Source organism: Accipiter gentilis, chromosome Z (genome assembly GCF_929443795.1).
Source record: "Accipiter gentilis chromosome Z, bAccGen1.1, whole genome shotgun sequence".
Classification (NCBI taxonomy): Eukaryota; Metazoa; Chordata; class Aves; order Accipitriformes; family Accipitridae; genus Astur; species Astur gentilis.
In genome coordinates, this window is record NC_064919.1 from 57,179,938 (window position 1) to 57,428,493 (window position 248,556).

Genomic DNA, 248,556 nt, shown 5'->3' on the forward strand with positions numbered 1-248,556 from the left:
TTTCACATTTCAGAAAGCTTCTTCAGTATTGAACATCAGCCTTCTTCCATCAGTCTGGTGGTTGTTCTATGCTTCTACTTTTGCTCTCAGAACTCTATCCTCCAGGTGTTTGTGACCATACATTCCTGGAAAGCTTGCTTTCTTTACCCAAGAGTTACATTTCTTCTTACTTTATACAATAACATCTTTTCCCATACATTTCAAGGCAGTTGGTCAACATCTCAACTAAATGGAACAATTAAAAACTTACTTTCTGGAAACAAAATAATTTTTACATATCTTTTAACAGTTATATTCATCTGTACGTTTAGTAACAATTATCTCAACTATGGAAGCTTTTATTAAATACTAGGACTTGACAAGAATATGGGTTTCTTTTCCTGAAAACTCACTCCTCCTCTGGCTTATTGCATGACTGTTGCAAGGCTGTGGAATCTATTTAAAAACTGATTTTTAAACTTAATGTATTTACACTGATACATAACAAACCAATATTATACTAGACAATACTTGTTTGCAGAGTTCTATAAGATATATTGTGCACTTACAGAAAAATTCTTTCACTTCAAATACAACTGCAAAGCAGTAGTTAATATTTTAGTTCTACATCATAGCAGCAGTCATGTATGCATAAACCAGCACTTCTAGAAAAAAAAAAGTCACAGCATTTTGGGTAGCATAATGATTACACTAAAGTATGACAAATGCGATGCCAGCTGAACAAAGTTTCTAAAACAGAGAACTGAGTCTGTAAATACAAAGCCTATATAAAAATACAGCATTATACAATGCTACTGTAGATCTGAATGCTTTTGAAATGCAGTGTTCCTTCTTTTTGAAAAAGTTTACAATTGGCAGTAGAAAATTCAGCAAAATCACTGCATTTACATGCTCAACAGCTTTTTGAGAAAACCATTGGGTCTGCTCCAGGACCTAAATGTTGATGCTGCAGATGATCACACATCCCGCGAGAGACCTAAGCACTACTTGGTCCTATTCACCCAGCTAAGAATACTCATCCCAAATGATCAGGACCTTTGCACAGATAGACTTGTTACAAAAGACCGTATGTTCCTGACCAACAGCACAAAATTACACTGCAGTGTAAAGATATGGCTTTCTCTAAAAATTATAAAGTATTAAAGAAAACAATTCCACAAGACACTTAAAAATTATCCTTGAGCTCAACACTGTATTTATGCAATCAAATAGACTATGTAATCAGTCATAGTGTAGTAGAACAAGAAGGACTTTTTATTCACTTGAAAAAAATAGCAGACTGGAAGAGTTCTTCATTGCATTACACAAACTTCCCTGAGATTTTTACATAAATTATGTTTAGTCTACTGTATATAGGAAACCAGTTAGCTACTGAGTGTCATACACTGCGAATTTTACAGAATTCCTGCATATGTTATTCAGCTAAAATGCTATTTCAATGCTTTAAAGCTTTATCTTCTTTTGTTACAAAAAACACATACACACAACCAAGACTACAAATGCAAAGACATTTTTTGCACAAAATTTTAAATCTTCAACGCAATGTATAGAAATGAAGAAAACATGTTAAGTTGAACAAAGCACTTTAAAGTTCTTTGCAGCTTAAGAACTGATTGTGAAATTAGTTTTAAAAATTATCTATGCAAGTGTTTGGTGGCAAGAAAACCAGCAGAAATATTATTAAATGCAATGGGCAGAAAAAGGGCTGATGCTGCCCTCCCTATTTAGCAATCTCCCATATTATAAAATAATAATTTTGTATGAGCAATTATGGTAGAGAAACATCACAGTGGTACAAAACATTGCTATACTGGCACTATGTTACACTAAGTAAGGATTTTTCTATTTTTTGAAGTTGAGGTACTTAAACTTCTGATAAGATGGATGTAGTTAACCACAAATCTTAAGGAGGCCCCATAGTGAAAGTAACTCCTCTGTTTCACTGACACTCTGCCACAAATTTTAAAAACTAACACTTCATTTTAAATACAAATCTGGATGTCAGGTCAGTTTGCCAAGTTGTATATCCCCTTAACTGAACTTCTCTCAGCAAAAGTCCAAGAAGAACAAGCATTGTACTTCACAAACAATAATGCTTAAGAATAAGACAAAACAAACAAACAAACAGATTATTTGAACTAAAAATAAACAAAACCTGCAACTTTACTGCTTTGAGATATGAGATTATCCCCAAGTTTTATGCCTGGAGGCAAAACCAAAGAGTTGTCTTGTCCATATTTCAAAAGCTGAATTTTACAGCATAAGTAATCTGTTCAGGTAGTTCTGATCTCCTTCCAGTTCTCAGTAACTGGGATCATGTCCTTGTCCCCCCACTGAGTGTGGAGCAGTTGCACTTGTAATTCCTCCTTCCAAATAGTCTTATGTTGGGTATTACGACAGAAAGAAATAGGAGGTAACTTGGGCCACTTCATTACACAATAGACTCGACGTGGTTGTGACTGGCCATATCAGATACTGGGCCATCAGCACTCTTTTTGTGTGTTGGAAGGAAGGTATAAGGTGACCATCTTAACAGGAAAGTGAGGAACTGTGAAATGGAGGGCATTTTCTAGATTCTTAATTCTGCTTTAAAAAGTTCCCAATTTACAGATACACTTATGACTGCATGAAAATTAAAAGATGGAAAGAATAAAAGCAGCATTTAAAATCAGTATGTTTAGCTTTTTCATATTCAGAAACAAACTGAAGACACTGCCTTGTATAAAATGGCTTCATTTCTACTCGTTATCACTGTATAGTCAATTATATAAAGGAAATCTAATACTTACTCAGAGGAAGAGTAAGAAAAACTGGATAACATGTTTGCTTTTAATTTTAAATTAAAATTTCCACATGGATGAGTAGGTTTTCTGGCTCTCCAAATTAAGAACAATTTGCTCCTGTTCCCTCAAAATACTTACAGAACATCACAGCCTATTATATCTCTCTGCATATATTGCTGGCTGATAACTGATTCAGGCACATGAAAAGTTTCTGGGTTACATAACCACTTCTATTTTGTTATACAGAGAAGCCATTTCTGCATCAACAATGAAAAAATTACAAAACTGTATTAACACACACAAGCCCTTGCGCAACACACAAAACAGGGTGCCAAGTCATTATATACTCAGTGTGAAAAGACTTCTAGAAGTCTTTTCTGTGCATCCCCATCTCAAAAAGGAAATACACTGTCTTTCCATCTCTTAATCTCACCACATTTTAAGTCACCTCTTTTTTGTATTGCCAAGTAAGGCAAATAATGGTGTTGTAGACTGACCATATATTAGACTATTTTATTTAGAAAAATAATTTCTCTCCCTATTGAGAATTTCAACACATTCTTAGTAACAAATATATCCTGATAAAGAAAACCAGCAGGATTCCTCAGTATGCAGATCAAGATAGGATATTTGCCACACAGATTTTACTTCCAGCAAAGGTAAGATGCACATGTGTACATACATCAATTATACACAGCAGACCAAGTACATTTTGTTCTGCATTCCAACACATCCTCTGAAGGAGGGATAGCTGTCTCATCCACCCATGTTGTCCCTTATATGATCCACTCGCTGAGCAAGATCCCTAAAGGTGGGGCGCTGGGTAACATTATTGTTCCAGCATTCTTTCATGATAGCATAAATCTGGAGAAGAAAAAAGAAAATCTGTAGTACGTAAACAGATGTTACAAATAGTTAATATTTACTCTGATCTGGTCCAAAGAACATCCAACTTAACTTTATGCTTCTAAGCAACAGTGGCACAAGAGCGTGCCTAAAATCTTCCTATCCCAATCAGTTTATCTGCTTGATCCCAATGACAGCAAGAAGTGAAGATAGCTAACTCTGCAAAAGCCCTTATAAAAGGAGGGGTTTTTTTTTTAGAGTTAGTCTAGAAATTCACTCAGCTAGTTTTTGAAACTTTTAAGCGACACATTATTTTGCTAAGTGTTTATCTTCTTGCTTGCTCTTATTTTTTGGTAAGCTAAAAAAAAACGTTTAAAATGACAAATGCTTTACAAGTCTGACCAAAAATCAGATTTACAAAGACAGCAATTCTAAAATTATGCCTCCCCTGCAATGTTAACATACACTTCTCCACATCCGTGTATTAAATTCTTAATTATTCTTCATATATAATCAGAAATAAGCCAGAAAAGTTACTGTGCAAACTGAACCCACTTCTAGTAGAAGTAGATTTAAATTACTTTTGGAGAAGATTTCCATTACAATAGGCATTTGACAACAGCTTTCACTTTTCCAAAACATGTACCTGATACCTGGTCACATGCCAAGCTCTTCACCTGTACTCCTCTCACCAATTTAACCCAGACTACTATTACCAACTTCTCATGCTTCTTCCAATGATTTTTTACATGTTGCCTAAGAACAATCTGCAGAGCTCCCAGGAATAAAAAAAAGTAGTGTCAGTTCCTTATTTTTCAGCAAATGTGAAACTCCTGCATTGACCAAGACGCTTTAGACCCAAGTCTCAAGCAGCTTGTAAGCTACAGACATCTGGAAGATTTAGTATCTTTGATGACTGGCCTTTCAGAATCAAAACAGGAGAAGCACAGTTTCTGACAAAAAAAAGAGACCTTTTCATCTTGCTTTGATATCTGAAGAAATGTCAGACATTGAAACCTTTGCATTAGTCTGGATACAATTTCAGTAAAACAGATTATGTATTATCTCATACATATGACATTCAGGTTATCTACAAGAAGCCAAACCTTTGCAATTCAACAATGGCTGTACTTGTACATCTAATGCAAGAAAGGTTACTTCGGAGACTTCTTTGATTCTCTATAGACTATTTCTTCCCCCGTGGCTTCCCTGCCCCACCCGTACCATTCTTTCTCTTCTTTGCTAGACCACTTCTCTCTCCTCTGTCTCCAGCTTTGAATGGATTATTTCTCAGCTTATTGCCAAGTGTGCTTGATTTTAAAGGGACGCAGCGATTGATCTGAGCTCGAAGTTACACATGTTAAAAAGCATAACTATTTTACTTACCTTCTTTCCCTACTGATTCGCCTACTCAGCACTACCAGTTTGACTCAAGCTGAAGTGCACCCTGCTCTGAAGAACAGAGAACTACAAGACTTAGAAGTAGCATGAAAGGATTTTTTAAAACATCTGGAGTATTAGCAAAAACAAAAGGACACTGAATTAATCTGTGTGCCTTGAGGATGGTTTTACGTACATATATACTTCAGTATCTATGAAGAACATGAATACAAACCTGAAGACCCTGAACATCTAAAATCTGATTCATATACTTAACTGGGCCTACAGTCTGCAGGCAGCTCTTGGCTGAGAATGTTTGACAGTGAATAATACACATGATAAACACTGGTATTCCTATGCTTGGGGAGGGAAGAGCAAGTGAAAGAAAATAATCAAGATAAGGAGTTCTTTAAATCTTGGAATCAAATGTGAAAAACCTTATGTAGATATTAAGGTCCTTCTGCTAAACGTTACAGACTTCAAGAGAATCCACAGTTCACAGCTTTGAACAAGAATCTCTATATGGGGCACCCAAGGAACAAGTTCTATATACTAATCTCATTGCCTTAATAAATTCATATTTTTGAAATAGAAGCCCGAGTGCCCCAGTACAACAGTCAGTCATAATAGTCCTACTTCACATATTTAGCAAGACTACATTCTAGGCTCCTGAGGGAATGCAATCTAAACAATCAGAAATGTGATTGTTCTCATCAGGCAACTGAAAGTAACAGCACAGCTGTTCCGCTTGTATAAATACTTGAATAACACATGCAGAACAAAACACAAGGTTTGCATCTACCACGTACTCACCCTGACTGAGCACTTTTCAGACTATAGTAACATATTAATACAATACTTCACCTCATCAGGGCATCCATCCGGTCTCGGTAGTCGTCCATTATTCTTCAAAAGCTCTATCAAATGAAATACAATCATCTGCCCTTGTTTATCATTGCCAATCATGCGCATGAATTCCTGAAACAGAAGGCTAACTGTCATAAATAATTTTCAAAGAAAAAATTATGCTGCAATGTTCTTGCCAGGGAAAATCTGTTGTAAATAATAATAATAATAATAATAGAGAACAGTATGTAACAATGATAAAATTATAAATTACAAGTCCAGAGAATATAACAATAATTACAGATTTTTTTTGTGTGTAGATAAAAATAGGAAGATACACAATTTAAAGCAGTAAGTGAAAAATCTTAAAGTAATGTTGATTAGCATCTGACGATGAACTAGTTTAAAAAAGGATAAACCTCACAGCTAATTCTAAAGAGCTCTCTGAAACATTAAAACAAGATCTCGATGCTTTGAAAAATACCAGTCAAACAGAAAACAGGCAATATCATACTGATGTATGAAAAAAAACATTAACAGGATTAATCAGTAACTACAGGCCAGAAAGAGTAGCATAATTAAAGCCAGCAAAACTGGCTTAGATAAATCTTGCTATCCAAAACCCAACATAACTCAAAAAGTAGATTAAAATCTCACTCAGGTTGCCAGAGATCAAAAGTAAATGAGGGAGTCCTATTAACTGAAATTAATTTTAAACACAACAAGAAGGAATTATTTTTCTTCTAATGCTACATACATTTCTTTAATAATCTTTGACATGAAAATGGGAAACAACTGTTGGTAGAATCTGCAAATGGCCAAAGTTGAGGAAACAATGTACAAATATAAAGACCATGACAGTTAAAAAGACTGCTTTGGCTAATAGATGAAATTAATTTTTCTTGATACGTATCCAGTAGGACAACCAACCTGATGAAATGGTGAATGCACATGAAGAGTTGATTTATTCAAAGTATACTCCACCTGAGCCCATGACTTACTCTACCACTTTTCATTTCATAATCCTTCTGAAGAACTCCAGGTGTCTGCAGTGTTCATGTTATTATGCAAGAGCAGCTGCCCCTGCCTTGAGAGTTCTTCTTTGATAGCTTAGTCATTGTATAGAATTACTAAGAGGTCCACTGAGGTCAATGCAGAGATCTCCTAAGTGCATTTTTGCCTATCATCATTGTTCAGCTCTCAAAACTACATTTGCCAGGAGTGAGACTCTAGCCAAGGGTAAGAACAGCTGCAGTAAATATATAAGGCTCAACTCTCCTCTGTTATGCCTGCAAACGACTGTAGGTATAAGTAAGATCGTGAATCTCATTTCCAATTGGAGAACCATTATTCAGTGTACAAGTAGTACTTTTCTCTGTCCACTGTAAATTTGTCTTAAAAGGTGCCTGTCAACAGTCTGCAAAAAGCCACTCCCTTTCCTTCTTGAACTTCCAATACTAACTTGGGTTCTGGTAACATAACAAAATAACTTTTAAGTTACCGTATTTAACTCAACTTAATGTTTACGTATTTGTTTGGCTCAGCCTTAGATTTGGAATAGCATTAAAAATACATGTCATGTTGCAATGAAACAGTTGCATCTGGGATCACTCTCCACAAAGGATGAGAAAGAACAATCTGTAATGAGATATTTTAAAATCTTTTTCAAACGGTTAGGAGTTACAGGATGGGTAAGATCTGCACAGACTATCAGGTAATTTTCAGATCTCCTTTCCTTCTTATGGCTTGATACGAATACTTCTTAGCATGTTGCTGCTCTTGATTGGATACTACCTCATAAACACTAGGGTATTTCCAGAAAAGCATCAGTAAATATCAACCTACTTAGGTATAGGAACAATCTGTATCTTTTAAAAAATTTAGATAAAGAAACAAAAAAACTCTGACAACCATTAACTATGTACTTACAGCTGGTGGGCTTTTGCTCTTGTCAATATACGTGAAGAGTTCATATAAGACCACACCAAAACTCCACACATCTGAGGCCACAGAAAATTTGCTTTCTGTCAGAGATTCTGGAGCATACCTGCAACACATGGTAAAAGATATATTGTTCTGTCTAATGTGTCTTTTTGATTTTGAAGATATTTCTTTTAATAAGACTGACTTTTTTTTCATGAATAAGTGTTCTTTGTACACAGGCATTAGCACGTTCCTTCCACTACCTTCACTAGTAACTATTCTTTTAATAATAGTTAATTGGTATTGAAAACACAAACCCCCTTAAGCAAACACAGTTAGTGATAACTATATCCAAGTTTTTGTTTTTCCAACAAAGCTGTAGATATTTTTCTTATCTGTAGTGTGAGTAAACAAGATTTTGATGTGATAAGGAAGGCCTCGAACGACAATTATAGCCAGCAAGAACCCTTCCACCACTTTCAGTGAGTCTTGAACTGTCTCCCAGCTACTTCTGGACTTAAATTTTACAACTTGCAATAACATCATCTACTAAGATGCCATTTTGTATTATTTATACTTTAGATATAACATTTTTACAGTGCCTAAGGCAGACTAAAATATAGACTAAAATCACATATACAAAATAGCATTTTCTTTTGCTATCAGGACATAAAATGGTTTTTATCAGTTATCTGCCAGCATATTTTCTAAGGTATGTCTAGGTCTGTAGAACGGAACAGAAGTATATATTTTGCATTCTGAATACAGTCTACCAATTTCCATTTCATAATCCTTCAGTCTCCCACAGACTACACATAGTGTTCGTCTCCTTTCCAAGCTAAGTACAGCTCCTTGGAGCATTACTGCATTTTGGAGTAACTTAGGCCTTTTCTGGAAGCTCAATGCCCAAATACAGACATCTACCTGAATATTCAACTCAGCATTTTATCCTTGCTAATTGCAGCCTGTGGGATTTAACTCCACTCAGTCAACAGGGGGTCTCTCCAACAGATCTCAGCTACAAGATATGAATGACCAGTGTTCAGGGAACCAAAATGTCCAAAACTTTGAAAGCATCCTGGGGAATGAGTCCTTTTAGATTTCTTTTATCTTTGAATATCTTCCCTGTTGTATACTATTTCTTTTAAGTATTCTGGTAATTTTTAGTTTTGTGGTTTGTTTTTTTTTTTTTTTTTTTTTTTTTTTTTTTTTTTGTTGTTGTTGTTGTTTGATTGTTTTTGTTTGTTTGTTTGTTCGTTTTTAAATATGTTGAAAAAACCTACATGCTGTTCTGTAAAGTCAAACATCATGCATGTGACTTTCACAATGCTGGGCAACTGACTTGGAGTTTGCACTTAAAAATATGCAAAACAATTGGCTGGAACTGCAAAAACTGAAAACATGCCATGATTTCACATACCAAAAGAAGACTTACCAAAATATAGGGCTTTCACCAGGTTCTTTTACTTTGTAGTATTCTTTGTCTTGTGGCAAGACTTTTGTCAATCCAAAATCTCCAATTTTAACTCTGTTCTCATTCTCCACTAAGATATTTCTTGTTGCTAAATCCCGGTGAACGTATCTTTTTGTACCCAGATACTCCATGCCCTAGGTGTAACGTTCACAAACAAGAGGAAAAGAGTTACTTTTACCATTAAGTAGCTGCACTTTCCCTAAAGGGATGCATCAACCTCAAAGTTAAAGCCAAACACAGATTGTTACCAAAACTGGTGTGCTTGAACATTTGCATTCTCTGAGGAATTACTTCTAAGACCAGGGACTTCCCTTAACTGAAGGGAGACAGACTGAGCACCTGTCAGAGCCGAGTGTTTGTTGATTATGTAGCTGGATATCTGTTACAGCTACTTTTCTGTGGCCAAATGCAGTTTGCCGGTGACAGACAGAAGAAAAACAAAATTTGGGCTAAGCTACACAGTCCAGAGTAGATGAGAAGGCTGTCCTATTTACCCATTTAATTTAATTATTTTTCTTCACTTCATACATCTGCTTTCCTGATTGCCTTATGAAACTATATATTACGATTCCTTGAATTTGACCACTGTTCTCCGACTGTATTCCCACCTGTGTGTCCTGTTTCTCTTCCGTATGGACCATTACTCACCAACACAGTTCTGCTTATTGTTATATTCCCATAAGCTGCCGTAACAAAACATGGGTCCAAAGCCATGTTGTCTTTTGCTGCTGCTGACCCCTTCTTACCAACGTACGTAATTCTTTTTGCTAACGACGAAATGTGGAAGAAGCCAGCGTGTGTCGTGGTACTACTAAAAAAAGGAAGGTCTTGCTGACACAGCAATAATAAATGGTGGACAGAAGTTGACACCGCAGAACGTCGAGAGATACCCGACTTGCAGGTGAAAGGAAACACAAAGCAAGCTGTCAGTTTCGGAGTTTCATAAGAAAGCATCTCGCTCCTTCAACACAGCCGAAAAGCGACGAGTTACGCTAAGAGCATCGCTGCGCTCAGAAGTTTCGGACATGAACGCTAAGACGCCTCTCTCCCTCTCCCCCTCCCTCGGACGCAGCGTGACTCCGCAGCCCAACCAACCCTCCCCTCAGGCGCCTGTTGCCTCTTCGCGCCGCTAGGGGGCGCCGCCGTGCGCCCCCCCCCCCCCCCCCCCCCCCCCAGCCCCCTTCCCGAGGCGCCGGCCGCCAGCGCCGGTCCGCCCCGAACAACACCGCCCCGAGGCCGGCTTTTCCCCGGGAAGGCGTCGGCGTTCCCGGTACGACCCGTCCGCGTAAATGCCGTCGCTTTTTGTAACTGCTACACAGTGCACTGAGCACCGTCCTGAACTTTCTCTGAGGACAGCAAATTCTCTGTTAGCCTGGAAAACACTTATTCTAAGAGAGAGACTTAATTGAAATCGTGCAAATTCCACGTGGAAATCATAGCCCTGTGGCACTACTCTTAACAATGGAGTTGAGTTTCATTACGTGATTTCCCACGTTTCTCTCATTAAAACTGTGGTATCCAGCAGGGACACCTGAAGCGCTTTAAGCACTAAGAAATGGAAAAATAAATTTATTCTTGGCCTCTTCTCCTATCAGCCAGCCTTAACAAAATGCAGGGCCGTAAGAGCAAAAAAGAACATCCCCAAAATCAGATGCACAGAGAAGTTAACTTCCTTATTTGCCATTCTGTTGTCAGGATTCTTTAAAGCTGAATATAAAGTCCAAATTCTTGCCACCAGACGAGCTATACAAATGGCACAAGCTGCACCTGATGATGGCTGCACTTAATTTGCATCCACAGACACATCACCACCAGCAAGTGCCATCTCTGAAAATGCTGCTTTGCACAGTATGAGATATGCACAAAAAAAATAAAAATAATCACCTGTAAGCCAGGAACCCTTTACCAGTACAGTCACAAGGAACCAAAACACAGCAAGCAAGCAAACCCACTCATCTAAACCCTCAGGTGTGCGCATGCCTTCGTTTCTCTCATACATTTGACAGAAAAGCAGCAAGGCAGAGGGAGAAAGACTTTTGATTTAAAAAAACCCCAAACAACAGAGTGACAGAAATGCACAGCAAAAAGAAGAGATATGAGATGTTGAAAGAGCAAACATTGCAAGAGAAGCAAAAACAGCTACAGGAAACGGGAAATGTGATCAGCTAAAAGAAGAAGAAAAACCATCCAGATTCCATTTTCCTAATACTAGGTATTACGTTTTTAATTAAGTTGTTTTGAAGTAACAGAATGCTGCAGATTAGAGTGAAATCTTAAACGATTAATATAACCTCTGCTTTGCAGGTCATACAGCAACAACAGTGCAAAGCAAGACACATACACTGTAATTATTAGACTTTGATCCCCTTGGAAGTAAAGGAAAGATACCTCTTTAAGAGAAAGCCCAATATGCAGACTTCCCCCATTCTCATACTGTGTGTACCTACACTTCACCACATGAAAGCAGGATGTTTTCCCACGTAAGTATCAGCAGAAGGCATATTCTAGCTCCCTTCGTCTTGGTTTGTGCTTGGTACTTAGGAAGCAGTCATTTCATTTGCTATTTGGATTTTTCACATCATCATTCTGCAGACGTGTAATTATTTTGATGCTTCTTTTATATATGTGTATGTATACACATTAAGAATCTTCTTCTTTGTACCTTCTGAACACAGTTCCTTTCCCACAGTTTCCTGCCATATTTGCACTGCCTGCAAAGGCCAAAATCCACCTTCCGGTCCTCCTATCAGATACCTCTGTCTCAGAGAGCAGGGTCCTGAGATATGCTGCCACTGTTGTTCCTTCCGGCTTTGAATAAAACTTTGGATAAAGCCTGAAGACTTAGATAGGCAAGCTTCACAGCTTCTTATGAGAGTAAGACTCCTTACGACCCCTCAGGTCATAGGCTGAGACGGCCACAGAATAAAACAGGTAAGTGGCTGCAGCCTTTGTGTGTTCAAAAATCCCTGTTGCATCTTTATTCTATGAAAGATTCACTGTCACCATCCTTCTAGGTGGTGCTGAGTGTTAGACACTTCCAGCTCTTTGCTTTGAAGGAAGATTGTTTTCAGTGACTTACCAGCACCAAAAATAACAGTTATTTTGTTGCAGAAATAATACTGAGACAATTTCTTATGCCTGTTACTGGAGAATGACTTCTTGGTTTTGAGACACAAATCAGAGGGCTTTTAACTCTCTTTGAGTGGGTGGTCCTATGTTCAATCCTTTCTCTCTGTGAACAAGATTGACACTTGCCACAGACTTGTGAACATTTTCTGTTTTCCAACCTCATTGTACATTGCTTGCCCATCAAGGAGTTTTTGCTGGAGACTACCCACCTAGCCTTGCTTCAGTGAAGCACATGAATAGGTGAGCTCAGTTGCTAAAAACTGCATGCAGCATTTTTCTGTACATGCCCCAGGTTCAGTAGCTAAAAGGTTTACCAAGTCAGCCCAGGTTCAAGCAGGGAACATGATTAAGCTCTGCTCACCCAGTGAAAGTTTGAACGCCTGGAGAAGACCTCAGCTCTGGCAGAGACTCTCCTGCCTGACTTGTCACGCCTTTTCCATGGATATTGCAGAAAGAAAGTCTTCTGCTCTGAATGTGGCAGGGCAAAATTACCGGACATAAGAGTATCTGTGGGCTACATACCCTGAAGAACACTCATTAATGTTAAGTAACCTACTGTTTCCACATCTTTGATGTGGGTATTGGGGAAAGGAATTTAAAAATATTTCTGGTACGTGCCCTGAGGTGCTGTGTCTTCCCCTCCACCCCTTCTCCCTCTTCCCTCTGACCCTTCCCCCCCCCCCTTTTTTTTCCTTTACTCAAACTACCAAACATGCAACTAAGTCTAAAGTGTCCATAGTTTCTTGTATGTAAAGCATAACAACAGAATAAAATCGCCTAAGCCATCTTTCTGAGGAAATGAGATATTACAATAAAGATTAGATGTTTGCCCCCCTTTTCAGAATTTTATGAAGGATGTTCAGTATCAACCATTGAGACTAGCAAATAATTTATTACAGTGTCCTGGTTCCAGCTGGGATAGAGTTAATTTTCTTCTTAGTAGCTGGTACGGTGTTTTGGATTTAGTGTGAGGATAATATTGATAATGCACCGATGTTTTAGGATAAGCACTGCTTAGCAACAGCTAAGTTAAGGATTTTCCAGTTTCCCACGCTCTGCCAGCAAACAGGTGTACAAGAAGCAGGAGTGAGCACAGCCAGGACAGCTGACCTGAACTAGCCAAAGGGATGTTCCATACCACAGAATGTCATGCTCAGTATAGAAACTGGGGGGAGTTGGCTGGGAGGGGTGAGTCACTGCTCTGGCATCAGTTAGCAAGTGGTGAGCAATTGCATTGTGTATCACTTGTCTTTATCTTGGTTTGGTTTTTTTTGTGTGGTGGTTTTTTTTGTTGTTGTTTTTTTTTTTTTAATTTTATTTTTTAAAATTTTATTTTATTATATTCCTTTACATTACAATTATTTTTAATTATTACTGGTAGTATTAAATTTTATTTTAGTTATTATATCGTTCTTATCTCAACCCTAAGTTTTACTTCCCCCCCCCCAATTCTCCCCCCCATCCCACTGGGGGGGCAGGGGGGGGGGAAAGTGAGTAAGTGGCTGCATGGTGCTGAGATGCCAGTTAGGCTTAAACCACAACATACAGCTTTGGGCACTTCTGTGGCCTCTAGTTCTTCATACATAAATCATATACCTTGTTCTTTCTGCTAAACAAGCTAATATTATTTACAGTTTAAAGTAAATTTCTGAAACACATACATGTTATTATTAGTGATTTTACAGCTGAATGTCTAACTTCTGAAAAGTAAGTTATGTCATGAACAGTTTGCCTGGGTGAGTGCATTAACTCCTGCAAAATTTTATTTCAGCTCTCATTAGGGAGAAAAGAGGTTTTGATTCTTCTGAATGAAATATAAGCTAAGCAACCTACAAAATAAGCAAAAACAAATGGAGTATGTTCTGCCTCAGTCAGCAGATAGGCCAGTCTCAGCATCCTGTATTAAGATACTCAGAAGTTGTCATGTTTAGTGCATGAGTATGTATCACTACTTTTTCTTAGGGTTATGGAGTGCTACCAGCCCAACAGTATTATAAAAGATACAACAAAACAACCAATGATGGTTGTTTTGAGACAAATGAGAAGAGACCAAAGAGACAAAGATTTGTTGAAAAATGTCAATAATCTGAAATTTCCTACCTTGCATATCTGAGATGCATACAGCAAAAGCTTCTTGTGGTCAAGCCTTTCCTTGTGTTTCTGCAGATAATCTCGTAAACTGCCATATGGTAAGTATTCCATAATTAACCTTAGATTCCTACGACCTTTTACAACAAAAATAAAAAACACACTTAAGTTTTCTGTCATTTTCCAATGACGATTTTTGAAATACAAATATTTACAAGTGTCTATGAATAAAAGTAATAGAAAATAGTCTTAATATCAAAAAACTAATTTATCATATGTACATCACTATGCAATTTTGCATATATTAAACTGCATTTATTCAGGAAATGCCATTTATTTAAACACAACAATAATGTGGATGTGCTTGATATACAGAGCATCACTAATCAAGATCACCTCATCAGTACTGTAGCTACTATTGCTAAAGCAAAGCAAAAGTGCCACATGTATATTTGTGTTTATGTAATTCCTCCTCACTGCTGAGATTAAACTCATAATGGCAGCTGACATCAACTGGTCAGCAATTTTACCATCTTTCAAAACTTAGTCTGATTTTGAACCAAGAATTTTCTTTTTACAGAACCCATGCTTTCACTCATCAGCTTCAAGAGCATCAGCAATTCACTCAAACACATCCATTTCTGAAACTTTTTCCTGTCTGGTCTTTTATTTTATAGGCTGTACAAGAACCAGTAATATCCACTCTGGGATATTACATTAAGCAAAAACCAATAACAGTTACAAAATGGTTGCATTTTCCCACTTAATCCTAAATTCTTTTCTAGGAAGGCTTTTATGCTTTAAGATAAAGAAACTGGGTAACCAGTCAAAATGGTACTTTCTCTAAATCAATCAAATTATGCAATGAGCTGACTAAATAAAATGTCCACCTTGTACTGAGAAGTAGTATATGACAGACACTACTTCCTTTGATTTGTACTCTCTAAGTCCTAGTAAAGTTAGGACAAGCCAGTGATTTTCACACTTACCTCTCTGAATTTCTCAGTATGCACACTTAGGTGTACACCTGAAGGTGTATTCAGTATAGCACATACCTGCGCTGTAGCATACTCCTTTGTATTTAACAATGTTATCATGCTGCAGAGATTTAAGTATTTCGATTTCTCTTTCAAAGTCCCTAAGGTGCTCTTCTGTGCTATGTTGCAGCTTTTTCACAGCCACCACCTCCCCAGTATTATCCTGCAGTGGGTCATACCGGCACATCTCAACACTGCCAAAGTTTCCCTAGATCACAAATGGAAATACTTGAATTAAAAACAAGACCACATCATTGCTTCTTTCTCAGTGCTTGTTCATACTGCCTCAGTGCTCACTGTATAAGCATTAAGGTGACCACAGTTAATTATTTAAGTGAAATGTCACAAAAACGGGGGAGGGAAGGGGGAGGGAAGGGGGAGGGAAGGGGGAGGGAAGGGGGAGGGAAGGGGGAGGGAAGGGGGAGGGAAGGGGGAGGGAAGGGGGAGGGAAGGGGGAGGGAAGGGGGAGGGAAGGGGGAGGGAAGGGGGAGGGAAGGGGGAGGGAAGGGGGAGGGAAGGGGGAGGGAAGGGGGAGGGAAGGGGGAGGGAAGGGGGAGGGGAACATTATGTCAGATGCAGCTCTGCATTACTGAAAAAGATTTTAGCCTTTCAGTGTGACTGGATTTTTTTGCAGAGGTCAGCTGTCTTTCTTCTAGCTAATGATACTGTGAAACTGAAAAAAGATCTAGAAGGAACTGCATGTTGTGGTCAGATAAGACTGAAATTATTAATTTCTGTAACAGAAGTCTCAATGTAAATAATGTATATGGGATCATCAGAAGATAACTGAAAAAGATAGTTCTTTCCTAGGCAATTAGAGAATTTCACAACATCCTACCTTGCCAAGTTGCTGTAAAAACTTAAGATGTCTTTCTTCAAATTGTGTTGGGTCACGATCTTCAAAAGCGCCAGAAAATCCAAGTGCTCCAATTCTCATATTTGGCAACATATCACTTTCTGTCAGTAGCTCGTAATCTGAGGGGGAGGAGGAAGAAAGGAAGAGAAAAAGGGAACAGGAGGCACAGAGAAGCAAATAGGAGAATGAAGAAATTTACAGTCATGGCATGTACTACCTTTGCTTGGCATACTCCAAGCTCAGTAGAATATTAACAACCACCCTAATTTCTGTATAGTAACTTGCAGTCAAAGACAAAGATGTATTGTAAAAAAGCCAAATGACTTGTCTTGAGTCATAGCAAGTCTTGCTTTAATTTCCAATTTTCTTTTTTGCAGGCCTAAGGTACTTCAAATTTAGTGACCATTGTGCAACAACTCCATTACTGCAGAGGGGAGAAATGTAAACTTCACAAGGGCTTGTGACAACACATATCTTCCACTTGGAAAAAATAAAGATACCTATTTATTTTACTGAGAGAAAAAAGAAAGACAGTCACAAACATAACGTACTTGGTTAAGAGACTAGAATGTTTGGGATAGACATAATCAAACCACAAAACTTCTTTGAATGATAATGCTAACTTCTAATGTGTTCTCTTTTAGAACAAACTAAAAAGCAGTAACATAGAGTCCTTACGAACTTCGATTTCTGGGGCTGCTTTGGAGAGTGGTTGTGGGTCAACATACCAAAAAGGAAATGAACCAACAACAATCAGGGTTCTTTTTGTCTAGTGTGTTCTTGTATCACAGACTCACCTGGAGTGAATAAACTATTCAAGTCGCGTATAATTGCTCTAAACGAAGGCCTGAAATCTGGCTCATAATCCATACAGTTGTTTATAAGGTTTGCTAGTTCTGTCCAGTTGGGGGCAGGAAGCTGGTGCCTATCTTCATAAAACTGTAGTTTCTGGAATTAAATAGATAAAAGCCATTTTAATATACAACCATGAAGAGTTGCAGAAGCCTTAACATTCTTACCAGAACAGCCAAAAGATACAATTCTCAGCCTAGACTTGTTGTCTCACCAAATGCACATCTGACCAATTTACATCAAAAGCAAAGGCTGACAATGTAGCAAGACTGGCCTAATTTAGAGTAATCTGTTCAGAAATTCCCAGTCAGTTACTGGTGGAAGATGATAAAATAGCAAAAGATAATGAGAAAGGTGGTGTCTCCTCTATTGGCCATTTCATAAAACCTCAACTGGATGGGTCCAGCAGAAAATTCTATCTACTTGTGAGCTGGCTGACCTCCTCCAGTTGTGAAAAGCTTCATGAGTATTATGAAAGAATGTAGATTAGTACAGGAGAGGAGGGCAACTTCTGAAATACCTAGATATGTATAAGCTAGACCCAGGTAGACCTTAGAGCTTATTGTAAGAGCTGATCAGACCACCTCAGAAATCAGATCAGGCTTTGTGAAAAGGTAACAGTCCCTTTATAAAAATAATACTACAAATCTTTTTGTAGAGTAGAAAAGGAAATAATCTTTTTGCTTCCAACTAAGGAAGCAAATACATAAAAACCAGTATTTCTATGGAATGTGTTTCCTTTCCCCTCCATCTCCTGCCCCTAATTGAGACATTGACATTTCTGGTTTAGCTAAAATAGAATTGTCTGCAACACACAAAGTCTGACAGTATTTAAGATGGTCAATTACTAGAATAAAGCCCATTAAAATCCATGTACGTTGCTCGGAATACTTTTTGTTTAAAGTGATATACTGTTGCAACAATGCAACAGAAATATGAACAAGGTAATACTGGCAACTGTACTTAAAAACTAAAAAACAAGACTGACAACATAAAACCAAACCTGAAATCATCACTTCTGATCATTATCTACCAGTGAAAGTGTCTTTTTACTACAGTAGTCATGGGCTACACCACTTCACATGCTGATATAGTTACAACAGCAGATGTTTTAAATTAGAAGTGTCCAAAGAACTGTTATGACTGCAGACCCAGTAATACTTACTCTTGAAGAATCCAATGCACTCAGAGGTTTGTCTCCTCCACTGCAGATTTCCCACAAAGTAGTACCAAAACTCCATTTGTCTGTGGCCAGGCTTAATTGTTTGGGATTCTCAATACATTCAGGTGGAACCCATGGTATTCTCTCAAGAAGAACTATGCAATCACACAAAGGAAACATCATGTCAAGATTAATAAGAAAACCCCAGAAAATTCTATAACGTATTTGATTTAGTAAAAATTACTTTGGTATACATAGGTACTTCATTCTGTAATGTGCTTTTAATACTGTCCTGGTTTCAGCTAGGATAGAGTTAATTTTCTTCTTAGTACCTGGTACAGTGTATTTTGAATTTAGTGTGAGAATAATGTTGATAACACACTGATGTTTTAGTTGTTGCTAAGTAGCACTTAGGATCTAAGTTAAGGATTTTTCTCTTTCCCATGATCTCCCAGCAAGCAGGTGTACAAGAAGTTGGGAGGGACTGTGGCCAGGACAGCTGATCCTAACTAGCCAAAGGGATATTCCATACCATAGAACATCGTACTCGGTATATAAACCAGGGGGAGTTGGCTGGGTGGGGTGGATTGCTGCCCTGGCATCGGTCAGTGGGTGGCAAGCAATTGCACTGTGCATCACTTTTTTTTTTAAATTATTTTAGTATATTCCTTTTCATTACTATCACTATCACTATTATTATTATATTTTATTATTGTTAGTGTTACACCTTATTTTACTTTAGTTATTAAATCATTCTTATCTCAACCAATGAGTTTTACTTTTTTTATGATTTGCCTCACCATCCCACTGGGAGCGTGGGGGGGAAGTGAGCAAGCGGCTGCATGGTGCCGAGTTGCTGGCTGGGCTTAAACCACAACAAATACCTTTCCAAAGTTTTGCTCCTGCCTAAAGACAAAGCTACAGAATATGTACAAAGATAATATTTATGAATCGGAGTGGAGGACCATTATTTTTATTGTAAAAGAAGCCTAAAGTTATACAACTGCCTTAACATCATTTCCACATTATATTTTTGCTCCAACTGCTCTATTTCCCACAATGTTACCAAGATTTAGTAGCTACCACAAAGGAACTAGATGGCAAAGAGTAAAAAGTACTTTGCTAGTGTTTGGCACATTATGGCACAGCAAAAGGCACTCTAACAAGGAATTTAATCTTACTTGATTTTTAAACTTTTGATACTGATTGTAGTAACAAGATGGTAAAAAGATGGTATGGTATTGATGCAGATTTAGAGCTCCTTAAAATGAGACCTTGTAAGATTAATGTAGGCTTCTCATTTAAAAGGGAATTTAAATTTTTTTTTTGAAAATTATGATACTGCATTGCTTATAGCCTCTTAGATGTGTTATTACTTTTGTCATGTATAAAATTACCAAATATAAAGTGAGTTCATTTTTCCAAAATTATTAAAAAGACTAGATAAAGAATAGTCAGGTTACTTCAGTTTCATTAGCATAACAAACTTGCACACACTTTTGATTTCTTTTCACTTAATTTTGCTGTTTATAAAGCTTAGAATAGCCTCAATGGCAGATGATAATCCAGTATTTTTAGCATCATCATGGTTTCAGGTATTCACCAAGAAATGCACTGAAGGTGATTTTCCACTGCCAGGTAGCATTTTAAAAAGTGCATTTACTTTCAGCTCTGAAAGCTTCTCCAAGCTATAGAAAACAACAGTCTTGATCTATAACAGGATACTAAGTCCAGCAGCTACCTGCAGATGCAAGAGACTTACTCATGGTACATTACAGCATACTAATAGTATTACCAGTTAAAAACAAAAGTGGAAAATGAGAACAGCAAGGAAAAAACCTTCACACAATGGAGAATTGTGTTTTATTTCCTGTAGCTGTTTGTTGATAAAGAAGATACACTCGAAACTGCTGACTAGGAATCCAGAGATTATTTTAAAGTGACAGATGGATGAAGGAACTTTGTAACAGAAGTATTTTAGATGGTGGTCAGAAAAAAATCAAAAACCACCCAAACTTATTTTTCAAGTCAGAAGCATTAAACAAAAAGACGACACAAAGACTTACTATCTCTTGGCAAAACTGTAATACTGATGCCAGGATCACTTAGTTTTATAAACGGAAGGTTTCCAGACTTCCTGTCTTCCTCTCTGATAAGCAAGATGTTTTTTGCACAGACATTCCCATGAACAAGGCCTTTATCCTCCTATGAACAGAAATGAACCTTTTACATACTGACAAAAAAAATCTTACAGTTAACGAGGTATTTAAAAACCAATACTTTACAGCATGAGGGAAACATCAGCAAAGAAAATAATGATCATAAAGTTGATCGAATCTCAGACATTTCAGCTGTTCCTCTCAGTCTTATAGTTTATAGCCAATTTTCATTCATTTTAATTATCTACCTGATGTTTTAAGTTTAAAATTACTTAATGTATGTTAACTCAGAAGAATACCGATCCATCAGTATGATCCATTTAAAATGAACATAAGAACATTTAAACTCTGTTAAAGGGAAGACTTATGTAATGACATATCCTGTCTCGAATAACAGCCTTTATGTTGAATTAAACAGACTCTAAGGTTGGGACCTAATGCACAAAAGAACGTACTCGCAGTCTGAACAGTACAATGTTTTCCCCTCCCAGTGATTAACTACCAACACTACCAGGAAATAGTTATGTTCAGCATCATGAGCTGAAATGGTAAAACCAGGAAGGTCTGATTCCTGCGGGGGGGGGGAGAGAGAGAGAGAAAAGAATTTTTACTGAAAATGTGTTTTTATTTCATACTAAACCATAAAGCATTAAAAAAGAATGGGAAATTCAATTACACTTTGTGCAAGATACAAAGGTCTGTCCTTGGCTATCCACTAACTATGTGGTATATGCCATGCCTATTTTCAAATACCCTCGAGTTTCAAGAAGTAGGGTAATAGCTCAGCGATTCTACATGTATTAGCCTGAAAGATTTGAATTTAGCCATAACAAAACTGAGGAATAAACAACTTACCAGAAAATGCATGGCTAATGCCAACTGTTTGGCTACTTCCAGCTTCCACAAGATATTGATAACATTTTTGTTCTTTTTCAAATATGTGTCCAAGGATCCAAATTTTACATATTCTTGTACAAGGATGTCTGATTTAAAATAGTAAGAAGAGTAACAATTAAAACCAACAACAAATAATGGAATTTCAGGACAGATTCATTACTCTAGTACTACCCATCTCTTTCTTTGATACCTCGTTCGTGAGCTAACTATAAATTTGAAGCTGTATGACATCTGAGTATTGCCACAAATACTCTATGTTCTTTTTACCTCCTCAAGGTGTGGAAGTTTGCCTAGTTTCTTCTCAAATGCAAAATTACCAGATTTAATAGCTTTTTACAGAATAGGTTTCCACCTTAACAAATCCACTGAGCATCCTTCCACCCTCACTTGAAAGGCACAATAATGTAAATTCTGATAAAACATAGTGCACAGCAATATCAATGTAGTGAGTCAAATAACATTAGTCATTCTATTCTTATTGAAAAATACAATGCTTTGCTAACAAAAGATGCTCTTCTTGAAAACGGATGAATATTTGCACTAAAAAAAAAAGTGTGTATATATATATATGTGACATATGCCTCCATGCAGTCATCCAGTGAATAACCCAAGAAACAAGATCCATTTCAAAGCACTGCACAGTCTTCATCAGTTTTAATACAACAATTTCAAACTGCATGATCGAACTCTTGCCTTCAGCTGCAAGATGCTGACATTGCAGTGCTTCTCATTTAGACTCTAAAGACACTGGAAACTACTGCTATTATATTTGGTTGTAGCAAACTGATTTTTATAACAAGTTCATTTTATAGACAGCAAACTTTTATTGTACAATTATATGAAGCAATTTTCACCAAATCTGTACATCAAGTATGTAACCCACAGAAAAAATTACGACCTCTCTTCCCATTTCTTAGTAACTGCCTCTTACTAAACTGTAATAAGTGTCTTCAGAAATAGAACCATCTATAGAGGGCAACTGTGATCTCAAGGAAAAATAAATAACTGTATACATCTTTGGATAATTTTTTTTTTTTTAAATTATATACTTGATCTACCTGGAATTTTATATATAGTCCCTGTGCATGGTACAATGAATAAACTAGAACAAACGCTCGTAGGCATTTTTGTGAAGAAACTGACAAAACAAGATCTTGGCCAAACATAATGCTGTGCCTTTTCCAGCCTCCTAAGATAAGCAACTCCTGATACAGAATCTACCCTCACTTTTGCAAACTCCTTCTCTCTTAATGCAGGCAACTGTTTACATAATATGCTTATACAGTTATTATAAAATGCTTCCTTTTGCTACAAATTTCTAATCACAGAAAAAAACTGGTTTTAGGGCAAACCAACATTTCTGCCTAAAGACTGAATAACGAATTAAAACTGCCAAAGTGAGACCCAGCAGCACATATTCAAAGGTAGCACATACAAGCATATGACAACCATCCAAAATAAAGATTTATTTACAAGACGTTATAAATGTATTTCAGGTGTTCTAAAAAAACCCAAACAACGTTATTAATACATAGTCACAATGCAGTAAGCTAACCTGAAACCACATTCTACATCTGTTGACAATACAAAGATTTTACACCTTTGTTAATATTTTGTAGTGTTTTTGTTAAAATAATGGGACCTCATGTTTTCAGAATGGGATCTCTAAACCAAAGTTACCAAAGCTGTATTTGTGCTCACAAAGTCAGCACATGGGTGGGAAAGAGTGGCAGTTTAAATTTCTGATCCCAGTAAACTAAGATTTTCTTGGGTAGCCAAGCACTTCCCTTTCTAGCTAACCACAGTTGATAAAATGTAGGGGTGCAATTTTTCTGGCATTTCAAAAGCTTGTTTCAGAAGTTCAGCAAAACTTTTCAAAAGTGAGATTTTCAGAACAGACATGACTGAGTCATTTACAGAGGTTACTATTCACACTGACTGTATTCACACAATTTTTTCATTTTCTTTGTTTTCACCATATTAATTAGTTTTCATACACAAAGACTAATACTACTGCAATGTGAACATGTATTGGGTGTCCAGCTGGTGTGACAGGTTGTTTTTGTTTTTCCCCTGCCTTTACCTAGAGCCAATGGCAACCTCTAAATAGACAGCTGTATAAAATTAGTACAAAAAGATAATCAATTTCTACTTACTTTCCTCTCCACATACGCAGACTCCATAATTTAACACCAAATGTTTGTAAGAAAGCTGGCTCATCATACTTGCTGCCTCAAAGAAGGACTTTGAGGAAGGAGAGAGAGATTGAGAGAATAAATATCAGTGAAAAGAAAACCCCAAAACATTACATGATTTCTAATAAATTTAATAAAACCATGTGCATTTTTAAAAACATTTCAACTTCCACGTTATTGCAAAGACCCTGTGTAATATATTTTATATTGTTTATGGTTGGTTTAGGTTTGTTTTTTTCCTTTTTTAAATAACTGATAATCCACATTCCAGAGAGGTTAGCAATCTCTTTTTCTGCAGGCAGGGGTATCTGAACGTTTTAAAAAGAAACTTCTCTTCCATGTCAATTAGCTATGTAAACCACAGACAAATTCATGATGCACTATTGAGTTTCCAATAATACATTGATTCCAATAATACACTATTGTACACTAATTCCAGTCATACACTAATAATACACTATTGAGATTCCAATAGTACACTAATTCAGAACAGTCTGAATAACACACTATTCAGTTTCAAATTTATTTCTTCCTAGCACATTATTAACTTAAAAGACAAGTATTATATCACTCATCCACTACTGTGAGACCTTACCTAACCTCGTCAGGAAGGTTTCAGATGCTTTTATTTCTTTCATTATTTTTTAATTCTCTTTAGTGGCATCTCCAGCTACACTTGCTTGTATACTGATTATTCACCCAACAAAACAAGGTAAAAATTAGCGTATTTTCTTTCAGGTGAATATATTTGTATTTCTGCACTCTTAGTCCTTTTAACAAGTGATTTTCACTTAACTTTAGAATGTAAGTATGTTACCCAGCTTCTTAAAACTAAAATAAGGGTTATAGTTTCTTTACTGTTTTCAATTGTCTGAAGTGTATGCCTATGTTGCTTATGAATATTAGTTTTCTGAAATGTCTTTTCCTTTTTTGCTTACATTTTCTTACAGATTTGTCTAAAGTAATTGAAAAGTTCAGTACACAATGGACCGGTTCTCTTGGCTGCAAATACAGCTAGATTAATTAGGAATTTGATTCAATTGCATCATCAAAATAGACAATAAACAGCCATATAAAGTTACATTAATACATTAAAGACTTTAGCAAGATGTGGTAGTGTTTAAAATTAAATTCTCACATACACAGTCTTGGGCTCAATTACATTACCAGTGCATTAGTTTTTGCACAAAGGCATTTCAGGTTTGCTCACAGCTTCACTCAAACAGTGAAAAGTCTAAGTGAATACGGATGATTCTACATATAGCAAGTGTTTCTTATACATAAATACTTCTGATTTTTTATGACTTGATGTGAAATGTTGATTTTACTGGAGAATCAGTGCAACTCCAAAACATTGAACATAGCCTACCAAAAGAAAGTAGTTTTCCATAAATGTTGGTCCCTCATCTGTACATAATGAATTTACTGGTAAAGGCAATTCTGTGGCCATGCCACTGTGCTCTGGCCCTCATTGGGAAGCTCTGAATTCTCTGATGGATGGTGGGGAGAGGGGAAATAAAGTACATAGGTGTACTTCCCAAAGCCAATCTCAAATCCATTCTCCCAGTGACACAAGGCCAACAATGAGCTTGGTTCAAAACACAGCCCTCCATCAGTGTAACAAACAGTCCTTTATTTTAAGAAAAGTAATGCTCAACATAACAAGGACAAATGTTATATAGCAGTTGACAATCACACCAACCTCAGAATAGTTTCTATGCACTTTATCCAGCACCTTTAAAAGAACTTCAGTTTGATGGAGCTGGCCATAGTCTCCCACTTCTTTCCTTACACCTTTGAAAATCTTAGTAAACGTGCCCTGTCCAAGACTCTCCTCCTAAAAGACAGGAAGGATACAGATAGGAAAAAAAATCAGTAATCTCCACCTGTTTTGAAAAGATCTCTTAAACAACTACCTTAAGTAATGCATATGCAAATCTTTACAGCTCTAGAGTCAGACTGAGGGGACAAGGAAGCAACTATAATCAGAAACAGCTTAAATCTTTGCTTATTATTTTATTGACTCCTCAAGGATCTCAGAAAATAACTTGCTGCAAGAACCAGAGAGAAAGGAATTGCTGTGAAAGATATATTTAGATATCCCTACAATAAAGAAAACAAGTGTCAAAAGGGCACTTAATTAAAAAAACCACTCACTTGTATTAATGGAAAAAAAAAAATTTTCTCTCACAACTCTAAGGAAAGATTAGAGCAAAATCTCCTAGCTAAGATAAGACTCTTTTACACATATACTGAGTTTTTTAAAACTTAGTGTGTATTGAACCAACCATCTGCAGTGGAAGAAGCAACTAATGGACTTACAAATATTAAATCCTCATTCCGGATTTTGTGAAAGACCATCTGGTTGACATTATTGTGTCTCTGTAGCGTAGGTGATGAAGGTACATCAGAAACACTATTGCTTCTAAAGACTAGGAGATTTGATTTATCTGGGAAAAGAAGGGCGGGGGGGGGGGGACGACACAAAGTAAGTTTGTAAAATATGAAACTAAAACAGTACTATTTCACAAGGATTATTGATGAGAAGCTGTTTATCCAACAAAAAGAAGGTATCACATTGAGATCAGTTTATTCAAAAAACCACACAGTATTTCATTAAACAAATTCAAAGTCCAATTTTTTTCTCATCAGCAAAACACTTAAGTTCACTCAGCTATTTCAAGTTTAAGTGCTCCTACGTTCTGAAAATATTCCTGCCTCCTTTCACATTTGAACTTCTGTATTTGTGGTAACAATCAGGGATGGGTAAAGGGGATCTAAGTTACCACCTTCTTTTATATTACGAAGTCATTCCATTAAACATGTGCATATCTTTGATGCCTCTTTAAAGCTTTTACATATTTTTACCCTGGCAGCACCTTAGTGATCCTCATTGCCTTACGTTTACCAGAGTAATTATTCTTCAAGTAATTTTGAAAAAAAGGGGTCTCCGTAAAGCAGACCAGGTCTGTTAGTAAAACATATTTGTGGCTATATGCTTGCATGCGTGACTATATTTAATCAATAATTGATAATTCTGATGCATATACATTTTTGGTTTCAATAGAAATAAGGTTACAAAATTATTCTCTGTAGTGCGCATATGTATTTACTTATCAAATCTTTTCTACGCTTTTGAATTCATTGGCTAATTTCAGTCAAATTTGAAAGAGGTGAAAGTGATAACTAATAGTCTGTTCTCTCAAGTTTTTATTTAAGTAGGGATTTGGACAGAGACAAAGACTTACTAATATTAACTGTAAATAGTACTACTTAGAATAAGCAAAAAGGGCAGGTGTTATCAGAATTCATAAAGGAGAAAGATACCAGGAAAATCAAAGTTAGGTAAAAACCTTTAATATAAATTCAAGAAAAATCCACTCAGGCAGGAGCTCTATTCCATGTGTATTTTCAGTGTTAAAAAGAATTTGAGATCACAATGCAGCCTTGGCATAATTCAGCTGTCAACAAACAATGAAAGAAATTAACTGGCATTGTTTGTTCCATTAATTATGGAACTATCCTCAGTGAGAAATGATACATGTAGTAGCTCTTTCCTTCTTAAGACAGGAAAACACTTGACTGAAGAAATGCTGCTGCATACAATCCACTGCAATTAAGAAACCAGTTCTGCTTCTAACCATGGAAGTGGCTACCATGATTCCTTCTGGAATACCATCTTGTAACAAAGTAAAATTTGGCAGACACTAGGACTGAAAACTATGCCTAAGAAGATGCACAAATAAGTCAGTGAAATTTAAAAAAAACAAACAACCACAAACATATATATCTATATATATATATGTCGTGGTTTAACCCCAGCCAGCAACTAAGCACCATGCAGCTGCTCACTCACTCCACCCCTACCCAGTGGGATGGGGGACAAAATTGGGAAAAGAAGCAAAACTCGTGAGTTGAGATAAGAACGGTTTAATAGAACAGAAAAGAAGAAACTGATAATGATAACACTAATAAAATGACAACAAAAATAATAAAAGGATTGGAATGTACAAACGATGTGCAGGGCAATTGCTCACCACCCGCTTACCAGCTAGTCCCCGAGCAGCGATTCCCTGCCCCCACTCCCCCCAGTTTATATACAAGGCATGACATCCCATGGTATGGAATACCCTGTTGGCCACTTTGGTTCAGCTGCCCTGGCTGTGTCCTGTGCCAACTTCTTGTGCCCCTCCAGCTTTCTTACTGGCTGGGCATGAGAAGCTGAAAAATCCTTGACTTTAGTCTAAACACTACTTAGCAATAACTGAAAACATCAGTGTTATCAACATTCTTCGCATACTGAACTCAAAACATAGCACTGTACCAGCTACTAGGAAGACAGTTAACTCTATCCCAGCTGAAACCAGGACAACCTACCAGAGAGTCATTTAATGTTAACTTATTTTTAAATCTTTAATTTAAAAGATGGAAACTCTTCTGCTTCAAAATAATTTCTTTCTTACCTTTTGGTTTTGGAGGACAGCACTTGATGAACTGGAAAATTATGTTGTCTGAACGGACGGTTTCTGTCTGGTAACAGGTCAGCAGATCCTTAAGATTACCAAAACTTCTCTTGGTTCCACTAAGGTTATATTCTCCTTTCTCATTCTTTGTAATTAAGCAGTGCTTATAATCAGTGGTATTCTCACGCTGCACAGGTTTTTTCCATTAAAAATAAAATTGATCAATATTTAGTATTTGAAAGCTTATTTAAATGTATAGCACTCTACTAATTAAAGAAAGAAAGCTTCAGCAAAATACTACCATAATTTGTTATTTTGTTCTCACTATGTAAAAGTGATTCTGAGAAAATGATTCCACTCCCATCACTGGAATTAGCTCAGCGATGCTAAGAAAAACAAGTGTTACGAAATCTGCAAAGATGGACCTGAGAAAATAGATAACAGATCCTAGGAAAGATCCTTCAGAGCTAGTAATGAAAGCTTCTTCACCGTTACATTCCAACAAAATTTTTAGAAGCAATAGCCCAAATGCTCACAACTCCATGTTCTTCTGGCAAACATTTGGAAAGGTCAGCTGTATTTCTATTTTTCTGTCATCTACAGTACAGTTCTAAGCAATTAGTTTCTAGCACAGATTTTCAATATGCACTGAATTATTTTTACAATGAGTCTTGAAATGATCCCATTGAACATTTTTAAACAAGAGGAGCTTTTAATAGTGTTTTCATGGTCCTTCACATCAACACTGTGCAAAATGTTCCAACAAAATCTGAATCTCAAAAGCCTTCTAACAGCTTACCCAGAAAGACTCAGAACGAGGGGAAAAAAAAAAATGTAGCTAGGTCACTTGACGGCAGAATTAACTCAGAAACTTAACTCTCAGGCTTTGACCCTCTCAGCTTGCTCAGAGATAGATCTCTTAGTCTAAAAATCTCCCTATCAAACACACTTCACTGACTGGACATAAAATTTTTGTGAACCTGATCTTAAAATGACTGTTTACTTCTCCATCCAAACATCAACATTATTTTGTCATTTTCAGAGATACGTAGATATCTCTGACAGTATTTAGCGAACTTGCTAGCTTGCTGCACACCAGCAGGAAAACCCATATATTACCTTCATTAGTTAAAAACCCAATGGTAGCTCTGTTGATTTAATTAAAGAGAAGCCCATCCTTGGAACAGGATCATGCAATTATGTAACAGCATTATTAAAGTACTGTATTATCACTGACTGCAATCTCACAGAGCAGAGGTACATCTGGTTCTTTAACCACATGAGAATTGCAGGCTTTTCAAGGGTGACTCCCACACTAGCTAACACCAGATATCCAGCAGATCTGTGTTGATGTAACAGCTGCAAATAATCTGTCTGGCCCCACAGTGGGGATGGGGAAAGGACCCAAACCCAGAAGAAGCTGTTAAGGAGAGACTCTCAGATCACCAAGGGCTGTATACTCAGTCTAACTAAGCCCTATTTGGAAGAGGGGAGGAAGGTGAGTAGGTAGAAATGCCAGGAAAAAAATCCAACTTAAAAAAAACCCCAAAACAAACCTTAAGAAAAAAAAAACTCCAAACATTTACTACATGTCCCAAAAGCCATGTCACCATCCCCACAAGTCTCAAGCTCTCTTCCCTCCACCTGTCTGGTTCTCCTAGGCATATGGTATGTGTCATAGTGATTCTTTACCATACAAGTATTTTGATGTTTCTCACAAGACCCTGAAAGTTGGACAATCTGACATAAGTAGCTATAGAATATACATATCAGACAAACATTCTGGAGAGAAAATTCAGAATAATTTACTGAACATCCCAGGCTCCTTACTACAATGTAACAAAGATTACACAGGTACTATCTAAGGCAGAATACAAACCTCAATAGCAAAGGTGAGGAAGTATTTTTTAAAATCTTTAGGACTGCAACGAAGAACGTAGAAACCAGTCTGATTACCTGCTTTCTTCAGTTTACTGATAGCAAAGTCCATGCTATAATAAAAAAGAAAAAGTTTAACACTGCATAATTTAAAAATCCAGGAACATCAGAGATTAGCCAATGAGCACTATTACCAGATACCTAATACAACAACAATTCAAACTCAATTTTTTACAGTTTCCTTTAAGCTAATCTTTTTGTCCCTTTATTTTCCAATATTCAGGGTGGCTGCTTACGTAGAGAAAAGTATATTAAAAATTCTTAATACTGAAAACACCACAATTATTTGTTCGATGAGAAATCTTACAGCCTAAAAAAGTATATTCCCCTAAGCTTATGATATGACTTTCAACATCCATTATGGAATAAATTGTAATAAAAGTGCCTAATGAATTAACAAAATATTTGTGTGGATGAAAAAGGTGGGTTTAACTTGGGAAAGGGCTAACAAGAAAGAGGAGTTGAAATAAATCACTTGTTACTACAAGAACCAATTTCCCTTTAAACAAGCCTTGCTAACTATTTCTGTCCTCAGGGAACGAAAAACAGAATGGCTTGGAAAGGTCTAGACTCATTACACATCCTTCTAAACAGCCCTAAATAAAAGTCAATATACAGCATTAGTCATTACTGCAAGAAATGTGGTTAGAACTCTATAGGTCTCCATCCCTCTCCTCTTTCCTCTCTTCTGAATGTTATAGCACCTATCCTCTTTCTGTCATTGCTACAGAACTATTCTGTATTAGCTGAGTAGACAGTGCTAGTTTCAGGCAACATGTCTTGCACATATCCACTTTCAAGCTTTCTGTAGCTAAAGCAAATACCCATTTTACACTGCCTAACAAAACATTTCTAGGTCCCCATGTATGCTTTTGCAAACAATAAACAATAGTATATGAACTATTAAAAAAAGTTTAAAAATTCAATTAAGGTACTAAATTCCTCCTCTAAAAAACAAAGAAAGCAAACAAAGAGACAACATTGCTTAAAAACAAACAAACAAACCCTCCAATTTATATGGCTAGCAGTTCACTGCAATCCTTGCTCAAATATCAAAGAGAGTGTTATCTGAATTTGCTTTCTTCTCCTTGGCAACTCAGATAATACAACTGCTAGAGGCTGCAGTGAAAACATGACCTTATGCTGTCTATAACACAGTATGTTGCTGCCATGGTAGTAATTATAATTCTGTAAAATTGGCATCATGACTTTCCCACCTGCCTCACTTGAAGAAAAAAAGAATTCTAAGGGAACAAAATTAAAGCCAGAGTCTTTCAATTCATTTTTTTAGAATACGTCAAGAAGGCATGTATTTTGCAAAGCAAAAAATAAGAGGAAAAATTTAAAGCATTTTATGTTATATAAATGTAACAAATACACATTTCAAGATGTCCATCATCATTCACAGTCAACTAAAGTTCATCTTTCAAAAATAATATCACCATGTTACATTGCTAAAAAATTGCTTACAAAATAGGTCCATGGCAGTTGCTTTGGATATTTTCAAGGACTGATGGTGGTGCTACTTCCTTACAGAGATAATGGTGGGCATCCGCAGTTAATCTGTAATATCCATCGATTAATGATACAAACGAGAGAGCTTCTCTTAATGACTGAAATTCAGCCTCCTGTTAAATTGCCAGGGGATGGGGGGGGGGGGGGGGGAGGGGAAGAGAGAGAATTTCAATTTTTAATAGGCAACACAAAATTCCTGGATATGGTAATGGTATAAAAGATAGAAATATATGCATATATTAAAGCTATCACGATTGTTTTTAACTACTATTTGTACAGTTCTCCTTCCTGGTGCCACCCAAAACTTGTCAGCAATCTTCAATGTTCAAAATTAAACCCAAACCAAACAAATCTGCCATAAAAACCCCTTTTAAATATATGAAACAGCAGAGGAATGCTGACAAGAGGGCAAAAGGGAACATTTTAAAGGGAAAAACTGAGTAGATACAACTCAGCATGGCAGGCACATAATGCACTGCCAACAGAGTGATAACTTTTTTCCTTAAAGAAAGTCTTTGCTTATCAAAGATTTATGGGGCTGCCTTCAAGTAGCAAAGAAAAATCTCTAGAAAAGCACTTGCCTGAAAATTTAACTAGTAGTCAGCAAAAACTGGCATCCTGACCTGGATCAGATATGGAAGCTGACCTTTAACTACGATGAAGAGAGGTGCAATGGATGGAAGCAGGGAGAAAAATAATGTGATCAAAGGAAAACGGAGTGTGGAAAATGTCTATGCAGAATAGATTGAACAGGTAACAGCAGGGTAAAATTAAATCCATTTGTAACAACATATTTATTACTGCCAATAAGGGTAAATATAGTCTATTTTTATGTAATTATCTGTATTTTCTTAATATTTTATCAGTTGTATCAGAGCATTAAAGAGAGTCTTTACTTCAACAGAGATATTACTCTACCATCTACAGAGTCACACTAGACTTCATTCAATAGCATAGGCCAACAGAACAGGCTTTTGTATGTGCTGCACAAGTTTGCCCATGACACTAGGGACACACTTAGTGTCTGAACACAATTCCTTGGCAAGTTCTTTGCTAGACAGCAAGAAAAGAGCTGGTGCTTTTGATCACATGCCAAGAATTTGTTTGGAGCCTTCAAACTCTTTATTAAAAGAGGACCTGGAAACAACTACCTTTCCAGTTGTTTCAACATGATAGGAAAACACCCCACAAACAACAGACCTAGAAATCAAGCCATTTTAATCAATCCATGTATCCTAAAACTGTGTAAAGTACATTTCTAAATGAATTCTAATGTGTAACAGGTTAAACTAAATGACAAATTCTAATTTACATATCAGCTAATTCTGCTCTGTAAAGTGTCCACACACAAATCATAAACAAACCAGCAACTACTGCACTTTTTCCTACTCTATTTTACTCTCCAGTAGCTTTTTTAGACAAGCTCTTAGAAAGTCACTTTTACCCTCAGAAGCATATGCAGTCAAGTACCTAACTACTGCTATTGAGAATTTTTAAAGAGAATTTTAATGGCTCAAGATTAAGGAAGCCGCCTCCACCAATCTGAAATATTATTATGCTCTCAGCATCACAGATGGACATCACAGATACTCCAGTTACTCTTATGTCTCAATAAAAAGCCTTGAAAAAATTTCAAATTCTTAACAGGTCATTAATTCTGTGCCATTAATACAGGAAATGAATGAAAATCACAATTCTATTATAAATGAAAGTAAACCATATGCCTTTTTTAAAAAAGCACCATTAGAGAGACAATAAAACTAGTTAATGCTTATTGAAATATTTTTGGAATTTTTAAAAGTTATTTTTACAGAAAACAAGTACATAAACTGTACACAGCTCTTACACACACACACATAGAGAAGGAAGCTCTCCGGCTGCACAAATGGCTGAGATGAGGAGCCCTGAAGGTCCACAGATCAGTCACGGAGATAAAGGAAGAAACAACTCGCATTGGCTTTGCATGGCAAGGGGGCTACAAGGGTGGCTTCTGTGAGAAGCTGCTAGAAGTTTTCCCCATGTCTGACAGAGCCAATGCCAGCCGGCTCCAAGACAGATCTGCCACTGGCCAAGGCCGAACCCATCAGCAATGGTGGTAGTGCCTCTGGGAGAACATATGTAAGAAAGGGGAAGATAAAACCCTCGAGAGCAGCAACAGCTGCCAGAGAGAGGAGTGAAAACATGTGAGAGAAACAACCCTGCAGACACCCAGGTCAGTGAAGAAGGAGGGGGAGGAGATGGTCCAAGCGCCGGAGCAGAGATTCCCCTGCAGCCCATGGGGAAGACCATGGTGAGGCAGGCTGTCCCCCTGCAGCCCGTGGAGGTCCACGGTGGAGCAGATCTCCACCTGCAGCCTGTGGAGGACCCCATGCTGGAGCAGGTGGATGCCCAAAGGAGGTTGTGACCCTGTGGGAAGCCCATGCTGGAGCAGGCTCCTGGCAGGACCTGGGACCCCATGGAGAGAGGAGCCCATGCTGGAGCAGGTTTTCTGGCAGGACTTGTGACTCCGCAGGGGACCCACACTGGAGCAGTCTGTGCCTGAAGGACTGCAGCCCATGGAAGGGACCCATGCTAGAGCAGTTTGTGAAGAACTGCAGCCCATGGGAAGGACCCATGTTACAACAGTTCATGGAGAACTGTCTCCCGTGTGAGGGACCCTACACTGGAGCAGGGGAAGAGTGAGGAGTCCTCCCTCTGAGGGGGAAGGAACGGCAGAGGTGATGAACTGACCACAATCCCCACTCCCTGTTCCCCTGTGCTGCTGGGCAGGAGGAGGTAGAGAAAATCAGCAGTAGAGTTGAGCCCAGGAAGGAGGGAGGAGTGGGGGCAAGGTGTTTTTAAGATTTGGTTTTATTTCTCATTACCCTACTCTGGTTTGACTGCAATAAATTAAATTAATTTCCCCGAGTCGAGTCTGTTTTGCCCACGATGGTAATTGGTCAATGATCTCTCCCTGTCCTTATCTCAACCCACAAGTCTTTTGTCATATTTTTCGCTCCCTGTCCAGCTGAGGAGGGGGAGTGATAGACTGGCTTTGCTAGGCATGTGGCATCCAGCCAGGGTCAACCCACCACACAACTATGTGACAGTTATACCTGCTGGAAAGCCTGACTCAAGTGTAATGCTGGCATTCAAACTAAAACAACTTAACTTTTTACATTCATGTATAAAATACTTTAAGATCTTCTTTCAAGAATTTTAAATAGTAAAAGCAATGACATTAATTTTATTGCAATACTCATTTTCTGTGTATCATCATTCCTTCAGAGCATTTTGAAGTCTTTTTCAATGTATTGGTCACTGGCAGACAGCTTACCATGACAGTGTGAAAACAGTATGCTTGATAACCAAAACCACAGACTCAGGTTTAAGACTCCAATAAGGGAAAGAACCAATCTGTGTATCAGAAGTTACCCTCAGCTATAAACACCTATTTCTGTTTCAGTCCATGCACAGACCTGTGAATGCAAAAGACCTCTGGTGTTCGGATACACTGCTTATACTGCTGAAAAGCATTTAGTTTTACCTCATGCTTAATTAACATGGTGATTAATTATACAATACTATAAATACCACAGCAATCACACAGTCTGCTCAAAGCAACATCTATTTGAAAAAACAGCAAGTAAACAGACCAGATTCTTGCTGTCTTGTTTGTGAATGGTGACAATTCTTCTCTCACTGGAGCCTTCTTGGCTTGCTTGCTTAATGCTGACATCAATTATATCAGGAAAATCACAGTATGTTTGTAAATCCTGAAATAAATATTGGTTATATAATGTCAGTAATAACATAAATAGCAACTAAAAATCCCCACCAATTTGCAGCACTAGAATTCCAACAACTCTGAACTTGTAAGCTAGCAACAGAGGACCATAAAACCTCAAATATGCCATTACAAATAAAGGAAGGAGTTGTGTGTTTACAGGACCATCACTAGGAGCATCAATTAAAAAACGCAAAAAGATCCAGGAACCATGAATGGAAATATCCATACATGGGTTGGGATTTTTTTTTACTGCAGATACTTCTTTGCTCTGTAGTATTTTGTAGGATTAACAATGGAACATTCTGATTAGTCTTTTTGGGGGAGCTTTTTCTTGGGGGGTGGGGGGAACTTATTATTAGCATTCTGATTGCAGAGGTGTAGAAAGCCTGTTAACAACCCCAAATGTCATGGCTTCATTCAGAGTGATACAAGCTGCAAAATCCGCTGCCAAAGAGATGAAAGTAGTATGAATGAAGAAAGGGTCTAAGAGAAGGTTCTCCTATCAGCCCCCCATGGTCATCACTGACTAGGTAACGTGAAGCACTGATCCTAATTACATGGGAAATCCAAGACACGTTTTTCTTTGATAGCAAGTTCAGGTAGTTTTTGATACTATGATATTCTGTACCACTTCCTTCAGTCTTTCACAGGTCAAAATATAATGTTATATAAATCATACTTTGTTCTGTTTTCAGTACAACTTCAGATGCTAAGTAACATCCTTAAATAAAGGTAGATTTATCTAAGATTATTCTTCCAACAAAAGTAGATTTTATTCAAGTCAGAATACGCCATTTATATGGCTGCAAGCATATCCTAATACATAAACAGGTTAAAAATCAAGGCTGTAAGACTCCGTGGGTATCAGCTACAATTAATCGGCTCAAATGCATTGAAGTCCCTGAAGCTCTGTCTGTTCATCTGGTTGTTGGAAATGTGAACCAGCAAAACAAACTTCTTGATGATCTACCCCACGTGTCATTCCTGCCTTTAAAAAAATAAAAATTTTGTTTTGATTCAGTATCTTAATAAAGATTCATCAGTACAGTTTGCTGAAACAAGTCACATTTACAAGCAGCCTTATTCATTTATTAAGTTTTCATAACCAGTTTTATCAACAATTTCTGTACCGGTGAAAATATGTTCAGCCTACACCATGTCTCTGTCAATAAGTGGGATGATATTAATTATGAAAAAATAATTTGGTGGTCTCCATAAGAAATACAACCAGTTTAAACACCACTCTTACTAAAGCCTTGGTTGCCAGGCCCAAACAGCATAGTATGCATAAGTTTCATACATCTGAAACTAGAAATTACAAAACCTGACATTTATGTTAGCTGCTGCCAGAGCAACTGGCACTTACAGGCAATTTCGGAAAACGCTATGTATCAGAGAGCTGATACATAACAACTATGAATGCGGTAACTGGACTTAACTTCAATCTACAAATATTCTAAGAGCACACTTAAAAAATCTGGGTATATAATCAGATTATTTATTTTTTTAAAATATTACCAAAAAATAGCATTTTTATAACTTATTATAGCACACTGTAAAAACGCAACCTTTTGTAGTTTGGTCTTGACTGCTATATATAATGCATCAAAACTGCCAGACTAACAGATGCAATTATTTTGGAAAACTGGCAGGTGCTCCACTTTGCCTTCAATTTTACCTTGGAAAGTACCCACAGTCTCAATGTATACTGCCATAAGTTTGTATCAGATTCTGGTAAATTTGACAAAATGAACAGTCATGCTGAGAAGTCATGCACAGAAGAAATAATAATAATAATAATGATAAATGAAAATGCAACAGCACATGATTACTAGCACTCAGTGGAACCATTTAGCATCCAACTCCAAAACAAACCGTCTATGGACTTCGCAGTCACAGAAATGTCACTTTAAATTTGCTAGCTCAGAGACTGGTAGGAGTCTAACTGCAGCAGGAAAGAGGTACAGGGAAATTTACCTACTTTTTTGAGTCCTTAAACCCCTTCTTTCAAAGAGAATTTGAGGAATTTGTGCATTTTACCTACAGCTGGGGGCAGGGTGATTACTTTTCCACACTGATTTTTTTTTTTTTTTTTACAGTAATGAGGGTCCAACACTGAATTTTTCATTTGTCAAGCACAGAAGTATTACATGTTCAAGTATTGACTTTCTTCTAATACTTCAATAAAAACCTGATTTTAAATCCTGTACTGTTTAAGTCAATACATTTCTGTGAGGCTCAGCTGTACGGAAATTGTATCATCACCGTGAAGTAAAATTAACCTACCAAATTTACATGGGGTAAATCAGAACTTCTAACATAAGCCAATCATTCTGCTACATTATAAACTGCACAATTATTTAAATAATAAAAGAAATTACCTGCTCTGCCAGTGTCTCGCAGTCTTTAAGTTTTCCTCTTGAGCACTGAATTCCACCATTTCCAGTTATTACAATGGTTGCAAAACTTCCCTCTCCAGAAGGATCTCCACCAGGTTCTTTTACTTCAAAAACCTCTGAATAGAAGGCAGACTGAAGGGTTTCCAGATTTATAAGATACTTAAGTTTCAAGTTTCTGGCAGTAGCTTTGCATTGGCCAAACTGTTGTATAAATTTGCGGAACCTGTACCTTATTCTTTTTCTTGTCAAAATGTGGTAGTCTTGGATTTTTGCTCGCACACATTTAGGCAAAAACATTTTGTAGCTGTGAATACATAACCAGCAAAAAACCTACTAATTTTATCCATTAAATCCAGCAAAGATAACTAGTTCTGTGCTAAACAAGTCAACATGAAAGTATCTTTTCCTCTAAATGTAACCTTATTCTTTAAACTGTAGGATAACAAGGATCCTTTTTTCAATCTGTACCATGTTCTTTCGAATACAGGCCTGTCTCTTCTATCTTCCATTTTTTGTCCTCACTCAGTTTCAACATATATTACATAATGCATTTTCCATAAATCCAGACATGTCTGTTCTAGTCATTACTGAAGTTTTGAGGTAAGGCAGCAGAAGTTACACAGTTGCTTTGTTTGGTGTAGAAGTTGGAAAGAAGATACTGCACAGATGGAGGCAAATACATGGCTAGACAACAGACTTCCTGGCTGAAAACATAGGTGGTAGAACTTAACACTGTGGTTGCTTCTCACTGAAGTTCCTATATCACAGTCCATATTCTATATCAAGGGGCAAAAGAGCTGCAATAAGCTGGCCAATTCATTGCCTCATTCTGTTTTTTACTCCTCCTGCTAGATTTCATTAAAAGATGAACATCAAACATTAAGTACCAAGCAGAGACAGAATTAATTCAGCTGGAGTGGAAACTGATTAGGTTAATAAACCAAAGTGAATTGATAAACTGAAGCAAGTTTAGCAGCAATCTGCCCAAGAGGGTTAAGAGCCTGGAGCATATGACATGACAGAAGAGCCATAACGGAGCTTGATTTGTTCAGCCTGGAGAAAAGAAGGCTCAAGTAAAGTGTTCTACTAATTGTCTTCAACTAACAGATGGTTACGGAGAAGACTGAATTAGACTCTTCTCAGATATGGACAGTGAAAGGACAAGAGGCAACAGAGGATAATCAGTGTCACAGAGGAGACTGACTAGATAAAGAGAAAATCCTCCTCAGTGAGGGTGATCATACATAGGACAAAGCTGCCCAGAGATATGATGGAATCTCCATCCCTGGACATTTTCAAAACCTGACTGGACAAGGCCCTGAGTAAGTTCATCTAACTTTGAAGTTGACCCTGATCTGAACAGGGGGTTGGATCTGATGACTTCCAGAGCTCCCTCCCAACTCAAATTATTGCTTACATCCTTTCCCACCTGAGTAGCTGCTGCCTTGCCTCTCATTAAGAGCCAAATCCGTGTACTCAAACATGAATGGCCATCATGGTATAAGCGTTCTATTAATTTCTAGTTTATATGATAGGTAGCTTTATGAAATCATCATGCTAGAATAAATCAATTGCCACCAGCTGAACATCTCATCCCAGATGCTAATGTGCAAAAATACTGGGTTTAGGTATCAAATAGGTGTGATACAGTTATGAAGTATGGAGTCACCTGACTGAATTGTAAACAGCCAGTGGGGTTTGGTCCTTTTCTTTGGCCACTCTCATCATATCCAGAACAGCCATTCCAAGGCATTCTTCTTGTGTTTCATGAGTAACAGGCATCTGTATCCATCCATCCAAAAAATCATCTCGCCACTGACAAAGAAGAATGCAAGAAAGCAAATTATAACTGTAGCACTGCTACTCATCAATGAAAGTTTTTTGGGGTGTGGGGGTTTTTTTGTTTGATTTGTTTTTTGGGGGGAATTGTTTGTTTGGTTTTTTTTGTGTTTTTTTTTTTTTGAAGACTGCATTCTTCTGAGTGAACCACTTTGTCTACAAAAAGATGCAAGTGTTCATAATGGATACCAGCTACCCTCATGCTTAGAAACACTGTTTTCAAAATATTTTCATTTCAAATCTCAAAAAGGTCCATATGGGGAGGATATTGCTGTACATTATATCAGTCCAAAATGAAAGTCACAGTGAAGGACTTCCACATGCTAGTGGCACAAGAAAGGAGTTACACACTCTCACTCCTCTCCCCACAACTGCCATTTGAGCTTCATCTCTCTGAATACACAATACGACATGGAATTCAATTTTCACCTTGAGTGGGCTTCAAGCTGTCAAAAGAGCCTACAGTTACTATCAGAAGACGTGAAAGGGAATAAATACAAACAACCTTTACCAATCTGCATTAAAATATAATCAAGTAAATCATACCTGTGCAAATAGGTAAGACATGACAAGATCATCAAGAACAGGACTTTCTGCACCTCGAAGAATGCCATACCGATATGCTCTGTTGGTACCATTGCAATACCAGTGGGGAAAATAAAACCTGTTAGGAAATATTTAAGCGAACATCAATAAACAGATACCTTTGCTTACCAACACCAGATATTATCACTTTTCATAGACATGTACTTAGTGCTGGCTGGTTTGGAGGACTAATATGAAGCCCCAGTTAGTCAATGGAAGGCTTTGGATCCAGTTCTTGGTGTCTTAAGAGTAACACAACATTTAAGCAGGGTGGTAAACTCTACTAGGAACGAGGAACCCTGCAAAGTTATCCTCACTAATCAGAATATAGAGCATTTTGTGTTACTGTCTTCCAGTTTACTTTCAGACAGTTCCAAAAAAAGAAAAAAACCCAACCACTCAGGCCACATTTATGCAACGTAAATAAACAAAATCTTTTACATACGGAAAACTGTGACTGTAGCTTTAGACGTCCACATTGAAAAATCAGGTTAGAGAAAAAGGGTTCTATTGCAGACATCTGCTTGACTACACACAAGAATTACTCTGCATTTCAGAAACCAGAATTTCAAACAGGCAAGCACAGAGAAGATAAGATGAACCATTATCAAGAAATATTATTTTTACTTCTGCTGTATTTTTTATTGTTTCTTCAATCTGACATGGCAGGCATATGGTATATAGCCAATCAATAAAGTATGTTATTCAAACTCACTCCAATAATTTTGATTCTTGTATCTATCTCTTATCTAGATATCACCAACAATCTGTCCATAACCTCTTGGAGAAACTATGGTTCAGCTAAATATCTTATTGATTGTGTTTTCTCATATAGTTTTGTTTCACTATGGAAAGTGCATAAAACATGATTTAGATTACCTTATCCGGTAAAGCAGGATGAGTCTGGTTGCTTCATCTACATGAAAGATGTGATTTGGGGGATACCACATTCTGTCTGTTTCACTCATGAGTGCAAACATGTTATGATACACTGGCATGATACCTAAACAAAAAACCAGAGAAATAAACATTTGTAGGAAATTTTTTTCACAAAGAATCAACCTGACTAAAAAAAAATAAATAATTGTGGGTTAAAAGTAGCAGATTGGCACGTATTCTCCAACTGTTCATTGCACTGCTCTATCACTGTCAACAGCATTGCAATCATCACCTCGTAACGTGCAGACTGGTTTTTCTTGTTTATTTTCTCATTCTTCCTTTATGTTCTCTGACTGCAGACTGTGTTCACCTGTTATCCTATACCTCACTGTTAGATTACAAGATTTTCTCTGTGTGGCATTTAATAAAATGGCTTCTTAGCCTCTCTATTTAGTAAAAGCTGAGAACAGTACATTACCTTTTTCCTTACCTTTTCCAAAAATAGATGTCAGCATTGAGATTTTAGACCGATGAAAAATTAGAATACAAAGAAATTCGTTATGATGAGGACAACCACTTGCCATTTACATTTTAGTACCTCAGTTAAGAACAAAATCAAACATATACTGCTAATTAAGCAAAACTGGAAAATATTTTTTCCCCTCAACAATTCAGGATTGTTTTAATGAGAATTGACAAGCAATCCTACTTAATCACAAACTATGGAAACCAGTTGAGCATCGACTCTTCAGCAGCACTAGAATTTTACTTTGGCTCCCAGCTGAAAGTAGACCCTAACATAAAAGAGATACCACAGCATTGTACTATGCTGCCACGTTATGCATCCATGCAATGCCAGTGCTACGATCCAGAAAACAGGTTAAATATCTGAGAACTGACAGCACAAAGGGATGAACTTCAACCACTGACTTTTGAAGACAGAAAGAGATACAAGTCTAGAGGTCAGAAAGTAGGATGAAAATTACAGTGTGAAAGTCACAGTAGGTCATAACAAAAGAAAACTATGTCTACATCAAAGCAAAATACTTTGGAGGACAAAGGCAAAACATACTGAAAAAAACCCCAAGACAAAGACAACAAAAGTAATTTAAAATGACGTTAGAGATGAAAGAATTCTAGGAAAAGGCGGAATACCCACAACCATGCTCAAAGACTTAGAATGACATCATTGAAATTCACACAAGAAACCAGGAGAAAAAAACCCCAACACCCTTATTTCTTTCTTTCTGTTCTAAACATCATCTAGGTAACTACTGAAGAGGCCAGACCCAAATTTCTTTTGTCACGTCTAAAGTGCATGTAAGACAATCCATTAGAAACAAATAATCAACTCCATATACAAACTGTATAAGCTTGTGGAACAAAAAGTAATTCAGTCCTAAAGAACAACTAACTTAAATTTGTTACAAAACGGGGTTTGTCTCTGTAGGGAGCCAGTAAGAGGGCTAAGAACAAGAGGTCTGTTGTGCAGATGTCAGATTAAACTGCTGAAATCTACAGACTAATCAGCTGACACTTGTTTAAACTAAAGCTCACCAAAATATACCAGAACTACATGTCCTAACACGTGATTTTCTATGAAAGGGAGTCACAGACTTACAGGAAACTACAGAAATGGAAAGCATTATGTAAAGTAACCAAAGAGAAACCAAAACTAAACAAACCCCCCAAAGGAATAACCCTGAAGGGATTAGTAACTGAAGGACTGGCTGTAAATCTAGATGTTGCAAATTTATGGTGCAGTAATGACATATCTGATCCATCAGAGTTTTGAGAAATATCAAATTAACTCCATTTTATGGAGTTAAAAAGAAATCTATCCCATGCAACCAAACATGGTTCTCATTTGATGTGTGAAATGGGATCAACTAGATTACATTACAGATCAGTTGTCTATAAAGCAGTAACAACTGACTTAGCAGTTTTAAGGCTGTGTGGTGTCTGTATCCCAAATAATTTCAGATCAATTACAATGTAATGCTTGTGAATCACCAGCCTATTTCAGGATTCTAGCCAGATGCTAAACACCATTCAAGGCAATGTTGAGCATTTACCTAGTCTCACTAATACACTTCCCCTATTATCAATCCCATATAAGCACAGCAAACATGAAAAAAATTCCAAGTCACATTCTTAAATTCAAATGTTATGCTGCTGTATTTCACCAAATACACTACAGACACTACCACCACCACCCCACCTTTAAAAAAAACAAAGCAAACAAAAAAACCCCACAGATATTTAAATCCAGATGATATAATTGCCATTCTGAAACTTTAACTATGCAAGGAACATGACTTCGGAATTCCCTCTACAAATCAGAAATGTTGGCATAAAAAAAAAATTTGAAAAAATCCTCCTTGCTGTCTTCCTGTGTATGAAAAATAATCTATGCACTCATTCATCCCTCATACTTTAGCATTTTTAATTCTGAGTGGTAACTTGTGCCTTTCACTGCCAGTGCTCAATGACATACAGATCATATGTGTTCTTCAAGAAAAGGAGTTACGCTTTTTTCTTTTTTTCTCCCCCTTAAGAATTACACATTTGCGCCAGAATATTGCTACACTTGAAAAGTTCAGTGACTATACAAATAAAGCAAATCCCCTTATTAGTGTCTTGAAAATTGGCCACAAAAGTCTGGTGAAAGCAGAGGCCAGAAATGTCTCTTTTCATGTAATTCTTACCAGCACTTTTAATTACAGGGACTTTTCAAGCAAATGATAACTGTAGTATTTAAGTGCTTTCTCCAGAAACAATGAAAACCAAAACATGGGGACTGAGGGTGGAGGTGTGTTGGGGGTGGTGAATCAAAGTCTTCTGATGAAACCTAGACATGTCAACAATAGTGAAAACTTCTGAGAAATGTATTTTCAACACAAGTAAACTAAGAAAAGCTGTTTACAAGGTACTAAAAAGTCTCCCCTGGATTTCTGCACTACACTAACCATGCTATCAAATCAATCAATGATTAATTAGGAGAAGAGACAGTGACTCAGAGATAATAAAGCAGTATTGTTCTCCACTTTGCTTCTCCAGCAAGACCTATTAAATAAATTTTCTGGACTACCACAAAGACAAAAACCTATCTCTTGGCAAGTATTTTATTTGGTATATAAACACTCCTAAATAAAGGAGCCTCATCATGCTATACAGGCTGTCAAGTAACATCACGAAAGGTTATTCCTCAAACTTCTACCTGAAGCCTAAAATAAGAATGATTTGCATAGTAGTTTCTTCCTTTCCTCATTACGATGCGAGAGCTCCACACCCAGGCAAGTCACGCTACTTCTTTTAATCTAAAGCAGCTAAGGAAGTAAAATTTTTCTGTATTGCCTCCATTGGCGTTAGGTACCCTTCCACCCATACAGTATATTTTCATTAGGTAATGTCCCTCTGTAAAGAAAAAATAAAACCCCAGAAACTGTACATCATAAAAAGCCAGACACCACTATGAAATGTGGAAGCGATGTGTAGCCTACAGGAGAAATAGTGTCTTACAAAACTGTCAATTCAGGAATATAAGTAAGTCACCAGACATATACAGATGAAAGCAATTAGTTGCATGGAGTTAATTATTCAAAACAATTTTAAAATCTCCAATTTTCAAAAGTCCAATACAAACATTAGTCAGTTCTCACATACAACTGTCAAGTAAACTATCTAAAACTTATGAAATCTTGTACATACCAGATGAAAAATCACTTGGCTTCTCTTACATAAAAATATCTTACCCTCATCTTTCATAAAAACTGGAGTCTTACTGAACTCTGACATCACATTCAGTGTCACTATCCTGTCAACCAAATGTTTTCTGAATAGTTAATCAGAGCACAGGTTTCCTTTCTTGGCAAAACAGAACTGCCCAGAGCTCTGAACTAATTTATTTCTTGGGAGTGTGTGTTTGTGTGTGGATTGTCAGGAAAGGCTACCACTTAAGAAAAACAGAAAAAAACCCCAAACCCCACAAACCCCCAAAACCACCCCCACCCCACCCCAACCCCCACCCCACAATGGGCAGTTACAATCAATGATCACTCTGAGCCATGTGAATTCTGGCAATTCAGTATGTTAAGCATAAATCTGTTTAAAATTCTCCAGCTACTAACAAGGAATCTCCTCTGAACCACACAAGAAAGAGGTACTACAGATCATCCCAATCATCACATTATGCAAGACAGCCACTCCCTTGAAAATGTTTAATTGACTGCAGACACTGTCAGTGCTTAGTCACATTAAATGTTTTGAAACAGCGTTTTCACTTTGGTATGATTAAAAATTCTGTTATCTTATGGCTTTCTGGGAGGCACCAGCAGTTTTCAGGAAAGTACCATGGAACTTCCAATCTATTTTCAAATCAGATGGATGAGAATTAAGAGGTTCCTAGGTGGAGTTTCAGGATATCAACATTAAAACAAACACACACACACACACAGAAGCCAACAAATTGAAGGTCTTTTGTTAACTGCTAGCTGCCTGTAACACAGCAAACCAGTCAGGATTATCAAACTAGTTCCCTCTTGGGATTCTAGTTCCATTAAAAAGTTAAGATTTCAGGATTTAAGAAGGGAAGGGGGAAAATCAGAACAGAAGCCTGTCAGAAAGCAGATAAATGAAGTCAGATACATACATCCTACAGAAGTGTAGGGTTCATATACACTGGGGGGACAAGCCATGGCAGAAATGCAAGATGCTAAACAGAACTATGCTCCTTTGCTTGACTTTGCCACAACATTTTTCAGTGTGCTATTTAAAAGTTATGGTTAAAGTTACTAGCTCTGCATACTTTGCTAATAATTTAAGATTTTCAAGAACTGCTAATAATTTAAGATTTTCAAGAACTGCTAATAATTTAGTTGGCTAACACCAAAACAATGCTTTCCTTATAATTGTGCTTTTTTTAAACTGTGATTTACTAAATCACTTACCTAGAGTAAAATAAAAATACCTTCACTTCGTTAACTTTAATTCAGTAACAATTTGGAAGCATATATTTTTTACTCATATTTTTCAGCAAATTGAATAAATCAATAAATTGTTAGTTTGAAAATTATTTTGTATCTGATACTGGTCTTGTATATAATGTATTATTGTGGTAAGTTACAGTGTACAGTCCACAGTTGGTTGTTTGGTGTTTTGGTTTGTCGTTTTTTTTAAATTACTTTATCCTAGGATAAAACCCCTTAAATCCACTTACAAGAGACTGAGCAGTATCTTATTGCAAAATTATTGGTATGGATTAGTTACACTAATATAGTATAAAAACCATCCTTCTTATTTGTATACAAATAAGTACATCCAAGATTCAAATTCAAAGGCCACAGATGTTCCCAGTAGTCTGTATCTGATTTACTTACACCACAACAAAATTCAGTTCACGTTATTTTCAGTCACGCCTTCTAATATTTAAACACATATTTCTAGATTTTTTCATAACTTACACTTTGAGTAAAACAAAAATTATAAACAAAATTTATAGTTACTCCGTAAACAATCACATTTATTTATTCTGTAAAATATCACATCAAGCTTGCATTATCACTCTCTTTTGCATCAACTCTGATGACTTTCCTGAACTATTACTACTATTTGTGTTCGAATGGCCTTGACTGCTTGATAGTTCTATAAACTGGTTGTAAACACATTAAAAACAGCTTAAAAGAGAAATTTCATTTAAGATTATTTGAGAGAGCAGAGAAAGGGTTTAAGATCATGATTTGGGAAAACAAGTGTCTGCTGCTGTATTTAGAGGACACATCTAACAATTATTCTGTAACCTCTAGAACAATTTATCCATCATATTTCATTTCCACCATCAGCTAGTTCCTTTAATACCACCTTCTCTCTTAAGCTGACAGCAAAGACTTCCCTTGGTTTTGGTGTGACATTTGTAATTTTTTACATGGCAATCAACATACTAGTTAACATAAAAGAGCTGAACCATGACACTGACTAGTCAATTTAAACTTAATTTCAAGACACTTCATTTATTCTTGCATTTCTGGTTAGAAAATGTGATACTCAGTTTCATGTTCAGACAGTTTTCCATATAAAACTATGAACCTACAAGAAGTTTCCTATTTATTATATTTTTCCAGAAATGGAAGGGTTTTTTAAAATAAAATAAGAAAAGGCTTAGCTTCTGCATGCATGCCTCAAATTGGCATGCAACTACAGAATAATATTTAGACAAAGTAATATTCATATAGCCCATACATGCCATATACAACAGATCTAATTCAAGTCAGCACAGACTGGAAAACCTTCAATTGTTTGAACTGTGTGAAAGGTACATAACAAGACTGTCTCTGTGACTGCTGATGTTTGCCTAGATCCAGTCCTGCTTGCCACCAATAACAAACAGTCATACTTTGATGTAACCAGCTCTGCTATCAACAGATCCAACAAATGCTCAGATCACAGAGAAAGTTAATTAACAGTTACCAAGTTTGTTATATTTTGGACATGACTACTACCTGAACAACTCTCTTATGAAGTATTCTGATTCAGAGCTAACTCCAGAAAAGACAAGTCTTGCCAACATAAATGTTATTTGATTGTATAGGATTTGCAGACCTACATGTTCTGCAATGCAACCACAAAACCTCCTAGAAAGAACAGAAAATAATAGTTAAGTGCTACCTCATGATTTAAGCACTAATAACGGTTACAAAAGAGAACAAAAACCTGCAGCCATTTCAGCTTTTTCTCCCAATTTAGAAAGCAATGAATTTACAAATTCTTTTGAGAAAAACGTTGTATAATACTGCCATAGTAGCTGCCAGGCAGAAACCACTCTTTAGAGGACTTTGTCTACCTCAGCTCTACAAGGATAAAGGTTCAACATGATAAAACATTTTATTTATACAAGTGAGTATAAATCACTACTGATACACTTTAGAAAGTCTGGTAAAGAAAGCTGAAACAGTAGAAAAATATAAAAACAACTTGATAAAGAGTACTATTCATACAAAATAATTTTTAAAACAGTAAAGTATAAAAGGATACATCTAGATGCTAGTTACTAGCCATACCAGCAAAACAGAAACTGGTATCCCAGAAAGCTAGAAGCCTTGAAAAGGACTGGTGAGGTCTGACAAAACAAGCAATAGAGTATGAAGTCTTCAGATGATGTCACAGGAAACAAGACTAATTAGATTTGTGGATTAGCAGGAACTGGATTCTGTATGTTTGTGATGTGGGTGAGAAGAATATCATACACGGCCTGTGCTGCACATTTTCCTGGGAAACTGGAGATAGTGCAGAAGACAGGCAAAAAATTACAACGGTTACAACATTCAAGCTAAAGAAATCAATCAGTTTAAGTTTTATCAAAAATAAGACCTAAAAATAAATTGATTATGGCACATAAATATCTCCCTAGGGCTGGTGATTGGGAAAGGCAAAGAAAAACATAGGCTGAATAAACATCTGAAAACTGAAGCAAGAAAAACTCAAACGACAGAAAAAGGAAGAAAAAAAGTGGATAATCCAGCAATAACAGTAGAAACAGCTAATCAATGTAGTTACTATTCCAGTGAATTCAGACTAGCATCGGAGATCTTCTGGAAGGTGAGCTGATTCATTAAAAGAGTAACTGATTCATTAGAAGAGTAACTGAAAAAATTGTGTTCAGATGACTTGTTATTCCCCTATCACAAAAACAACCCAGTCAGATAGGAAGCAAAGCACCTGATGCCATGGTTGATGACACAGTATATTCTTTCAAGACCATGTTATTTTGAACATACTGAATTTGATGGATACAAGCCCTCTTCAGTTTAATATTCTGGCAAGCTGGTACATGAATATTTAGGTTAAACAAAGAAGCATTTTTTTCCCACCACTATCTAGTAAAACTGTTCTCTATTTCACTCCCTCAGCAATACCCACAGTGACTACAACGGTATTTATTTCCATTTAACAAATATTTAACTATCACCCAATGTAAAAATTCAATAACACTTTAACAGTCAGAAAATTAAGAACCCCTTACCCTCCCCCAGCCTTACATACCCTTAGTTGCTGTACCTGAGGGTCTGAACTAAGCTGACAAACCTAACCGAGGCAAAACTGAAGCCCAAAAAACATGGGCACCAGTGCTAAGAAATCTATCCTTATTACAGAAATGAGTATGGTCATATTTTCTAAAGTGGGGAGACAATACATTATTTTTTTTTCTTCAGTTGGAGGAAAAAGACTATAGAATCTTGGGGACACAGTGGAAGGTATCTGGAAGATCTTGATTTGAGTCACCATCAAAAAGATACCTTAACTTCGAGAACACTCCCAGGTCCATCTGTCAAACTCAGACCTACAAGGTCATTAATGCAGCACAATCTCACACAGCTGAAACTTTGCAAACCTCTGAATACCGTACTGCTTCTTTATGGTCTCCCAGAGTGAATCCCAGGCAGTGCTTGCGCTGAACTCATCTGTGCTTATCTGCCTGAAGCTCTCATATTACATGAAGAGCAACTCTACAAACCCACATCTTAAACTCTGCCACACCTAAAGAACTCCAAGGAATAACTGGGCTTAAACCCAGAAGAATCTTTGTGAAACTAGCATATACAAGCAAATTACCAACTCACAGCATGCTAATCAGGCAGTACAGAACATTCAACAGCACAGAAAAAACTGACAGATGCCTCCCAAAAGTAGTCATCAAAACCATATATAAAACAGTATAGCAATCAAAAGACAAATATCACAAAGGTGTAAGATGTTTGGAGATAATAAAAATGTACAGTCAGAGTCAGCAGCTTCGTATTTGTGACCCACTGGAAAAGAAAGATTTGGAATTACAAGCCTTTTAAATTCATTTGCACCTGAAAGCTAAAAGACAAATCCAGCCTTGTACCACTGAAAGCCCAAAAGATATGGAGATACTGTGTGTGTGTGTGTGTGCGCGCGCGCATATGTATGACGAACAAAAAGACAGTCACTTTAATATCCAAAGTTTATTGGAATTAATCTTTTTTACTCACAAATTCAACATACTTTTGCAATGAAAGGCGCACACACAAAATGCATGCTTGAATTATTTTACTATGGGTCTCAGCACCTGTTCATGTTAAGCTCTGGGTAAATGTAACAATTCAAAGACTTTTAGATATAAACATGTTTTGTTTATTTATTTATTTCAAATACACTACCCTGTTATATACTCACTTTATTTCCTAAACGATTACGAAAAGCATTAACAATACACATACACAAGCAGTCATGTTATATCTAACAGAACAGTTTCCATCTGCAAACTCATTAAACATGTATAATATACAATATACACATAACTTCCAGGACCAATCTGTTTTGCAGGGTTGCAGAAAGTAATTCAAGCTATTTCCAGCTGCTGCTGTGATTTAACTATACAAACTATATCTCAGCTCAACAAAAGACGACTTCCAGGTAAAGGATAGTATACCCTCAAATTATTTGAAAAAAGACGGCAGTCATCCAATTATAATCTCAGTTTCATAACCATTCTGACAGGAACAGTTTTGCAGCCTGGTGCTAATTACTTCTGATACTGATTACTTTCAAAAGAACAGAGAGATTAGCATTTCTGTTAAAATGCCACCATTTTTATGAGCTCTGGATTATTAAAAACTTTCTGAAAGAACAGAGAGATTAGCATTTCTGTTAAAACGCCACCATCTTGATGCACTCCGGATTATTAAAAGCTTTCTTGCATTAAGTTGAATTTTACCCCTTCATTATGAAAACCATTATGTATATACTTACCACAGGCTTTACAGGCAACAGTACAAATCTCCTCTGCAACATATTCTCCAGCTGGAAATTGAAGGTAATCTCCTCCTGTCTTCCCAGGAAAATGATAAAGGTACACTTGAAGCAATGGTTCCGTCTGCTTGGGTGCACTGGTATTCCCATGGATGTCACCATTCTGGTGGACAGTAGAAGTTGCTGTACCTTCCGTATTTGTCATTGTAAGACAGGCCATTGTTTGTTTTGGTTCTGTTCAGAGCATTTGCCTAAAAGAAATGTAAGCAGTACTTCTTGACCAAGTGTATTTGATTTTGCTTGTAATACTCCTATTTAATGATAGTACTGTTCTGACACCAGAAAAACACTAACAGCTGAGGACAAGAGAATGGCTGATAACATTTACTAGAAGTTGAGTTTCTCTGATTTACTACATAGCCCTACTCTGAAAAATAACAGACACTATGACAGGAAAAACAAAGATATTAATTGGGAGTCCAACTAGAGGATTTATTACTTCTTGCTGGATTTTAGACAGTGTGTGCTTGCCTGTCCAACTAAAACATGCTAGTTAAACCCGAAAGCCAAAATAATCCTTTTCATGACATCTGTGCAACTTATTATATTCCCAGTTTAAATGCAAAGATTGCACTGAGAACATACAAGACAAAAGAACTAGCTAGGTCACAAGCTGGCACTGTGAAGAGAAGGGTAGGAATAGCATCTTTCAGCTGAGTTTTAGTCTTAAGCAGACACTTAAAAGGAAACATGCTAACTGAGGTGAGACTCTAAGTAAGCATACTTGTTCTATATCTATGAATGGAAGGACTTCCAAGACCTCCTCCTTTCAGACTAATCATTTAAGTCAATTCATAATGAACTCAAGTTAAAAATCCTCTCTGATAAATGTAATTAAAGAAGAGAAGAGACTAATAACTCAGCGTAAAACCATAGGTATATTGGATAATGCAACCCCCCCCCCCCCCAAATTAAAAAAAAAAGTGAGATTGACAGCATATTCTAAAAGCCAGTTGAAGAATGTCTTTGCTCTTCTGCAACTCTATCATAATTTTTAATCTGTATAATCCATGCTTATGATAAAAGCTTTGATCCCAGTCTATAAGGTTTGCTATTATTAAAACTGATTCCAGGTAAATACCACCTGGAATCCAGAATTTCATATTTTGAAAATGCATAACAGGGCTAAACAAGACATCAGTTATAAAGATTTAATTTTTTTAGAATCATAGAATGGTTTGGGCCACAATGAGGTCTCCCTGGGGCTTTCTTTTCTTGAGGCTGAACAACCTCAACCCTCTCAGCCTTTTTTCATAGGAGAGGTGTTCCAGCCATCTGATCATTTTTGGGGCCCTCCTCTGGACTTGCTCTAACTGGTCCATGTCCTCCTTGTGCTGGGGATCCAGAGCTGGATGCAGGACTCCCCAGTGGGGTCTCACAAGAGCAGTGCACAGGAGGAGAATCACATCCCTTGACCTGCTGGTCACGCTTTTTATATGATACAATTGGCCTTCTGGGCTGCAAGCACACATTGCCAGCTCATGTCTCATTTTTGATCTACCAGTATCTCCAAGTCCTTCTCTGCAGGGCTGCTCTCAATCCATTCACCTCCCAGGAGGGAGGATACTGAGGATTGCTCCAATCCAGGCGCAGGTCCTTGCACCTAGCCTTGTTCAACTTCATGAGGTTCATACAGGGCCACTTCTCAACCCAGTCAAGGTCCCTCTGGATGGCATTCCTTCCCTGAAGCCCATCAGCTCCACTATTCATAGAACAGAACCATAGAATCATTTAGGTTGGAAAAGACCGTAAAGATCATCGAGTCCAACTGTTAACCTAGCACTGCCAAGTCCTCCACTAAACCAGGTCCCTAAGTGCCACATCTACACATCTTATAAATAGCTCCAGGGACAGTGATTCAACCACTTCCCTGGGCAGCCTGTTCCAATGCTTGACAACCCTTTCAGTCAAGAAATTTTCCCTAACATCCAATGTAAACCTCCCCTCGTGCAACTTGAGGCTGTTTCCTCTTAGCAGACAAGTGTCCAACTGGACACACTTAAGTTTTCCCTTCTTTGCTCCATTCAAAGACCACTGCATCAGCACAACAGAAACAATAAACATGGCAAAAAAAATTTAATTGCTCTTCATCCAGAAAAGTTGAGCACTTCGAGACTAAACACATTGGGAGACATTAATCTACCTGTTTGCAGAACATATTTCAGTATCATTTTCTGGGGTATACAGAACAGATTTGTTATCATATTGTAATTCAAGAGAATTTCTGTGTTTGTGTAAAGAATTTAAAAGTTCGTGTAAAGAATTCCCATAGCTGTATAAACAGATTTAATACACCCAGAATGGGACTTTTGTAGGTAAATTACTCAGTACCACAGAAATAAGTATTTGTTTGTCAAAAAGGAGCTATGTACCAGGTCCACACACATCTGAAAGTGGTTGTCTGACATAATCAAGACTCAGTGAAAATGAGAAATGGCCCGTCCATTTATCCACGTAACAAGAACGTGTAACAAAATCTGGATGGAATATAAACATCTTGATTTGGAGATCAAAGCTACCAACTATAAAAATCTGATTCTGGTACTGATGAACAGAGGATTTGATCCAATAAGATTATTTTAATGTTCCTAATCTGGATAATATTTCAAGTCACAGCTTCTAAAAGGTGAGATTAATCAGCCCCCATATTGCTCTAACCACAGTCACCAGCATCTACAATGCAACATGTTTACATGCAATTCTCTGCTGCTGTCTGTACCTCCAGTGCACCTAACTGAGGGTTAATTTTACCAACCACGCTCAGCTGCACTAATTCATATGGTTCTTTTTAAGTTAACCAGGAAGAAATTAATTAATGAGACTGAAAACCACCACTTATGCAAGAAGTTTCAGTAAAATGTGGAGGATATACAAAATCCTCATGATTTAATAATATGCAGCATTCACAGCCCCATTCAGAACATTTTTTATTTCTTATGGGCAATGGGCTCTACCGGTTTTGCAAAATCTAAACTCTCTTCAAAATAATCCTCCCCCACCTTCAGTTTGTCTCCATCCTCCCACCCCTCACCCCCCCAGGAGGGCAGCAGCATTTCTAAGGAAACTTCCTTAGAAGGGCTAGGACCTTAAGACATACCACTTCAAACATACAACTTTGTAAGTTCAACAATCAGAGTGTTCTCTCACTACAGATAAATCCCTGACTGTTAATTACCTTTTATCACTTGAGAAATCTCTGTATGAAACATGAGAATGATGAAGCCCTTTAAAAAAGCACCTCAGAAGCCACCCACTTGCTGCTGGTATCCACAGGTGGTCAGACAAAGCAGGCACACAAGCAGTGGTGGAACATCATGTATCTGCAATAAAAACACATTTAATATTAAAAGAACCTTAATGGCTGTGAATCATCCATAATGCATCATTATTTAAGAATTCAAATCTGTGTTTAGGTACAGACAGAGTGATCCACTCCTATCTCATTTGCCCAAATTCCTGTCGTCCTTGCCAAGAACTTTTTAAATTTAGGTTTTTTTAAAAACAAAGTTAATTTTTTTTTTTTAAAAAACCACAGTGTCAGAGCACTGCCACTGCTCCTCAGTTCTAGCATGAAATTGGTGTATGAAACAGACACCTGACTTGAAATATAATTACCAATATTTTTTTTTCTCACTCACCATGTTTTTCTTTTCTGTGAATACAGCATCAGTTTAAAAAAACTGTTGATGGCATTACAGGAAGAAAAGAGAAATGAAAAAGTAATTACAAAAAGAGACATGGTATATTCACTTCATGCAGTAACACTCCCTTCAGCCAGAACAATTAATTCTATTTGAAAACTGACAACAGCTACTCATTTCAGTTCATGTGGAAGTTAACACCAAGTGTCTCATTGCAGGAAGGACAAAGGCACACCCACCCTTGCTCTCTTTGCACAACATTTCTGTGGTTGCAAGAAACACCATTTGAAAGCACTTAAGCACAACAGCAGCTTCCTGCAACAGTGAAAAAAATGATAAATTCCCTGTTTTGACCCTCCCAACGTAGGAAAGGGCCTGACAGAAGCAAAATTGATTTTAAAAACTGAAGAGATGGGAAAAAAATTACAATGGAAGTTCAAAGGGGGCAGAATCCAGAATGGAAGAACTCCGCAAGTTTTATATTTGATGACTCTTCAGACAGAAATCTCCCTGAACAGGAGAAGGAAATCAACAAAATTTCCTCAGCACGATGTGCTGTGTCTACTGAGTCTATCACCAATATTCCAAGAAAAAGGAACACATCTCAGTGAGCAGTAGATTCAGCTTCTCTCCCCACAGAAGTCAGACTGTTACGGCAATGATTAGCATTTCTCCCCCTGCAATACTGGCTTTAGACATTAGCAGTTTTGCCTTGTTTGGACAGCTGTGTATTTTGTATGTACCTCCAGGGATTCTCCTTCAAATGCTGTCTAGCCAGCCAATTAAGATCTGATCCAAAGTCCAGTACAGTCAATGCAAGTTTTCCAGACCTGTATTAAAGTGCTGGAGGGGGAGAGCAAGGGGTTGTTTGGGGCAAAGCAGTCTATCACTGACCTACTGAGCACACATTCCATGCACACTGTTCTGAGAGCACTGGCTTCAAAGCACAGAACACCACCTGCTCATGCAGATTTCAGATTGAAGGGCATTGCTGGGTATTCTATTTTCTATTTCAAAAGTACTGTTCCATGCTCAGAACTGCCTTGCACTCATCATTCCCAGTCAGGTTCTTGACTTTGAGCAAAACTGCATGAAGATTTATGTGACTGTTGTTAATTATGTAGTTTTTCCATAAATTCCCTATCAATTGCATAACTTCATCAGCTATATGAGACAGCTGCTAATGAACTGAGGGAACAAACCAGGTTAAGCTAAGAACTCAAGCCACTTCTCTCTGCTAGCAGACCCCAGTGGAATAAGGGTTGCAACATTTTGAATAAGCTCAGTGACATTGCAGTTTGCATTTCAAATGCGAAAATTGGATAAAGCAGCCTAATATCAAGTCTATCCTTCTTCACATGACAAACAAAAATGATCGCTTGCTTATGAAAGAGCAGCTCATAGCTCTAGACAAAAAGCAAGGAACTTTGAGATGAAAAACTCCAAGCTGAACAGGCTCGTGGTGGTTATAGTAACATATTTTTCACTCCCTCTCTCTCTTTTTTTTTTGGTAAGAGTCAACCACTACTTCTGCACACATTTACAGGCATACCTATTTACAGGATCTGCATCAAGACCTTATAATGCTATTCAGTTTACATACTTTCAGGCTGAGTAAGTATCATCGGACACAACTTGTCCTTTTAGCAGCAGAGTTGCAAAGAATGTTACCTACATTCCTGGCTGTACCAATTTGACAGTGCACAATTTTGCCAATGACCTAGCTCCTCCATTTCCCCTCTCCCTCCGATTTGTTCAAGGCTACACCAGCTTAAATTTCTGGCAGCTGCAAGGATTTAAATGCCCAATTCCAAAACGAACTTGGAGTCTAAAGAAACTCAGTCAAAATAAATCAGGCCATCATCTCCAAGTTGCCATTATCTGCAAACAGCACAATACGGAATTTGTTATGTAGAGGAGATTCTACAACCTCTAACAGTCACTTCTCAGCAAGCCTTCAGAATTCCTAGAAATACAGTTAGTGTTTATTGCACCTGTGTCACTGAGTACCTTGAATACTCAATTTACTACCAAGAGAGGAGAAAGATCAGAATAGCATTTTGTTTTGACAAATAAGGCCTTGAAGATGTAGGTTGTCTCCCAACAACTCAACATGTTTACTGCCAGTAGATTAGGTCATCTTGTGTAAACTGAAGATGACAAAAATGCGCAAACTTTCCATCTGCTTATACACATGCATCCTTCTTTCAAGAAATTTGAATGAACGTTGTAAACATCAATCACAAAAGCCTTCCCAAGTAATGGTAGGTAGGTGGTTAAGATTGTAGGTAAGAGACTAGAAAAGTCTCACAAAAAGTGCTAACAGGTCTTACATTAGTCAGTAGTAATGGGAGAACATTATTAAGTTCTGAAGAGTATTATGTATCTTGTTACAGAAACACCAAAAGAAATTTTTTACCTCTAACACCAAGATTAGACTAAGAAGAAAAGTCAGACAATTTCCCACTTCTAATTGTTTTGGTTAGCTTGTTTGGTTTACACTTAATATTTATGTATACTTACTATTTAATTATAGTGTTGACAGTTCAGTTTGAATATACAGACAAATGGAACATAACTAAACTTTCCCATAACATGCACCCAGCATGGACTGTTATGCTATGAAAACTTTAAAATCTTAAAAGGCAACAACCGTATTCATATTCTGCATACAACATGTAGTATTCCTTGCATATCTGGTCTGATTTGCTTTGCGTATGCAGGTTTGTTTTGGTGGGATTTTTTTAAACACAAGAGTATAATAAATTCAAGTATTCAAATGTATATGCTACTTTGACAGGCGATAAAGTATTGTATTTTTAAAACATCAGCATGTGCAGAAATGCCACTGCTCCTTAATGGACAAACAAGAGATTCTGAAGTCTTTGTTCACTCAGAACATACATCAGCTAGTATTTCACAAAAAATTCACAGCAACAGATTCACATCTTTCCACTACATATTCACAAGAAAAAACATTCTTCTGACTAACTTTATCAAAGTACTCAACAACACCTTTAAAAATACTAAGCAATCTGGAAAATCTCAGAACTTTTTCCATTGCTTAGACAACAGATGCCAAGTTTAAACATAAAGAAAATCTGTGCTTTAAATGCATCATCTTCTGCATTAAGAAAACTCTGTTGTCTTTTCCCAGGTAATATTTGTTCTGACTTTAAAAATAGCTTTCACAACAACGTAAACTACTGTCTTAAAACATATTTAAAGATGTTTAGCAGAGAAAGAGTATGCCTTCAGTTTTCATGGTCTTTTTCTAACATGCTCTGCCTATTGGGAGATCTAGACGTTGCCCTGCCACGAGGTAAAGCCACTGACACACAAAAACAACTGCTCATACAAGAAACAACTGGAAAAATTAAGTGATTCCAAAGGAATTTTCCTGTTATCAGCTGTACATTAGCATCACACAAGGATTTTTTTAATACAGCAAAATTTGAAGGCACATGGTAGCAAGCAGATACAGAAGGAAGATGGCAGACTTAACTATCAATGACAAAACATATGCTAAAAAAAGTGGAGAAGATAACATTTGCTTACAGTTTTCACTTGGCAAACCACTGCCTGTATCAGCAATTCAGCAAGAGTCCATGAACTTTTGCACAAGGGAAGAGTAATGATCCTGGCCTGATCCACTCGCATGACACACAGGGACTAAGTGGATAGAAGCTGTTAGTTTGAGGATTTTAATCTTTTCATTCTGATTAGGAATAAAAAAAATAATAATTGTGATTTCCAAGTTCTTCACAACAGAATGAAGCCCTTGCTCTAGCTTATCCCAGGAAGAAAGCTACCTAGGGGTGCTGTCAGAAGAGTAGAATGAATAAGACATCCAAGAAGCCTCAGCATTACAGTAACCTGTGAAGTAGGTGAGTTACCAAAAAAGCAATCAAATCAAAGACCTGCCCACAAGCAACAGCTTGCTTAGGTTCCATCAGAACTTTGGCAAAAGTCAGTCCATATCTGCAAAACATTTCAATTTCACCATGCTGATAAATTTCAGCAAAAGACTATTTCATCAGAAAATTTTGAAGCAATTCAAAGGGTTGCCCAATTGTTTTGGCAAAGACTATCTCCAGAGACAGTGGCATCTGAGGATCCTTAGTCCATTCAGAGCCACCATTATCTGCACAGAGGACATAGGAAAAGTAACCACAAGGTCAGAAAGGCCTTTTGCATGAAATATGTGAAAAATGTCACCAATTTCCCGTTATTCCCTTACACATCTCTTAAATTCTTCTAAAGTGATGCAATAAAAGATGACAACAGCAAAATTAGGACTAAGTGATATTTTCACAAGTCTGTCACTTCATACTAGACTTTGTTTTGTGAACTGTACTAAAAACTGAATTCTGTTTAATAGCTCAGACCATGAACTAAGGGTTAATTAGTAGAGCATATGTCTTCCTTAATTGAGTCTTTGACTTCTTTCAAGACAACATAAAAAAGAAATTGCCAATGCTCCTGTGTGGATGGAGCAAACTAACTCAAAAGTATTTCTGGCAAAAAGTGTTTCTGAGGATTGCTTGTTACTAGTCTCATTCTGATGGGTGACTTTTGATTACAAAAAATGGAGAACTACTGTCCTACATTGAACAATCAAAGCACTGGCTTCTATGTAAAAACAACTACCAGTGAATTACCAAGAAATTAGGACATAATAAGAATAGGTTAACCCCCCCCCCCCACATTTCAAAGTGAAAAAAATATTCCGACTCACCACTAAAAGAGAATTATTTTTTTTTCTATTAAAAGGCATTTTTGTTGAAAACACTATCTAAGGAAAAAACCCTTCAATGACCTCTAGAGAACTAATATGACAGTTATAGGTACACTCACAAGTTAAAATAAATACTGAAAGTGCAAACAAAAGCAAAAAGTACAACAGCAGCAAAGTAGCCTGTCAAATTGCTTGGCTTTCTTAAACATTGCAAGATTGAGATTGTGGGGAGGTGATGCTGGAAAACACTTTTGAAGAAAGCAAGGTATCCTTTTCCAAATGCAATTCCCAGTGTCATAATTGAAGAGGGATTTGTCAAAACACGAACCAACAGTTGTTGCTACAGTACTGTGTGGCGAAAGAACAGCATCAACAGTTGCATAACAAATGCCAGTTTAGCAGATGCTGTCAAGAACCAAGCAGGCTCCACTAAGCTATCAGAAGTCATACACATTTCATGTTGCAGCCTGAGAGTGCTGAACAGTGGCACAGCAGACACCAGCCCTATTGCAATGGAAAAGGCTTTAAAACTGTTACTCAGCTCTCAGCCTCCAAAGACCTGTCCTTTTTCCTGTAGCAGGCAGGGATTGCTCAGGTAAATGTCTGCTCTCAACAGCTTAACTGTGGAAGAAAGAACAGCCAAGACCCACCACTTGTTGCACTTTGGCACTTCTGAAGGGCATGAGACCTTCGACAAAGTTCTTTATCCTCTCCAACTACCGGAATGCTCTGGAGCTCTGAGTCTATAAAAAAAAAAATGTATCTTCTAGGCAAATAACAATGCAACAGTTTCATCAAGCAGAGTTATATCCTGGTAGAAAATACAAGGTTCTCCTCCTTCACAGAAGATAAAGGGTTTCACACAGCAAACATTTCTGTGAGGAAAACCAGCCATAACTCTTTCCAGTTGCCATTAGTTGTTAGGATAAATTGCCCAGCTTGCGGCTGTTCAGGAAGCTCTTCCCAAGACCTGGATTTGAAAAAGTTAAACTCCTTTGGACTTTCCCTCTGAATTCTGTCATCTTCCTTCTCTTGCTCTCTTATCTCACTTCCCCAGTCTGGCAACTTCCCTCCTTAGAGGTTAGTAAAACTACTGCCTCTACAGTAACTGTCATGTGTGTTTACACTGTGTGCAGTAACTCAAGAGGGCTGAAGAGCTAGAATTTTCTCCCTGTGAACCAGAAGCAGAAGATTCGTAGTGGGGGGGAAGGGCAGTTACACTGCCAGCCTCCTGTAGGCAAATAGGAGGTAGACAAAAGAAGGAAGAGACAAAGTAAAGACAAAAGTGTGAAAACAACTTTTAAAAACCTTTCTCCTCTACCAGGTAAGCCACTTTTATTTTGTGGCTTACTCTTTTCCAACGCAGCTTGAATTTAGTAGCATCAAAAAAATGGGGGACAAAATGAAGTATAGAAAGACCCTGATTAGTGGCCAAGTATCAGAATAGCTTAAGAAAAAACTGTTACTCAAAGGCAGATCAAGGAAATTTGCAGTCACCTTATGTATACTGAGAAATAATTGCACAGAACAGTACTGCTATGCCTCTTTGCTGTATTGTTCTAGATGAAAAGGCATTTCCAGTTTCAACAACCAGAATATCATGACCGAGAGACTACTCTTCTCTGTCGAAATTCTAAATCTCTACCTTTAGAGATTAAAATTACACTTCTACACTTTACTACACAGGGTAAAGTACCATGGAGAGTATGATCACAATCCCAGCCGCCTTTTCTGCCTACAAAAAGACAAAACAAGAAGAGATCCACTATGTTCTTCATAATTTTACATTCATAAGATGTTCCCCTGCTGCTCCCACTGTTGTGGGTTCTTTCTCTCCCATTTTTTACCACCTGACAAAAGCAAAGGTCCAAAGTGGTTTTGGACAAGAACATTAGATATGTTGCATGACAAAACATGCATGACCTTATCTCCTGTAACATTTTTCAGTAAAAAATGTGGGGGATGGAGAGACTAGTAAATTTGAGACAGTCATCAAAAATGTGAAAACATTTCCATGGATGAAGTTATCCCCTTACTTCTATCCCAAAAGTAAGGGTGGGATAACTTGTGCTTCAGCAAATTAGCTCTTTGCAGAAGTAACTGTCAGCATGTAAACAGGATAACATTTAAGTCAGAGTGAATCAGCAATCTCTACTGAACAGCCAAGAGCAATAGATGCCAGTGGCTCCTTTGGACTCTCCAGAAAGACTCTCTTCATCTTCAGCCTACCCTCCTTTTTCAGCTTCGGTTTAGAAATTGTATATCATAGGCCAGACCTGATGCAAATTTCATGTACGAATTCCCTCAAGGTGCAGGGGTATCTAGGGGATTTTGGTGTTGTTTCCAGCCCCCCCACAGCTTTGGAAAAGTGCTTAATGGAGGAAACTAAGCTAGCTCTTTACAATGACTCATCAGTTACAGAAATCTGAACACTAATATTATTTTAGAAGTGCTTAACTTTGAATTACATTTGTTTGTAGAACATGTAATTCCATATAATGCAAACTACAGAAGTTGTCTTACATTTTTATTTAAGTTTTCTTTGGTATTGCAGGAGCAGCTAAAAACCTAGGCAAGATTAGTACCTGAAGATCTAAATCAGCTAATAAAAAACCTGCCTTAATAACAAAACAAACCCCCCAAAAACAAACAAACTACCCCAAAACCACAACACTTCCCTCCTTGCCCCCCAACTTAGATCCTATACAGATTCAACAAAGCTACAAATGGGCATTGTGCATGAACTAAATCACATCTATAAATCCTTACAGAAGCAGGGCCTGGTCACATAATGTGATACAACAAAACACAAAAAGACCCTCCAAGACATCCAAACAACAATCCTGTGAGACAGTGCCACAGAAATATTTGAAACCAAGTGATTTCTGTAAATGAAAGTTTAAATAAATACAAGTACTCTAAAAACCAGAACTATATAAATGCATTCACAAGCCTATCAAATAATGATTTAGAGTTCAATTACCGTATAAACGTCACAATTTCTGTTGTTCTTTGATAGAAGGGCTGAAGTATTTTTAAAAAAGTAATACATTCTTTTTTTAAACCCTATTTTAATGCTTCATATTGTTGAATAATTATGATAGCAATGTTGACATTTTATCTTTATAATTCAGGAAAATGTACTTGCTTGATAGTTTACTTAATGCTTCCTTAATCATCTATGGCCTGAGAGCTCTCCACTTGTTCCCTATCTGAAATACCAGCCAGCTTTTGCAAAGATACAGCACTGCATGCTTTGCCAAGATCATGTTATCTCTGTAAACACAGATTGTCAGAAAAAAAATGGAAGCCAAAAACCCCAGGGCTCTGAAAGTAAACAAAGGTTCATCATAAAATGTACCATTAGTGGAGATTCTGCAAAACTCTAATGAAAATGACAGGGAAAAAGAAAAGTTAGTTAAGACAACCGTATCTTCACAATGAAACATTTCAAATATTCTGTTCTCTTGTACATTTAAAAAAAAAAAAGAAAAAGGGAGAGACAGACTCATGCTTCCCCACCACCACTGGAGAAGAGTCAAATTATCATCCTATATGTCCAGTACTTACAGAACTGTTTTGAGTATGATTATGCAATTCAATTGTACACTTTACTTTTCAGAGAAAGAAAATATTCCCAATTAAGATACACTCAACAAGGAGCTCCCTATATTCATATTGCATATTTCCCCAAGTTCTGAAATAAGAATGACACACAACTTTTTTTATGATTCTTGATATTACATCCTGGAAAAGGATAAGGAAATTGCAGAAAGCAAGAGTGTGAAAATTGTGCCCTAATAGATCAAAAAGCTCTTGCAGACTACTTGACTTGGATTCAAGAAAAAACAACATAATGGAAAAGTAAATAATGATTTAAATAGGGGATACAATGGCTGTAGAATAAATACCTATTTCAAATACAACATTTTTTCTCTCTCTCAGAAACTAGAGTATCAAACTACTGGAACAAACAGTCAAGAAGGCAGTAGATTCTGTATTTCTTGATTTTAAAACATCGAGAGTAGATGCACTGTTGCAAAATAGGCTTTAGATAAACCCCTGTTACTGAACTTGGTGGTGAAGGAAAGCCAAAATGTAACTGGTCTATAATATACAGAAGATGAGGTAAGATACAATGTTCTTTTCTGGATTTCAAAATGCACTGCTATAGATCGTGCTATTATCAGTTCCTTTATGAGAAGGCATTATAAAATAAAGATGCAACACTTAGAGCATGACAGCATTTTTAAACTGATAAGTTGTCTATAAAAAAAGTTGTTACAAAATTCCCCACTGAACAATTATTCAACTATTCTTAAAAGTCTACCTGATGACAAAAAACTAGAAAAAGTTTAAAGCACTCAAGTCTCTCAGTACATAAGTCAAATTCTAACACAAGCTTTGCCTCTGAGCCCTTAAGTCTAGGGCTTTCATCTACATTTCAATCTCGGGTGAGTTCCCACTACTGTTGATGTACACACTCAATAATGCGAACCAAGACACATTGGTTCTTCCTGCTAGACCCCACTCCAAGACAGAAATCATACTGGTTTAATCTTGCCTAAAGGTGGTATTTTCCCACCCACTTTTGGATGGAAAACTCAAATCTACCTAAGGTGATCCGTTCAAAATTTAGGATACTCTAGTCTCTAAATAACAGAACAAGATGGGCTTTTTCCTAGATCAGTCTCGAACTCGCAAACCACTTCAGTTTTCTACAGAACTTTTCAGCATATTATACATACTTATTTGCAGCTTCACCTCAGCTTTGCCAGACTAAGAATTTCAGACCTCTCTGCCAGGGTTTGGAACAAGCTACTGCAAAGGAGTAGACTTTCATGGACCTGAAGAACCACTTCCCAAGGCAAAACAGGAAAAGGTTCAGTATTTCACACTACTTCATGTAGCCTATGAAGAGATGACAAAAACAAGCTATGTGATACAAATGAAAAACACAGCTAGCCGCCCCCCCCCCCCCCCCCCGAAAAGACCTGTTAAAGATACTGCAGTCTCTGACACTTTTTATTTCACTGAATACAATTATGTCTAATTAGATAAGCTGGAGCTATGTCTAGAATACAAGTGAAATACAGTGTATTACAGCCAAGTTTTTTTGGAACTTGTGAACTACACTGAGTAAGACATGTCTCCAACTGAACTAGTCACTCTAAGAGGTTTTTGCGCATATATTTTCAAGAATAAGACAGATTGCTGAGACCCACTGAAATCAACAAGTTTAAAACTGACCATGGTCTCTCCTCTCTTCACACATTCTTTGAGCTCCTGAAGATATACCCTAACAAACTACAAATTACTATTAATACTGTTAGTTACTGGATTTGTTAAATGTATATTGCAATTAGCAAACTATATCTAATTAAAAATCCTAAACAGGAATTAAAAATGTCTGAATGGACCACTTCTGACCAGGCATTTATAGATACTGGTACCTATAAATGGATATCCCTCTAGTCCCTCCTGCCCGTAAGTGTTTGCTACACCTGCTCGCCTACCAGGAAACCATCTTTTAAATAGATTTTTTTTTTCCCCCTCCTTAACTGATACATAGTAACTTTGACTACTAGTACATGCAAGAAATAGTCCACCCACACATAGATCCAAACTAAACATCATTGTATTTGCCTGCCAATTCATCAGATAATGACTGAGTTGAGTTTCATTTTATTAAAGCAAATAAGCTCACAGTGCAACTACATCCCTCTGGCTGGCACAGAGACAAAAAGAAAATGTAAAAAACCCCACCCAAATAATAGGACAAGCCAGACCATGGCCTTAATTTTTTAGATCTCTGATGGCATTCTTTGGTATCAGATTTATTTAAAAACAAAACCCCACAATGCAGCTTTGCTGTAGAAGACAGAGCATGCTTCCGTCAGCGACAAACTCAGCCTCAGTGCCATCAGGTTACTTCCACTATTCTAGGCAATCTTTACCTATTTGCACAACCCCATAACTATACATAGCAATCTTTGTATTTTCAGTTTGCATTGCACTTCAGTACTAGGGTGCTTTACATAAAACAATGTCACCTTTCTTATTTTCCAGATGTAACACAACTACAAGGGTCTAAATTATCTGCATTTAAGTTCATGATGTAAGCCACTAGTAGATCAGATACAAACACAATTCTTTGTTTCACAAAATAATTAATAGAACAAATTTCATTGTAAAGAAAGCGCTACCTCATAATTCCTTTCAAGGAAGGTAAATAGCCAAAAAATTAAGTAACACCATAAAGGAAGTACTGTTGAAATCTCCAAACTGCTTAAACACTACAAAAGGAAATCCATTTTAAAATTCAACCCTTACCACAACTCTTACCATATACAGTGTCTCAGTTTCATTTTTCAGTTTTAGTACACAGGGCAAACCTCAGGCAGGGGAAAGAAAAAAGCAACACTCCTGAACACACAGAGTTCAATACAAAGTGCATGTGTAAGAAAAAAAAAACGCCACCAAAAAAAAAAGGCATTAAAAGGAAAAGACATAGGTGCAATATATTTAACACGTCTCAAAGTAACACAAGATTCTGCAAACTGGTCAAGATTTCCACTCTCAATTACTCTTCAGAGTTCAGTAAAAAGAGAATTAGGTAACAACTGTGGCACTGTATGAACATACGTATCAAAGCCTGTGGCTGTATTATTCAGTACCTCATAGGTGACCAAGATACCCCTCCTGCCTTCAACAGAAACAGGATTCTTAGTGGCTCTGTGGTACTGATCCAGTCTAAATGCCATTACGCTGTAGACTTAATGCCTCTGCATTATTCCCAGCAGTAAATAAAACAAGTTCACAGAAATGGGCTCTTGTTATTCTTCTATCCCCATTCAGAACTCATTGGTTCTAAAATAAGTGAAGCTTATCTCATTTAGCAGATGCTTCCCCTCCCACTCCCCTGAAAACTGTTCATAGACAGTATCACCATTTAACACTTGACCTCATCAACCTACTGGCATAAGCAGCATACGTCACCGTGACCACATGTAGAGATAGTATAAGCTGGGACAGATCTTGCCAGTCACTTCAGACAGACACAGTCAGAATTGCAAGACATGGTATAGCAGTTTCTTTTTGAGAAAAGAAGCTAAGGTAGTTTGATGACTCATAATCAATAAAGGATGTTAGAGACCCTCTAAAACCAAAATAATCTAAGAAGTGGTAGAGCATAACTGAGTCTTCCTTGTGCTTCCTTTTAACTAGCCACATGCTTTTGTTGACAGCGAGACTGTAATGGAAGGGTTCATCCTCTGGTGAAGGATTCCACCTCATCTAATGCAGAAACTTCCAAAAGCCAAATTATCCCTCTCAGACTATGTTCTTCTAGACAATGTATGCATCTGAGTCACACCTGAAGACTTCAGCTCATTTTAGGTGTTGTACACAGTCTCTGCCAGAAAGAAGAAAAAGTAGGAAACAGGGAAAATAAGCAAATCCTTGGGCAGAAAAAAGAGAGAATCAAGAGAGAAAAGAGGACAGAATGACAGTTATCACAAACTGACCATTACAGCAGAATGCGAGATCTTCTACAAAGATTTAAGAATCCCTTACTCTAAAACACAGATGTTGCTTTAATAGTCCAAGTTTGGAATGTGTTATTAAGTCAAAATCACAGATGAGTATGCCAACTCTGACCCCAAAGGTCTCAAAAGACAGCTGCTTTTCCTCTTTCCCCATCCCTATCCACCCCTCCCCCCGCAATCAAGCTTCTATAACAGAGACAAATTCTCCTCTCACCTTCCACCCACAACTGGTACAGAACCAGGTTCAAATTTTAACTGAAATAATCTCAGTCACTTAGCATCTACTCTACCTTGTTTTAAACTAATTAAAAGTTAGTGGATTGCTAGGAAGGCATAACCATAATATGCACAAGGTGAAACAGATGATTATGCACAGGCAAATGAAAAAAACCTAGCAGGTTGGAACCTGCTTGATCTCAGTAGGTACAGGAAAATACACAGTTAAGCACTGAACAAGACCAAAAGCCTGGACTTCATTTGATCCTAGAAAAATCCAAAAAGAGGAAGGAAATTAAGGCATCCTGCCACAATCAACTTCTGCCAAAGCATTCTGGGTTTTTTATCCTTTGGAAATGTTATTGAGTACAAATGAAAACTTGGGAAGAAGTTTAAACTACTCCTGGGAAGAAAATACCTTTTCACAGAGATTATTTGCTGAAGGGCAATGACAGACACCGGAACAGTGAGATAGTCCATGATAAGAAAGGAGTGAAGTAAAAGCAGGAGCCTCAGTTCAAGTGGAAGGTGGAGACAGCACACTGGGTCATACGTGGGACAGAAATCAAGAAAACTAGGAAAAGGGTAGATGTTTGTCCTTACTTTATCTCCTGCACCTCTACATTCTTATCTTGTTAGAAATGAGTATATAGGACTCTCTCATTCCCCTCCCATCTCTGGCAGATATGGCGTCTCCTAATCAGGTCCCAGACTCGCCCCAGTAAACCAAGTCTATGTGACTCCCCACCAAGGACTGTCCTTTCCCAGTTCCTTTAGGTTCTGTGAGTCTGCCCAGCACCCCCATGCTACCAAATCAGATACTGGAGAACATACAGCAAGATCACATCCCATACCACAGGGTAACAAATTCATTAATTTTCCATTCCCATGGTGTCTAAATCATAGCTACATGTAAGCAGAAATAAGAAGCAGGAATAGCTGCTGTTAAAAAAATACCACAGGTGGTTGGGTGGTTTCCCCCCCCCTCCCTTTTGGAGGGAAGAGAAAGTATTACTTTAATCCCTATCAAATATTTCTTTTGTTCTTCCATCGCTCTCCAAGCAACATTTAGTTATTCCTTTAGACTGCTGGAAAAAGTTGATGGAAGAGGATTTGATCCCATTGCCCAGTGTCCTGGTTTAGGCTGGAATAAAGTTAATTTTCTTCCTAGTAGCTGTTATAGTGCTGTGTTTTGGTTTTAGCATGAGAATAATGTTGATAACACGCTGATGTTTTAGTTGTTGCTAAGCAGTTTTTATACTAAGTCAAGGACTTTCCAGTTTTTCATACTTCCCTGCCAGCAGAGGCTGGGAGTGCACAAGAAACCGGGAGGGGACACAACCAGGGCAGCTGACCCAAACGAGCCAAAGGGCTATTCCATACCATATTACATCATGTCCAGTATATAAAATGGGGGGAGTCGGGAGGGGCACCGCGGCTCAGGGACTGGGTGGGTGTCAGTCAGCGGGTGGTGAACAATTGTATTTTGCCTCACTTGTTTTGCATATTCTAGTAGTAGTAGTATTTCCCCTGCCTTTTCTGTCCTATTAAACTGTCATTATCACAACCCACGAGTTTTACTCCACCCACCCCACCCCCCCCCCCCCCGCGCCCCCCAATTCTCTCCCCATCCCACTGTGGGGGTGGGGAGTGAGCGAGTGACTGTGTCATGCTTAGTTGCTGCCTGGGGTTAAACCATGACATGGAGCCTCAGGCGGTGGTGATTAGGATCTTTAAGCCGAGGACTTCAGTCATTTCTTCCTCTTTAAACATGGGGAGTAAATGGGAGACACCTCAAAGGCAGTTAATGCCTTTGAGCATCAGAAGTGCAGCTAATGCCTTTCAGCATTAAAATTACAAGTGCCACCCTCCCGTTGCTGACATTTCCAGACCTTTTTGCTTAAGAAGGCAGAATAAATGAAACCTATAAAAACTTATTTTAAACAGACAGAAAATGAGAGGTGGGAGAAAAGATCTTTTGGGGGGGGAAATCCATCAGGGGTGATTCGTGGGAGGAAAAAAAAGAAGGCTTAAGTAGTCTTTCAGTAGAGCACTTTAGCAAGACCATGTTAACACAGATGTCCAAATCATCTTTTGAAACTTCTCATCGTTTGTACAGTATGTAAAAATACCAGTAAAAGTGACTGTTATTCCTCAATAAACTTGAACCAGCATGACGCAAGCGGACATGCTACACATATTCCTAATGAGAGAATAAAAAAATGTTTAGAGTCTCAAACTATTGACAAACATTAGCTGTTACAGACCCAGCTAGTCTTTTTGAAAGAAACCAGAACAGTTAATACTTGTAGCAACATGCTCCTCCTGAAGAACAAAGCTGCTCTAACCCCTGTGGTTCCAGCCAGGTACTCTGTGATCTGCCACTCTCAAGCAGAACAGGGAAGTAGCTGTGTTATTTTCCTATCACCTGGAACATACAATAAACCAAACTACAAATGATTATAAGCATCTGGCTGTCTCCCAAGTGCATACAAAACAGAACTGAAGAAATGGTTCTCCACAATCCACCAGCTCACATGCGTGGATTTCACAGCTCTTCAAATTTTTCTTGGGCAGTCTATGCAAATGTCTGCTCAGATACGTTGGTTTTGCCTCTTCCTGGACACAAGAAATCACCTAGTTTTCCACAGAGCTTTTAAAACACCCAGCCTAAATACGAACAGGCTTCAGCAAGGTGTGCCAACTATTCCAGTGATTCTACATAAATTTTTGTAAAGGTATATAAAATACATCAACATCAGCCAATTTCTTCTCTAGCCAAACAGACATGCAATCAGTATGACGCATTTCAGTGCTCTGCTCACTGGTGGTCTTGATGGACAATCAGCTCCCACACAGCTTTTGAAGCAGCTTGTCATTTCCTGGTTACTTGCCACAAGGCTTCCCCCTGCAACACGCCTGTTTTTGTAATATGAGTCTGAAGGCTTTGCAACCATACAGAAGCTGAAGAGGTCCAAGTACAGATTAAGGAGTAAGAAACCTCGATGTTCAGAAGCACTAAAAGCAAGGGCAACACAATTAGCTGATCCTCACCTGTCAATGCTAAGTTAACATTTGTCTTTCTACTGCCCCACTCCTCAGCTGCCCTGTTTGAGAGGTTGTACAATATACAACACACAGCAGCCCTCCCACAGTGGATGGTGTATGTTTTATCTATTCACTGAACCAGCTGTCAAAGTTAATTAAATGCACTTGTGGTACAACTTCTTCCCTCAGCTGCTTTACATACTATTATCATAATATATATGATGGATTTATGGAAAATTAGAGACAGGTACCTGCCTTTCAAGTAGTTCTTTTGTTCAGCCTTTGGAAAGAATTCAAATTAAAGATAACTGCTTTTTTACTTCAAGCATTTGCCTAAATTGCAAGACTAGTGTGGGTTTTTTTAATTCATAGTACGTAGGTTTTATGATCAGTAAAGTATCAGTTTTACAATCAGTAGGTATCACAGCAGGATACAGTTCATCACAAATGATTTTGTGATTATTACAGTTTCCCTAGACTACCAATGTGATAAGCTTGAAAAATTTCATTTCCCTTCTACCACCAGTACATGATGTGAATTTCTTACTGACTACTGCCCGGATTCAACTGTCTGCTGTACAGGAGAAGAAACGGGCAGAGTGATGCCCAGTAAATTTCTAATTATTACTATTTAATACTTCTTTGGATGTTGCTCACAGCAGCTGCTTGAAGCCCAGCGGCCACTGCAGACATACCAGACAATACAACAGCTTTCGACAAAACCTCTTCTAGACTGATACTTTATACTAGCATAGACAGTCTGAAAGAAATTAATTAGTGCTTATGGCCACGTAATTTTCAAGTATGTGAACTTAGCAACAAAGATAACAAACACAGGCCATATTTTTTGGACAGAGACATTATCACAAAGCTATCACGTTGCATGCAGTTTCCACTACAGCCCATTGCCTAATTGCATTCCTTCCTTTTTTCATTGAAGACTCAGAACAGGTATCTTTCTTAATTCAAAAGCTCAACTCTTAAATAGTTGCTTCCTTCCAAAATGAGCCCCATTCTTTTGTCCTTAAAGTCTCTTGATCCTCATAGTCCAAGGTGCTACTTTTACTCCTCCAGTGAAGGAGGAACACCTACACTCCATGATAACTGATGAACAATGAAAGGCAGGCTCAATTCTTTACACTCACTAGTATGAAACAGTACTTCATTAGCCTATCACTTCCATTTCTTTCAACTATATGAAGCATTCATTCCTCCTGTTCCTCAAACTGCTATACAACCATTCTGACACCAGTAAATCCAACCCCTGTTTTGAAGAATCTCTAGAGAAATTAGTTACAGCAACTAAGGTTCTTTTATTTCTTTATAGCAGTTTTGGAGTGCTTTTGACTTAATGCATATAAAGCTTACTCCATATACTTAGTCACCTTTTGCTTTCCTGAGCATTCTGCTCTAAATGCACTTTTTGCTTACTGGCAGAGATTCAGTGAGCATGTTTCAGTCACCCATAAGACCAAAAGCTAGAGGTCTTTCCTCAGCCAGCCTCAGTGTTCAGCACACTGTATGATTTCAAACTAGTTTTGCTTTTTAACTGCCCACAGAACAATTCTGTTACAAGTATTTATTCTGCACCTAAACTACAACAGAACATGATTTTGAGAGTTAATTCTCTCCCTGTATGTTTTTTTCAAGACATTTGCTTGTTTGCTTGCTTCAAAACAGGCATACAGGATCAATCCAAAGGCACATATAGCTATTCTAACAGTGGCCAAGAATGAAGGCCCAGGAAAGAGCTCAGGAATAGGACAAGCTTACAACAGTACTTTCCCAGTGATTTGAGATTTACAAACATCTTAAGCCAGGATGAATACAAAATCATCTTTGTGTTCTTTACAAACAACACCTGAAAAGAGGTAGAACAAGTGGTTGTTTGTTGATCTGGCTCTTTACAGTACAACTACTGTAGTCCTTGTTAATATTGCATTCAAGACTTCTTGTATTCGTCTATCTTCAGAAAATCTCTTACTTGTGATTAAGACAGAATGGTATTAAATCATTTGCAGGGATTGCCTTCACACATTATACTCCTTTCCTTCTTTCCCGATTTTAGAACAGTCAGACTTTCTACGTCAAAGGTGTTTTATTTCAGAGGTTCACTCATTATTCTTTCCCCATACATTTTACTCTAACACCACATTACCTTGTATCTTTAATCCTCTTCCCAGCAGCATCATTCCCATGTCACTGCCAAAAGCCTACAACAGCGTTTCAGGCACTGATCAAGACCAGCAACGTGTAACAAGGAAAGAGCTTTAACTGCTTGGCAGAAGAAAGATACTGGCAGTTGGTAAGTAAAAAAAACCCCAAAACACCAACCCACCCCCCCAAAAAAAACCCAGTTGGCGTAGTGCACAAGGGGAAGAAAGCGACCACTGCATTTCATTTTCTTAAGTCAGTTCTGAGTGAAAAAGTGACTGATCAGTATTATTATACATCATCTGGTTATACCATACAAAATCTTTTAAAAGAAGAAAAAACCTTCAGTGTATTTTTGAAACAAATTCAAGTAAGTTAATGCATTTTCACATTGCCAGATGATGTATTAAATTAATTTGTACTACTTAATGCCTAATCGCACCATGACTACAGTGAATATCTAAATGTTCCCAATTACTCAAGAGTTACTGTTTTCTCCCAGGTAAGTGTATTTGTTAAGTCTTAGGTTTGAGTGTCACAACAGATCGGTGGATGAATCACATACAAATCAATCTATTCTCTTACTTGACTTTACAAAGATGTTTTCCTGCTAAGTGATAAATGCTAACACCAAGATGAACTGGACATTTTTATGTCAACATTTAGTATGACTAGCACTTATTTTTGTTCCAAACACATGTGAATTGCTATGTGTCATTTACTTCTACAGCACCCTGACAATATTTCAGTTCCTACCAACCATGCTTTTTTTTTCTTTTCTTTCTTTCATGCAGTTGAAACAAGAAAGTTTCAATTCCATGAAACATTCAGTTCTAATTTCTAAGGCAGATGATGATTACTGGTCTTTTGAGACCAGTAACACAAATCTGAGCACTACTAAGTTTCCAAAATGTATCTGTTTTCCTGCTTACAAAGAATGAAGACAGGGAAAAGTAAGAGCTGATGCACTCCTATTGGGATGCTTCTAATTTGCAAAGTAGATTGAACTTTTTCATCTTTTTCAACAGAAATATTACAGCATTAGGCAAACTAAGCTTACAATTCAAATTAAAGTAGCCTAAAATATACAAAAACACACAATGAAGCATATGGAATAGGACTGAACTGATTTTCATCATCTGCTTTTATAATAATGATGATGTAGAAAAGGGAGCAGATTCTTATAAATCATATGCGGTATTATCCTAAAAGAGAAAAACATAGCAAGTATTTTTATTTTTTTTTATACCCACAAGACTCCAGGCCTCTGTCACCACTATCAGATTAATTCAGTGTTCACTTCTCACCCAAAACTAGTATTAGACTCAGGATTTCAGTACAAAGCCATCTTTATCATCACTGGGGTAGGTTGGTGGGAAGAAAAAAAAAAATCTTAGGAACACCTTTTGTAGGAATATACAGACAGGTGACAGTTATCTGCTAGATTCATATTCCAGGTGGATACTAATCTATCTTGTCAATTGTATGGCACAGATTTGGACAGCTTAATGTTCTGGCCAACTTCTGCCATGTTTTCAGAGGTTTACAAGGATGCACTTAGCTGAATTAAAATATAAAAATCACTCAAAAGAGTAATTGATTTTGATGGGCATTAGGCATGTCTGACAATTCTGAAAATCACTCTGGACTTCAAACTTGAAAATCATCAGACCAGAAGATATTTGAATTCTATGATTAAGTTGGAGATAATCATTTGAGGGGAAAAAAAAAAGTAAGATCCCACATAATTCCTAATTTCCATATAATTTCCTCTTTCTCTTCTAACGTCTCCTCTCTCCATCTTTTCTTGCCACTTTCTACAGTTGTTTTCTACCATCCTACTGACAAGGCAACCTGCTTTTTCTGTGACCCAAAAGGGAAAGAGAATCACAGTAACTTAGCTAACTTAGAAGACACAGAAACGTTATCATCCACTCAACAATTCAACTTTCAAGTAATGAAATCAAACTCAATGCAGCACATCTGACATATCTGTTTGGAAATGAAGAAAATACCTACCATGAGCAGTCCTTGCATTACGTAAGACAAACCATTATAAAATAACAACTTGATACTAAAGTAACTGGGTAAACAGGACAAGAAAGGAAAACAAAGCAGGCCATTTCCCTCTCAAGGGAAGACACAGAACATGGCAGCAAGATTAGGCAGGACTTCAAATCCACTTGGCAAGGACAATGAATCACACTGGAACACAACATGGGGTGAGGTAGAATTATACAACTTAAGTATTCAGAGATCTTGAAAGGACCTGAAGAGGGAGGGGGCTGATCTTCTGGAGCGATGCCTCCTGACCCTTAAGTAGGAAAAGTCAAGCATATACTAAAGGAAAAATCCTGGTTGTGCTTTAAGGCATAGCTGATTATACATGTTGACCAGCAGAGAGAGCCGCATGAACTGGAAAGCCTGCATCTCAAATAGGGCACTAGACAACACAGACTGACTGCAACAGCAGTAGGGGAAGTATTCAATTAATAATGTAATGTAAGGATATTAGGTACACCTATGTGGTACATAACAAAAATTGACAGACCACAAGAAAACTGAATCCACAAACCCACATTCATTCAATTCTCATACAAATGCTAGGCATCTTGTTAACGTATGGGAAGAATGCAGACAGTTCTGAAGAGCTGGAGTTCTGAAAAAGTTCTTATATAAAAATGGCATCCTTGAAAACATCAACACAATTTACAGTACTTATTTAAGTGAGCTGTTGGCAAAGCCATAGAAGCTGGGGGGGTAGGGGGGTAGGGCGAACATTATCGTTATTGCAACTTCAAACAAAATCTTTTGAATGCATGGGGGATCAACATGTGATTTATGAAGTCCAAAGAAACTTTACCTTATATTGTCTATCTTTCAGGATGTGTTCCTGATTAATAATTCTACATGCTAGCTTTTCAGTACATAAACAGATCCATTAACCATTTAAACCCCATGAAAAAGCAGAGAAATTTTGAAATAGAAGAAAGTATACTTAAATATAAGTATTTCATTACTAAAAGAATTAGGTATGTTGGCTTTGGATATCCATTATTTCCAACTCAAATTACAGAACTATCTAGAACAGCAGCAGCCAAGAGCTGACATTAATCACAGACCAACACAAACAAAATTAACAATGGCAGCAAGACCCATGTTAGCCTGCTTTTTCTCCTAGTTTAAAGGGTTTAATAAAGCTACACATTCCTTTGAGAGATACCTATTGTATAAACATGTCACGGAAATAAAAATCCAGTAAACCAAGTGCATCTACTTGCAAATTTACCTGCAAGACACAGTTACGTTTTGAGTTGAACAAGCAGCTCAACTGATTTTGAATGCCTACAAAACCAGCCACACTCCTATTTTATCATTACAAAAACATAATATTACTCTAATTATTTAACTATTAAGTAACTCTAGTACCAAATTTACTAATTAAAAAAAAAGTCTCAAATATGAAGGTTAATGCATCCTAATTTCTTCTTGGAGGAGAGTGGTTACACACTAGCTTAAACCTGTGAAGATCTGCACCACTAAAGTCCTACTTTCACTTTCATCTCCTACTCCTACTTGCTCCCTTATGTCAGCACATCTATTTGTACTGACAACATTCAGTAAACCAATTCCAGTTAGGACTACTTTGAAGTTTTCAGCAGGATCAGTTCTCTGCATTTTTTCACTCCACAGACCCAGGACTGCTAGCACAGGTGCAGAGAAATGTATGGGAACATGCCCCAGTCTGACACTGACATACACTGACATGGAGCTGTATCCCCAGTGAACACACCACTGAAAATTGAAGTTTTATCTAAAACTACAGGAAAACCAGCAGAGTTAAGAAAAAGCTGGTTCATGACTGGAAACTTAGATTCGCTTAGAAAGAGACTCAAGGAAAATCTGAAAATAAAAGATTTCATACAGGAAAAAGGCCATGAGCATACTTCTTTCATAGTAAGACACGTAACCAAAAATATCTGTACAGGTTCAGCAACCTTTTGCAAGTATTTCAACTTAGTATCCCATTATGTTCCACTTCAAGAAACAAGTGAAAAACATACTTTAGAGAGGTTGCTATACATACTAATTAGAGTCTCCAAGTAATTATCAACAGGGAATCAAAACCAAGCAGGGTTGTTTAACCTGGGGTTATGATTATTTACACACAGGTGCAATTCAAACAAACTTTTTCTTTGGTATGAAACGATACACTGTTTTCACATAGCAACAAAACCAAAAGTCACAACTATTACAGGTGAAAGTGACAACACTGATATAAATTATAATTAATAATAATAAATCATAGCCTAATATAGTTGGAAGGGACCTATGGTGGTCATTTGGTTCAATACCCCTGCTAAAAACAGGGTCAAATTATGACAGGCTCAAAGCCCGTCTAGTGAAGTTTTTACCATCTTCTAAGATGGATATTTCACAACCCCTCTGAACAGCTTGTTCCAGTGTTTGACCCCCCCTCCTGCTGAAAAAAACTTTCCTTAACACCTAACAAAAATTTCCCATGTTTTCACATGTGTCTGTTGTCTCTCATCCAAACACAATGTACCTTCAAAAAAAAATAAATCCAGTTCCATATTCTTCACAAACTCCCATCAGGTAGCTGGAGACAACAAACAGATGTCTCCTCAGACTTCTCCAAATGGAAACACACAGTTCTCTTAGGCCCTCATACATCATGTACTCCAGCCCTACTCATCTTTGGCGGTCATTCACCGGACTTATTCCAGCATGCCAGTGTTAATCTAGTACTAAGAAGCTCTGAACTGGAATAGCACAATCAGACAAAATGACTGGCCTTTCAAATAAAACCTTCTTTCGCAAGAAATATATTTTAATGATACAAATGCAAAGTTAGATACCCAAGGAAACTGCAGGCTACACCTAGAAAACAACTAAGTGTGCTCTGAAAAGTAGTACTTATAACAACTACTGGCATAGTGAGAATGAACTGAATACAAATTTTCAATATAATTCAGCAGTAAAAATATCTTATAAGCACGACCCATATATATATATATATACACACATACAACATTATGCACATTCCATTTTACTTACATACTTTATATATAAAACTGTATGTGTGTGTGTATATATATGTGTATATATATATATATATATATAAAAGGGACCTAGTCATTAAGGGTGGAGACAGTTTTACCTTTACATATCACCTGGCTGAAATCCCAAACAGGAATACAGTTCTGTAGTCCCTGCAGGAGTGACATTTATTTAATATTATTCTAGTTTGAAGACTAGATAGATAATAAATTACAAATATTAAAATTCTTAACAATTGCAAAAATTCAAGACTATATCAAAGAATAAAACTGTCATTTATAAACGTTTGTTGTCACTGTTGAAGTTGTACATATTTCACACAATCACTGAAATTGCTGGAGCAGCTTCTGACTCACAAAAGTCTGTGAAATAACTGCAAGACCTGCATGAGAAGGAACAGTAACCCAAAATTCTACTCTTATGTAGGAATATTGCTATGCAACAAAACCCAACACAAAGTGGCTGGTTCAGTTTTAAACTTCCTTTGGGCTAACAAGATTTAATTTTTTTTTCCAGCAGTGCAGACCAAACTTTACAATGAGACAGCCCTTTCCTCAAACTTGAAGGATGTTTCATAGTACTCTACAATACACTTTGCTAAACTATATGACAGAAACTCATATTTTAGTCCACTAACTTCAATGACCAGCAAATTCAATCTGTATATAATAAAAAAAAAGTTAATGTAGAGACACAGACCAATTCCTGAAAATGCACAGTACCTTTCTGGATTCTAGATAGAGGTAGAACAGAATTCAAAAACACCCTTTGTGACAGGACAGGCCATGGGATGGTTACATCAGCCAGCAAATAAGTACTCTCAATTTGACAACAAAATTAAGTAATTTCAGAGGAGAACCATTTTAGTGAGGAAAAGATGTTCCTAATTGTAAAATATTTGGACATTAAATAATTTCTTCCCTTTGCAACTACAATGAAATATTTGTGTCTCTGCAGTCTGGCCTGCCAATAAATACAAGCAAGGACTATAACCTGCTTTGTGCCATCCTCAGTCTGCCCTCCTGCCCCTAACCCTCTGTTATATTTAAAAGGTTCAAGAGAAGTAGAAATTGGTATGGGAGTTTTCCCATACGTCTTCTCAACACTTAATTTACATTGCAAGAAAGATATGGGACATGGAAGCTTTTTAAACTTACAGCAAGAACATCAAGGATTTAATAATAAACAGGACCTGCTACACAGAAATGTTCTCAAAGTAACAAGTCCAGTGGGTGCTAAATGTACTACTTGGTGGTTGCCTCCAAAATGCTGTATCTTCTCCTCTCTAGAACAACCACTTTTTAATTACCTCAGCAGTAACTTAGAACTCAACCTTAATTAAAAAGTAAACTTGTTACATAAAACCTGCTTAGATTTATTCAGCTACTAGCTGAGTCACATATTACTCAAATATTTTTATCACATTCACATAGCTCAAAATGAAAATGGAGAAGCATTCAAATTAATTTTGTGGATTTCATAAGGCTTTGGCTGAAAGCCAAAGCAGTGAAACAATATTTGAATCCTGACAGCAAAAAAAAAAACTAGAAATCAAATTAAACAAGCTGCAGCTCAGTCAGATTAAGGAGCCTAACATGTTTACTTGTTGGTTTTGTATATTAATATAATGCATTTTTCAATCTGAGTCCTGAAAGAGCTGGGTACTTTAAAGTAGGCAATATCAGAAGCTAGGTTTCTAATGATAATACTGAACCTTTTGAATAGTGGTGTTTGGTTATTTTTAAATGTATAAGAACAAAAAAATATGAACCGGCTGCAGATCCTCTTTAAAGACACATAAAATGTCTGCTTCAGGGGCTGTAATCATATATGCAGTTATGATTGTTCTTTCATTCTCAACATCTTGTGGACCTTATTTTATACTGCATACAATCAAATAACAGAATCAGTGTCTTGATGAAAGCCACCTGCATGTATCCCTAAAACAGTATTTCTTTGAATTCCTTCAACTACTATAACAACACTGTTATAGGCGCAAGGATTTTGCCAGCTTAATGCCCGCCCCTTATCACCACAGCAGCAGTACTACATACAAATAAAACAATGATGAATACAAACCTTCTAGCCTTCTCCATCTATGTTACTCCACTCCAGTTAATTGGGTTGTTAATTGGTTTGACTCAACCAACAGGCTCCCGGCAGTACGGAAAACCCCATCTTGTGGAGCCAGCCCTTCAGGAACAGCTGCAGTAGCGTGGCCTTACCTGCCTGCTAGGCCCCGGACATCGAAGAATGCGTCAGTACTCCAAACTTAACCCCTTCTCCTTGTTCATCCCTCTCAGTGCTTTCTGCTCAAGAACCTCATTCCTCTTGTTTATCAGACTTGTTTCTAGGAAGCATTGGCAACAGTGACACTAAGCTTCCACACACCTTCTCATCCAAGCCTTCCGAAACCTCCTCCCCTTAATGCTGTCTACCCCACCTCACTAGCAATTCTACTCTATAAGCAAGCAAAAACAGTAAACACTTGTGCTATTGTTCTCCTTTATACTCTGCTTTTATGTGTTTGTGAGTAACTGACATACTGGTTGGGAAACTTCTATCACATCACTAACATGGGAGGCATAGCTAGACAGAGGCTTCACATGCCAGTGCCCAGTTCCTGGTGAATGGACAACATGCTCATTGAAACAAGTGTATTTTCCACTATGGCCAAAAACAGCTGAAACATCATTACATCTTTTTCCTTCTACAAATCCAAAGCTGTCCCATACGTAGTTCAATTGTCTTCCTAGAGCTGCAGTTCCTCTCCAATCAGACCTTTCTGTATTGCCTTTGCTCAGCTGCTGAAAAGCCCCTTTAATGGCCCTTCATTTCAGGAGCTTTTCCAATGTGGTAGCACGACTCAATCAAGTGACTAAGTATTTCTCCCTTTACCACACAAATGTAAATATATCGCCTATACTGGGCCTGCAAAGCCTCAAAATACTTCTCAAGCCAAGTCTCCAGTCTAGCAGTACTATAATTATGTTGGCAGCTAAATCCCTTTCAACTTTTTTCCTCTGGTTTTATGTTCTTCCCTTCTCTTTTATACAGCATAATCTTCTCCCTACCCTCAAAGACTAAAGAAAAAAAAAAGGAGGGAAAAAAGAGGGGTGAAAAAAGAAACCCCACACCCTCTTCTGTTCTCTCCTATTTAATCTATGCCCCTGCTCTATTCTGTATTTTGTAGAAGTTCTCCACTTGAAATTCCTTTTCCTTTGTTTATTTTGGGTATTCTCCATTTCCCATTTCCTCCCTCCTTTCCTACCAGCAGGATTCCTCAAAGGAACTCATTCTGCCTCGTTGAGAGGTTTGGGTTTGGTTTTTTTTCCCTTTCTGTAGAAGACAAAAAAGCCAGCTCTCCCTAGTATTTTGTTTCGTTATCACTCAAGAGCATACAGGTTGCTTTTAGCGTTGATAATCTGCAATGTCTTCTTGTGTAACGGCTGTCAAATCAGAAATAATCCATTAAAGTATAAATTATTGATCAGGCTACTTATGCGACCACTGAACTTTACAAGATGGGATTACCTGCAAACAGGCTGCACTCAGAGAGTGACTTCTAATGGGGAAACAAGTTAACTTATATATTTCTAGGGTTTATATAAATTTCTATGGAAAATATATCTAGAAAAAGGTTCTAGAAAAACACATTTGTATGCTATCATTAAGGGTAGTGTTGCCAAATTTTTCTTGCTCCTGTGCTGCAAATTACTTCATTTCTAACAAACTATGATCAAGTTTAAATTACAGTGTTACTTTCACTCATTCCAATACTATTAGTGAGCTAAAAATCAGGTTTTTTTCATCTTCTACTTTTTGTGTAAAAGAAACACAATTGCATATGTCAAATGATGTGTTACTGTTATTGAGCCTAGACATCACACATTTGTTCCAAATAAATAGTTTAATTATCCTAGTAGTCTTGATAGTAAACATGACATTCTTTACTCAACCAGGATTTCCAGGTTACAAGGGCAAAAACGAAAAGGAAGACAAATTAACAGACACTCCCACATACAGTCTGTAATCCACAGCTGACCTGCCATTTCTGTCATTACTTGTACACACCATTTAACACTTTAAGTATGGCTGTAATCATATAATGAGATTTGCTAAAGCCAGACTGTATGAACTAGTCCAACAGTAGCATTTTGATGATCTACTTGCTAAACAAGAATAAATTTGCAGTGCTCTAACTGAATTTTGAAAGCATGTGAAATTTTCTAATCATGACCTATATTAAACCCCATGTTCCATAAAACAGTTGAATGTTATAATTTTATCTACAGAATTATAAATGCATATTTATGCATGCAATAATACTCTACTAAAGACTCCCTCTCATAAAAAAATGTCAGAATTGTATAACATTTTATGGTAAACATTGCATGTACAATTATGTATTTATGAGTATGAAATTGTTTCAGTAACTTAAACAAATTCTAGTCTTATGTAGCAATTCACTAACCATCATTAGTACTGTGATCCGATATTTTAATTATGCCTTCAAAAGGACTGCACCCATTACACAGATAAAAGAGAAGGAAATAAAAGTATGTAGGAACAAACAGGAAAGGAGAGATCACAAATTATGATTGCAAAACTAATCCTGTACACCATCTGTGACAGTAAGAGATGTGATAAAACAAAAAGGTTAAACTGCTACTTTATTCCACCACACAGTCTAAATGAGGAAAGGGCCACAATCCAAAATACGTATTTCTGCTCATTCCACCGTTAAGAAACTAAAAAGCTATTGATGAAAAATAAGCAAGAAATGTGTGCATGCACGCATGGTAGATATGGCATTTGCTGGGGAAATAAACCCTCATTTATTTTAGAGATAATTTTAGTTCAAATTATGAATTCTTTAACGCTCACATATATAGCCCTTATGGTAAATAAAAAGTGAGCAAGACACTTGAGCACAGCATAAACAGCAGCCCTAAAAGCCTGCCAGCATCAATCTTTTTCTAGATCAATTGTCTATACAGAGGTTACAAAAGAAAATTTCCAAAGTCTTATCACAAGAAAGGACTTCTCCATTCTCAACACATCAGCTTCACTGAAATCTGAAATTACACAGTACTTTCCAACAGCTGTAACTGCTGGAATAATTAAACATGTACATTAACAATTAAGGTTAAAAAGACACATCCAAGGACTTGCACTGATTGCATTTCCAGTACAGAATCACTCATCTACCCACACTTTCTTGCACCTTTTTACCCATCTGTCATCTGCTTTCCCCCCCCCCTCATTCATAATACATTTTGACTTCCTCCCATTATCCCTGTATTTCAGACTAAACATCAGTTCTTGTGCAGTCTACTGGCAAGAGACCTGCCAGTCTCTTTTCCTTACAGACAAATATTGATTCTTCTTATTCCCCACACTTCAAAATAAATTCTAATCACAATACCACACCCTTGCCCACTGAGGCCAACAGAACTGAGTCTTCTCACAATCTGTTTTTCACAAGCAATTTGTTTCTTCCACTAACAAATCAAAACTAATTTCCTCTTCAAAACCAGCAACAGTTCTCCTCCACTTGAAAATCAATTTTCCAGCCTCCCAGACAATTTTGATACAGTTTAGCCCAGCTTGCAAATATAACTATATTTGGCATACAGTTTCTGATCTTAGTATTTCTTTTATGTAATGTGCTTTTTGGTTATTTTATATTATTCTCATTTTCCCATCCAGAGGCACTCAAGACTTGATTGGGGAGTTTTCTCTAGCAAATCTGAGAACGACAATGGATCCAGAAAGACAAAAGGTTGTTTCACCAATGTAAACTGAAAGACGAAATACTTGGCTGGATCTGGGCCCTGAAGTCTCGTTCCAAGTAGGTCAGACCTTGACTACTGTCAAGATCAGGCAGCAATCTTAAAACCTTGACTTAAAAACTTGACTCTGAGAACAACAGCACAGCTAATGGCTCTTTTATTAATGGGGCTGGAGAAAGCAATGTAAGAAAGCAACAAAGCCACAATAGGAGAGATGTGAGTGAACATGACAGTAAAGTTCTGAAAAAGAAGAGTAAAGAGATGGTAAGAAGGTAAAGAACAGAGAAGGATCTGGAGGAATGAAGAGACAAAGCTGTTTACATACTTGCTCCCTCCTTACTTTAAGCCATTTTATTTCCAGAATCCTATTGAGCTCCTGCTTCTGCCTGCAAACTCACCTCCTGCTTCACTACTGGGAGGAAGGAAAGCAACAATGTTTTTCCTGTTGTGGGAAAAGAAGAAAATTCCTTTTCTTACAGCACAGGAAACATAACCATTCAGAAGAGTAAGGATATATTATGCTCTCCCCACAGCGTCTTTGACAGAGACTGTCTTTTTTTATTCACAGCTTTCAAACAGTTATCTTGTGTGTGGTGCAGCACCATTCATACTAGAAAGCCCATGTTTACAATTTAAAAAAACTTTTACTTTTTTCTACCATCTGCTGTGTAAACTTACCAAACCAGTCTGCAAGTCCATTTAAGTCTGTTGCTGCATCTTGTATGTTTTAGCCAGGGATGCTTTTCCACTGTTCTTGTTCCCTTAGCCTCTCTTCCTTCTCCTTAGTGTGCTATCAGGCAGGATGATTTCCTGTCTTATTTCCCGGACAGCACAAGTTTGTCCATCAGTTTTGTTTGCCTTGTTTCTTTCTCTAAAGGATCAGTAAGTAACAGGAAATTATGTCAAGATGAGAAAGATACTGCACCAAACAATAGATAAGTATTTAAATTCATTATAAGAGATTATAACAAATTAAGTATTGGATGAGAATTTATATTGGCTTTTGAACCAATGAGATGAGCAAAGATAGTTTCAACTAATAACACCACAGAGGTAATACATGCACACTTACTGCTTCTGAACAAATATATTTCTCAGAGGAAAACAATTAAGACAGATATTTTGCTTAACAATTTGAGATTTCTTAAAAATTCTTCTTTCCCCTTTTGAACTAATCTTAAATAATCAAGAAAACAGCCTAATATTTTAGCTCATCTTAATTTGGTAATAGAGGCATCAACATGGAATTTAAAAAGCAATATAAAACAAAAAGAAACAGAAGGCAAGTGTTCTAACATTACATACATAATTAACTTCTCCAGTACAAGAGTAAATCTCAGTAAGAAAAGAATTTTAGGAATAAATAATATCAATAGTAGAAGCTCTTATCAAAAAATATAGATATTAAATGATGCAAAAAATATCATAAGGATTCATCATACATCTATGTTCCTCAAGGGAAGAAACTTACATTCCACAGTTAACTTTACTAGTAAGCAAAGAGGTTACAGAGCAACTGTTAATAAAGGCAAATATTAAAACTAACTTGACTTGTGAACACATACTCAAGAATCTGCTTGATAAAAGAACCAAATCCCACTGGCATACCCTTGCAACCAGCTCTAGAAGACATTCCAGCAAAACAGAATGCAATGGTCTCAGCTGGCTGAAGTTTAATGACTTGATAAAAACAAAAGGTCGTAATACTCCAAAAGTTCCAGTTGGTTTAACAGTTCATGAATCTTACAGAACCAAAGGGAATTAAAAAACCAAACAAAACCACCAAATATAAATATGTGTATTACATGCATATAAACTATGTATCATTAAGTACTTGGCAATCTGAGGGCAAGACAGATTGATTTATTCAAGTTAATTTAAAACAGCTTCTTTAAGTTATGATTGAAATTGAAGAGAACATTTAATATAAATCATTCATTTTGCACATTTATTTTTTAAGCTGTTGTTCCTCACATTTAATCACTGAAGCAGTCAAATAGTTCTTTGTACTAATTTTTTTTTAATTAAACAAGACACATTATGTTGCATTTTTATGTAAGAACTGATAGAACTTAACATGTTCTATCTAGACTTGAGTTTTAATTAATTGCGTTACGCTAATAAGCACGTTGGCTATGGTTTTCAAGACAGTAATTTTTAACTTATTTCTGGCATGCTGCATTTAGAAAATTGAAATGTAACAAAAACATATACAAAACTAAAGAAAAATCTACAGCTGACATTATTAAATACAACAATAAAGAAATGTTACATAACCAAATAAATTTAGCAAGACACATTTTACATTTCAAGCTGAGCAGTTCATTAAAGAAGGGAAGCACTACAATTATATACACTGAACAGATTGTTTCTGGTCAAAATATACTTCAAGGGTTTAAAACATATGTACCTCACCATCTTATGGTTATTTTTATACATAAACTGGGAGAGGAAAACGTTCCCAGTTTGGTTGTTGGAAAGTCTCTGACCACCTACTGTCCTGGCTTTTCTTTAGAACTTTACCAATATTCAGATCATACACGAATTTAAAATTATGTGTCCAGGCCCTATCCCATCCCCCCAGTACAGAAAAAACACTGACAAACAGGAACAAGTTCACAGCAGAGGCCACTAACATAGTCAGGGACTGTAGCACAGACCCTGTGAGGATAGGCTGGGGAGCGGGGCATGGTCCACCTAAAGAAGAAAACACTTAGGGGAACCCAAGAGTAGCCCCCAGTACCAAGAAGGAGATTATTCAGAAGACAGAGCCAGGCTCTTTACAGGACAAGAGACAACAGGCATAAGTTGAAACAGAAGAGGTTCCGAGAGGATATATGGAGAAAGCTTGCCATCCTGAGGACAGCCCAGCAGTGGATATGTTGTCTCCATCCTTGGAGGTTTTTATGACCTGACTGGATACAGCTTCGATACCCATTCTGACCTCATTACTGACCCTGCTTTTGGCAGGAGTTTGGAGCAGAAACCTACTGAGGTTCCCTCCACACTAAATTATTCTGTGATTCTATGAATGCAGTATCTCTATAAAAGTCACATTATTTGACTAAATTTAGGCCTTAGCAGAATCAGAATAATAACCTTCAAATGGTCTTCTTTAAAATAAACAGTAATTTAAAGAAAACCTTTTCATTTATATCAACTGCCTGTCCACCCAAGATGAGGGATGATATGCTCTTCTTTTCCTCCTGCATGTCCCCTTAGTGTGAAAAGAGACCACCGCTCCTCCAGGCTCCACACATATTTAACCTATTGTCTTAACAGCATGATAAAGGGCACTTGAGGTCACTTCCCCTTAGGCATTCTTAGGCAGAAATACTTAGAGCTACATTGCGGCAAGTCAAAACAATACTGCTTTTCTTAGCCAAGATAGACTTCAGATGTGGGAGAAGGAGAAAAGTAGTTTGACACATTAACACAAAGCGCCAAGTACCCTACACGCTGTTTAAAAGTAAAGCTTTTCCGTATTTCTAGAAATGGCTTCAAGTAATTTGAAGCTGCTCAAAGAGATTTCACAGAAGTTGGTAAAGCAGTCCACAATGCTACTGCAGGAATAAGAAATTAGGCAGACAATGCCTTCTAGCGTATTATGGCATGTGGTTAACTTGCTGTAGTATCAGGTAATTAAAAACTTCGAATTTCCTTCCAAAAAGTCTGACTGTAAGAAATGTTATTTCACTACCGTGCAGAGTCTTCTAATCACAGCACAATATCTTAAACGATAAAATGAGACATCATGTATTATCAACTTACCCCCAAATTTTTACCTCAGGCTCAAGAGTTCAAAAAAATTATGTGTCAAAACTCACAGAACCACCATAAAATTGACAAATATTACAACCTTTTTTACAAAACAAAGTAAAAACATTTTAACATTCTAAAGTTAGTTTAAAACTCAGTTTTGTGAGTTCACAGGCAAAAATATTGATAAGCTATCAGTCTGAGCAAGTGGCACAGCTCTTAGAAAACAGCTTGGAAAAGTACCAAAGCCCAAGAAAATTATGGTATAGCTTAAGTCTGCTGCAGTCTAAAGATATCCTTCTAAAACTGTTAATATACTTGAACCAGCTTGGGTAGGAAAAGCAACATCAAATTTTCAGTGCCCTCTGCAATTTACACTGCTGTGTTTTCCAGCTGCTGAAACACGAGCTAGTTCAGGTACATCCATGTGCGTTACAAACACACATGCAACTGTACTGCAAACATAGCTTCAGATTGCTTTGGTTCTGACTTACACTGCTGTAATCTCATTAACCTCAACCAAATAAACCTCCTGGCTTATTTATTGCCCACTTTGACCTGAGTCTATTTTGTAATACTGCTTTTAGGTCCGCCAATGCATTAACAATGAAAAGTGAAGATTCCAGCTCATTTTTTACACCCACCTTGCACAGGGCCTGTAAGTCCTACTAACAGTTTTGCATTCTCATTATCACAAACTTAAGTCTAACATGCTTCTCCCCAACTTCTGCAACCATGCTTCCAAATACTCAATGGAATTCAGTGCAGCTCCATCACCCTTTCAATGCCCAAAACACCATTTCAGTGTGCTAGGCTCCAGTTTTAGGGATCAAAAGACTCATAGGAATAGAATGTTCTAATGCTAGCCAGCCACCTTGAAATCACCTTTAACTGAAGCCAAGACATAAGCAACCACAAGTATTTATTCACAAAACCCCTGATAGACAGCACAGTTACAAAGGTTTCTGAAGACCCAGGTATAGGGCAATCAAAAGATAACCATGCACCTATTTACACAGTTGTTAGAACAGTTCCAAAGTCTCAACCTTTTGGGAGCCAGCTGTTGGACTGACACATGCTTTATTGCCCACAGCTGAGGATATGGGTCTTGTGCAATCCCATGTCCTCAGATTCCACTGGGAACCCAACATTTCTTTTGTATCTCAGTCCATCTTTGGGGTTATCCAGGATGCGGTTACACAACATTTTCTCTGGCACTGCAAGCCAGCTTAAGAAGTTATCCTGTCCATTCCCCTTCCCTTGTGCCACTTGTTCCAAAAGAGGAAAAAAAAAATATTTTTTACTTAGGTCACTGTTGTGATACAGTTTACAGCACAGCCCTACAAAGAGCTGTTGTGTTTACAAAACTGAGGGAGCAGCAAATTCCAGTGTTTCTGAGAGGCTGAGGAAAGAAACATCTTGTGTGCCAGAAACAGCTGAAGAGGACATGTAACACCCATCATGAAACTACCACCTCTGTCTTACTCTGAGATCTCTGGGACTTCATGGTTTATAATTCCTAACAGAAAGGCCAAAACTCTTTTTCTGCTTGGATTCCCACTTATTTTCCCTAGCATTAGGAATTCTCCTGTCCCTTGGCCATCAGTTGCTAAGTAGGTAGAGTATGCTTTCTACTGCTGCAAAGAGTATCAGGGTATCAAAATAGAAAAAAAACCAAAAGAGTGTCACTGTTTTATTCAGTGTAGAGCTCAGAAAACTATGCATAGCAGACAATTTGTCAATATAATACAAATAAATCTGTTGCTTAAAACCTGCATATTAACACTGATCTTAATACACAGAAGCGGGCACTCAAATCTCACGACTAATCTGAGACTTTCTAAAGAGTACAACCTTGTAGAACTGGCTTAAATCTGATTTTACAAGACAAAAACTGAAGACATTTCTGTGTACATATTATTATACAACTATAATATATTCCATATTAAAATAAAACTTCTGGTGCTTCAAAAAAGAATCCAAAGAGAGAACCCTATAGTGCCAGTGCTGCAAAGTATGGCAAAATGCTGTCAGGAATAAGCTTAGAAATGCCAGTTACAATTTCCAAAATCAGTCTGCACAAGAAGCAGCTCTCTCCATGCGAGGTACATTTCATAGTGAGAAGAAATGTCTTTAGTAGTTTGATGATAAAGTTGAAAAACATGCAAGCTTTCAGGTTCACCAACCCTCTTGGCAGTCTTCACGCAACCTATAAAATGGAAATAGTTTGGCTTTGTGTCCAATTTTGACTCCTGCAACTATAATGAAAGGTTTCACTTAATTGGACTCTTTTTACTCCCTCCATTTTCTGAGGATAACATTTTTGCCTTCTTTATCTTTGTAGACCGTAGGCCTGGAATAAGAATGTTTTTGATTCTGTTTGTCCCTGAGGGGATGCCCCCTTATACAGACCAGTTGCTATTTGGCCCCCAGCTCCTGATTTCTGGGCACACAGAGTACTCCTTCATATAGGCGGGATGCAGCAAACATGTAAGAGGCTTTATTTCCCCTGTGCATTTTGCCAACCTTTTGCTCCTTTGTTTCAGAGAGAAGCATAGAGAGCTGGGGATTGCTGTCTGTGGCAAATGTGTTATAGTTAACTTATGAACAAACATAATACAGTATTGCTTATCTTGCAGAACCAGCATCAAACATTAAAGAATGTCAGAATTCCCCACGACTGGAAAATGCTGCAAAAGAGAAGATTTTTGCTGGCTTATACTGCTTACTTTAGTATGCAGTGCACCAACTATACCACACGTAACAGACTTCTTTTCTTCTCAATATTATCCTCCAACTTGAACCCTCACTTGAGAGTTGTATTTTGAAGAGGCTTTTGTCTTTATAACCTCAGAGCATCCTAGGTTATTTGACTATCTTAATAGGTTTCCAAAGCACCTTTTTAACTCAAAGCTCCTCTTTTATTAGGAATTAATAGTTGTTTTCCAATAGCCTTTGTCCTCAAATGCTCCTGCATTAGTCTCCTACTCAAGTTTTACCTAGTATATTCAGTAAAACTCAGACAACACCTGCTGCCCTACCTCTATAACTGAATCCATGCAGGCAATCCCATAATTTCACACTGAGGTTAAGAGGACTCCCAATCTAAATACACTTGAACAAGTGAGGCCTCTAAAAATTGTTCAGGAAACACAGGTACCAAATTTACTGTATATTTATATGTGTCAAGATTAGACATTTAAAAGTCAAAGTTTTTCATACTTTAAAAATATCTCACAGTGCTGGAAACCCAGGCTGTAGCACAACAGGTTGAAGAATGATGAACATTTTGCTGATAACTACGAAATCCTAGTAGTCAACTGTGACCAATGGAGAATAAAGATGGAAAATATTTATTTAAAACATGCTAGACATGTTCTTAAAGATCTATTTCATATATATACACGTGTCAGTGCTAGACTAAGAGATTTTAAGACTATTCCTCTAAAATATATATTAAAAAAAAAATCTCAGAGTTCTTGTCCCCATAGTCTGTTTTTGGAAAACAAGATGAATTAGTTTGTGTAAAAAAAGTCTCACAAACTGATTTTAACTGATTTGATAATTATTCTTATTAAAGGCTACAAAAAAGAAATCCTTAAGACCAATAAAGTCACATAAAGAAACATTATTTAATTCTTAATTATACATGCAAATAACTTTAGTCACGTAACTTCGAACATATATAATATATTCATTTATTTAAAACACTTGTAAAAGACTTCCTTAAACCCTGAAATCTACTGCAACTGCTTGAGCACACAAGCAAAACGGTAAAACGAATACCAGCTAAGACAGCTCCACCAGACTGTCAATAAAAAATTTTAAATCACGAACACATAGTTCAAGAACTGGGATAAATATCAGAGAATTTTCTACATTAGGACGCACACAGAGCAAGAAATACCACACTATACATGTTTATGCAAGCATATAAGCACTTTCAAAGTCCCAGCCTAAGTAATCAATCTTCAGTTTAATAAGTCCGTAAAATGCTCCAGCTCTATTTCCTAGGCCTGGCATTGAATACATTTTTCAGCTTTCTACTAAGTACTGAACAGCAACAGCAACCTAAAACCAGCTTCGGTGATAACCAGTTAACATGAGACTTGAGCAGGATCAAAATTGAGAGCTAGCAAAGCAAAATAACAGGAGACAGGTAACATCTGATGTCAACAAATACAAAATAATAAACTCCTGAAAAAAATAACTTGCAGCTATTCCCACATGGCATTGAATTTTAAGGCAAATGTAAACAGATAAACAAAATAACCATGCACAGGATGTGCAGCTCAATAGAATCTCTGCTTAATACAGGCACAGGCAAGACAAGAAACAAAGTGTTCCAATGAACAAAGAATGGGATGGAAAACATTCTCACTTCATCTGGAATATTGTCGTTGGTAACATCACAGAAAACACAGAAAAACAGAATCAATTCATAGATTTATCTGAGCTATGGACAAATGCTAGAGACACTAGGAAAAAAAACACCAAAACCCCAAACCAACCAAAACACCCCAAACAGAAGAAAGCCCGAAGAAGGGACAGAGGTACAGAAAATCAAAACACCCAAGAGCTAATGCCTTTCTTCCTAAAGATGTTCAACCATGATTGAAAAGCAATCTACTAACAACAAAAGGAACTGTGTAATACTACTGTGGAAGTCACTGTCAAAGACATAGATGCAGAGATAAAGGGACATCATAAAGGGACAATGCTTGTAATGATTTTAAATCAATAGTTGGCTGCACCACATTGGATTTTTTTTTCTGCAAGTCACACTGAAGTATTTATGTTTGACTGTATGATACAGTGACTGCATAACCAAAATCAGATGGACAATTATCTTCCCCGCAAGTCATTCTACCTGTCTACTCAAGAAGTACTTAGATTTTCCTCTACAGAAAACTGCTTTCTAGTACAGGTCAACGGGACAGAAAGCAAGCTAGGAATTACTTTTAATGATCAAATCAGCTGTACCTCAATACCCACGATAATACAAGGGGATTGCATGATTGTCCATGTGAATCGGATCACTCTACATTCAGTACTGCATAACCCAGAGAGCTTAACCCTGGAGTGAGGCATCACCTTTTTTCTTCCAGCATCTCACAGGCTGCACCTGAGAGAAGCAAGATACCTTACAGTTGTACCGTGTAGCTCTCACTGTATCGCAAGGCGTATAACCCATTGAAGGGAGAGATATAACGTACTCTCTGGATCAACACAGCATGCAGCAAAAGCACCTACTTGTATGTGGCAAATAAAGCTGCATACAGTTCTTCCAGCAGAACTACTATAAAGAAGCTTCATTGTACATACATATTTTTATTTTGTTTTTCAAGTCTCCATAAAGACAGATCTACATTATCGAAAAATCTGCAAAATCACATATCCAGAAATTCAAGAAAGTTCCTCATTTACCTTCTGATAAAGAAATCACATCTGAAACAAGTTAGAGAAATACAAATGCAAGCATGAGCTCAAATGTTGACTCAGATCTTGCTAGTCCTACTCATATTAATCATCTTACTGGGCTCACGCTGAGAACCCTGTGGGTGGACACATGAATTCATATGGAACCCACCAAAACCAGCGCACAGCCAGGATGAGAGGCTTTGAAACAGCAGCTCTGTTAAGTTAAACGGAAAAAATATAACTGTGTATTGCCTAATAACTGTGTTAATATTTGCATAAAAGCCTAGGTAAAAAAAAGGGGGGGGGGGGCGGTTATAACACAAATGCTAGCCTATAATAGCACAGTAGCACTAGGATACAGTAATTCAGCTTGAACAGCACCTCAGGATGTCATCTAGTTCAACCTACTACTCAAAGCTCCCGTAATTTTTATAAAAAAGCCACAAGGTTTAGGTTGCCTTCTTCCACACCAGTTATTTTTTCAAAACACCATTAAAACAAGGGATTTTTTTTTTAATTATTGCATGTTTAGTTATGTTAATCTGCTTTCTAATTTAAGTTTTGTAACTTCTGATAATAGTTCCCTTTTATCCATAACTAACACCGTTTAATTCATGTTATCTGTTTAATATTACTGTATTTCCAAAACTTGTTTACTTCCCTCTTAAGGGTCTTTCAGCCAAGATGCTAGATTATTTCCTGTAACTGCAAACGTCATCACTTAGCTTTTAGTTTATATAAGGTCATACTGTAAAAATGCTCCAGAGCTGAGATAAAGAGACCAATGGCAAAACTGACAACCCTGTTCCGTAACTGCTTTTCTTACAACTTCAGCAAGAAGATGCCTTTGCTATTACAAGATGACATCGATTTTAGTGGTATTCTGTGGTCATGCATTATGTTAACTCCACGTAATTTGGAAATTGTTATTCTACAGAGATTTCAACTTTGTTCTTTCTTTGCCCAATCACCACCCTTAACAGTTACACGTGAGAAGCAGCAGCAGTCTCCTTTCATTTTCCATTCCGCAGTTCCAGTCAATCTGATTTCATCAACAAGAACGTCGAACCATTTTCTGCATTCTGTGAACTTCATGCTCATTAAAACTTCCTCTCCCAGCAGCAAATACTACTTCCCTACGTTGCTGTCATTTAGCGCTTTACGGAAATGAAAATCTCTGTAAACAGCTCACATTGAAGGCTTCTCTGGAAAACGCACCACCGCTTAAAATCCCTATCATTTCACACTGTAATAGTGAAGTTGTTTACTACAAAATTCTCCATTTACACCACTGAAGTCACTTGGGACTCATTCTCATCAAGAAGACGACAGTGATGGCTCCTGTGTTGCTACTGAATCCTCAAATTACTGTCACCGACCCTAAGAAGGGAAGATAAACGGGCATGCCCAAGGAACATTACTACAATGTTACTCCCATATCAATTACTAGGAAAACTGGGCAGAGGGGAAGAAAATAAGTTAATCCATATAACTGATCCAAACTACCCTTTTGAACAGTGTGCACAATTTCCTACAGTCTCCTGTCAATATCGATCTTCCATGAAACACAAACTTTAGAAAAATTTCTCTCTCACTTAAACTACTTATATATTAGATTTGACTAACAATAGAACCAGTGGAGAAGCAGATGATAAATTCAAAAGCTGTACAGGGCTAAGACGTCAGAAACACTGACCATTAAGCAAGTAACCTCAAGCACAAAATCACATCTGAAACTAAAGGTAGCCATCACAGTCTTCCTAATTATGTTTCCCTCTGCCCAACGACCAAAAAAGAACATAGCCTATGTCTCTCCGGCAACAAATAATTTACCAAAGCAAGGTGTGACTTTCTCACCTGTCACAGACTGCAGAAGTGAGAAAGGGAAATTTGAAGACTGAGCCCATCAGGCTGTAATTAGCCTTCAGCTGCATCACCCCCCCCCCCCCCCCCCCCAAAACACCCACTCCAAAAAACCCTGAAGAAGTTTTACCTGCAATTCTTTCCCAAAAACAAGGAAAAAAAAAATTGTCTTGTGAAAGTAAATGAAATTCATTAATTCATAACCCACATCTAAAGGAACACTTCCCCACCCAGAAGCAAATTCAATACAGACATAGAGAGGAAAAACCACAGATGCTTCTGTGACTGCTCGCTCTCCTTCTGCAGCGAGAGGTTTGGGGTGGGTTGTTTTGTTTGGTTGGTTGGTTGTTTTTTCCTTAACGGCACAAGTAAGCATTGTCGAGGAAGTTCTCCAGCAAAACACACCACCTTGGCCGAGGGACGGCGGACTTCCAGGTCCTCTACCGGCCAGGTCAGACCCGGCCCGGCCAGCCCGTTTGCGCGGGGCGGGGGGGGGGGACGACAACGACACACGGACGGACACGGGACGACGGGGGACGGGACGGCGACGGCGGGACACACACACACACGCGACGGTGACCTGTACACACACCGCCAGACAAGAACGGCCTTCCGTGCCGGCCGAGAGCCCTTCTGCCCCTCTCCCCCCCCCCGCCCCCCCCCCTCCCCGGTACGGCCTGCAGAGGGGCGCCTGCGTCCCGTGTCTCTTGCCCCGGGCCCCCCGGCGGGCCCCCCGGCACTCGCGCGCCACGGGGTACCGGGTAGGGGCGGCCGCCGCACGCCGCTCCCGGGCCGGCCAGGCGGCCGGCGGGGGCTTCCCGTCAGCGGGACGGGGCGCGGGATACGCCGAGGTGTAACCGCCACCCCGGCCACCCGCCTCCCCTCTCACACACTCACACGCACCCCCCACACCCTCCCGCCCCGGCCGCTGCGGGCAGCGGGCGACGGCCGGCGAGCGGCGCTGGCCCCACTCACCCCGGCGGCGGCGGCGGCGGCTGGGCAGACCGGCGCGCGCAAGCAGCTTCCCCCTGGGCGCCCGCTCCCTCTCCATGCACGAGCCGGGACGGGCGGGCGGGCGGCGGCGGCAGCAGCAGCAGCAGCGCCGTGCCGAGCCGCGCTCTGCCCCCTGCCTCCGCGCGGCCGCCCCGCCCCGCCCCGCCCGGCCCTGCCGCGCGGGGGAGCCGAGCGGAGGGGCGGGGCAGCCGCCCTCCCGCTGGGCGGGGCGCGAGCCGCCGGGCTCCCGCCGCCTGCGTCATCACGCAGCTGCTAGGCGACGCGCGGGGCAGGGCTGGGGCAGGCCCTCGGCTCCGGCGGGGCCGCCCGCCGGCCGGGACGGCGCCGCGGCTCTCCTCCCCGCCCCCAGCCGCCGAGCCCCGCGCACAGGCGCCCCCTCGGGCGGCCTCCGCGGCGAGGGCGAGGTGTCGCTGGCCGCGGGGAAGCCCTCCTGGGGGTCGGCTGCCGGCTCCGCAGCGTCCGCAGGGCGAGCGCCGAGCGGCCGGCCCACGGAGAGGGCAGCCTCCGCCGTGGGCACCGGAGCGGGCGGCAGGGGTGCGTAAAGGCGGCCAGCGCAACCTTCCGTCTGCGGGCGGCTGCCGCTCTCCGACCCCCCGCCCCCCGGTGCCGGTGGGCAGAAGGGCTTCGTGTCTGACAAGTTCCAGTCTGCCCTCGCCAGCGGGAGCCGCTGTGAGGCGAAAACAACGGCAGCGAGGCAGAAGGCCTCGGACCGGCAAGCGCAAGTTTCAGGGATTGCTCAGCCGCGGTAAACAAAAGCAGCGCATCTCTGCGCTCTGGTCTCGCTTCGCGGTAGTGCGGGTGTTGGCTGAGCCAAAGGAAAAGCGCACGGGTTGGGCGGTTTGGGGGGGTTTTTTCGGCAACGCACGCGTGTGCTAGTTTTGTCCGAGCTCCCAGGATTTATTGCACAGTTCGAACCTTGCAGACGTACGCTTTTCCGTAACGTACATGGTGAGCCTGTTCCTTACTTTCTTCTCTGTGCCAAGTAAACGTGGTTCATCTGAAAGCTCTGGAGCTAGGTTGGCTCTTGCAGACGAGCAAAAAGAGAAAGAGCGTGCCGGCCCACCCGAAGACGTGGCGAGTTACAGAAAGAACGCCAGAGTGGGGGGGACTTGATCTACAGAGAGGTACTGTGAAGTCTGCATCCAGGAGCCAAAGGAAGAACAGAAGTTGGGACAGGGGAAAGCTGAAAAGCCCTGTAAAAGTTCGTTAGATGATGAGTCTCAAAACTACCAACGGGCTCATGCTCCTAACTTTCAGTGATTTCAAAGCAAGCTGTTAACTGTCAGCTAATGATTTGGTACCATCAAATAAGACACGATTATTGAAGGACAAGCTTATCACTGCCATTTCTACAGTATTATATGTGGTTTTTTACTCCTCCTGCAGAAGAAAAGAGCATGCCCGCGTCATACAACATCGTCTTACAGAAAACAAAATGTAGCCCAGTTCAGAACTAGAATTTAGCACGTGTACATTGCTTTGCATATTTGGTTTCCTTGAGCATGCAGTTTAAAGGATACCTGGTGGTTTTGAAATAAAGTCAATTACAGCATGTTTTCTTCTAGTAAATCTAGTCCTTGATCTCACTGAAAGTTTCTGTGGTATTACATCCTCCAATAATTTGCTTTTAATTTTTAATGTTTTCCAGGCTGCAGTGTGGAAAACTCAACACAAGCATCTACTGCAGTGACACTGAAAACTTCCTGCAAACAGGGAAAGGAGACAAACTGTGAAATAAAAATGTTCTGATGCCTCCCAGATATAATCACTTCATGTATTACCAGTATCCACACCACTTAAAAGACCAGGGGTGCAGTGTATGTACCACATTGGTTGTGATCACTGCATATCTAAGACTCTGCTCATCAAGATCTCTGTGGACAGAACACAGCAAATGCAAAGAGTCCTACTGAAATAGACGGGAAATCCTTACGTTGTTAGGTTTCAGCATTTTGTCAGGGTCGGGTTTATTTGGACCTGCAAAACTTGCCAGACTCTTGTCTGATAAAGCACACCACCATCAGTTGACAAGATTGTGAAAGTCCAGTCTATGTTAGGACTCCAAACATTACAGCTTATCTAATGATACCAGGTGTTTTTACTTTTGTTTGTCTTCTATTATATTTAGTTTAAACATACTTTAGCATAGTATACCAAGAAACATTGTCCTATGAAATACCAGTTTTCAGTAGTCTCTTCAGGGTTCTTCATTGCCTTCAACAGTATTCCTGCTATTCTGCTATATTTTAACAAGTCCTTTCAAAGGCATCTGCACCCAAAAACTGTCAGCATCTCAGATTTGCATCTTATTGCCATTTAAGCATCCCCCTTTTTCTTTGGTAGATGACCATACACAGCCTCCATACATTTGCATGTTAATACGCTTGGGTACAAGCATCAGCCTGTGACACGCAAGAACCTAAGAGGGCTGAAGTATCATTTATCTATGTCCTGTTTACACATTTTGTTTCACATATTCACACCATGTCAAACGCAAATATGCGTAGGGTGTAGTAACACAGGCATAACCACAGAATCCTAAATTAAACAGGGATGTAAAGCACTAAACTTACTAAACATACCCCCAAATAATGGACAAAAATACCACTAATTATACATGAAACGTGATTTTTACAACTGTTGTAACAACTTGCCTTCAGGGCTTGCATTTCAAAGCAAGTTACAAAACTTGCCGTCTGTGCAAAAGTCTTAGTTTTACTTTCTTCATTACTTCTGTGTTCCAAATTCTGAGATTAGCCTACAGACCAGGAAATAGATTTTGTTTCATTTTCGTATTCGAACAGCTAAAAGCGATAGAAGCAGTTTTGTTGTAGTTACTTCAAAAATTCTCATAGTTGGATTTAGATTTATCATTTTCAGCTGAAATTCAAGCACATTCTGTATTTGGGGCGGGGGGGGGGGGGGGCATTATTTGCAAAACCATGAATTGGAACAAGGCTAAGGAAGTTACTCATTTAAGTCAAATCTTTGAAGTCAGACTGTCTGCACGTATGTCACTTTTCCTTCTACTTTTGTTGTAGGGTGTTCTTAATGTTTATAGATAAGTACCTATGTTGTAATGGTTTTTCTCCTTCTCTTTGTGTAGGCCCAGCCTTAAGAGAAAAACATATTTTGGTTAAAGAAAATGTGTTTTTTCTTTAAATATATGGCACAACGAACACTCTTGAAGGAAACTTTTTAATTATTTACAGTCATTCTCAGAAACCTATTTCCTTGAGTGAAATTAGTGAATACCTCCTTCCTGGAGGAGAAGAGAGGGACAAGAACCTGTAAATACAGGTTTGCATATGATTCTGCTCCTGAAAGGACACACTTCTAATTCATGCGCTTTAGAAGAAAAAAAAAAACTAGGAAAAAAAGCCATCTCTTGGCTTTGAAGGTCCCAATGGTAAGCGTAAGTTTCTCCCCTTCTAGACATTCAGTTGGTAACTACTGTTCCTCTGAGAGACAATAGAGAGCACCTAAAAAACCCACCCTAATGCATTTCTGCAAAGACTGCTTTTGGAGCATATACCTAAGAATGCAAAATGTACCTCCCCAGGCACTAAATTCTACCCTGAACATTGCTCCTGGTGGAAGATGCAATTCTTTGGCACTACCTTATTTAACAATGTACAAAATGCTGCATCATGCAACGATGCCAGAGGAAAGATTACAAAACCAAAAACAAACAAACAAAACCCCCAACCAACCAAAAAAACCACGGGGAAAAAATCCTTATACGGACAGGCATCAGTTCAATTGCTGAACAACTGAAAAGCACTCAAGACACTACAGTGACTAACACAGTACGAGGGCTTCTATAAAATGGAGAGGAATAAAATCAGATAATGCTGCCCTCTCCTCTGTATCCGTCACTGCCCTGTTGCCCTTCTGTAGCATTCTCCGGGGGCTAGGTAAGCTGCCGCTTTCCAACAGCTCTCTGGGATTCCCTTCAAGTGGTACAAGAAGACAGTGAAGAAGTCTGCTTTATAGCCTACAGTGGTCAGGAATAGCACTCTACCTGACAGATTCTTGGTTTGTTAGATGGGTGTGGGGTGTGCCAGATGTGCAGTGGCAATAAAACTTGGATTTGAAAGAAAGATGACAGTGGTATTGCTGTGTTTCTTACGTATATTGTTAGCATATACACAGATCAGCCAGGTATAGTGCATAACATTTTCATCTGTATCTTTCAAACTGGGTTATTCTGGTTTTGTTGGTTTCAATAGTTTCTGATAGGTTTTCTGCAAATAGAGGAAGATTAAGTAATTTTTAAATTTACTCTTTAATGAAGCTGATTGCCTCATGGGAACAGCATTGCCTGCACTGGTCTCTGCACTGCCCATGGCTCTATTAAACGTTCCAAGCCTTTGAACCCTCCCATCTATGTGGTTCAGCACAGGTTGGTGTGGATCTGATCTGGAGATGGAGTAAATTCATTTCTGCCAAGTTAGTTGAGTCACAACTGAGCAGCAGCATAGGATTTCCTTTTAAGGAACATGCGCCTTTCTCCTATTATAGGATAAAACCTAGCGCGCAGCCAACAGTTATGTAGCTGGAAAAAGCAGGCAGGCAAGTAAGTGCAAGCAATTGTCTTAACTGTAGAACTTCTTGAAAATAAATTTTGAAATACCATCCACTGATGGGAAATGGCTTGGTATAAATGGCATTACAGGGAACCACAAATCTACTGTCACTCTGTGACTTCCAAAGCTTTTTGCTTAGTGTTGGGGTAAACAGATATGTATGCTAGCACCATCCAGTGAGGAAAAGACTCCATAAGAAAAGTCTGAGGTTCTCCTTACTTAACAAAATCTGCTAACAGAATGAAACAAAACAACCTGAGTTGAAGGAGAACCTTGAAGTGTAGACACTGCAAACCTCAGCTTGCAGTGTCTGCCAGTGGCTCTGCAGTCAAAACTCCCAGTGATTGCAATACAGATGCTTCTGGAATCCTATACCAATCAGCATAGGTCTCCATTGAGTTACACTTTATTTCTTAATCAAATTTTGCTTGCATAGGTTTTGTTATGTTGTTTTCCCCCAGGACTATTTCATCTTTAGAGCAGGATATCCCCTGTGTTTAACTGATGCCTAAACACAATGATACGGGATTTCATACTGGTTTTGGTTATACTGTTACACAAATTGAATGTATTTATATTCATAATAAAGAAGAGCTGAAGTTGTGCCTTCCCAGGTCTACCTACCACCAGGAAAATATAACTCCCCCCAAAATGTATTTGAAAATCCCTTGGGAGTAGGGAAGTCTACTAGCTTGAAAACCTCTTGTAACGGGTTTTGGAAGGATTGGGGTTTCTTTTTTTTCTTTCGAAAGATCTAAGCAAAATCACCTCAGCCATTCTTACAATAGTCAAACATGGGAAACAGCCCACTTCCCTCACATACACAAACCAGTATTTCTGCTTTCAGTCTTGGAGTTTCCAAACGTTTAGAGGGACTCAAAAATTGACCAGAAGTACTCTAATGCAAGATTAAAAGTTCCCAGCCCAGGTTCATGTAAATACCTTCTCCAGGACTTCATCCTCTGTAGTGTTCAAGACTGCATAATGACCTGGCATCAGTTTGTGGAAAGTAAGTTTGTTTTTGAAATACATATTTTCATGAGTGTACATATATTAGAATTATTTATTATATTTCAAGGTATCTATGGACATTTATACAGAAACCTCTGTTAAGGATTTTTCAAATTAAGGTTTCTAGAAATTAAATATGTACTGATTAATGATATCTGATTTTAAATGCAGTGAACTGCAGGTCTGGCAATGTGTTTTTGCTTTGCATTATTATGGAAAGTTAACCTTCCTGAGCTTGTTTGGCAACATTTACCTATCTGTGAAAGTCAGGAAGCTTCAAAAGTTAATGTTTATATAAATTAATTTAAGTCAGTAATTTCTTATCCTGTTGGGGTTTTTTATTATTATTTAATCTGTTCGTGTAATTTAATCTGCTTTAGCCAGTGTGACAGGATGTGTGATACAGCTAGAAACTAAAAGGACAAAAGACAACAGAACAGGATAACTACACCCCTTTAAGGTCAACTGTTGAAATTTTGGAATTTCCTCACTGGAGAGCTCAACCTTAATGATATTTTTGATTTTTTTTTTTTTTTTTTTTAATGTATGCTTAAGATACAATTACTAGGCTACTTGAACGCAATATGAAGTTAATGTAATAAAACTGAACCAAGTTTATCTTGTACATTTTCCAAACCACCTACTGTATTCACATCAATCACCAGAGACCTCGAAAAGCAAGAACCTTTAATACACACACAAATATATGAACAAGAACCTTTCATGAACTGTTTCTAAAACTCTTTAAATTGTTTACAGTAAATTCAAAGTGAAACATTTCATTTGTCTGTAGCTAATTTTTCCACTTGGTATTCTCATCTTAGACAGTGAAGCAAAGACACCGAGTTTCACTTTTGTTTCTACTCAGTACAAATTGTACCATCATACAATTGCAAGTTGTGTTTTGATTCACAGTCCTGGAAAAGGATGAGTGGAGTTTAATTTAAAATCAGAAACATATTTCAGTTTTAAATAAATTCTAAAAATATGCACTGTGCTGATTTTTCAAAAGTGGTAAGTAATTATAACTCAAATTAGAGTCAGTACAAGATGCTTTGCTTTATCAGTATTTCTGAAAGAGTAAGTTACTTCAGGAAGCATCTAGGTACCAATGTTGGTATCAAATATGCACACTGGCAAAACTGTAACATCAAAACATTTTAGGTTAAAAATAATTAAGTATCTTTAGAGTAGCTGTTTCGCTCTTGCATCTTTCGGCCAATTTCAGTTAAAAGCAGCAGAAGCACAGGGGCTTCACAAAGCAGTAGATTTCCCTGTCTGGATTCAAAAAGGTACCCTGTTAGGTACCTGTGCAAACCAGCTAAAAAGCACTTCTTATAAGGAGAGAAGTCTGTCCCACAGGCCACCACTTGGGTAACACTGCTTTAATTAATTAATTGTCAGGTCAGACTCTACATAATTTTAATCACCTAGAAGCTTTTACTGTTGCTCTAGAATGACATTGGTACAAACAACATCAAACCTGTGTCAGTCGCTCTTCTTTTTCTCCTCCTTTATTTTTGGACTCCAGTCAGATCAGTTAGGTCTTTTCTTTGTAACTAAAACAATAAATCAAATTCAGCTGTTTTCATTTCCTATTTCCCCCCCAAAAAATGGCACCCAGCAACTGTTATGTTGAAAAACATTGGTTCCTCATTCCACTTTTTGTAGCGTAATGGAAATAAACCACATATTGGAGCTCTCGGGGAGAGCATTTCAGGATCTAGAAATAGCTTCCAAAAACTCTTTTTCTTGGAGGAGGAAGATTTTTAGATAAGCAGTTCCAGCAAGTGTTCCCTCACACCGAGGCAAACGTGCAAAATAAAGCATGAAAGTTCTCCCTTAGGCAAAGGTATATGTATCACTAGCTATTGAGCAAACTAACCTGCCTTCTGTGGGATTATAACAGATACCACTGAGCTAGTTGCACGTGAGGCAGAAACAGCAGTTAACTCAGTTTGATCCTTGCAGGGAGTAGCTTCAAAATACATCATTCCGAAGGTACATTTCATGTGAAGGACCAAACCAATTAGAAGTGTTTACCTAATTGCTTGAAAGAGTACAACTAGTTCTTATCCACAGAGATGAAGGAAAGCTATTTTTCATTGTTTTTGCTAAATACCCTACCCAGTGCTGAGCACTGTTGAATCTGGCATTCCTGGGGCCAGAGAAGGCACCAGAACGCCCCGCCGCCCTTGTGCCGCCTTTGACACAGCTAGACCTGGGGGGTAGACCCGGTCCTCCGAGATGAGCCACGTGAGTCCATCCCTCCCGGTTTTGAATGACTTCTCTTCTGGTTCCTCTGCGGCTACACAATTGAGTCAGCCGTAGGCGGAAAGCCTAGAGCTACCAGCAAACCCAGCTGCAGCTATTTTTGATCAGCAAAAATTGTGAAAACAGGAACCGGTTTGTGTAGAAGAGATGCTGCAGCAGGAAACAGAAATTATTCTACTGATCTAGAGATGGGCTACCATTCAGTGAATGGCAGAGGAAGCAAGGGGCAAAGATTGTAAAGGAGGCTGCTTTTACTTGGAACTGCCACTTTTCTGCTTCCCCCGAAAAGTGAAACTAACTTATTACGCCACACACGCAGCTTGCCGAGTTTAGTATTTGGCTAGCAGCTGCAGTAACACCAGCAGGAATGGATTGTCATGAGAACAGTGGGTGAGATACAGCTACTGAAATCCTTAGCACCTGCATTTCTTGGTCTGTTATATGAGCTAGTGCTGCAAAAATATTCTGGCAAGGGTTGTGATTTTTTTTTATTCCCTATAAAATGTTAGTGTGATAAAGAACAATATTTTAAAATAGTTTAAAACATTTTAAATATAAGGAGATAACTGAAACATTAGCACAGTTACACTTCCATTGCCTGCTTTTGTTTCTCTGTGACATTTTTTCCCACTTTTTTTTTCTAATTTGTATTTCCTGCCCTGCTTCTTTGAAAAGCAAGGAACTAAAAAGTAGTATCCAGTCCCCAGAACTCCTACTCTTAAGACAACACTGTCTTCCTGTTGGAAATAGTCTTTGTAGTAGCAGTGGTAGACACCCTATTTAACGAAACACAGGGCTTTGGCCACTGGAGGTATTGTTAAGTAAACACAAGACTAGTTCGGCTTCCTTAACAGAGGGTCCTCAAAGAATGCCATCTTTGGGCCTCCTAAGAGTGGAGCTGTGTGTCAAGATTTTCTCTTGTGCAACCCATAGCCCCAGGACTTGATAAGAACGTGCCCATTGGCCCTTTAGTAGTATGATGTGCCATCAGTTTTAAAGCAGCCCGTACATTTTAATGCCAATCAGCAAGAAACTTTGAGTGTCAGTAAATAGTTTGCTTTCTTGCTCCACTTTAGAACTCGGAGGATTCAGCTAGAAGACCATTACTTTTCCTCGGTGTGTCAGATAAGGCTTTCTGTCCCCAAAGCAGAAATTTTTTTCCTTTGAGTTTCTTATGCATTATTCATGGTGTGGAAACATACTGGATCCCACAGGGATCTCCACTCTAAGAACCATGAGCTGAAAGCTGACCAAGTAGAATAATTACTTGTTTTTAAACAGCAAGTGATTAAATGCTCGAACAAACTCACAAAACTGTGTAACAGAAATACCATGTCTCAGTTTTCCTGGTGAAGACTGGAGGCCCTTCTGAAAATTGTCATTTCCCTTGAAGGAGGAAGAACGTACCAATATACAGGCGGTCAGACTCTGTGTAATCAGCAACCTGTCTTGGTCCTAAACTCTCTGACTTCAAGGTGGCAAGCCTTCAAAGAGACCTCTGAGATGGAAGAGATGAGGACAATGCTTTGTTTCCACAGCAGGGGCTACTAGGGCACATTTAGTTAGAAGAACTCCAACAGATCTATTCGCTTTTCCACTTCATAAACCCTGGATCAAAGTCTGTCCCTGCAGTGAGGCAGATCAGTGACTGCCAGACAAAAGAGAGGGAAGTTGTCTGGGTGAGTGGCCAGGGAGACAGCCTGCAGAGAAACCTGTCTCTGCAGACATGGAGAGGGAATGGAGAAGGGAAACGATCCCGGAACTCGGAACCCCACAGCAGCATGGTGCAGACTGTCCTTCCAGCTTGTACAATGGAGGAAAGGCCATGGAGCTAACAGGAGGAGGGAGAACAGATCAGCAGAGAAAGGGACACACCACAATGGAAATCTGTCTCAAGTAAAAAGGGCAGGGTTTAATCTTTACAAGAATCTAATGGAGACAAAATAATCCAAGCAAATCCTATGAATGAAACAAACAAACAAAACAGAGAGCAGAAATAAGCCAGGGAGATTTGGGCTTGTAGAGCCGCAACATGCTTATAGCCCTTATAAGGTGAGGAAAGTGTTTGTGCAGACCTGAGAGTCTGTGGATCTTGATATTTTCTAGTCCATCTCCCTGTGGGACACAAATGAAACACTTCATTCTTCTGTACCACAGGCACAAAGGCAGTTCTCCAAAACACAGACTTTGGAACAGACGATAAAAATCCACGAAGCCAGGAATTTCATTACATGAATGCAAACAATGGACCTTTTTATATTTATATGCCTATGACTTGGCAAAAACAATTCAAATAGTTCATTAGTTAATAGCATTGCTCTTGCCCGGGTAAGATATAAGGCATCGGAAATCAATGAGAGATTTTGCTGAAATATGAAAAGGTATGAAAACAGAAGTTTCAGTCAGGTTCTCTCACAGCAGCTTTCTTCGAAAGCTGGGTCAGTGAAGAAAATGCCACGAACATAAGCATGGTTTTTACTCGGTGCTTCAGTCAGGCAAGTGACAATTTTGATAATTTCCTGTATTTTCCTTACAGTATCTCAACAGCTATTCAGCAATTTCTCACCAAATTGTTCCTTTCTTTGTAAACCTGTGGTGCTGGGGAGGGAAAAGGCGCCTAAAAGGATTCTGTAATATCCATCTCCTTGGCTATTAGTTACACCCTCTTCTCATTAACACTTCTTACCGTAAATTTCAAGTCTTAAAAACCATCTGCTTACAATGCTTATTTAACTCTGCAAGCTGAAACAGATGTTCATTCTTTATTTGTACTTTGAAACTGAAAATTAAGAAGAAAAACTATTTACACAGCTGCCACATTCTTCCTGTTGCAAGGCCAGCCACAGATGGTGTAGCTTTAGTTTAGCCCCCCTAGCCCCCCCATCATGCTCTTATCGAGAATAAGAAGCTGTTAAGGAGCCTGTGCATTGTGTAATAGCTTGTTCTTCTAAGATGGTCTACATACCGTGGAAAAAGCCAGATCTTTTCAAACCAGCTCTTCTTCACTTTGAATCCATACATCATTACTTCGAAAAGACTAGAACAAGATCTTGGCACTGTTTCAAGGGAAAACTCGCTACTGACATTAATAGTGAAGGATGAGGAAACAGTATTTTTATTAACAACCTGACAAACACATTTCCAAAGGAAATGGGTATAACATTTTCTAGGCTGTCTTATTTAGCCTTGATTTATTGTGGATCTTTTCTTCAAAAGCATATTACATACGTTATTTAAGTCACAAAGAACAAGGTGAAAATAGTGGCTAATACACTTGTGGTGTGAACTATGACGTAGATTTTTACATTCAGTGCTCAGAAACATATGCGGTAGAAACCCTTTTTTGCAGACACATTCTGAATCTGTAGATGTTTTTCCATATACATATACTTAAACAATCTCTTAGGAAGCCTACTGAATTGGGCACCTTCTGAATGCTGACACACAAACTGTAAGGGTCACCCTCCCCCCCGCCTTTTTTTTCACTTTGGTGATGTTAAAAAAAAAAGAGAATAAATAATCAAAACTTATGCATATTTTGATCTAGATCCAGCTTGCAGATGTGTAGTAGTTTATAACTCATCAAAACTACATTTCCAGACACATGGAAGAGAATTGTCTTCCCTGATGGTGCTGAGGAATGCCCATTCAGAACCACAGTGCTACTTTACAGATTATATCTACGTTCATCACTGGCTAAAGCAACTTTTTTCCTTATCCGTGGAGACAGGTGAGAATTGGAAAAGGTGTAAGTAACTTTCAGGGAGCAGAGTGGTTGCTGGTTAGAAGCAAGGTAAGAAGGAGTAAGACATTCATTCTCAAATGGTGTGACTTTCGATGCAGCCTGCAAACAAGGGTGCCCTACTGAGCCGGTGACATTTTGTATAATGGTATGTGTCACAGACATGTACTGATCATCACTGGAATCAAACCCTTAATCCTACTAGCTCATCCATCATTAAGTACCAGGTACCTCACATGAATCAGTCTCCACGAGGACCCTACAGATTTTCACCATGGGCTCACTGTTAAAGGAGTATTGATGTTTGTTGTGTGAACAGTACAGGGGATGCTGCCAGGGAAGTGTGACCAAACCGATACAGAGAAGAGTGGGGTGAGCATGGACCATCTAGCAGACATACAGCATGAAGGCAAATGTACAAAGACACCAGTCTACCCCTGGTGTGCACAAAGGGCCCCCCCTCAACATCTGCACAGGTGTGCAGAGGTGTTGCCAGCAGTGGCAGGCTCCTGGCCACCATTCATCCTGATGTAAAGAGTTGCTTTTGGACAGTGTTTTCTTGCGGTTATATCCTTAACTGATACCAGTCTATAATAAAACATTTTCTCTGTGGGTCTCCTTATTACCACCTCCACAAGCACCGTTGTTTCTATACCCTGGAGTACACAGGGAATGTAAGTCTGGGCACTCTTCTTGGTGTGTATATATAATAATCTTACTGTTCCAGGAGAGAGATTAGCACTCACCCCTAACATCTATTGCTACAGGTATACTACAAATCATCCTAACAAATCTGTCTTACAACAATGCCACAACTTTATCTATCACAAGTGCTATTTGGACACAGTGATGCTCTGATGCAGTGCGTGACTTACGGTCATTACACAAACAATGCTGTCACCACAGAGTTCAACCCCCACACTCTCTTCCCTGCAGGACTTTCTGTCTTTTACCCCTCCCACTGACAACAGGTAGTAGGTGTTCTTCAGAGCTTGTCAGTGCTGCTCCTGTATCAGACGCAAGGAAAACTGTACATATCCCACCAGGAATGATCTTTTAAGACAGAGTTTACCAAGACCTAAGCAGTAACTGTAGAAGATGCCCCTTCCACTTTTTTATTATTTAGAGTTGCCCTGACACAGTTGCATGTCTCACTTGGTATCCCCTAGGATCTAGACTAAATAAAAATACTTTCATCAGACATACACAATAGAAGTGTGGAAATGACCATACAATATCAGAGAATGAGAAAGAAACTCATTGGCAAAATTATGCCCCCTTAAAGCTGGTACTTTTCTTCGTCTTTTTTTCCTCCTGTTGGTTTCTCAAGACCATGACTGAAAAACAGGGAAGTGAATGTTGGAGCTTGCAAGCAGCAGAGTTATGCCTCAGCAGCTTGAAACAAAATCCATTTGACTCATAATGTCGCCTGTGGGGAAGGAGAAGAGAGACAGTACCTACACTCTGGCACTAACATAATCACCATTTTAAAAACATTACCCAAGACAGCCATGTACTTACTGTTTTGGCCTAGCTAACTTAACCTACTGTGTGCTTCCCCAGGCAGTTATTGCACTGGCTTCTAGTCATATGCTTTCAGTAAAGTGCATTGGCTTGGACTGAAGCAATTTCACCTTCAGCCTAATCTCTACTACTCCAGAACCTGTCCTACAGCAAGTTAACATGAATTTTTCGTAACCAAAGAAAGGTGCAGTTAAGTTACCATCATAACTTAAAAATGGAAGAGAGTTTGACAATAGATACTACAAAAGTGAAAGTGGGTGCAAGGCAAAGGCACGTTCTGCAAATACTTTCCACATCACTGCTGTAGCAGCCTTTCCTGTTAGGCAAGTTTAAAGGAAGAGATTCTTCATTTAATGAGGTGTTCTAATTAGTTCTTCCCCAAACTATTTTTCTGTGCATTCTTCACCCTCTCCCCCTATACGTTAAAATTATTGCAATTAAAAGGCACATTACAGAATGCTTCTGTTAATTAGTCCCCTCCCACAACTGTACCTCTTTATGGTCCAGCCTTAAGATTTCTGTAAGCAGAAAAGTTTCCAATCACAGCAGAAGGTATTATCAGAGTTGTTCACCCAAAGGGATTACCTAAATTGCTGATGGATAGCTCAAAGAGTACAGGATTATTCTCATACAGCTAATCAATGCACATTCAAGTCATTTGAGTATTAAATCTGCCACGATGGACTAAGAGGAAAGATGTATCTCCTAGTAACTAGCATCCTTACCATAAAGTCTGTGGCTACAAAGAGTATGAATTGTCTTCATCAAAAATTAATTTCTTCTGTCCAGCTCAAAAACTGATCTTACTGCTTGTGGGATCAGTCCACCAAAGCAGGTTTTAATAGCTGTTCTGCCGATACACAAACAGCTTCCACCTGCAGCATTTCCTCCCAGCAATTACTTTTCACAGAATGTGAAGATCAAACAATTTTAAGAAAGGTCTTACCTAAAACCTCCTCTGGAATTCTCCCTGTTTCTCCATAGACTGGCTGTTCTGGAAAAACATAGTCCTTTTGTACACATATCTTTTTTTCTGTCGATAAGCAATTCTGAGTCATAGCAAGCATTGTGCTGTAGAGCTATGAGATTTGCAGCAGAGCTAAGGGTTAGCAGTCTAACTTTAACACTGAGCTTTACTTAAGCACGGGTAATTTTACAACATAATTACTCTATTTCTAAAGAATCTGCTACCTGAGCAACACGTTGCTCTTTCTATGTTTGGTGAAACTGGAACACTTGGAAAAGCTGTCACAGCTTCAAAGTTAAGAGCTTTAAAAGTTTAAAAATAAAGCTTTTGATTTTTGAAGTTGTGACAAACCTTCCAAATTTCTACTTAGGCCAATTTTAGAAATCGGAGCTGTACTACGAACTTGTATCTTTAATTAGCATAAGCCTTATATTTTAATTCTAGTGGCTATTAATCTCAGCTTGTACATTTCACCTTTTGGATCAGTGGCTCCCTGTATTTAGGGCAATTTTAATTTGGAGAATTTCTAGCTTTTTCATTGCATAGATGACAGCGGGGAGCAAGGTAAATTCTTCCTTGTCTACATACTTTTTTCCTAATGTAACTTTAAATTCAAAAAAATATAGTAAAATAATTTTATTTCACATTCTACTGCTTTATTTAGGGTTTCCTTAGCTGCAAATCAAATTTTGGAAAGCTATTAAATTGTAAGAGCCTCCTTGCCCTCTCCCTTTCTCCCACCTTTCGTTCTGGCAATGCCCACAGCTGTTCTTTTGATGTATCAGTTCAAAATAGCCATTTATCTTTTGAAATGCCAACTTATAGGGCTGGGGAAAAGGTTTCTGGAGATTTTTTTTTTTGGTTGCTGTTTGTTTTGTTTTAAAGGGAAATAAAACCTTATTTAGGAAAAAAATACTTTATTTTTCCAAAACATGTTTAGACAGATTGCAACAAGAACAAAGTACAGTACAAAAATGACTCACACAGCCTGCAATAGTAAATAAAACACTAATCAAATACCTAACTTTTTGTCAAAGTCCTTTTGGGTACAAAATACATTTTTCGTATTACAGAGGTAATGCCCACTTTACAGTGGCATCAGATAAAAGTTTGTAAGACCATTATAACACAGTCACTAGTATTTGCTCTCTATATATACCAGCTTTTGACATGTTTTTTTTGTTACTCCAGATGCACTGAGTGTAGTCTGAAGTCAAGTATAAAATTCTTTCCTTGTTGCAGCAGTTCAGCATTAACTTCAGCAGGTTTGCCCGGAATCTACCAAAAGCCTTTCTTGGGTAAATATTTATATCCTAGTAGAAGCTTTTTGCACCTGTCAATCCAAGCAGTGCCCATACACCATTATCCCTTCTTTCAAAAGGGAGCAGCTGCACAAAATGTGATGGCATAACTGAATAAATTTTTCTCTCTCAAAGCCTACAGCTTTTTTTGCTACCTTTCACAACTAATTGTGAACTGCAGTGTGTGGCATGCCAAACAAACCTAAAAAGAATATATGTGATAAGTCAAAAACTGTTAAGGAGCTTTCTCCTCCCATGCCCATCTTTGCAGAGGAGGCTAAAACAAGTCAGTATAGGTTGTGACTTCTTCTGCAGTATTCTAAAATTAAGGAAGATTCAAAGATGGGTATTTTTTTTCCTCCTATGAAACTGTAATTTAGTCAACATAAGCAGGAGTGAAGCATTTGACAAATACTATTCACATGCAATGTATGAACAAAATTATTGTCACACCTTTACTTTTATTTCCATGCCAGTATTGTCTCTGCAATTACGTCAAGAATCTAATATTTCTGTTGTGATCATTTGTTTTGCACTGCAAAGCTTGTTTTGATCAATCTTGTTTTCCCTCTCTATCTAAACCTTTCAGAAAAAGCTAAGAGTGAAGTCTGTAGATACACAAAACTGGAGCATCCACTGCATTAAAGCTTGAGAGCACAGGGACATAAGAGGCACTTGTGTCCCATGCAGTGGAATACAGTGCAAAGAGTCCCAAGACAGCTTAGACTCGAGCCAGCCATTCCATGCAGCACAGAATACTGGCATTGCATTTATAAACAGCACAGGTCTAAATAGCCTAAAGTCAGCTTTATTGTTCACATGCAGCAAGCTTGGGTTCCTCTGCACTGGAATCATCACTGGCTTCCCTGTGCCAGAATAAGCACAGGGAAAGGCAGGTTTTATCAGATTTTTGCAGCGGTTTCTGTCACCCCATTTCACGAAGTCTGCAGATGTTTCTTATCTTATAGTTTTGCTAAGGTTGGAAAATCCAATGCCAACACACGTCATTAAGACTTTCTCCCCACCCATGTGCTCCTCCTCAGGGGTCTTTGTTTCAATTTTAAACATGGTCTGGAAGAAGCTTCTCAAGTGTCGCAGAAACTCAATTCTGAGGGAGAGAAAACAAGTGTTTAAGAAACAAAACAGAAAGCCCATTAGCAGTATGTACTAACGCGGATTCCAGCAAGAGCACAGTGAACAGAACATAAATATATTGCTTAGTACAGAGCAACAAGCCTACAGGCTCCAAACACTGTTCTCACTTCTGTTGTAGAGGTGGCTAGTGACCCCTACTGAAACCACTGCACTCTCTGTATAAGCAGAGAGAAAGAATGCCTGCTAACATGGCAAGACAAAATGTTAAGGGAAGAAGAAAGAAAGGAGAAAGAAGAGAAGTAGCCAGGCAAGGTCACTTCCTTATGACACTGAATCTCCATTAGGGCCATATGAAACCCATTCCAACCTGTGGTACTCTCCCCGCCCCAATGTTTAAAGCAGAAATAAAAGATAGATAGGGATAGCCAAAGGGTTTGGCCTTGGGTGCATACTTCAAGAAGAGAGACATCAGATCCTAAAGCATGTGTTTGATTTTTATTACTAACTTGTCCACTTCTTAGTAAAATATTGCATTAGAATCACATTCAGACTCAGAATTCTTCCTGTTTTCTCTCATTTTCAGAAAAAAGAAAAAAAAAGTAATTCTCCTTTCATCATTTTAGAATGAGAGGCACAAAAAGACTAAACAGACACAATGCTCCTAAATGCACACTGACTAGAGAGCAAGTGACAGGAAAAACTACTGAAAAGTATATATTAAAAAAAAAAAAAAAAAAAGAACAAAACCAGCCAAGAAAACATTCCTACCAGCTTACCCAAAACAGGGAACAAGCAATTACACCAAAAGGCTACAAATACAAAATTGGCAATAGCTCCTGACGGAAGTCTGGTCTCTTCCAGTCATGGCCACAAGCAAGTCTGCAGTCTTGAACTAAGGTTTAATCTCCTGCAGCAATTGGTATGTGCTCTCCTTAGGTGAAGTTTTAACCTTTAAAGAAAGGGAATGTGCACATCGAGTCCACACATTTGTTTGGCTGGCAGTCTGGAAAAAGTCTCTGCTCTGCATGCTGAGAGCATAATAGCAAGCTAATCACACTTACATCATTACACCAAATCAAGAGAAAGTACCCAGAAAGTGGGAACCAGGAGACCAAGAGGGTAGGACTGTCCCCACTGCAAGACCATAAGGCCTCTGAAAACCTCCTGGTAGCTCCTATTCACAGAAATTGTAAATATGCACAAGAGAAGTTGCAGGAGCAAGAATTGCCTTATCCACTCCAGTAGGGCAAGCTGCTGCTCCTGGGCTCAGGTACATGCATGGGAAGAGGAGGGAAACAGTAGGAGCCAGACAAAGAGAGGTTGCTGTTACGTATACAGTTCTGTGCTTACCAAGATCTGAGAGTTATCCCTGGGGCAGTCAGCTGAACATCTCTGCAGGGTGAATGTGGGCACACGGCTCCCCACGTATACCTTTCTACCCCACCTTCCTGGGCTGGTAACTGGCCTTAGCATGGATACCAGCTGTCTCATATCTCAAATGGATTAACAGTGAAAAGCACCTTTTCTTCCATGTGTCCCCAGCTGCACAGTTTCTGGTTGCTGCTATAATAGGCAAACGGGCATATGCTGGCACAAATGCTTCAGTAAAGCTCACAGGCAACAAGCTCTGTACCAGCCTTCTCCTTAGCTGTGTCCTTTCCCAGAGCTCTGGCACTCTGACAGGAAAGCAGCCAAGCCCAAAACAGCAGGAGCGGCATGCTGAACTGCAAGGAGGGCACAGAATAAACTGTACAAATGCCAGAGGCAGCGTGCGAGCCAGACGCTCAGGGAAAAATCCTTAAAACTGATCAGCAAACTCTGCAACATGTTGGTGGGATCAGTTTAGCCTGTAGCTCTCTTTGCACATACGTAGGCTAGCACGCTTCTCTAATTCTCCCTTTTGAATAAAGGCAGAGTGAGAAAAAGCAAGAGAGCTTTGCCACAGCCATGAGCGGGAGGGAGTGCAGGGGGGGGCTGCCTGGGGATGTTGGGGGAGAATTTTGGAGCAGAGAGAGTCCAGCTCTGACTTGCAGCAGTAGAAGCACAAGTGGTAAGAGCCCTGGAAACAGGCAAACAAAATGGGGGGAGGTCAGGGGTATGTGACAGAAGTGCAGCAAAAAGCAGGTTTGTATTAGCTTGAGGCTGATATGGGTCATGTGTGGGAAGGTTTGCACCTCAAATTAATAGCAGAGGCTGCACCAAACATACATGTGCAGAGAAAAAAAAAGTCGGTTTATCTGAGTGCTATCTTTTCCCAGAAGAAACACCAAAAGGTACACAACCACTTCACACGTCTTAGCTCACTGTCAGGGCAAAGTGACCAACTCACGGATCAGTGCAAGAACAGACCTGCGCGCCAGCAACACCTTCTTGGTTCGACTACCCCGAGACAAGCGCAGGATGTAGTCTGGCGGCGCCGGCGGCCCCGGTATTGCTGCCAAGCGTCCCGCCGGGTACGTTCCCCGGCCACTGCCCGGGAGGAGCCAGGCCCGACCGGCAGCTGCTGGCCGCGGCCTGCGGCCAGTGCCCGGACGCGCGGGCCGCCAGGGGGCGCGGCGCTGCCTGCGGGCCCCGGCCCCGGCCCGAGGGGCAGCGGGCGGGGAGGAGGGAGACGACCGGTCGAGGGTCTGGGTGCGGGCGGGGACGGTCACCCCCGACCCCGGGCAGCGCTCGGGCAACAATCGAAAGCGGCAGCCCGGCAGGGCAGAGGCGCCCTGCCCGAGGCAGGCCCGCCTCGGGGGCTGCACCTGGCCTCATCCCCTCCACTTGAAGCCCCTAAACCTCTGCGCGACCAAGCAAGGGCCAGGGCATTCAAGCTTTCCCTTTGCTCTCCTGCACATACCCCGGGCTCACAGCAGTTCACCTGCACGCACCTGTCCCGCAAGACCAGTCTCTGCCAGGTGGCAACACAGCCAGCACCCAATTTGATTTTAAGCTCAGCTTGACAGAGAGGTGCTTAACTTCCATGAGATCTGGTGCACCAGATGAGAGGAAGTAATCCAGATGGCCACAGGCCAAGTGGTGTTTTTGGGACTGGTGGCCCCAGTGCCTCCCAGGACAGCCATGCTCATGGTGTTGCCTGCCTGCCCACCCCTCACCCCCCTGCCCTGTGTCACTGGTGGGGGCAAAGGATGCCTCCTGTGGAAATACTTGGGAGACGGTTCCTCCTCCTGATGGATGTATTCCAAAGCACCACGTCCCCCACACAGTGCTCTCATCCGCCAACTGAACCGTCGCATTCATGCTACATTGTGCTAGACAGGGAAGCCACTCTAGCATAACACGGCTTATAAATAGCTTCAGCTTCTGCAGGGTGAAAATGTTAAATGCAGAGATGTCAGAGCCCCAAGAGAGAAAAGAAGGGACAATGAAGCAGAACATGACAGTACTGCAATTTACTTCCAAAGCCTGGGCATCTAATGAGTTGCTCAGGAGCCAAATTTCCCAGCCCTTTATGAGCTGCCTTAGTGAGGCCACAGGGGTGCTGCAGACAGAGCTGCGTGATCTCTGAATAGATCCTCACAAGACTGATGAGTCACAGATTCTCACAGAATCACAAATTTTAGGATCTCACGTGACACATGCTGCTTCAGGATGTCTGCTCCTGACCTTCATTCTTGCTGCACACTCCTAGCTTGCAAGAAGGGGCAACCCACCCATTTGAAATCAGCCTGCTTACAAAATAAAAGTGCGCTTGCGTGATTTTCGTAACATAAAAAAAGACAAAAAAAAAGACTGCACAATGACAAGTGATTGGTTGTTTCACATGAACTGTGCACTTCAAACACCAGTATCTACTCTCTGTAAGCCTTTCACATGGATACTTACCTTAACCCTATGCAATGGGAGGCTTCCCTGTCTTCCCCTCAAAATCTTATGAATGTTGTTTTCAAGATAACAGGGGATGAGAATAGCAGTTAGGCAATTTCTAGCTCTCAATGTGATGGCACCACCATTCTTCAGTTATCACAGTACTGTACCTTTCATGTATACAGCACCGGTACCATGATAACTGAAAAAGGACAGTTCATAGTCTTTTTATTTGATGCCTTTATCAGATAAACAACCCTCCCTCCATTTGATTAAAGGAAAACTGCTCAGTCTCCAGGTATAACTGTGATCTAGTCAATCACTTGTCAGTCTGATAGAGTAAATGAAATTTTTGATACTCGATGCCTTCTCCCTAACCTGTCTGTTGCAACTGCCAATGTAAGAAACTTAGTTTCTTCCTATCCTCTGAACAACTGCCAGCTGCAAAGCTTTAATAAAAATCGAGACCGAAGGATTAGTTAGAAGTCCGTTGCCCAATAGGGCCAAAGCTCTGGGGCTGCACATAGCTCCATGAATTGAACTCTTAAGCTGCTTCCTATGGACAATCACAGCTTTAGCATTTGGCTAGCCATTTGAAACATGCCATTTAATGCCACAGCTAGAGAGAGATCACTAGGAAGACACAGTAGTGTATGCTAAGCAACAAAAAGCAAACTGATGTACGCATACAATCCAAGACCAAGAATGAATAATAAACCCCATCTCTGCAATTCTCAGAACCAGGAATAATATAGAACAGTAAGGGAATCATCTTCTAACATGTAGAAATAAACACTAGGTAACTTACAGCACCTGTCTCATTTGAGGATGGGTACAAGTTGTTCTATTCATAGCCACAAGCAAAGTCTTCCATATACATAAAATAGCTGTGCAATAAAACTAGTGAATTAAACAAGACTGGGTAATTGAACTGAACAAAACAACTTACGTGTATGGAGACAGAGGTCCTAACAGGACTTTGGAAACATCCCGTTGTCCAAGGGTCATGAGGAGCAGAGCAAGGCTCTGATTTGTTGAATCTACACAGCCTCCCTGCAAACCAAAATGTTTTAATAATTAATCTCTGTACAAACCAGAAATTGGGATGGGAGGAGAGTAACAAGGGAGAAAGATACACTTAAAAAGGCTGAATTACTGCTCCCAATTTTCAAAAGCCAAAAAGATAAAAATCTAGATTTTGTAACAATGACATTAATTTCACATGTCAGGCAGCAAAGGAACAGAACTAAACCAAATCCCAGTAACAAGGTCACATTAAAGATCCCTCCCATCTCTCCCAACCTATTCTCTTCTAACATCACAGAATGTAAGCACTGCAGAATTCCTTTGCAGTAAATTGAAAACAGGCATGAATTATAGTTCATGTGCATTTGAAGATGCAGCACTTTATGGTAACTATAAAGTTATATTTGGACAAATAGTTCAGTGTTAGCAGACATGAAACAGCAAGTTGTTTCACACAAATCCACCTAAGACCTTGCTGCTAACTTTTGTGGTTTAACATTTGTAAAACATTTTTTCCCCCATATTTAAAATGGGAAGTGTTTTTTTTTGTTTTGGTTTTTTTTTTTTTTTTTTTTTTTCTATGTGAAAAAGCCATGCATAAAGTTACATAGAACTACACATACTCTTGTACATATCTGACTGTAGTAAGTCATACATGCATGGTAAACTGTTTTATATGCAGAAGGTGTTAACTATGATGCATATGTAAATTAGAATTGGAAAGTTTGCTTTATTTGCCAAGCTTGAATATAAATTAAAAGGGATACTTCCAGTCAAGACTGCTGTAGAGAGAATTTACCAAAACTATTACTATGCAAACACATTGAAAATAGAAAAATTATCTGTCATAACACTATTTTGGACTGTCCTCATCAACCCTGATCCACAGCCACATGAAACCTGTGAACAGTTTCCTGCTGGATCAGGCCTAATGCTATGCCCTCTGAATATGTTCTCTGGAGAGACCAAAACTAAAAATTCATCCTTTTAAACCCAAATTCTCTAATGAGGTAAACGGACAGTTTTGTGGGCAAGGAGTAACCTGTCATCATTTTAAGAGATAACACCATCCAAAAAGGCAACAGGGTGCAAAATAAATTTTGTACTATATAGATTAAGAAAACACAATGACGTCACAACCTCAGCAGGTTTACTAACTGAGAGGCCAGAAAGGAGGACCTTTCCAAGGAGAGTTACTGAAGGTTTAATTTTCAAGATAGCCTAGCTTCAGTGTGACAAGTCTCAGCTCTGTTCTTCTGCAAAAGCCTCTGCACTTCATGCAACAAATGATATACCACAACAAAGGAAACAACTTCATTACATTCACTACCATGACTTAACTCCTAGCAACATGCTCTTACAGCAGCCCTCACCCTTTTAACTGCGTGAACCTGCCATACCAAAGTGAAATTCATGCACTCAACCTAATGCTCTCTGTGGGACTAATAAAAATTGTGCTGTATCTTGAGTGAACATGGTACCTGCAGAATTTGCTGGTGCGATTTAGGGCCACAGCTCTCACCAGCTATATTTGCCTATCTGAAACATGTACAAGAATCAGATGAGAGTTTGGTAAGGAGTATTCCTGACACAGGACTTCGGTATTTGTTGTTGGGTTAATAATTCAAAATGCTCTTTATCACTTGGATGAAAACTTCACCTTTTCTGAGCTTGTTTTTGTTTTTCTAAAGCTGAAAAGATTATAAAAAATGTATTTTTATGACCAAATTTACACAAAAGCTTCAATCAGCGTAGAGACAACCACAACCTAAACAACATAGAAAAGCATGATGCATCTATCACATCCTAGCTGCTTACATAAGCTCCCTTGCTGCAGTAAGTCAGTTGTCCCTACTACCGTTGTGCACTAGCAATGCACTGTTATGCCCATTCCCACGTAGTCAGTTGCCAGACAGGGAAATTAAGTGATCTGCTTGTAATCTAATGATGACACAACAGTAACTTGTGTCAAGTGAGGGACATGCCACTCCGAAGGAGGCCAACTTTTTTCTCTCAATCCACCTGCCACTTACTCAAGAATTCAAAATCAAAAACAACCCTCCCAAGAGAAATGGGATGGGCAAAGTCAGAGCCAAAGTACTGAGATGTGTTCCAAAATAGCTGGCGCTTGTTACCAACCTAGGATGCAGCTTCTAGTTCATATTACCTCAATTTATGGCAGTTTCTCCATTACTGTTTCCATTGAAAACAGAGCCAGATCCAGCTGGATGTGACAATTAGAGACACATATCACTTAAAATCCTGTCCATTTTGAAATACTGTTATACAAATAGAGGGTAGATTTAGTTAGATATGTAAGGAAGAAATTCTTCACTGTGAAGGTGGTGGTTGCCCAGAGAAGCTGTGAATGCCCCATCCCTCAAAGCGTTCCAGGCCAGGTTGGATGGGGCTTTGAGCAACCCGGTCTAGTGGAAAGTGTCCCTGCCCATGGCAGGGGGGTCGGAACTAGATGATCTTTAAGGTCCCTTCAAACCCAAACCATTCTGTGATTCTACGATGAAATACCACAGTTGACATGCACATACTAATATCACAACTCTGGGTACTGGACAACAGTGTTTCAAAGATGATTATTCTCTGAGCTTGACTGCAGCTTTGATTTAGTCTTGGTTATATTTTGGCATACACACAATTTCCTCCCTTACCTGTGTACACACTTGCATGCCTCAATAATGTGTTATGTGAAGTGCAGACATTGGTTCATTTCCCCGTCTCCACCCAGAAGAATAGAGCACAGCCATGTCATACTGATGTAAGGCCATCTTGGAAATTAAGCTTTCAGTGAAATGCTTCACTCATTTTAGCTCTAGCTAAATAAAACAGCCTTACTCCTCCTGACTCCCCAAGCCACCCTAACAACTCAATCTTTCTTCATTAAAGAACTCAGCCTTAAATAAGTATTGCATCCTCGCCTATTTTTCATGATCACAAGGAATATAAACATTCAATCCTTTTCCAGTTCTTCAGGCCTTTCCATTCTGCCAATCACCTGCTATATAAAGCTCCCATAACCAATGCCTTTCAAAGACGAGAGGAAAATCCTTATTGGCCTTCTACAATTAAGCTTAGGTAAGAACTGTGTATGGATTTGTAAAGACAATGCTAGCCAGTCACTCCACACCTTCTCTTTCAGTGCCACTGCCATTAGTACTGTGCCACTTATTATTAGTCAATTAGCTCCGACATCTTTCCATCAACAAATATACATAAAAAAAGCTCCACTGATTCCAAGAATTGTACAACCTCTTTCATTTCTTTTTGAAGGCTGAGTAAAAGGGACCATTTAGCACTTAGCAAGACTCAAATCCTTAGATTTCCTAGGTGGTAAAGTTCACATAATAGCAAGGATTAGGCAAGCACTTTAAGAGATGTCCCTGGAGCCCTTTAGACTGTAATGAACTCCAGCAGACTTGTGGGTGACCCCAACAGCTAAAACCCTTCTACAGAGATTTATGTCCAATGCTCCCAGGATGCCCTTTTGTGGTCAACCCTCCCTGGCGCTTGCAGCGCAGTACCTACAGGCAAGGACACAGATGGAGAAACAAATCTCATTAAGAGAGGATCTAAACACAGGGAGAGAAATTCTCCTTTGGGCCCTGTAAAGAGAGTGGGACTTAAAGAGTGCCTGTTCAGAGCAACCTATTCTTGCTCAATGCACAGCTTTCCCAAATTTTCACTGTTTCACTAGTCATCTTATCTAGACAAAGAAACTTAAAAAAAATAATCTTCAAACTAAACAAACACTGCATGCTTTACAACATGTTTTTATATCCTCTCTGGGGTCAATGCAAGATCAAACTGACCTAAGCTAAAAGAAAAAAAAAAAAAAATAAAAAAATCAATCAATCAGGAACCAAATTCCCAGCCAGAGCTGTGCGAGCATGTGTGTCATACATAAATTCAAGTGTGCGCTCTGAAAACTACAGAACAAACCCCATCATATTGCCCATGACAGAGGGAGTGGGGAATTAATGAACAGTGAATAAGGACTGAGCACTCTAGCGGATAAGCAGCACAATAGCCAAAAATGCTAACAAACAAGAACTTTTCCACCGTGAGCTGCTGCAGCAGAGGACTGCAAGCAGTCAGTACTCTGCTCAGCAACTGTCAGTCACTCTTGCACTGAAACAGGCCACACATAAAATAGCCTTCCAGGAGTGCCAACGGTACCACAGCAGACCACAGCTAACAACCTCACTCAGAATCTGGTCTTCAGAGACACCGAAACCTCATGGCCTATCACTTTATCATTCAAAGACTTGCCTGACCCTGCTTCCTCCTCAAAATGTTGGGGTTTTTTTCTGTTGTCCCAAGATCCTCACTATCCTGGTGCTTTGCAGAATTTGACTCATCACATTCAAATGGCTGCAGCACACTAAAGCAGAAAATTACCTGGTTCAGACCTCTCCAGCCCTCTTCTTTTCAGAAGTTCTCTGACACCTGACTCTGAAGAAAGTATAATATCTGGACAAATTCCCTCACTAGTTTCAATCTGTCAAGTGCTGGATGGTTTTCAAAGGAAAAAAAAAAATCTATTGCTGCTGATAAAAGTATGTGGAAATTGGATTTTTCATGCCTCCAATCATCTGACTGCCTGAAGACGTTTTGCAAGAGGTTTACACAAAGCAACAAATGTACCAATTTCTTTTTTTTTTTTTTTTTTTTTTTTGAGGGTTGGGGGGAGGGTTAGGCATTGCTCGGTGGGTGGTGAGCAATTGCATTGTGCATCACTTGTATATTCCAATCCTTTTATTATTACTATTGTAATTTTATTAGTGTTATAATTATCAGTATTAGGTTCTTCTTTTCTGTTCTATTAAACCATTCTTATCTCAACCCACGAGTTTTACTTCTTTTCCCAATTCTCACCCCCATCCCAGTGGCTGGGGGGAAGTGAGTGAGCAGCTGCGTGGTGCTTAGTTGCCACTGGGATTAAACCACACTTTTATTTCCAATTGCTTCTTTTCACTTTGAGTTCAATACCATAAGATCTCAGCACATTTGACTTTGTGATGATCACCATAAAGTGGCCAGCACTGAGACTAGCTGCTGGGTTTTTTTCCCTTCTTCTTCCTCATGTGTTTTCCCACTCATAATGCCCCATTCCAACCACTAGTTTAAGAGCATTGACTCTATTACCCCTTCTTTATTAAAAGAAATAACAGCCAATGTGAGGCCAACTGAACTATGTTACAGACAGAAAGCAACAAATGAAAAAATTTGCCACTACTATTATTCACAGAAACATCTCCTGGACATGGGAAATAACATGGCCCAGTAAGTCACTACACTGTTAATGGAACCACCCAAACCCACTCCTTACCTGGATGAAGACGACACTGGCAGCATCAGATCATTTCTCTGTTTGGATCTGAGCCTGTCTGAGGGTGCCCCAAACCACTTCTTCCTTTACCAATATGACATCACCTTCTTCCCTTACAGCTATACACACAAAACGTATTGACCACTTACCCTGTAGACCTCCTCAAGCAACAGCTTAGCACAATTCTGGCCAAGTTCCTCAGGAAGCACAGCTGCTCCCTGGCCCTGAGGGTTTGAGGCTAGCTCAGCACTGAGAATAGTGCCATTGATGGTTTCTGCAGTAAGGCACATGCCAAAACCTGGTGATCTGAAAGGAAGGGAAAGAGTGCATTTGCCTTAAGGACAAAAATCAAGTAGTGAGCCAAGAACTACTCCCAGCCAACCTCCTTCTCAAGTCATGAACAGCTCCTCACCCAGAACAATACTGGGAATCTGGACTTGCTGACAAATGTCCTGTTCTACACATTTGATTCATGCTGGAAAAAACATTAACAACAGTATTTAAAAGTTAACCCCCAAACCCCACTTGCCCCAAATCTACTGTGCTGGCTATTCCAGGCATAAACTCTTCAAAAAGCAAAAAAAGGAAAGAAAAAAAAGAATAAAACACCCAAGCCTCAGACATACCCTCCTCTACTAATAGTATCTTTCACATTTATTTAATTGATGTTTAATGAATATTTCAAAGGTATTTGGAGTTTCTTCCCTGCAACATTCAAAACCAAAACTAACCTTCCTGAGGGACTGAGCTCTTTCCCTGGAAGCTTCAATATTTAGCAAGATTAGATCATAGCCATGGCATCAAACAGAATTAAAAAAAAAAAGTTGATTCACATCATTTGTTGTCCTGGTTTTGGCTGGGATTGAGTTAATTTTCCTTCTAGTAGCTGGTAAAGTGTTAGGGTTTGAATTTAGTATGAGAATAATGTTTATAACCCACTGATGTTTTCAGTTGTTGCAAAGCAGTGTTTAGTCTAAGGTCAAGGGGTTTTTCAGCTTCTGATGCCCAGTCAGCAAGAAGGCTGGAGGGGCACGAGAAGTTGGGAGGGGACACAGCCAGGGCAGCCGACCCAAAGTGGCCAAACCATTCCATACCATGTGACGTCATGTCCAGTATATAAACTGGGAGAAGTGGGCTGGGTGGATCGCTGCTTGGGAACTAACTGGGCATCGGTCGGCAGGTGGTGAGCAATTGCATTGTGCATCACTTGTTCTGTATATTCCAATTCTTTTATTATTATTATTATTGTCATTTTATTATTATTATCATTATCAGTTTCTTCCTTTCCGTCCTATAAACCGTTCTTAATTCAACCCACAAGTTTTACTTGTTTTTCCCTGATTCTGTCCCCCATTCCACTCAGTGGGGATAAGTGAGTGAGCAGCTGCGTGGTGCTTCGTTGCTGGCTGGGGTTAAACCATGACACTTGTATTTCCAATTGCTTCTTTTCACTTTGAGTTCAATACCATCCAAATCATTACAACTGTGTAAGGATTCTGAACATATGATTTGAAGAAAGAAACCAAAACGCCCTATTTTCCTTTGAGTTTAGGATCCTACAAAATGGTATTGTTAGAGTTAAGAAACACTTTAGCTACAACAAAGTCACCAATGGCTGAGTACAGCTTGCTGAGAAATCAGAAAGTTGTAAGCAACGAAAAAAAAATAGTCATAAGATCCTCTTATTTATAGGCTCTGGAAAAGCACTAATAACTAGCCATTCAAATAAGGTTAATTTAACTTTACTCCACATAGAGGGTTTCCCATAGTTCTGGGCTCCTGCTGCCTCCACCACCCAACTTCTTAATTAAAATAGTCCCACTGACTCAAAACCGTAAGGAATATCACCACTATCAACAACCCACAAAAACAAACACCATACACAGAAACTCTCCCAGTGCCAGAAAAACAACAGTTCCTCCATGGGCTTTTCAGTTGGGCAGGAACAAAAAGATATCGGTGGTTCCCTCTCACATTTAACTGCCTGTGCTTGCTGAACAACACAGAAAATATGTTAAAGATGCTTCTCTTCTCCTTTCCTTCCTCTGAAAGAGAGAGATCTACACAGCAAGAAAAGAACAGTGCCAAAGATGTTATTTTTTGGACAAGTATCCTTTAATAACTATACCCCCTGGCAGATTTTGTTAGCGTTCAGTAGCATGTGTCAATCTGCCTAAATAAAAATTAAAATCATCCACTGCCTCATGTATGTGCAGACAGTCTTAGGAAGCACCTGCACAGGCAAACTTTTTTGCTGCAAGTGCTCAAAACAGAACTGGGAAGTTTTTGTTTAGAGACACATTATAGGTAGCAGAAGATATAATGTATTTCCTGAATGTTTTGGCACTGTGGAAGGGATACAGTCTGCAGTCCAACTCCTTATATTCTGAAATCAGGGCTTGGTTTGGGCTGGGCACAGATGGGCTGAACTAGTCCTCCTCATCACCAGAGGCATCACTGCCAACAATGAGGCATACTGCTTTTCTTCCCTGTCCTGCTAAGACACACACACACAAGCACTGGGAACCAAGTAATAAAAAAAAAGCTTTGCCAAAGTGGCACAATGTTAGTATCAGGTATACTGCAATTGTATTGGCACCATACTTACGTGAATGTGACAGCACAGCAGCATCAGAAAGCCACATCCACCAGCAAGGTGGAGGGGGATTCAGATTCTCTTCCCATGCTATCATCTATCCCTCTGCACAGGCTAGCCAAGCAAGTAGTAAATGTAATGCTTCTGCCCCAATCAATTTGACTTTTTCACTTTATAGACAGATAAATTAAAAAAAAAAAAAAAAAAAAAGACTGCAAAACCACACAGCTCCCAAAAAGGTTTTTGCAATTTTGATCACTGTTAACAGTCTGGAGCCACAAGACTGACTTACCTGGGATATCAAATATGATGAAGGATTAAAAAAAGAGGAAAAATACTTAAAAGTGAGTCAACAATTTTTAGATTTGTAAACCTAACAAATTTTCTTTAAGGTAGTATTTCAAAAAGCAGAAACAGTGAAAAAAATGTGCATGCTTGGATTGAGCATTGTCATGGTTTAACCCCAACCAGCAACTAAGTACCACGCAGCCACTCACTCACTTCCCGCACAGTAGGATGGGGAGACAGAATCAAAAGGGTAAAAGTGAGAAAATTCCTGGGCTGAGATAAAGGCAGTTTAATAGGTAAAGCAAAAGCCACTCATGCAAGTAAAGCAAGCCAAGGAATTCACTCAGCCCTTCACATTGGCAGGCAAGTGTTCAGCTATCTCCAGGAAAGTAGGGTTCTATCACACATAATGGTTACTTGGGAAGACAAATGCCATCACTCCTCAATGTCCCCTCCTTCCTTCTTCTTCCCCCAGCTGTATATGCTATGTGAAAGGACATTCCTTCAGCTATTTATGTAATGGTAAAGCAGAAGACAACCCATACAGCTCACTTTCTAAAACAGTTTGGTCCCATCCTTAATACTACCATTTCCATCAGAAGGTGTACAGTCAAGTTTGAATGTTGGTTTTCACACTATAGCATGGCACCTCTGATCTTAATCTCGCTTCAAAGCAACAGGTTTAAAACTGTTGCTGTTAGTGGCAGTAACGATGTATTACATTCCTTATTTAAGAAAACACAAAACTTATATGCCTGTACCACGAGTAACACAAATGTATCTAATTGAATCATTCAATTTTTTCCCCCAGGAGGAATATTTATTTCAAGTCAGCAAAATAGAAGATCACTGTCTAAAACTCAATAATAATTACAAATCAGAACACCCTAACAGATGAACAAATGCAGAATTACATTTCTGTTCCCTGTGAATACTGGATACTCACTTTCCAGAGCTGACCCCCTTCATATGATCCGTGTAGATATAAATGTCTGGGAGGAATTTATTCAGGATGCTCCTTGCAGATTCCACCATTCTGTTTGCCATCTGTGGTGACACTCTGACGGAGTATCTACATTTCCAAGCTAAGAAATTAATTGTGGTCACAAAAGAAAATTAAACCAGAGACTGACAAAAGTGGCCAAAACATGTGCAGAACAGCTTACTGTGACTAGGCAAACACCTATCTTAAAAATGCTATTCAGTAATTTTAAACTGCTTTTCTGTCAACCTGTGCTTTCTTATGAGGGAGGAAGTTCTGCATGCTCTGCTCTTCATATACTACTAAAAGATGGTGATGAGTGAAGTTTCTCTAAATTAGCAGCAAGAAATCCTGTTTTTCTATTTCTATCAGGGAGAAATTGGGTAGATGAAATTAAAGCCAAATGTTTTAACAGAAGAAAAAATTAGTTTCAAAAGGCTAAAAAAAAAATAATCTTTGCTCTCTCCAACTATTTTGCAGTGATGTGAGGCTATCACGTTCACTGGTTCTCTAGTCACTCAGCATGTGAAGGTAACGGTTCCAGGGAAGAAATTACCACCTTCCTGCTCACCCCACCTACCTTCTCACAGTACACAAGAGATGAACTGCCTTTATGCCCTTTTACTCAGGTGCTGCTTCAGTGATATTCCCAACAGATCTTCAAATGTACAAAGCACATAGTGCTCCAAATTCCATTCCAACTATAATGCAGACTCATGCTCTGCACGTTTAACCACCCATCTGCACCCACATGCACACAGCAATGCAGGGAAACAGAGTCTCAAACCTCCCAGCTGGCAGAAGGGAATTTCCTTTTCTACAAATTCCTCTTGCATTTTCTTGTGGAGTAGGTAAACCAAAAGCTTTAATATCTTAATGGCAAAACCAGTCAATAATAATCAAAAAACTGATTGTTCTGCACAGCTGGCGTACTCAGTATTTTGGATGACTATAAAAGGTTGCTGCAACACAAGCTTCCCAGCTGTGAGGAAGATTTGCTCAGTTGAATGTTGAAGGGACAAAAATGCACATATAAAAGATCTAAGCACTTATCCTTCCAGATGTTTTGTTTTCTACTGGTTTGAAGGGCCACTTAAAGGCTAAACTAAAATTACACTGCCTCTCACTGGGCTTACTAAAGGCAAACCTTCATCCCTGAGAAAAAGCCCAGGAAAACCTAACGGAAAGTGGAAGTTCAAAAACCTGTAGCTCACATACATCGACCAAATCCAGTCAAAGTGGCCCAGAATGGTGCTGTGTATTAACATCAATTTAGAAAGATGGCACTAAAGCCATGATCATTGTTTCCTCCTTCACACAGAAACAGAGAATAGAACTACTTACTACAGAGGTGGATGGGGGCACAAGGAAATTACTTTCTTCATGGAAAGACCATGACAAACACCACTAAAAGTACAGTGACCTGCCTCCTTTTTATTCAACAGCATATGCACCCAGTAAAATTGCTCTCACTTGGCAAAGCTGCACTCATCCAAATGCTGCAGTTTGGGAACAGAGGCCACAGTGTCCTGTTCTCACACACAATTATGTTGGTATGCCACAAAGTAAAAGGAGGAACAGGCTGCAAGTCTGCCCCTGTGGCAGGAAACCTGCCCCCATTCCTGCATTCCTTTTGAGTAATCAAAGCCAGATCATTTCTGTGACTCTCATAATCACAAATTAAACTACAAGTTGACCAGTGCTCAATAGAGAGCAGGAGCTCATGAAATACAACCTATAGTATACCTTACCTGCAAGGCATTTCTGCCTTCTTCCTACAGAGACAGCAGATTCATGACAGATACCACATAAGAACCAGAAGAGAAAAATAAAGAAAAAAACCCCCCAAACCCAAAACATTAACTAGATGTGCAGTTCTGTTTGCAAAAGTGAGTACTCCACAACAACATTTTGTGCCCTTGTCTTTGTGCAGAAGTTAATACCTCCTCCACTTCCATCTCCAATGGTACTACTGAAGGTGAAGAACTAACAAACTGCTTTTCATAACACAACAAAAAGCTCAGTTCACACGTGTGCTGTGAGGTGTAAACTGAACTAAGACTTAAGCTCCTATCTAACATTCAGCTAGACTCATTAACAGCCAAGATGCCACCTATTCAATACTTAACAAAACTACATTTGTTACTACTGGATTTACACACAGGGCAAGATTCCTTTTAGTGCTGCTACATTATGTGATGGAAGGTATTTTAACTTTTTCTTGCTATTGAAAAGATTTTAAATGGTGCTGTTCAGTTTTAAATTCATTTAATTGTCTACTAATACTTTTTGAACAGGAGTGTTCTGAACACAGCAGTTTTGAGACATGGTCTTGAAATCTATTTGTGTGATCCCTCTGTGTAATGTCACCCTGTGTTATCTGGACACTTGCTCAGCCACATGGGTGCACTTCCGCAACTTCAAGTTCAGAGACTTATTTTTTTTAAGGCAAACTCATTTAAAAGAAGAAAAAACAAACAAACAAGGATACGCAGTTCCTCTGATGCGCTTGATTTTGCCAGGGTCTGTGAACTGAATAGGCTGCAAGACCTTTCTCACTGGGCAAGCAAACAGTATCTCTCCACCCCCTTTGGGAGGCATTCCTCTACGGTTGATCTAGAAACAGTAATGGAGGAAAAAAGGAAGTTAGTAAAGAGCACAAGGAATGTACTTACGCACTCAAAAATGATAGCTTTTATTTCACATATAATAAAATGTTCTCAGTAGGGGCATTATGTGAACATAGGTGAGAAAAAGACATCCTAAAGGCAGAACTGGATTTTGTACTGAACCTATATGCAAAAATTCATTTATTTTTCCTCCTCTCTGTAAAGTACAGTAGTGCATGGCTTCTCAATGGAAAACAAAACAAAACCAACCAAACAAAAACCCAACAACTTTACCAGGAAGGCAGCCTTAGCTTAAGATTGGTCTCTTAACACCAAATCTGTATCTCACTGCTGAAGAAAGTCTAGAAGTGTTCGATGCTTAGTATGTATATGGGGGACCAGAATGAACACATTCCCACAAACAGGCCTGCCCAGCCCGAACCTGTCCCACCACTCCAGCCAACAACCATAAGGATGGGGATGGAACATGGGCTCATGGGTGGGTCTGGCTCAGGGGGCCCATGGCCAGGTAGGGCCTTCACACATTTTAAATGAGCACTGAAAGGCTACAGTTTCTTTCTCCAGTCTAAAAAAATCTATTCTACATCCAGATCTATTGGGCCTGTGAAGAGTGTAGTCTTTAAAGAAAAGTTTCTTTCCTTTATTTTCCAAACTGGAAGCAAACCCAATCACCCAAACACAGATCCAGCTCCTCTACTGGTGAAGGAGGGCAAAAGATTCTACTGTTATTCTCTAGACCTAAGCACAGGGCAGGAAGAGCAAGTGGAAGGAAAAAGAAATTAAATGAACTGAAGAGGAACAACAAAGCAAAAAGGTTTCTTAACTTGCATAGATCTTGCAGACTAAGAAAAGACACTACTTTCTCCCTACCCTCCCTACCTATAGCCTTCGCATCTCTCTTCCACCACATCTTCAATCACTGTGTGGCTGGTATGCTATTTAAAACATGCCAAGAACAAGAGGCAATTTTAGAAGTTGTGTGCAGCTACAACTAGAAATCTGCTAGATACAGATACTGGCAGCAAGCACACAGCCCTGTGAAGCAGTGCGAAAGTACCATTTCAACATGTGCTAGGAAAGAGGAACAAATTGCCTTACCTTGATTTCCAGACTTTCACCATCAATTCCAAACTTCTTCAGTAGGGGTAGAGCTGTTGCCTTAAGAACATCAACCTATAGAACACAGAATTAAAAAAGCAGACTCTTTATCGGAAGTTACATAAGTCAGTAATTTAAAAATCATTGCATTATGAGGTGCCTAAAAAAGGCAAGGCTTCCCCATACAATGTATTCTATGGATAGACATGAGAACGCAGCACAGAGAGCTTTGGCTACTCTTAGACTACCACAGTATCTCATTACTCAAAAAATTTGCTAGAACATATTGCTGGGAGGTGCAATTTCCCACTCTGGATTTCTTCCTCAGCCTGATTTTTATTTCTATTATTGTTCAGCTAAACCAGCTCATTTGTTTCTCTGAACACAGCTATTGAAAAAATTATATTCTTCTGTCATTGCTAAAAAATTCCTACAGCTCAATATATTATGTTTGCAAGAACCTTTGCATTTTGGAGCAGGCCCTTCATTTGGCAGGAAGAACCTCATCCTTCTGTGAAGAACTTCTCATCTGTTTCTGAGAAACAGAAGCTTCTAGGTAACTTCTGTTGAAATACTCAGAAGAATCTGAAGTGGGTGACACATCATCCACGCACTACCTTTGAGCCAGATGCTCACCAGATCCAGGTCTGAGCATGATTTTACTTGCCATTGCTCCTCTTAATTGCTGACATAAGACAACAGTGACTGTCATCTTCTTCCCTCTGCTGAAACTTCAGTAGCATTGCTGAAGGTGGCAAAAATGATTTAGCAGTGCAACAGCACAGGTAGTTACCCAAGACAAGCAGCTTGGTACAGACAGGACCAGGACAGCATGACCAAAGAGGAACTAAATTCAGATGAAGGAAGTGAGGATGCAGTAGACACCAGTTGAAGAGGCAGGAAAAAAGCACCCTCCTTGCCACACCTTCAGCCAGAATCCACAATTATTAAGTTTCATTCTCTCTGTTTTGCAGAGAGTGCAAGCCACTGACAAAGTAGTAGCACATACCTCACCTACAAAGCTGTGGACAACCTGTTAGAGCTACCTGAGTAGCTACAGTTCTCATTCTTCAAATTCTGCTGGCCAACATACTTACTTTCTTACAGAGAGGCATTTGGTAATGGTAATATCAATATTTGAATGTCTTCATTAAAAAACCCTGTAAGTCAATAATTATTTTTTATATTTATATATTTTATATTTTTTACAGCCAGGCTACCTTAATTCAGCCCCTCAGTAGTATTCATTATAATCTCACAAATTTGACTTTTAGAGCAAAAACCTTTACTAACACGCATGTGCACACACATAGATACACATGAATACCACTAGCAGAAGTTGGAACAAGCTGATCTGGTTCACATTAAAGTTACACAATATTTCTCCCTTTTTCTTATGAAACAAAATACACCAGTAAAAAAAGTAAAGCTTCACTGTGTAGGTTAGGAACTCCCTTTCCCTCCTCCACTTCCACTTTTGCAATTCTTTGAACTGAAGTCTGCATCTCTGGAGAAAGCATGTTATGCCAGCAATGGGAGGCTGGATCAATTCTGAGTCTGGTTTGTCTGTTTCCAAAAATGTCAAGACTTGTCACAGTTTTTAGTCCTCAGACAAATTCCAGGCATTATACTTATCAGGTACCAGGCAGACACATAATAAGAGACTGTCTCTGTTCCAATTTGCGGACTAAATAAAGAAGGTAATCAGCAGTATCTGAAGAAGCGGAAAAGGCTGTTTTGCTTAGCAGACGAGTGGGAGTTCAGGCAGGAGAGGTTAAGTACGTCACTGGAAATCACAAGACAGTAGCAGAACTGAGACCTAAAACTGTATCTTCTAGTCTCTTGTTTATACTCAGCCATAAAACCATCATTCAGCTTCATCACACAACCAAGGGCATACCTCACCACAAATGCCAACAACTTGCTAAGTCCCATAAACATTGCTTGTTCACAAACCAGTGTGAATACAAACCTCTTGTCTTTAAAGAAATCTACAATGATTAAAAAAAAAAAAGAAGAAGAAAAAAAAGAAAAGTAACTTTACTAAATTTTAGTGGTTTGCAGAATCCCTTAGTTAGTGCAAAGCTGCAAAACAACCAGACACAGACCCTACAGCACACCCCTACCTAGGAAAGGGGCAAGCATTAGTTGGCCTGCACAGAAGAGCATTTATCCCTGCCATACATACAGCATCATGTTTTGGGGACAAGCACCTAGACTTGGGGGAGGAGTGGGGAAGAGTGAAACCAGAGTTATGGAGAGAAAAAAAAAAAAAAAAAAGACAGAAAAGTCAGTAGGAAAAACTTGTTTTCCTGGGATTACAGACAACTGCTGAATCTTGACTAACATTGAAGATTATTGCTCCCAAGCCAAAACTTCATATGCTAGTCTCCTGCCAGCATGAAAGTCATTTCAGTTGAAAGTCCCACTGCATAGCTGTAAAAAAAACTTAAACACTTGCAAACCTAAACATTAAGAATGATTATTCTAAAACCAGGTTATTGCAGCACTATGTATCTGTCAGATAACAACATGTAGAGAAGGAAAGGAAAATAAGAGCTACCATTTGTGTGCCACCTCCCTTCCCTTCAAAAAGGCAGTTTAACTCCCCCCCCCCCCATGCTCTCTATACAGAGAAACTTGAAAACTACCTCAACTCTATACACCAGTCCCACATGGCTGGTCCCACAAGCTATCCCCAGTCATGTCTCATCAGTGGCCATGCAGAAAAACATAACGCAAATGTAGGCTGCCAGTGAACAGTTCAGGCTGGTATTCCAAAGCCACGCCTCTTCCCGACAAGTGTGAGCAAAGTAGCATCCCTCTCACTCATTTAGGATGTGTATCACTCACATGCAATTATCACCATGGTCCAACTTGAAACAAGGGCACATTACCCTGGATCTCAGTGGCCACAGTACTCTTTTGGAGATGGAGAGTTTCTTGGATGAAGAGCAGCAGGGAAAACTCCTTGCCCATTTTAAACTACCCACAATATATTTACACTGATTTGCCTTTCCCCTTTCTCCTTGGAAAGCCAGAAAGTGTACAGACAGACAAATTTAAGCATCCCTTTTTGGGCAAGCATAGCTAATAAATGTTCACCTAGTTTCTAAATACCTTCTGCCTACTGAAAAATAAAAGCCCAAATCAATTTAAAACCAAGTTTCCATTTACTTAAGCACATAAATCACTTAGGGTAGCACTTAAACTTGTGCTTTTAATCTCAGCAACCTGCAGAGCTACATGCTATACAAAACAGCTTGTAAAACTCCTTTAAGTAGTTTATTGGTGTGCACCAGGTTTAATGTTTACTCAGGCAAGTTAAATGGACATAAACCAGGTTTAAACCAGTTTTAGGAATTGGTATTCGGTGATCTCCACTGAAAAAGTTATTACACATCAGCTGAGTCACAGTAACTACAGTTGTGCTTCTACAGCACAATGAACTTACAATATAACTCCTTAGCATGTACACCTGAATTTTATTTACACTTATTGTCAGGTACTGTGATCCAGCTGATGTATGTCAACACCTGCCTGTGTCTGAGCTTTGGCCAGTCCAAGCCCCCTTCAAGCACAAACCAACTGGCTCAAATTCTCACACTCATTTCAACTAAAATTGTTTAATCTCTTTTGGCCCATGTGACTGATGCCTGAAAAGGGCTAATTTCCAGACTCAAGACTCAGTTGCTTAGGCGAGTGTCCAAACTTACTTGAAAGCAACATTAAGATTGGACAGCTCTTTGTCTCCAAATTCTTAAAAAATTTCTCCATTGTGATTAAAAAGACACAGTCAACCAAAAAAAACTTCTTTGATTCCCACTACTTACCATTTCTATTAAGTACTTTTAATCACGGTGACTGAAAGGTTAACAAAACATGCTTCCCATTTTACTTTTTTTTTTTTCTTTCTTTTTTTGACAGTGCTGTGTATCACCCACTTCAATCATCCGACTCATATGGGTGTCTCCCAGAGCCACAGGTGAGAGAACAAGTTTTTTAAATGACAAGAGAAGCACAATTGAAAAGCCATAAATACCAGCAGGACTCAGAGGCTCATCTCGTATCTGCAATTATACTTCATAGTATTTGTATTCATTGGAACTGGTAAAATTTTCACATAACAATGTTTCCTTAATCTACTCAGAGGAAAACAGGCAGTCTCCAATCACCATTCAAAAGGTAAACACAGCAGTGCTGTCCTCCAAAAGCCATTATGTTTGGGTTTTCTTGGGGTGCGGGGGCGGGGGAGTAGAAGGAACGTTACTTCAGTGTTTTAATCCCACAATATCCATAGCTCTTTTCTGTAACAACATTGCTAAAACAAAGGACTGTAAATCAGCAGTAACAGAAATCAAGGCAAGCACTTCATAGTCATTTGATCTAATGCACCTTCTAGCACCTTTCTGAAGAATCAGAGTTATTACATATTTTTGCTACTGTAATTTCATAATTGTCATGACTTCTGTTTCTAATAGAAAGAAGGCTTCACGGCAGCATTGGTATAACACTGCCCAGTATCCAACAGAAGAGAAAAAGTCCCTCCTTGTCACACTCAAATTTTAAAGACAATTTCCTCTTTTTACAGTAAATACCTGCATGGGGTAGGAGAAACAACCCATCTAATTTCTAAGAGAACAGTAGAAGCAAACCAGTGGCAGGGCCCCACATCACATTTAAAGGGAGTTTCCAGGGGAGAAGACAGATGCAGTACAGAACTGAAAGTCAAAAGGTGGATTACAAACCGCAGTTTGGAGTGTGATGCAGAAAAGGAACAACAGCTTAGCAGATGCTTGTTTGATTCAGAGAGTTTGCTGGCAGATGCAGTAACACTGGATACTCCTGGATGTGAGGGATGATAGAAGTGCAACATGTTTTACACACTTCTTCCTAATATTTTTTGGGGGGAATAATCCTCCTCTGGTACTTAAATTTTATTACTTACCGAAGGATCTACTTGATCGTTTGTTACTCCCCTCAGGACAATCTTCAATGGATGTTTCATGAAAGGTGCCAAGCAGAGCAGACTTTCCAAATAGTAGCCAATACTACGACTGGGGCTGCAGTCATGTTCCAACGAGCCTCCATGCAGAAGTCCAGGCTGATAATACAAGGTAGTACCTGAGGGAGATGCCAGGGGAGCAAACCAAATGAGAGCGCTGTCAGCACACTGGCTGTTACTACAGCATAAAGACAGTTTGCAATGATGTATACCCGCAAATTGGAGAGAGAAGAAATTTATGAAAGATGGTAGCACTTCCAGCACACTATTTCTATGTCTGCAGTTAATAAATGGACTAACACACGTGTCTGTCTTGCATATAATTTCTCCTCCTTTCCTCTTTTTCCCCAAAATGAAGGATCTCTTAACAATTGCCAAAATGCTGATACAAGCAATTATTATCCCTCACAGCAACTAAATCTTCACCAGACCAACAGGTCATTGCTGTCTTGGCATACCTGGTTGTAGTTCATCTGCTTTACTGACAAACCATAATCCTCAAAAAAACCAACAAAAGAGGACAAGAACAAGATGAGATTTTTACGTGGGATGCTCGTTGCTCATACCAGTCCCTTTTCTGAGCATGACTAGGCAAGCAGTCTTGCTCAGAAGTCTGCCTTTGTGGAAGGCAAACCTTCCCTCTACAAAAATCTGTTCTAGTTCAGAGGGACCTTCCCCCACTACGAAATCTTGAATACCAAAGAAAATACTACTTTTAATTCTTGAGCAATACAGTTTTCTTAACTCTCTGCACTACGGTGGAGAGCTGATCATCTTGCATGCGATCAACTACTACAACACTTCTCATCTTGCTTACTTCTGATCTTCTCAGTCAATGATACCTGAACACCTACCTCTGTCAAGACAAAACCTTGATTTCACTGCAGCAACTGGTAGGGCCCAGAAAACCATAACAGAGGAAGAAGGGAAAACAGGTCTCACCTGTTTGGTTTATTTCAATCCGAGAGCCATTGGTCACTTTGTCAATCAGGCGAATAAAACTTGCTTCAAAATCTAAGGATTAGAACAAAGACAAAGTTTTAAAGTTCCTTAAATTTATTCCTGGAAAAAATAAGAAACTTCAACACCACATTTACACATTTTTCCCTTTCCTGCCTTTCATGACAGTAAGTCCTCCCTCACTCTTCAACTTGTGGTATAATTCCACCACATGAGAAAAGGCAACTCACTGTAAAACCGAGAGATGTTAATTTGAGCCTCCATGCTTACAGGCATCTCAGATCAATTCAGATGCCCCCAGATGTGACAGCTGGACTAGCCACACTCCTCTCCCTGGCACACAGCGATTGACACTTCTGACCACAGTAGTAGCCCGAGAGATCACTCAAACCCAGGATTAAGACCTTTGACAGTTACAGTTTGCTCAGTACAAAGCAATACAAAGCCTAGCAAACAGGACCCTGTGTATTTAAGCACAACAAGCTCACAACAGCTTCCCATTATTCTCTGTAAAAGTCTTAGTTTAAAAGAAGGGGACATTCAGATGTGAGGTGCTGCTGCTGCATAGCTGTTCCACAAACACAATTAGCTATCTGCAGACTTTCAAATTTTCCATTTCCAAAACTGTCATTGATATAATAAAGGCTAGAGAAACCGCAAGTCTCCCCATCGCCTCTCTTCTTGCTTACTGTGTACACTCTAACAGTTCATGTAGAACTAATTCCTCAGTTTCTCTGGTTTGTGTGGACTCCCACTCAGAGACACGGGAAAGGACAAGCATATTTAACGAGAAAAAAAAAAAAAAAGGAAAAAAGAAGAAGAGGAATATGCTAGTGTTCTAGTATTTAGGTATCCCAAGCTGGTACAGACTCAGTGTCAAGGAAAATATGTGAACATATGCGTGCAGAGTTCAATACCCAGGTTAAGTTTTAAGGACCAACTGCACCTGCATAACAGTCGTCAGGCTGCAGAACTTCCTCAGCAATAAGCCTGTGTTACTTCTTGAACAGTAATCCGATTTTTCTTTCTATATAAGCTTTTTAGGATGCAATAAACATTTAAACCCAAGAGCTACCTGCAGAAATTACAGTTTGTTAATATTTGCATAATATGGTTGATGCCCCAGTCACACAATGCTGGTTCTGATCTCTGTCACAGTAACTTCTAAATTTAAAGCTTGTATGACAGGACTGGCACCTCTTCCAGTACGAGAGTGCATCCCTGTGAATACGCATTTTGCCTCTTGGAGAACAAACCTGTAGAAGAGTCTTCACTGCAAACGTTCCAGTCATGAAAAGCAGAGAGAACTGCATGTTGAATCACTGACACAGATCAGGGTTTGTTGTTCTTATTTTTCTGTTACAATCACAGTTTACCTTTTAACCCACACTTGAAAAATGCGATTCAAAAACCTTTAAAAAACAAATGGCAAACCCAACAAACTTCACCATCACCACCAAACATCCTGTGGTAATAATAAGTACTTTGAGTCACGGTAACTGTTAAGTCAATTACACAAGAGTGTTTTGACAGTTTTGGAGGAGAACTTCCAGCTACAAACGGAAGCCTCCTCAGGAGGCAGAGCAGCACCTTCACTGGTCCTACCCCTGTTCTGAGCTTGCACACCTCGCCCAAAAAATAAGTGAACACCACAATAATGTTCCCCAGCCTCCACCCGACTGCCTTCTTACTTCGGCTCAATGAGGAAAGTTGCCCCAGGGTACCAAAGGTCCCATACAGGAATGAAGAGGGTACTCCCTCAGCCGGGTTTCCCAGAGGAGTCTGCAGTGTCGGAGGCTTTCAGAAATGAGAAGTGAACGGACCTCACCGTCTTTCGCCTTTACTACTGTGCGGGCGAAACCCCGGCAAAAATCGCAGCACAGAGCCTGACCCGCTAAGTCTGTGGGAACCCGGGCTCCCGCAAGGAGAGGGAGGACACGACGGTGGGCAGGCGGCGGGCAGAGACCCAGCAAATTCTGCGGCTTTCGCCCGCAGAGCCCGCTCTTACCGAGACGCCAACCTGCTCCGAGGCTGCCAGCGAAGCGCACGCACAGCCCGGCCGGCGTCTCGGACCCACGCTCGGCATCTCGGCCCGCTCCCCCCCGCCCGCAACGCCTCACGTCGGAACCTGAGCGAAATCGGCTGCCCTGCGGGACGGGAGGGGGGCGGCCGGGCCCGCCCCATCCCACCGGGGCGGCTCGGGCAGGGCAGCACCGGTGCCCGGTCGCCCCGTGCGCTCCGTCCGGGACCGGCGGGAGGAGCGAGCGCGACCTCCCGGGAAGGCAGAGCTGCAGCGCCAAGCCGCACCGCCGCCAGCGCCCGGTCCCCCCACGGGCACGCCAGCTTCCACCGGACCCCGGGGCTGCCGGTGCCGGTGCCGCCGCCGCCCTCCCCGCTCCGGCCTCCTCCAGCCAGCGCCTCGCGTCGCGCCCACGCCTCCCTCTCCCACAGCCCCGCCGCTGCCAGTTCCACCCGAGACGGCGCCGGCGACTCGCCGGGCGTGCGCGGGGCGGCCCAGGGGGGAGACCCCGCCCGCGGGGGGACAGCGGCACGCAGTCGGGACCCCCTGCCCCGCCGCCCCCCGCCGGGAAGGGGACGGGGCTGCCGCGGCCCCCGGCGCGGGGCTGCCCCTGCCCGGCAGCAAGCCCCCGGCACGGCCGGCGCCGGGGCTCCCTCCCTCCTCCCTCCTCCCTCCTTCCCCCGGCGGCCGCCGGTGCCGCCGCTCACCGCGGAGGCCGGGGTCCTCCTCCTTGGCGCGGATCTTGCGGATCTTCAGCGGCCGCCCGCTGAGCGTGGACAGCACCAGCCGCTGCCGCAGGAAGTTGCACCCCGCGTAGCTGAGGCACTGCGCCTCTCCCGCCGCCGCGCCGCCCGCCATGCCGCCGCCGCCGCCGCTGCCCCGCCGTGCCCGCCGCGCCCACGTGGTTGGGAACAGGAAGCGCTGGGACAGCGGCGGGGTCAAAGGGCGCGGGGCGGGGCGGCGGCGGCCGGCAGGGGGCGGGGGCTGCGGGGAGCGGGCGGCGCGGCGTGCCGTGCCGTGCCGTGCCGGTGGCGAGCAGGGCCGGGCCGTGCCGGGCCGTGCCAGCAGGTCGAGTCTGTCGCGACAGCGAGCCCTGCCCCGAGGCAGGTCGGCCGAGTGACAGCTGAGCCCTCGTGACGGCCGCTGGCGCTGCCAGCCGTCCCGCTCCGCCGGCAGGTGCGAGTCCTGCCTGCGCCGGCCGTCCCCTCCCGGGGCGAAGCGTGGTGCCTGCACCCGGGCACTGTCCCCACATCGCAGTGCCTTCCTTTCGGGGGGCGCGTTCCCTCTGGCAGTCCTTTTCGGTGACGCATCCCTGGCTGTCTTAAGGAAAGCTAAGCAGAGGAATGAGTGGGATTTCCCGTCTCCAGGCCAGCCGTTTACCTGCCGACAGTGGCAGAGCACGGCTGTGCTTACAGAGGAGAACGAGTGAAGTTTTCGTCCGTATTTTATGAGTAACGTGCTTGACAGTAGAGGCATGACAGTGTCAACTACTAGGCTACATTTATGCGTGTGGGGAAAGAATTTTCTTAGACTAGACTAGACTAGACTATTTCAGTTAGAAGGGACCCAAACCAATCATCTAGTCCAGCTGCCTGACCGATTCTGGGCTCACCAAAAGTTCATACGCGCTGCTAAGGGTGTTGCCCAAACGCCTCTTAAAATACCAACAGGTTTGGGGCATCGACCACCTCTCCAGGAAGCCTGTTTGGGCGTTCGACCTCCCTCTTGATAAAGAAATGCTTCCTAATGTCCAGTCTGAACCTCCCCTTGTGCAGCTTTGAACCATTCCCACACATCTTACCATGGGATCCCAGGGAGAAGAGGTCAGCACCCCCCTCTCCACTTCCCCTCCTCAGGAACCTGTAGAGAGCAATGAGGCCGCCCCTCAGCCTCCTTCTTTCCAAACTAGACAAACCCAGAGTCCTCAGCCGCTCCTCACAGGACATGCCTTCCAGCCCCTTCGCCAGCTTTGTTGCCCTCCTCTAGGTGCATTCAAGGACCTTCACATCCTTCTTAAGTTGTGTGGCCCAGAACGGCACACAGTACTCAAGGTGAGGCCGCACCAATGCTGAACAGAGCAGGGCAATCAACCTCTTTTGAGCAGCTGGTTGTGCTGTGTTTGACGCACCCCGGGATGGGGTTTCCCCTCTTGGCTGCCGGGGCACGCTGCTGACTCATGTTGAGCCTGTTGCCAACCAGCACCCCCAGATCCTTTCTGCAGGGCTGATCTCCTGCCACTCCGCTCCCAGTTGGTACTTGTGCCTTGCATTGCCCTGTCCCAGGTGCAGAATCCAGCATTTGGTCTTGTTAAATTTGATGCCACTGATGATTGTCCAATGCTCCAATCTATCAGATCCCTCTGCAAGGCCTCTTGTCCCTCAAGACAGTCAACAGCACCTCCCAGTTTGGTACCATCAGCCGTGAACAGAAAAGATCAGATCATTTTCCTTACAAATAACACCACTTTTTTTTTTTTTTTTTTTTTTTGTAAGTTGTTTTCCAGAGACTAAAACATTTTTTTTTATAACCGTGATAGAGATGCTTTACAAGAACTATGCAGGAATTAGACCTCCTTTTGTTAGCTGCTTGCTGACTCAGCTTTTCTGAGCAGCGTGCAGAAGGATCATTTGTTGTTTTGATAAACCAGTCTGCAAGCTACGTATCAAAGAATCATAGAATGGTTTGCTTGGAAGGGACCTTTAAAGATCATCTAGTCTGACCCCCCTGCCATGGGCAGGGCCATCTTCCACTAGATCAGGTTGCTGACAACCCCATCCAACCTGACTTTGAACGCTTCCAGGGATGGGGCATCCACAACTTCTCTGGGCAACCTGTTCCAGTGTCTCATCACCCTCATCATGACAAAGTTCTTCCTTATGTCCAGTCTACACTCTTTCCATTTAAAACTGTTGTCCCTGGCAAAAAGTCTCTCTCCATTGTTCTTATAAGCCCCCCTTATATATTGAAAGGTATATACAATAAGGTCTCCCTGCAGCCTTCTCTTCTCCAGGCTGAACAACGCCAGCTCAGGCTTTCTTCACAGGAGGGGTGTTCCAGCGCTCTGACCATTTTTGTGACCCTCCTCTGTACTGGCTCTATCAGGTCCTTGTCGTTCTTCAGCTGGAGACCCCTGAGCTGGACGCAGTACTCCAGGTGGGGTCTCAGAAGAGCGGAGTAAAGGGGCACAATCCCCTCCCTTGACCTGCTGGCCACGCTGATTTTGTGCAGCCCAGGATACGGTTGGCTTTCTGGGCTGTGAGTGCACATTGCCAACTCATGTCCAGTTTTTCAACCACCAGTATCCCCAAGTCATCCTCTGCAGGGCTGCTCTCAATTCCTTCATCCCTCAGTCTGTACTGATCTTGGGGGTTGCCCTGACCCAAGTGCAGGACTTTGCACTTGGCCTTGTTGAACCTCATGGGGTACACATGAGCCCACTTCTCGAGCTTGTCCAGGTCCCTCTGTGTAGGGTTCAGTTATATGGAAGTTAGTTATTGGACCTGAAAATAGCTCATGGTCACAAGATTGTTCCAGGCGCCTTTAGAAGGCCTTGAACAGAATAAATAAGAAGATAGAAGAAGAAAGATCCCAATTAGGAAAACACAGGTGCACATTCCACGATAAAGGGAACTTGGCACAAACAACCTCAATTCAGGGGCTTATCTTGACCAATTGGACTAAGACAAGGCTTGTATGCTTTAATTAACACAACCAATTATGTCTTATGTTTGTGCGCGTGGACAGTATCGATGTAACCAATCACCGCTTATGTTTGTGCACGTGGACAGTACCGATGTAACCAATCACCGCTTATGCTTGTGCGTGTGGACACCAAGTGCTTGCATGTAGTAGCCAATCAAAGTCTCTCAACAACTTAGAGAATTGTATAAAAATGATTAGCTAAGCTCAATAAACTGGCGACTTTAATCATCACATTGGTGTTCCGTCGTCCAGGCCCCGCACAGATTAATCCCTAAACCCTACATTTGGCGACCTCCGACGTGATCCGAAGAGGAACAAGAGGCAACGCTACTGAAAAGGCGGGGGAATTGCCGCGGACCATGGTGGCTTGAAAGACAGCACCGGCACTGCTCGAGAGAGGCAGGACACTGCTTGGGAAAAGCAGGTAAAATCGTAAGCTTACGTTGATAAAAAGGGCGGCAAGGGTTTCGCAGCATCTGCGAGGGAAAAGACAGCCGGAAAGATATTTATGAGGCTGGTTGAAAAAACAGAGAAAAATATTAAAAAGGACAGAAACCTTTCAATTAGTGTGGGTACAGCTTTTGAGCTTAGTACCTGGAAAGCTATCGGAACCTCCCTATGGGATGAAATTAGTGACAGGTCTAAAGAAGTTAAAGGTCTTGCAACTTTAGGGAAATTGATTAAGACAACTCTGCAAGAAATGAAAGCAGATCGTAAAGTGTCTGCGTCTGCTTTTGCTGCTCTCTCTCTCCAACCGCAAGTGAAAGGGAAAAGCGGGGAGAAAAACATAATGCAGCGAGAGAGACTTTTTGGAGCTTGTTCGCCTGCTCCTGTGCTCTTGACTTCTGCTCCACTCCCTGGGACTGCCGATATTAATCAGCCATCTGACAGTTCCCAAGCCTCCCTAACTGTACGATTAAAGGAAACTCTATAGAATCAGGGAGTGAGCAAAAATCCGCCTATGAGAAAACAGTCCCCAGATACCACCGTTCAACATGAACAAATTATACCTAGCATATACCCTGATTCAAATAATGCAAACGAGGATTTGGCTACTATAATACAAGAACAAGAGAAAGCTAAAATACATGCTGAAGCTCACGCTGTAGCACTCGCGGTAGCATTACGACTGATGGTGCGACAGGGAAAAGGAGACTACGGCCCATACAAAGACCCCCCCGCGTGTCATCGGTGCGGTCAACCAGGGCATTTGAGACGTGCGTGCCCTCAACACATAGCAACGCAGCCTCGATCTGTGCCGGCACGGACTAACAGCAGCCGGTCAAACTTTCCTGGGGTCTGTGAGAGGTTGCAGAAGCCTCTGTACATCCACAAAAGCTATCGCTACACAAAGACATACGAAATGTACATGATGTACAAAAACTTGTCGGAGACCTGCAGTGGATCCGGCCTTATTGTGGTATCACCAATACAGACTTACAACCGCTGTTGGACTTATTGCGGGGCAGCAATAGCCTAACTTCTGTACTACATCTAAGTGCGCCCGGGTGGCGAGCCTTGACAGCAATTGAGCAGAAAATCACATCATCTATGTCTGGCAGATATATCCCTGATTTGCCCATAAATTTGTATGTATATAACTCAGACAAGGAAGTTGCGGGAATTCTGGGTCAGTGGGATGAGCAGCAAAAACAAAACCCATTGGTAATACTAGAATGGATATTCTTGCCTGCTAGCATGTCAAAAACGGTAGTCACTAGAATTGAAGCTCTGGGGATGTGCATTCAAAAAGCAGGGGTAAGGGCGATACAAATTTCAGGGAAGCAAATGGACAAAATCATTTTACCTGTATCACTTGATATTGTGAGTAATGCCATGATGAAAAATGACTGCCTTGCAGTAGCTCTGCTGGACTTCAAGGGGGAAGTAGATAATCACTACACACCCCCACCCATTATTTAAAACAATGTTAACAATGGAACCACACTCTATCTGCAGCAATAAGCCGCTGGAGGCCATTACCGTTTTTACTGATGCTAGCAGCAAGACAGGTAAAGCAGGATTTGTATATTTACAGGATGGATCCTGGAAATCCTAAGTCATTCTGTCAGAGGGGTCAGTACAAGTGCTTGAGCTATTAGCCGTATGCTCTATTTTTAAAAAATGGGATAAAACACCTGTCAACCTTATTTCAGATTCTCAATATGTCGTGGGGATAGTCAAACGTATGCATAGGTCCCTACTAAAAACTGTAAACAATAAGCAGCTGTTTATGACACTTTTAAAATTATGGATGTTACTAGAAAAACGGACAGACTTATTTTTTATCGATCATGTTCGTAGCCATACAACGCTGCCGGGATTCATTGTGGAAGGTAATGCGCGCACGGATCAACTGGTAGTAGCCAATGCAAACATCTATTTTAATACACCCAAACCTGATTTGTTTGGACAAGCACTGCTATCCCATAAATTTTATCATCAGTCGGCAAAAGTGCTGAGTAAACAATTTAATCTTCCATTGCAGCAAACCAGAGCTATTCTTGCTGCTTGCCCAGACTGTGTGAATATTCCAAACTTACAACCACAGGGGGTGAACCCCCGGGGATTATCACCATTGCAAATTTGGCAAACAGATGTTACGGAATATCCCAGTTTTGGGAGATATAAATTTATTCACGTATCTATTGACACATATTCGAACCTTATGTGGGCTACTGTTCATATATCAACCAATGCTGAAGCCGTAATTAAGCACCTTTTGGCAGCATTTGCTGCCATGGGAGTGCCAACAGAAATTAAAACAGACAATGGCCCGGGATATCGCGCACAGTCATTAGAAACTTTTTTACAGATGTGGGGGGTAGCTCATAATTTTGGCGTACCCCACAATTCCACTGGTCAAACTATTGTTGAATGTGCACATCGGACCTTAAAGGATCGTTTAAACATTTTAAAAACGGGGGAAGATATGCGGCCCTGTACTCCCCAAGAGTTAATAAGTAAAGCACTGTATGTTTTGAATTGGCTACAGCCACGTGGTACTGAGGATCAGATCCCAATTAATAGGCATATGTGTGGGAACAAAAATGTTGATAAAAATCAGCCGCAAGTTTCAGTATTCGATCCGGTTTTACAGCAGTGGCAAGGACCTTGCAAATTATTTACGTGGGGAAGAGGGTATGCTTGTGTTTCCACAGGTAACGAACAACCCCATTGGATACCGGCGAAATGGGTCAAGCCATGGATCGAGCGACCAGATGCCATAAACAACTCAGAAGAGCAAGAGCAAGAGGCAGCGGAGACGTCAGCAGGTCCTGAAGCCCTAGATAGACCGACTAGACAAATCACGACGGAGACCGGCAGTCAATGTGGAGATTAAGAATGCGTGTAAAAAACATGGAGTATGATATCATTTTTGAATATGTATTTTAGTGCGAGTGGGTAGAAAAGAGAGTTAATCACAAAAAAAAAAAAAAAAAATATTTTTTTTTTAACCACTGTAACAGACATTCAACTAATCATAATCAACTAACCTACTAACCTATAACTAATTGTATAGAGGCTAAGCAGTTTAGAATAAGTGCTGTAGAGAATAAGTAAATATATATATAGTTTAATGTTAATCAGTCCTCGGCGAAACATTACTCACAGAAGCCGAGTGTGGAAGTAGTTTTAAGATACCTGATATGTAGTCATTCATTAAAAAAAAAATAAAAAAAAAATAATTTTTTTGCTAACAGTTAGTTAAAACTGAAATTAGAAGTAAGGTCATAGACTCAGTTAACAATCTAGAAATAGGGTGATGGGAGAGTCCATTTTTCATTAATAACCTCGGGGCGAGATTATGCTTATGTTTTCACAGGTGCAAGCCCCTGATGGACTTCCGTTTGATTTATGCGACCATCATCACCTGAAGCATCATAGATGGTGCGGCAATACGAATTCCACCTCAGCCAAAAACTAATGCGTAGGTCATCTTAGCTAACATAACAGATTAAAATTCTCAGTGCATTATGGCCGCATCACAAAGCCCATGAACGAATTGATAAGATAACTATGACTTGTGCAGTGCGCCTGGCCAGCGAGTGAATGCGTCATAGGTTTTCAATTGAGGTGGATTTTGGCACCCGCCGGCCACGTGTGCTAAAATCCATTCCTCTGAAAATGTATAAATACCGGGATTTTCCGAAGAGCATCAGGCTGGTGTGCAGCAAAACCATAGTTGCCTCCGTAGGGACACCCACATAAAACTGACACCTACTGATTGCTGGGCTACGTTTGCGGAACAAGACAGCAATATGCTATCCAAAAAAAAAAAAAAAAAAAAAAAAAAAAAGTGAGAGAGGGGGAGATGTAGGGTTCAGTTATATGGAAGTTAGTTATTGGACCTGAAAATAGCTCATGGTCACAAGATTGTTCCAGGCGCCTTTAGAAGGCCTTGAACAGAATAAATAAGAAGATAGAAGAAGAAAGATCCCAATTAGGAAAACACAGGTGCACATTCCACGATAAAGGAACTTGGCACAAACAACCTCAATTCAGGGGCTTATCTTGACCAATTGGACTAAGACAAGTCTTGTATGCTCTAATTAACACAACCAATTATGTCTTATGTTTGTGCGCGTGGACAGTACCGATGTAACCAATCACCGCTTATGTTTGTGCGCGTGGACAGTACCGATGTAACCAATCACCGCTTATGCTTGTGCGTGTGGACACCAAGTGCTTGCATGTAGTAGCCAATCAAAGTCTCTCAACAACTTAGAGAATTGTATAAAAATGATTAGCTAAGCTCAATAAACTGGCGACTTTAATCATCACATTGGTGTTCCGTCGTCCGGGCCCCGCACAGATTAATCCCTAAACCCTACACCTCTGGATGGAGAGTGGCTTGGCAACTACATCAGCCAATTCCCTCAGGACCCTGGGATGCATCTCACAGAGTCCCATGGACATGTGTATGTTCAGGTTCCTTTGGTGGTCTTGAACCTGATCTTCTCCTACAGTGGAAGGGACTTCATTCCACCAGTCACTGCCTGGAATTTCAGGGGCTTGAGAGCTGTGGGAAGAGAGATTACCATTGAAAATTGAGGCAACAAAATTGCCGAGTACCTCAGCCTGCTCCATGTCTGTTATTACCAGCTCTTCTGTCTTATTTACCACAGGGGGTGCATTTTCTTTAATCTTCCTTTTCTGGCCAATGTGCCTGTAAAAAAGCCATTCTTATTTTTCTTTGCATCCCTTGCTAGATTCAGTATAGTGATATCTGTCAAAATTCGACTAGTATGGTCCTCAAGAGAGAAACCTTGTCTTTACCAGTAGCTATGGAAATTGGATGACAGTTACCTTCCTGCAGAGTTTCATGTTGTGAAATGAGCAATTTCATACAGTTAGACTTGAATTATTACTGAATCTTGCATAAGCTTGTATCCCAAATCATGGACTTGTCCCTGAGTGAACATGCTGTGATAATTTTAAAGGGATAGCTTCTGTATTTTAACATTCAGCTATATGCCTTATTCTACTTCTAAACCTACAAATATTTTTCATACATCTGCATTTATTTTTTTGTGCTTTGTTCTGGATTGCAGGTAACTTATGCCTTTGAATCACATCTGACCCATAACAAGCCAGTTTTACCTTTCTGTAAGCTGCTACAGTAGATGAAAGCACAGAAATTTGAAATGAGATTTCTGTTGTATTAATGTTTCCTTCTGTCCTTTATGTTGGCTGCAGCCTAAATCACATTTCACCTGTCTAGTTACACATTTATTATTGTAGTAAGGAGCATTTCAAGGCTATAGTCAGCAGGACATCATAGTAGTCACTCAGAGAGAACTTTTGTCTGTTTCACAAAGGTGTTTTTTGAAATAAGGTCAATACTGTGTTTGTGCAGGCTTTTTAGCAGTGAGAGACCACATCAGCTAACTGGTGCTAACCCATGAGGAGCTCACAAGCTATTCATATCCCCAGGCATACACTAATTTCCACAAGAACTGTGAAAAAAGTAGCTGCATTTTGTTTGTTTGTTTGTTTTAAATAAACTGGAGTGCTGTCCCACACTAGCCTGCTCTATGTCTTCCTTAGCTAGCTGAGGCAAGGAGGCAGCAAACTGAAATTCCTTGGCTAAGCAAGGGTAGTAATACAATACTACGGAAGTGTTGAGTCTTCCCGTCTTCTGCTATTATTTCTATTACTGGCACTTTTAAGGTCTCAAACAAGATCTAATCTTGATCTGTGCTCTATGCACCTAGTGAGACACTAGGTGTTCTCGCCTGAATTCCAGCAGAGAGACATGATGGAAGAAATTTGAGAAAAGACTTAGCCAACATCAGTGGCTGAGCTGCTACAGGTCAAATCTTTCAACTGTCAGGCCTTCTGGTAAAACAAAGGATGATCAAGATGAGGTCCTCTCCAGCTGGATCTATTTAGAAGAGGGTGGGGTGTGTGGCATGGGGATAAATTAAGAAATAGGCAGCAGAGGAAAGGGTAGGTGGATCTTTCCTGGAATTAGTTGGAGGAGCAGTTTTGGAAGAGTATGATGTGTTTCTAGAGTAGAATGAGGCAGGCTGAAGACTGGGGAGAGCGGTAGAGGAGTCATGCTTTCATTTTCCCTTAACCAAACTGGTGGCCTGGCTTTTTGAAGTTCCTAAAAGGTCCCCGGCTATCTATTTCAGGGCAGAGTTTAAACAATGTACAGAAAGACTCTCCATTTTCTTCAGGAAAGAGTAACTACCTATCTGGGAGCAAGGAAAGGAGAACAGAAAGTTCCTACAGGAAATAAAGGCTGGCTGGGCAAAAAGCAAGAGACAAAAGGTGCAAGTGTCAGAGTATGTTGTCCCAGTTCACTGTCCATAAGGTTGTGAAAAGCAAACTGTGCTGTTGGAGGGATAAATGCTAGGAAGCAAGGGAATGACTGCACCTATGCTTTGAGGAGCTGGTAAAGGGCTTTTCATTTCCTTCCAGGTCCCAGATCTGTGGGAGCGAGAGTACACCTGAAGTGACATGACTGATTTGGCAGTTGGTCAAAACATCAGAAAACCTCCTTCTTGGTGTGCCTTTAACCTAAAGGAAACCTCTGTTGCTTGTCAGCGCAGACACAGGATGATGTTATGGATACATAACCGGTGAGCCATTTGCGGACATTTGGATTTACTGATGTAAGTGTGCTCTAATGTAGAACCAGTGTAATAACCCCAGGCATAGTTGGACAGGGAACTTCTTGTCTACAGTGTTAACAGGCAATATGGTATTTACAAGCTCATAGTCTTCTGTGTATTATAGCAGTTACTTGTTTGTGACAAAAAAAATATGTTTGAGACAAATCCAAATATGGATTTGGAATAGGAACACTTACAGGGAGGCAAATCTAGCCTTGAAGCAATGTTAATCATCAAATGTACCACATAAAACTGCCTGAAAAAATTGACAGACCTATTCTTGACAGGGACTGTCTTGCCAGTTTAACTTCTTAATGGGAACACAGTGACTTCATTTAAAAATGGGGATGTTCCAGCTGGTAAGTTCAAGACGCTTCAAGAGTCTTTATACATGTGACTTCTCAGTGACAACACCCTCTCTACACCACCTACTTCCTCTGCCATGCAGTTAGTTCCTGATAAGTTCCTGTTTAAAACAACTGAAACACCTCTCTCCACCGCTGATTAGTTTCATTAGCTGCTGTATTGACCCGCAAGGTAAACGTTTTGCAAGCTACCAGCACAATAAATGCCAAATTGACCAAAGACCTGTCCCAGGTTTTATACGTAGTGTGTCCACAGTCACAAAGTTCCTTTGCCAAGGCTGCTTGTTCTAATATCACTAAGGGGAAGAAATGAAACCACCTTCTGATTGCATTACAAATTATATGGGGATGGGGATGCAAAGTATATGGCAGCAACTGACAGGAAGGAAGAAGTATTCTTACAGCTCAAATGTTAGTCTAGTTTTGCATTGCAAGCTTATCCCAATGAATTATGTCTTTTCAGGCTGGAGATATGAAGTGATACACTTCCTTTTGGTAAGCTTAAAAGGCAACCTAGACTGTCTAGGCAGGTGTGATCTTTTGGACCAGCTGAGAACAGACAGGGCAACATTTGGAAGAGTGCCATTTGAGTTTTTTTAAATGCTTGGAACCATGCTATAAAACAAACTGTCGTAAAATACCTCATTCTTTAAGCATGCTACTGTCGCAGGTCTGTATTCTGGTTGCTTGCTAGACAATGTATGATATAAACATGGAGGTTAGTTAGCGTGATATCACTATATTATTCAGGAGTAAATACTGCTTTTTTTCCCATGGAAGAAGGAGAATTAATCAAATTTAGTGATTGGAATTACTTTGCTGCAGTGTTCTTTTTATCCTGTTCCTTTTTTTTTCCTTCTTTTTTATTCTTTTTGTTCCCAGTCTCTCTGTATATCACAGAGTCAGAGAATGGCTGAGGTTGGCAGGGATGTCTGGAAGTCATCTGGTCCAACCCCCCAGTCTCAAGCAGGGCCACACAGAGCTGGTTGCCCAGGTCCATGTTGCGGCAACTGAATTAAGCACTCAAGCTATCTGTACAAGATTCTGTTTATTTCACAAGAGGATCAAACTTACATATCTTTCAACAAAAATCTAGAAAGAACTAACAGCATACAGCCAATACTACTAACACAGGAGCACATATCTGGCTCACCTGGGATGTTTGCCAGTCCTCAGAACAGTTAAAAATAAAAACATTCCATACACATACGCATGACTGTCTACAGCTACATCTTCCCAGGCATACACAAGGCCATCCTCCAACCTGGCCTTGTAAAACTAGTTCTTCAAAGGCTTGACGAACATGCAGCACAACAAATTCTAAGAGTTCACTCTTGAAAACAAATGCCAGGTGTTCCAAGCTGCTCCCACACATGTCCAGACAGCTTTTGAATATCTCCAAGAAGGGAGACTTTACTAACTCGCTGGGCAACTGGTGCCTGGGCTTGGTCACCCTCACAGTAAAAAAGTGTCTCCTGACATTCAGGAGGAACCTCCTGTGTTTCAGTCTGTGCCCACTGTGTGACTGTTCACTCAACTCCCGCTCAGGTGTTGGCTAACACACAGCTTATGCTAAAACCTGATGCATGTTGGGAGCAGTGCCATTTGGTCAAAGTGAGAGCAACGCGTAGGCACAACACGGTGACCAGAAAGGGCTGAAGGTCATTATGCAGCCACTGTCACCTGCAGCATGCTGTCTCCTGCAGCCGTGATGCTTTCATGTTGGTTGTCTGGCAGTTTCTTCAGGGTCTGCTAACTCATGGAAATGTTACAGACCAAACTTCCAAGCTGGAAGGTATAAACACATCAGCTTACCCAAAACCTTTTTGAAGCAAATCCAACAGCAGCTGGACTGCTGAGGTTTTTGTGGTTCCCACTGTAATACAGGGCATCCCCACACCATGACAGAGGAGGAAAGATGAGCACTCTCACTGTTGGCTAGGTAACTATTTTGTTCCTGGGTGCACGAATCACAAGTTATGAGTAGTGAGTTATGAATTACAGAACTCATGAGAAAGAAATCTCATGACTTGGGGAATGAGTTCCCCAAGAACTCATGAGATGAGTTGGGGAATTCATATGCTACACCAGTCTGTACAAAGGGGATAGAACTCCTCTTTGTCATGTTTGTTTTCTCTCCTCATGAACTCATCAGGTTTAATTTACAGAGTACATGCTCTTCCAAATTTGAGAGATCTGGATGGACCATGACACCACTGCCTCTTGCCTCGGGCAGGCGGTGGCAGGGAGAATACCCAGCACCTTGCCCCGGCAGCTTCTGCCTGCTTCCCAACACACCATTCATTTCAAGCACAAGCACAGCCCACAGATGCAGTGCCGACTGTGCTTCTGGCTGCAGGGGAGCACGGCGGGGCCCCCACACCCTTGTGTTCATTGCTTTGACCCTCTGCTTTCAGCCGGATGCTTCCCCGGGTTACTGCTGGCCTTTCCAAGGGTTTCGGAGTGTGGTGCTGATCCGGCTGCCCACAGAAACGCCACCGATGGCCATCATCATAGAGCACGCCTCCAAGACAGCCTCTCCGCTGGGGACTGTCTGCGGTGCCCCCTGAGATTTCACTGTCTACATAAGTTTCTGCTGGGCGCTGGGGGCTGGGACCTGGCCGCGGGGAAGAGCTGTAGCGGGGATTTGCTGCTTTCTGCGCATCTGCCGAGATTCGTGTGCTCCCAAGCACCGCCATTCCCTGTGGGGAAGTTGCAAGGGACACGCGGGGTGGCATCACCCCTCCTAAGTCTTGCTCAGCATGTTTTGGCCCAGCACCTCCGGCCGCCGAAAAACACGCAAGGAGGAGACTCGGCCCCACTGCATCCTGCGCCAGATCGCGCTGGAGGTGCAGGAGCGGGGTGCAGATCACGGCCCCGGGTCTGGCATGAGCATTTCCTCGTGCTTGCGTCGAGCCTGACCTGCTCCCCTGTGCTTTATCTCCAAGGGACTGGATGAGGAAGGCAAGGAGGAAACTCTGCTGGGGACGTTCACCTACACCGTGCAGAAAGGGCCGACCCAGACCTTCCCTCTGCAGGTAGAGTGAATGTGTGTGGGCAAGAGGCCAGGGCAGTAACGCCGGTTTGCCTGCAAGTTGCTTGCAGAAGGAGTGCGGACGGTCCCTGCCGGGGCAGGGGCCCGACCCTGGCCAGGAGAAACGTTGGTGGGATCGGGAGGGAGAGTGGCATCCGGCAGGGTGGCAAAAGCAGAACAGAGGCCGCGCTGGCCCCCAGACGCCTGGGTCCCCGGAGCTGCCTGGCTGCAGCCTCCGGGCAGGCGGTGGCAGGGAGGATGCCCAGCACCTTGCCCTGGCAGCAGGACTTGCCCCGGCACGGGCGGGCCTCAGGTTTCCACAGCTGCCCGCCACGCTCTCCGAGGCCGGGCGTTTGGGGGTCCTTTGCCACCTGGGTGGGAGAAGGGAAGGAGGGAGAAGCTGCCGCCTCAACCACGGCGGGAGCTGGTCCTGCAGCGGGGTTCGGGCTGGCGGAGGAAGACTCGCGGAGGCTGCTGTCACACTTTACACGCCAGGGGTCACGCTGCTTTTTGCTGTGGTTTCTTTGCAGAACGGGATCCCCAGAGCCTTTCGGGTTTTGAAGCTTGGCATACAGAGCAACTGGGGAAAACCGGGGTACATCTGCATTTACCGAGTGCAGGTGTGTGGGAAGATGGTGGGAACCAACGCCATCGGCGTGAAGCATGTGGAGACCTTCCCTCAGTAAGAAATAAAGAGGAAATTGGGGAAACAGAGCAGAGGGATGTGGCTGTTTGTTAGCCTGGTAGGCCTCTCAAAGTGGCCTGCTTCTGCCTTTCGCAGGCTGAGGCCTTCCTCAGGCTTCCCACTTTCTCTCCACCACGGGGGTGTTTCCGAAGCGAGCAAAAGGAGGCCCCGCTCCCACAGCCTTTCCTTGCCTAAGTTCCTTGGCGAAATCCTCTGGCTCAAGGGCCGCCCCCCCATCTTGCCCCAGGAAGGAGTCGTCGGAGCCCGGCAGTCTTTGGGCGTCACGATCCCCAACGCACGGGCCCGCTCCATTCAGGGGGCACCTTGGCTCTGGGGACAAGGTCTAGTGGTGGCCCACGTGGGGTGCTGCCATGCCTGGGACCCGCCAGGGGTGTCTGAGGTGTGTGAGGAGGCCAGAGCAGGCTGACCACCGGGGAGGGGGGCGGATGCTGGCTCAGCTCCCCTGTGCCCACCTGCACTCCCAGGCACAGCCCTCCGCCCTGCCAGAGACCTGGCACCCCAGACACGAGGGCCTGGGCCACAGCTTCCTTGTGCGAAGGCACACGTGTGCGAGGGCCCGTGCGATGGGCGATGGGCGATGGGCCGGGGGTGGGCACTGTGGCAGCGTAGACGCCTGCGAACGGGGCATCAGTGTTTTGCGGCACCAGGATCAGCCGGGCGAGACGGGAGAGGGGGCAGAGCCCGCTGTGGTGCCCTGTGGACCCATGTATAGGTGTGTGGTGGACCACCAGCTCCAGATCTGCCCATCGCTTGGGATGCGCGGCCCAGCTGAAGTGGGGCTTCTCCGAGGCACCGTGCAGGGGGACGGAAGGAGAGGTTTCTCTCCCGGCCTGTGGAGCCTGGCGCTGGTGCTCACCACAGCAGGGAGGGGAAATGGGGAGTGGTGCTGCGGCCCCTAGCACTACCTAACTGTCTGTTGGTGACGTCAGGTACAGCTGGTGCCTACCAGACGGCTACCCGGACCATTCCCGTCTGGGCAGCTCTGCCAATACCTCTCCGTGGGGCCACTTTGGTGCTACGAGGTGCTCATGTTGTGCGAGGGGCTGCCCTTTCGTGCTGAGCACCGGCTAATGCCCCCCCTGGCAGCCCATAGCCAAACCGGCAGCAGTTTGGTAGAGGCTCCAAAGCAGGCAAAGGCCTGAGCCATAGCCAGGCCAAGAACTCCTCTAGGAAACCCACCAGGGAGGAGAGTGATGCAGTGAAAGTTGAGAGTACAAGGAGTCTCGTGCATACCTCTCCCATTGTAGGCCATGTGATTACAAGCCAACCGCTTCATCCCTTAAGTATGGGATTGTCTACGTGAGCCTTCTCTGAGCTCTCCCTGCTAGGCAGCGTGGCTGCACGCTGCTGGTCTCCAGCAATGAGATCTTTTGGCAACAACAGATCGTTGGATGAGCCCAATTTGAATTCTCCCTGGATGGCAACTGGGCTGCATGGCAGGCAGCCCTCCCCTTGAGCGGGGATGCCCCTCACTATTAAGAGATATTAGTTGTTTCACTTAAATAAGGAAGTTTTGAGTAGGATGAACCACTTAAAGTCATAATGTTGAGTGATTTAGCATGCTGTTTGCTTAGCTTTACTTACTTCGCGTGAGCAGCTAGATTTGCTGAAGCTTTAGGCCGCAAGCTGTTAACTTGCACTGGGCTTTACTGAACGTGTACCGACCTAGTCAAAACAGGGGCCTCCAGAGGTGGCGTAAATCGGAAGGTAAGGAGGCTTGAAGGCTACAACTCTCAACAGCACCTGCAACTCGACAAGATAACGGAGGGCCTGTCTGGAGACAGAGAAGGAATCCGACAAGGAAGGAACCAGGAGGTGTCAGGCCAGAACCACAGCTGCACGGAAGGGCATGTGGGAGACGTGCAAAGAGAGCGTGAAGAATGCGTGAGGGGCAGATGAATAGTGTGCACGGGTGTAACTGCCCAGCGGTTTGTTTGCTCGGGTTGGTCCCTCCCCGGAGGCACCCCGCTGGAGCTGACCCTGCTGCTGTACCACTCTATTAAATCAGCTATGTGTAGAAGACGATGCCCGAGAGCCTGTTTCGGGAAACCAAGGGCTTGAACTTTGGAGCGAACTAGCACCGGATGCCTGCACCGATCGGGAAGTGATTAATAGCATGCTCAGCTTTGAAATCCTAACTAAGGGATATAAAGGATTGATTCTGCACAGGTAATTCCCCTGGCCATAAACTCTTGAGCAAGTCTGGGACTAAGCGTGGACCCAGCCTCTGCTGGAGAGGAGAGTTTCTGAACTCTGAGTAGTAGTTTCGAAAGCAAGGGGGTCCCTTCTGAACCTCGCGACTCAACGGGAGGGTCTCCCTTACCTTCCTGCACATCCGATGTCTGTGCAAATCATCCTAAACCGATTCTAACTCAATTTTCCTTTGTCTGTTTCTCCCGTGTACAACGTAAAAGCGCGAACCTTGCCACTGAACTCTGTTAAGTTGCACTTTTAGGGATTCTTTATGGATCCTAAATCGCTCCTCCGGGACACCTGTGCTTGGGCACCTCTGCTCTCCTTCCGCCCGGCCCTCCTCATTTGCCTTGGAGTGTCATGTGGGAATAGGCAAGTTCAGGGGCACAGTTACAAGCTACTTCACAGGACAGGGTGGGGGAGGTTGGTGGGCTGCTGCCCCACGGCTCCCCTGCCATTGTCCTCTGTTGGCAGGGAAGTGGGACCGCATTGGTGCAGGCATCATTTCCCAGGGAAGCGTCTGTCAGAAACGCTTGGAAGAAAAGCATCTGCTCAACCGTCTGCAAGAGGACAGCTGCAAGCTTAGAATCGTACAGTGACTGAGGTTGGAAGGGACCGCTGCAGGCCCTCCGGTCCAAGGCCCCTGCTGCAGCAGGGCCACCCAGAGCCGGTTGCCCTGCACGGTGTCCAGATGGCTTGTGAATATCTCCAAGGTAGGAGACTCCACAGCCTCTCTGGGCAACCCGTGCCAGGGCTCAGTCTCCCTTGGGGTAGAAAGGTGTTGCCTGATGTCGAGGGGGCACCCCCTGTGTTTTGGTCTGTGCCCATTGCCTCTGGTGCTGTCGCTGGGCGCCACTGAGAAGAGCCTAGCTCCGTCTTCAGTGAACCCCCGTGATAGCACATGTCCAGCCATTCATAAGCAGATTAAAAGATGCTGCTAGGAAATATACTAATATGGATCCTGAGTCTGAAGAAGGAAAAGCTCAGTTGGCTCCTTTATTTATAGGACAATCCTCTGATGATATCAGAAGGAAGTTACAAAAATTACAAGGAGCAGATTCTCGAGATGGGGGAAAATTATTAGAAGTTGCTTGGGTGGCATATAGAAATAGAGATGAATTACAGAGTAAAATGAATGCAAGGCTAGAAGCTGCTCTGGAAGTAGGAGCTGGCATAGGATGAGGCAGAGGAGTTATTCGCCGAGGAAGGGGACGTGGCCGAGGAGTGGGATGAGGGAGAGGAACTGGATTAGGGTCACCAGTGGGATTAAACCGGCCCCTGGGACCAAATCAGTGTGCATACTGTAAACAGGAAGGAGACTGGAAAGGGGAATGTCCCCTGAGACCTACAAGGTCACAAGCGATCCCAACTTCGACCACACAATCTCAGCAAGTTCCCCCTTTCTTGGGAAAGTTGAGAGCAAGTATCTGACGGGGACCAGAGGGGAGTCTCCCAGCAGAACCTCTGGTTACAGCTAACCTGGGAGAACAGAAAACTGAATTTTTAGTTGACACTGGAGCCACCTTTTCAGTTTTAAACACCTTGGAGGGAGAATTAAGTTCTGAGAAAATTAGCGTTGTTGGTGCGACGGGTGAACGAGAGACTAGACCCTTCCTTAAACATTTGACAATGAAATTAGGAAAGCAATGGGTCACTCATCACTTTCTGTATTTGCCAAATTCTCCTAAAGCCCTGTTAGGGAGAGTCCTACTTGAGAAACTGGAAGCAGAAATTAAATTTTAAAATGGTGAGATTAAAATTTTAATTCCAGAAACTGAACATATCGAAGCAGCGGCTTTGTTGTTACAGGAGATGGTTACGGAAAGCAGACGACCATACCAGTTGGAGTAAATAATGCTGTAATTCTAATCGTCTGGGCTGGGGAAGTGCCTAGTAAATCCAAAAGAGCAGAGCCTGTGAGAATTGGTTTAAAGCCAGGATCGAGTCTGGTAAGAATTAATACCCCCTAAAACTGGGAAGTCAGGAACGGTTAGTACCGATAATACAAAAATTTCTGAAGTACAAACTGTTAGTAGAATGTGAATCCAAATACAACACCCCAACCTTGCCTGTTAAAAAGGCTAATGGAAAAGATTACAGGTTAGTTCAAGACCTCAGAGCAATAAATCAAATAGTACAAGATATTCACTCGGCAGTAGCAAATCCTTGTGCTTTGTTAACAACCCTAACAGAGAAACGAGAATGGTTCACAGTGTTAGACTTAAAAGATGCCTTTTTCTGTATTCCCTTGGCTCCCAATAGTCAAGAGCTCTTTGCTTTTGAATGGGAAGATCCTGAGACTGGGAGAAAAACACAATATACATGGACAGTCTTGCCTCAAGGCTTTAAGAACAGCCCTACCGTTTTTGGAAATCAATAGGCACGAGAATTAGGGATTTGGAAGAAAGACAATAATCAAGGAATCTTGTTGCAATATGCGGATGGTCTGTTAATCGCAGCTGAGAGAGAAGAAGAATGCACAAAGTTAACTATTAGCCTTTTGATCTTCTTGGGAATCAGTGGATATCGAGTGTCAAAAGACAAAGCCCAAATAACCCAGAGAGAAGTAACTTATTTGGGTTTTGAAATTCTGAAAGGACAATTAGGAACTGAGAGAAAGGAGGCAATTTGTCATCTCCCTGAGCCTAAGACTCTAAAAGAATTTCGAGCATTTCTGGGAATGGTTAGGTGGTGTCGCCTGTGGATTACAAATTATGACTTGCTGGTCCCACCTTTATACGAGCAGCTCAAAACCTCAAACAATGAGTTTATAGATTGGACTGATGCCGGAAAAGCTGCTTTCAAAGAACTAAACCAGGCTCTAACGGAGGCACCAGCCCTAGGCCTGCCAGATCTCTCAAAGACATCTGAACTCTTCACTCATGAAAGAAAAGGTCTAGCTCTGGGCGGCCTGGCCCAATATCTGGGACCAAGTTGGCGAGCTGCGGCCTACTTCTCGAAGCAATTAGACAATGTGCGTCTGGGATGGCCTGGTTGTCTGAGAGCCGTCGCTGCAACTGTGCTATTGATCCAAGAAGCTCGTAAGTTCACCCTAGCACAAAGAATTACGGTGTACGTTCCCCACATGGTAATCACTGTGCTCGAACAGAAAGGGGGGCATGGGTTATCCCCTAGCAGAATGCTGAAATACCAAGTGGTGTTGCTGGAGCAAGATGATGTTTACTTAAAAACTACTACTGTCGTTAACCCTGCTGTGTTTTTAACAACTGATCAAGTTGAAGGAGACCTGGAACGTGACTGCCCGCAGACAACTGAAGAAGTCTACTCCAGCCGACCGGATCTCTGAGATGCGCCCCTGGAAGAAACAGGTTGGGAACTATATACTGGCAAAAGCAGTTTCATCTGTGAAGGAAAACGTTCATCAGGACATGCGGTAACCACTACGGAGAAGGTAACTGAATCACGAGCTTTGCCTTCGAATGTATCTGCCTAAAAGGCTGAATTGATAGCTCTTACTCGAGCACTGGAACAAAGTCAAGGAAAGCGAGTCAACATTTGGGCAGACTCAAAGTATGCTTCTGGAGTAGTACATGTGCATGGAGCAATATGGAAAGAAAGAGGACTGTTCTCTGCACAAGGAACCACCATTCAGCATGCGGAACAAATACTGGAATTGTTAGAAGCCATTCAAAAGCCAACAGCAGTCGCGATAATGCGCTGTAAAGCACATCAGTCAGGTAGGACTGTCCCTGAAACAGGTAACCGATTGGCTGATGGAGCTGCTAAAGAGGCTGCAGAAAAAGGCATCCTAGCGCTAGCTCCAGAGAGAAGTGTAGCTTTACTGAAGGACGCTCCAAATTATAATGAAAAAGATGAAGAATTAATTCTTACATTGCAGGCTAGTAAAAATGAAACAGGATGGGCTATAACACCAACAGGTCAAATAATAGTCCCACCCGCAATAATGAGAGAAATTGCCTGGGCTGAACATAAGAAAGTACCCTGGGGAACAGAAAACCTTGTTAAGCATTTACCAAAATGCGTTTTGAGTAGAGAAATGACAAAGATTATTCGAACCGTTACAACTGAATGGGAAATCTGTGTGCGCAATAATCCCCAAGCCAGTAATAAGATTACTTTTGGCATTACGAAACAAGGAAATTCTCCAGGAGAATACTGGCAAATTGACTTTACAGAATTGCCCCGAAAAGAAGGATATCCATATATCCTAGTTGTAGCTGATACTTTCACTGGGTGGCCCGAGGCTTTCCCTTGTCGCACCAACAAAGCAAGAGAAGTAGTTAAAGTCTTGCTCAAGGAGATGATACCAAGATTTGGGGTCCCTGTAGGAATGTCATCTGACAATGGCCCTCATTTTATAGCAAAGCTTGTAAGACAGTTGAGCAAAGTATTGTCTATAGATTGGGACTATCACACCCCATATAGGCCACAAGCAAGTGGGAAAGTAGAAAGAATGAACTACCCTCTCAAGCAACAGCTGAGTAAAATTTGTCAGGAAACGTCGCTTACATGGGTTAAAGCATTACCCATGGCTCTATTAAGAATCAGAGTACAGCCAAAAGGGAAAGGAAATTTCAGTCCTTATGAAAAGTTACATGGAAGACCATATCAAGGGTCCGATGTTCCAAATACCTTGAGCGCTTCTGGAGATATGCCTTTAAAGGGTGTTATGACTTCTTTAGGAAGCTCTTTACAAGAGCTTTGTCAGCATGTCTCCACAGCTGGAGCCTTAGAATTGGACGCAGCAGCACATCCCTTCCAACGAGGAGATTGGGTATATGTAAAATCGTGGACTTCAGAACCACTAGCTGAGAAGCGGAAAGGACCGTATCAAGTCATTTTAACAACATATACAGCAGTAAAGGTCTGGGGGAAAGGACGTTGGCTTCACTGTACAGGAATAAAGCAAGCACCAACAGGGAATTGGAAGTCTAAAGAAACCGGTCCTGTGAAATTGGAAATCTATAAATAAGTTCCATGCTATGTACTTGGGAGAACCATTGTGTAAAACTTATAAGATTGGGGTTGTTACTCGGGATATTGTCAGGGCAGAAATCCTTTTGTGTGTTACAGGTTTTAAATATTTTCTTTTAAGTTGTTGTTCTAAACATAAGATAAATAAGAGTAGATGTAAAAGTACAAAGGCAGAATCACAGGTTGACAGGATGAAAGAATCTGTAGTATAAGATAAACAAAATGAAGCATTTATTGTTTGAATTACTAACCCTGATACTAGTCGTCCCTGTGATTTTGATAAAAGATAACCTAGTTTCACAATTGATTCAAGGTTTTGCGAAGGTACGAAATTTAACCTCAGTAACAGCCTGCCTTCCGATTCCAAAGTCAGCTGAATATCCAATTCCATGGGGAATGTTGACATTGACTCTAACCAAAACTTGGGAAGAGATGTGGGAGAATGAGAATCAGTTTAGCAGATTAAATTGGATGGATTTGGGTGGCAGTTACTCTTTAAACTTTGAAAGAAGGAGTTACAGCATTTTGAATTGTAACATTACCAAACCATCCACCTCACGGGCAAAAGAATTAATTTATCGTCCTTCAGGAGAAACTTGTACAAACACCCTTTGGGGCTGCCAATTGCCAAAACCAAGGAGACAAGTGCAGAGAGGAACTTGGGATCACACTCAAAATAGAGCATGGTGTTTGGAATTTACCGGAATTACAGGGCCCTTGTTAGATCCACCCAGAGCCAGAACTATCTGTGGAAATGTAGACTGGACTAGACAAACAGAGAAAATCACACATCCTACATGGAACTGTACGAGAGTTTACACTTGTAACTCCTCTGACCCAGAAGTTCAAAGACTTTATCCCCTAGCTAAAGCTCTAAGATGGGGATGTGCTTGTAGAAATTATAGTAATGTTTTAAGTGATACTTGGTCCCCTCTTAATAACGGAAGGAAAATTTGGCCTGGAATTGACTGTATTAAAGGACGGGTGGGAAGTTTAGGATTAACTGTCTGGGTGAGTAGTGATGGTACATGGTCCACGCACCTTCGCATGAAGGACAAGAGCAAACAATGGACTTTAGGCTTATTAACTTGATGCCCTCTCTGGAAGAAATCCCCCTTGCGGCCTCGATAGTGGAATCGGGTAAAACGAGAAGATGATTCCTGGCAATCACCAAGCCCTGGAGCCAAAATAGGATGGGTATTGGAATCTCTATTCTTACCACAGTTAGCAGCTCTTCAAAATAAAATGACTCTCCGCAATGTTCCACTCCAAGTAGAAACATTAGCTAATGCGACTCAAAGTGGGCTAAATGAACTCAGTGCACAAGTACACGCTACTAGTAAAACGGCACTGCAAAATCAGTTAGCTTTAGGCCTACTACTACTAAAAGAACATGGAGTATGTGGGCACATGGGTTTTTCAAACGGTTCGTGTTGTATCCACATACCAAATGTGACAGCTGATTTAAACCATCAGGCAGAATAAGACGTGTTGCTCAAAGTAGTAGAGAATTGAGATCAAACGTAGCAAGTTTTTGGCTAAACAAAATATTTCAGAACTTTGGATTTTCTCCGACTGGATGGTTAGCTGGGCTTTTGCCAAATGTAATTGTGATTGTTACCATCTTTGTTATAATCTTTGTCGCTTTTAGCTGTCTTAAACGAGCTGTGGCACGATCTGTATTCAGGTGAGACTACCGAAAGAATTAGTGGCCTCAAACAGAAAGGGGGGAACTGATAGCCTATGTCCATATATTTGGTGTGGTTTGTTCAAATGTTTATGGTTTTCATATTCTGTACCTTCTGTGAAAACTGGTTTGCTGCTAGATAACTAACTGTATGAGTGAGATTTGATAAACGATCACATATGAACGTTACGGTTGAAACAATATGTGATAAATGAATTTAGTCTCAAACAGGATTCCAATCAAAGTTTACAATTTATTAAATGAATAAAGGCAAGCAAACAGCGCTGGGTGCACCAGGAGCCTCTGCTCTACGAAGACGTGCGCTGTGAAAAACAACCCAGCTTCTTTTATAGTCTAACATTAGTTACATATTCATACTAGGCGTGTCCTTCCAAAAGACTCTCCACCTCCTGGTTGTGCAGGTCCAGTAGTTCTCCTAGAAACTTCTCGAACTCTCCTCATTGGCTGAGGGGTCTTCCATGCAATGTATCTCCGACCAAGCTCCCCACTGCTCGGGCCTGACAGCAGACATCCTGCATAACACCAGCTGCCATCACCAGAACCCTAACAAGTTCACAACAGACACCTCCCCCTCAACAAACTGCCCATACACTGCCATTTCAATACACCCTCTGTTTATACACACCTGCTATTTATACATACTAAAGATCACCCCGCTCATAACCTCGCCCCATACTACGATAAATGCCTCAGTTCTCCCCTAGGATCTCTTGTTTAACACTGTGCAGTTAACAACAAAACCGGTTTTGGGCTGGCAAAAAAGAACTGTATACATACCATCTGTCACCTCCCGGCCTGTAGTTATAGGAGGACCGACAAAATAGTTAAAGACTACATATACGGTGAGGGTCACATTTTATTATGCAGCCCTAGCATTGTTTATATTGACACGAATCAGATGAACACATTTCACAAATAGACAAAGGGTAGCCGGGGAGATAATTACAAAAGCGTAGTCAAGTGATTAACTAGTAATTATTCACAAGTTTTGCCGTTCTTTGCTCTTATGACTAGCTGTTCCTGTACGCTAGATGAGAAAAACGTTGCAACTGACCACATGTGATTGAAACTGCGTTAAGCTTCAAGATCAAAGAACAAGGACAAGAATAAGGACTTCAAGAACAGCCAACAAGAACTTCAGATGGGTCGGTGGTCATAAAAGCAGCCCGTCGACTCAAAAGGATCCTTCATTGCGCATGATCGGATGTAGGCAGTACTATGACAATCAGGTAGGATCATTTTTATGTGTATGTATACTAATCTGATTAATATGCAATTAGTTATTCTCTGTAACCTGTTTGTGCTAAAGCTGTGGTATTTGGCACGCTAGGTGGAACTATCCCCCGCGCATCCAGCGCTGCAATAAAGAATGCCTGCCTTCTAAAACTCCCAAACGAGTCTTAGAAGGGTTCTTCGACCGGCTTTTCGGCATCACCCCCTTCGGGTATATATGCGGATGATGTCCCCCCTGTGCCTTCTCCTCCCTAGGCTGAACCGTCCCAGCTCTCTCAGCCTTTCCTCATAGGAGAGATGCTCCAGTGCCTCCACCGTCTTACTAGCCCTTCACTGGCGTATGTCCACGTCTCTCTTGTACTGGGGAGCCCCAAACTGGACACAGCACCCCAGGCGTGGCCTCACCAGTGCCGAGGAGAGGGCAAGGATCACCTCCCTTGACCTGCTGGCAGCGCTCCTCTTGTCGCAGTGCAGGATACCATTTGCTGCCTCTGCCACAAGGGCACATTGCTGGTTCACGTTCAACTTGGGGTCGAACGCGAATGTGAACACGGGCACGTACTGGTGCATGGGGTTGTGCCCCTCTCAGGCGCAGGGCTTTGCCCTGCCTTCCCTGATGACCTTCACGAGGCTTCTGTCAGCCCATTTCTCCTGCCTGTTGTGGTCCCTCTGGAGGGCAGCACGACCTCTGGCGCATCAGCTCTGTGTCATCGGCAAACGTGCCGAGGGCACGCTCTGCCCCATCATCCAGCTCATTAATGAGGACGTTAAACAGGAGCGGAGCGGACCCACTACTGACCCCTGGGGTATGTCTCGCCCCAGGAGGGCATAGGATGTGCTCAGATGCCTCCTGCAACGGGTCCGTTGGAGGTGGCTGGGACTGGCCACGTCTGGCACGGGGCAGCCCTGGCCCCTGCCCACAGAGCCTCCCCCGGTACTCCTGCCACTGGCAACGCCTGGACAGGGACCCCCGATACACCAGTACACAGGGGCAGGGGTGTCTGGAGCGGCACAGGTGCCTGGGCAAGGACAGGCAGCAAGACTAGGCAGGGGGTTCACGGCCCGTGGAGGAGCTGTGGCGGGGCCATCTGCCAAGAGGCTTGCCAAGGCCTGTCTTCTGGCCGGGGCCTCCGTGTCGGGGGCTTGCGCCTGCCTCTGCTCGCCCTGGGGGGAGACAGCGTCCAGCAGGACTCTTGCCCGCTTCCTCCTATAGCTGCTCGCTCTCGTCACAACCCGGCGAGGGCCTGCCAGCTGGCTCACCCCCGAGGAGCCGCTGGGGTCTGTGGGCCACCCCAGAAGGAGCCCTTGCAGTGTCGTGGGTGCTCATGCGCCTCGTTGAGGACGGGGCGCGCAGCAGTCCCTTGGCACATGCCTGGGGCCACGTTGGTGGCCGGAGTTCCCCATGACAAGGTGGAGCCGGTGGGGTGGAGCAAGCCAAAGCCCCACGCACCCCCATGCAGCCCCAGCCCGGTGTTACCCAGAGCCGGCACCCCCTCCTTGCCCCGTGGGGACCCCTCAGCTGGCAAGGTTGGCCCTGCCCAGGCAGGAGGAAGGTCGGGGGCCCTGCTCAGGATCCTCCCTAACCCTGTGCTGCCATGCCAGATGCCCGGTGCCCTCGGGGCAGCCTGCGCCCCCGTGCAGAGACCTTCCTGGTTGCCCCCGCAGGAGACTACAGAACACACAGCACACACCCTCCTTTCTCTAAAGGGGCTGAGGTGGGTTGACCCCAGCAGACCGATGCCCAGCCAGTCCCCAGGCAATGGCTACTTTGGAAAGGGCAAAGGCCCGGGCTTTATTGCGGAGCGTGGTGTTGCATGGCCTGTGGAGTAGCCCTGTGGTCAGTTGGGGTCGGCTGTCCCTGCTGCGTCCCCTCCCAGCCTCTCGCCCACCCGCACAGCCTACTCGCTCGGGGACACACAGAGAGAAGCAGAGGAAGCCTTGGCGCTGCGCAAGCGCTGTTCAGCGAAAGTGCTGGTGTGTTTTCAGGCCTGCCTAGTCACAACTGCAAAAGACAGCGCTAAGTGGGCATCGGGGTCTCTGCCTTCCCCTCCACCCCCCAGTAGCTCCCTCTGTGATGTCGCAGCCATGACCTCACACCGAGCGTGGCCAGGCCTCTGTGAAGTCAAGGCTGGCCACCTTGACCTCCGGCACTGTGGGCCAAACCTCCCGCCTGGAAGGAGCTTGCCGTGTCCTGGTGGCTGTGAGCCCGTGGCAGGCGTTCTCCTCCCGGCAATCGGTTTGGAGCTCTCGCCCAAGTGACCTCCCCTGGGCAGGCAACACTCCTGCGGTGGAAGGAGGACACACAGGCTTGCAGGGGAGCTTCCTTTCTCCCCAAGATGAGGAGGAGAAAGGCTCCTCCAAGAGCGCAAGGTGCTGCCCTGCCAAGGAGGGGAGCCGGCAGCAGCACAGACAGACGTGCAGCTGGGCCCACTCGGGTCCTCGAGAACAGGTACGAGGGTTTGTTCCTCCTGGGGACATCAGCTGGTGGGCAGGACCCCCAGAGCCTGAAGGGGGGCTGGCTGGGGGGACACGGTGGAGAAGCTGGCGAGCGCTGTGGGCAGCACAGCAGTCCCAGGTCTTGGAAAACCCGCCGTGAGCGGGAAGAGGCTCAGCTGAAAGCCCCTCTGGCCCCCTGGGCCAAACCCCACGGTCCTGCTGCTCAGGGTCCCAGCAGCAAACTTGGAAGTTCCTGCTGCCCTCCAGCACAAGCCTTTTCTGGGTGCCTGGAGCGGGACAGCTCAGCCCTCGCCCCGCCAGGCCTCCCTGGCAAAGCACTGCCGCAGCTGGAAACTCCTGGTGGGTCTCTGCTGAGCGAGAGAAGCCCTGGGGGGTGTTTCGGAGAGGGCTGTGGCCCTCGAGCTGCAGAGGCCCTGGGAAGCGGTGGGGGCTTTGGAGGAGGGCAGCCGCTCCCCGCTGCCCACAGAACGCCAGGTCTCTGAGACGCCTGCTCAGGGGCAGGCTGGTGCTCTGGGGGCCAGGGTGGAGTCAGGGTGAGAAGCGGCTGCGCCGTCCCGCTCTGCTGCTTCTCCTGCCCTATCTCACCACAGCAGGGACGTCTCCTGGGAGGCTTCCCAAAGCCTGTCTTCTGGCCAGGGCCTTGGCTGATGTGGCATGGAGATGGTGCAAAACAGGGCGCCGCCTTTGTCCTCCCATAGGTGCAGCCCCGCTCGGGAGGACCAGGGCACCAGCTGGAGGGGGCTAGCACACTGCATCTGCAGCGTGGGAGAAAACAAGCGTGAGTTCAGCGTTGCCTTTCACCCCATGTTTGCACCAAGCCTGCCTGGCTCAGCCGGGACCAATGGCCCCACAGAACCAGCATCATCCTGCCCTGAGGGAGGCCTGGGGCCACCTCTCCTATGTGACGACGAGGACGGAGCTGCCTACCACGTCCGCATCTTAGTGGGATACTGTAGTAACCGCGGCGTACCCCAACATGGTGGAGGCCAAGAGGCCAAAGCCTCGTCCACCCTCCCACCCCAGGCACACCGTCAGGGCCCTGCCTGCAAGGGGATCCTGCCTGGTCCCCTGAGCCCAGCTCCCAGGATGCAGCCAGCACCCCCGCCCTCCAGGGCAGAGCCCTGGCCGTGGCCCTGCCCCACAGGGAGGGAGCGCACAGCACCAGCGCCCACCGCGCCACAGGGGTCTGGCACACGCCCTGAAGGGCATCCTCGAGAAGGGTCCTCAGGCTTTCCTCCGGCTTTGTTGCCCAGGGTTCGTCTTCGGCATTGCTGACAGCCTGGCAGTGGCTGTGCTCTCCCTCCAGAGACGCCTCAGCACAGGCAATTCCACCCTGTGAGTACAACGTGTGTCTGGTGCGGACACGGAGGTGGGGGTGCCACTGGGTAAGGGTGAGCAGGGGGGAGGCTGGAGGTGCTCTCTGCCAGGATACCCCCTGGCTCTGGCTCCCCTGTAAATTGCTGCTCCTCAGCTTGTAGGAGAAAATCCCCCTGTGCAGGGCTCTGGCCTTAGGCACTGCCAATGCCAGGGCTTCCTCTTTTTCAGGAAAGAGGTCGTCACCCTGAAGAAGGAGAGGCTCTGCACCATCCTCTTCTTGATGACCCTGGCTGCTCTTGGTGAGTATTGGCACGCTGTCAGCGGAGGCACAGAGGCGCAGGCTGCCAGCTTCAGCATGAGGGAGAGGCGCTGGAGCCTCCCCAGCATTCCACCCTTGGAAGGCCGGAGGGTTGGCCTTTCCAGCCTCCCAGCCTCGCGGTCAGGAGATGCTGGCTGCACGCAGGGGAAACGGGGCGTAGCTGTGGGGCGCACCGCGTGCCCGGGAAGCAGGGCTGTGCAGAGCCCCGAGGCCCAAGGCCAGAGTCCTTGCTTGGGGCTGCAGCCTCTCTCTGTACCCCTTCCCCGTGTCCTCAGCCAGCCTCTTGCCACCCTGAGGTGGGAGGAGACCACATGACTACAGGGATTTTTAGAAACTCTAGTCAAGTAACTCTCTGTCGGTGATGTGAATTACAGCTGGTGCCTACTGCGGGACCTCACTGCTCGTGTGGATGCTGCAGGCAAAGAATGTGCCGCAGGTCAGTGGGACAGGAAAGTCCTGCAGAGGAGCGCTGCTGCTGGGGGTGGGTGGTGGTAGGTGGGTGGGTAAAACGCCCGGTCTGCCGGTTCCAGGCAGTGACGCACACACAGAAAGTGGCAGTGGCTGCTGCCGTGCCTTCCTAGAGCCACCAGCTCTGGAAAGCCCCGGCAGCTCAGGGAGTCAAGCAGAGAGCCTTTCTCTTTCAGGTGCTGCTGGGGCAGCCTGCTGCTGACCTGAGGTCCCTGCGGTAAGAGGCCTCTCCTCTCTCCTGACCTGCAGCACGTTTGGTGGGGTAGCAGCAGATGAGACAGTGCTATTTGCACTCATTTGCACAGCGCCCAGGGCTTGTGCCTTTTGCTCCTGCCTGGGCCTTTTGCTAAAGCTGGAAGGGGAGGGAAAGAAAAGGGGGCTCCAGCACCCCTGTCTCTGCTCCTCCTTGGAGCGTGGAGGCTTGGAGGCTCTGGGAGGGGCTGGGCAGCTCTCTGACAAGACCTGCTTTCACCGCGTCTGCAGGAGCATGCTCGCCGTGTGGGGGCAACAATCCCAAGAGGTGCAACAGCTGAGGGACGAGGTGGCACACCTGGCTGCAGAGATGGCTGCTGTGAAGAAGGTAATCCTGCGCTTTGGGAAAGAGGGCTGGCACGAGCAGGGCCCCGCACAAGGCCCTTCCTGGGCCAGTTGGTGGGCTTTTCCTGCTCAGCCCACACACCCGTCCCTTGCCCGGGGCTGCTGGTTGAACTTCTCCGCCGTAAAAAGCCCCTTCTCCTGGCCAGGTCTGACGTGGTCATTTCCCCTCTTCCTTTGCGTCTTTCCCAGGAAGCTCAGCAAATGAGAGAGGCAATGTCTGCAAGCACGCGGATGTCTGACTGGGCTCTGAAACGTGCAGGTACGGACAGGCCTCGGGCCCAGGCCGGCAGGCCTTGTTGCGCTGGGCTCGCGCTTGGCATTCCCGAAAGCAGGCTGCGTGGCAGAGGCTGCTCTCCGAGGCAGAGGGAGGTGGGACCAAATCCCGGGGCTCAAGAGCACGCCTGTGGCAGAGCGGCTCCCTTGGGCTCACCCCCATCCCGCCGTCAGACCCCTCGCTGGTGCCGCGGCCGTGCCCCTGCAGGCGTTTCTGCCCCCTCCCTCTTTGCTGAGCTTTCCTGGGGAGCAAAAGCGGATGGCTGGGTCATCCTCTGCTGTCCACGTGGTGGGGCCTCAGCTTGGGTCTGCAGCCCTTCCCGTGGGGGCTTGCTGTCTCCCAGCTCCCGCGGACCTTCTCTTTGTGCAGCTGCTGGGAGAGAGACGCCATCCCCGGGCACAGGGATGCCCTCCTTTCCTGGGGCACCTCCGAGGGTGCGCTGTGGCATGTGGGGCGGGCAGGCAGACTTAGAAGTCACTTGCTGCCCCCAGGTCCTCCGAGCCTGGGGCCTCTTGCAGTCAGCTGCTCTCTTCTCCCTTCAGGGGCTGCCATCGACCTGCAGAGATCGTCCAGCATCTCTGCATGGCTCTGCAAGGCGTTCTGGTTCCTGTGTTCTCCGCCCCTTGTGGATACCTTTGTGCAGGTAGAGTGGCAGAAACCGTCAGTGCTGCTTCTCTTGCCTCTTGTGAAGTTGGGGGCGAGCCCTGGGGTGTCTCCCCTCAGGCCAGTGGTATTGCGGAAGGCCCCAGAGCTGGTCCGGTGCCTGGCACCTGAGGTCTCCCACAGGGCTTAGCTCCCCAGAAAAAAGCAGTTGTCCTCAGACGTGGGTTGAGCTGAGCTGAGCTGAGCTGAGCTTCCTGCCCCCCATCCCTGGTCACGGCTGGCTGAAGGGGCTTCTCCTTCGCGACCCCATTTCCCTGCCATGGCTCTGACTGTCCCTTTCCCAATGGCGCAGTGGAGGGTGGGGGGAGGCTGCAGAGCTGCTGGCCAAGAAGAGAGGTTTCTTGAAAGCCCTGGCTGCGGTACAGGCTACCAGATGTCTCCCCCACTGGCTGGCTGCTTTCCCCTTTCCCGGGCCGGGAAGACATCCGGGCGCTTCTGCCCGCATCCCAACACGCCATTCATTTCTAGCACAAGCACAGCCCACAGATGCAGTCCTGACTGTGCTTCTGGCTGCAGGGGAGCGTGGCGGGCCCCCCCACACCCTTGTGTTCATTGCTTTGACCCTCTGCTTTCAGCCGGATGCTTCCCCGGGTTACTGCTGGCCTTTCCAAGGGTTTTGGAGTGAGGTGCTGATCCGGCTGCCCACTGAAATACGACCGCTGGCCATCATCATAGAGCACACCTCCAAGACAGCCTCTCCACCGGGGACTGTCAGCAGTGCCCCCCGAGATTTCACTGTCTACGTAAGTTTCTGCTGGGCGCTGGGGGCTGGGACCTGGCCGCAGGGAAGAGCTGTAGCGGGGATTTGCTGCTTTCTGTGCATCTGCTGAGATTCGTGTGCTCCCAAGCACCGCCGTAACCCGTGGGGAAGTTGCAAGGGACACGCGGACTGGCATCACCCCTCCTAAGTCTTGCTCAGCATGTTTTGGCCCAGCACCTCCGGCCCCCAAGCAGCACGCAAGGAGGAGACTCGGCCCCACTGCATCCTGCGCCAGATCGCGCTGGAGGTGCAGGAGCGGGGTGCAGATCACGGGCCCGGGTCTGGCATGAGCATTTCCTCGTGCTTGCGTCGAGCCTGACCTGCTCCCCTGTGCTTTATCTCCAAGGGACTGGATGAGGAAGGCAAGGAGGAAACTCTGCTGGGGACGTTCACCTACACCGTGCAGAAAGGGCCGACCCAGACCTTCCCTCTGCAGGTAGAGTGAATGTGTGTGGGCAAGAGGCCAGGGCAGTAACGCCGGTTTGCCTGCAAGTTGCTTGCAGAAGGAGTGCGGACGGTCCCTGCCGGGGCAGGGGCCCGACCCTGGCCAGGAGAAACGTTGGTGGGATCGGGAGGGAGAGTGGCATCCGGCAGGGTGGCAAAAGCAGAACAGAGGCCGCGCTGGCCCCCAGACGCCTGGGTCCCCGGAGCTGCCTGGCTGCAGCCTCCGGGCAGGCGGTGGCAGGGAGGATGCCCAGCACCTTGCCCTGGCAGCAGGACTTGCCCCGGCACGGGCGGGCCTCAGGTTTCCACAGCTGCCCGCCACGCTCTCCGAGGCCGGGCGTTTGGGGGTCCTTTGCCACCTGGGTGGGAGAAGGGAAGGAGGGAGAAGCTGCCGCCTCAACCACGGCGGGAGCTGGTCCTGCAGCGGGGTTCGGGCTGGCGGAGGAAGACTCGCGGAGGCTGCTGTCACACTTTACACGCCAGGGGTCACGCTGCTTTTTGCTGTGGTTTCTTTGCAGAACGGGATCCCCAGAGCCTTTCGGGTTTTGAAGCTTGGCATACAGAGCAACTGGGGAAAACCGGGGTACATCTGCATTTACCGAGTGCAGGTGTGTGGGAAGATGGTGGGAACCAACGCCATCGGCGTGAAGCATGTGGAGACCTTCCCTCAGTAAGAAATAAAGAGGAAATTGGGGAAACAGAGCAGAGGGATGTGGCTGTTTGTTAGCCTGGTAGGCCTCTCAAAGTGGCCTGCTTCTGCCTTTCGCAGGCTGAGGCCTTCCTCAGGCTTCCCACTTTCTCTCCACCACGGGGGTGTTTCCGAAGCGAGCAAAAGGAGGCCCCGCTCCCACAGCCTTTCCTTGCCTAAGTTCCTTGGCGAAATCCTCTGGCTCAAGGGCCGCCCCCCCATCTTGCCCCAGGAAGGAGTCGTCGGAGCCCGGCAGTCTTTGGGCGTCACGATCCCCAACGCACGGGCCCGCTCCATTCAGGGGGCACCTTGGCTCTGGGGACAAGGTCTAGTGGTGGCCCACGTGGGGTGCTGCCATGCCTGGGACCCGCCAGGGGTGTCTGAGGTGTGTGAGGAGGCCAGAGCAGGCTGACCACCGGGGAGGGGGGCGGATGCTGGCTCAGCTCCCCTGTGCCCACCTGCACTCCCAGGCACAGCCCTCCGCCCTGCCAGAGACCTGGCACCCCAGACACGAGGGCCTGGGCCACAGCTTCCTTGTGCAAAGGCACACGTGTGCGAGGGCCCGTGCGATGGGCGATGGGCGATGGGCCGGGGGTGGGCACTGTGGCAGCGTAGACGCCTGCGAACGGGGCATCAGTGTTTTGCGGCACCAGGATCAGCCGGGCGAGACGGGAGAGGGGGCAGAGCCCGCTGTGGTGCCCTGTGGACCCAGGTATAGGTGTGTGGTGGACCACCAGCTCCAGATCTGCCCATCGCTTGGGATGCGCGGCCCAGCTGAAGTGGGGCTTCTCCGAGGCACCGTGCAGGGGGACGGAAGGAGAGGTTTCTCTCCCGGCCTGTGGAGCCTGGCGCTGGTGCTCACCACAGCAGGGAGGGGAAATGGGGAGTGGTGCTGCGGCCCCTAGCACTACCTAACTGTCTGTTGGTGACGTCAGGTACAGCTGGTGCCTACCAGACGGCTACCCGGACCATTCCCGTCTGGGCAGCTCTGCCAATACCTCTCCGTGGGGCCACTTTGGTGCTACGAGGTGCTCATGTTGTGCGAGGGGCTGCCCTTTCGTGCTGAGCACCGGCTAATGCCCCCCCTGGCAGCCCATAGCCAAACCGGCAGCAGTTTGGTAGAGGCTCCAAAGCAGGCAAAGGCCTGAGCCATAGCCAGGCCAAGAACTCCTCTAGGAAACCCACCAGGGAGGAGAGCGATGCAGTGAAAGTTGAGAGTACAAGGAGTCTCGTGCATACCTCTCCCATTGTAGGCCATGTGATTACAAGCCAACCGCTTCATCCCTTAAGTATGGGATTGTCTACGTGAGCCTTCTCTGAGCTCTCCCTGCTAGGCAGCGTGGCTGCACGCTGCTGGTCTCCAGCAATGAGATCTTTTGGCAACAACAGATCGTTGGATGAGCCCAATTTGAATTCTCCCTGGATGGCAACTGGGCTGCATGGCAGGCAGCCCTCCCCTTGAGCGGGGATGCCCCTCACTATTAAGAGATATTAGTTGTTTCACTTAAATAAGGAAGTTTTGAGTAGGATGAACCACTTAAAGTCATAATGTTGAGTGATTTAGCATGCTGTTTGCTTAGCTTTACTTACTTCGCATGAGCAGCTAGATTTGCTGAAGCTTTAGGCCGCAAGCTGTTAACTTGCACTGGGCTTTACTGAACGTGTACCGACCTAGTCAAAACAGGGGCCTCCAGCGGTGGCGTAAATCAGAAGGTAAGGAGGCTTGAAGGCTACAATGCTCAACAGCACCTGCAACTCGACAAGATAACGGAGGGCCTGTCTGGAGACAGAGAAGGAATCCGACAAGGAAGGAACCAGGAGGTGTCAGGCCAGAACCACAGCTGCACGGAAGGGCATGTGGGAGACGTGCAAAGAGAGCGTGAAGAATGCGTGAGGGGCAGATGAATAGTGTGCACGGGTGTAACTGCCCAGCGGTTTGTTTGCTCGGGTTGGTCCCTCCCCGGAGGCACCCCGCTGGAGCTGACCCTGCTGCTGTACCACTCTATTAAATCAGCTATGTGTAGAAGACGATGCCCGAGAGCCTGTTTCGGGAAACCAAGGGCTTGAACTTTGGAGCGAACTAGCACCGGATGCCTGCACCGATCGGGAAGTGATTAATAGCATGCTCAGCTTTGAAATCCTAACTAAGGGATATAAAGGATTGATTCTGCACAGGTAATTCCCCTGGCCATAAACTCTTGAGCAAGTCTGGGACTAAGCGTGGACCCAGCCTCTGCTGGAGAGGAGAGTTTCTGAACTCTGAGTAGTAGTTTCGAAAGCAAGGGGGTCCCTTCTGAACCTCGCGACTCAACGGGAGGGTCTCCCTTACCTTCCTGCACATCCGATGTCTGTGCAAATCATCCTAAACCGATTCTAACTCAATTTTCCTTTGTCTGTTTCTCCCGTGTACAACGTAAAAGCGCGAACCTTGCCACTGAACTCTGTTAAGTTGCACTTTTAGGGATTCTTTATGGATCCTAAATCGCTCCTCCGGGACACCTGTGCTTGGGCACCTCTGCTCTCCTTCCGCCCGGCCCTCCTCATTTGCCTTGGAGTGTCATGTGGGAATAGGCAAGTTCAGGGGCACAGTGACAAGCTACTTCACAGGACAGGGTGGGGGAGGTTGGTGGGCTGCTGCCCCACGGCTCCCCTGCCATTGTCCTCTGTTGGCAGGGAAGTGGGACCGCATTGGTGCAGGCATCATTTCCCAGGGAAGCGTCTGTCAGAAACGCTTGGAAGAAAAGCATCTGCTCAACCGCCTGCAAGAGGACAGCTGCAAGCTTAGAATCGTACAGTGACTGAGGTTGGAAGGGACCGCTGCAGGCCCTCCGGTCCAAGGCCCCTGCTGCAGCAGGGCCACCCAGAGCCGGTTGCCCTGCACGGTGTCCAGATGGCTTGTGAATATCTCCAAGGTAGGAGACTCCACAGCCTCTCTGGGCAACCCGTGCCAGGGCTCAGTCTCCCTTGGGGTAGAAAGGTGTTGCCTGATGTCGAGGGGGCACCCCCTGTGTTTTGGTCTGTGCCCATTGCCTCTGGTGCTGTCGCTGGGCGCCACTGAGAAGAGCCTAGCTCCGTCTTCAGTGAACCCCCGTGATAGCACATGTCCAGCCATTCATAAGCAGATTAAAAGATGCTGCTAGGAAATATACTAATATGGATCCTGAGTCTGAAGAAGGAAAAGCTCAGTTGGCTCCTTTATTTATAGGACAATCCTCTGATGATATCAGAAGGAAGTTACAAAAATTACAAGGAGCAGATTCTCGAGATGGGGGAAAATTATTAGAAGTTGCTTGGGTGGCATATAGAAATAGAGATGAATTACAGAGTAAAATGAATGCAAGGCTAGAAGCTGCTCTGGAAGTAGGAGCTGGCATAGGATGAGGCAGAGGAGTTATTCGCCGAGGAAGGGGACGTGGCCGAGGAGTGGGATGAGGGAGAGGAACTGGATTAGGGTCACCAGTGGGATTAAACCGGCCCCTGGGACCAAATCAGTGTGCATACTGTAAACAGGAAGGAGACTGGAAAGGGGAATGTCCCCTGAGACCTACAAGGTCACAAGCGATCCCAACTTCGACCACACAATCTCAGCAAGTTCCCCCTTTCTTGGGAAAGTTGAGAGCAAGTATCTGACGGGGACCAGAGGGGAGTCTCCCAGCAGAACCTCTGGTTACAGCTAACCTGGGAGAACAGAAAACTGAATTTTTAGTTGACACTGGAGCCACCTTTTCAGTTTTAAACACCTTGGAGGGAGAATTAAGTTCTGAGAAAATTAGCGTTGTTGGTGCGACGGGTGAACGAGAGACTAGACCCTTCCTTAAACATTTGACAATGAAATTAGGAAAGCAATGGGTCACTCATCACTTTCTGTATTTGCCAAATTCTCCTAAAGCCCTGTTAGGGAGAGTCCTACTTGAGAAACTGGAAGCAGAAATTAAATTTTAAAATGGTGAGATTAAAATTTTAATTCCAGAAACTGAACATATCGAAGCAGCGGCTTTGTTGTTACAGGAGATGGTTACGGAAAGCAGACGACCATACCAGTTGGAGTAAATAATGCTGTAATTCTAATCGTCTGGGCTGGGGAAGTGCCTAGTAAATCCAAAAGAGCAGAGCCTGTGAGAATTGGTTTAAAGCCAGGATCGAGTCTGGTAAGAATTAATACCCCCTAAAACTGGGAAGTCAGGAACGGTTAGTACCGATAATACAAAAATTTCTGAAGTACAAACTGTTAGTAGAATGTGAATCCAAATACAACACCCCAACCTTGCCTGTTAAAAAGGCTAATGGAAAAGATTACAGGTTAGTTCAAGACCTCAGAGCAATAAATCAAATAGTACAAGATATTCACTCGGCAGTAGCAAATCCTTGTGCTTTGTTAACAACCCTAACAGAGAAACGAGAATGGTTCACAGTGCTAGACTTAAAAGATGCCTTTTTCTGTATTCCCTTGGCTCCCAATAGTCAAGAGCTCTTTGCTTTTGAATGGGAAGATCCTGAGACTGGGAGAAAAACACAATATACATGGACAGTCTTGCCTCAAGGCTTTAAGAACAGCCCTACCGTTTTTGGAAATCAATAGGCACGAGAATTAGGGATTTGGAAGAAAGACAATAATCAAGGAATCTTGTTGCAATATGCGGATGGTCTGTTAATCGCAGCTGAGAGAGAAGAAGAATGCACAAAGTTAACTATTAGCCTTTTGATCTTCTTGGGAATCAGTGGATATCGAGTGTCAAAAGACAAAGCCCAAATAACCCAGAGAGAAGTAACTTATTTGGGTTTTGAAATTCTGAAAGGACAATTAGGAACTGAGAGAAAGGAGGCAATTTGTCATCTCCCTGAGCCTCAGACTCTAAAAGAATTTCGAGCATTTCTGGGAATGGTTAGGTGGTGTCGCCTGTGGATTACAAATTATGACTTGCTGGTCCCACCTTTATACGAGCAGCTCAAAACCTCAAACAATGAGTTTATAGATTGGACTGATGCCGGAAAAGCTGCTTTCAAAGAACTAAACCAGGCTCTAACGGAGGCACCAGCCCTAGGCCTGCCAGATCTCTCAAAGACATCTGAACTCTTCACTCATGAAAGAAAAGGTCTAGCTCTGGGCGGCCTGGCCCAATATCTGGGACCAAGTTGGCGAGCTGCGGCCTACTTCTCGAAGCAATTAGACAATGTGCGTCTGGGATGGCCTGGTTGTCTGAGAGCCGTCGCTGCAACTGTGCTATTGATCCAAGAAGCTCGTAAGTTCACCCTAGCACAAAGAATTACGGTGTACGTTCCCCACATGGTAATCACTGTGCTCGAACAGAAAGGGGGGCATGGGTTATCCCCTAGCAGAATGCTGAAATACCAAGTGGTGTTGCTGGAGCAAGATGATGTTTACTTAAAAACTACTACTGTCGTTAACCCTGCTGTGTTTTTAACAACTGATCAAGTTGAAGGAGACCTGGAACGTGACTGCCCGCAGACAACTGAAGAAGTCTACTCCAGCCGACCGGATCTCTGAGATGCGCCCCTGGAAGAAACAGGTTGGGAACTATATACTGGCAAAAGCAGTTTCATCTGTGAAGGAAAACGTTCATCAGGACATGCGGTAACCACTACGGAGAAGGTAACTGAATCACGAGCTTTGCCTTCGAATGTATCTGCCTAAAAGGCTGAATTGATAGCTCTTACTCGAGCACTGGAACAAAGTCAAGGAAAGCGAGTCAACATTTGGGCAGACTCAAAGTATGCTTCTGGAGTAGTACATGTGCATGGAGCAATATGGAAAGAAAGAGGACTGTTCTCTGCACAAGGAACCACCATTCAGCATGCGGAACAAATACTGGAATTGTTAGAAGCCATTCAAAAGCCAACAGCAGTCGCGATAATGCGCTGTAAAGCACATCAGTCAGGTAGGACTGTCCCTGAAACAGGTAACCGATTGGCTGATGGAGCTGCTAAAGAGGCTGCAGAAAAAGGCATCCTAGCGCTAGCTCCAGAGAGAAGTGTAGCTTTACTGAAGGACGCTCCAAATTATAATGAAAAAGATGAAGAATTAATTCTTACATTGCAGGCTAGTAAAAATGAAACAGGATGGGCTATAACACCAACAGGTCAAATAATAGTCCCACCCGCAATAATGAGAGAAATTGCCTGGGCTGAACATAAGAAAGTACCCTGGGGAACAGAAAACCTTGTTAAGCATTTACCAAAATGCGTTTTGAGTAGAGAAATGACAAAGATTATTCGAACCGTTACAACTGAATGGGAAATCTGTGTGCGCAATAATCCCCAAGCCAGTAATAAGATTACTTTTGGCATTACGAAACAAGGAAATTCTCCAGGAGAATACTGGCAAATTGACTTTACAGAATTGCCCCGAAAAGAAGGATATCCATATATCCTAGTTGTAGCTGATACTTTCACTGGGTGGCCCGAGGCTTTCCCTTGTCGCACCAACAAAGCAAGAGAAGTAGTTAAAGTCTTGCTCAAGGAGATGATACCAAGATTTGGGGTCCCTGTAGGAATGTCATCTGACAATGGCCCTCATTTTATAGCAAAGCTTGTAAGACAGTTGAGCAAAGTATTGTCTATAGATTGGGACTATCACACCCCATATAGGCCACAAGCAAGTGGGAAAGTAGAAAGAATGAACTACCCTCTCAAGCAACAGCTGAGTAAAATTTGTCAGGAAACGTCGCTTACATGGGTTAAAGCATTACCCATGGCTCTATTAAGAATCAGAGTACAGCCAAAAGGGAAAGGAAATTTCAGTCCTTATGAAAAGTTACATGGAAGACCATATCAAGGGTCCGATGTTCCAAATACCTTGAGCGCTTCTGGAGATATGCCTTTAAAGGGTGTTATGACTTCTTTAGGAAGCTCTTTACAAGAGCTTTGTCAGCATGTCTCCACAGCTGGAGCCTTAGAATTGGACGCAGCAGCACATCCCTTCCAACGAGGAGATTGGGTATATGTAAAATCGTGGACTTCAGAACCACTAGCTGAGAAGCGGAAAGGACCGTATCAAGTCATTTTAACAACATATACAGCAGTAAAGGTCTGGGGGAAAGGACGTTGGCTTCACTGTACAGGAATAAAGCAAGCACCAACAGGGAATTGGAAGTCTAAAGAAACCGGTCCTGTGAAATTGGAAATCTATAAATAAGTTCCATGCTATGTACTTGGGAGAACCATTGTGTAAAACTTATAAGATTGGGGTTGTTACTCGGGATATTGTCAGGGCAGAAATCCTTTTGTGTGTTACAGGTTTTAAATATTTTCTTTTAAGTTGTTGTTCTAAACATAAGATAAATAAGAGTAGATGTAAAAGTACAAAGGCAGAATCACAGGTTGACAGGATGAAAGAATCTGTAGTATAAGATAAACAAAATGAAGCATTTATTGTTTGAATTACTAACCCTGATACTAGTCGTCCCTGTGATTTTGATAAAAGATAACCTAGTTTCACAATTGATTCAAGGTTTTGCGAAGGTACGAAATTTAACCTCAGTAACAGCCTGCCTTCCGATTCCAAAGTCAGCTGAATATCCAATTCCATGGGGAATGTTGACATTGACTCTAACCAAAACTTGGGAAGAGATGTGGGAGAATGAGAATCAGTTTAGCAGATTAAATTGGATGGATTTGGGTGGCAGTTACTCTTTAAACTTTGAAAGAAGGAGTTACAGCATTTTGAATTGTAACATTACCAAACCATCCACCTCACGGGCAAAAGAATTAATTTATCGTCCTTCAGGAGAAACTTGTACAAACACCCTTTGGGGCTGCCAATTGCCAAAACCAAGGAGACAAGTGCAGAGAGGAACTTGGGATCACACTCAAAATAGAGCATGGTGTTTGGAATTTACCGGAATTACAGGGCCCTTGTTAGATCCACCCAGAGCCAGAACTATCTGTGGAAATGTAGACTGGACTAGACAAACAGAGAAGATCACACATCCTACATGGAACTGTACGAGAGTTTACACTTGTAACTCCTCTGACCCAGAAGTTCAAAGACTTTATCCCCTAGCTAAAGCTCTAAGATGGGGATGTGCTTGTAGAAATTATAGTAATGTTTTAAGTGATACTTGGTCCCCTCTTAATAACGGAAGGAAAATTTGGCCTGGAATTGACTGTATTAAAGGACGGGTGGGAAGTTTAGGATTAACTGTCTGGGTGAGTAGTGATGGTACATGGTCCACGCACCTTCGCATGAAGGACAAGAGCAAACAATGGACTTTAGGCTTATTAACTTGATGCCCTCTCTGGAAGAAATCCCCCTTGCGGCCTCGATAGTGGAATCGGGTAAAACGAGAAGATGATTCCTGGCAATCACCAAGCCCTGGAGCCAAAATAGGATGGGTATTGGAATCTCTATTCTTACCACAGTTAGCAGCTCTTCAAAATAAAATGACTCTCCGCAATGTTCCACTCCAAGTAGAAACATTAGCTAATGCGACTCAAAGTGGGCTAAATGAACTCAGTGCACAAGTACACGCTACTAGTAAAACGGCACTGCAAAATCAGTTAGCTTTAGGCCTACTACTACTAAAAGAACATGGAGTATGTGGGCACATGGGTTTTTCAAACGGTTCGTGTTGTATCCACATACCAAATGTGACAGCTGATTTAAACCATCAGGCAGAATAAGACGTGTTGCTCAAAGTAGTAGAGAATTGAGATCAAACGTAGCAAGTTTTTGGCTAAACAAAATATTTCAGAACTTTGGATTTTCTCCGACTGGATGGTTAGCTGGGCTTTTGCCAAATGTAATTGTGATTGTTACCATCTTTGTTATAATCTTTGTCGCTTTTAGCTGTCTTAAACGAGCTGTGGCACGATCTGTATTCAGGTGAGACTACCGAAAGAATTAGTGGCCTCAAACAGAAAGGGGGGAACTGATAGCCTATGTCCATATATTTGGTGTGGTTTGTTCAAATGTTTATGGTTTTCATATTCTGTACCTTCTGTGAAAACTGGTTTGCTGCTAGATAACTAACTGTATGAGTGAGATTTGATAAACGATCACATATGAACGTTACGGTTGAAACAATATGTGATAAATGAATTTAGTCTCAAACAGGATTCCAATCAAAGTTTACAATTTATTAAATGAATAAAGGCAAGCAAACAGCGCTGGGTGCACCAGGAGCCTCTGCTCTACGAAGACGTGCGCTGTGAAAAACAACCCAGCTTCTTTTATAGTCTAACATTAGTTACATATTCATACTAGGCGTGTCCTTCCAAAAGACTCTCCACCTCCTGGTTGTGCAGGTCCAGTAGTTCTCCTAGAAACTTCTCGAACTCTCCTCATTGGCTGAGGGGTCTTCCATGCAATGTATCTCCGACCAAGCTCCCCACTGCTCGGGCCTGACAGCAGACATCCTGCATAACACCAGCTGCCATCACCAGAACCCTAACAAGTTCACAACAGACACCTCCCCCTCAACAAACTGCCCATACACTGCCATTTCAATACACCCTCTGTTTATACACACCTGCTATTTATACATACTAAAGATCACCCCGCTCATAACCTCGCCCCATACTACGATAAATGCCTCAGTTCTCCCCTAGGATCTCTTGTTTAACACTGTGCAGTTAACAACAAAACCGGTTTTGGGCTGGCAAAAAAGAACTGTATACATACCATCTGTCACCTCCCGGCCTGTAGTTATAGGAGGACCGACAAAATAGTTAAAGACTACATATACGGTGAGGGTCACATTTTATTATGCAGCCCTAGCATTGTTTATATTGACACGAATCAGATGAACACATTTCACAAATAGACAAAGGGTAGCCGGGGAGATAATTACAAAAGCGTAGTCAAGTGATTAACTAGTAATTATTCACAAGTTTTGCCGTTCTTTGCTCTTATGACTAGCTGTTCCTGTACGCTAGATGAGAAAAACGTTGCAACTGACCACATGTGATTGAAACTGCGTTAAGCTTCAAGATCAAAGAACAAGGACAAGAATAAGGACTTCAAGAACAGCCAACAAGAACTTCAGATGGGTCGGTGGTCATAAAAGCAGCCCGTCGACTCAAAAGGATCCTTCATTGCGCATGATCGGATGTAGGCAGTACTATGACAATCAGGTAGGATCATTTTTATGTGTATGTATACTAATCTGATTAATATGCAATTAGTTATTCTCTGTAACCTGTTTGTGCTAAAGCTGTGGTATTTGGCACGCTAGGTGGAACTATCCCCCGCGCATCCAGCGCTGCAATAAAGAATGCCTGCCTTCTAAAACTCCCAAACGAGTCTTAGAAGGGTTCTTTGACCGGCTTTTCGGCATCACCCCCTTCGGGTATATATGCGGATGATGTCCCCCCTGTGCCTTCTCCTCCCTAGGCTGAACCGTCCCAGCTCTCTCAGCCTTTCCTCATAGGAGAGATGCTCCAGTGCCTCCACCGTCTTACTAGCCCTTCACTGGCGTATGTCCACGTCTCTCTTGTACTGGGGAGCCCCAAACTGGACACAGCACCCCAGGCGTGGCCTCACCAGTGCCGAGGAGAGGGCAAGGATCACCTCCCTTGACCTGCTGGCAGCGCTCCTCTTGTCGCAGTGCAGGATACCATTTGCTGCCTCTGCCACAAGGGCACATTGCTGGTTCACGTTCAACTTGGGGTCGAACGCGAATGTGAACACGGGCACGTACTGGTGCATGGGGTTGTGCCCCTCTCAGGCGCAGGGCTTTGCCCTGCCTTCCCTGATGACCTTCACGAGGCTTCTGTCAGCCCATTTCTCCTGCCTGTTGTGGTCCCTCTGGAGGGCAGCACGACCTCTGGCGCATCAGCTCTGTGTCATCGGCAAACGTGCCGAGGGCACGCTCTGCCCCATCATCCAGCTCATTAATGAGGACGTTAAACAGGAGCGGAGCGGACCCACTACTGACCCCTGGGGTATGTCTCGCCCCAGGAGGGCATAGGATGTGCTCAGATGCCTCCTGCAACGGGTCCGTTGGAGGTGGCTGGGACTGGCCACGTCTGGCACGGGGCAGCCCTGGCCCCTGCCCACAGAGCCTCCCCCGGTACTCCTGCCACTGGCAACGCCTGGACAGGGACCCCCGATACACCAGTACACAGGGGCAGGGGTGTCTGGAGCGGCACAGGTGCCTGGGCGAGGACAGGCAGCAAGACTAGGCAGGGGGTTCACGGCCCGTGGAGGAGCTGTGGCGGGGCCATCTGCCAAGAGGCTTGCCAAGGCCTGTCTTCTGGCCGGGGCCTCCGTGTCGGGGGCTTGCGCCTGCCTCTGCTCGCCCTGGGGGGAGACAGCGTCCAGCAGGACTCTTGCCCGCTTCCTCCTATAGCTGCTCGCTCTCGTCACAACCCGGCGAGGGCCTGCCAGCTGGCTCACCCCCGAGGAGCCGCTGGGGTCTGTGGGCCACCCCAGAAGGAGCCCTTGCAGTGTCGTGGGTGCTCATGCGCCTCGTTGAGGACGGGGCGCGCAGCAGTCCCTTGGCACATGCCTGGGGCCACGTTGGTGGCCGGAGTTCCCCATGACAAGGTGGAGCCGGTGGGGTGGAGCAAGCCAAAGCCCCACGCACCCCCATGCAGCCCCAGCCCGGTGTTACCCAGAGCCGGCACCCCCTCCTTGCCCCGTGGGGACCCCTCAGCTGGCAAGGTTGGCCCTGCCCAGGCAGGAGGAAGGTCGGGGGCCCTGCTCAGGATCCTCCCTAACCCTGTGCTGCCATGCCAGATGCCCGGTGCCCTCGGGGCAGCCTGCGCCCCCGTGCAGAGACCTTCCTGGTTGCCCCCGCAGGAGACTACAGAACACACAGCACACACCCTCCTTTCTCTAAAGGGGCTGAGGTGGGTTGACCCCAGCAGACCGATGCCCAGCCAGTCCCCAGGCAATGGCTACTTTGGAAAGGGCAAAGGCCCGGGCTTTATTGCGGAGCGTGGTGTTGCATGGCCTGTGGAGTAGCCCTGTGGTCAGTTGGGGTCGGCTGTCCCTGCTGCGTCCCCTCCCAGCCTCTCGCCCACCCGCACAGCCTACTCGCTCGGGGACACACAGAGAGAAGCAGAGGAAGCCTTGGCGCTGCGCAAGCGCTGTTCAGCGAAAGTGCTGGTGTGTTTTCAGGCCTGCCTAGTCACAACTGCAAAAGACAGCGCTAAGTGGGCATCGGGGTCTCTGCCTTCCCCTCCACCCCCCAGTAGCTCCCTCTGTGATGTCGCAGCCATGACCTCACACCGAGCGTGGCCAGGCCTCTGTGAAGTCAAGGCTGGCCACCTTGACCTCCGGCACTGTGGGCCAAACCTCCCGCCTGGAAGGAGCTTGCCGTGTCCTGGTGGCTGTGAGCCCGTGGCAGGCGTTCTCCTCCCGGCAATCGGTTTGGAGCTCTCGCCCAAGTGACCTCCCCTGGGCAGGCAACACTCCTGCGGTGGAAGGAGGACACACAGGCTTGCAGGGGAGCTTCCTTTCTCCCCAAGATGAGGAGGAGAAAGGCTCCTCCAAGAGCGCAAGGTGCTGCCCTGCCAAGGAGGGGAGCCGGCAGCAGCACAGACAGACGTGCAGCTGGGCCCACTCGGGTCCTCGAGAACAGGTACGAGGGTTTGTTCCTCCTGGGGACATCAGCTGGTGGGCAGGACCCCCAGAGCCTGAAGGGGGGCTGGCTGGGGGGACACGGTGGAGAAGCTGGCGAGCGCTGTGGGCAGCACAGCAGTCCCAGGTCTTGGAAAACCCGCCGTGAGCGGGAAGAGGCTCAGCTGAAAGCCCCTCTGGCCCCCTGGGCCAAACCCCACGGTCCTGCTGCTCAGGGTCCCAGCAGCAAACTTGGAAGTTCCTGCTGCCCTCCAGCACAAGCCTTTTCTGGGTGCCTGGAGCGGGACAGCTCAGCCCTCGCCCCGCCAGGCCTCCCTGGCAAAGCACTGCCGCAGCTGGAAACTCCTGGTGGGTCTCTGCTGAGCGAGAGAAGCCCTGGGGGGTGTTTCGGAGAGGGCTGTGGCCCTCGAGCTGCAGAGGCCCTGGGAAGCGGTGGGGGCTTTGGAGGAGGGCAGCCGCTCCCCGCTGCCCACAGAACGCCAGGTCTCTGAGACGCCTGCTCAGGGGCAGGCTGGTGCTCTGGGGGCCAGGGTGGAGTCAGGGTGAGAAGCGGCTGCGCCGTCCCGCTCTGCTGCTTCTCCTGCCCTATCTCACCACAGCAGGGACGTCTCCTGGGAGGCTTCCCAAAGCCTGTCTTCTGGCCAGGGCCTTGGCTGATGTGGCATGGAGATGGTGCAAAACAGGGCGCCGCCTTTGTCCTCCCATAGGTGCAGCCCCGCTCGGGAGGACCAGGGCACCAGCTGGAGGGGGCTAGCACACTGCATCTGCAGCGTGGGAGAAAACAAGCGTGAGTTCAGCGTTGCCTTTCACCCCATGTTTGCACCAAGCCTGCCTGGCTCAGCCGGGACCAATGGCCCCACAGAACCAGCATCATCCTGCCCTGAGGGAGGCCTGGGGCCACCTCTCCTATGTGACGACGAGGACGGAGCTGCCTACCACGTCCGCATCTTAGTGGGATACTGTAGTAACCGCGGCGTACCCCAACATGGTGGAGGCCAAGAGGCCAAAGCCTCGTCCACCCTCCCACCCCAGGCACACCGTCAGGGCCCTGCCTGCAAGGGGATCCTGCCTGGTCCCCTGAGCCCAGCTCCCAGGATGCAGCCAGCACCCCCGCCCTCCAGGGCAGAGCCCTGGCCGTGGCCCTGCCCCACAGGGAGGGAGCGCACAGCACCAGCGCCCACCGCGCCACAGGGGTCTGGCACACGCCCTGAAGGGCATCCTCGAGAAGGGTCCTCAGGCTTTCCTCCGGCTTTGTTGCCCAGGGTTCGTCTTCGGCATTGCTGACAGCCTGGCAGTGGCTGTGCTCTCCCTCCAGAGACGCCTCAGCACAGGCAATTCCACCCTGTGAGTACAACGTGTGTCTGGTGCGGACACGGAGGTGGGGGTGCCACTGGGTAAGGGTGAGCAGGGGGGAGGCTGGAGGTGCTCTCTGCCAGGATACCCCCTGGCTCTGGCTCCCCTGTAAATTGCTGCTCCTCAGCTTGTAGGAGAAAATCCCCCTGTGCAGGGCTCTGGCCTTAGGCACTGCCAGTGCCAGGGCTTCCTCTTTTTCAGGAAAGAGATCGTCACCCTGAAGAAGGAGAGGCTCTGCACCATCCTCTTCTTGACGACCCTGGCTGCTCTTGGTGAGTATTGGCACGCTGTCAGCGGAGGCACAGAGGCGCAGGCTGCCAGCTTCAGCATGAGGGAGAGGCGCTGGAGCCTCCCCAGCATTCCACCCTTGGAAGGCCGGAGGGTTGGCCTTTCCAGCCTCCCAGCCTCGCGGTCAGGAGATGCTGGCTGCACGCAGGGGAAACGGGGCGTAGCTGTGGGGCGCACCGCGTGCCCGGGAAGCAGGGCTGTGCAGAGCCCCGAGGCCCAAGGCCAGAGTCCTTGCTTGGGGCTGCAGCCTCTCTCTGTACCCCTTCCCCGTGTCCTCAGCCAGCCTCTTGCCACCCTGATGTGGGAGGAGACCACATGACTACAGGGATTTTTAGAAACTCTAGTCAAGTAACTCTCTGTCGGTGATGTGAATTACAGCTGGTGCCTACTGCGGGACCTCACTGCTCGTGTGGATGCTGCAGGCAAAGAATGTGCCGCAGGTCAGTGGGACAGGAAAGTCCTGCAGAGGAGCGCTGCTGCTGGGGGTGGGTGGTGGTGGGTGGGTGGGTAAAACGCCCGGTCTGCCGGTTCCAGGCAGTGACGCACACACAGAAAGTGGCAGTGGCTGCTGCCGTGCCTTCCTAGAGCCACCAGCTCTGGAAAGCCCCGGCAGCTCAGGGAGTCAAGCAGAGAGCCTTTCTCTTTCAGGTGCTGCTGGGGCAGCCTGCTGCTGACCTGAGGTCCCTGCGGTAAGAGGCCTCTCCTCTCTCCTGACCTGCAGCACGTTTGGTGGGGTAGCAGCAGATGAGACAGTGCTATTTGCACTCATTTGCACAGCGCCCAGGGCTTGTGCCTTTTGCTCCTGCCTGGGCCTTTTGCTAAAGCTGGAAGGGGAGGGAAAGAAAAGGGGGCTCCAGCACCCCTGTCTCTGCTCCTCCTTGGAGCGTGGAGGCTTGGAGGCTCTGGGAGGGGCTGGGCAGCTCTCTGACAAGACCTGCTTTCACCGCGTCTGCAGGAGCATGCTCGCCGTGTGGGGGCAACAATCCCAAGAGGTGCAACAGCTGAGGGACGAGGTGGCACACCTGGCTGCAGAGATGGCTGCTGTGAAGAAGGTAATCCTGCGCTTTGGGAAAGAGGGCTGGCACGAGCAGGGCCCCGCACAAGGCCCTTCCTGGGCCAGTTGGTGGGCTTTTCCTGCTCAGCCCACACACCCGTCCCTTGCCCGGGGCTGCTGGTTGAACTTCTCCGCCGTAAAAAGCCCCTTCTCCTGGCCAGGTCTGACGTGGTCATTTCCCCTCTTCCTTTGCGTCTTTCCCAGGAAGCTCAGCAAATGAGAGAGGCAATGTCTGCAAGCACGCGGATGTCTGACTGGGCTCTGAAACGTGCAGGTACGGACAGGCCTCGGGCCCAGGCCGGCAGGCCTTGTTGCGCTGGGCTCGCGCTTGGCATTCCCGAAAGCAGGCTGCGTGGCAGAGGCTGCTCTCCGAGGCAGAGGGAGGTGGGACCAAATCCCGGGGCTCAAGAGCACGCCTGTGGCAGAGCGGCTCCCTTGGGCTCACCCCCATCCCGCCGTCAGACCCCTCGCTGGTGCCGCGGCCGTGCCCCTGCAGGCGTTTCTGCCCCCTCCCTCTTTGCTGAGCTTTCCTGGGGAGCAAAAGCGGATGGCTGGGTCATCCTCTGCTGTCCACGTGGTGGGGCCTCAGCTTGGGTCTGCAGCCCTTCCCGTGGGGGCTTGCTGTCTCCCAGCTCCCGCGGACCTTCTCTTTGTGCAGCTGCTGGGAGAGAGACGCCATCCCCGGGCACAGGGATGCCCTCCTTTCCTGGGGCACCTCCGAGGGTGCGCTGTGGCATGTGGGGCGGGCAGGCAGACTTAGAAGTCACTTGCTGCCCCCAGGTCCTCCGAGCCTGGGGCCTCTTGCAGTCAGCTGCTCTCTTCTCCCTTCAGGGGCTGCCATCGACCTGCAGAGATCGTCCAGCATCTCTGCATGGCTCTGCAAGGCGTTCTGGTTCCTGTGTTCTCCGCCCCTTGTGGATACCTTTGTGCAGGTAGAGTGGCAGAAACCGTCAGTGCTGCTTCTCTTGCCTCTTGTGAAGTTGGGGGCGAGCCCTGGGGTGTCTCCCCTCAGGCCAGTGGTATTGCGGAAGGCCCCAGAGCTGGTCCGGTGCCTGGCACCTGAGGTCTCCCACAGGGCTTAGCTCCCCAGAAAAAAGCAGTTGTCCTCAGACGTGGGTTGAGCTGAGCTGAGCTGAGCTGAGCTTCCTGCCCCCCATCCCTGGTCACGGCTGGCTGAAGGGGCTTCTCCTTCGCGACCCCATTTCCCTGCCATGGCTCTGACTGTCCCTTTCCCAATGGCGCAGTGGAGGGTGGGGGGAGGCTGCAGAGCTGCTGGCCAAGAAGAGAGGTTTCTTGAAAGCCCTGGCTGCGGTACAGGCTACCAGATGTCTCCCCCACTGGCTGGCTGCTTTCCCCTTTCCCGGGCCGGGAAGACATCCGGGCGCTTCTGCCCGCATCCCAACACGCCATTCATTTCTAGCACAAGCACAGCCCACAGATGCAGTCCTGACTGTGCTTCTGGCTGCAGGGGAGCGTGGCGGGCCCCCCCACACCCTTGTGTTCATTGCTTTGACCCTCTGCTTTCAGCCGGATGCTTCCCCGGGTTACTGCTGGCCTTTCCAAGGGTTTTGGAGTGAGGTGCTGATCCGGCTGCCCACTGAAATACGACCGCTGGCCATCATCATAGAGCACACCTCCAAGACAGCCTCTCCACCGGGGACTGTCAGCAGTGCCCCCCGAGATTTCACTGTCTACGTAAGTTTCTGCTGGGCGCTGGGGGCTGGGACCTGGCCGCAGGGAAGAGCTGTAGCGGGGATTTGCTGCTTTCTGTGCATCTGCTGAGATTCGTGTGCTCCCAAGCACCGCCGTAACCCGTGGGGAAGTTGCAAGGGACACGCGGACTGGCATCACCCCTCCTAAGTCTTGCTCAGCATGTTTTGGCCCAGCACCTCCGGCCCCCAAGCAGCACGCAAGGAGGAGACTCGGCCCCACTGCATCCTGCGCCAGATCGCGCTGGAGGTGCAGGAGCGGGGTGCAGATCACGGGCCCGGGTCTGGCATGAGCATTTCCTCGTGCTTGCGTCGAGCCTGACCTGCTCCCCTGTGCTTTATCTCCAAGGGACTGGATGAGGAAGGCAAGGAGGAAACTCTGCTGGGGACGTTCACCTACACCGTGCAGAAAGGGCCGACCCAGACCTTCCCTCTGCAGGTAGAGTGAATGTGTGTGGGCAAGAGGCCAGGGCAGTAACGCCGGTTTGCCTGCAAGTTGCTTGCAGAAGGAGTGCGGACGGTCCCTGCCGGGGCAGGGGCCCGACCCTGGCCAGGAGAAACGTTGGTGGGATCGGGAGGGAGAGTGGCATCCGGCAGGGTGGCAAAAGCAGAACAGAGGCCGCGCTGGCCCCCAGACGCCTGGGTCCCCGGAGCTGCCTGGCTGCAGCCTCCGGGCAGGCGGTGGCAGGGAGGATGCCCAGCACCTTGCCCTGGCAGCAGGACTTGCCCCGGCACGGGCGGGCCTCAGGTTTCCACAGCTGCCCGCCACGCTCTCCGAGGCCGGGCGTTTGGGGGTCCTTTGCCACCTGGGTGGGAGAAGGGAAGGAGGGAGAAGCTGCCGCCTCAACCACGGCGGGAGCTGGTCCTGCAGCGGGGTTCGGGCTGGCGGAGGAAGACTCGCGGAGGCTGCTGTCACACTTTACACGCCAGGGGTCACGCTGCTTTTTGCTGTGGTTTCTTTGCAGAACGGGATCCCCAGAGCCTTTCGGGTTTTGAAGCTTGGCATACAGAGCAACTGGGGAAAACCGGGGTACATCTGCATTTACCGAGTGCAGGTGTGTGGGAAGATGGTGGGAACCAACGCCATCGGCGTGAAGCATGTGGAGACCTTCCCTCAGTAAGAAATAAAGAGGAAATTGGGGAAACAGAGCAGAGGGATGTGGCTGTTTGTTAGCCTGGTAGGCCTCTCAAAGTGGCCTGCTTCTGCCTTTCGCAGGCTGAGGCCTTCCTCAGGCTTCCCACTTTCTCTCCACCACGGGGGTGTTTCCGAAGCGAGCAAAAGGAGGCCCCGCTCCCACAGCCTTTCCTTGCCTAAGTTCCTTGGCGAAATCCTCTGGCTCAAGGGCCGCCCCCCCATCTTGCCCCAGGAAGGAGTCGTCGGAGCCCGGCAGTCTTTGGGCGTCACGATCCCCAACGCACGGGCCCGCTCCATTCAGGGGGCACCTTGGCTCTGGGGACAAGGTCTAGTGGTGGCCCACGTGGGGTGCTGCCATGCCTGGGACCCGCCAGGGGTGTCTGAGGTGTGTGAGGAGGCCAGAGCAGGCTGACCACCGGGGAGGGGGGCGGATGCTGGCTCAGCTCCCCTGTGCCCACCTGCACTCCCAGGCACAGCCCTCCGCCCTGCCAGAGACCTGGCACCCCAGACACGAGGGCCTGGGCCACAGCTTCCTTGTGCAAAGGCACACGTGTGCGAGGGCCCGTGCGATGGGCGATGGGCGATGGGCCGGGGGTGGGCACTGTGGCAGCGTAGACGCCTGCGAACGGGGCATCAGTGTTTTGCGGCACCAGGATCAGCCGGGCGAGACGGGAGAGGGGGCAGAGCCCGCTGTGGTGCCCTGTGGACCCAGGTATAGGTGTGTGGTGGACCACCAGCTCCAGATCTGCCCATCGCTTGGGATGCGCGGCCCAGCTGAAGTGGGGCTTCTCCGAGGCACCGTGCAGGGGGACGGAAGGAGAGGTTTCTCTCCCGGCCTGTGGAGCCTGGCGCTGGTGCTCACCACAGCAGGGAGGGGAAATGGGGAGTGGTGCTGCGGCCCCTAGCACTACCTAACTGTCTGTTGGTGACGTCAGGTACAGCTGGTGCCTACCAGACGGCTACCCGGACCATTCCCGTCTGGGCAGCTCTGCCAATACCTCTCCGTGGGGCCACTTTGGTGCTACGAGGTGCTCATGTTGTGCGAGGGGCTGCCCTTTCGTGCTGAGCACCGGCTAATGCCCCCCCTGGCAGCCCATAGCCAAACCGGCAGCAGTTTGGTAGAGGCTCCAAAGCAGGCAAAGGCCTGAGCCATAGCCAGGCCAAGAACTCCTCTAGGAAACCCACCAGGGAGGAGAGCGATGCAGTGAAAGTTGAGAGTACAAGGAGTCTCGTGCATACCTCTCCCATTGTAGGCCATGTGATTACAAGCCAACCGCTTCATCCCTTAAGTATGGGATTGTCTACGTGAGCCTTCTCTGAGCTCTCCCTGCTAGGCAGCGTGGCTGCACGCTGCTGGTCTCCAGCAATGAGATCTTTTGGCAACAACAGATCGTTGGATGAGCCCAATTTGAATTCTCCCTGGATGGCAACTGGGCTGCATGGCAGGCAGCCCTCCCCTTGAGCGGGGATGCCCCTCACTATTAAGAGATATTAGTTGTTTCACTTAAATAAGGAAGTTTTGAGTAGGATGAACCACTTAAAGTCATAATGTTGAGTGATTTAGCATGCTGTTTGCTTAGCTTTACTTACTTCGCATGAGCAGCTAGATTTGCTGAAGCTTTAGGCCGCAAGCTGTTAACTTGCACTGGGCTTTACTGAACGTGTACCGACCTAGTCAAAACAGGGGCCTCCAGCGGTGGCGTAAATCAGAAGGTAAGGAGGCTTGAAGGCTACAATGCTCAACAGCACCTGCAACTCGACAAGATAACGGAGGGCCTGTCTGGAGACAGAGAAGGAATCCGACAAGGAAGGAACCAGGAGGTGTCAGGCCAGAACCACAGCTGCACGGAAGGGCATGTGGGAGACGTGCAAAGAGAGCGTGAAGAATGCGTGAGGGGCAGATGAATAGTGTGCACGGGTGTAACTGCCCAGCGGTTTGTTTGCTCGGGTTGGTCCCTCCCCGGAGGCACCCCGCTGGAGCTGACCCTGCTGCTGTACCACTCTATTAAATCAGCTATGTGTAGAAGACGATGCCCGAGAGCCTGTTTCGGGAAACCAAGGGCTTGAACTTTGGAGCGAACTAGCACCGGATGCCTGCACCGATCGGGAAGTGATTAATAGCATGCTCAGCTTTGAAATCCTAACTAAGGGATATAAAGGATTGATTCTGCACAGGTAATTCCCCTGGCCATAAACTCTTGAGCAAGTCTGGGACTAAGCGTGGACCCAGCCTCTGCTGGAGAGGAGAGTTTCTGAACTCTGAGTAGTAGTTTCGAAAGCAAGGGGGTCCCTTCTGAACCTCGCGACTCAACGGGAGGGTCTCCCTTACCTTCCTGCACATCCGATGTCTGTGCAAATCATCCTAAACCGATTCTAACTCAATTTTCCTTTGTCTGTTTCTCCCGTGTACAACGTAAAAGCGCGAACCTTGCCACTGAACTCTGTTAAGTTGCACTTTTAGGGATTCTTTATGGATCCTAAATCGCTCCTCCGGGACACCTGTGCTTGGGCACCTCTGCTCTCCTTCCGCCCGGCCCTCCTCATTTGCCTTGGAGTGTCATGTGGGAATAGGCAAGTTCAGGGGCACAGTGACAAGCTACTTCACAGGACAGGGTGGGGGAGGTTGGTGGGCTGCTGCCCCACGGCTCCCCTGCCATTGTCCTCTGTTGGCAGGGAAGTGGGACCGCATTGGTGCAGGCATCATTTCCCAGGGAAGCGTCTGTCAGAAACGCTTGGAAGAAAAGCATCTGCTCAACCGTCTGCAAGAGGACAGCTGCAAGCTTAGAATCGTACAGTGACTGAGGTTGGAAGGGACCGCTGCAGGCCCTCCGGTCCAAGGCCCCTGCTGCAGCAGGGCCACCCAGAGCCGGTTGCCCTGCACGGTGTCCAGATGGCTTGTGAATATCTCCAAGGTAGGAGACTCCACAGCCTCTCTGGGCAACCCGTGCCAGGGCTCAGTCTCCCTTGGGGTAGAAAGGTGTTGCCTGATGTCGAGGGGGCACCCCCTGTGTTTTGGTCTGTGCCCATTGCCTCTGGTGCTGTCGCTGGGCGCCACTGAGAAGAGCCTAGCTCCGTCTTCAGTGAACCCCCGTGATAGCACATGTCCAGCCATTCATAAGCAGATTAAAAGATGCTGCTAGGAAATATACTAATATGGATCCTGAGTCTGAAGAAGGAAAAGCTCAGTTGGCTCCTTTATTTATAGGACAATCCTCTGATGATATCAGAAGGAAGTTACAAAAATTACAAGGAGCAGATTCTCGAGATGGGGGAAAATTATTAGAAGTTGCTTGGGTGGCATATAGAAATAGAGATGAATTACAGAGTAAAATGAATGCAAGGCTAGAAGCTGCTCTGGAAGTAGGAGCTGGCATAGGATGAGGCAGAGGAGTTATTCGCCGAGGAAGGGGACGTGGCCGAGGAGTGGGATGAGGGAGAGGAACTGGATTAGGGTCACCAGTGGGATTAAACCGGCCCCTGGGACCAAATCAGTGTGCATACTGTAAACAGGAAGGAGACTGGAAAGGGGAATGTCCCCTGAGACCTACAAGGTCACAAGCGATCCCAACTTCGACCACACAATCTCAGCAAGTTCCCCCTTTCTTGGGAAAGTTGAGAGCAAGTATCTGACGGGGACCAGAGGGGAGTCTCCCAGCAGAACCTCTGGTTACAGCTAACCTGGGAGAACAGAAAACTGAATTTTTAGTTGACACTGGAGCCACCTTTTCAGTTTTAAACACCTTGGAGGGAGAATTAAGTTCTGAGAAAATTAGCGTTGTTGGTGCGACGGGTGAACGAGAGACTAGACCCTTCCTTAAACATTTGACAATGAAATTAGGAAAGCAATGGGTCACTCATCACTTTCTGTATTTGCCAAATTCTCCTAAAGCCCTGTTAGGGAGAGTCCTACTTGAGAAATTGGAAGCAGAAATTAAATTTTAAAATGGTGAGATTAAAATTTTAATTCCAGAAACTGAACATATCGAAGCAGCGGCTTTGTTGTTACAGGAGATGGTTACGGAAAGCAGACGACCATACCAGTTGGAGTAAATAATGCTGTAATTCTAATCGTCTGGGCTGGGGAAGTGCCTAGTAAATCCAAAAGAGCAGAGCCTGTGAGAATTGGTTTAAAGCCAGGATCGAGTCTGGTAAGAATTAATACCCCCTAAAACTGGGAAGTCAGGAACGGTTAGTACCGATAATACAAAAATTTCTGAAGTACAAACTGTTAGTAGAATGTGAATCCAAATACAACACCCCAACCTTGCCTGTTAAAAAGGCTAATGGAAAAGATTACAGGTTAGTTCAAGACCTCAGAGCAATAAATCAAATAGTACAAGATATTCACTCGGCAGTAGCAAATCCTTGTGCTTTGTTAACAACCCTAACAGAGAAACGAGAATGGTTCACAGTGCTAGACTTAAAAGATGCCTTTTTCTGTATTCCCTTGGCTCCCAATAGTCAAGAGCTCTTTGCTTTTGAATGGGAAGATCCTGAGACTGGGAGAAAAACACAATATACATGGACAGTCTTGCCTCAAGGCTTTAAGAACAGCCCTACCGTTTTTGGAAATCAATAGGCACGAGAATTAGGGATTTGGAAGAAAGACAATAATCAAGGAATCTTGTTGCAATATGCGGATGGTCTGTTAATCGCAGCTGAGAGAGAAGAAGAATGCACAAAGTTAACTATTAGCCTTTTGATCTTCTTGGGAATCAGTGGATATCGAGTGTCAAAAGACAAAGCCCAAATAACCCAGAGAGAAGTAACTTATTTGGGTTTTGAAATTCTGAAAGGACAATTAGGAACTGAGAGAAAGGAGGCAATTTGTCATCTCCCTGAGCCTCAGACTCTAAAAGAATTTCGAGCATTTCTGGGAATGGTTAGGTGGTGTCGCCTGTGGATTACAAATTATGACTTGCTGGTCCCACCTTTATACGAGCAGCTCAAAACCTCAAACAATGAGTTTATAGATTGGACTGATGCCGGAAAAGCTGCTTTCAAAGAACTAAACCAGGCTCTAACGGAGGCACCAGCCCTAGGCCTGCCAGATCTCTCAAAGACATCTGAACTCTTCACTCATGAAAGAAAAGGTCTAGCTCTGGGCGGCCTGGCCCAATATCTGGGACCAAGTCGGCGAGCTGCGGCCTACTTCTCGAAGCAATTAGACAATGTGCGTCTGGGATGGCCTGGTTGTCTGAGAGCCGTCGCTGCAACTGTGCTATTGATCCAAGAAGCTCGTAAGTTCACCCTAGCACAAAGAATTACGGTGTACGTTCCCCACATGGTAATCACTGTGCTCGAACAGAAAGGGGGGCATGGGTTATCCCCTAGCAGAATGCTGAAATACCAAGTGGTGTTGCTGGAGCAAGATGATGTTTACTTAAAAACTACTACTGTCGTTAACCCTGCTGTGTTTTTAACAACTGATCAAGTTGAAGGAGACCTGGAACGTGACTGCCCGCAGACAACTGAAGAAGTCTACTCCAGCCGACCGGATCTCTGAGATGCGCCCCTGGAAGAAACAGGTTGGGAACTATATACTGGCAAAAGCAGTTTCATCTGTGAAGGAAAACGTTCATCAGGACATGCGGTAACCACTACGGAGAAGGTAACTGAATCACGAGCTTTGCCTTCGAATGTATCTGCCTAAAAGGCTGAATTGATAGCTCTTACTCGAGCACTGGAACAAAGTCAAGGAAAGCGAGTCAACATTTGGGCAGACTCAAAGTATGCTTCTGGAGTAGTACATGTGCATGGAGCAATATGGAAAGAAAGAGGACTGTTCTCTGCACAAGGAACCACCATTCAGCATGCGGAACAAATACTGGAATTGTTAGAAGCCATTCAAAAGCCAACAGCAGTCGCGATAATGCGCTGTAAAGCACATCAGTCAGGTAGGACTGTCCCTGAAACAGGTAACCGATTGGCTGATGGAGCTGCTAAAGAGGCTGCAGAAAAAGGCATCCTAGCGCTAGCTCCAGAGAGAAGTGTAGCTTTACTGAAGGACGCTCCAAATTATAATGAAAAAGATGAAGAATTAATTCTTACATTGCAGGCTAGTAAAAATGAAACAGGATGGGCTATAACACCAACAGGTCAAATAATAGTCCCACCCGCAATAATGAGAGAAATTGCCTGGGCTGAACATAAGAAAGTACCCTGGGGAACAGAAAACCTTGTTAAGCATTTACCAAAATGCGTTTTGAGTAGAGAAATGACAAAGATTATTCGAACCGTTACAACTGAATGGGAAATCTGTGTGCGCAATAATCCCCAAGCCAGTAATAAGATTACTTTTGGCATTACGAAACAAGGAAATTCTCCAGGAGAATACTGGCAAATTGACTTTACAGAATTGCCCCGAAAAGAAGGATATCCATATATCCTAGTTGTAGCTGATACTTTCACTGGGTGGCCCGAGGCTTTCCCTTGTCGCACCAACAAAGCAAGAGAAGTAGTTAAAGTCTTGCTCAAGGAGATGATACCAAGATTTGGGGTCCCTGTAGGAATGTCATCTGACAATGGCCCTCATTTTATAGCAAAGCTTGTAAGACAGTTGAGCAAAGTATTGTCTATAGATTGGGACTATCACACCCCATATAGGCCACAAGCAAGTGGGAAAGTAGAAAGAATGAACTACCCTCTCAAGCAACAGCTGAGTAAAATTTGTCAGGAAACGTCGCTTACATGGGTTAAAGCATTACCCATGGCTCTATTAAGAATCAGAGTACAGCCAAAAGGGAAAGGAAATTTCAGTCCTTATGAAAAGTTACATGGAAGACCATATCAAGGGTCCGATGTTCCAAATACCTTGAGCGCTTCTGGAGATATGCCTTTAAAGGGTGTTATGACTTCTTTAGGAAGCTCTTTACAAGAGCTTTGTCAGCATGTCTCCACAGCTGGAGCCTTAGAATTGGACGCAGCAGCACATCCCTTCCAACGAGGAGATTGGGTATATGTAAAATCGTGGACTTCAGAACCACTAGCTGAGAAGCGGAAAGGACCGTATCAAGTCATTTTAACAACATATACAGCAGTAAAGGTCTGGGGGAAAGGACGTTGGCTTCACTGTACAGGAATAAAGCAAGCACCAACAGGGAATTGGAAGTCTAAAGAAACCGGTCCTGTGAAATTGGAAATCTATAAATAAGTTCCATGCTATGTACTTGGGAGAACCATTGTGTAAAACTTATAAGATTGGGGTTGTTACTCGGGATATTGTCAGGGCAGAAATCCTTTTGTGTGTTACAGGTTTTAAATATTTTCTTTTAAGTTGTTGTTCTAAACATAAGATAAATAAGAGTAGATGTAAAAGTACAAAGGCAGAATCACAGGTTGACAGGATGAAAGAATCTGTAGTATAAGATAAACAAAATGAAGCATTTATTGTTTGAATTACTAACCCTGATACTAGTCGTCCCTGTGATTTTGATAAAAGATAACCTAGTTTCACAATTGATTCAAGGTTTTGCGAAGGTACGAAATTTAACCTCAGTAACAGCCTGCCTTCCGATTCCAAAGTCAGCTGAATATCCAATTCCATGGGGAATGTTGACATTGACTCTAACCAAAACTTGGGAAGAGATGTGGGAGAATGAGAATCAGTTTAGCAGATTAAATTGGATGGATTTGGGTGGCAGTTACTCTTTAAACTTTGAAAGAAGGAGTTACAGCATTTTGAATTGTAACATTACCAAACCATCCACCTCACGGGCAAAAGAATTAATTTATCGTCCTTCAGGAGAAACTTGTACAAACACCCTTTGGGGCTGCCAATTGCCAAAACCAAGGAGACAAGTGCAGAGAGGAACTTGGGATCACACTCAAAATAGAGCATGGTGTTTGGAATTTACCGGAATTACAGGGCCCTTGTTAGATCCACCCAGAGCCAGAACTATCTGTGGAAATGTAGACTGGACTAGACAAACAGAGAAGATCACACATCCTACATGGAACTGTACGAGAGTTTACACTTGTAACTCCTCTGACCCAGAAGTTCAAAGACTTTATCCCCTAGCTAAAGCTCTAAGATGGGGATGTGCTTGTAGAAATTATAGTAATGTTTTAAGTGATACTTGGTCCCCTCTTAATAACGGAAGGAAAATTTGGCCTGGAATTGACTGTATTAAAGGACGGGTGGGAAGTTTAGGATTAACTGTCTGGGTGAGTAGTGATGGTACATGGTCCACGCACCTTCGCATGAAGGACAAGAGCAAACAATGGACTTTAGGCTTATTAACTTGATGCCCTCTCTGGAAGAAATCCCCCTTGCGGCCTCGATAGTGGAATCGGGTAAAACGAGAAGATGATTCCTGGCAATCACCAAGCCCTGGAGCCAAAATAGGATGGGTATTGGAATCTCTATTCTTACCACAGTTAGCAGCTCTTCAAAATAAAATGACTCTCCGCAATGTTCCACTCCAAGTAGAAACATTAGCTAATGCGACTCAAAGTGGGCTAAATGAACTCAGTGCACAAGTACACGCTACTAGTAAAACGGCACTGCAAAATCAGTTAGCTTTAGGCCTACTACTACTAAAAGAACATGGAGTATGTGGGCACATGGGTTTTTCAAACGGTTCGTGTTGTATCCACATACCAAATGTGACAGCTGATTTAAACCATCAGGCAGAATAAGACGTGTTGCTCAAAGTAGTAGAGAATTGAGATCAAACGTAGCAAGTTTTTGGCTAAACAAAATATTTCAGAACTTTGGATTTTCTCCGACTGGATGGTTAGCTGGGCTTTTGCCAAATGTAATTGTGATTGTTACCATCTTTGTTATAATCTTTGTCGCTTTTAGCTGTCTTAAACGAGCTGTGGCACGATCTGTATTCAGGTGAGACTACCGAAAGAATTAGTGGCCTCAAACAGAAAGGGGGGAACTGATAGCCTATGTCCATATATTTGGTGTGGTTTGTTCAAATGTTTATGGTTTTCATATTCTGTACCTTCTGTGAAAACTGGTTTGCTGCTAGATAACTAACTGTATGAGTGAGATTTGATAAACGATCACATATGAACGTTACGGTTGAAACAATATGTGATAAATGAATTTAGTCTCAAACAGGATTCCAATCAAAGTTTACAATTTATTAAATGAATAAAGGCAAGCAAACAGCGCTGGGTGCACCAGGAGCCTCTGCTCTACGAAGACGTGCGCTGTGAAAAACAACCCAGCTTCTTTTATAGTCTAACATTAGTTACATATTCATACTAGGCGTGTCCTTCCAAAAGACTCTCCACCTCCTGGTTGTGCAGGTCCAGTAGTTCTCCTAGAAACTTCTCGAACTCTCCTCATTGGCTGAGGGGTCTTCCATGCAATGTATCTCCGACCAAGCTCCCCACTGCTCGGGCCTGACAGCAGACATCCTGCATAACACCAGCTGCCATCACCAGAACCCTAACAAGTTCACAACAGACACCTCCCCCTCAACAAACTGCCCATACACTGCCATTTCAATACACCCTCTGTTTATACACACCTGCTATTTATACATACTAAAGATCACCCCGCTCATAACCTCGCCCCATACTACGATAAATGCCTCAGTTCTCCCCTAGGATCTCTTGTTTAACACTGTGCAGTTAACAACAAAACCGGTTTTGGGCTGGCAAAAAAGAACTGTATACATACCATCTGTCACCTCCCGGCCTGTAGTTATAGGAGGACCGACAAAATAGTTAAAGACTACATATACGGTGAGGGTCACATTTTATTATGCAGCCCTAGCATTGTTTATATTGACACGAATCAGATGAACACATTTCACAAATAGACAAAGGGTAGCCGGGGAGATAATTACAAAAGCGTAGTCAAGTGATTAACTAGTAATTATTCACAAGTTTTGCCGTTCTTTGCTCTTATGACTAGCTGTTCCTGTACGCTAGATGAGAAAAACGTTGCAACTGACCACATGTGATTGAAACTGCGTTAAGCTTCAAGATCAAAGAACAAGGACAAGAATAAGGACTTCAAGAACAGCCAACAAGAACTTCAGATGGGTCGGTGGTCATAAAAGCAGCCCGTCGACTCAAAAGGATCCTTCATTGCGCATGATCGGATGTAGGCAGTACTATGACAATCAGGTAGGATCATTTTTATGTGTATGTATACTAATCTGATTAATATGCAATTAGTTATTCTCTGTAACCTGTTTGTGCTAAAGCTGTGGTATTTGGCACGCTAGGTGGAACTATCCCCCGCGCATCCAGCGCTGCAATAAAGAATGCCTGCCTTCTAAAACTCCCAAACGAGTCTTAGAAGGGTTCTTTGACCGGCTTTTCGGCATCACCCCCTTCGGGTATATATGCGGATGATGTCCCCCCTGTGCCTTCTCCTCCCTAGGCTGAACCGTCCCAGCTCTCTCAGCCTTTCCTCATAGGAGAGATGCTCCAGTGCCTCCACCGTCTTACTAGCCCTTCACTGGCGTATGTCCACGTCTCTCTTGTACTGGGGAGCCCCAAACTGGACACAGCACCCCAGGCGTGGCCTCACCAGTGCCGAGGAGAGGGCAAGGATCACCTCCCTTGACCTGCTGGCAGCGCTCCTCTTGTCGCAGTGCAGGATACCATTTGCTGCCTCTGCCACAAGGGCACATTGCTGGTTCACGTTCAACTTGGGGTCGAACGCGAATGTGAACACGGGCACGTACTGGTGCATGGGGTTGTGCCCCTCTCAGGCGCAGGGCTTTGCCCTGCCTTCCCTGATGACCTTCACGAGGCTTCTGTCAGCCCATTTCTCCTGCCTGTTGTGGTCCCTCTGGAGGGCAGCACGACCTCTGGCGCATCAGCTCTGTGTCATCGGCAAACGTGCCGAGGGCACGCTCTGCCCCATCATCCAGCTCATTAATGAGGACGTTAAACAGGAGCGGAGCGGACCCACTACTGACCCCTGGGGTATGTCTCGCCCCAGGAGGGCATAGGATGTGCTCAGATGCCTCCTGCAACGGGTCCGTTGGAGGTGGCTGGGACTGGCCACGTCTGGCACGGGGCAGCCCTGGCCCCTGCCCACAGAGCCTCCCCCGGTACTCCTGCCACTGGCAACGCCTGGACAGGGACCCCCGATACACCAGTACACAGGGGCAGGGGTGTCTGGAGCGGCACAGGTGCCTGGGCGAGGACAGGCAGCAAGACTAGGCAGGGGGTTCACGGCCCGTGGAGGAGCTGTGGTGGGGCCATCTGCCAAGAGGCTTGCCAAGGCCTGTCTTCTGGCCGGGGCCTCCGTGTCGGGGGCTTGCGCCTGCCTCTGCTCGCCCTGGGGGGAGACAGTGTCCAGCAGGACTCTTGCCCGCTTCCTCCTATAGCTGCTCGCTCTCGTCACAACCCGGCGAGGGCCTGCCAGCTGGCTCACCCCCGAGGAGCCGCTGGGGTCTGTGGGCCACCCCAGAAGGAGCCCTTGCAGTGTCATGGGTGCTCATGCGCCTCGTTGAGGACGGGGCGCGCAGCAGTCCCTTGGCACATGCCTGGGGCCACGTTGGTGGCCGGAGTTCCCCATGACAAGGTGGAGCCGGTGGGGTGGAGCAAGCCAAAGCCCCACGCACCCCCATGCAGCCCCAGCCCGGTGTTACCCAGAGCCGGCACCCCCTCCTTGCCCCGTGGGGACCCCTCAGCTGGCAAGGTTGGCCCTGCCCAGGCAGGAGGAAGGTCGGGGGCCCTGCTCAGGATCCTCCCTAACCCTGTGCTGCCATGCCAGATGCCCGGTGCCCTCGGGGCAGCCTGCGCCCCCGTGCAGAGACCTTCCTGGTTGCCCCCGCAGGAGACTACAGAACACACAGCACACACCCTCCTTTCTCTAAAGGGGCTGAGGTGGGTTGACCCCAGCAGACCGATGCCCAGCCAGTCCCCAGGCAGTGGCTACTTTGGAAAGGGCAAAGGCCCGGGCTTTATTGCGGAGCGTGGTGTTGCATGGCCTGTGGAGTAGCCCTGTGGTCAGTTGGGGTCGGCTGTCCCTGCTGCGTCCCCTCCCAGCCTCTCGCCCACCCGCACAGCCTACTCGCTCGGGGACACACAGAGAGAAGCAGAGGAAGCCTTGGCGCTGCGCAAGCGCTGTTCAGCGAAAGTGCTGGTGTGTTTTCAGGCCTGCCTAGTCACAACTGCAAAAGACAGCGCTAAGTGGGCATCGGGGTCTCTGCCTTCCCCTCCACCCCCCAGTAGCTCCCTCTGTGATGTCGCAGCCATGACCTCACACCGAGCGTGGCCAGGCCTCTGTGAAGTCAAGGCTGGCCACCTTGACCTCCGGCACTGTGGGCCAAACCTCCCGCCTGGAAGGAGCTTGCCGTGTCCTGGTGGCTGTGAGCCCGTGGCAGGCGTTCTCCTCCCGGCAATCGGTTTGGAGCTCTCGCCCAAGTGACCTCCCCTGGGCAGGCAACACTCCTGCGGTGGAAGGAGGACACACAGGCTTGCAGGGGAGCTTCCTTTCTCCCCAAGATGAGGAGGAGAAAGGCTCCTCCAAGAGCGCAAGGTGCTGCCCTGCCAAGGAGGGGAGCCGGCAGCAGCACAGACAGACGTGCAGCTGGGCCCACTCGGGTCCTCGAGAACAGGTACGAGGGTTTGTTCCTCCTGGGGACATCAGCTGGTGGGCAGGACCCCCAGAGCCTGAAGGGGGGCTGGCTGGGGGGACACGGTGGAGAAGCTGGCGAGCGCTGTGGGCAGCACAGCAGTCCCAGGTCTTGGAAAACCCGCCGTGAGCGGGAAGAGGCTCAGCTGAAAGCCCCTCTGGCCCCCTGGGCCAAACCCCACGGTCCTGCTGCTCAGGGTCCCAGCAGCAAACTTGGAAGTTCCTGCTGCCCTCCAGCACAAGCCTTTTCTGGGTGCCTGGAGCGGGACAGCTCAGCCCTCGCCCCGCCAGGCCTCCCTGGCAAAGCACTGCCGCAGCTGGAAACTCCTGGTGGGTCTCTGCTGAGCGAGAGAAGCCCTGGGGGGTGTTTCGGAGAGGGCTGTGGCCCTCGAGCTGCAGAGGCCCTGGGAAGCGGTGGGGGCTTTGGAGGAGGGCAGCCGCTCCCCGCTGCCCACAGAACGCCAGGTCTCTGAGACGCCTGCTCAGGGGCAGGCTGGTGCTCTGGGGGCCAGGGTGGAGTCAGGGTGAGAAGCGGCTGCGCCGTCCCGCTCTGCTGCTTCTCCTGCCCTATCTCACCACAGCAGGGACGTCTCCTGGGAGGCTTCCCAAAGCCTGTCTTCTGGCCAGGGCCTTGGCTGATGTGGCATGGAGATGGTGCAAAACAGGGCGCCGCCTTTGTCCTCCCATAGGTGCAGCCCCGCTCGGGAGGACCAGGGCACCAGCTGGAGGGGGCTAGCACACTGCATCTGCAGCGTGGGAGAAAACAAGCGTGAGTTCAGCGTTGCCTTTCACCCCATGTTTGCACCAAGCCTGCCTGGCTCAGCCGGGACCAATGGCCCCACAGAACCAGCATCATCCTGCCCTGAGGGAGGCCTGGGGCCACCTCTCCTATGTGACGACGAGGACGGAGCTGCCTACCACGTCCGCATCTTAGTGGGACACTGTAGTAACCGCGGCGTACCCCAACATGGTGGAGGCCAAGAGGCCAAAGCCTCGTCCACCCTCCCACCCCAGGCACACCGTCAGGGCCCTGCCTGCAAGGGGATCCTGCCTGGTCCCCTGAGCCCAGCTCCCAGGATGCAGCCAGCACCCCCGCCCTCCAGGGCAGAGCCCTGGCCGTGGCCCTGCCCCACAGGGAGGGAGCGCACAGCACCAGCGCCCACCGCGCCACAGGGGTCTGGCACACGCCCTGAAGGGCATCCTCGAGAAGGGTCCTCAGGCTTTCCTCCGGCTTTGTTGCCCAGGGTTCGTCTTCGGCATTGCTGACAGCCTGGCAGTGGCTGTGCTCTCCCTCCAGAGACGCCTCAGCACAGGCAATTCCACCCTGTGAGTACAACGTGTGTCTGGTGCGGACACGGAGGTGGGGGTGCGACTGGGTAAGGTTGAGCAGGGGGGAGGCTGGAGGTGCTCTCTGCCAGGATACCCCCTGGCTCTGGCTCCCCTGTAAATTGCTGCTCCTCAGCTTGTAGGAGAAAATCCCCCTGTGCAGGGCTCTGGCCTTAGGCACTGCCAGTGCCAGGGCTTCCTCTTTTTCAGGAAAGAGATCATCACCCTGAAGAAGGAGAGGCTCTGCACCATCCTCTTCTTGATGACCCTGGCTGCTCTTGGTGAGTATTGGCACGCTGTCAGCGGAGGCACAGAGGCGCAGGCTGCCAGCTTCAGCATGAGGGAGAGGCGCTGGAGCCTCCCCAGCATTCCACCCTTGGAAGGCCGGAGGGTTGGCCTTTCCAGCCTCCCAGCCTCGCGGTCAGGAGATGCTGGCTGCACGCAGGGGAAACGGGGCGTAGCTGTGGGGCGCACCGCGTGCCCGGGAAGCAGGGCTGTGCAGAGCCCCGAGGCCCAAGGCCAGAGTCCTTGCTTGGGGCTGCAGCCTCTCTCTGTACCCCTTCCCCGTGTCCTCAGCCAGCCTCTTGCCACCCTGATGTGGGAGGAGACCACATGACTACAGGGATTTTTAGAAACTCTAGTCAAGTAACTCTCTGTCGGTGATGTGAATTACAGCTGGTGCCTACTGCGGGACCTCACTGCTCGTGTGGATGCTGCAGGCAAAGAATGTGCCGCAGGTCAGTGGGACAGGAAAGTCCTGCAGAGGAGCGCTGCTGCTGGGGGTGGGTGGTGGTGGGTGGGTGGGTAAAACGCCCGGTCTGCCGGTTCCAGGCAGTGACGCACACACAGAAAGTGGCAGTGGCTGCTGCCGTGCCTTCCTAGAGCCACCAGCTCTGGAAAGCCCCGGCAGCTCAGGGAGTCAAGCAGAGAGCCTTTCTCTTTCAGGTGCTGCTGGGGCAGCCTGCTGCTGACCTGAGGTCCCTGCGGTAAGAGGCCTCTCCTCTCTCCTGACCTGCAGCACGTTTGGTGGGGTAGCAGCAGATGAGACAGTGCTATTTGCACTCATTTGCACAGCGCCCAGGGCTTGTGCCTTTTGCTCCTGCCTGGGCCTTTTGCTAAAGCTGGAAGGGGAGGGAAAGAAAAGGGGGCTCCAGCACCCCTGTCTCTGCTCCTCCTTGGAGCGTGGAGGCTTGGAGGCTCTGGGAGGGGCTGGGCAGCTCTCTGACAAGACCTGCTTTCACCGCGTCTGCAGGAGCATGCTCGCCGTGTGGGGGCAACAATCCCAAGAGGTGCAACAGCTGAGGGACGAGGTGGCACACCTGGCTGCAGAGATGGCTGCTGTGAAGAAGGTAATCCTGCGCTTTGGGAAAGAGGGCTGGCACGAGCAGGGCCCCGCACAAGGCCCTTCCTGGGCCAGTTGGTGGGCTTTTCCTGCTCAGCCCACACACCCGTCCCTTGCCCGGGGCTGCTGGTTGAACTTCTCCGCCGTAAAAAGCCCCTTCTCCTGGCCAGGTCTGACGTGGTCATTTCCCCTCTTCCTTTGCGTCTTTCCCAGGAAGCTCAGCAAATGAGAGAGGCAATGTCTGCAAGCACGCGGATGTCTGACTGGGCTCTGAAACGTGCAGGTACGGACAGGCCTCGGGCCCAGGCCGGCAGGCCTTGTTGCGCTGGGCTCGCGCTTGGCATTCCCGAAAGCAGGCTGCGTGGCAGAGGCTGCTCTCCGAGGCAGAGGGAGGTGGGACCAAATCCCGGGGCTCAAGAGCACGCCTGTGGCAGAGCGGCTCCCTTGGGCTCACCCCCATCCCGCCGTCAGACCCCTCGCTGGTGCCGCGGCCGTGCCCCTGCAGGCGTTTCTGCCCCCTCCCTCTTTGCTGAGCTTTCCTGGGGAGCAAAAGCGGATGGCTGGGTCATCCTCTGCTGTCCACGTGGTGGGGCCTCAGCTTGGGTCTGCAGCCCTTCCCGTGGGGGCTTGCTGTCTCCCAGCTCCCGCGGACCTTCTCTTTGTGCAGCTGCTGGGAGAGAGACGCCATCCCCGGGCACAGGGATGCCCTCCTTTCCTGGGGCACCTCCGAGGGTGCGCTGTGGCATGTGGGGCGGGCAGGCAGACTTAGAAGTCACTTGCTGCCCCCAGGTCCTCCGAGCCTGGGGCCTCTTGCAGTCAGCTGCTCTCTTCTCCCTTCAGGGGCTGCCATCGACCTGCAGAGATCGTCCAGCATCTCTGCATGGCTCTGCAAGGCGTTCTGGTTCCTGTGTTCTCCGCCCCTTGTGGATACCTTTGTGCAGGTAGAGTGGCAGAAACCGTCAGTGCTGCTTCTCTTGCCTCTTGTGAAGTTGGGGGCGAGCCCTGGGGTGTCTCCCCTCAGGCCAGTGGTATTGCGGAAGGCCCCAGAGCTGGTCCGGTGCCTGGCACCTGAGGTCTCCCACAGGGCTTAGCTCCCCAGAAAAAAGCAGTTGTCCTCAGACGTGGGTTGAGCTGAGCTGAGCTGAGCTGAGCTTCCTGCCCCCCATCCCTGGTCACGGCTGGCTGAAGGGGCTTCTCCTTCGCGACCCCATTTCCCTGCCATGGCTCTGACTGTCCCTTTCCCAATGGCGCAGTGGAGGGTGGGGGGAGGCTGCAGAGCTGCTGGCCAAGAAGAGAGGTTTCTTGAAAGCCCTGGCTGCGGTACAGGCTACCAGATGTCTCCCCCACTGGCTGGCTGCTTTCCCCTTTCCCGGGCCGGGAAGACATCCGGGCGCTTCTGCCCGCATCCCAACACGCCATTCATTTCTAGCACAAGCACAGCCCACAGATGCAGTCCTGACTGTGCTTCTGGCTGCAGGGGAGCGTGGCGGGCCCCCCCACACCCTTGTGTTCATTGCTTTGACCCTCTGCTTTCAGCCGGATGCTTCCCCGGGTTACTGCTGGCCTTTCCAAGGGTTTTGGAGTGAGGTGCTGATCCGGCTGCCCACTGAAATACGACCGCTGGCCATCATCATAGAGCACACCTCCAAGACAGCCTCTCCACCGGGGACTGTCAGCAGTGCCCCCCGAGATTTCACTGTCTACGTAAGTTTCTGCTGGGCGCTGGGGGCTGGGACCTGGCCGCAGGGAAGAGCTGTAGCGGGGATTTGCTGCTTTCTGTGCATCTGCTGAGATTCGTGTGCTCCCAAGCACCGCCGTAACCCGTGGGGAAGTTGCAAGGGACACGCGGACTGGCATCACCCCTCCTAAGTCTTGCTCAGCATGTTTTGGCCCAGCACCTCCGGCCCCCAAGCAGCACGCAAGGAGGAGACTCGGCCCCACTGCATCCTGCGCCAGATCGCGCTGGAGGTGCAGGAGCAGAGTGCAGATCACGGCCCCGGGTCTGGCATGAGCATTTCCTCGTGCTTGTGTCGAGCCTGACCTGCTCCCCTGTGCTTTATCTCCAAGGGACTGGATGAGGAAGGCAAGGAGGAAACTCTGCTGGGGACGTTCACCTACACCGTGCAGAAAGGGCCGACCCAGACCTTCCCTCTGCAGGTAGAGTGAATGTGTGTGGGCAAGGGGACAGGGCAGTAATGCCGGTTTGCCTGCAAGTTGCTTGCAGAAGGAGTGCGGACGGTCCCTGCCGGGGCAGGGGCCCGACCCTGGCCAGGAGAAACGTTGGTGGGATCGGGAGGGAGAGTGGCATCCGGCAGGGTGGCAAAAGCAGAACAGAGGCCGCGCTGGCCCCCAGACGCCTGGGTCCCCGGAGCTGCCTGGCTGCAGCCTCCGGGCAGGCGGTGGCAGGGAGGATGCCCAGCACCTTGCCCTGGCAGCAGGACTTGCCCCGGCACGGGCGGGCCTCAGGTTTCCACAGCTGCCCGCCACGCTCTCCGAGGCCGGGCGTTTGGGGGTCCTTTGCCACCTGGGTGGGAGAAGGGAAGGAGGGAGAAGCTGCCGCCTCAACCACGGCGGGAGCTGGTCCTGCAGCGGGGTTCGGGCTGGCGGAGGAAGACTCGCGGAGGCTGCTGTCACACTTTACACGCCAGGGGTCACGCTGCTTTTTGCTGTGGTTTCTTTGCAGAACGGGATCCCCAGAGCCTTTCGGGTTTTGAAGCTTGGCATACAGAGCAACTGGGGAAAACCGGGGTACATCTGCATTTACCGAGTGCAGGTGTGTGGGAAGATGGTGGGAACCAACGCCATCGGCGTGAAGCATGTGGAGACCTTCCCTCAGTAAGAAATAAAGAGGAAATTGGGGAAACAGAGCAGAGGGATGTGGCTGTTTGTTAGCCTGGTAGGCCTCTCAAAGTGGCCTGCTTCTGCCTTTCGCAGGCTGAGGCCTTCCTCAGGCTTCCCACTTTCTCTCCACCACGGGGGTGTTTCCGAAGCGAGCAAAAGGAGGCCCCGCTCCCACAGCCTTTCCTTGCCTAAGTTCCTTGGCGAAATCCTCTGGCTCAAGGGCCGCCCCCCCATCTTGCCCCAGGAAGGAGTCGTCGGAGCCCGGCAGTCTTTGGGCGTCACGATCCCCAACGCACGGGCCCGCTCCATTCAGGGGGCACCTTGGCTCTGGGGACAAGGTCTAGTGGTGGCCCACGTGGGGTGCTGCCATGCCTGGGACCCGCCAGGGGTGTCTGAGGTGTGTGAGGAGGCCAGAGCAGGCTGACCACCGGGGAGGGGGGCGGATGCTGGCTCAGCTCCCCTGTGCCCACCTGCACTCCCAGGCACAGCCCTCCGCCCTGCCAGAGACCTGGCACCCCAGACACGAGGGCCTGGGCCACAGCTTCCTTGTGCGAAGGCACACGTGTGCGAGGGCCCGTGCGATGGGCGATGGGCGATGGGCCGGGGGTGGGCACTGTGGCAGCGTAGACGCCTGCGAACGGGGCATCAGTGTTTTGCGGCACCAGGATCAGCCGGGCGAGACGGGAGAGGGGGCAGAGCCCGCTGTGGTGCCCTGTGGACCCATGTATAGGTGTGTGGTGGACCACCAGCTCCAGATCTGCCCATCGCTTGGGATGCGCGGCCCAGCTGAAGTGGGGCTTCTCCGAGGCACCGTGCAGGGGGACGGAAGGAGAGGTTTCTCTCCCGGCCTGTGGAGCCTGGCGCTGGTGCTCACCACAGCAGGGAGGGGAAATGGGGAGTGGTGCTGCGGCCCCTAGCACTACCTAACTGTCTGTTGGTGACGTCAGGTACAGCTGGTGCCTACCAGACGGCTACCCGGATCATTCCCGTCTGGGCAGCTCTGCCAATACCTCTCCGTGGGGCCACTTTGGTGCTACGAGGTGCTCATGTTGTGCGAGGGGCTGCCCTTTCGTGCTGAGCACCGGCTAATGCCCCCCCTGGCAGCCCATAGCCAAACCGGCAGCAGTTTGGTACAGGCTCCAAAGCAGGCAAAGGCCTGAGCCATAGCCAGGCCAAGAACTCCTCTAGGAAACCCACGAGGGAGGAGAGTGATGCAGTGAAAGTTGAGAGTACAAGGAGTCTCGTGCATACCTCTCCCATTGTAGGCCATGTGATTACAAGCCAACCGCTTCATCCCTTAAGTATGGGATTGTCTACGTGAGCCTTCTCTGAGCTCTCCCTGCTAGGCAGCGTGGCTGCACGCTGCTGATCTCCGGCAATGAGATCTTTTGGCAACAACAGATCGTTGGATGAGCCCAATTTGAATTCTCCCTGGATGGCAACATGGCAGGCAGCCCTCCCCTTGAGCGGGGATGCCCCTCAGTATTAAGAGATATTAGTTGTTTCACTTAAGTTAGGAATTTTTGAGTAGGATGAACCACTTAAAGTCATAATGTTGAGTGATTTAGCATGCTGTTTGCTTAGCTTTACTTACTTTGCATGAGTAGCTACATTTGCTGAAGCTTTAGGCCGCAAGCTGTTAACTTGCACTGGGCTTTACTGAACATGTACCGACCTAGTCAAAACAGGGGCCTCCAGCGGTGGCGTAAATCAGAAGGTAAGGAGGCTTGAAGGCTACAATGCTCAACAGCACCTGCAACTCGACAAGATAACGGAGGGCCTGTCTGGAGACAGAGAAGGAATCCGACAAGGAAGGAACCAGGAGGTGTCAGGCCAGAACCACAGCTGCACGGAAGGGCATGTGGGAGACGTGCAAAGAGAGCGTGAAGAATGCGTGAGGGGCAGATGAATAGTGTGCACGGGTGTAACTGCCCAGCGGTTTGTTTGCTCGGGTTGGTCCCTCCCCGGAGGCACCCCGCTGGAGCTGACCCTGCTGCTGTACCACTCTATTAAATCAGCTATGTGTAGAAGACGATGCCCGAGAGCCTGTTTCGGGAAACCAAGGGCTTGAACTTTGGAGCGAACTAGCACCGGATGCCTGCACCGATCGGGAAGTGATTAATAGCATGCTCAGCTTTGAAATCCTAACTAAGGGATATAAAGGATTGATTCTGCACAGGTAATTCCCCTGGCCATAAACTCTTGAGCAAGTCTGGGACTAAGCGTGGACCCAGCCTCTGCTGGAGAGGAGAGTTTCTGAACTCTGAGTAGTAGTTTCGAAAGCAAGGGGGTCCCTTCTGAACCTCGCGACTCAACGGGAGGGTCTCCCTTACCTTCCTGCACATCCGATGTCTGTGCAAATCATCCTAAACCGATTCTAACTCAATTTTCCTTTGTCTGTTTCTCCCGTGTACAACGTAAAAGCGCGAACCTTGCCACTGAACTCTGTTAAGTTGCACTTTTAGGGATTCTTTATGGATCCTAAATCGCTCCTCCGGGACACCTGTGCTTGGGCACCTCTGCTCTCCTTCCGCCCGGCCCTCCTCATTTGCCTTGGAGTGTCATGTGGGAATAGGCAAGTTCAGGGGCACAGTTACAAGCTACTTCACAGGACAGGGTGGGGGAGGTTGGTGGGCTGCTGCCCCACGGCTCCCCTGCCATTGTCCTCTGTTGGCAGGGAAGTGGGACCGCATTGGTGCAGGCATCATTTCCCAGGGAAGCGTCTGTCAGAAACGCTTGGAAGAAAAGCATCTGCTCAACCGTCTGCAAGAGGACAGCTGCAAGCTTAGAATCGTACAGTGACTGAGGTTGGAAGGGACCGCTGCAGGCCCTCCGGTCCAAGGCCCCTGCTGCAGCAGGGCCACCCAGAGCCGGTTGCCCTGCACGGTGTCCAGATGGCTTGTGAATATCTCCAAGGTAGGAGACTCCACAGCCTCTCTGGGCAACCCGTGCCAGGGCTCAGTCTCCCTTGGGGTAGAAAGGTGTTGCCTGATGTCGAGGGGGCACCCCCTGTGTTTTGGTCTGTGCCCATTGCCTCTGGTGCTGTCGCTGGGCGCCACTGAGAAGAGCCTAGCTCCGTCTTCAGTGAACCCCCGTGATAGCACATGTCCAGCCATTCATAAGCAGATTAAAAGATGCTGCTAGGAAATATACTAATATGGATCCTGAGTCTGAAGAAGGAAAAGCTCAGTTGGCTCCTTTATTTATAGGACAATCCTCTGATGATATCAGAAGGAAGTTACAAAAATTACAAGGAGCAGATTCTCGAGATGGGGGAAAATTATTAGAAGTTGCTTGGGTGGCATATAGAAATAGAGATGAATTACAGAGTAAAATGAATGCAAGGCTAGAAGCTGCTCTGGAAGTAGGAGCTGGCATAGGATGAGGCAGAGGAGTTATTCGCCGAGGAAGGGGACGTGGCCGAGGAGTGGGATGAGGGAGAGGAACTGGATTAGGGTCACCAGTGGGATTAAACCGGCCCCTGGGACCAAATCAGTGTGCATACTGTAAACAGGAAGGAGACTGGAAAGGGGAATGTCCCCTGAGACCTACAAGGTCACAAGCGATCCCAACTTCGACCACACAATCTCAGCAAGTTCCCCCTTTCTTGGGAAAGTTGAGAGCAAGTATCTGACGGGGACCAGAGGGGAGTCTCCCAGCAGAACCTCTGGTTACAGCTAACCTGGGAGAACAGAAAACTGAATTTTTAGTTGACACTGGAGCCACCTTTTCAGTTTTAAACACCTTGGAGGGAGAATTAAGTTCTGAGAAAATTAGCGTTGTTGGTGCGACGGGTGAACGAGAGACTAGACCCTTCCTTAAACATTTGACAATGAAATTAGGAAAGCAATGGGTCACTCATCACTTTCTGTATTTGCCAAATTCTCCTAAAGCCCTGTTAGGGAGAGTCCTACTTGAGAAATTGGAAGCAGAAATTAAATTTTAAAATGGTGAGATTAAAATTTTAATTCCAGAAACTGAACATATCGAAGCAGCGGCTTTGTTGTTACAGGAGATGGTTACGGAAAGCAGACGACCATACCAGTTGGAGTAAATAATGCTGTAATTCTAATCGTCTGGGCTGGGGAAGTGCCTAGTAAATCCAAAAGAGCAGAGCCTGTGAGAATTGGTTTAAAGCCAGGATCGAGTCTGGTAAGAATTAATACCCCCTAAAACTGGGAAGTCAGGAACGGTTAGTACCGATAATACAAAAATTTCTGAAGTACAAACTGTTAGTAGAATGTGAATCCAAATACAACACCCCAACCTTGCCTGTTAAAAAGGCTAATGGAAAAGATTACAGGTTAGTTCAAGACCTCAGAGCAATAAATCAAATAGTACAAGATATTCACTCGGCAGTAGCAAATCCTTGTGCTTTGTTAACAACCCTAACAGAGAAACGAGAATGGTTCACAGTGCTAGACTTAAAAGATGCCTTTTTCTGTATTCCCTTGGCTCCCAATAGTCAAGAGCTCTTTGCTTTTGAATGGGAAGATCCTGAGACTGGGAGAAAAACACAATATACATGGACAGTCTTGCCTCAAGGCTTTAAGAACAGCCCTACCGTTTTTGGAAATCAATAGGCACGAGAATTAGGGATTTGGAAGAAAGACAATAATCAAGGAATCTTGTTGCAATATGCGGATGGTCTGTTAATCGCAGCTGAGAGAGAAGAAGAATGCACAAAGTTAACTATTAGCCTTTTGATCTTCTTGGGAATCAGTGGATATCGAGTGTCAAAAGACAAAGCCCAAATAACCCAGAGAGAAGTAACTTATTTGGGTTTTGAAATTCTGAAAGGACAATTAGGAACTGAGAGAAAGGAGGCAATTTGTCATCTCCCTGAGCCTCAGACTCTAAAAGAATTTCGAGCATTTCTGGGAATGGTTAGGTGGTGTCGCCTGTGGATTACAAATTATGACTTGCTGGTCCCACCTTTATACGAGCAGCTCAAAACCTCAAACAATGAGTTTATAGATTGGACTGATGCCGGAAAAGCTGCTTTCAAAGAACTAAACCAGGCTCTAACGGAGGCACCAGCCCTAGGCCTGCCAGATCTCTCAAAGACATCTGAACTCTTCACTCATGAAAGAAAAGGTCTAGCTCTGGGCGGCCTGGCCCAATATCTGGGACCAAGTCGGCGAGCTGCGGCCTACTTCTCGAAGCAATTAGACAATGTGCGTCTGGGATGGCCTGGTTGTCTGAGAGCCGTCGCTGCAACTGTGCTATTGATCCAAGAAGCTCGTAAGTTCACCCTAGCACAAAGAATTACGGTGTACGTTCCCCACATGGTAATCACTGTGCTCGAACAGAAAGGGGGGCATGGGTTATCCCCTAGCAGAATGCTGAAATACCAAGTGGTGTTGCTGGAGCAAGATGATGTTTACTTAAAAACTACTACTGTCGTTAACCCTGCTGTGTTTTTAACAACTGATCAAGTTGAAGGAGACCTGGAACGTGACTGCCCGCAGACAACTGAAGAAGTCTACTCCAGCGACCGGATCTCTGAGATGCGCCCCTGGAAGAAACAGGTTGGGAACTATATACTGGCAAAAGCAGTTTCATCTGTGAAGGAAAACGTTCATCAGGACATGCGGTAACCACTACGGAGAAGGTAACTGAATCACGAGCTTTGCCTTCGAATGTATCTGCCTAAAAGGCTGAATTGATAGCTCTTACTCGAGCACTGGAACAAAGTCAAGGAAAGCGAGTCAACATTTGGGCAGACTCAAAGTATGCTTCTGGAGTAGTACATGTGCATGGAGCAATATGGAAAGAAAGAGGACTGTTCTCTGCACAAGGAACCACCATTCAGCATGCGGAACAAATACTGGAATTGTTAGAAGCCATTCAAAAGCCAACAGCAGTCGCGATAATGCGCTGTAAAGCACATCAGTCAGGTAGGACTGTCCCTGAAACAGGTAACCGATTGGCTGATGGAGCTGCTAAAGAGGCTGCAGAAAAAGGCATCCTAGCGCTAGTTCCAGAGAGAAGTGTAGCTTTACTGAAGGACGCTCCAAATTATAATGAAAAAGATGAAGAATTAATTCTTACATTGCAGGCTAGTAAAAATGAAACAGGATGGGCTATAACACCAACAGGTCAAATAATAGTCCCACCCGCAATAATGAGAGAAATTGCCTGGGCTGAACATAAGAAAGTACCCTGGGGAACAGAAAACCTTGTTAAGCATTTACCAAAATGCGTTTTGAGTAGAGAAATGACAAAGATTATTCGAACCGTTACAACTGAATGGGAAATCTGTGTGCGCAATAATCCCCAAGCCAGTAATAAGATTACTTTTGGCATTACGAAACAAGGAAATTCTCCAGGAGAATACTGGCAAATTGACTTTACAGAATTGCCCCAAAAAGAAGGATATCCATATATCCTAGTTGTAGCTGATACTTTCACTGGGTGGCCCGAGGCTTTCCCTTGTCGCACCAACAAAGCAAGAGAAGTAGTTAAAGTCTTGCTCAAGGAGATGATACCAAGATTTGGGGTCCCTGTAGGAATGTCATCTGACAATGGCCCTCATTTTATAGCAAAGCTTGTAAGACAGTTGAGCAAAGTATTGTCTATAGATTGGGACTATCACACCCCATATAGGCCACAAGCAAGTGGGAAAGTAGAAAGAATGAACTACCCTCTCAAGCAACAGCTGAGTAAAATTTGTCAGGAAACGTCGCTTACATGGGTTAAAGCATTACCCATGGCTCTATTAAGAATCAGAGTACAGCCAAAAGGGAAAGGAAATTTCAGTCCTTATGAAAAGTTACATGGAAGACCATATCAAGGGTCCGATGTTCCAAATACCTTGAGCGCTTCTGGAGATATGCCTTTAAAGGGTGTTATGACTTCTTTAGGAAGCTCTTTACAAGAGCTTTGTCAGCATGTCTCCACAGCTGGAGCCTTAGAATTGGACGCAGCAGCACATCCCTTCCAACGAGGAGATTGGGTATATGTAAAATCGTGGACTTCAGAACCACTAGCTGAGAAGCGGAAAGGACCGTATCAAGTCATTTTAACAACATATACAGCAGTAAAGGTCTGGGGGAAAGGACGTTGGCTTCACTGTACAGGAATAAAGCAAGCACCAACAGGGAATTGGAAGTCTAAAGAAACCGGTCCTGTGAAATTGGAAATCTATAAATAAGTTCCATGCTATGTACTTGGGAGAACCATTGTGTAAAACTTATAAGATTGGGGTTGTTACTCGGGATATTGTCAGGGCAGAAATCCTTTTGTGTGTTACAGGTTTTAAATATTTTCTTTTAAGTTGTTGTTCTAAACATAAGATAAATAAGAGTAGATGTAAAAGTACAAAGGCAGAATCACAGGTTGACAGGATGAAAGAATCTGTAGTATAAGATAAACAAAATGAAGCATTTATTGTTTGAATTACTAACCCTGATACTAGTCGTCCCTGTGATTTTGATAAAAGATAACCTAGTTTCACAATTGATTCAAGGTTTTGCGAAGGTACGAAATTTAACCTCAGTAACAGCCTGCCTTCCGATTCCAAAGTCAGCTGAATATCCAATTCCATGGGGAATGTTGACATTGACTCTAACCAAAACTTGGGAAGAGATGTGGGAGAATGAGAATCAGTTTAGCAGATTAAATTGGATGGATTTGGGTGGCAGTTACTCTTTAAACTTTGAAAGAAGGAGTTACAGCATTTTGAATTGTAACATTACCAAACCATCCACCTCACGGGCAAAAGAATTAATTTATCGTCCTTCAGGAGAAACTTGTACAAACACCCTTTGGGGCTGCCAATTGCCAAAACCAAGGAGACAAGTGCAGAGAGGAACTTGGGATCACACTCAAAATAGAGCATGGTGTTTGGAATTTACCGGAGTTACAGGGCCCTTGTTAGATCCACCCAGAGCCAGAACTATCTGTGGAAATGTAGACTGGACTAGACAAACAGAGAAGATCACACATCCTACATGGAACTGTACGAGAGTTTATACTTGTAACTCCTCTGACCCAGAAGTTCAAAGACTTTATCCCCTAGCTAAAGCTCTAAGATGGGGATGTGCTTGTAGAAATTATAGTAATGTTTTAAGTGATACTTGGTCCCCTCTTAATAACGGAAGGAAAATTTGGCCTGGAATTGACTGTATTAAAGGACGGGTGGGAAGTTTAGGATTAACTGTCTGGGTGAGTAGTGATGGTACATGGTCCACGCACCTTCGCATGAAGGACAAGAGCAAACAATGGACTTTAGGCTTATTAACTTGATGCCCTCTCTGGAAGAAATCCCCCTTGCGGCCTCGATAGTGGAATCGGGTAAAACGAGAAGATGATTCCTGGCAATCACCAAGCCCTGGAGCCAAAATAGGATGGGTATTGGAATCTCTATTCTTACCACAGTTAGCAGCTCTTCAAAATAAAATGACTCTCCGCAATGTTCCACTCCAAGTAGAAACATTAGCTAATGCGACTCAAAGTGGGCTAAATGAACTCAGTGCACAAGTACACGCTACTAGTAAAACGGCACTGCAAAATCAGTTAGCTTTAGGCCTACTACTACTAAAAGAACATGGAGTATGTGGGCACATGGGTTTTTCAAACGGTTCGTGTTGTATCCACATACCAAATGTGACAGCTGATTTAAACCATCAGGCAGAATAAGACGTGTTGCTCAAAGTAGTAGAGAATTGAGATCAAACGTAGCAAGTTTTTGGCTAAACAAAATATTTCAGAACTTCGGATTTTCTCCGACTGGATGGTTAGCTGGGCTTTTGCCAAATGTAATTGTGATTGTTACCATCTTTGTTATAATCTTTGTCGCTTTTAGCTGTCTTAAACGAGCTGTGGCACGATCTGTATTCAGGTGAGACTACCGAAAGAATTAGTGGCCTCAAACAGAAAGGGGGGAACTGATAGCCTATGTCCATATATTTGGTGTGGTTTGTTCAAATGTTTATGGTTTTCATATTCTGTACCTTCTGTGAAAACTGGTTTGCTGCTAGATAACTAACTGTATGAGTGAGATTTGATAAACGATCACATATGAACGTTACGGTTGAAACAATATGTGATAAATGAATTTAGTCTCAAACAGGATTCCAATCAAAGTTTACAATTTATTAAATGAATAAAGGCAAGCAAACAGCGCTGGGTGCACCAGGAGCCTCTGCTCTACGAAGACGTGCGCTGTGAAAAACAACCCAGCTTCTTTTATAGTCTAACATTAGTTACATATTCATACTAGGCGTGTCCTTCCAAAAGACTCTCCACCTCCTGGTTGTGCAGGTCCAGTAGTTCTCCTAGAAACTTCTCGAACTCTCCTCATTGGCTGAGGGGTCTTCCATGCAATGTATCTCCGACCAAGCTCCCCACTGCTCGGGCCTGACAGCAGACATCCTGCATAACACCAGCTGCCATCACCAGAACCCTAACAAGTTCACAACAGACACCTCCCCCTCAACAAACTGCCCATACACTGCCATTTCAATACACCCTCTGTTTATACACACCTGCTATTTATACATACTAAAGATCACCCCGCTCATAACCTCGCCCCATACTACGATAAATGCCTCAGTTCTCCCCTAGGATCTCTTGTTTAACACTGTGCAGTTAACAACAAAACCGGTTTTGGGCTGGCAAAAAAGAACTGTATACATACCATCTGTCACCTCCCGGCCTGTAGTTATAGGAGGACCGACAAAATAGTTAAAGACTACATATACGGTGAGGGTCACATTTTATTATGCAGCCCTAGCATTGTTTATATTGACACGAATCAGATGAACACATTTCACAAATAGACAAAGGGTAGCCGGGGAGATAATTACAAAAGCGTAGTCAAGTGATTAACTAGTAATTATTCACAAGTTTTGCCGTTCTTTGCTCTTATGACTAGCTGTTCCTGTACGCTAGATGAGAAAAACGTTGCAACTGACCACATGTGATTGAAACTGCGTTAAGCTTCAAGATCAAAGAACAAGGACAAGAATAAGGACTTCAAGAACAGCCAACAAGAACTTCAGATGGGTCGGTGGTCATAAAAGCAGCCCGTCGACTCAAAAGGATCCTTCATTGCGCATGATCGGATGTAGGCAGTACTATGACAATCAGGTAGGATCATTTTTATGTGTATGTATACTAATCTGATTAATATGCAATTAGTTATTCTCTGTAACCTGTTTGTGCTAAAGCTGTGGTATTTGGCACGCTAGGTGGAACTATCCCCCGCGCATCCAGCGCTGCAATAAAGAATGCCTGCCTTCTAAAACTCCCAAACGAGTCTTAGAAGGGTTCTTCGACCGGCTTTTCGGCATCACCCCCTTCGGGTATATATGCGGATGATGTCCCCCCTGTGCCTTCTCCTCCCTAGGCTGAACCGTCCCAGCTCTCTCAGCCTTTCCTCATAGGAGAGATGCTCCAGTGCCTCCACCGTCTTACTAGCCCTTCACTGGCGTATGTCCACATCTCTCTTGTACTGGGGAGCCCCAAACTGGACACAGCACCCCAGGCGTGGCCTCACCAGTGCCGAGGAGAGGGCAAGGATCACCTCCCTTGACCTGCTGGCAGCGCTCCTCTTGTCGCAGTGCAGGATACCATTTGCTGCCTCTGCCACAAGGGCACATTGCTGGTTCACGTTCAACTTGGGGTCGAACGCGAATGTGAACACGGGCACGTACTGGTGCATGGGGTTGTGCCCCTCTCAGGCGCAGGGCTTTGCCCTGCCTTCCCTGATGACCTTCACGAGGCTTCTGTCAGCCCATTTCTCCTGCCTGTTGTGGTCCCTCTGGAGGGCAGCACGACCTCTGGCGCATCAGCTCTGTGTCATCGGCAAACGTGCCGAGGGCACGCCCTGCCCCATCATCCAGCTCATTAATGAGGACGTTAAACAGGAGCGGAGCGGACCCACTACTGACCCCTGGGGTATGTCTCGCCCCAGGAGGGCATAGGATGTGCTCAGATGCCTCCTGCAACGGGTCCGTTGGAGGTGGCTGGGACTGGCCACGTCTGGCACGGGGCAGCCCTGGCCCCTGCCCACAGAGCCTCCCCCGGTACTCCTGCCACTGGCAACGCCTGGACAGGGACCCCCGATACACCAGTACACAGGGGCAGGGGTGTCTGGAGCGGCACAGGTGCCTGGGCGAGGACAGGCAGCAAGACTAGGCAGGGGGTTCACGGCCCGTGGAGGAGCTGTGGCGGGGCCATCTGCCAAGAGGCTTGCCAAGGCCTGTCTTCTGGCCGGGGCCTCCGTGTCGGGGGCTTGCGCCTGCCTCTGCTCGCCCTGGGGGGAGACAGCGTCCAGCAGGACTCTTGCCCGCTTCCTCCTATAGCTGCTCGCTCTCGTCACAACCCGGCGAGGGCCTGCCAGCTGGCTCACCCCCGAGGAGCCACTGGGGTCTGTGGGCCACCCCAGAAGGAGCCCTTGCAGTGTCGTGGGTGCTCATGCGCCTCGTTGAGGACAGGGCGCGCAGCAGTCCCTTGGCACATGCCTGGGGCCACGTTGGTGGCCGGAGTTCCCCATGACAAGGTGGAGCCGGTGGGGCGGAGCAAGCCAAAGCCCCACGCACCGCCATGCAGCCTCAGCCCGGTGTTACCCAGAGCCGGCACCCCCTCCTTGCCCCGTGGGGACCCCTCAGCTGGCAAGGTTGGCCCTGCCCAGGCAGGAGGAAGGTCGGGGGCCCTGCTCAGGATCCTCCCTAACCCTGTGCTGCCATGCCAGATGCCCGGTGCCCTCGGGGCAGCCTGCGCCCCCGTGCAGAGACCTTCCTGGTTGCCCCCGCAGGAGACTACAGAACACACAGCACACACCCTCCTTTCTCTAAAGGGGCTGAGGTGGGTTGACCCCAGCAGACCGATGCCCAGCCAGTCCCCAGGCAATGGCTACTTTGGAAAGGGCAAAGGCCCGGGCTTTATTGCGGAGCGTGGTGTTGCATGGCCTGTGGAGTAGCCCTGTGGTCAGTTGGGGTCGGCTGTCCCTGCTGCGTCCCCTCCCAGCCTCTCGCCCACCCGCACAGCCTACTCGCTCGGGGACACACAGAGAGAAGCAGAGGAAGCCTTGGCGCTGCGCAAGCGCTGTTCAGCGAAAGTGCTGGTGTGTTTTCAGGCCTGCCTAGTCACAACTGCAAAAGACAGCGCTAAGTGGGCATCGGGGTCTCTGCCTTCCCCTCCACCCCCCAGTAGCTCCCTCTGTGATGTCGCAGCCATGACCTCACACCGAGCGTGGCCAGGCCTCTGTGAAGTCAAGGCTGGCCACCTTGACCTCCGGCACTGTGGGCCAAACCTCCCGCCTGGAAGGAGCTTGCCATGTCCTGGTGGCTGTGAGCCCGTGGCAGGCGTTCTCCTCCCGGCAATCGGTTTGGAGCTCTCGCCCAAGTGACCTCCCCTGGGCAGGCAACACTCCTGCGGTGGAAGGAGGACACACAGGCTTGCAGGGGAGCTTCCTTTCTCCCCAAGATGAGGAGGAGAAAGGCTCCTCCAAGAGCGCAAGGTGCTGCCCTGCCAAGGAGGGGAGCCGGCAGCAGCACAGACAGACGTGCAGCTGGGCCCACTCGGGTCCTCGAGAACAGGTACGAGGGTTTGTTCCTCCTGGGGACATCAGCTGGTGGGCAGGACCCCCAGAGCCTGAAGGGGGGCTGGCTGGGGGGACACGGTGGAGAAGCTGGCGAGCGCTGTGGGCAGCACAGCAGTCCCAGGTCTTGGAAAACCCGCCGTGAGCGGGAAGAGGCTCAGCTGAAAGCCCCTCTGGCCCCCTGGGCCAAACCCCACGGTCCTGCTGCTCAGGGTCCCAGCAGCAAACTTGGAAGTTCCTGCTGCCCTCCAGCACAAGCCTTTTCTGGGTGCCTGGAGCGGGACAGCTCAGCCCTCGCCCCGCCAGGCCTCCCTGGCAAAGCACTGCCGCAGCTGGAAACTCCTGGTGGGTCTCTGCTGAGCGAGAGAAGCCCTGGGGGGTGTTTCGGAGAGGGCTGTGGCCCTCGAGCTGCAGAGGCCCTGGAAAGCGGTGGGGGCTTTGGAGGAGGGCAGCCGCTCCCCGCTGCCCACAGAACGCCAGGTCTCTGAGACGCCTGCTCAGGGGCAGGCTGGTGCTCTGGGGGCCAGGGTGGAGTCAGGGTGAGAAGCGGCTGCGCCGTCCCGCTCTGCTGCTTCTCCTGCCCTATCTCACCACAGCAGGGACGTCTCCTGGGAGGCTTCCCAAAGCCTGTCTTCTGGCCAGGGCCTTGGCTGATGTGGCATGGAGATGGTGCAAAACAGGGCGCCGCCTTTGTCCTCCCATAGGTGCAGCCCCGCTCGGGAGGACCAGGGCACCAGCTGGAGGGGGCTAGCACACTGCATCTGCAGCGTGGGAGAAAACAAGCGTGAGTTCAGCGTTGCCTTTCACCCCATGTTTGCACCAAGCCTGCCTGGCTCAGCCGGGACCAATGGCCCCACAGAACCAGCATCATCCTGCCCTGAGGGAGGCCTGGGGCCACCTCTCCTATGTGACGACGAGGACGGAGCTGCCTACCACGTCCGCATCTTAGTGGGATACTGTAGTAACCGCGGCGTACCCCAACATGGTGGAGGCCAAGAGGCCAAAGCCTCGTCCACCCTCCCACCCCAGGCACACCGTCAGGGCCCTGCCTGCAAGGGGATCCTGCCTGGTCCCCTGAGCCCAGCTCCCAGGGTGCAGCCAGCACCCCCGCCCTCCAGGGCAGAGCCCTGGCCGTGGCCCTGCCCCACAGGGAGGGAGCGCACAGCACCAGCGCCCACCGCGCCACAGGGGTCTGGCACACGCCCTGAAGGGCATCCTCGAGAAGGGTCCTCAGGCTTTCCTCCGGCTTTGTTGCCCAGGGTTCGTCTTCGGCATTGCTGACAGCCTGGCAGTGGCTGTGCTCTCCCTCCAGAGACGCCTCAGCACAGGCAATTCCACCCTGTGAGTACAACGTGTGTCTGGTGCGGACACGGAGGTGGGGGTGCCACTGGGTAAGGGTGAGCAGGGGGGAGGCTGGAGGTGCTCTCTGCCAGGATACCCCCTGGCTCTGGCTCCCCTGTAAATTGCTGCTCCTCAGCTTGTAGGAGAAAATCCCCCTGTGCAGGGCTCTGGCCTTAGGCACTGCCAATGCCAGGGCTTCCTCTTTTTCAGGAAAGAGGTCGTCACCCTGAAGAAGGAGAGGCTCTGCACCATCCTCTTCTTGATGACCCTGGCTGCTCTTGGTGAGTATTGGCACGCTGTCAGCGGAGGCACAGAGGCGCAGGCTGCCAGCTTCAGCATGAGGGAGAGGCGCTGGAGCCTCCCCAGCATTCCACCCTTGGAAGGCCGGAGGGTTGGCCTTTCCAGCCTCCCAGCCTCACGGTCAGGAGATGCTGGCTGCACGCAGGGGAAACGGGGCGTAGCTGTGGGGCGCACCGCGTGCCCGGGAAGCAGGGCTGTGCAGAGCCCCGAGGCCCAAGGCCAGAGTCCTTGCTTGGGGCTGCAGCCTCTCTCTGTACCCCTTCCCCGTGTCCTCAGCCAGCCTCTTGCCACCCTGAGGTGGGAGGAGACCACATGACTACAGGGATTTTTAGAAACTCTAGTCAAGTAACTCTCTGTCGGTGATGTGAATTACAGCTGGTGCCTACTGCGGGACCTCACTGCTCGTGTGGATGCTGCAGGCAAAGAATGTGCCGCAGGTCAGTGGGACAGGAAAGTCCTGCAGAGGAGCGCTGCTGCTGGGGGTGGGTGGTGGTGGGTGGGTGGGTAAAACGCCCGGTCCGCCGGTTCCAGGCAGTGACGCACACACAGAAGTGGCAGTGGCTGCTGCCGTGCCTTCCTAGAGCCACCAGCTCTGGAAAGCCCCGGCAGCTCAGGGAGTCAAGCAGAGAGCCTTTCTCTTTCAGGTGCTGCTGGGGCAGCCTGCTGCTGACCTGAGGTCCCTGCGGTAAGAGGCCTCTCCTCTCTCCTGACCTGCAGCACGTTTGGTGGGGTAGCAGCAGATGAGACAGTGCTATTTGCACTCATTTGCACAGCGCCCAGGGCTTGTGCCTTTTGCTCCTGCCTGGGCCTTTTGCTAAAGCTGGAAGGGGAGGGAAAGAAAAGGGGGCTCCAGCACCCCTGTCTCTGCTCCTCCTTGGAGCGTGGAGGCTTGGAGGCTCTGGGAGGGGCTGGGCAGCTCTCTGACAAGACCTGCTTTCACCGCGTCTGCAGGAGCATGCTCGCCGTGTGGGGGCAACAATCCCAAGAGGTGCAACAGCTGAGGGACGAGGTGGCACACCTGGCTGCAGAGATGGCTGCTGTGAAGAAGGTAATCCTGCGCTTTGGGAAAGAGGGCTGGCACGAGCAGGGCCCCGCACAAGGCCCTTCCTGGGCCAGTTGGTGGGCTTTTCCTGCTCAGCCCACACACCCGTCCCTTGCCCGGGGCTGCTGGTTGAACTTCTCCGCCGTAAAAAGCCCCTTCTCCTGGCCAGGTCTGACGTGGTCATTTCCCCTCTTCCTTTGCGTCTTTCCCAGGAAGCTCAGCAAATGAGAGAGGCAATGTCTGCAAGCACGCGGATGTCTGACTGGGCTCTGAAACGTGCAGGTACGGACAGGCCTCGGGCCCAGGCCGGCAGGCCTTGTTGCGCTGGGCTCGCGCTTGGCATTCCCGAAAGCAGGCTGCGTGGCAGAGGCTGCTCTCCGAGGCAGAGGGAGGTGGGACCAAATCCCGGGGCTCAAGAGCACGCCTGTGGCAGAGCGGCTCCCTTGGGCTCACCCCCATCCCGCCGTCAGACCCCTCGCTGGTGCCGCGGCCGTGCCCCTGCAGGCGTTTCTGCCCCCTCCCTCTTTGCTGAGCTTTCCTGGGGAGCAAAAGCGGATGGCTGGGTCATCCTCTGCTGTCCACGTGGTGGGGCCTCAGCTTGGGTCTGCAGCCCTTCCCGTGGGGGCTTGCTGTCTCCCAGCTCCCGCGGACCTTCTCTTTGTGCAGCTGCTGGGAGAGAGACGCCATCCCCGGGCACAGGGATGCCCTCCTTTCCTGGGGCACCTCCGAGGGTGCGCTGTGGCATGTGGGGCGGGCAGGCAGACTTAGAAGTCACTTGCTGCCCCCAGGTCCTCCGAGCCTGGGGCCTCTTGCAGTCAGCTGCTCTCTTCTCCCTTCAGGGGCTGCCATCGACCTGCAGAGATCGTCCAGCATCTCTGCATGGCTCTGCAAGGCGTTCTGGTTCCTGTGTTCTCCGCCCCTTGTGGATACCTTTGTGCAGGTAGAGTGGCAGAAACCGTCAGTGCTGCTTCTCTTGCCTCTTGTGAAGTTGGGGGCGAGCCCTGGGGTGTCTCCCCTCAGGCCAGTGGTATTGCGGAAGGCCCCAGAGCTGGTCCGGTGCCTGGCACCTGAGGTCTCCCACAGGGCTTAGCTCCCCAGAAAAAAGCAGTTGTCCTCAGACGTGGGTTGAGCTGAGCTGAGCTGAGCTGAGCTTCCTGCCCCCCATCCCTGGTCACGGCTGGCTGAAGGGGCTTCTCCTTCGCGACCCCATTTCCCTGCCATGGCTCTGACTGTCCCTTTCCCAATGGCGCAGTGGAGGGTGGGGGGAGGCTGCAGAGCTGCTGGCCAAGAAGAGAGGTTTCTTGAAAGCCCTGGCTGCGGTACAGGCTACCAGATGTCTCCCCCACTGGCTGGCTGCTTTCCCCTTTCCCGGGCCGGGAAGACATCCGGGCGCTTCTGCCCGCATCCCAACACGCCATTCATTTCTAGCACAAGCACAGCCCACAGATGCAGTGCCGACTGTGCTTCTGGCTGCAGGGGAGCGTGGCGGGCCCCCCCACACCCTTGTGTTCATTGCTTTGACCCTCTGCTTTCAGCCGGATGCTTCCCCGGGTTACTGCTGGCCTTTCCAAGGGTTTTGGAGTGAGGTGCTGATCCGGCTGCCCACTGAAATACGACCGCTGGCCATCATCATAGAGCACACCTCCAAGACAGCCTCTCCACCGGGGACTGTCAGCAGTGCCCCCCGAGATTTCACTGTCTACGTAAGTTTCTGCTGGGCGCTGGGGGCTGGGACCTGGCCGCAGGGAAGAGCTGTAGCGGGGATTTGCTGCTTTCTGTGCATCTGCTGAGATTCGTGTGCTCCCAAGCACCGCCGTAACCCGTGGGGAAGTTGCAAGGGACACGCGGACTGGCATCACCCCTCCTAAGTCTTGCTCAGCATGTTTTGGCCCAGCACCTCCGGCCCCCAAGCAGCACGCAAGGAGGAGACTCGGCCCCACTGCATCCTGCGCCAGATCGCGCTGGAGGTGCAGGAGCAGAGTGCAGATCACGGCCCCGGGTCTGGCATGAGCATTTCCTCGTGCTTGTGTCGAGCCTGACCTGCTCCCCTGTGCTTTATCTCCAAGGGACTGGATGAGGAAGGCAAGGAGGAAACTCTGCTGGGGACGTTCACCTACACCGTGCAGAAAGGGCCGACCCAGACCTTCCCTCTGCAGGTAGAGTGAATGTGTGTGGGCAAGAGGCCAGGGCAGTAACGCCGGTTTGCCTGCAAGTTGCTTGCAGAAGGAGTGCGGACGGTCCCTGCCGGGGCAGGGGCCCGACCCTGGCCAGGAGAAACGTTGGTGGGATCGGGAGGGAGAGTGGCATCCGGCAGGGTGGCAAAAGCAGAACAGAGGCCGCGCTGGCCCCCAGACGCCTGGGTCCCCGGAGCTGCCTGGCTGCAGCCTCCGGGCAGGCGGTGGCAGGGAGGATGCCCAGCACCTTGCCCTGGCAGCAGGACTTGCCCCGGCACGGGCGGGCCTCAGGTTTCCACAGCTGCCCGCCACGCTCTCCGAGGCCGGGCGTTTGGGGGTCCTTTGCCACCTGGGTGGGAGAAGGGAAGGAGGGAGAAGCTGCCGCCTCAACCACGGCGGGAGCTGGTCCTGCAGCGGGGTTCGGGCTGGCGGAGGAAGACTCGCGGAGGCTGCTGTCACACTTTACACGCCAGGGGTCACGCTGCTTTTTGCTGTGGTTTCTTTGCAGAACGGGATCCCCAGAGCCTTTCGGGTTTTGAAGCTTGGCATACAGAGCAACTGGGGAAAACCGGGGTACATCTGCATTTACCGAGTGCAGGTGTGTGGGAAGATGGTGGGAACCAACGCCATCGGCGTGAAGCATGTGGAGACCTTCCCTCAGTAAGAAATAAAGAGGAAATTGGGGAAACAGAGCAGAGGGATGTGGCTGTTTGTTAGCCTGGTAGGCCTCTCAAAGTGGCCTGCTTCTGCCTTTCGCAGGCTGAGGCCTTCCTCAGGCTTCCCACTTTCTCTCCACCACGGGGGTGTTTCCGAAGCGAGCAAAAGGAGGCCCCGCTCCCACAGCCTTTCCTTGCCTAAGTTCCTTGGCGAAATCCTCTGGCTCAAGGGCCGCCCCCCCATCTTGCCCCAGGAAGGAGTCGTCGGAGCCCGGCAGTCTTTGGGCGTCACGATCCCCAACGCACGGGCCCGCTCCATTCAGGGGGCACCTTGGCTCTGGGGACAAGGTCTAGTGGTGGCCCACGTGGGGTGCTGCCATGCCTGGGACCCGCCAGGGGTGTCTGAGGTGTGTGAGGAGGCCAGAGCAGGCTGACCACCGGGGAGGGGGGCGGATGCTGGCTCAGCTCCCCTGTGCCCACCTGCACTCCCAGGCACAGCCCTCCGCCCTGCCAGAGACCTGGCACCCCAGACACGAGGGCCTGGGCCACAGCTTCCTTGTGCGAAGGCCCACGTGTGCGAGGGCCCGTGCGATGGGCGATGGGCGATGGGCCGGGGGTGGGCACTGTGGCAGCGTAGACGCCTGCGAACGGGGCATCAGTGTTTTGCGGCACCAGGATCAGCCGGGCGAGACGGGAGAGGGGGCAGAGCCCGCTGTGGTGCCCTGTGGACCCATGTATAGGTGTGTGGTGGACCACCAGCTCCAGATCTGCCCATCGCTTGGGATGCGCGGCCCAGCTGAAGTGGGGCTTCTCCGAGGCACCGTGCAGGGGGACGGAAGGAGAGGTTTCTCTCCCGGCCTGTGGAGCCTGGCGCTGGTGCTCACCACAGCAGGGAGGGGAAATGGGGAGTGGTGCTGCGGCCCCTAGCACTACCTAACTGTCTGTTGGTGACGTCAGGTACAGCTGGTGCCTACCAGACGGCTACCCGGACCATTCCCGTCTGGGCAGCTCTGCCAATACCTCTCCGTGGGGCCACTTTGGTGCTACGAGGTGCTCATGTTGTGCGAGGGGCTGCCCTTTCGTGCTGAGCACCGGCTAATGCCCCCCCTGGCAGCCCATAGCCAAACCAGCAGCAGTTTGGTAGAGGCTCCAAAGCAGGCAAAGGCCTGAGCCATAGCCAGGCCAAGAACTCCTCTAGGAAACCCACGAGGGAGGAGAGTGATGCAGTAAAAGTTGAGAGTACAAGGAGTCTCGTGCATACCTCTCCCATTGTAGGCAATGTGATTACAAGCCAACCGCTTCATCCCTTAAGTATGGGATTGTCTACGTGAGCCTTCTCTGAGCTCTCCCTGCTAGGCAGCGTGGCTGCACGCTGCTGGTCTCCAGCAATGAGATCTTTTGGCAACAACAGATCGTTGGATGAGCCCAATTTGAATTCTCCCTGGATGGCAACATGGCAGGCAGCCCTCCCCTTGAGCGGGGATGCCCCTCAGTATTAAGAGATATTAGTTGTTTCACTTAAGTTAGGAATTTTTGAGTAGGATGAACCACTTAAAGTCATAATGTTGAGTGATTTAGCATGCTGTTTGCTTAGCTTTACTTACTTTGCATGAGTAGCTACATTTGCTGAAGCTTTAGGCCGCAAGCTGTTAACTTGCACTGGGCTTTACTGAACGTGTACCGACCTAGTCAAAACAGGGGCCTCCAGAGGTGGCGTAAATCGGAAGGTAAGGAGGCTTGAAGGCTACAACTCTCAACAGCACCTGCAACTCGACAAGATAACGGAGGGCCTGTCTGGAGACAGAGAAGGAATCCGACAAGGAAGGAACCAGGAGGTGTCAGGCCAGAACCACAGCTGCACGGAAGGGCATGTGGGAGACGTGCAAAGAGAGCGTGAAGAATGCGTGAGGGGCAGATGAATAGTGTGCACGGGTGTAACTGCCCAGCGGTTTGTTTGCTCGGGTTGGTCCCTCCCCGGAGGCACCCCGCTGGAGCTGACCCTGCTGCTGTACCACTCTATTAAATCAGCTATGTGTAGAAGACGATGCCCGAGAGCCTGTTTCGGGAAACCAAGGGCTTGAACTTTGGAGCGAACTAGCACCGGATGCCTGCACCGATCGGGAAGTGATTAATAGCATGCTCAGCTTTGAAATCCTAACTAAGGGATATAAAGGATTGATTCTGCACAGGTAATTCCCCTGGCCATAAACTCTTGAGCAAGTCTGGGACTAAGCGTGGACCCAGCCTCTGCTGGAGAGGAGAGTTTCTGAACTCTGAGTAGTAGTTTCGAAAGCAAGGGGGTCCCTTCTGAACCTCGCGACTCAACGGGAGGGTCTCCCTTACCTTCCTGCACATCCGATGTCTGTGCAAATCATCCTAAACCGATTCTAACTCAATTTTCCTTTGTCTGTTTCTCCCGTGTACAACGTAAAAGCGCGAACCTTGCCACTGAACTCTGTTAAGTTGCACTTTTAGGGATTCTTTATGGATCCTAAATCGCTCCTCCGGGACACCTGTGCTTGGGCACCTCTGCTCTCCTTCCGCCCGGCCCTCCTCATTTGCCTTGGAGTGTCATGTGGGAATAGGCAAGTTCAGGGGCACAGTTACAAGCTACTTCACAGGACAGGGTGGGGGAGGTTGGTGGGCTGCTGCCCCACGGCTCCCCTGCCATTGTCCTCTGTTGGCAGGGAAGTGGGACCGCATTGGTGCAGGCATCATTTCCCAGGGAAGCGTCTGTCAGAAACGCTTGGAAGAAAAGCATCTGCTCAACCGTCTGCAAGAGGACAGCTGCAAGCTTAGAATCGTACAGTGACTGAGGTTGGAAGGGACCGCTGCAGGCCCTCCGGTCCAAGGCCCCTGCTGCAGCAGGGCCACCCAGAGCCGGTTGCCCTGCACGGTGTCCAGATGGCTTGTGAATATCTCCAAGGTAGGAGACTCCACAGCCTCTCTGGGCAACCCGTGCCAGGGCTCAGTCTCCCTTGGGGTAGAAAGGTGTTGCCTGATGTCGAGGGGGCACCCCCTGTGTTTTGGTCCGTGCCCATTGCCTCTGGTGCTGTCGCTGGGCGCCACTGAGAAGAGCCTAGCTCCGTCTTCAGTGAACCCCCGTGATAGCACATGTCCAGCCATTCATAAGCAGATTAAAAGATGCTGCTAGGAAATATACTAATATGGATCCTGAGTCTGAAGAAGGAAAAGCTCAGTTGGCTCCTTTATTTATAGGACAATCCTCTGATGATATCAGAAGGAAGTTACAAAAATTACAAGGAGCAGATTCTCGAGATGGGGGAAAATTATTAGAAGTTGCTTGGGTGGCATATAGAAATAGAGATGAATTACAGAGTAAAATGAATGCAAGGCTAGAAGCTGCTCTGGAAGTAGGAGCTGGCATAGGATGAGGCAGAGGAGTTATTCGCCGAGGAAGGGGACGTGGCCGAGGAGTGGGATGAGGGAGAGGAACTGGATTAGGGTCACCAGTGGGATTAAACCGGCCCCTGGGACCAAATCAGTGTGCATACTGTAAACAGGAAGGAGACTGGAAAGGGGAATGTCCCCTGAGACCTACAAGGTCACAAGCGATCCCAACTTCGACCACACAATCTCAGCAAGTTCCCCCTTTCTTGGGAAAGTTGAGAGCAAGTATCTGACGGGGACCAGAGGGGAGTCTCCCAGCAGAACCTCTGGTTACAGCTAACCTGGGAGAACAGAAAACTGAATTTTTAGTTGACACTGGAGCCACCTTTTCAGTTTTAAACACCTTGGAGGGAGAATTAAGTTCTGAGAAAATTAGCGTTGTTGGTGCGACGGGTGAACGAGAGACTAGACCCTTCCTTAAACATTTGACAATGAAATTAGGAAAGCAATGGGTCACTCATCACTTTCTGTATTTGCCAAATTCTCCTAAAGCCCTGTTAGGGAGAGTCCTACTTGAGAAACTGGAAGCAGAAATTAAATTTTAAAATGGTGAGATTAAAATTTTAATTCCAGAAACTGAACATATCGAAGCAGCGGCTTTGTTGTTACAGGAGATGGTTACGGAAAGCAGACGACCATACCAGTTGGAGTAAATAATGCTGTAATTCTAATCGTCTGGGCTGGGGAAGTGCCTAGTAAATCCAAAAGAGCAGAGCCTGTGAGAATTGGTTTAAAGCCAGGATCGAGTCTGGTAAGAATTAATACCCCCTAAAACTGGGAAGTCAGGAACGGTTAGTACCGATAATACAAAAATTTCTGAAGTACAAACTGTTAGTAGAATGTGAATCCAAATACAACACCCCAACCTTGCCTGTTAAAAAGGCTAATGGAAAAGATTACAGGTTAGTTCAAGACCTCAGAGCAATAAATCAAATAGTACAAGATATTCACTCGGCAGTAGCAAATCCTTGTGCTTTGTTAACAACCCTAACAGAGAAACGAGAATGGTTCACAGTGTTAGACTTAAAAGATGCCTTTTTCTGTATTCCCTTGGCTCCCAATAGTCAAGAGCTCTTTGCTTTTGAATGGGAAGATCCTGAGACTGGGAGAAAAACACAATATACATGGACAGTCTTGCCTCAAGGCTTTAAGAACAGCCCTACCGTTTTTGGAAATCAATAGGCACGAGAATTAGGGATTTGGAAGAAAGACAATAATCAAGGAATCTTGTTGCAATATGCGGATGGTCTGTTAATCGCAGCTGAGAGAGAAGAAGAATGCACAAAGTTAACTATTAGCCTTTTGATCTTCTTGGGAATCAGTGGATATCGAGTGTCAAAAGACAAAGCCCAAATAACCCAGAGAGAAGTAACTTATTTGGGTTTTGAAATTCTGAAAGGACAATTAGGAACTGAGAGAAAGGAGGCAATTTGTCATCTCCCTGAGCCTAAGACTCTAAAAGAATTTCGAGCATTTCTGGGAATGGTTAGGTGGTGTCGCCTGTGGATTACAAATTATGACTTGCTGGTCCCACCTTTATACGAGCAGCTCAAAACCTCAAACAATGAGTTTATAGATTGGACTGATGCCGGAAAAGCTGCTTTCAAAGAACTAAACCAGGCTCTAACGGAGGCACCAGCCCTAGGCCTGCCAGATCTCTCAAAGACATCTGAACTCTTCACTCATGAAAGAAAAGGTCTAGCTCTGGGCGGCCTGGCCCAATATCTGGGACCAAGTTGGCGAGCTGCGGCCTACTTCTCGAAGCAATTAGACAATGTGCGTCTGGGATGGCCTGGTTGTCTGAGAGCCGTCGCTGCAACTGTGCTATTGATCCAAGAAGCTCGTAAGTTCACCCTAGCACAAAGAATTACGGTGTACGTTCCCCACATGGTAATCACTGTGCTCGAACAGAAAGGGGGGCATGGGTTATCCCCTAGCAGAATGCTGAAATACCAAGTGGTGTTGCTGGAGCAAGATGATGTTTACTTAAAAACTACTACTGTCGTTAACCCTGCTGTGTTTTTAACAACTGATCAAGTTGAAGGAGACCTGGAACGTGACTGCCCGCAGACAACTGAAGAAGTCTACTCCAGCCGACCGGATCTCTGAGATGCGCCCCTGGAAGAAACAGGTTGGGAACTATATACTGGCAAAAGCAGTTTCATCTGTGAAGGAAAACGTTCATCAGGACATGCGGTAACCACTACGGAGAAGGTAACTGAATCACGAGCTTTGCCTTCGAATGTATCTGCCTAAAAGGCTGAATTGATAGCTCTTACTCGAGCACTGGAACAAAGTCAAGGAAAGCGAGTCAACATTTGGGCAGACTCAAAGTATGCTTCTGGAGTAGTACATGTGCATGGAGCAATATGGAAAGAAAGAGGACTGTTCTCTGCACAAGGAACCACCATTCAGCATGCGGAACAAATACTGGAATTGTTAGAAGCCATTCAAAAGCCAACAGCAGTCGCGATAATGCGCTGTAAAGCACATCAGTCAGGTAGGACTGTCCCTGAAACAGGTAACCGATTGGCTGATGGAGCTGCTAAAGAGGCTGCAGAAAAAGGCATCCTAGCGCTAGCTCCAGAGAGAAGTGTAGCTTTACTGAAGGACGCTCCAAATTATAATGAAAAAGATGAAGAATTAATTCTTACATTGCAGGCTAGTAAAAATGAAACAGGATGGGCTATAACACCAACAGGTCAAATAATAGTCCCACCCGCAATAATGAGAGAAATTGCCTGGGCTGAACATAAGAAAGTACCCTGGGGAACAGAAAACCTTGTTAAGCATTTACCAAAATGCGTTTTGAGTAGAGAAATGACAAAGATTATTCGAACCGTTACAACTGAATGGGAAATCTGTGTGCGCAATAATCCCCAAGCCAGTAATAAGATTACTTTTGGCATTACGAAACAAGGAAATTCTCCAGGAGAATACTGGCAAATTGACTTTACAGAATTGCCCCGAAAAGAAGGATATCCATATATCCTAGTTGTAGCTGATACTTTCACTGGGTGGCCCGAGGCTTTCCCTTGTCGCACCAACAAAGCAAGAGAAGTAGTTAAAGTCTTGCTCAAGGAGATGATACCAAGATTTGGGGTCCCTGTAGGAATGTCATCTGACAATGGCCCTCATTTTATAGCAAAGCTTGTAAGACAGTTGAGCAAAGTATTGTCTATAGATTGGGACTATCACACCCCATATAGGCCACAAGCAAGTGGGAAAGTAGAAAGAATGAACTACCCTCTCAAGCAACAGCTGAGTAAAATTTGTCAGGAAACGTCGCTTACATGGGTTAAAGCATTACCCATGGCTCTATTAAGAATCAGAGTACAGCCAAAAGGGAAAGGAAATTTCAGTCCTTATGAAAAGTTACATGGAAGACCATATCAAGGGTCCGATGTTCCAAATACCTTGAGCGCTTCTGGAGATATGCCTTTAAAGGGTGTTATGACTTCTTTAGGAAGCTCTTTACAAGAGCTTTGTCAGCATGTCTCCACAGCTGGAGCCTTAGAATTGGACGCAGCAGCACATCCCTTCCAACGAGGAGATTGGGTATATGTAAAATCGTGGACTTCAGAACCACTAGCTGAGAAGCGGAAAGGACCGTATCAAGTCATTTTAACAACATATACAGCAGTAAAGGTCTGGGGGAAAGGACGTTGGCTTCACTGTACAGGAATAAAGCAAGCACCAACAGGGAATTGGAAGTCTAAAGAAACCGGTCCTGTGAAATTGGAAATCTATAAATAAGTTCCATGCTATGTACTTGGGAGAACCATTGTGTAAAACTTATAAGATTGGGGTTGTTACTCGGGATATTGTCAGGGCAGAAATCCTTTTGTGTGTTACAGGTTTTAAATATTTTCTTTTAAGTTGTTGTTCTAAACATAAGATAAATAAGAGTAGATGTAAAAGTACAAAGGCAGAATCACAGGTTGACAGGATGAAAGAATCTGTAGTATAAGATAAACAAAATGAAGCATTTATTGTTTGAATTACTAACCCTGATACTAGTCGTCCCTGTGATTTTGATAAAAGATAACCTAGTTTCACAATTGATTCAAGGTTTTGCGAAGGTACGAAATTTAACCTCAGTAACAGCCTGCCTTCCGATTCCAAAGTCAGCTGAATATCCAATTCCATGGGGAATGTTGACATTGACTCTAACCAAAACTTGGGAAGAGATGTGGGAGAATGAGAATCAGTTTAGCAGATTAAATTGGATGGATTTGGGTGGCAGTTACTCTTTAAACTTTGAAAGAAGGAGTTACAGCATTTTGAATTGTAACATTACCAAACCATCCACCTCACGGGCAAAAGAATTAATTTATCGTCCTTCAGGAGAAACTTGTACAAACACCCTTTGGGGCTGCCAATTGCCAAAACCAAGGAGACAAGTGCAGAGAGGAACTTGGGATCACACTCAAAATAGAGCATGGTGTTTGGAATTTACCGGAGTTACAGGGCCCTTGTTAGATCCACCCAGAGCCAGAACTATCTGTGGAAATGTAGACTGGACTAGACAAACAGAGAAAATCACACATCCTACATGGAACTGTACGAGAGTTTACACTTGTAACTCCTCTGACCCAGAAGTTCAAAGACTTTATCCCCTAGCTAAAGCTCTAAGATGGGGATGTGCTTGTAGAAATTATAGTAATGTTTTAAGTGATACTTGGTCCCCTCTTAATAACGGAAGGAAAATTTGGCCTGGAATTGACTGTATTAAAGGACGGGTGGGAAGTTTAGGATTAACTGTCTGGGTGAGTAGTGATGGTACATGGTCCACGCACCTTCGCATGAAGGACAAGAGCAAACAATGGACTTTAGGCTTATTAACTTGATGCCCTCTCTGGAAGAAATCCCCCTTGCGGCCTCGATAGTGGAATCGGGTAAAACGAGAAGATGATTCCTGGCAATCACCAAGCCCTGGAGCCAAAATAGGATGGGTATTGGAATCTCTATTCTTACCACAGTTAGCAGCTCTTCAAAATAAAATGACTCTCCGCAATGTTCCACTCCAAGTAGAAACATTAGCTAATGCGACTCAAAGTGGGCTAAATGAACTCAGTGCACAAGTACACGCTACTAGTAAAACGGCACTGCAAAATCAGTTAGCTTTAGGCCTACTACTACTAAAAGAACATGGAGTATGTGGGCACATGGGTTTTTCAAACGGTTCGTGTTGTATCCACATACCAAATGTGACAGCTGATTTAAACCATCAGGCAGAATAAGACGTGTTGCTCAAAGTAGTAGAGAATTGAGATCAAACGTAGCAAGTTTTTGGCTAAACAAAATATTTCAGAACTTTGGATTTTCTCCGACTGGATGGTTAGCTGGGCTTTTGCCAAATGTAATTGTGATTGTTACCATCTTTGTTATAATCTTTGTCGCTTTTAGCTGTCTTAAACGAGCTGTGGCACGATCTGTATTCAGGTGAGACTACCGAAAGAATTAGTGGCCTCAAACAGAAAGGGGGGAACTGATAGCCTATGTCCATATATTTGGTGTGGTTTGTTCAAATGTTTATGGTTTTCATATTCTGTACCTTCTGTGAAAACTGGTTTGCTGCTAGATAACTAACTGTATGAGTGAGATTTGATAAACGATCACATATGAACGTTACGGTTGAAACAATATGTGATAAATGAATTTAGTCTCAAACAGGATTCCAATCAAAGTTTACAATTTATTAAATGAATAAAGGCAAGCAAACAGCGCTGGGTGCACCAGGAGCCTCTGCTCTACGAAGACGTGCGCTGTGAAAAACAACCCAGCTTCTTTTATAGTCTAACATTAGTTACATATTCATACTAGGCGTGTCCTTCCAAAAGACTCTCCACCTCCTGGTTGTGCAGGTCCAGTAGTTCTCCTAGAAACTTCTCGAACTCTCCTCATTGGCTGAGGGGTCTTCCATGCAATGTATCTCCGACCAAGCTCCCCACTGCTCGGGCCTGACAGCAGACATCCTGCATAACACCAGCTGCCATCACCAGAACCCTAACAAGTTCACAACAGACACCTCCCCCTCAACAAACTGCCCATACACTGCCATTTCAATACACCCTCTGTTTATACACACCTGCTATTTATACATACTAAAGATCACCCCGCTCATAACCTCGCCCCATACTACGATAAATGCCTCAGTTCTCCCCTAGGATCTCTTGTTTAACACTGTGCAGTTAACAACAAAACCGGTTTTGGGCTGGCAAAAAAGAACTGTATACATACCATCTGTCACCTCCCGGCCTGTAGTTATAGGAGGACCGACAAAATAGTTAAAGACTACATATACGGTGAGGGTCACATTTTATTATGCAGCCCTAGCATTGTTTATATTGACACGAATCAGATGAACACATTTCACAAATAGACAAAGGGTAGCCGGGGAGATAATTACAAAAGCGTAGTCAAGTGATTAACTAGTAATTATTCACAAGTTTTGCCGTTCTTTGCTCTTATGACTAGCTGTTCCTGTACGCTAGATGAGAAAAACGTTGCAACTGACCACATGTGATTGAAACTGCGTTAAGCTTCAAGATCAAAGAACAAGGACAAGAATAAGGACTTCAAGAACAGCCAACAAGAACTTCAGATGGGTCGGTGGTCATAAAAGCAGCCCGTCGACTCAAAAGGATCCTTCATTGCGCATGATCGGATGTAGGCAGTACTATGACAATCAGGTAGGATCATTTTTATGTGTATGTATACTAATCTGATTAATATGCAATTAGTTATTCTCTGTAACCTGTTTGTGCTAAAGCTGTGGTATTTGGCACGCTAGGTGGAACTATCCCCCGCGCATCCAGCGCTGCAATAAAGAATGCCTGCCTTCTAAAACTCCCAAACGAGTCTTAGAAGGGTTCTTCGACCGGCTTTTCGGCATCACCCCCTTCGGGTATATATGCGGATGATGTCCCCCCTGTGCCTTCTCCTCCCTAGGCTGAACCGTCCCAGCTCTCTCAGCCTTTCCTCATAGGAGAGATGCTCCAGTGCCTCCACCGTCTTACTAGCCCTTCACTGGCGTATGTCCACGTCTCTCTTGTACTGGGGAGCCCCAAACTGGACACAGCACCCCAGGCGTGGCCTCACCAGTGCCGAGGAGAGGGCAAGGATCACCTCCCTTGACCTGCTGGCAGCGCTCCTCTTGTCGCAGTGCAGGATACCATTTGCTGCCTCTGCCACAAGGGCACATTGCTGGTTCACGTTCAACTTGGGGTCGAACGCGAATGTGAACACGGGCACGTACTGGTGCATGGGGTTGTGCCCCTCTCAGGCGCAGGGCTTTGCCCTGCCTTCCCTGATGACCTTCACGAGGCTTCTGTCAGCCCATTTCTCCTGCCTGTTGTGGTCCCTCTGGAGGGCAGCACGACCTCTGGCGCATCAGCTCTGTGTCATCGGCAAACGTGCCGAGGGCACGCTCTGCCCCATCATCCAGCTCATTAATGAGGACGTTAAACAGGAGCGGAGCGGACCCACTACTGACCCCTGGGGTATGTCTCGCCCCAGGAGGGCATAGGATGTGCTCAGATGCCTCCTGCAACGGGTCCGTTGGAGGTGGCTGGGACTGGCCACGTCTGGCACGGGGCAGCCCTGGCCCCTGCCCACAGAGCCTCCCCCGGTACTCCTGCCACTGGCAACGCCTGGACAGGGACCCCCGATACACCAGTACACAGGGGCAGGGGTGTCTGGAGCGGCACAGGTGCCTGGGCAAGGACAGGCAGCAAGACTAGGCAGGGGGTTCACGGCCCGTGGAGGAGCTGTGGCGGGGCCATCTGCCAAGAGGCTTGCCAAGGCCTGTCTTCTGGCCGGGGCCTCCGTGTCGGGGGCTTGCGCCTGCCTCTGCTCGCCCTGGGGGGAGACAGCGTCCAGCAGGACTCTTGCCCGCTTCCTCCTATAGCTGCTCGCTCTCGTCACAACCCGGCGAGGGCCTGCCAGCTGGCTCACCCCCGAGGAGCCGCTGGGGTCTGTGGGCCACCCCAGAAGGAGCCCTTGCAGTGTCGTGGGTGCTCATGCGCCTCGTTGAGGACGGGGCGCGCAGCAGTCCCTTGGCACATGCCTGGGGCCACGTTGGTGGCCGGAGTTCCCCATGACAAGGTGGAGCCGGTGGGGTGGAGCAAGCCAAAGCCCCACGCACCCCCATGCAGCCCCAGCCCGGTGTTACCCAGAGCCGGCACCCCCTCCTTGCCCCGTGGGGACCCCTCAGCTGGCAAGGTTGGCCCTGCCCAGGCAGGAGGAAGGTCGGGGGCCCTGCTCAGGATCCTCCCTAACCCTGTGCTGCCATGCCAGATGCCCGGTGCCCTCGGGGCAGCCTGCGCCCCCGTGCAGAGACCTTCCTGGTTGCCCCCGCAGGAGACTACAGAACACACAGCACACACCCTCCTTTCTCTAAAGGGGCTGAGGTGGGTTGACCCCAGCAGACCGATGCCCAGCCAGTCCCCAGGCAATGGCTACTTTGGAAAGGGCAAAGGCCCGGGCTTTATTGCGGAGCGTGGTGTTGCATGGCCTGTGGAGTAGCCCTGTGGTCAGTTGGGGTCGGCTGTCCCTGCTGCGTCCCCTCCCAGCCTCTCGCCCACCCGCACAGCCTACTCGCTCGGGGACACACAGAGAGAAGCAGAGGAAGCCTTGGCGCTGCGCAAGCGCTGTTCAGCGAAAGTGCTGGTGTGTTTTCAGGCCTGCCTAGTCACAACTGCAAAAGACAGCGCTAAGTGGGCATCGGGGTCTCTGCCTTCCCCTCCACCCCCCAGTAGCTCCCTCTGTGATGTCGCAGCCATGACCTCACACCGAGCGTGGCCAGGCCTCTGTGAAGTCAAGGCTGGCCACCTTGACCTCCGGCACTGTGGGCCAAACCTCCCGCCTGGAAGGAGCTTGCCGTGTCCTGGTGGCTGTGAGCCCGTGGCAGGCGTTCTCCTCCCGGCAATCGGTTTGGAGCTCTCGCCCAAGTGACCTCCCCTGGGCAGGCAACACTCCTGCGGTGGAAGGAGGACACACAGGCTTGCAGGGGAGCTTCCTTTCTCCCCAAGATGAGGAGGAGAAAGGCTCCTCCAAGAGCGCAAGGTGCTGCCCTGCCAAGGAGGGGAGCCGGCAGCAGCACAGACAGACGTGCAGCTGGGCCCACTCGGGTCCTCGAGAACAGGTACGAGGGTTTGTTCCTCCTGGGGACATCAGCTGGTGGGCAGGACCCCCAGAGCCTGAAGGGGGGCTGGCTGGGGGGACACGGTGGAGAAGCTGGCGAGCGCTGTGGGCAGCACAGCAGTCCCAGGTCTTGGAAAACCCGCCGTGAGCGGGAAGAGGCTCAGCTGAAAGCCCCTCTGGCCCCCTGGGCCAAACCCCACGGTCCTGCTGCTCAGGGTCCCAGCAGCAAACTTGGAAGTTCCTGCTGCCCTCCAGCACAAGCCTTTTCTGGGTGCCTGGAGCGGGACAGCTCAGCCCTCGCCCCGCCAGGCCTCCCTGGCAAAGCACTGCCGCAGCTGGAAACTCCTGGTGGGTCTCTGCTGAGCGAGAGAAGCCCTGGGGGGTGTTTCGGAGAGGGCTGTGGCCCTCGAGCTGCAGAGGCCCTGGGAAGCGGTGGGGGCTTTGGAGGAGGGCAGCCGCTCCCCGCTGCCCACAGAACGCCAGGTCTCTGAGACGCCTGCTCAGGGGCAGGCTGGTGCTCTGGGGGCCAGGGTGGAGTCAGGGTGAGAAGCGGCTGCGCCGTCCCGCTCTGCTGCTTCTCCTGCCCTATCTCACCACAGCAGGGACGTCTCCTGGGAGGCTTCCCAAAGCCTGTCTTCTGGCCAGGGCCTTGGCTGATGTGGCATGGAGATGGTGCAAAACAGGGCGCCGCCTTTGTCCTCCCATAGGTGCAGCCCCGCTCGGGAGGACCAGGGCACCAGCTGGAGGGGGCTAGCACACTGCATCTGCAGCGTGGGAGAAAACAAGCGTGAGTTCAGCGTTGCCTTTCACCCCATGTTTGCACCAAGCCTGCCTGGCTCAGCCGGGACCAATGGCCCCACAGAACCAGCATCATCCTGCCCTGAGGGAGGCCTGGGGCCACCTCTCCTATGTGACGACGAGGACGGAGCTGCCTACCACGTCCGCATCTTAGTGGGATACTGTAGTAACCGCGGCGTACCCCAACATGGTGGAGGCCAAGAGGCCAAAGCCTCGTCCACCCTCCCACCCCAGGCACACCGTCAGGGCCCTGCCTGCAAGGGGATCCTGCCTGGTCCCCTGAGCCCAGCTCCCAGGATGCAGCCAGCACCCCCGCCCTCCAGGGCAGAGCCCTGGCCGTGGCCCTGCCCCACAGGGAGGGAGCGCACAGCACCAGCGCCCACCGCGCCACAGGGGTCTGGCACACGCCCTGAAGGGCATCCTCGAGAAGGGTCCTCAGGCTTTCCTCCGGCTTTGTTGCCCAGGGTTCGTCTTCGGCATTGCTGACAGCCTGGCAGTGGCTGTGCTCTCCCTCCAGAGACGCCTCAGCACAGGCAATTCCACCCTGTGAGTACAACGTGTGTCTGGTGCGGACACGGAGGTGGGGGTGCCACTGGGTAAGGGTGAGCAGGGGGGAGGCTGGAGGTGCTCTCTGCCAGGATACCCCCTGGCTCTGGCTCCCCTGTAAATTGCTGCTCCTCAGCTTGTAGGAGAAAATCCCCCTGTGCAGGGCTCTGGCCTTAGGCACTGCCAATGCCAGGGCTTCCTCTTTTTCAGGAAAGAGGTCGTCACCCTGAAGAAGGAGAGGCTCTGCACCATCCTCTTCTTGATGACCCTGGCTGCTCTTGGTGAGTATTGGCACGCTGTCAGCGGAGGCACAGAGGCGCAGGCTGCCAGCTTCAGCATGAGGGAGAGGCGCTGGAGCCTCCCCAGCATTCCACCCTTGGAAGGCCGGAGGGTTGGCCTTTCCAGCCTCCCAGCCTCGCGGTCAGGAGATGCTGGCTGCACGCAGGGGAAACGGGGCGTAGCTGTGGGGCGCACCGCGTGCCCGGGAAGCAGGGCTGTGCAGAGCCCCGAGGCCCAAGGCCAGAGTCCTTGCTTGGGGCTGCAGCCTCTCTCTGTACCCCTTCCCCGTGTCCTCAGCCAGCCTCTTGCCACCCTGAGGTGGGAGGAGACCACATGACTACAGGGATTTTTAGAAACTCTAGTCAAGTAACTCTCTGTCGGTGATGTGAATTACAGCTGGTGCCTACTGCGGGACCTCACTGCTCGTGTGGATGCTGCAGGCAAAGAATGTGCCGCAGGTCAGTGGGACAGGAAAGTCCTGCAGAGGAGCGCTGCTGCTGGGGGTGGGTGGTGGTGGGTGGGTGGGTAAAACGCCCGGTCTGCCGGTTCCAGGCAGTGACGCACACACAGAAAGTGGCAGTGGCTGCTGCCGTGCCTTCCTAGAGCCACCAGCTCTGGAAAGCCCCGGCAGCTCAGGGAGTCAAGCAGAGAGCCTTTCTCTTTCAGGTGCTGCTGGGGCAGCCTGCTGCTGACCTGAGGTCCCTGCGGTAAGAGGCCTCTCCTCTCTCCTGACCTGCAGCACGTTTGGTGGGGTAGCAGCAGATGAGACAGTGCTATTTGCACTCATTTGCACAGCGCCCAGGGCTTGTGCCTTTTGCTCCTGCCTGGGCCTTTTGCTAAAGCTGGAAGGGGAGGGAAAGAAAAGGGGGCTCCAGCACCCCTGTCTCTGCTCCTCCTTGGAGCGTGGAGGCTTGGAGGCTCTGGGAGGGGCTGGGCAGCTCTCTGACAAGACCTGCTTTCACCGCGTCTGCAGGAGCATGCTCGCCGTGTGGGGGCAACAATCCCAAGAGGTGCAACAGCTGAGGGACGAGGTGGCACACCTGGCTGCAGAGATGGCTGCTGTGAAGAAGGTAATCCTGCGCTTTGGGAAAGAGGGCTGGCACGAGCAGGGCCCCGCACAAGGCCCTTCCTGGGCCAGTTGGTGGGCTTTTCCTGCTCAGCCCACACACCCGTCCCTTGCCCGGGGCTGCTGGTTGAACTTCTCCGCCGTAAAAAGCCCCTTCTCCTGGCCAGGTCTGACGTGGTCATTTCCCCTCTTCCTTTGCGTCTTTCCCAGGAAGCTCAGCAAATGAGAGAGGCAATGTCTGCAAGCACGCGGATGTCTGACTGGGCTCTGAAACGTGCAGGTACGGACAGGCCTCGGGCCCAGGCCGGCAGGCCTTGTTGCGCTGGGCTCGCGCTTGGCATTCCCGAAAGCAGGCTGCGTGGCAGAGGCTGCTCTCCGAGGCAGAGGGAGGTGGGACCAAATCCCGGGGCTCAAGAGCACGCCTGTGGCAGAGCGGCTCCCTTGGGCTCACCCCCATCCCGCCGTCAGACCCCTCGCTGGTGCCGCGGCCGTGCCCCTGCAGGCGTTTCTGCCCCCTCCCTCTTTGCTGAGCTTTCCTGGGGAGCAAAAGCGGATGGCTGGGTCATCCTCTGCTGTCCACGTGGTGGGGCCTCAGCTTGGGTCTGCAGCCCTTCCCGTGGGGGCTTGCTGTCTCCCAGCTCCCGCGGACCTTCTCTTTGTGCAGCTGCTGGGAGAGAGACGCCATCCCCGGGCACAGGGATGCCCTCCTTTCCTGGGGCACCTCCGAGGGTGCGCTGTGGCATGTGGGGCGGGCAGGCAGACTTAGAAGTCACTTGCTGCCCCCAGGTCCTCCGAGCCTGGGGCCTCTTGCAGTCAGCTGCTCTCTTCTCCCTTCAGGGGCTGCCATCGACCTGCAGAGATCGTCCAGCATCTCTGCATGGCTCTGCAAGGCGTTCTGGTTCCTGTGTTCTCCGCCCCTTGTGGATACCTTTGTGCAGGTAGAGTGGCAGAAACCGTCAGTGCTGCTTCTCTTGCCTCTTGTGAAGTTGGGGGCGAGCCCTGGGGTGTCTCCCCTCAGGCCAGTGGTATTGCGGAAGGCCCCAGAGCTGGTCCGGTGCCTGGCACCTGAGGTCTCCCACAGGGCTTAGCTCCCCAGAAAAAAGCAGTTGTCCTCAGACGTGGGTTGAGCTGAGCTGAGCTGAGCTGAGCTTCCTGCCCCCCATCCCTGGTCACGGCTGGCTGAAGGGGCTTCTCCTTCGCGACCCCATTTCCCTGCCATGGCTCTGACTGTCCCTTTCCCAATGGCGCAGTGGAGGGTGGGGGGAGGCTGCAGAGCTGCTGGCCAAGAAGAGAGGTTTCTTGAAAGCCCTGGCTGCGGTACAGGCTACCAGATGTCTCCCCCACTGGCTGGCTGCTTTCCCCTTTCCCGGGCCGGGAAGACATCCGGGCGCTTCTGCCCGCATCCCAACACGCCATTCATTTCTAGCACAAGCACAGCCCACAGATGCAGTCCTGACTGTGCTTCTGGCTGCAGGGGAGCGTGGCGGGCCCCCCCATACCCTTGTGTTCATTGCTTTGACCCTCTGCTTTCAGCCGGATGCTTCCCCGGGTTACTGCTGGCCTTTCCAAGGGTTTTGGAGTGAGGTGCTGATCCGGCTGCCCACTGAAATACGACCGCTGGCCATCATCATAGAGCACACCTCCAAGACAGCCTCTCCACCGGGGACTGTCAGCAGTGCCCCCCGAGATTTCACTGTCTACGTAAGTTTCTGCTGGGCGCTGGGGGCTGGGACCTGGCCGCAGGGAAGAGCTGTAGCGGGGATTTGCTGCTTTCTGTGCATCTGCTGAGATTCGTGTGCTCCCAAGCACCGCCGTAACCCGTGGGGAAGTTGCAAGGGACACGCGGACTGGCATCACCCCTCCTAAGTCTTGCTCAGCATGTTTTGGCCCAGCACCTCCGGCCCCCAAGCAGCACGCAAGGAGGAGACTCGGCCCCACTGCATCCTGCGCCAGATCGCGCTGGAGGTGCAGGAGCAGAGTGCAGATCACGGCCCCGGGTCTGGCATGAGCATTTCCTCGTGCTTGTGTCGAGCCTGACCTGCTCCCCTGTGCTTTATCTCCAAGGGACTGGATGAGGAAGGCAAGGAGGAAACTCTGCTGGGGACGTTCACCTACACCGTGCAGAAAGGGCCGACCCAGACCTTCCCTCTGCAGGTAGAGTGAATGTGTGTGGGCAAGGGGACAGGGCAGTAATGCCGGTTTGCCTGCAAGTTGCTTGCAGAAGGAGTGCGGACGGTCCCTGCCGGGGCAGGGGCCCGACCCTGGCCAGGAGAAACGTTGGTGGGATCGGGAGGGAGAGTGGCATCCGGCAGGGTGGCAAAAGCAGAACAGAGGCCGCGCTGGCCCCCAGACGCCTGGGTCCCCGGAGCTGCCTGGCTGCAGCCTCCGGGCAGGCGGTGGCAGGGAGGATGCCCAGCACCTTGCCCTGGCAGCAGGACTTGCCCCGGCACGGGCGGGCCTCAGGTTTCCACAGCTGCCCGCCACGCTCTCCGAGGCCGGGCGTTTGGGGGTCCTTTGCCACCTGGGTGGGAGAAGGGAAGGAGGGAGAAGCTGCCGCCTCAACCACGGCGGGAGCTGGTCCTGCAGCGGGGTTCGGGCTGGCGGAGGAAGACTCGCGGAGGCTGCTGTCACACTTTACACGCCAGGGGTCACGCTGCTTTTTGCTGTGGTTTCTTTGCAGAACGGGATCCCCAGAGCCTTTCGGGTTTTGAAGCTTGGCATACAGAGCAACTGGGGAAAACCGGGGTACATCTGCATTTACCGAGTGCAGGTGTGTGGGAAGATGGTGGGAACCAACGCCATCGGCGTGAAGCATGTGGAGACCTTCCCTCAGTAAGAAATAAAGAGGAAATTGGGGAAACAGAGCAGAGGGATGTGGCTGTTTGTTAGCCTGGTAGGCCTCTCAAAGTGGCCTGCTTCTGCCTTTCGCAGGCTGAGGCCTTCCTCAGGCTTCCCACTTTCTCTCCACCACGGGGGTGTTTCCGAAGCGAGCAAAAGGAGGCCCCGCTCCCACAGCCTTTCCTTGCCTAAGTTCCTTGGCGAAATCCTCTGGCTCAAGGGCCGCCCCCCCATCTTGCCCCAGGAAGGAGTCGTCGGAGCCCGGCAGTCTTTGGGCGTCACGATCCCCAACGCACGGGCCCGCTCCATTCAGGGGGCACCTTGGCTCTGGGGACAAGGTCTAGTGGTGGCCCACGTGGGGTGCTGCCATGCCTGGGACCCGCCAGGGGTGTCTGAGGTGTGTGAGGAGGCCAGAGCAGGCTGACCACCGGGGAGGGGGGCGGATGCTGGCTCAGCTCCCCTGTGCCCACCTGCACTCCCAGGCACAGCCCTCCGCCCTGCCAGAGACCTGGCACCCCAGACACGAGGGCCTGGGCCACAGCTTCCTTGTGCGAAGGCACACGTGTGCGAGGGCCCGTGCGATGGGCGATGGGCGATGGGCCGGGGGTGGGCACTGTGGCAGCGTAGACGCCTGCGAACGGGGCATCAGTGTTTTGCGGCACCAGGATCAGCCGGGCGAGACGGGAGAGGGGGCAGAGCCCGCTGTGGTGCCCTGTGGACCCATGTATAGGTGTGTGGTGGACCACCAGCTCCAGATCTGCCCATCGCTTGGGATGCGCGGCCCAGCTGAAGTGGGGCTTCTCCGAGGCACCGTGCAGGGGGACGGAAGGAGAGGTTTCTCTCCCGGCCTGTGGAGCCTGGCGCTGGTGCTCACCACAGCAGGGAGGGGAAATGGGGAGTGGTGCTGCGGCCCCTAGCACTACCTAACTGTCTGTTGGTGACGTCAGGTACAGCTGGTGCCTACCAGACGGCTACCCGGATCATTCCCGTCTGGGCAGCTCTGCCAATACCTCTCCGTGGGGCCACTTTGGTGCTACGAGGTGCTCATGTTGTGCGAGGGGCTGCCCTTTCGTGCTGAGCACCGGCTAATGCCCCCCCTGGCAGCCCATAGCCAAACCGGCAGCAGTTTGGTACAGGCTCCAAAGCAGGCAAAGGCCTGAGCCATAGCCAGGCCAAGAACTCCTCTAGGAAACCCACGAGGGAGGAGAGTGATGCAGTGAAAGTTGAGAGTACAAGGAGTCTCGTGCATACCTCTCCCATTGTAGGCCATGTGATTACAAGCCAACCGCTTCATCCCTTAAGTATGGGATTGTCTACGTGAGCCTTCTCTGAGCTCTCCCTGCTAGGCAGCGTGGCTGCACGCTGCTGATCTCCGGCAATGAGATCTTTTGGCAACAACAGATCGTTGGATGAGCCCAATTTGAATTCTCCCTGGATGGCAACATGGCAGGCAGCCCTCCCCTTGAGCGGGGATGCCCCTCAGTATTAAGAGATATTAGTTGTTTCACTTAAGTTAGGAATTTTTGAGTAGGATGAACCACTTAAAGTCATAATGTTGAGTGATTTAGCATGCTGTTTGCTTAGCTTTACTTACTTTGCATGAGTAGCTACATTTGCTGAAGCTTTAGGCCGCAAGCTGTTAACTTGCACTGGGCTTTACTGAACATGTACCGACCTAGTCAAAACAGGGGCCTCCAGCGGTGGCGTAAATCAGAAGGTAAGGAGGCTTGAAGGCTACAATGCTCAACAGCACCTGCAACTCGACAAGATAACGGAGGGCCTGTCTGGAGACAGAGAAGGAATCCGACAAGGAAGGAACCAGGAGGTGTCAGGCCAGAACCACAGCTGCACGGAAGGGCATGTGGGAGACGTGCAAAGAGAGCGTGAAGAATGCGTGAGGGGCAGATGAATAGTGTGCACGGGTGTAACTGCCCAGCGGTTTGTTTGCTCGGGTTGGTCCCTCCCCGGAGGCACCCCGCTGGAGCTGACCCTGCTGCTGTACCACTCTATTAAATCAGCTATGTGTAGAAGACGATGCCCGAGAGCCTGTTTCGGGAAACCAAGGGCTTGAACTTTGGAGCGAACTAGCACCGGATGCCTGCACCGATCGGGAAGTGATTAATAGCATGCTCAGCTTTGAAATCCTAACTAAGGGATATAAAGGATTGATTCTGCACAGGTAATTCCCCTGGCCATAAACTCTTGAGCAAGTCTGGGACTAAGCGTGGACCCAGCCTCTGCTGGAGAGGAGAGTTTCTGAACTCTGAGTAGTAGTTTCGAAAGCAAGGGGGTCCCTTCTGAACCTCGCGACTCAACGGGAGGGTCTCCCTTACCTTCCTGCACATCCGATGTCTGTGCAAATCATCCTAAACCGATTCTAACTCAATTTTCCTTTGTCTGTTTCTCCCGTGTACAACGTAAAAGCGCGAACCTTGCCACTGAACTCTGTTAAGTTGCACTTTTAGGGATTCTTTATGGATCCTAAATCGCTCCTCCGGGACACCTGTGCTTGGGCACCTCTGCTCTCCTTCCGCCCGGCCCTCCTCATTTGCCTTGGAGTGTCATGTGGGAATAGGCAAGTTCAGGGGCACAGTTACAAGCTACTTCACAGGACAGGGTGGGGGAGGTTGGTGGGCTGCTGCCCCACGGCTCCCCTGCCATTGTCCTCTGTTGGCAGGGAAGTGGGACCGCATTGGTGCAGGCATCATTTCCCAGGGAAGCGTCTGTCAGAAACGCTTGGAAGAAAAGCATCTGCTCAACCGTCTGCAAGAGGACAGCTGCAAGCTTAGAATCGTACAGTGACTGAGGTTGGAAGGGACCGCTGCAGGCCCTCCGGTCCAAGGCCCCTGCTGCAGCAGGGCCACCCAGAGCCGGTTGCCCTGCACGGTGTCCAGATGGCTTGTGAATATCTCCAAGGTAGGAGACTCCACAGCCTCTCTGGGCAACCCGTGCCAGGGCTCAGTCTCCCTTGGGGTAGAAAGGTGTTGCCTGATGTCGAGGGGGCACCCCCTGTGTTTTGGTCTGTGCCCATTGCCTCTGGTGCTGTCGCTGGGCGCCACTGAGAAGAGCCTAGCTCCGTCTTCAGTGAACCCCCGTGATAGCACATGTCCAGCCATTCATAAGCAGATTAAAAGATGCTGCTAGGAAATATACTAATATGGATCCTGAGTCTGAAGAAGGAAAAGCTCAGTTGGCTCCTTTATTTATAGGACAATCCTCTGATGATATCAGAAGGAAGTTACAAAAATTACAAGGAGCAGATTCTCGAGATGGGGGAAAATTATTAGAAGTTGCTTGGGTGGCATATAGAAATAGAGATGAATTACAGAGTAAAATGAATGCAAGGCTAGAAGCTGCTCTGGAAGTAGGAGCTGGCATAGGATGAGGCAGAGGAGTTATTCGCCGAGGAAGGGGACGTGGCCGAGGAGTGGGATGAGGGAGAGGAACTGGATTAGGGTCACCAGTGGGATTAAACCGGCCCCTGGGACCAAATCAGTGTGCATACTGTAAACAGGAAGGAGACTGGAAAGGGGAATGTCCCCTGAGACCTACAAGGTCACAAGCGATCCCAACTTCGACCACACAATCTCAGCAAGTTCCCCCTTTCTTGGGAAAGTTGAGAGCAAGTATCTGACGGGGACCAGAGGGGAGTCTCCCAGCAGAACCTCTGGTTACAGCTAACCTGGGAGAACAGAAAACTGAATTTTTAGTTGACACTGGAGCCACCTTTTCAGTTTTAAACACCTTGGAGGGAGAATTAAGTTCTGAGAAAATTAGCGTTGTTGGTGCGACGGGTGAACGAGAGACTAGACCCTTCCTTAAACATTTGACAATGAAATTAGGAAAGCAATGGGTCACTCATCACTTTCTGTATTTGCCAAATTCTCCTAAAGCCCTGTTAGGGAGAGTCCTACTTGAGAAATTGGAAGCAGAAATTAAATTTTAAAATGGTGAGATTAAAATTTTAATTCCAGAAACTGAACATATCGAAGCAGCGGCTTTGTTGTTACAGGAGATGGTTACGGAAAGCAGACGACCATACCAGTTGGAGTAAATAATGCTGTAATTCTAATCGTCTGGGCTGGGGAAGTGCCTAGTAAATCCAAAAGAGCAGAGCCTGTGAGAATTGGTTTAAAGCCAGGATCGAGTCTGGTAAGAATTAATACCCCCTAAAACTGGGAAGTCAGGAACGGTTAGTACCGATAATACAAAAATTTCTGAAGTACAAACTGTTAGTAGAATGTGAATCCAAATACAACACCCCAACCTTGCCTGTTAAAAAGGCTAATGGAAAAGATTACAGGTTAGTTCAAGACCTCAGAGCAATAAATCAAATAGTACAAGATATTCACTCGGCAGTAGCAAATCCTTGTGCTTTGTTAACAACCCTAACAGAGAAACGAGAATGGTTCACAGTGCTAGACTTAAAAGATGCCTTTTTCTGTATTCCCTTGGCTCCCAATAGTCAAGAGCTCTTTGCTTTTGAATGGGAAGATCCTGAGACTGGGAGAAAAACACAATATACATGGACAGTCTTGCCTCAAGGCTTTAAGAACAGCCCTACCGTTTTTGGAAATCAATAGGCACGAGAATTAGGGATTTGGAAGAAAGACAATAATCAAGGAATCTTGTTGCAATATGCGGATGGTCTGTTAATCGCAGCTGAGAGAGAAGAAGAATGCACAAAGTTAACTATTAGCCTTTTGATCTTCTTGGGAATCAGTGGATATCGAGTGTCAAAAGACAAAGCCCAAATAACCCAGAGAGAAGTAACTTATTTGGGTTTTGAAATTCTGAAAGGACAATTAGGAACTGAGAGAAAGGAGGCAATTTGTCATCTCCCTGAGCCTCAGACTCTAAAAGAATTTCGAGCATTTCTGGGAATGGTTAGGTGGTGTCGCCTGTGGATTACAAATTATGACTTGCTGGTCCCACCTTTATACGAGCAGCTCAAAACCTCAAACAATGAGTTTATAGATTGGACTGATGCCGGAAAAGCTGCTTTCAAAGAACTAAACCAGGCTCTAACGGAGGCACCAGCCCTAGGCCTGCCAGATCTCTCAAAGACATCTGAACTCTTCACTCATGAAAGAAAAGGTCTAGCTCTGGGCGGCCTGGCCCAATATCTGGGACCAAGTCGGCGAGCTGCGGCCTACTTCTCGAAGCAATTAGACAATGTGAGTCTGGGATGGCCTGGTTGTCTGAGAGCCGTCGCTGCAACTGTGCTATTGATCCAAGAAGCTCGTAAGTTCACCCTAGCACAAAGAATTACGGTGTACGTTCCCCACATGGTAATCACTGTGCTCGAACAGAAAGGGGGGCATGGGTTATCCCCTAGCAGAATGCTGAAATACCAAGTGGTGTTGCTGGAGCAAGATGATGTTTACTTAAAAACTACTACTGTCGTTAACCCTGCTGTGTTTTTAACAACTGATCAAGTTGAAGGAGACCTGGAACGTGACTGCCCGCAGACAACTGAAGAAGTCTACTCCAGCGACCGGATCTCTGAGATGCGCCCCTGGAAGAAACAGGTTGGGAACTATATACTGGCAAAAGCAGTTTCATCTGTGAAGGAAAACGTTCATCAGGACATGCGGTAACCACTACGGAGAAGGTAACTGAATCACGAGCTTTGCCTTCGAATGTATCTGCCTAAAAGGCTGAATTGATAGCTCTTACTCGAGCACTGGAACAAAGTCAAGGAAAGCGAGTCAACATTTGGGCAGACTCAAAGTATGCTTCTGGAGTAGTACATGTGCATGGAGCAATATGGAAAGAAAGAGGACTGTTCTCTGCACAAGGAACCACCATTCAGCATGCGGAACAAATACTGGAATTGTTAGAAGCCATTCAAAAGCCAA

The 248,556-nt window shown here is 45.3% G+C and overlaps 8 protein-coding genes across 10 annotated transcripts; 6 read left to right on the forward strand and 2 right to left on the reverse strand.

Annotated features, from left to right (window-relative positions):
* Nucleotides 1-1,231: 1,231 nt before the first annotated feature.
* On the reverse strand, nt 1,232-60,660 carry JAK2 (Janus kinase 2). 3 transcript variants are annotated; one of them, XM_049796175.1, is made up of 25 exons: nt 59,875-60,657; nt 54,021-54,165; nt 50,786-51,036; nt 41,015-41,138; nt 40,097-40,214; nt 39,381-39,526; nt 37,694-38,015; nt 35,179-35,298; nt 31,499-31,656; nt 29,970-30,081; nt 28,091-28,277; nt 25,950-26,077; nt 25,330-25,464; nt 23,589-23,676; nt 21,391-21,518; nt 20,443-20,581; nt 18,380-18,531; nt 17,160-17,310; nt 16,345-16,481; nt 15,525-15,714; nt 14,482-14,606; nt 9,214-9,386; nt 7,785-7,902; nt 5,874-5,987; nt 1,232-3,647 (listed from the first exon to the last, which is right to left on the reverse strand). In XM_049796175.1, exons 3-25 carry the CDS (start codon nt 51,003-51,005, stop codon nt 3,540-3,542), a joined length of 3,393 nt encoding a protein of 1,130 aa, XP_049652132.1. In that variant the 5' UTR covers nt 51,006-51,036; nt 54,021-54,165; nt 59,875-60,657; the 3' UTR covers nt 1,232-3,539. The 3 variants fall into 3 exon arrangements, with proteins under 3 accessions (XP_049652132.1, XP_049652131.1, XP_049652133.1); XM_049796174.1 differs by lacking the exon at nt 1,232-3,647 and adding an exon at nt 3,655-4,396 and having other exon boundaries at nt 59,875-60,660; XM_049796176.1 differs by lacking the exons at nt 1,232-3,647; nt 41,015-41,138; nt 50,786-51,036; nt 54,021-54,165; nt 59,875-60,657 and adding an exon at nt 3,655-4,396 and having other exon boundaries at nt 37,694-37,843; nt 40,097-40,199.
* Nucleotides 60,661-110,974: 50,314 nt separating this feature from the next.
* RCL1 (RNA terminal phosphate cyclase like 1) lies at nt 110,975-138,243 on the reverse strand. The gene is made up of 9 exons (XM_049796177.1): nt 138,093-138,243; nt 135,348-135,419; nt 134,349-134,524; nt 129,401-129,475; nt 128,164-128,288; nt 125,637-125,762; nt 121,956-122,112; nt 116,386-116,489; nt 110,975-111,639 (listed from the first exon to the last, which is right to left on the reverse strand). Exons 1-9 carry the CDS (start codon nt 138,241-138,243, stop codon nt 111,489-111,491), a joined length of 1,137 nt encoding a protein of 378 aa, XP_049652134.1. The 3' UTR covers nt 110,975-111,488.
* Nucleotides 138,244-149,288: 11,045 nt separating this feature from the next.
* Nucleotides 149,289-152,324, forward strand: LOC126036220 (sperm-associated antigen 4 protein-like). Its single transcript, XM_049795748.1, is given in 5 exon segments — nt 149,289-149,294; nt 150,125-150,190; nt 150,994-151,161; nt 151,525-151,614; nt 152,141-152,324. Coding segments are annotated over 5 exon segments (486 nt in total). The 3' UTR covers nt 152,297-152,324.
* Nucleotides 152,325-152,879: 555 nt separating this feature from the next.
* On the forward strand, nt 152,880-170,407 carry LOC126036221 (uncharacterized). Its single transcript, XM_049795750.1, has 14 exons — nt 152,880-153,089; nt 157,746-157,903; nt 164,284-164,427; nt 165,562-165,893; nt 166,117-166,198; nt 166,409-166,479; nt 166,874-166,935; nt 167,144-167,184; nt 167,451-167,547; nt 167,754-167,823; nt 168,381-168,481; nt 169,077-169,244; nt 169,608-169,697; nt 170,224-170,407. The coding sequence occupies exons 1-14, from the start codon at nt 152,880-152,882 to the stop codon at nt 170,377-170,379; spliced, it is 1,782 nt and encodes a 593-aa protein (XP_049651707.1). The 3' UTR covers nt 170,380-170,407.
* A 555-nt stretch (nt 170,408-170,962) lies between these two features.
* On the forward strand, nt 170,963-188,490 carry LOC126036222 (sperm-associated antigen 4 protein-like). The gene is made up of 13 exons (XM_049795751.1): nt 170,963-171,105; nt 182,367-182,510; nt 183,645-183,976; nt 184,200-184,281; nt 184,492-184,562; nt 184,957-185,018; nt 185,227-185,267; nt 185,534-185,630; nt 185,837-185,906; nt 186,464-186,564; nt 187,160-187,327; nt 187,691-187,780; nt 188,307-188,490. The coding sequence occupies exons 1-13, from the start codon at nt 170,963-170,965 to the stop codon at nt 188,460-188,462; spliced, it is 1,557 nt and encodes a 518-aa protein (XP_049651708.1). The 3' UTR covers nt 188,463-188,490.
* Nucleotides 188,491-189,045: 555 nt separating this feature from the next.
* LOC126036223 (uncharacterized) lies at nt 189,046-206,573 on the forward strand. The gene is made up of 13 exons (XM_049795752.1): nt 189,046-189,188; nt 200,450-200,593; nt 201,728-202,059; nt 202,283-202,364; nt 202,575-202,645; nt 203,040-203,101; nt 203,310-203,350; nt 203,617-203,713; nt 203,920-203,989; nt 204,547-204,647; nt 205,243-205,410; nt 205,774-205,863; nt 206,390-206,573. Exons 1-13 carry the CDS (start codon nt 189,046-189,048, stop codon nt 206,543-206,545), a joined length of 1,557 nt encoding a protein of 518 aa, XP_049651709.1. The 3' UTR covers nt 206,546-206,573.
* Nucleotides 206,574-207,128: 555 nt separating this feature from the next.
* On the forward strand, nt 207,129-224,646 carry LOC126036224 (uncharacterized). Its single transcript, XM_049795753.1, has 13 exons — nt 207,129-207,277; nt 218,524-218,667; nt 219,802-220,133; nt 220,357-220,438; nt 220,649-220,719; nt 221,114-221,175; nt 221,383-221,423; nt 221,690-221,786; nt 221,993-222,062; nt 222,620-222,720; nt 223,316-223,483; nt 223,847-223,936; nt 224,463-224,646. The coding sequence occupies exons 1-13, from the start codon at nt 207,129-207,131 to the stop codon at nt 224,616-224,618; spliced, it is 1,563 nt and encodes a 520-aa protein (XP_049651710.1). The 3' UTR covers nt 224,619-224,646.
* A 555-nt stretch (nt 224,647-225,201) lies between these two features.
* On the forward strand, nt 225,202-242,721 carry LOC126036225 (uncharacterized). Its single transcript, XM_049795754.1, has 14 exons — nt 225,202-225,411; nt 230,060-230,217; nt 236,598-236,741; nt 237,876-238,207; nt 238,431-238,512; nt 238,723-238,793; nt 239,188-239,249; nt 239,458-239,498; nt 239,765-239,861; nt 240,068-240,137; nt 240,695-240,795; nt 241,391-241,558; nt 241,922-242,011; nt 242,538-242,721. The coding sequence occupies exons 1-14, from the start codon at nt 225,202-225,204 to the stop codon at nt 242,691-242,693; spliced, it is 1,782 nt and encodes a 593-aa protein (XP_049651711.1). The 3' UTR covers nt 242,694-242,721.
* Nucleotides 242,722-248,556: the final 5,835 nt, after the last annotated feature.

What these genes read in the sequence shown, in the direction of transcription:
- JAK2 (XM_049796174.1), bottom strand. Translation starts at nt 51,005, where the DNA reads ATGGCCTGTCTTACAATGACAAATACGGAAGGTACAGCAACTTCTACT. An exon ending in AACTGCCATGGACCTATTTT is followed by an intron (nt 30,082 to 31,498) that starts GTAAGCAATTTT and finishes TTTTTATTATAG; the next exon opens with CATGGACTTTGCTATCAGTA. An exon ending in CTGCGTATGTGGAGAGGAAA is followed by an intron (nt 21,519 to 23,588) that starts GTAAGTAGAAAT and finishes ATTTTAAATCAG; the next exon opens with ACATCCTTGTACAAGAATAT.
- RCL1 (XM_049796177.1), bottom strand. Translation starts at nt 138,243, where the DNA reads ATGGCGGGCGGCGCGGCGGCGGGAGAGGCGCAGTGCCTCAGCTACGCG. An exon ending in ACGATCAAGTAGATCCTTCG is followed by an intron (nt 129,476 to 134,348) that starts GTAAGTAATAAA and finishes TGTGTTCTATAG; the next exon opens with GTTGATGTTCTTAAGGCAAC. An exon ending in GTGAAAGTCTGGAAATCAAG is followed by an intron (nt 128,289 to 129,400) that starts GTAAGGCAATTT and finishes TACTGTTTCTAG; the next exon opens with ATCAACCGTAGAGGAATGCC.
- LOC126036221 (XM_049795750.1), top strand. Translation starts at nt 152,880, where the DNA reads ATGGGCGATGGGCGATGGGCCGGGGGTGGGCACTGTGGCAGCGTAGAC. An exon ending in GCTGACCTGAGGTCCCTGCG is followed by an intron (nt 167,185 to 167,450) that starts GTAAGAGGCCTC and finishes CCGCGTCTGCAG; the next exon opens with GAGCATGCTCGCCGTGTGGG. An exon ending in AGATGGCTGCTGTGAAGAAG is followed by an intron (nt 167,548 to 167,753) that starts GTAATCCTGCGC and finishes CGTCTTTCCCAG; the next exon opens with GAAGCTCAGCAAATGAGAGA.
- LOC126036222 (XM_049795751.1), top strand. Translation starts at nt 170,963, where the DNA reads ATGGGCGATGGGCGATGGGCCGGGGGTGGGCACTGTGGCAGCGTAGAC. An exon ending in AGCACAGGCAATTCCACCCT is followed by an intron (nt 184,282 to 184,491) that starts GTGAGTACAACG and finishes CCTCTTTTTCAG; the next exon opens with GAAAGAGATCGTCACCCTGA. An exon ending in GACGACCCTGGCTGCTCTTG is followed by an intron (nt 184,563 to 184,956) that starts GTGAGTATTGGC and finishes TGTGAATTACAG; the next exon opens with CTGGTGCCTACTGCGGGACC.
- LOC126036223 (XM_049795752.1), top strand. Translation starts at nt 189,046, where the DNA reads ATGGGCGATGGGCGATGGGCCGGGGGTGGGCACTGTGGCAGCGTAGAC. An exon ending in GTGGTGCCCTGTGGACCCAG is followed by an intron (nt 189,189 to 200,449) that starts GTATAGGTGTGT and finishes GTCCCCTCCCAG; the next exon opens with CCTCTCGCCCACCCGCACAG. An exon ending in AGCACAGGCAATTCCACCCT is followed by an intron (nt 202,365 to 202,574) that starts GTGAGTACAACG and finishes CCTCTTTTTCAG; the next exon opens with GAAAGAGATCATCACCCTGA.
- LOC126036224 (XM_049795753.1), top strand. Translation starts at nt 207,129, where the DNA reads ATGGGCGATGGGCGATGGGCCGGGGGTGGGCACTGTGGCAGCGTAGAC. An exon ending in ACTGCAAAAGACAGCGCTAA is followed by an intron (nt 218,668 to 219,801) that starts GTGGGCATCGGG and finishes GTCCTCCCATAG; the next exon opens with GTGCAGCCCCGCTCGGGAGG. An exon ending in AGATGGCTGCTGTGAAGAAG is followed by an intron (nt 221,787 to 221,992) that starts GTAATCCTGCGC and finishes CGTCTTTCCCAG; the next exon opens with GAAGCTCAGCAAATGAGAGA.
- LOC126036225 (XM_049795754.1), top strand. Translation starts at nt 225,202, where the DNA reads ATGGGCGATGGGCGATGGGCCGGGGGTGGGCACTGTGGCAGCGTAGAC. An exon ending in GATGACCCTGGCTGCTCTTG is followed by an intron (nt 238,794 to 239,187) that starts GTGAGTATTGGC and finishes TGTGAATTACAG; the next exon opens with CTGGTGCCTACTGCGGGACC. An exon ending in CCCAGACCTTCCCTCTGCAG is followed by an intron (nt 242,012 to 242,537) that starts GTAGAGTGAATG and finishes GTTTCTTTGCAG; the next exon opens with AACGGGATCCCCAGAGCCTT.